General features: G+C 44.6%; 3 protein-coding genes across 4 annotated transcripts; 1 reads left to right on the top strand and 2 right to left on the bottom strand.

The window, feature by feature from the left end:
• Positions 1 to 28,960: 28,960 nt before the first annotated feature.
• On the bottom strand, positions 28,961 to 102,741 carry LOC311148250 (microtubule cross-linking factor 2-like; the record flags this gene model as incomplete). Its single annotated transcript, XM_084185153.1, has 14 exons — positions 28,961 to 29,113; positions 29,323 to 30,886; positions 30,995 to 31,068; positions 32,731 to 32,985; positions 39,986 to 40,153; positions 40,357 to 40,506; positions 40,700 to 40,930; positions 41,861 to 41,995; positions 46,745 to 46,858; positions 49,391 to 50,734; positions 52,666 to 52,728; positions 89,527 to 89,685; positions 99,578 to 99,802; positions 101,830 to 102,741. The coding sequence occupies 14 exons, from the start codon at positions 102,739 to 102,741 to the stop codon at positions 28,961 to 28,963; spliced, it is 5,547 nt and encodes a 1,848-aa protein (XP_084041279.1).
• A 15,179-nt stretch (positions 102,742 to 117,920) lies between these two features.
• Positions 117,921 to 148,152, top strand: LOC311147272 (oxysterol-binding protein-related protein 2-like). 2 transcript variants are annotated; one of them, XM_084183948.1, is made up of 14 exons: positions 117,921 to 118,002; positions 132,731 to 132,916; positions 134,017 to 134,140; positions 134,513 to 134,588; positions 134,766 to 134,900; positions 135,052 to 135,149; positions 135,408 to 135,590; positions 135,793 to 135,900; positions 136,411 to 136,500; positions 136,897 to 137,020; positions 143,958 to 144,083; positions 144,638 to 144,761; positions 145,054 to 145,144; positions 145,290 to 148,152. In XM_084183948.1, exons 2-14 carry the CDS (start codon positions 132,880 to 132,882, stop codon positions 145,390 to 145,392), a joined length of 1,419 nt encoding a protein of 472 aa, XP_084040074.1. In that variant the 5' UTR covers positions 117,921 to 118,002; positions 132,731 to 132,879; the 3' UTR covers positions 145,393 to 148,152. The 2 variants fall into 2 exon arrangements, with proteins under 2 accessions (XP_084040074.1, XP_084040075.1); XM_084183949.1 differs by lacking the exon at positions 117,921 to 118,002 and adding an exon at positions 122,816 to 122,988 and having other exon boundaries at positions 132,728 to 132,916.
• Positions 148,153 to 169,386: 21,234 nt separating this feature from the next.
• LOC311148221 (protein bassoon-like) lies at positions 169,387 to 189,249 on the bottom strand (the record flags this gene model as incomplete). The annotated part of the gene is made up of 7 exons (XM_084185108.1): positions 169,387 to 169,427; positions 169,596 to 169,727; positions 173,603 to 173,711; positions 174,976 to 175,829; positions 177,172 to 178,798; positions 181,586 to 188,218; positions 188,851 to 189,249. The coding sequence occupies 7 exons, from the start codon at positions 189,247 to 189,249 to the stop codon at positions 169,387 to 169,389; spliced, it is 9,795 nt and encodes a 3,264-aa protein (XP_084041234.1).
• Positions 189,250 to 215,000: the final 25,751 nt, after the last annotated feature.

The following is a 215,000-nucleotide window of genomic DNA, read 5'->3' as shown; positions in this document are numbered from 1 at the left end:
CTCTGAATAGAGGGCCCTGTACAACACAGTACATCGAGCCCTGTGCGTCCTCAGTGTGTCTCTGAATAGAGGGCCCTGTCTGTTGTTCTCTGAGCCAGACTGCCTCCTGGGTTGGCCCCTGGCCCCTGGCCCCTGGCCCCTGGCTGGGCTGCTACATGAGGCAGACTCTGGAAGGCCCTCTTGTTGTTCCCTCTCCTATTGATAAAAGAGCATCACTCCTCCAAGCTGTAACTCACACAGAGCCACCCCGGGATGGATGTGGGGAGAAGCCTGGCCATGGGCTGATAAGAAAGCTCGTTACATAGTGTGTGTGTGTGTGTGTGTGTGCGTGCATCATGTGCATTTCAATCTGAGTGTGCATGATTCCCCCCCCCCCCCCCCCCCTTGCATATTCAAGTGCCACAATGAGTGAGTGTGTATATCCAGAAAAAAGTACGCTAGCGAACTAGAGCAGGTGCAAGGTTGAATGTGTTATCAGTGTTTACGCATTGACACACAGTCAGAGTGGAGCAGAGAGGAACAGGGAGACACAGGTGTTGCTTGCCCTCCTCAGGGGAGTGGGAGTTTACCCACTACCGACTCCCCAGAATAATAATATGATAAATCCGATAACACACAATGATATGGAAGGCTTTCATTTCAGCACAGACGTGGCAGGGGTGTTCATCATCCAGATACAGATATGCCTCCTCTCTCTACTCATCCATCTGTGGAGGAGGCTGATGGAGTGATAGTATTGTGTCCCTAATGCCACCCTATTCCCTATATATGGGCCCTGGTCAAACGTAGTGCACTAAGGATGCCATTTGGGACGCACACATAGTCTTTGTGAGGTGTTGTCGTTATACTATAGTGATAAACCTCCAGTCAGATCCAGTTTATAATCCTACTGGTTCGTACACCCCTCCTGCTGACTGCAGCACTCTGCATTCGATAAGCACAGTTCATTCAGTACTTCAGTACTTGTGTGTGTGTGTATGTGTGTGTGTGTAAGTGTGTGTGCGTGTGTAACCTTACCCAACCCATGTTGTGTATGCACATATGCATGTGTTTGTGCTTCTTGTGTTCATATACAGTACCAGTCAAAAGTTTGGACACACCTACTCATTCAAGGGTTGGAACCAAAAATCTCAAATTTGGACTGCAGACAAAGGACACAATTCCACCGGTCTAATGTCCATTGCTCGTGTTTCTTGGCCCAAGCAGGTCTCTTCTTCTTATTGGTGTCCTTTAGTAGTGGTTTCTTTGCAGGAATTGCACCATGAAGGCCTGATTCACACAGTCCCCTCTGAACAGTTGATGTTGAGATGTGTCAGTGACTTGAACTCTTATTTGGGCTGCAATTTCTAAGGCTGGTAACTCTAATGAACTTATCCTCTGCAGTAGAGGTAACTTTGGGTCTCCATTCCTGTGGCGGTCCTCATGAGAGCCAGTTTCATCATAGCACTTGATGGTTTTTGCGACTGCACTTGACGAAAATTTCAAAGTTCTTGACATTTTCAGTATTGACTGACCTTCATGTCTTAAAGTAATGATGGACTGTCATTTCTCTTTGCTTATTTGAGCTGTTCTTGCCATAATATGGACTATCTTCTGTATACCCCCTCTACCTTGTCACAACACAACTGATTGGCTCAAACGCATTAAGAAGGAGATACATTCCACAAAATAACTTTTAACAAGGCACACCTGTTAATTGAAATGCATTTGAAGAATCTCAAATCTCAAATATATTTTGAATTCTTGACATCAAGAAACTAAAAGAGAAAACTGAGCAAGGGAACACAGGGAATTGAGGACATAAATACACAGGTGAACAGATTGACACAGGTGACACCAATAGGATGATGATTAGTCCCGACTGTGAGTGAGGAGGTGCCTAAGGTTGTCGGAGGATGACACCTAGTGGGTCGCTCCGGAACTGCGACCCCCTCCTGTAACAGTGGCCCCAGCCGACGGAATGTTGTTATCAGCCCTGGGTCCAGAATGTCCCTCCTGGGCACCCAGGACCGCTCCTCCGGCCCATAACCCTCCCAGTCCACCAGAAACGCCAGACGCCTGCGGTTCACCAGACGCCTGCGGTTCGCCTGATGTTGAGACCTGACCGAGGCCTGCTTAAGCGCCGCCCGTACCTGCCTCCAGGTGTGGCGACAGCGACTGATGTGGGCCTGGACCAACGGGACCCCCGCCTCCTCCTCTTGCTCTGGGAATAGGGGGGGGGGTTGGTACCCGTATTGGCACTGGAAGGGGGACAGGCCGGTGGATGAGCAGAGAAGGGTGTTGTGGGCGTACTCCACCAACGACCAGTCGCTGACTCCACGTAGCTGGGTTGCTGGAGGCGTAGCACCTCAGCACCCCATCCAGATCCTGGTTGACGTGCTCCGTCTGCACGTTTGGATGGAAGCCAGAAGACAAGCTGACGGAGGCGCCGAGGCAGGTGGCGAACGCCTTCCAGAACCTGGAGGTGAACTGAGGGCCCCGATCCAACACCACATCTTGGGGAAGGCCATGGACCGGGAAAACGTGCTGCACCACCAACTTAGCTGTCTTCTGGGCCGACGGGAGTTTGGGAAGGGGAATGAAGTTGGCAGCCTTCGAGAACCAGTCCACAACAACCAGGATGACTGTGTATCCATCAGAGGGGGGTAGGGCGGAAATGAAATCCAGCGAGATGTGGGACCAGGGGCGCTTGGGGATAGGCAGGGGTCGGAGCAGCCCTGCCGCGGGCTGACGTAAGCTCTTCGTGCCCGTGCACACCTGGCAAGCAGCCATGAAGGCGCGCGTATCCCCCTCAGCAGATGGCCACCAGAACCTCCTATGCAGGAACTCCAATGTCCTGGTGCCCATCGGATGGCTGGTGAGGTCGGACGCGTGCGCCCACTGAAGCAGTCGCGAGCGTGCAGCCTTGGGTATGTACATCCTCCCCGATTGACCTCCCCCCGGATCAGGCTCCCACCGTAGCGCTGCTCTGACCAGCCTATCAATTCCCCATGAAACTGGGGCAGCAATCAGGGTGTTGGGGACAATGGGGTCGTCCCTCTCCACCAGGTCCATGGGGTCGAAGTGCCGGGAGAGCGCGTCAGGCTTGGTGTTCTTCGACCTCGGACGGTATGAGATGGTGAACCGAAACCTGGTGAAGAACAACGCCCACCTGGCCTGGCGCGAGTTGAGCCTCTTGGCCCCCTGAAAGTAGGCTAAGTTCTTATGGTCAGTCCATACTACGAATGGATGGGTGGCCCCCTCTAGCCAATGCCTCCACTCCCCCAGGGTGAGCTTGACCGCTAGCAGCTCACGGTTCCCCACGACGTAATTCCGCTCCGCCGGCTATAGCCGACAGGAGAAAAATGCACAGGGGTGAGTCTTACCGTCTGTGAGGAACCGCTGGGACAGGATTGCTCCCACCGCAACGTCTGAAGCATCCATCTCCACAATGAACGGCAGGGACGGAACAAGATGCCCGAGGACCGGGGCCGATGTAAAGCGCCGCTTAAGCGCATCAAATGCATTCCCCACTTCTGGGTTCCAGGCGAAGGAGCGTACGCTCGTCTGGGTGAGAGCTGTCAGGGGAGCGGCTACGGAGCTAAAATTGCGAATAAATCGCCTATAAAAATTACCAAACCCTAAAAACCGTTGTAGTTGCTTGAGGGATGAGGGCTGGGGCCAATCCAGTACCGTGCTGACCTTGGCTGGGTCCATCCATAGGTCCCCCTGGGTGACGATGAACCCCAGGAAGGAGACTGTCTCTGTGTGGAACACACACAGTTCTCCGCCTTGACGTAGAGCGGGTGACGGAGAAGGCGTTGGAGGACTTGCCGAACGTGCTGCTGGTGTTCACTCATGTCCTTCGAAAATATTAGGACACCAATAGGATACTGATTAGTCCAGACTGTGAGTGAGGAGGTGCCTAAGGTTGTCGGAGGATGACACCTAGTGGGGCGCTCTGGAACTGTGACCCCCTCCTGTAACAGGTCAGCCAATAGTGCTTCAGTTCCCCAGGTGCCGATTACGTGGATGTCAATTAAGGCAGCCCCCCGCACCTCTCCGATTCAGAGGGAAATGCGTAAGACACCTTTCAGTTGAATGCATTCAGTTGTACAACTGACTAGGTATCCCCCTTTCCCTAATGACAAAGAGAAAACAAGTTTTTCAATTTTTGTACAAATAATTTACAAAAGAAACGGAAATATCACATTTACATAAGTATTCAGCCCCTTTTCACAGTACTTTGTTTAAGCCCCTTTGGCAGCGATTACAGCCTCGAGTCTTCTTGGGTATGACGCTACAAGCTTGGCACACTTGTATTTTGGGAGTTTCTCCCATTCTTCTCTGCAGATCCTCTCAAGCTCTGTCAGGTTGGATGGGGAGCGTCGCTGCACAGCTATTTTCAGGATGGCCCAGTGATATACTGGGCCATACGCACTACCCTATGTAGCGCCTTATGGTTGGATGCTTAGCAGTTGCCATACCAGGCGGTGATGCAACCGGTCAGGATGCTCTCAATGGTGCAGCTGTAGAACCTTTTGAGGATCTGGGGACCCATGCCAAATCTTTTCAGTCTCCTGAGGGGAAAAGGTGTTGTGTGCCCTCTTCACGACTGTTTTGGTGTGTTTGGACCTTGATAGTTGTTGGTGATGCGGACTTGAAACTCTCGACCCGCTCCACTACAGCCCCATCGATGCGAATATGTGTGTGTTCGGCCCTCCTTTTCCTGTAGTGCACCATCAGCTCCTTTGTCTTGCTCATGTTGAGGGAGAGGTTGTTGTCCTGGCACCACACTGCCAGGTCGCCGACCTCCTCCCTATAGGCTGTCTCATCGTTGTCGATGATCAGGCCTACCACTGTTGTGTCGTCAGCAAACTTAATGATGGTGTTGGAGTCATGCTTGGCCACACAGTCGTGGGTGAACAGGGAGTACAGGAGGGGACTAAGCATGCACCCCTGAGGGGCCCCCGTGTTGAGGACCAGCATAGCTGATGTGTTGTTGCCTACCCTTACCACCTGCTGGCAGCCCATCAGGAAGTCCAGGATCCAGTTGCAGAGGGAGGTGTTTAGTCCCAGGGTCCTTAGCTTAGTGATGAGCTTTGTGGGCACCATGGTGTTGAACGCTGAGCTGTAGTCAATGAAATGCATTCTCACATAGGTGTTCCTTTTGTCCAGATGGGAAAGGGCAGTGTGGAGTGCGATTGAGATTGCGTCATCTGTGGATCTGTTGGGGCGGTATGCAAATGGTAGTGGGTCTAGGTTTCCGGGATAATGGTGTTGATGTGAGCCATGACCAGCCTTTCAAAGCACTTCATGGCTACCGATGTGAGTGTTATTTGTGAGTGTAGTCATTTTGGCAGGTTACCTTTGCTTTCTTGGGCACATGGACTGTGGTGATCTGCTTGAAACACGTAGGTATTACAGACACGGTCAGGGAGAGGTTGAAAACGTCAGTGAAGACACTTGCCAGTTAACCGCGCATGCTCTGAGTACACGTCCTGGTAATCCGTCTGGCCCCGCAGCCTTGTGAATGTTGACCTGTTTAAAGGTCTTGCTCACATCGGCTACTGAGAGCGTGATCACACAGTCGTCCGGAACAGCTGGTGCTCTCATGCATGCTTCAGTGTTGCTTGCCTCGAAGCAAGCATAAAAGGCATTCAGCTCATCTAGTAGACTCGCGTCACTGGGCAGCTCGCGGCTGGGTTTCCCTTTGTAGTCCGTAATAGTTTGCGAGCCCTGCCAGTGTCAGAGCCAGTGTAGTATGATTCAATCTTAGTCCTGTATACCTCCCGAGTGGCGCAGTGGTCTAAGCTGTGCCACTAGAGTTCCTGGTTCGAATCCAGGCTCTGTTGTAGCCGGCCGCGACCGGGAGACCCATGGGGCGGCGCACAATTGGCCCAGAGTTGTCCAGGGTAGGGGAGGGAATGGCCAGCAGGGATGTAGCTCAGTTGGTAGAGCATGGTGTTTGCAACGCCAGGGTTGTGGGTTCAATTCCCACGGGGGGCCAGTATGAAAAAATTAAAATAAATAATGTATGCACTCACTAACTGTAAGTCGCTCTGGATAAGAGCGTCTGCTAAAATGTAAGTGTCCAGATTATTGTCCCGCTCCTTGAAAGCGGATGTTGCCTGTACATTGGTTGGGGTATGTACGTACAGTCACTGTGGGAACGACGTCGTCGATGCACTTATTGATGAAGCCGGTGACTGAGGTGGTTTTCTCCTTAATGCCATTGGATGAATCCTGGAACATATTCCAGTCTGTGCTAGCAAAACAGTCCTGTAGCGTAGCATCCGCGTCATCTTCCGTACTGAGTGAGTCACTGGTACTTCCTGCTTTAGTTTTTGCTTGTAAGCAGGAATCAGGAGGATAGAATTATGGACAGATTTGCCAAATGGAGGGCGAAGGAGAGCTTTGTATGCGTCTCTGTGTGTGGAGTAAAGGTGGTCTAGAATTTTTTTCCCTCTCATTGCACATGTGGCATGCTGGTAGCAATTAGCTCAAATGGATTCAGACCAGATAATCTTGTTTCTCATGGTCTGAGAGTCCTTTAGGTGCCTTTTGGCAAATTCCAAGCGGGCTTCCGTCTGGCCACTCTACCATAAAGGCCTGATTGGTGGAGTGCTGCAGATATGGCCAAGGCCCTTCTCCCCCGATTGCTCAGTTTGGCCGGGCAGCCAGCTCTAGGAAGAGTCTTGGTAGTTCCAAACTTCTTCCATTTAAGAATGGAGGCCACTGGGTTCTTGGGGACCTTCAATGCTGCAGACATTTTTTGGTACCTTTCCCCAGATCTGTGACTCGACACAATCCTGTATCGGAGCTCTACGGACAACTCCTTCCACCTCATGGCTTGGTTTTTGCTCTGACATGCACTGTCAACTGTGGGACCTTATATAGACAGGTGTGTGCCTTTCCAAATCATGTCCAATCAATTGAATTTACACAGGTTGACTCCAATCAAGTTGTAGAAACATATCAAGGATGATCAATGGAAACAGGATGCACCTGATCTCAATTTCGAGTCTCATAGCAAAGGGTCTGAATACTTATGTAAATAAGGTATTTCTAAAAACATGTTTTCCATTGTCATTATAGGGGTATTGTGTGTAGATTGATGAGGAAAAAACATAATTTAATCAATTTTACAATAAGGCTGTAACTTAACAGAATGTGGAAAAAGTGAAGGGGTCTGAATACTTTCCGAATAAACTTTATTTGTGTGTCTGTGTGTGTCTGTGTGTCTGTGTGGCTACATGGTGGTGTGTGTGGAATGCTGAAGCCGGGAGCATTGTTTATGTTCCTGGAAGATGAATCCTGACAATCCCTCCTCCCGCCTCCCTCCCGGTCCCCACCGGCCCCTCTCTCTCCCCCTCAGCCGGGGCCTCTGTTTAGCTTTTCTCCCGCACTGTTTACTCTAAAGGGGCACCATTGATTTACATCCACTGTGCACAGAGCTGAGAACTCTGCCACCCTACCATACTTTATATAAGAATGAGGACCTAGGCTGCATGGGGACATTGCCCATCCCAGGGTTTGTGATGATGTTCATAAAATCTTGATCACCCTCACCTTTGAAAGTGTTTTCTTCTTTCGTTCTGTTTGAATCTACAGATGTAGGATCTTAATTTGAACACCCTGTTGCAGGAGAACTTTCCTGCAATGTAGGTTTGAGGTTTGAAAGGGCTTCTTAAGTTTGTAATTTCCACTTTGAAATTTCAGACTTGATATTCCCTTACAAAGAATGTATCAACCCTTACAAAAATGTCCATTAATTATAACCCACATAATAATTCACATTTCCTGTTGCTGCAAGATTATTGTCCTGCTGTAGCAAACTGGCTCAAATTAAGATCCTACCTCTGTAAATGTGTCCGGATTGAGCCTGACATTAATAAAATATTGGACCACCTGGCAGACCTTTTAGCATATACTGTTCCTCACTCACAGACTCAGCTATACTTTCTTTATAAATACCTCTTTATAAATAGACGATTGAGATTCTACATTGAGCTTAAACATGGTGGTGATGTGAAACATTTAGCAGACAGTGAGCTCTGCTATGTACAGAGAGACGTGTTTGTGGGCATTTTTGGGCTGTGTGTATGTGTGTATATGTGTGTGTATGTGTATGTATATGTGTGTATGTGTGTGTGTGTGTGTTCGTGAGTGGCTCACGCAGAGCTGCTCAATATGTGGAAGACGGAAAGAGAGAAAGCTAATCTTTCTGTAATTATGGCTGTGGGTGGAGGTTTAAGTGTGCATAGTGGATTTCTACTACTGCATCTCTGAGGGGGACTGAGGGTTAATGAGCACAGAGAGATACTGAACAGGCTCTGCTGAAGGCAAGGCATGCAGCACAAAGATAGCTTCATAGGTCCCCTTATACACACACACACACACACACACACAACCGCAATATTGGTATGATTACTTATAAAGCTGAGCAAATGTATTCTCATATGAAAACGTCTGTGTCAGGTTGTCAGCATAGCTGTTCATTATTCAAGTAGAACATTCACTAAGGTCTAATAACGTACAAACATGGCCTGGCACACCCAACCGTACTGGGTTATATGAGGGAGGTGGCGTGAGCCTGCCTGCCTGGGGGTGGTTACTAATAGTACTAAATGGATTATTCAAACAGAGTTTCTATCGGGTGTCCATGAGGCATTTTGTCAGGTCAGTACATACGTTACATGGTATACCTCCCAGTACCACAGTATAGGCATTCTCTGACCGACCTCCCCAGCTATAGGGAGGAGATGCATCCACATTAGATGCAATCTGTGGAATCAAGTAAAGGTCTTATGTAGGTAATCATAGTATTAAAATAATATCCAAATAAAGGACATGTAGACTGTTGCATAAGTATTTAGATTGTTGCAGAAAGTATACATTATTTTGGCTGTTACTGAGGAAATGTCAAGGTTATTGTTGTCGCAGTACATGTCTGTGAGGATATCCATAGTGACGCTTGTGTGATATTACTCTGTTATTTGCACTCCTCTTGCGTACACTAGGCTGGCCAGGAAGAAAGAGAGAGGGAGAGAGAGACAGAGAGAGACAGAGAGAGAAAGAGAGAGCGAGAGAGAGTGGGCTGCAGTGCTTTGACAGCTTTACTGACCACATTGAATGTGAGGAGCCAGGCAGAGACAGAAAAGAGCAAGAGGAATGAGCAGGGTGTCAGTCCTCATGACAAATCACTCAGTCCCCAATGGTCTCCTCTGGGAGACACAACACTCCCATTGGACCACACAAATAGAAAAAAGTCCCTCTCTCTCTCTCTCTCTCTCTCTCTCTCTCTCTCTCTCTCTCTCTCTCTCTCTCTCTCTCTCTCTCTCTCTCTCTCTCTCTCTCGCTCGCTCGCTCGCTCTCTCTCTCGCTCGCTCGCTCTCTCTCTCGCTCGCTCGCTCTCTCTCTCTCTCTCTCTCTCTCTCTCTCTCTCTCTCTCTCTCTCTCTCTCTCTCTCTCTCTCTCTCTCTCTCTCTCTCTCTCTCTCTCTCTCTCTCTCTCTCTCTCGCACGCTCGCACGCTCTCTCAAGATCATCCAAAAAATCTCCTTCCTCCTTCTTGCCAGGAGAATTAGGTCAGTGACAGAAGTGGCACAGTGAAGGAGAACAAGGAATCTGGCTCTAGGTGGTGTTTAAAAAAGCTGAAATGTAAATACAGAGTCCCTGGTCTGGTTAATCACTTGAAAGTATCTCACTAATGTGTCCTGGCCTGCATCATCGGCTCATCTGCTGTCCCTTAGACCTGCAGACATACCTCACCGTAGACCAAGCATAGTATGGTGCCATGATTAGGCTCCTGTCCTGAAGCATCCAAACAATTAAGCAATAAGGCCTGAGGTGGTGTGGTATATGACCAATATACCACGGCTAAGGGCTGTTCTTAACCACGACGCAACGCGGAGTGCCTGGATACAGCGCTTAGCCATGGTATATTGGCCATATATCACAAACCCCCGAGGTGCCTTATTGCTATTATAAACAGGTTACCAACGTAATTAGGGCAGTAAAAATAAATGTTTTGTCATACCAGTGGTATACGTTCTGATATCCCACGGCTTTCAGCCAATCAGCATTCAGGGCTCGAACCACCTAGTTTATAATATACAATATAGCACAGGTTTCATGTAAAAATGCAAGACATTTTTATTCTCAGTGGCTCTTGTTGTTTTTTGTGTATACTGTTGTCTGTATGGTTATCTGATTAGGCTCTAGGCTACTGCACACCAGTGAGTGCACATCAGCCCTGTTCACATTGACTCTGTCTCTGTCTCTGTCTCGCTCTGTCTCTCTGTCTCTCTCTTGACTCCCACTGGTCTCTTTCTCAATTATTGTGGTTGTGATTTGGAGTTGCCACGGTTCCCTGAGTCTGTTTTCATCTGCGTTATCAGTGGAGGGAAACACACACCCTTCCTCAGTTTAGATGGCCACAGCCTGAAACCAGCCAACAAACACCTCTGTTTTTCAGTTTGTTTTTCTTCAGTATGTGAGGGCAAGCCTGAGAGAAAGGAGTTTAATTTCCTGGCATTGCGTTCAATTTCACTTTTAATTGAAGGAGGCCCATTGCCTGCATCCTGCTTTTGTGTGGGATCCGGTCCAGGCCCTTCTCATGTCCGTATACGATCCAATCTGGAACAGTCATCACAGTGGCCTGTCTGACCCAGGGCCAGACACAAACAGTAGAAGTGCTGATCTAGGATCAGTTTGAACTTTTAGGTTATAATGAATACGATTACATGGATGGGGGGGGGGGGGGGGGGGGGGGACCTGATCCTAGATCAGCACTCCTACTCTGAGATGCTTCATGAATACAGGCTCTGAAGAGGGAGAGTGGGCAGACTGGACATGGAGCTCCACACTCTATGGATGGGAGAGTTTACCCCAGACATCAATACACATTATAAGTAGAATATACAGTAGACACTTATCACCTTAGTATGACATGGAAGAAAACCATTGAAGAAGTATTGCTCAGATCAGCTGTTCCATTGGTTGCACATATTGATTGATATGTGATTGTTACAAGTTCTGCAGGGGAAGTTTATTAATGCAATCTTGATGGTCACATGCCTATTTCCAAATCACTGCATTTCTGCTTTATCACATCCAATCAGACCATTAGAGTTCATGCATAGTATAGTGTGCATGAATATGCATTGGAAATAGAGAGGAGGAGGTAGTTAAAAAGTGAACCCTTGTCCAGTAGTCACTCACCCCACTGATTGGTGTGAGGGGGATTTGGGCCTTGGATCCCCAGTTTATGTTTGTAGTGTGTAGTGTGCATTCCCTGTCCGAGCTTTGATTAGGCAGACGTTTTTCTCGGAGCAAGCCCTTTCCTGCAGTCAAATGACCTAATGGTCTCATGGGTGGAATGTTAGGAATATTTTTCATAATTTCGTAATTGTAAAAAATTATTTGAAATACCCAGCCGAAAGTCCTGTGTGTCTATGTCAAACGGTTTTGTTATATTTCAGTCTTCTTTAATGTATATAAAGTGTAATATTGGGATCCAAACTCAAAATTCAATACATTTCAAGTCTATATCTGACATGGTACAGGTGTCTTTCTTTCTTTCTTTCTTTCTTTCTTTCTTCTTTCTTTCTTTCTTTCTTTCTTTCTTTCTTTCTTTCTTTCTTTCTTTCTTTCTTTCTTTCTTTCTTTCTTTCTTTCTTTCTTTCTTTCTTTCTTTCTTTCTCTCTGTCTCCCTCTCTCTTTTTCTTTCTTTCTTTCTTTCTTTCTTTCTTTCTTTCTTTCTTTCTTTCTTTCTTTCTTTCTTTCTTTCTTTCTCTCTGTCTCCCTCTCTCTTTTTCTTTCTTTCTTTCTTTCTTTCTTTCTTTCTTTCTTTCTTTCTTTCTTTCTTTCTTTCTTTCTTTCTTTCTTTCTTTCTTTCTTTCTTTCTTTCTTTCTTTCTCTCTGTCTCCCTCTCTCTTTTTCTTTCCCTTTTGCATGCACACACAGCTGTCAAAACATATACTGCATAAAGTCAGTCTCTGTGTGTATATATGTGTGTATGTGTGTATATGTGTGTGTGCCTTTCCTATTCCCTATTGGTAGGATCTGTGTCTTCCCTACTGTGTCTTCCCTTCTTTCTTTCTCTCCCTCTTTTTTTGTCTTTCTTTTTTTCTTTCTTTCTTTCTTTCTTTCTTTCTTTCTTTCTTTCTTTCTTTCTTTCTTTCTTTCTTTCTTTCTTTCTTTCTTTCTTTCTTCTTTCTTTCTTTCTCGCTCTCTTTGTCTTCACTCCCTCTCTCTATCGCTCTTTCCCTTCCTCTACAGATGTTGAAAAAAGGAGCTCATTGTGACACAGCTACCACTTTTAAGATCACCCCTCCTTTGGGTTGAGAAATCATTAATATTTTCCATATTTCCATACAGGAATTCCTCAATAAATGGGTGGAAATCCAACCTAAAGATGGTAGGATCTGTGTCTTCCCTATTGAGAAGGAGAAGGAGAGGGCGGAGGAAGAGGAGGAGTACACTCTTAGAAAAAAAAGGTGCTATCTAAAACCAAAAAGGGTTCTGCGGCTGTCCCCATAGGAGAACCCTTTGAAGAAACCTTTTTGGTTTCAGGTACAACTCTTTTGGCTTCCATGTAGAGCCCTTTCCACTGAGGGTTCTACATGGAACCCAAAATAGTTCTACCTGGAAGCAAAAAGGGTTCTACCTGGAAGCAAAAAGGGTACTACCTGGAAGCAAAAAGGGTTCTACCTGGATGCAAAAAGGGTTCTACCTTGAACCAAAAAGGGTTCTCTTATGGGGACAGCCAAATAACCCTTTTGGAACCCTTTTTTCTAAGAGTGTAGTGAGATCAGGAGTCTATCCATACTTGTTTGTCTCCCCTCATCTTCCATGACATGGGAGAGAATACCAATGGTACAACACTGAGAGATAGGTTGAGATAAGCTCTCTCCCTCCCTCTCCACATTTACCTATTTTAACACATATTGAGGTTTCGAGCGGACACTCTCAGGCCTCAAATCTGTATGTCAGCCCAGAGTGCCTGACCCAACAGATCCCCTGACACAGCAGTAGCAACAGCAGCAGGCATAACATAACATTGGTACTTCCAGACATCTGTAAATCTATGCATGTATCCATGTAAAGTCCCTGGGCTAAATTGTCCTTTTCATTTAAGTCCACCTTTTTCACAACCTGCCATAATAATCTCCCTCGTTTCTCAACATCGACCTCCTGACACAGCCACTTTATTTAGTTATTTGTTCTACAATGTTCTCTACTGTACAGTATACAGTGAGGGAAAAAAGTATTTGATCCCCTGCTGATTTTGTACGTTTGTCCACTGACAAAGAAATGATCAGTCTATAATTTTAATGGTAGGTTTATTTGAACAGTGAGAGACAGAATAACAACAACAAAAATCCAGAAGAACGCATGTCAAAAATGTTATAAATTGATTTGCATTTTAATGAGGGAAATAAGTATTTGACCCCTCTGCAAAACATGACTTAGTACTTGGTGGCAAAACCCTTGTTGGCAATCACAGAGGTCAGACGTTTCTTGTAGTTGGCCACCAAGTTTGCACACATCTCAGGAGGGATTTTGTCCCACTCCTCTTTGCAGATCTCCTCCAAGTCATTAAGGTTTTGAGCCTGACGTTTGGCAACTCGATCCTTCAGCTCCCTCCACAGATTTTCTATGGGATTAAGGTCTGGAGACTGGCTAGGCCACTCCAGGACCTTAATGTGCTTCTTCTTGAGCCACTCCTTTGTTGCCTTGTCCATGTGTTTTGGGTCATTGTCATGCTGGAATACCCATCCACGACCCATTTTCAATGCCCTGGCTGAGGGAAGGAGGTTCTCACCCAAGATTTGACAGAACATGGCCCCGTCCATCGTCCCTTTGATGCGGTGAAGTTGTCCTGTCCCCTTAGCAGAAAAACACCCCCAAAGCATAATGTTTCCACCTCCATGTTTGACGGTGGGGATGGTTAGGCGATAAGATTTAGTTATCCTCTCCCCCTCATTCCTTCAGTGATCGAGTCAATGCATGGGGCGCGCTTCTTCACCAAATTAGATCTCAGGAGTGCGTACAACCTGGTGCGTGTCCGAGAGGGGGATGAGTGGAAGGCAGCATTCAGCACAGCCACGGGGCATTATGAATACCTAGTGATGCCCTACGGTTTGATGAATGCTCCATCCGTCTTCCAGTCCTTTGCGAACGAGGTGTTTCGGGACATGCTTGGTCGCGGTGTAGTGGTCTACATCGATGACATTCTGGTGTATTCCACTATGCGCGCCGAGCATGTGTCCCTGGTTCGCAAAGTGCTGGCCCAACTGTTGGAGAATGACCTTTATGCCAAGGCAGAGAAGTGTATGTTTTTCCAGCAGTCCGTCTCCTTCCTCGGATACCGCATTACCACCTCAGGTGTGGAGATCGCATTTCAGCTGTGCGTAATTGGCCGACTCCCACCACGGTTAACGAGATGCAGCGCTTTCTTGGCTTCATCAACTACTATCGGAGGTTTATCCGGGGCTTTGGCAAGGTCGCAGCTCCCATTACATCTCTGTTGAAGGGTGGGCCATCCCGGCTCCGCTGGTCTGCTGAGGCTGACAGGGCCTTCAGTAACCTGAGGGGTCTGTTCACCTCAGCCCCGGTACTAGCCCACCCCGATCCATCACTACCGTTCGTAGTGGAGGTGGATGTGTCCGAGGTAGGGATAGGCGCTGTCCTATCTCAACGCTTGGGCACGCCACCCAAACTCCGCCTCTGTGCCTGCTTCTCTAAGAAGCTCAGCCCGGCGGAGCAGAACTACGACGTTGGTGATCGGGAGCTGTTGGCTGTTGTCCGAGCCCTGACTGTGTGGAGGCATTGGCTCGAAGGGGCGAAGCACCCTTTCCTCATCTGGACGGACCACCGTAACCTGGAGTACATCCGGGCAGCGAGGAAGCTGAATCCTTGCCAGGCCAGGTGGGCCCTATTCTTCACCCGGTTTGATTTCACACTATCATACATCCCGGGGACGAAGAACGTGAAGGCAGACGCATTGTCATGGCTGTATGACACAGAGGAGAGGCCCAGAGACATCACCGCCATACTCCCGGCCTACTGCATTGTGGCGCCGGTAGTATGGGCGATGGACGCGGATATAGAGCAGACGTTACGCACAGAGCCATCTCCACCTCAGTGTCCAGCTGGGTTGCAGTACGTGCCTGCTCTTATCCGTAATCACCTGATCTACTGGGCACACACGTCACCCTCCTCTGGTCACCCAGGTATCAGTCGTACAGTGCGCTGCCTGACCGGAAAGTACTGGTGGCCTACCTTGGCTAAGGAGGGTGAGGGTGTACGTCTCCTTCGTCCCAAATCACACTCTCACAACTATGGAAGCCCATCCCCACCACCTATTTATTTTAAATGTAGATCATGCAAATAGCATATGTTTTTCACTTGTAACATTGTGTGTTGATTTCAGAGGTGGCACTACAGGTCCCAGAGTGGTGGAGGGAAATAGGTTTCCTGGGTCCCATATTTTTTCCTGATCTGGTAGTAGCCTAGGTTAACCTAACCAACTCCAGACCCTAGTTGTAGGTCTTAGGTTCTGACAAACAGAGTGAAAAACTAACGGACAACTAGTCAAAGCTCAAACCAAGTTTATTTACTCACTGGGTCAAACAGCTGAAAAGACAAAAACATGTTTCCACCAGCACAAGTATTTATACCATCCTATTAGTCTCCTCCTTGCACATCTAGACAGCAAATACATCTCTGTTTACATACACTTAGGTTGGAGTCATTAAACTCGTTTTTCAACCACTACACACATTTCTTGTTAACAAACTATAGTTTTGGCAAGTCGGTAGGACATCTACTTTGTGCATGACACAAGTCAATTGTTTACAGACAGATTATTTCACTTATAATTCACTGTATCACAATTCCAGTGGGTCAAAAGTTTACATACACTAAGTTGACTGTGCCTTTAAACAGCTTGGAAAATTCCAGAAAATTATGTCATGGCTTTAGAAGCTTCTGATAGGCTAATTGACATCATTTGAGTCAATTGGAGGTGTACCTGTGGATGAATTTCAAGGCCTACCTTCAATTTCCAAACGCCTGAAGGTACCACGTTCATCTGTACAAACAATAGTACGCAAGTATAAACACCATGGGACCACGCAGCCGTAATACTGCTCAGGAAGGAGACTTCGCTCTGTCTCCTAGAGGTGAACGTACTTTGGTGCGAATCGTGCAAATCAATCCCAGAACAACAGCAAAGGACCTTGTGAAGATGCTGGAGGAAACAGGTACAAAAGTGTCTATATCCACAGTTAAACGAGTCCTATATCGACATAACCTGAAATGCCACTCAGCAAGGAAGAAGCCACTGCTCCAAAACCGCCATAAAAAAGCCAGACTACGGTTTGCAACTGCACATGGGGACAAAGATCGTACTTTTTGGAGAAATGTCCTCTGGTCTGATGAAACAAAAATATATATAAGCCATAATGACCATCGTTATGTTTGGAGGAAAAAGGGGGTTGCTTACAAGCCGAAGAGCACCATCCCAACCGTGAAGAATGGGGGTGGCAGCATCATGATGTGGGGGTGCTTTGTTGCAGGAGGGACTGGTGCACTTCACAAAATAGATGGCATTATGAGGAAGGAAAATGATGTGGATATATTGAAGCAACATCTCAAGACCAGTCAGGAAGTTAAAGCTTGGTCGCAAATGGGTCTTCCAAATGGACAATGACTCCAAGCATACTTCCAAAGTTGTGGCAAAATGACTTAAGGACAACAAAGTCAAGGTATTGGAGTGGCCTTCACAAAGCCCTGACCTCAATCCTATAGAAAATGTGTGAAAAAACATGTGCGAGCAAGGAGGCCTACAAACCTGACTCAGTTACACCAGCTTTGTCAGGAGGAATGGGCCAAAATTCACCCAACTTATTGTGGGAAGCTTGTGGAAGGCTGCCCGAAACGTTTGACCCAAGTTAAACAATTTAAAGGCAATGCAACCAAATACTAATTGAGTGTATGTAAACTTCTGACCCACTGCGAATGTGATGAAAGAAATAAAAGCTGAAATAAATCATTCTCTCTACTATTATTCGGACATTTCACATTCTTAAAATAAAGTGGTGATCCTAACTGACCTAAGCCAGTGAATTTTTACTAGGATTAAATGTCAGGAATTGTGAAAAACATTTTGGCTAAGGTGTATGTAAACTTCCGACTTCAACTGTAGGTGGTGTGTGTGTAATAGAACTGTTCCTTGTCACTTCATTTGACCTGACCTCGGCCCACATTTCTCACTCCTCCCTAATCCACGGCTATCCAACTTTATCAGTGACCGCAACCAAGTGATTGCCTTTTTCTTCACTAAGTAACTTCCATACCCTAGTTTTTATCCACACTCCATTGACTCCACCATATACATTCCTAATCATTAACTTTTAGTATTGCAAGTATTTCATAGTTATAAATCAGCTGTAAAACATGGTTTTATCTGGGCTATGATCTCCTGGCACTAGGGAGGATGAAAACATGAAAACCTTTTACACAGACAAGGACAACTGCGATTGGACAATAAAACTGACAGGACTAAGCTCGCTGTATGCAGGGTTGCATTGTGTAGGCCAGGGGTGTCAAACTCATTCCATGGAGGGCCTAGTGTCTGCAGGTTTTAGTTTTTTCTTTTCAATTAAGACCTAGACAACCAGGTGTGGGGATTTCCTTACAGAGGTGGAAAAAGTACCCAATAGTAATACTTGAGTAAAAGTAAAGATACCTTAATAGAAAATGACTCAAGTAAAAGTGAAAGTCACCCAGTAAAATACTACTTGAGTAAACGTCTAAAAGTATTTGGTTTTAATTATACTTAAGTATCAAAAGTAAATGTAATTGCTAAAATATACTTAAGTATCAAAAGTAAAAGTAAAAGTATAAATAATTTCAAATTCCTTATATTAAGCAAATCAGACGGCACCATTTTCTTGTTTTTTAAATGCATGGATAGACAGGGGCACACTCCAACACTCAGACATAATTTATAAACAAAACATGCTTGTTTATTGAGTCCACCAGATCAGAGGCAGTCAGGATGACCAGGGATGTTCTGTTGATAAGTGCGTGAATTGGACCATTTCCTGTCCTGCTAAGAATTTCTTGCTCTGTGCGCAGGTGGAGCAGGAAGAGACGTAAACCCAAGGTGGGCCACCAGTACTTAGTGGAGAGACAGTCGATAGTACGTGCTATACCCGGGTGCCCCGACACAGGTGCTGTGTGTGCCCAGGCGAGGAGACGGTCCCGTACATCAGAGGGCACGTAGATACGCCCCTTGGGACAGTGGGCAGGTGAGGGCTCCTGTCGCAGGGCTCGACGGATGTCCTCGTCCACGTTCCACACGACAGGAGCCACAGTGGTGGACAGGGGAATAATGGGTGTCACTTCCTCCCTCCGATCCTCTGTGTCATGCACCCAGGACAATCCTGGCGCAGTGGTCTAAGGCACTGCATCGCAGTGCTAGCTGTGCCACTAGAGATCCTGGTTCGAATCCAGGCTCTGTCGTAGCCGGCTGCGACCGGGAGACCCATGGGGCGACGCACAATTGGCCCAGCGTCGTCCAGGGTAGGGGAGGGAATGGCCGGCAGGGGATGTAGCTCAGTTGGTAGAGCATGGCGTTTGCAACGCCAGGGTTGTGGGTTCGATAAAATAATGTATGTGCTAACTGTAAGTCGCTCTGGATAAGAGCGTCTGCTAAATGACTAAAATGTAAATGTAAATGTAATTTGAATTGTAACGAGTTCTTTTGGGTGTCAGGGAAATGTATGGAGTAAAAAGTACATTATTTTCTTTAGGAATGTAATGAAGTAAAAGTAAAAGTAACAAAAAATATAAATAGCAAAGTAAAGTACAGATACCCAAAAAAACTACTTAAGTAGTACTTTAAAATATTTCTACTTAAGTACTTTACACCACTGCTAATTAGTGACCTTAATTCATCAATCAAGCACAAGGAAGGAGTGAAAACCCGCAGCCACTCAGCTCTCCGTGGAATGAGTTTGACACCTGTGGCGTAGGCCTTTGCATCTGTAATAAAAAATATACTCATAAAGTATGTCATCACTATTGTGTTGATTGATTAATTCCAGTCAATCATTTTGGATTAAAAATGCCTAGGTAGCCTAGCCACCCGAAGTTGGAATATAAACCAAATTTGATCACATTCACATTTTCCCAGAACACAAATAAATGGCCCTAATTTAGGCTATAAATACATAGTTTAGGCTATAAAAACACGCATAGGCTTCTCTAGGTTACCTGCAGCCGTGGTTGTTATCAGTAGGCGACAGTTGAACAGACTGAAGTGCAGACTTTTTGTGATTTTTGCAAATCATGAGGCATTTTTTTAAAGGGGTGCCATATTTTCCAACTATTTCAGGCGCTTCATTACGGGTTACGGCACAGTGGTGGCCCCTCTCACCTCCCTCCTGAAGGGAGGTCCTTGACAGCTGCGCTGGACTGGGGAGGCCAACAAAGCCTTTCGTGCGCTCAAGGAACGGTTTAGGAACGCACCGGTTCTGGCTCACCCTGACCCGTCTCTGCCCTTCATCATGGAGGTGGATGCCTCCGAGGTTGGAGTAGGGGCTGTTCTCTCCCAAAGTACTGGATCGCCGCCTAAACTCCATCCATGTGCCTTCTACTCACGGAAGCTGTCTTCCGCAGAGCGGAATTACGACGTGGGGGATCGTGAGATGTTGGCCGTCAAGAAGGCACTGAAGGCATGGTGGCACTCGCTGGAGGGTGCTCAACACCTATTCCTTATCTGGACGGACCACCGGAACCTAGAGTACATTCGAGCAGCGAAGAGGCTGAACCAGCGTCAGGCCAGGTGGGCCCTATTCTTCACCAGGTTTGACTTTACTATCTCCTACCGGCCGGGATCTAAGAACGTTAAGGCCGATGGATTGTCCTGGGTGCATGACACAGAGGATCGGAGGGAGGAAGTGACACCCATTATTCCCCTGTCCACCACTGTGGCTCCTGTCGTGTGGAACGTGGACGAGGACATCCGTCGAGCCCTGCGACAGGAGCCCTCACCTGCCCACTGTCCCAAGGGGCGTATCTACGTGCCCTCTGATGTACGGGACCGTCTCCTCGCCTGGGCACACACAGCACCTGTGTCGGGGCACCCGGGTATAGCACGTACTATCGACTGTCTCTCCACTAAGTACTGGTGGCCCACCTTGGGTTTACGTCTCTTCCTGCTCCACCTGCGCACAGAGCAAGACACCGAGACACCTCCCCTATGGCAAACTCCACCCACTGCCGGTTCCACAACGACCCTGGTCATAGACCTTCCCCCCTCGGAGGGGCACACCACCATCCTGGTCATTGTGGACCGGTTTTCTAAAGCCTGTCGTTTGATTCCTCTGCCTGGTCTCCCTACGGCCATGCAGACCGCGGAGGCTCTCTTCTCTCACGTCTTCCGGCACTACGGGATCCCGGAGGACATCGTGTCTGACCGTGGTCCTCAGTTCACCTCCTGTGTCTGGAAGGCCTTCATGGAACGACTGGGGGTCACGGTTAGCCTCCCCTCCGGGTACCGTCCCCAATAAAATGGGCAGGTGGAAAGGGTAAATCAGGAGCTGGGTAGGTACCATCGTAGTTACTGTCAGGACTGGCCGGGAGAGTGGGCTGCGTTTCTGCCTTGGGCAGAATACGCACAAAACTCCCTCCGTCACTCCACTAACCTCACACCATTTCAGTGTGTTCTAGGCTATCAGCCGACCCTGGCACCCTGGCACCAGAGTCAGATCGAGGCTCCTGCAGTGGACGATTGGTTCCGGCGCGCCGAGGATGTATGGAACACAGCGCATTTCCGTCTCCAGCGCGTCGACCTCCGGCAGAAGGAGCAGGCCGATCATCACCGCAGTGTGGCCCCGGTCTTTCAACCCGGTGACAGGGTTATACGAAGGACCTGCCCCTCCGCCTGCCCTGCTGGAAGCTGAGCCCGCAGTTTGTTGGGCCGTTCAAAGTCCTGAGGAGAATCAATGAGGTGACGCACAGATTACAGCTCCCCGTCAATTACCGTATCTCACCCTCATTTCATGTATCTCTCCTCAGGCCGGTGGCAGCTGGTCGTTTGGCTAGTGCTGGACCCCACGACGCACCTCCCCCTCCCTTGGACGTCAAGGGTGCCCTGGCATACTCCGTCCGCAGCCTGTTGGATTCAAGGCGTCGTGGGGGGTCTCTCCAGTACCTGGTCGACTGGGAGGGTCTCTCATTCGGGATTTCCACAGGCATCGTCCTGACCGACCCGCGCCGCGTCTCCGGGGTCGTCCCCAAGGTCGGTGGCGCCCCGAAGGGGGGAACTGTCACACCAGCCTTCACTTTGGCTCCCCCTCCTGTCCAGCTCAGGCTTTCGGCATCGCCGGCCTTCTAGCTGCTGCCGAACCTGCTGCTGGCAAACGCCCTTCACTCATCAACCCCGGACTTGTCTCGTCATCATTACACACACCTGGTTCCAATCCCCACTCTATCACTGTATACAGTGGGGGGAAAAAGTATTTAGTCAGCCATCAATTGTGCAAGTTCTCCCACTTAAAAAGATGAGAGAGGCCTGTAATTTTCATCATAAGTACACGTCAACTATGACAGACAAATTGAGAATTTTTTTCTCCACAAAATGACATTGTAGGATTTTTAATGAATTTTTTTGCAAATTATGGTGGAAAATAATTATTTGGTCACCTACAAACAAGCAAGATTTCTGGCTCTCACAGACCTGTAACTTCTTCTTTAAGAGGCTCCTCTGTCCTCCACTCGCTACCTGTATTAATGGCACCTGTTTGAACTTGTTATCAGTATAAAAGACACCTGTCCACAACCTCAAACAGTCACACTCCAAACTCCACTATGGCCAAGACCAAAGAGCTGTCAAAGGACACCAGAAACAAAATTGTAGACCTGCACAAGGCTGGGAAGATTGAATCTGCAATAGGTAAGCAGCTTGGTTTGAAAAAATCAACTGTGGGAGCAATTCTTAGGAAATGGAAGACATACAAGACCACTGATAATCTCCCTCGATCTGGGGCTCCACGCAAGATCTCACCCCGTGGGGTCAAAATGATCACAAGAACGGTGAGCAAAAATCCCAGAACCACACGGGGGGACCTAGTGAATGACCTGCAGAGAGCTGGGACCAAAGTAACAAAGCCTACCATCAGTAACACACTACGCCGCCAGGGACTCAAATCCTGCAGTGCGAGACGTGTCCCCCTGCTTAAGCCAGTACATGTCCAGGCCCGTCTGAAGTTTGCTAGAGTGCATTTGGATGATCCAGAAGAGGATTCGGAGAATGTCATATGGTCAGATGAAACCAAAATATAACTTTTTGGTAAAAACTCAACTCGTCGTGTTTGGAGGACAAAGAATGCTGAGTTGCATCCAAAGAACATCATACCTACTGTGAAGCATGGGGGTGGAAACATCATGCTTTGGGGCTGTTTTTCTGCAAAGGGACCAGGACGACTGATCCGTGTAAAGGAAAGAATGAATGGGGCCATGTATCGTGAGATTTTGAGTGAAAACCTCCTTCCATCAGCAAGGGCATTGAAGATGAAACGTGGCTGGGTCTTTCAGCATGACAATGATCCCAAACACACCGCCCGGGCAACGAAGGAGTGGCTTCGTAAGAAGCATTTCAAGGTCCTGGAGTGGCCTAGCCAGTCTCCAGATCTCAACCCCATAGAAAATATTTGGAGGGAGTTGAAAGTCTGTGTTGCCCAGCGACAGCCCCAAAACATCACTGCTCTAGAGGAGATCTGCGTGGAGGAATGGGCCAAAAATACCAGCAACAGTATGTGAAAACCTTGTGAAGACTTACAGAAAACGTTTGACCTGTGTCATTGCCAACAAAGGGTATATAACAAAGTATTGAGAAACTTTTGTTATTGACCAAATACTTATTTTCCACCATAGTTTGCAAATAAATTCATTAAAAATCCTACAATGTGATTTTCTGGAGAAAAAAATTCTCATTTTGTCTGTCATAGTTGACGTGTACCTATGATTAAAATTACAGGCCTCTCTCATCTTTTTAAGTGGGAGAACTTGCACAATTGGTGGCTGACTAAATACTTTTTTCCCCCACTGTATATACTCCCTCTGTCATTTGTCTTTGTCGGTCATTGTATATGTTGCTTGTTTTCCTGAGTACTTTATATTTTGCACTGTGGGTTTCATCCCACTTTAAGCTATGGTGCTTTAATAAATTCAGTAGTTCTAAACCTGTGACTGCCACCTGCCTACTCCTCTCTACACTTGTGACACTTTTGCCACTGCGCTATTCAGACTCTCCTTCATATCTCGTAGTGGGAATAGGGTCCTAGCTGTTATTGGCAGAGAGGTTTGGAACTTTCTTTCTTATTCATCTATTAACCATTTTACCTCCTGGTGATGTCACCCGGAAGGCCAAAACTTCATCTCATCAAAACAGGCTGAAATGTCAAATTTTTGAATGCACTGAGCCTTTAACTTCTGTAAAGTGGTTGACACAGGCTGTGTATGTCCTGGACTGGTGAGGCGTGTGTGTGTGTGTAAGTGCGCTCGTGCATGCTCCCATGTGTGCGTGTGTGTGTTTGTTTGCGAGCACGCATGTGTCTGCATGTGCATGGTGAGGGCGGCGCCAGGTCGGTTGGAATGCACCCAACTGTGAAATGAAATGCATTATGGGCCTGCACTGCTGCCAGGCAGCTTGGTGCTGTGGGAGGAGTCTGTCTGGCAACACTCTGGGCAGACTTCCCTCTTTTCTTCACTCCCTCTCTTTATATATATTTTATTATATAGTTATATAGTACTTTTTCTTCTCTCCGATCCAATCTCTCTCTGCTCTCTCTCTCTGACTGTATCTCGCTTCACTTTGGTGAATTTTAAGAGAATTTGAAAGGTGACAGTCTCTCCATGACTGACCATTTTAAGTTTGTTGTACACATGTCAGATCAAAATTAAAGTCTAAAGTTAAACAGTAGATGATAATGGACTCATCTATTTTTGTGAGTGATTAATCTCATAGGGTATATTTGTGTTACTTTTTTTAACACCCTTGACAAGTTCTAAATATAAAGATGTATAAACATCTAACTTGTATTATGTAAGATGTGAACCCAGTCCCCTAGGACACCTAATGGTCAGGGACTGTATAGCCATTTTAAATTAGCTGCTCCAGTACATACTGGCACTGTGGTTTATTTAGCCCTCTGATGATAGTGTCACCTCTATCCAAACAGGAAGTTTTTCTTTGTTTTTAAACGTCGCTGTGGTGAGGTCATTTCCTGTCTGTCCACCAGCCAGTCGGCCGGCCGGCGACATTCAAACCCACACTTGTTTTGTTTTAAAAGGAAGACAAGCGGAGAGAAAGAGAAAAAAAGATTCAACTCAACTCAAATCCCAGATGTTTCCAAGAACGTGTAGCCAACAGGATCATGCGCCGCCCCTCTAACCACTCCCACTCCCACTCCCCCTTCCCCAAAACCCCCTAATGTCAGTTCCCCTCTGATGACATCACAGTCAAGTGTAACTAATCAGAGGACAGAGAACAGCCTGTGTGAGACAGACATAGTGGTGGCCACAGGCGGACTCTCATGCCTATGTTAGAACATTAGAACGCTAGAGGACACAAACAACAAGATGCTACTGTATGTGATGGACACACAGCCGAGAACTATGTTGCATATTCACTGCGGAAAACCTCCTCTATCGCTTTCTCTCTTTCTCCCTCAGCAATTTCTCGCTCCTCTGTCACTCCTCACTGTGTTCCCCCCTCTACCTTCTCCTACTCTGGCTTCTCTCCCTCCCCTCTTCTCTCTCCTGCCTCTCTCTCTCTGCCTTCCCAGTGTTTTATCATTTCTCTCTGCAGCTGTCCAGTCAGCTCAGAGAGTGCATACAGGGACAGCTGGGCTGCAGAGAAAGACAGAGTGAAAGAAAGTAAGAAAGGGAGCGAGAGGAAGAGAGAAAGGACACAGAGAGAGAGAGACCGCGATTTCTCTCTCTCACAAATACCAAACCCACAACCAATATATTGTAGTGTTATTTCAATAATAAAATAATAAAATATTAATATTGATTTATTTCAAACAAACATTTATTTGTGAACTATATGACAAACAGGAGGCAATGAGATCTCAGCTGAACAGGCTACATAGTTGGAAACCCCCCAACCCCAAACCCACCTAAAAATCCACTCAAAATCACTTTTCATTTATTTTTCTCTTCCTTTCATTTCCTTTTTCAAAATGAGTATGTACAAATAAATGTTCAAGTGTCTCTAGAAAGGGAGAGAGCTACATACTTCAACAGTCAGCTCAGAGCTACTGTAGACATTCAGCTTTATTCTCTACGCAAGGATAGAAAGAGTACAAATAATACCGTAATGTATTATTTTCAAGTTACAATACATGTGATGATTTTTTTTGTTTCGTTTTCAGTCATTGCATTCTTCTTTTAGCAAGAGTCAATGTATTAAAAAGAAAGGAAATATATAAAGCGAATATACAGGCAATCTTTCAGTAATAATTTAGCTAATATTATTAACAGCATAAGCTAAGAATTCATGTACATATTGCTAGGCATTGTGACGTGACAGTGGACAGTGTGGATGGGGAGGTGACATAATACAGTTTGCTTTAGGACAGATGAACAATGACAAAGGTATGGTACAGTGGCATTGCCCTCTCATGCCTAGCAGTACCTCTCTCTGAATGGACTGTTGCTTTAGAATGTACCAAGGCTCTCTCCTATCATTGGCTACCTGCCGTGTGACCAGCTGCTGTTACCTGAGGGGGAGGAGCCTGACATATGAACCTGCCAGAAAGCTAAATTAGACCGAAACAACTTCAAAAACACAAGAGGAAAGACCTTTACTGTAAACATAAAAACCTGAAGTGTATTAAGAAGAAGCATATCATCATATTTTCAGTTCCCTTTAAATCTACATAATTCAGGACTTCGTGTGCTCAGTTAATTGTTTTGGGAAAGTAGAAGAGCATAGTGGTCTTTGATACTGTATAACACTTTATGTTTTGATGACAATGAGATGGCAGAGCCTTGAAGAGTAAGCCTATAACACTGATCCTAACTTGACTGTACACAGTCTGTATCTATCTGGACCACGGGACCGTAGCTAACTGGGAAAGGCAGTTGTCAAAAGAGCTGCAGCTCACCAAGACAACGTTATTTTAGAAAGGCACTCTAGTGACCTTATTAATGACAACACAACAAACATGGTGGGCCTCGGGCAGGTAGGTATTGCATTTAGTTCTTCCAGGTCAAAGGGCCTCCTGTTTGTGAGGAGGGCAGGGAGGTAGCAGAGGATGGGTTTGGCAGCAGCTTCTATCAAAGGCAGGAGGAACCAGACCAGTTAGTCTATCTGTGTGGACTGGAATCATGCTCGTCATTGGTTGGATGGCTGGGCCTGGGAGAGACTGTGGGTCTGAACCACAAGGTAATTTAAAGCCTACTACTATAATGCCCTGTTCTTACAACAAGAAGCGCAACACACAAAAGAGCCTGCTGACTGCCCATGTTAACTCAGCTTCTGGAGAGAGAGAGAGAGCGAGAGAGAGTGAAAGAGAGAGAGGGGGGGAGAGAGAGAGGGGGGGAGTGAGAGAGTGAAAGAGAGGAGGGGGGAGAGAGAGAGGGGGAAGAGAGAGAGCAAGAGAGATGGGGAAGAGAGAGAGCAAGAGAGAGCAAGAAAGAGTTAGAGAGAAAGAAAGAAGGGGGGGAAGAGATAAGAGAGAGAGAAGGGGTGAAGAGAGAGAGCAAGAGAGGGGGAGAGAGACAGGAGGAAAGACAGAGAGAACAAGAGAGAGTGAGAAGGGGGAGAAAGAGAGCGAGGGGGGGGGGAGAGATGCGGTGTGTGTATGTTCGTGTTACACATTCATTGAGGCTCTCATGGGTAATGGCCAAATCAGTGTTTTTACGACAGTGACATGCTCATCATTAACGCTCCTGCCAGGGACTGACTCCTAACCAACATCCATTTATATAGAATACTGTGTGCCACTGCCAATATAGGAAAAACGGAGCCTTTTCTCTTACCTAAAAGCCTTGTAAAAAGCACTTTTTAAAATGAGGGAAGAATCTGCACTATTAGTTCAGCACCATTGCAAACCGAGAGAAAAACAAAACAGATATAAACATTTATATATATATATATAAAAAAAATACAAATAATTTACTTCTCTGAAAAAAGTTCCTTGGTATCAAAAGAACGTAAACCTTTCGCTCTCTCTCCGTGCTTTTAAGAGTTGGTGATGACTTGTTACTTCTGAATGACGTACATAAGAGTACAGTATACTGTATATCCCCCTTGTGTCTAAAATCATTATATGAACAACAATCTGGGGTTCTAGTTGTGACGTGCAGTTTGGTGCGAGCTGACCTTGTCTATCAGGCACTTCAAAGTCAACACTACAACAGTCACCATAGTAACAGACTGATTGACAGCTATCAGACCTTAGAGAGACACTCCAAAATGGAAGGAATCAATCAAATCTAACTAGACAATTTCTCAGTCTCTCTCGTCTCGGATTTCATTTCAAGGTACAAATAACCCTCTTCACAACAGGGGCTTTTGTTCGCCCCCCATTTTCAAGATAATACAGTTTTTCATTAAACATATTACACAAAGTATCTCAAGAATTGAGTGATGACGTGAGAAAGTAATGAGCTAACCTTCTGTAGAGGACGTTGTTACACAAAGCAGGAGAAAAGAGGTCAGGAACACACTGACAGTCGATGAAGGAGAAACACACGCACAAGTTAACAGATTACCCAGAGTGTCATTGGAATTGTAACTTAACAAAGGAATGCATTTTGTCTCAAAATGAGACAAGGAGTTTGTGTTTTTTCCTGGCAGGGAGTTATCTTTACAGCTGGGTTTAGACTGAGTATAGATCATCCTATACACATACAGCCTACAGTACACACAGAAGACACCACTCATAGTCTTAACCACCATACTATCAATGTGTGGCAGCCAGATGACAAACCTTCAAACAACCTTTAGAAAACATAGGATCATATCATACGTGGTACATCATAACAACGTCAATGTCCTATCCCTACATCGGATTCAAGTCTTTTGGAAAAACGACAGGCATAACATCAGGCAGTTGACATAAAGAAATGATGAAACGTTGAACGGACGTTTTTTGATGGTTGGTGGTTGACAATGGCAAGAGGTGGTCCACACCAGTAGAATCCTCTGCTTGGTGTTGGGGAGAATGTTTGGACAGTGGTCTCCAGATGTCGGGTTGGGAAGGGACTGGTGTTGGGTAGGGATTGGGATTGGGAGCATTCCCAAGTGGTCCCTCTCCAGGCAGCTAACCAACCGCCTCATATCCCTGTCGGTTGGAAAGAGGAAAGAGGTTCTTCTCCCAGACCACTTTCTAGTAGTCCATTATTCAATAGTCCAGTATGTTTTCCCCTGTGCAATTCCAGGTAAAGTAGAGTGTTGTGGGTTCTGACATTATATAATTCCACACACTGTCTGCATCCAAAATGGCACCCTATTCCCTAAATACTGCACTATATAGGGAGTAGTGTGTGAAGTGGGGTTGTCCTGCTGGTAGTTGATAGTGGTTATGGTGGTCAAAGAGGAATCCTAGGAGATTGTGGTCTTCCTTTGTCCTTGGCAATAGAATGTGCTGCTTGGGTTGAGTTCCAATGTAGACATCTGTGTATGTGCGTGTGCGCGTGCATGTGACAGTGATTCTGTGTGGCAGTTTGTGGAGGATTGTGTGTATGTACATTATGCATGTGGCAGTGTGTTTGTGTGGCGGTTTGCAGGTGTATATATATATATATGTGTGTGTGTAGCCAAGATGTTTGCGTGTGTAAGTTTTGTGACAGTACTGTACTGTAGTATGTGGCAGTCTGTTGGCGAGGCAGCATGTATGTACATGTGTGTGTGTGGCAGTGTGAGCTTCCGTGCTCTCTCTGATCCATCACTCATTGTTTGGATCCAATCGCTCCTCTGTTGCCGTTGGAGACTCCTGGGAGAGGTGCATGCAGTGGCCCAGTGAATGGCGTGTGGCCGAGCGGGAGGGCCGGACGAAGCAGGAAGTCAGAGCCTGGGAGGTGCAATCACACACTGCATCCTGGGACAGGTAGGAGACAGTACATAGTTATGTTATAATCCAATCCAATGAAAGACAAAGCTGTTTAAATAATATGCTTGGATATGATGTCCTGTGTGTGTGGGTGTGTGTGTGTGGCGCGCGTTCATGTGTATACCCCTGTCTCTGTGTGAGTGTATGTGTGCCCCTGTCTCTCTGTGTGTGAGTGTGTCTGTGTGTGTGGGACCTACCTCCATGCTGGAGCTCATGGTCAGGTCCCTGGCAGTGGGATCCCTGGTGGTGGGGTCCCTGGCGGTGGGGTCCCTGGCGGTGGGGTCCCTGGCGGTGGCCCCAAGCTCCTCCCTGGGCATCTGTCTCATGAACCTCTTGTTGACGATCTTGGTGACACTGTCGTTCCCCACCAGCGAGGCCCCGGAGAGGCACTCTGGCTTTGGCTCATCCATGGCCCCCACCTCCCTCTGCCCTCTCTCCCCTCCCCCGGGCATGGGCGTCCCGGTCCGGCCGCACACGTTCCTGAAGAATTCCTGGAAGGGGCCATATTTCTGGGCTCCGGTGTCTGGGCCAGGGCCAGGGCCAGAGGGCTTCCCTGCTGCCTGGCGGGCTGGGCTGGCCCCCGGCTCACTCTTCCATAGGGACTCCACGCTGCCTGAGTGCTCCACCACGCTGAACAGGCTGGACAGGCCGTCATTGAGGCCACTGAGCACAGGGCTGTCTCTGGTGGTGGTGGAGCGGGCCCAGGCCGAGCCACTGGAGGTCGAGGAGCGCTGGTGCAGGTTCCACAGGCTGCGATCACGGGAGGATGCCGAGGACGACCCTCCTCCGTCCAGCTTGGAGGAGGAGGCGGAGATGCGGCGCTGAAGCTTGGGGGAGCCGTACTTGGGTGAGCAGCAGGGCCTGTCGATGCGGCTGTGCACCTTATCCAGGGACGAGGAGATGTGGCGTGAGCGGGCCGAGGCCAGTGAGGACGAAGGCCGGGGGGACCAGGAGGACTTAGTGTGGAGGCTCCCTACCCCCCGAGACCCGAGCCCGTCTGTCTGCAGTCCCACAGTCACAAACTGGGCCGTCTGGGTGGAGCGGCTAGACACCAACACCGTCTGGCTGCCTGCGTCCTTGCTGCACTTCCTCTCCAGAGAGCTGGAGCGGATGGCCTGGCGCACGCAGTTGGTCATCTCCTTCATGTCGTCTGAGAGGTTGGCAGAGATCTCCAGGCCGTGGAAGGGCGCCACCCCCGCACCCACACTGCTGTTCTCCAGAAGGTCCCTGTGCTGGTTGGACAGAGAGCTCAGCCACTGGTCGTAGGACGAAGAGGAGGAGGAGGCAGAGGAGGAAGAAGAAGGCTGGCCCTCCAGGGCCCCAGCGTCTGACGGAGTTGAAGCCCGGGACAGGTGGCCTTGCTGGGCTTGAGGTTTGTCCTGCTTCTCCTTGGCCAGCATCCTCTCCATACGGCGCATGGTGGGGGGGCTGTAGTAGATACGGATGCCGGTCTTGTCGGGGGCCGTGTAGCTCCTCTGGATGCTCCCCAGGCCCAGGAAACTACTGGGGGAGCTGGGGCAGTCCCATGTCTTGAAGGGGGTATCACCCTGCTCCATCATAGCCACCTCATTGGTCAGGTACTTCCAGTTCCTCCTGGTTAGGTCACCCAGGTCTGTGTGGGCTGGAAGGGGAGGGGCCTGGGTGTTGGGCTGGTCCTTCTCTCCCTTCTCATTGGCTGTCCCGTTGACATCCTGACCCGGAAGGAAAGGACAGGCCTCCAGCAGACCCTCCAACTCTGGCATGGACGGGATGGATTTGGTCCTGGGAGAAGAAAAATGATATCATTAAACATTATTTTTCAGCTACTACTATTTATTTTTCATGATAACTGAAATGTAGAGTTTTGTATACATTCAAAGCCAATGTTACCTTAGTAAATTGCTTCCATTTGTAACAGCATCTGTTGCAGTTTCCCTTTCGGAGGTAGTTTTGTCGTGCATAGACTGTAAGGGAGAGAAACAAGGAGAGGTTTTAAGTTGCCTGCCCAGCCAGGCCGTTAGGTTTTATAGGTAGTGTTTAATGGAGGACATGAGGAGGATGTGGCCATCATGAAGGACATACAGTATCTCTCCCTGACAGAGGGCTCGCTGTCCATGTAGTGACACTGACTCAGGACCTTTCAGCTCGCAGGGAGATGAGCTCACACACACACACACACACACACACACACACACACACACACACACACACACACACACACACACACACACACATTCACACAACCTAAACCATTTCCTTTCAGAGGGGGAGGGAGGAAAGAGGAGAGGGGAGGGAGAGGGGGAAGGAGAGAGGAGGAAGGGGGAGAGAGGAGGAAGGGGGAGAGAGGAGGGGAGGGAAGGGAGGAAGGAAGAAGAGGAAGGATGGGGGAGGTTCAATGGAATCCTACAGTACATGACTGCTGTCTACATCATGAAGGAAAAGAAACAACTTGTTTGTTTTGTTAAACAGATTTTGTTTTCAGGGTATGTTGAAGCACAACGAACAGAACCAACAGTAGGGCTACGACAGATTGGAGAAAATAGTTGAGAGCGAAAGAGACGTCTGTCTGAAATAATGACATGTCCTCTTGTGTGCTTGGCCTCAGTGCTATGCTTCCTGTGCGGTTTTCTGCCACAATGAGTATTGGAGCGAGAGAGAGACAGTCCTATTTTCCAAGACCAGCCAGTCAGCTTGGGATAGACTGGATGACAGCCAGACAGACACAGGTAATGAGGCTGGGCTGGTAGTAGAGCTAGTCAGACTATACCAAGCACACACACACACACACACACACACACACACACACACACACACACACAAGCCTCCAGTGTGGTTAGACCACGCAGCAGACACACTCATGTTCAGCAGCATGCAGTCTCTCCTTGCATTCCTCTACTGGCCAGTCATCCGCCCCACAGTGAAAGCTCTATGGAAAACACTCAACCACATAGAGTACCGTAATGCATACAAGCCCACAATGTCCTACCAGTGACAACCTCCCATTCCACCCCATCAAAATACCACCTTGAGGAAGGAAAAAGAGGATAGTCATTAGATGTCACAAGGATAGTCAGTGTCACTCTCAATACTTATGTAGGCTGTGTGTAGCGGTTATGATCTGGTTTGGCTTCAAAAGTTACATACATCTGATGTGTTGAGTCCAAAAACGAAGAGAAAAGATGAAAGGAGGAGAGCGCATAGATGTGAGAAGGAATACAACGTGGCTGCTATTAAAGTGAACTGTGTTTACACGTGATCAGGGGTGTATTCATTCTGCTGATTCTGTTGAAAAACGTTTCTTAAACGGAAGCAAGTGGAACGAGCGGGGTTAAACATACCTTAATTTGTCCAATAGAAACTCTTGTTTTTATTTCAGGCCCTGTGTAGCTCAGTTGGTAGAGCATGGCGTTTGCAATGCCAGGGTTGTGGGTTCGATTCCCACAGGGGGCCAGTATGAAAAATGTATGCACTCACTACCTGTAAGTCGCTCTGGATAAGAGCGTCTGCTAAATGACTAAAATGTAAAATGTTATGGCTAAGTGTCACTCTCAATATACATGGTTATGCCAGACTACTAGACTATGCTAGCAGAGTAGAAGCTCTGAGGTGCAATGAAATCATGTTACCATCTTGTTCTGTAGCCTCTGCTCCCACTGGCCTCTCTCCTGACTGAAGTGCTCTAGAAGCTCCAGCTTCTCACGGCTCCAGTTCCTCTCTCCCATCTGCAGCTGCTTGGTCAGGTCCATGACGGCGGCATACGAGTCGGCCAGGAGGTGCTGGTACTCCTCACGATCCCTCTTCAGGGCCATCTTCAGGTCGGGAGGTCCTTGGAGGTCCTTCTCCTCCCCGGCCAGCGCAGCTTGGCCCAACTTGCTCTCCAGCTGGAAGGGGGTGACAGAGGGGGTGAGGTTGATGAACATGATGAATTATGGGGGATGTAGTGCGGTTGGCGCACAAGTTCTTGTTCCATGCATTTCTGAACAGCTAAATTAGATGTAGGCCTACAGGTGATGAAATACCCAATTGCAGAAAAACAGACACTTCCTGAATTCCACTCTCTCTCACTGATTTACACTCTAGATACTTTTCTATCTCTTTCTTTCTCACTTTCTTTCTTTCTTTCTTTCTTTCTTTCTTTCTTTCTTTCTTTCTTTCTTTCTTTCTTTCTTTCTCTGAGAACAACTGTTAGTGTTTATCTGAATTAGTGGTGCGTGGGTTGACTCATAACCCGCAGTCGCTGTGGTTATATCTGCGGGGCGGGCGGGTTTAGGGTCATGAAATATTATGTGGATGAAGGGCGGTGGGTTGCGGGCGGGTTGAATAAAGAGAAAACAATGCATAAAAAAATGTATGTATAATTCTTGTGCAATTCATATCTATAGGCTACATTGATGATTTTTCTTTCATAATTTTTTATTTGGCATTGGTGCGTAAGCCTAAGCTTTAGGTCCTAATTTTACCCGCACTGACTGAAACCTGGCACAGTGGACGCTATTCTGTTTCTCAACAGTGCTGCAAAAGAAAGACAAAGTAAGCAATTATAACTTCATAACTGGACAGTGGGTACTTAGATTTTCTCAACTTTATGTTACGTTATATCCTATTTATTTTCTATGCCTATTCATTTTTTTATTCATTTTTTTTTTTACATTCATATGCCGGTATAGGCTATTAGCCCATTTCACATTTTGTTTCGTTTCAGCAAAACGATAGGCTACCGTCCAATAAGCCTTTTCCAATGAATAGGGCTAAATGCTCAAGAAAAACATAATTGTTCACTTAATTGTTCAAGGGAAAAGTATCCCAATTGTACAGTGTATTTTCACAAAAGCATGACCAATATCTGATTTATTGTTTGACTATTTTTTCACAAAAGCATGTGCAAGGTGTCAATTTAGGCTATTGTTTGACATTTGTTGTTTCAGCAACACATTAAGCTACTGTTCAATAGGCATAAATATTAATTAAATAAATTAGTAAATGTTGAAGGAAAACGTCATTGTTCAATAATTTTTTAAGAGAGAAAAAAGGAACTGTACAGCACATTTTCTATATTTGTGAGTTAGGATCAGATTTTCACTTTATCACATATAGTGGGGTGATTGCGGATGGGTAATTAGCAATTGCGGGTGGGTGTGTGTGAACAAACATCTGACCCGTGCATCACGAATGTGAATATCTAAACAGACTTTATTTGCTCTTTAGTATTCCTCCCTCTATAAAACCAGATATGGAGCGAAGCAATGAGAAAGCCCTATAAATAAAGAACAACAGTAGATGCTGACAATTTGAATAAGTCATCCCTTGTTTTTGAGGCGGAAGAGAAAACGGAGAGAAAACCTGGAAACTATCAGTCACATTAAAGAGACAACAGCTGAAGAAGCCCGCTACGTTTCTCCCTTCATTCTCCTCCTCTTTCCCTCCTCTCTCCACCTCTACCTCCTCTTTCCCTCCTCTCTCCACCTCTACCTCCTCTTTCCCTCCTTTCTCCACCTCGCCCTCCTCTTTCCCTCCTCTCTCCACCTCGCACTCCTCTTTCCCTCCTCTCTCCACCACTCCCTCCTCTTTCCCTCTTCTCTCCACCTCTCCCTCCTCTTTCCCTCTTCTCTCCACCACTCCCTTCTTTGTCCCTCCTCTCTCCACCTCTACCTCCTCTTTCCCTCCTCTCTCCACATCTCCCTCCTCTTTCCCTCCTCTCTCCACCTCTACCTCCTCTTTCCCTCCTCTCTCCACATCTCCCTCCTCTTTCCCTCGTCTCTCCACCTCTACCTCCTCTTTCCCTCCTCTCTCCAACTCTACCTCCTCTTTCCCTCCTCTCTCCACCTTGCCCTCCTCTTTCCCTCCTCTCTCCACCTCGCCCTCCTCTTTCCCTCCTCTCTCCACCTCTACCTCCTCTTTCCCTCCTCTCCCAACCTTGCCCTCCTCTTTCCCTCCTCTCTCCACCTTGCCCTCCTCTTTCCCTCCTCTCTCCACCTCGCCCTCCGCTTTCCCTCCTCTCTCCACCTCTACCTCCTCTTTCCCTCCTCTCCCAACCTTGCCCTCCTCTTTCCCTCCTCTCTCCACCTCTCCCTCCTCTTTCCCTCCTCTCTCCACCTCGCCCTCCTCTTTCCCCCCTTTCTCCACCTCGTCCTCCTCTTTCACTCCTCTCTCCCTCCTCTTTCCCTCCTCTCTCCACCTCTCCCTCCTCTTTCCCTCCGCTCTCCACCTCCTCTTTCCCTTGTCTCTCCACCTTGCTCTATTCTTTCCCTCCTCTCTCCACCTCTACCTCCTCTTTCCCTCCTTTCTCCACCTCGCCCTCCTCTCTCCACCTCGCCCTCCTCTTTCCCTCCTCTCTCCACCACTCCCTCCTCTTTCCCTCTTCTCTCCACCTCTCCCTCCTCTTTCCCTCCTTTCTCCACCTCACCCTCCTCTCTCCACCTCGCCCTCCTCTTTCCCTCCTCTCTCCACCACCACCTCCTCTTTCACTCTTCTCTCCACCTCTCCCTCCTCTTTCCCTCCTCTCTTCAACACTCCCTCCTCTGTCCCTCCTCTCTCCACCTCTCCCTCCTCTTTCCCTCCTCTCTCCACATATCCCTCCTCTTTCCCTCCTCTCTCCACCTCTACCTCCTCTTTCCCTCCTCTCTCCACCTCTACCTCCTCTTTCACTCCTCTCTCCACCTTGCCGTCCTATTTCCCTCCTCTCCCAACCTTGCCCTCCTCTTTCCCTCCTCTCTCCACCTCTTCCTCCTCTTTCCCTCCTCTTTCCCCCCTTTCTCCACCTCGTCCTCCTCTCTCCCTCCTCTTTCCCTCCTTTGTCCACCTCGCCCTCCTCTTTCCCTCCTCTCTCCACCTCGCCCTCCTCTTTCCCTCCTCTCTCCACCTCTCCCTCCTCTTTCCCTCCGCTCTCCCCCTCTACCTCCTCTTTCCCTTGTCTCTCCACCTTGCCCTACTCTTTCCCTCCTCTCTCCATCTCTACCTCCCCTTTCCCTCCTCTCTCCACCTCTACCTCCTCTTTCCCTCCTCTCTCCACCTCGCCCTCCTCTTTCCCTCCTCTCTCCACCTTGCCCTCCTCTTTCCCTCCTCTCTCCACCACTCCCTCCTCTTTCCCTCTTCTCTCCACCTCTCCCTCCTCTTTCCCTCCTCTCTCCACCTCTCCCTGCTCTTTCCCTCCTCTCTCCACATCTCCCCCCTCTTTCCCTCCATTCTCCACCTCTACCTCCTCTTTCCCTCCTCTCTCCACCTTGCCCTCCTCTCTCCACCTCACCCTCCTCTTTCCCTCCTCTCTCCACCTTGCCCTCCTCTCTCCACCTCACCCTCCTCTTTCCCTCCTCTCTCCACCTCTCCCTCCTCTTTCCCTCCTCTCCCAACCTTGCGCTCCTCTTTCCCTCCTCTCTCCACCTCTCCCTCCTCTTTCCCTCCTCTCTCCACCTCACCCTCCTCTTTCCCCCCTTTCTCCACCTCGTCCTCCTTTCCCTCCTCTCTCCCTCCTCTTTCCCTCCTCTCTCCACCTCGCCCTCCTCTTTCCCTCCTCTCTCCACCTTGCCCTCCTCTTTCCCTCCTCTCTCCACCTCTCCCTCCTCTTTCCCTCCTCTCTCCACCTCGCCCTCCTCTTTCCCTCTCTCCACCTCGCCCTCCTCTTTCCCTCCTTTCTCCACCTCGCCCTAGTCTTATCCTCCTCTCTCCACCCTTTCTCCACCTCTCCTTCCTCTTTCACTCCTCTCTCCCCCTGCCCTCCTCTTTCCCTCCTTTCTCCACCTCTCCCTCCTCTTTCCCTCCTCTCTCCACCTCGTCCTCCTCTTTCCCTCCTTTCTCCACCTCGCCCTCTTCTTTCCCTCCTCTCTCCACCTCGTCCTCCTCTTTCCCTCCTTTCTCCACCTCTCCCTCCTCTTTCCACCTCTCCCTCCTCTTTCCCTTCTCTCTCCACCTCTCCCTCCTCTTTCCCTCCTTTCTCCACCTCTCCCTCCTCTTTCCACCTCGCCCTCCTCTTTCCCTCCTTTCTCCACCTCTCCCTCCTCTTTCCCTCCTTTCTCCACCTCTCCTCCTCTTTCCCCTCTTTCTCCACCGCTCCCTTCTCTCCAATCCCCCCATTTGAATGAATCAAGCAGCGCTTCAAGGAGGTGATTACTCTTTATATTTTTTACAAGTCTGTCTCGTTTTTTTTCTCATATTAGAACTCACAGCTTTCAGTGGAGGGAGCCCCATCAATCGCTATGGTGGGGACGACTGCAGGTTCCTGCCTTATATGGTGCTAATGGAGGAGTCTGGGCGGCCTATTGGACGACTACGCCATTCGTCTCCGACGGCGACGGAGCGTTGATCTCATCTGATGATGAATATCCCTAATGAGTTTTATTGGTGAGGCGTTGCGGGGCTGTGACTTAATAGTTGTCTGGAGGTTTATTGCACAGAGAAAGACTTTTGCTTTGAACGCTCCCAATTCACCCCAGTTTCCACCCAAAACAACTTTAGACAGACTTCCTAAAAGGGTTTTCTGTAGGCATCTGTAGGCATTAGGCCCTAAGCCTGGTTCCACAGTGCAACAGCTGCTGGTGCCATGCCACGTTGCCAGGATGCCATCCTACTGATGTGGTTGGCAGAGCAGATCAGGGAGAGATTGGCCCCAGCTGTGCCATCCAGATCTTGGGCACCAGACCAGTAGGTCTACACAAGACAAGGGCACAGTAACAGCATAGTTTATAGAGTGAAGGGGGCATTGTAGAATTGTGTGTGTGTGTGTGTGTGTGTGTGTGTGTGTGTGTGTGTGTGTGTGTGTGTGTGTGTGTGTGTGTGTGTGTGTGTGTGTGTGTGTGTGTGTGTGTGTGTGTGTGTGTGTGTGTGTGTGTGTGCGTGCGTGCATGACTCTCAGGGTGGGGCAGCAGATGATGAATGACTTTCTCAAAAAATAAGAAATACTAAATGAATCATGCTCTAATTATGCCATAAAGGTTAGTCAGTAAATCTGATCTAATAAAATCACCGCACTGCATTTGGGGAAAGTCACCTGTCAGCACTTTCAGATGACAAATGATCCCAGACTGGGAAAAGAGAGCCAACGCTTTGATTATGGCCATGATTCACACAGGTGACGCCATTTTAAAGTGTTCCAACTGAATTACTACATTGGCATCTGGGTCTTCTTGTGAGACACAAACAAAACACAAATCAGGACTTTAATTAACCCAAGGCAAAATGTAGGCTTCACCCAAGGCTACAGCCTGGGCCATGCTCCTACAGTCCATGTTGGGCCTTATTTCATCAGGAAATATCAATTAAAAAGAAGTTAGTTGTATCAAGTTTCATAAGATCTAGAACTATAGCGCAAGAAGCCCCTTTTCCTCTCTCCCTATCCATTTTTCCCCCCTCTCTCTCCCTCTCTCCCTCTCTCTCTCTCTCCCTCTCTCCCTCTCTCCCGGACACACAACACATTACTACTGCCATGGAAGAGAGAGACAAAACTCCTCCATGGTTGTAAATTGTGTAAATTGTGACGCCCCCCCTCCCTTCCTCTGTTTATTTCTCCCCCATTTTCTTTCGCTCTCTCTCTCTCTCTCTCGTTATTACTCTTCATCTCTCCTCCTCTTGATTCCTTTTCTATTTTTCTCCTTCTGTTTCCCCCCTGGTATGTAATGCAGTGGCCTGTCTTAAAGCATGTTCATTTAAGTCATTGTGGAGGCTGCTGTTATGAGAACGTCTCAGGCTGGCAGTCGTCTGGATATTAAACTCATCTCTCACTGCCAGATACCCTCTCTCACACACATGCACGCACGCACGCACGCACGCGAGCACGCACACACACACACACACACACACACACACACACACACACACACACACACACACACACACACACACACACACACACACACACACACACACACACACACACACACACACACACACAGTGAACGGAGGTCTGAGGGAAAAACAGACGGCCAGACGGAACACCAGACAAATAGATTGGTACAAATCCACCACCTAAGGATATCAGCAGTTTCAAGCCATTTGTCACTATGAGTATTGGTGATGAAATGAATACCCAGTGACTGATTCATACTGAACTGTAACATAATCCTTTTTTCAGTGAGTAGATTGTAACAAATGGAAGGTCATGTCATCCTTTATGAATGGGTAACTTGATCTGTGTTCAGCTTCATGGTGTGCTCTCCTGCATGCTGAATGGATAGCTATAGTTCCACTACAAAACGTCACTTAATGGCCGTACAATCAATGACTTTGCCCCAGACATCCAGGTAGCCAAAAGGAGAAACAATTGGGGCCCAGTAGGTATAGAATATCTGACTGATCAGGCATGAATCTACACTAAAGTAATGACTCTACCTCCAAACAGGGAGAGATCGTAACCCTGGTGGCTAGGGTCCTATTATCTGTCCTCTCTCTCCAGTAGTCTGTGTGGTACCAGGGTGCTAAAAGGTGTGATGAATTACTGCCCTCCCAGGGCGGCTTTATGCTAAGCCTAGATAATGGTCTGTAAGCTACATAATAACCTGGCCTCTAAACTAGCCAAATAACACCTGATGGTTGAGGGTTTTTTGTTGGTTTTAGGTCAACTAGCTATACACTCTTCGGATAACCCTTTTTGGTTCCCCATAGGAGAACCCTTTTTGGTTCCAGGTAGAACCCATTGTGTTCCATTTATAACCCTCTGTAGAAAGGGTTCTAACGGCAACCAAAAAGCGTTCTTTAAACGGTTCTGCTATGGGGACAGCCGAAGAACCCTTTCAAGTTCTAGATAGCACCTTTTTTTCTAAGAGTGTAGGTTTAAAACTATGCAACAGAGCTTTCTATAGACTAGCTAGCACAATACCATGTCAGCCACATTGAGTGTCAGCTCGCTCACATCATTATAATGCCAGTTGCTTTCAGTAGGTGTTCTGGTCTTACCTGGGTGATGAGGCTCAAGAGCTCTGTCCTCTCCACCTCCCAGGAGGCCTTGGCACGGGCAAACTGCTGGGTGAGTTCCTGGGAGCCCTGACGCTCCTCTCGCAGCACTCCGCTCAGATCCTGGAGCGCTCCCTTGAGGTCTGCCAGAGTGCTGCTCACGCCGCTCGTCTAGGGCACGGACAAGATAGAGAATCAGTGAATGACCTCGTCATAGAGATGAATATAATATTTACATTTAACATTATTACTATCTGAATAATACCTCTATATTATCTCTAACTATCTATCTCTCGAGGATCTCTATGCCACATTTAGTCTCAAATATTGCATTAATACTGTATTTTCCAGTGTTAACCCTGTGTGTCCTGTACCTGTTTGTAGCTCTTCTCCAGCATACAGAGCTCCTTGGAGATGCTGGGGCTGAGGGACTGCTCCTCTGCGGCGGCCATCTTGTTGTCTCCCTGGTGGGCGGCCAGACTCTCCTCCTCCAGCAGCAGGTACAGGTCCTTCAGACTATTCACCTGTAGGGAAACACACAGCACATTATCTGTCAGTCAGTCAGCCACTCAGTCAAACAGTTAATCAGTCAGCCAGCCAGTCAGCCAGCCAGCCAGCCAATCAGCCAGCAAGCCAACCAATCAACCAACCAACCAAACTATTCTGCCACAGCTAAGTGGTTGATTCAAAAGGAGAAGGTGTCCACCAGTCCTGTACCTCCAGGACATCCTTGGCCTCCGTGTCCAGCTTGCGTCCCAGACGCCACTGTTTGAGGAAGCAGCGCAGCTTGAGGCTGAGCAGCAGCAAGGTCTGCTTGAGCTGCTGGGACTCCTGCACCATCAGGTTCCTCTCCTGGCTCCAGAACTTCTGTTGCAGCCGTGTCTGCAGACTCAGACTCTGCAGCTGGAAGTCCCTCCGCGTCAGGGCCTTCTGGTGCTCCTCCTGCAGCTGGGGACACAGGGAGACACAAACACATACACACACATACACACACATACACACACGCACAGGACACAGGCCAGTTAGTGAGGGCTACAGTGACAGTGTTGTTATTATAAGGGATGCGCTTCATAGCACTTGTTTATGAAGTGGGTGCATGTATGTGGGTGCAAGTGGGTGCATGTATGTAATAAACAGTTGTTAAACATATAGTAGCGATACCATACTGTTCTGCACTGGGCGCATATTCTGTATTAGCATTGACAAGACGTTACAGTAACAATGCTCTGCGTAATATAATAATACTTTGAGCAAAAATGTTTATTTTTAATTCACAATCTGTAGAAACAATGAGAATAGAAATGTTCCGAACTTTTGTAAAACATCACAGTACAGTTGAAATATATATGGCAAATAGAAATCCTATATGGATGGTGTTAAGAGATAGATGGGAGGTGTTGAATGGAGTTGAAGGATGGGACTAATAACAAATAACAACAAATAATAACAAGATAACTAATAATGTAAGCATACTGTGTCCATAATAAGTATATAGGTTGTATGTTGGGAGCTTTTGGGAAAGAGCACAGTTAGAAAGATATGGCATATAGAAGCAAACCGGATGGACATCATGAAAATGATCGGAGAGGTTGAGAGTAGAAGAAGTTCAGGAGCAAAAACAAATAAAATAGAATTGTTGTAAAATTGACTGTGTCCATAAAATGTAGATAGTAAGTATAAGCTGGAAGTAGAGGCCTAAGCATTGTTGTTCACTAATTTACCCCAAGTAGGTAAAGGATGGCGGGTTGAAAAGTAATAAAGGGGAGTATATATATAAAAAAACAAAAAAAATAATGCTCTGCGTGGTTTAGCAGGGTTTGTCTTTAGTCAGTGTTGTGTACATAGACATAGAACAGTTGTATTTCTATGGGTGTGTACCTGTGTGAGTGTCTGAGAACTGCTGTGGGTGTGGTCTGTCTGTGTGGGGGCCTGTCTCTCCAGAGTCAGTTCCTCCTGCGTCCCGTGAGCCGTCTCCCTCGCATCCAACAGAAGGGCCTGCAGCTCACTGATCTGCTGAGGGAGGGAGGGAGCGAAGGAGGGAGAGAGAGAAGTACTCCATTATAGCTAGAGTAAAATACACCACACCACCTCCCAACTAAAAAATATCCTTCTTTAGATTGTATAACACAACAAACATCAACAAACATATTGATCATAACTCTACTCCAAACAGGGAACAACAATCCCCGCTACACAGTTAAATAATACATTACACTTACACCCACAGTCGGCCCTGTGGTAGAACGAACATGCCTCATCTTAAATATCATCACATACTTCATTTGGCTGTGGAGTGAGACGCATCGACCGTTCCCCTTAATGTTCTTCTTCTTCACCCTCCGCTAACTCGTGGTGGGGGCCACCCCGACCCAGCCCACCATCACCGTTAACCCACTAACTGCTAACTCAAATGGCCTCCTTTATAACGATAGGCTCAAGACCAGCCGCTCGATCTCTTCATTATCACTCAGCGGCAAAAAATCATTCTCGCCAATTAGATGAAGCGTGTAAAATGTGATAGGGCTGGGATGTTCTGTGGAAGACGGAAATACCCTGAGGGAATTGTATTACTCTAAAGGCTTGAGAGGTTTGAAAATGAAAATGCAATTATTTAATATCCACTGTGTGTATAATGTGCCATGGATATCTGTGTTTAAATGGCGTTAGGCTACTAGTTGCTGCTGTGTTTTGAAGTATAAAGACGGCGACCATTATGCTTTGTCTTGCGATTCTCTGAGGGATTTGCCAGATAAGTGAAAATACTATGTCATTTATTTTCATATGTAAGCTTGATAGGCGTTGCTGGAATCATTTTTGGTTGTTGTTGTACAATTTCACCCACCATTCGTCTACCCTTATTGTGTTTTCTGAGTGAGTAAACTTTCCTGTCAGTGTAGGTCCCCATTGCGCTATGACACTAGCTCACTATTGCTCAGCGAGTAACATAATCGATTTACAGCTGATTTTGTATATCAGTTACACCATAACCAGCTTTTGTATATCGCTCCCTCCTTCACCTCTGCAGCCTCTATAAGTGACTTCTGACACCCTCAATTTCTCACCAAAGGGATTGAGGAGCGAGGGGAGCTCAATTTCAGCTGCTAGACCTTTCAAGTTCGTCAAATTTCAATGCATATTTGCCTCGTAGAACATAAAAAGGGTGTAAAGGGCTTACATTTCCCAGCCAAGCCTCAGACGCAGCCTCCATGTACATAAATTGATAACCTGCTGTCAGTTTCTGATGCCCTTCACAGCTTTATGTCAGTCACACCACTGCCCTGCAGAAGAATCTCCCATTTAAAGGTAGACTCAGCGATATAACGTAAATGCAGAAAGTAAAAAAGCATAATGGGTCAATTTCTGCAACAAATAAGAGAGTTAAAGCGCGAGGCTGTTTGACTGTGTGAGAGCGAAGTGTTACATCTCGCTAATCTCAATATCTCCAGTGCTGCTCGTGGCAACATCATTTCGCTGAGTCTACCTTTAAGTAGCTTTCTGAGCAGGATATAGTACCCTATTTCTAACATTCTGGCTAAGAAATGGAATAACAGATTATCATACAATACATTACTGAGCTACTCTGAAAGGGTTGGGTGGAAGGAATGGACACGAGAGGCACCACTCAGTGGGGAGAGACCAGGGCCGTCTTCATTAGGGACCAAACAGAAGAAAACTGACTGAAATGTGGAGGGACTACCTGAACTTGTCCAATAAGAAACGCTCCTTTTCATTTTCCGTTGCACAACGTTTTGAAACCATGTGAATAGAACAGTTACCCTGATGGACCCCAGGTTCCCACCAACACTCCCACATCCATGTCCATACATCAGCCCTGTCACGCTTCTATCGACGACCCTGTCCTTCTCTCCCTGGACCTGGTCCTGGACTTCCCTGTCCCTGTCCTGGCAGCCTAATCACTGATCACTGAGAGGGAAGAGAGGAGCAGGGTGGATGAATGACGTGTAGAAGCCAACAGTAGTCTTTGATGCAGTGATTACTGAGATAAATGAATAGGCCTAAAGATCTCAAACACGTGGCCCACAAGCCAATTTAATGTGGCGTGCAATCTTGTCATAGTTCATAGTTGTCATCGCCTACTATGATTATATCATTTTTAATTTCGAATGTGTTTTAATTTTGCAGATACAGAGAAATTAACTGAGTTATTGCACCTTTAATACCTATCCTACTGACAGCAACCATGAGGTTCTCTCAGTATATAAAGTGTGTGGTGTGTTCAGATTACTAACTGATTATGTGCTACAATACAGTCCAGAGAGAAACCTTTCATTTCACGACTCTCACATAATAAAACCAACATTGCAATATCCTGTAACAGGAGAGCGGGATGTGGCGATTGTGTTTCTCTCTGCTCTATTCATCGCTTCTGCTGATTCCCTCTCACAGCCCAGGTTTCCAAGGAGGCCTGCTATGGAAAGACCAAACCAACACTGAGCAGCAGACATGTCCTCTTCTCACTTCAAGAGTTGATGTCATTGTGTTTACAGCAGCAGCGTGATTCCAGCCTGATTAACCCACATGAAAGAACAAGGGAAGCAAGCCTAAAGACAGCATAAACCACATGCTTGGGCCATCAAGGAGTGCACAGTGTGTATGTTTTGGGGGGGGGGACTAAGGTCACAGGAGTAAGGTAGAATCTTACTAAGCCGGCTCTGATGCTAGATGGATGTAGCAGGGCTTGCAAACTATCACGGACTACAAAGGGAAACCCAGCCGTGAGCTGCCCAGCTACGCAAGCCTACCAGAGAAGCTTAATGCCTTCTATGCTCGCTTCGAGGTAAGCAACACTGAACCATGCATGAGAGCACCAGTTGTTCCAGACGACTATGTGATCTCGTGCTCCATAGCCGATGCGAGTGAGACCTTTAAACAGGTTAACATTCGCAAGGCCGGGGCGCCAGACGGAAAATACCAGGACGCGTACTCAGAGCATGTGCTGACCAGCTGGCATGTGTCTTCACTGACATTTCATCCCTGACTCGGTCTGTAATACCAACTTGTTTCAAGCAGACCACGATAGTCCCTGTGCCCAAAGATACCAAGGTAACCTGCCTAAATGACTATAGACATGAAAGGCTTTGAAAGGCTGGTCATGGCTCACATCAACACCATCATCCCAAACACCATGGGCCTACTCCAATTCGCATACCTCCCCAACAGATCCACAGATGACACAATCTCTATTGCACTCCACAATGCCCTCACCCACCTGGACAAAAGTAATACCTATGTAAGAATGCTGTTCATTGACTACAGCTCAGCATTCAACACCATAGTCCCCTCCAAGCTCATCCCCAAGCTTTGGACCCTGGGACTGAACACCTCCGTCTGCAACTGGATCCTAGACTTCCTGATGGGCTGCCCCCAGGTGGTGAGGGCAGGCAACAACACATCCGGCACGCTGACCATCAACACGGAGGCCCCTCAGGGGTGCGTGCTTAGTTTCCTCCTGTACTCCCTATTCACCTACAACTGTGTGGCTGCGAAAGATTCCAACACCATCATTAAGTTTGCTGACGACACAACGGTGGTAGGACTTACCACAGACGACGATGGGGCTGCCTATAGGGAGGAGGTCAGAGACCTGGCAGTGAGTGCAAGGACAACAACCTCTCCCTCAACGTCAGCAAGACAAAGGATCTTATCGTGGACTACAGGAAAAGGAGAGATGAGCACGCCCCCATACACATCGATGGGGCTGTAGTGGAGCGGGTCGAGAGCTTCAAGTTCCTTGGTGTCCACACACACACACACACACACACACACACAGTTGTGAAAAGGGCATGACAGTGCCTCTTCCCCCTCCGGAGGCTGAAAAGACATGACATGGACCCTCAAATTCTCAAGTTCTACAGCTGCACCATTGAGAGCATCTTGACTGGCTACATCACCGCTTGGTATGGCAACTGCAAGGCACTTGACCACAAGGCGCTACAGAGGGTGGTGAGTACGGTCCAGTACATCACTGGGGCTGAGCTTCCTGCCATCTAGGACCTCTATACCAGGCAGTGTCAGAGGAAGGGCCAAATAAGTGTCAAAGACTCCAGCCACCCAAGCCATAGACTCTTCTCTCTGCTACTGCACGGCAAGCGGTACCAGTGCACCAAGTTTGGAACCAACAGGACCCTGAACAGCTTCTACCCCCAAGCCATAAGACTGCTAAAGAAGACTGCTAAATAGCCAATCAAATGGCTACCCGGACTACCTACAATGACCCTTTTTTACACTAACTCTCTTGCACTGGTTCTATGCACACACACTGGGCTCTACCCACACACTCACACATACACCCCAACACACTACATTTACCCACACACACATAACACGCTCACGCGTGCATGCTCACACATACACTCACACACACACACACACACTCTTTTACACTCACCACATACGCTGCTGCTACTGTCTATTATCTATCCTGTTGCTTAGTCACTTTACCCCTACTATATGTACATAGCTACCTCAATTACCTCGTACCCCTGCATGTTCTCCCTGTATATAGCCATGTTATTTTTACTAGTTATTTTTATTAGTTATTCACTGGGTATTTATTCCTTGTGTCACTATTTCAATTTTTTTATATCTTGATCTTTAACTCTGCATTGTTGGAAAAGCACCCGTAAGTAAGCATTTAACTGTTAGTCTACACCTGTTGTTTACGAAACATGTGACAAATACAATTTCATTTGGATAGATTATGTGGGTGTGTATTTTGACTGTACTGTAGCAGCGACCTACCAGAGCTGTGTCCGTCTCCTGTGTTTCCTGGTTCTGGTTGCTGTCAGTGCGGCTGTCACCCTCCTCCTTCTGACCTTTCACATCGCGCTCTGATTGGTCCCTAAAGTTGGGCTGCTGCATGCAATGGCAAGTTAATGAAAAAAATAAAACAAAATAATAAAAAGAGGGGAAGAGGAACAGAGGAGGAAGGGAAGGAAGAGGATGAGGGAAGCCAGTGGGGGAAGAGGTAGGGAGGGAGGTAGTGAATTGAAAACAAAACAAGACCAAATAAAAAAAGAGATAAAAACAATAGAACCAAAATGGACGATCCATAAGACACGGTCCAAATAAAAAATGAACCTCACAGGACAAAGAAAAGTATGTAAAGGAAAAACAGCTTTTTCAGAGTGGCGTAGGACAGAGTGGAGAACAGAACCAAAACAATGATGAGAAGTGCGAGCGACGGCTGGAGGGTTGGGGGAGGAGGGTTGGGGGAGGCGGGTTGGAGGAGGAGGGTTGGGGGAGGAGGGTTGGGGGAGGAGGGTTGGGGGAGGAGGGTTGGGGGAGTGAAGGAGAGGGGATTATAATAATCAAAAGAGAGAGGAGAGAGGAAGAAGAGGAAAGGGAAACAAGTGCAGAAAGCGGCAGTCATGGTGCCCATGCAGTGAGAGGGGGAGGTGGGAGGGGGGAGAGAGGGAGGGACGGGGGAGAGATGGAGGGACGGGGGGAGAGACGGAGGGATGGGGGAGAGATGGAGGGACGGGGGAGAGATGGAGGGATGGGGAGAGATGGAGGGACGGGGGGAGAGACGGAGGGACGGGGGGAGAGACGGAGGGACGGGGGGAGATGGAGGGATGGGGGAGAGATGGAGGGACGGGGGGAGAGACGGAGGGATGGGGAAGAGATGGAGGGACGGGGGAGAGATGGAGGGACGGGGGGAGAGACGGAGGGATGGGGGAGAGATGGAGGGACGGGGGGAGAGACGGAGGGATGGGGGAGAGATGGAGGGACGGGGGAGAGATGGAGGGACGGGGGGAGAGACGGAGGGATGGGGGAGAGATGGAGGGACGGGGGAGAGATGGAGGGATGGGGGAGATGGAGGGACGGGGGGAGAGACGGAGGGACGGGGGAGAGATGGAGGGATGGGGGAGATAGAGGGACGGGGGAGAGATAGAGGGACGGGGGAGAGATGGAGGGACGGGGGAGAGATGGAGGGACAGGGGGAGAGACGGAGGGATGGGGGAGAGATGGAGGGACGGGGGAGAGATGGAGGGATGGGGAAGAGATGGAGGGACGGGGGAGAGATGGAGGGACGGGGGGAGAGACGGAGGGATGGGGGAGAGATGGAGGGACGGGGGGAGAGACGGAGGGATGGGGGAGAGATGGAGGGACGGGGGAGAGATGGAGGGACAGGGGGAGAGACGGAGGGATGGGGGAGAGATGGAGGGACGGGGGAGAGATGGAGGGATGGGGGAGATGGAGGGACGGGGGGAGAGACGGAGGGACGGGGGAGAGATGGAGGGATGGGGGAGATAGAGGGACGGGGGAGAGATAGAGGGACGGGGGAGAGATGGAGGGACGGGGGAGAGATGGAGGGATGGGGGAGAGACGGAGGGATGGGGGAGAGATGGAGGGACGGGGGAGAGATGGAGGGACGGGGGGAGAGACGGAGGGATGGGGGAGAGATGGAGGGACGGGGGAGAGATGGAGGGATGGGGGAGATGGAGGGACGGGGGGAGAGACGGAGGGACGGGGGAGAGATGGAGGGATGGGGGAGATAGAGGGACGGGGGAGAGATAGAGGGACGGGGGAGAGATGGAGGGACGGGGGAGAGATGGAGGGATGGGGGAGAGACGGAGGGATGGGGGAGAGATGGAGGGACGGGGGAGAGATGGAGGGACGGGGGAGAGAGCGGACGGGGTTGGCACTCAGTAGGCCTCTAATGTAGCTTAACTATAAGCATAGAACCAACTTTACTAGACTGACTTAAGAGTTCAATCCTAAACATTAGGCCTAGGTCATACTATAACTATATGACGCCACTTGGAGTGCTAAGCTATATATAGTAAGTAATACAGTCCAACTACTCAAAGAGCAAACCAACCGCTGTTGATACACTGTTTTGTTTGCTTCTGTCTTCATTATCGATTCTCCTCCATTCTGAACCACACAGCCACGTCCTTGGCCTTTACCACATTCATTATTAGAATAACAGGGTACTCAAGAAGTCTAATTCAATACGCTATTTTATTACACCTTAATAGCCCTACTTGCGCATATACAGTACATTTACATGGATATGAGAATTGCCTTTTGATGTGTGTAAATAAATGGTAGTCTATGATTTCTTTATCGCCCTAGTTGTCATGCAGCACAGCGGTGGCTCCATTTGAGGCCTGAGCTCTATGTAGCATCTATAACAGGCTTAAGGCATCAAAGCAGCATGCGTGTCATGTTATGTGTGCTGGCAGCATTCTGTGCCAGGGAGAAACCATAGTGTGAGCTGGGATGGTGGAGGAGTATTAGTAAGCCATAACGTGGTTCAAAGAGCAAACAGAACAGACATAATAGACTTGCTACAAAAAAGGAGGCTATAAAAAAATGAAAGAAACACGATCAATCATAAAGGAGGGGTGGGGAGAGGAGGAGTAGGGTGTTTGTTCTTACCTTCTGCTCAGCCGTGATCTCACCCGCCTGGTCGTCTGGAGGGCAGGGGTGAGAGGCAAAGGGTGCACCCACCACAGAGTCCCCAGCCTCAGACAGTAGAGGCAGGGGGGATGCCCCCTGCACCTGTGCCCTCCCTGGGGGGGTGGTGCCTAGGCTCTCCACCTGCTCCACAAAGGCCTGGAGCTGGGTGTGCAGCGCTCGCAGCCTGCCCGTCAGAGCCTCCACCAGGGGCAGGTCCTGGAGCTCTGAGGGCTGGGCCTGCTGGCTCTTCTCTGGGACACATGGCTCTGCAGCCTCCCCGGAGGAGGAGGAGATCTTGCGGTAGAGGGAGATGGAGGGGCAGTTGAAGTCTGAGGCGGTCAGCAGCTGGATGGCTTTAGAGATGAGGCGTGCCTGGTCCCTCATGGCTAGCAGGGCTTCGTGGTCCTTCAGCCCCAGGGGCACATCACCGTCCAGGGGGACAGGAACCCCAGTGGACGTCTTCTTCTCCCTCTCCTCCAGGGGCTCGTTCTCCCCTCCGATGGGGCCCTCGCGGTGTGCCTTGCTGGGGAGGCACTCGGCTGAGTCCCCTGCCTCTGCGTCGGTCTCCAGGGCGGGCCTGGAGGAGCTGTGGTAGGAGGCCAGGTCGCAGCGCTGCAGGTTGGACAGCAACACACGGTTCTCATACTGGAGCTTCTTCACCTTGCCGCTCAGATCCCCAATCTGGAGCCTGGCGGCCTGAAGCAGCTCCTCCTGGGGGGCCTCTGTGCTGATCAGAGCCCCACCACCATGACCGTCCTCCAGGAGAGAGATGGACGAGGAGTCGTCCTGGTCTGGGTCCGACACCAGCGGCAGCTCTGACTTGTAGCGGTTGATCTCGTTCATCAGCAGCTTGTTCTGCTCCTCCATTTCCAACAGTGAGCGCCGCAGCAGCTCCGCCTCCTCCTCCACAAACTGCAGGTGCCTCTGGAGCTCCATCACGTTCTCCAGACCTCCTCCTCCAGGCCCTCCCATGCCTCCGACCCCCAGGCCTGGTGGCAGCTCCTGGCCCTTCATGTCGTCCATCTCGGCCCGCAGGCCACGGTTCTCCACCTCCAATTCCACGATGCGCCGGCTCAGCAGGTTGGCCTCCTCCTCCACCAGCTTCAGGTGAACTCTGACCTCGGCCTCGCGGGTGTGGGGAGAGTCGTTGACCTCCTCCACGGTGAGAGAGGCATCCACGTCGCCGTACATCGAGCGGTACTTGGCCAGCTCCTCCCGCATTGCCTCGCTGTCTTTGGCCATCTTGGTCAGCTTCTTGCACATGAGCGCTGACTCCTCCTTGGCAAAGTGGAGCTGGCACTTGAGGTCAGAGCTGTCCTCCTGCTGGCCACAGAGAGGCACAGAGACAGGTTGTTAGGAACACTGACAACATACTGACTCACTCACACACACAATGACAAGATATCGCCAGCCTACATATCACAGAGAGAGACAGAGAGAGAAAGATTACGAAGACAAAACAACAAATTAAAAAAGTGAATTGTTTCTTTCTATTAACATAATAGCTTGAACTCATCTGACATCCTCATGGTAACCCCAGCAAATAGTTAGACCAATGCAAAGTTATGGATTTTTTGGGGCAAAGTGGGATAGGTGGATGCAACACTGGGAAGTCACGCACCCTGTATTAAAGTGATATGAAATGTGTGGTAGCTGTGGGCACTTAGGAACATTGGTGTATTTATAACAGACAGAAGCCATTTTGAATATTAAACTCACATTTATTTTGCAGAGGGTATTCAGATTCCCTTCCCATTATTATTTAACCAAGCGACCCAAAATGATCCAGGCCCATTAAATAATACTTTGTGTTATGTAGTTGATTGGTTATAGACTATTTCCCAGAACATTAAACACAGTATGGAGAGGGTTTAAACTATTTACAGTATGTGGCACTCCAATAATAGAATAGTAAGCATTAACCTTATCCCCACAGGAAAGAAAGAGGAGAGAGAGAGACTATTGACCTTTTGTCTTACTTTAATAAGACATCCTCATTATACTAAAAACGCCACATTACTCCCCCCCCCCACACACACACACACTGTGTACCACCAGAACCTCAACGAGAGAGAGAGAGAGAGAGACACACACAAACACAAACACAAACAGACCCTACAGAGCCACAGGACAACAACAACAACACAATTAGACCCAACCAAATCATGAGAAAATAAAAAGAGAATTACTTGACACATAGGAAAGAATTAACAAAAAAACAGACCAAACTAGAATGCTATTTGGCCCTAAACAGAGAGTACACAGTGGCAGAATACCTGGCCACTGTGACTGACCCAAACTTAAGAAAAACTTTGACTATGTACAGACTCAGTGAGCATAGCCTTGCTATTGAGAAAGGCTGCTGTAGGCAGACCTGGCTCTCAAGAGAAGACAGGCTATGTGCACACTGCCCACAAAATGAGGTGGAAACTGAGCTGCACTTCCTAACCTCCTGCCAAATGTATGACCATATTAGAGACACATATTTCCCTCAGATTACACAGATCCACAAAGAATTTGAAAACAAACCCAATTTTGATAAACTCCCTTATCTACTGGGTGAAAAACCACAGTGTGCCATCACAGCAGCAATATTTGTGACCGTTGCCACAAGAAAAGGGCAACCAGTGAAGAAAAAACACCATTGTAAATACAACCCATATTTATGTTTATTTATTTTCCCATTTGTACTTTAACTATTTGCACATTGTTACAACACTGTATATAGACATAATATGACATTTGAAATGTCTTTATTCTTTTGGAACTTCTGAGTGTAATGTTTACTGTTAATATTTATTGTTTATTTCACTTTTGTTTACTATCTACTTCACTTGCTTTGGCAATGTTAACATACGTTTCCCATGCCAATAAAGCCCTTAAATTGAATTGAATTGAATTGAGAGCGAGCGAGCGAGCGAGAGAGAGAGAGAGAGAGAGAGAGAGAGAGAGAGAGAGAGAGAGAGAGAGAGAGAGAGAGAGAGATGAATGTGCACAAAGCTTGATCTGCTATTGTCAACCTAGTAAAATGTTGTGCTATCTTGGAAGTCGCGAAAGTGAGAAAAATCAGTTTAACTGTAATACTTTAGCATTGACTTTGGGTTCAATAGCTGAGGTAAGGTGAGAATCTTGAGACAAAATGCTGCAGCTGCAGATAATTATTTTGGTTGATTCATTGGGAAGTCTCTAGGAGATTGTCCTTCTTGCGGTTCAATGTAGGAAAAAAATCTAAGGTCTCTGTAAGTCTGGGTTACCTGGGGAGACGGCTTCTTCTCTGGCTTGTTGTTTGGCCGAGCGCCTCTCTTCTTCAGAGAGTTCTGAAAATAGAAGGAAACACATATAGTGACAATAATTAGTGTCAATCAATCAAAAAATCGAATTAACATATAACTTTAATAAAAACCTTTGTCACAAAGTGCTTTTACAGTAACCCGGCCTAGGCCCTAGACCCCCAAAGAGCAAGCAGCAGCGTATTGGCCAAGGTGTTATACAACCTAATAATAATACCACCATGAGTCTCCAACCCTTCTTCTTTCTCCCCCAGTTTATCATCACCATGGAGATGTTTATCCCCACAGTGACACTGATAGGGGTGTGGAGCTACAGTTGACCGCATTTATACTTTGTAAACGGAGAGGAAGGGGTGGAGAGGGAGAAAGAAGAACAAACAACATTGTAAATACAACTCATATGTATTTATTTTCCCCCTTTGTACTTTATTTGCACATAATATGACATTTGAAATGTCTTTATTCTTTTGGAACTTTTGTGAGTGTAATTACTGTTTTTAATTTTTTTATTGTTTATTTCACTTTTGTTTATTATCTATTTCACTTGCTTTGGCAATGTAAACATATGTTTCCCATGCCAATAAAGCCCTTAAATTGAGATTGAATTGAAAGAAAGAGAAAGCCGAAGAAAGGAAGATAGTAAATAAAGAGACAACAAGAGCAGCGTTGCTAATGATAGCCAGCCCCTCCCCTTGGTCACCTGGGCTTCAGTACACTGAGTTAAATCCTAATAAATCCTAATTCCTACCAGAGTCCAGAGAGACACAAACACACGCACGCACACACACACACACACACACACACACACACACAGACAGACGCACTGCAGTACAAGCTTATCTCGCCAAGGTGTTTCCATGGAAACTGGCTACTTTCTCCGCACTGAGCTGGCTGGTGAAAAAAGCAGGGATATCCACAGTCCACTCTGCTGTGTTTTACTAAATCAAGCTAAAAACAAACAAGACCCTGCTACCACAGGACAGTATAGATCCTTTAACACTGTGGACACAGGACTTTACACACACACAACATCCAGAACCAATTCCCCCAGTGGAAAAAGCCAGCTGCAGAGCAGAGTAACTAGATTGGATTTAAAGCGGTGCCAGTTCAGCATGAAGAGCGCCATTCAATCCAATCCTCAGCCCCCATTTTGTGTTTGCTGACAATGTCATGCAGTTTAGCTGGTGGCTGAGAACCTTTTAATGGTGCTAAACTTCACGGTAGAATCAATGGAGAGATAATGGAACTATTGATCCCTGCCACGTATTGACCAACTTTGGGACACTTTTTCGTTTTGTTTCAACCATTGGTTTCGACAGGCCAGCTGTAACAGTGTTGTCACTGTGACAGGGCAGGCTAACACCATTCTAACACAGAGCTAAACCCCAATCCACACTCATTTACATTTTTTTTACATTTTAGTCATTTAGCAGACGCTCTTATCCAGAGCGACTTACAGGAGCAATTAGGGTTAAGTGCCTTGCTCAAGGGCACATCGACAGATTTTTCACCTAGTCGGCTCGGGGATTAGAACCAGCGACCTTTCGGTTACTGGCACAACGCTCTTAACCACTAAGCTACCTGCCGCCCCACACTCATCATCTATAAAACCCCTTTATGACACAAACATCTCACAACAACACTTTTTTCTGTCCCCTAAACCTATTTTGTTATCTCTAGGGCTGTGGCGGTCATGACATTTTGTCAGCCGGTTATTATCATGCAAAAGTCCGCCGGTAATTGAACGTTAAATAACATAAACACGTTTAGCATCTCTAGGCCTCCAGGCCGCCATCTACATTTTAAAAAGTATAATAAATCAATTTAATATACACCATCACAAAAAAAAGAAGCAATTATTTATTTTAGTCAGGTCTTAAGAAACATTATGATATGAAGAAAATGTATTTCAGAAGAACAGAATATGAGTTGGCCTACTGTATGTTATCTGGCTATGCTCCATGCCATAGGCTGTAGGCTTGTTCATTTAGCTGACAAGATATGCTTATATATGCTTAATAAAGTCCTGTGACATATTATTTTATTTTATATGATTTTATAGTAAGAAGAATATAATTGAACTTAGCTGAATAAAATAGAAAGGATATTTTTCCCATTCCGGAGCGAGTGCGCATAGTGGCTATGTTGAGGGTAAAAGTGAACATTTGAAACAGGAGTTATTTGGCAACTTTAGTTGTGAATGATACAAACCTTACAATTTTCCACCCAAACTCTGTATGCCATGGGCTCCCCAACCATGTACCTGCAGCTACAAAAGTGCTTAATTTGGGAAACCAAGTAAAATCTGTTCGGCAACATCGATAGTAACATGTTTTCGCAAAAACTAATCATATTTCACTAAACTGTTGACAGCCCGTCTGCGCACTCGAGAAAGGAATAAAGGAGAGAGAGGAGGAGATGGAAACGCATGGTGGTGGATATTCTGTATAGCTAAAGGTAATGTGTCACCCAATTAATTATGAAAATATTTAAATTCCCTATTACTAGGCTATTCAAAATCAAATACAAATTCACTAATTGTAGGCTAACTGTAAGCCGCCCTGCACAATCAATGAAACAACAGCATTGCCTAGCTAGGCTATACATTCTCTCCCAGACTCATGGATAGACATTTTGGAGCGTAGCATAAGGTAACCAGTCCATCCAGTATGCATAATAATGCAGTCTACACTCAAAGGCAATTACTTGAATTTGTTTAATTTTGGAGTATAGACTAGACCAATTATGTACCAAAGACATCTTAAATCAGGTTTGTTTTATGTTTTTCTGCCATGCATAATATGCAGTAGGCTATGTATTGTATAATGGAACAATCATCATTTTAATTCCGTTAATTTTTTTCTGGGATTGGGCTCATAAGCCTATGTATATGGAAGTATGGAGGTTTTTAATGAATCATCACGCCGTCCATTTCGTTGTGTTAGGCTTTGAAACAACATCCGCAACAACCATGTTTTACACTGCTGTTGAACTTCTTTCTTCAAATTGATCATCACAGCAAGGTGATTTAAACGTTTTAAAAGTACGATAGCCATACTGTTTTGATGATAAGAGTTTGACGTGATTTTCGATCGCATTTGCATTGATGTCAGAGTGGTTAGAGGGACAATAGAGCTCTGAGTACCAGACCATTAGGACCTGATGGTAGTTAGCGAGTTGGGTACTACCAAAACATGTCCAGAGTCAATAAAAGGAGATTACCGCGACTCAACGGTAAATTTTACTGCCGTCATGACTCATGACTGCCGGTGTGGCGATAATACGGTCACCCCAATAGCCCTATCTGTATCAAATATCAATCATTTTTACACTCCCCCTCCTCCTTCCCTTCTCCCATCCCACAGTAAAGCTTTCTGGATGCCTCCCAAATGGCACTTAATTCCATATGTAGTGCGCTATGGGCCCTGGTCAAAAGTAGTGATATCGAGGGCACACTCTCAGAAAAAAAGGTGCTATCTAGAACCTAAAAGTGTCCCCATAGGGGAACCCTTTGAAGAACGCTTTTGGTTCCAGGTATAACCATTTTGGGTTCCATGTACAACCCTTTCCACAGAGGGTTCTACATGGAACTCAAAAGGGTTCTACCTGGAACCAAAAAGGGTTATCCTATTGGGACAGTCGAAGAACCCTTTTGGAACCCTTTTTTCTAAGAGTGTAGGGTGCCATTTGGGATGCAGGCTCCCTGCTCTGCAATCTCATGACCCCAAACAAAACCAGACAAAATTCCACCCGCTCTGCCAAGTTGATGTAATCGTCCGGCCCTCTCGGTGCAACAGCTACGTATCATTCAGAACACAAGGCCACTCACACAAACAATGCAGCGCTGACTCAACCTCAGCAAAACCCTGAGGCAATACTGGGACAACGTTAGGGGGATGAGGCTTGAAATTAGGTTTCTGTACACTTTAAAGGGGTTACCGTGAATTTGACATTTCATATTATAGTACACTTACTGTAATATAAGTACGGTATCAAAGAAAATACTGTGTAATGACACACAGTACAATACAGTATACTGTAAAAAAGTAAATGCTACCGTAATCGGAATGAATTCATGAATTCATGGATTAATGAAATTCATTGAGGGGAGGGCTTTGTATTTCACAGTATTTTACTATAATTACAAGGGATTGGTCCAAGCAGGTTTGCTTTTACACTCTAAGAATTAGGGGTTCAACAAGGGTTCTTCTAAGATCCTCAAAGTTCTTTGAAGAACCTTATGGTTCTTGGCACTGAAAATTAAATGGATATCAATCAACAAAGAGGTAAGAATATGTACTGTATGCTATAAGAATATGTTGAAGGCTAGCTGTATTGGGTGCAGATGATAATAATAGGGGAGGGGGGTAGTTAAAAAATTACCCCAAAATGTTCTTCAAAAGGTTATTTGAGGATCCATTAAAAGGGGTTCTTTAAAGAACCATTTTAAAGGGTTCTTCAAAGAACTTATAGTGGTTCCCTCACGGTTTCAATTTGAAGAACCCCTAAAGGATCCTCCAGGAACCTTTTATTTTTTAGCGTGTAGTTAGTGTTTACACATTACAGCATATTAATGAATATTTGTTGTTTTACATCACTTAACAAAGGCTTCAAGACAGGCAGCGACTACAGGGAAAAACAGACCAAAAAGACATGGCAAAATGCTAAACCATTTAAGGTTTAAGACTTCCTGCCACTCCAATCTATCCCCTATACAGTTTAAATTAATGGGTCTCTATAACCACATAGAAGTTAAATTGGTACATAATTCTCAGTATTATCCTCTTACAAGGCATGCCTCAAAATATAATAATAAGCCAGCAACAACAATACCATCCACCCACTAGTGGTCAAAAGGTTTTTAGCGCTCTAAAGATACGGTACGGTACTGTATTCGGTGGAGTGGAATGACAGAGCCATTCAAAATACAGCAATTTTCCCACAATGCACCATCATTTACAATATGCAGTAAAAAGTTTCAGAGTTTTTTTACTGTTGATAATACCTAAAATTACAGTTTTCCGTTACAGTGTATGTAAAATGGTGCCACTCCAGGTCTGCCTGTCTCATGCCTAAACACACCTGCTCAATGCACAGTTAAAGACACACACGCACGTGCACACACACACATACAGAGGTACGTACGCACACACACCCTATCCCCAGCAAAAGAACCAGAGCATTCAAAGGCATGTGTCTGTGCTATCTGATAGCATGGTTCTGTGGCTGTATGTCAACAGGCTGTAACTCTAGTTGTGTGGGCTGGGTAACCTGAAGCCTGGAGGGGGTAAATAGGTAGGATGATCCCTGGCTGGATGTCTCTCTCCTGGGAGAGGGAGGTAGAGACGTGTAAGTCCCCTTAGACATGTGAAATCGCATTTTCACTAGTAAAATAGCTTTTTTCACATGTTGATCTTAAAATTCACACGCAAAACCATATTTTCACATGTATTACATTTAGAGTTCACATGTTAACACCACCTTTTCACATTTTATTTTATTTATTTTATTTCACCTTTATTTAACCAGGTAAGCCAGTTGAGAACAAGTTCTCATTTACAACTGCGACCTGGCCAAGATAAAGCAAAGCAGTGCGATTAAAAACAACAACACAGAGTTACATATGGGGTAAAACAAAACATAAAGTCAAAAAATACAACAGAAAATATATATACAGTGTGTGCAAATGTAGCAAGTTACGGAGGTAAGGCAATAAATAGGCTATAGTGCAAAATAATTACAATAGTATTAACACTGGAATGCTAGATGTGCAAGAGATTATGTGCAAATAGAGATACTGGGGTGCAAAAGAGCAAAATAAATAACAATATAGGGATGAGGTAGTTGGGTGGGCTAATTTCAGATGGGCTGTGTACAGGTGCAGTGATCGGTAAGGTGCTCTGACAACTGATGCTTAAAGTTAGAATAACATGTTTTCACCTCACATGTGAACTGCAGTTTCACATGTGACATTTTCGGTTTCACATGTTAAAAACTTTCATGTGAAAATCGGATATGTAGTTTCACATGTGATTGAATTTCACATGAGCTTGCAATTCCACATGTGAAAGTGAGATTTTCACATGTGGAATTGCAAGCTCATGTGAAATTCAATCACATGTGAAAATCTAATTCGCAGATTAACATAAGAACATTCCACATACGAAAATGTCACTTTCATATTTTCACATGATTGTTTTAGACATGTGAACTTGCAATTCCACATGTGAAAGTGAAAATCTAATTTTCAGTTTCACGTTTAAAAAAATCTCACTTTCACATGTGGAATTGCAAGTTCACATGTGGGGTTTAAAATAATGTTATGGTGTGAAAAGATGGTGTAAACATGTTGCATTAGCAATGTTTCCAACGGTAGAATTAGTGTGACCACATCTAAAAAGCCCAAGACAGGGGAATGATTTTGTGAAAAGTTTGGACACACCTACTCATTCATCAAAACTATGAAATAACACATATGGAATCATGTAGTAACCAAAAAAGTGTTAAACCATTCTAAATATATTTTAGATGTTAGATTATGTGGGAACTCCTTCAAGACTGTTGAGAGAATGCCAAGAGTGTGCAAAGCTGTCATCAAGGCAAAGAGTGGCTACTTTGAAGAATCTCAAATATAAAAAATATTTTGATTTGTTTAGCACTTTTTTGGTTACTACATGATTCCATATGTGTTATTTCATAGTTTTGATGTCTTTACTATTATTCTACAATGTAGAAAATTGTAAAAATAAAGAAAAACCCTGGAATGAGTAGGTGTGTCCAAACTTTTGACTGGTACTGTATATATATTTGTTTTACAAATCGATACTTGGGGTCACAGTATCGATATAATATCTTCAAAAATAATGTTGCGATATGTATAGATTTCACCCGTCACTAGTTATTATATGGTGCAATCCTCTAGTGAGTGAGTTACTTCTATGCCATTAATATTAAGCAAAACCTCTGAAGTCGATAACACAATTCTTAGTATTCCAAACAAAAATATTGATATTGAAAGCAAAACATAAACCCAAAAGTATTGATGGCAAAACAAAATATTGCAAGAAAATAATTCCAAAATGCAAGAACAAATGAATGTAAATGGATAAAAAAGTATAGTTTTCAGTGAAAGAAATGTGTGATAACGGGATTAAATAGAAACACCTCCCTCTTTCCTGCAATTTTCCCTATCTTTGGTTATTACCGTGGCCTTTGCTTTTGCTGCCTTTTTTTCCAGTAGGAAGTTTTCGCACATTCATTCCAGCAATATAGCACCCTGCATCCCACTGTTGGTTTGCCTCTGAAGCTAAGCAGGGTAAGCCCTGGTTGGTCCCTGCATGGGAGACCAGATGTAGCAGAAAGTGGTGAAAAATGCACATGTGGGGAAAAAGATAATTCATATGTGATTTGTTTACAAGAGTGTGTTGAAAAACCATGTGTTTCTTTTGTAAGGGTCTGGCCATCATGCCTGCACACTTAAGCCCAGTACAGCTATGCCTGGCTTGGCCCAATAGTGTAAATCAGGCAACAGTCAGCCTGCCTGGGCCTGACTGGACTTAGGAAATAATGCCTGGTGCAAAGAAAAGAACAGAGACGTTACACAACCTCACGGTCCAGGGCTTGGAAAGATTAACTTGTGTAATGGGCTCAACAATGAATGTTAGGATAGGAACAGACATCATCACAACACTAATGTGGGTTTACTGGATTTTATGGACATCTGATGGCTTTGTTATGTGTGTGTGTGTGTGTGTGTGTGTGTGTGTGTGTGTGTGTGTGTGTGTGTGTGTGTGTGAGGGTGGGGGGGCAGGAGTTTGATCCACACACACATACAGATGTAGGATCCTAATTTCAGCCAGTTTGGTACAGCAAGAAAATAATCCTGCAGCAACAGGAAATGTGAATTAATATGTGGATTATAATAAATATTTAAAAAAAATTAAGAATATACAACTTTTTAGTAAGGGAGAATCAAGTCTGACATTTCAAAGTAGAAATTACAAACTTCAGAAGCCCTTTTAAACCTCAAATACACTACACATTTTACATTTCCTGCAACAGTGTGTGCGCACATGTAAGCACGCACACAAACACAAGTCTGTGGAGGCGAGGGGCCCTTAGCATCAAAGAGGATGCTCTAGTGAGCACGCTCAGTCCCTCCCATCACCATGGCTTTAGTGGCACTTCGGTAACAAAGACAAACATCCCAACTATTGCATAACCAGGGTGTGTGTGTATGTGTGAGGGGAGATAGATAATTGCCCATAGTGGACCAAGTATCTCTCTCACAGTGTGACTGTGGCTCTGTTCTGCTCTACTCCACTATAGTGCCTGACAGCACAGTGACTTTAACATCAACTCAGCTAATTGACTAGACTCAACAGCACAGCATTCCAATTTTCTTTCTCTCTCTCTCTCTTTCTGCCCTTCCTTTGTTCCTTTGTGTGCCATATCTAAATCATTGCAGGGTTTGAGACAGGGGAGTGAGAAAGGAGTGAGAAAAACAGAGGAAGAGAGAGGAGTGGAGGTGTGGGAGACAGGTAAGGAAGGAGGAGTGGGAGAGAGTAAGAGAGAGAGGGTGAGAGTGTGGGCTAGCGATATGCTGACTAGTTTATAATGGAGAGTAATAGTGTACAACAGTGGAGGCTGCTGAGGGGAGGACGGCTCATAATAATGTCTGGAACGGAGTCAATGGAATGGCCATCACACAATATGGCTTTATCATATTACTACACCATTCAATACAGCGGAAGCATGAAACAAAGAGAGTAATAAAAGTGTAATAAAATTTGAAATATGAATATCCAATCAGTAGGATTATTAAAAACCAATCGATGCTATTCTAGTCGTAACATCAAATGGTGTTATTGCAGTAGCAGAGGAGGCGCTTTCTAAATTCAATTAGATCTGTTTCTATCTGCACTCCAAAGTGGGAAGTGAAGTAGAATAGTATATTTGCATGACTGCTGTAGCAGAGCTGCAGGTAATGTGAGTGGAGATGACAACAACACCAGACAATACACTCCCCACTTTGCTTTTGCTCTAATCCACAGAACAATCAATGGTGTTCAGATCAACCCAAGTTTGAGATCCAGTGGGGGGAGATATGTCTCTTTGTTACCAAACTCACTGCTGCTCACTTTTAGACATTGTAGGAAGGCTGTGGGAAAGAAGGCTGTGGTTGATTGGTTGGTCCGACCCTGTGTATGCACTGGTTAAAATGTTTCTGAAAGCTTGTTATTAATATGATTCGTCAACTTCAAGCAGAGCAAACATAGAGTCATGTGTGAAATATGTGTGTGTGTTTCTGTCTGTTGGTGTGTCAATCTGTGTGTAGTATTAGAGTTTAGGGAATGGGAGGCATGGAGTCTGTGCAACAATGAGTTGAGGAGAGACAGAGGGGGGTGGGAGGGAGGGAGGAGGGGTCTGTAGACGTCCTCTAAAGCCTGTCAGCATAGCACAATCCAGGGGGACAGACAGCCTAAACACCAGCCACCAGCCACCTCTCTGTCTCAATCCCTCCTCTCCTCTCCTCTCCTCTCCTCTCCTCTCCTCTCCTCTCCTCTCCTCTCCTCTCCTCTCCTCTCCTCTCCTCTCCTCTCCTCTCCTCTCCTCTCCTCTCCTCTCCTCTCCTCTCCTCAGGCTCCTATTGTCCCTTTACGGCACTCACAATGGACCAGCACCAAAACCCCAAAGCCCAAATCTCCAGAATCCAGAATCCAGAGTCCAGAATATAAATATACTGTATATACATATAATGGTGTGTATAGACAGTACGGACAGTATAGGAATAGAAATTGTGTGTACAGCAGTATGGGATGAGCCATGACTAGAATACAGTATATACATATAAAGTGGGTAAAACAGTATGTAAACATTATTAAAGTGACCAGTGTTCAATGACTCTATGTACATAGGGCAGCAGTCTCTAACGTGCAGGGTAAAGAATTGGTGGTAGCCGGCTAGTAACAGTGACTAAGGTTTAGGGCAGGGTACTGGGCGTGGTGACTGTTTAACAGTCTGATGGCCTGGAGATAGCCGTGGCTGGCTGAGGTCCTTGATGATCTTCTTGGCCTTCCTGTGACACCGGGTGCTGTAGATGTCCTGGAGGGCAGGCAGTGTGCCTCCGGTGATGCGTTGGGCTGACTGCACCACCCTCTGGGGAGCCCTGCGGTTGCGGACAGTGCAAAAGCTTTTGACCCTCTCCACTGCGGTCCCCCGTCAATGTGGATGGGGGTGTGCTCTCATTGCTGTCTCCTGTAGTCCACTATCAGCTCCTTCGTTTTGTTGACGTTGAGGGAGAGGTTATTTTCCTGGCACCACTCTGCCAGGGCACTCACCTCCTCCCTGTAGGCTGTCTCGTCTATGTTGGTGATCAGGTCTTGCACTGTTGTGTCATCAGCAAACTTGATGATTGAGTTGGAGACGTGCATGGCCACGCAGTCATGGGTGAACAGGGAGTAGAAGAGGGGGCTGAGCGCGCACCCCTGTGGGACGCCCTTGTTGAGGTTCAGCGTGGCGGAGGATGTTGTTGTCTATCTTCACCACTTGGGGTCGGCCCGTCAGGAAGTCCAGGACCCAATTGCACAGGCAGGGGTTCAGACCCAGGGCCCTGAGCTTAGTGATGAGTTTGGAGGGCACTATGGTGTTGAAGGCTGAGCTGTAGTCGATGAAGAGCATTCTTACATAGGTATTTATCTTGTCCAGCTGGGATAGGGAAGTGTGTAGTGCAATGGCGATTGCGTCGTCCGTGGATCTGTTGGGGCAATATGCGAATTGTAGTAGGGTCTAGGGCAGGGGTATTCAACTATTACCCTACGAGGTCCAAAGCCTGCTGGTTTTCTGTTCTACCTGATAATTAATTGCACACACCTGGTGTCCCAGGTCTAAATCAGTCCCTGATTAGAGGGAAACAATAAAAAAATGGAACTGGTCAAATATTTGAGTTGGAGGGGTCTAGGGTGTCAGGTAAGGTGGAGATGATATGGTCCTTTACTTGCCTCTCAAAACACTTAATGATGACAGACGTGAGTACTACAGGGCAATAGTCATTAAGTCACAAGACCCTATTCCCACTACTAGAGATTAAGGAGAGTCTGAGAAGTGGAGTGGCGAAAGACATTCCTACATTTCAATTCACAACGCAACATTCTTAGTTCGCAGCTCAAATGAAAGTGAATATCACAGTAGCCACTAGCCAAACTATTTAACAATCCGAGCAACTTTTCTTCTAAAACATATTACAATATTTAATAATGCAACCAAACCATATTACACTCCTGAACAATGCAACAATCCACAAGCATGTGCAGACAATTAAAGGCTTTATTTTCTTGTCCATACACAATATATTAGCAGAACGCACACAGCTAACTCCTGCTAGCTATATATTATAATATAGGCTACACAGCTAGATAACATTAGCTAGCTACACAAAATGTGACCCGTTTCAGAAAGCTGGGCAAGATTCATTGGATTTACTCATATTTTCATGATGGACAACATGCAAAGTGTAGCTACAGTTTTTAATAACAGTGTTGTCCTGAATACAGCTGCTGGTATCGACACAGCTCTGTCTTCTTTCGAAAAAGCAGTCTGGACTGGTTGAAGCCGAGTGGGAAGGATTATTTTAAGTGTTTCAGTCTGCCGTGGATCATCATAATCCATACACAGGTAAGAGTCTACAGTTAAAATGCCAAGATAGCTACATGTACTGTACATACATTATTGTCTCAACTGTCTCAAAAAGTTGTTTTCATTGCTAGCTATTGTTAGCTATATAGCTAACTAGCTATACAGTTGCATACAAGTAACGTTATAGCCAGCTAGCTAGCAGAGCTGGCCAGTTGCATTCTGCAGTTAATGTTGATTGCTGATGTACTAAGCCATGGATGACGATAATCTTTTTCCATGTTCGTCAGTTTGTCATGTTTAACTAGCTAGCTACCAAAAATAGCCACTATGGTGCGAATGCTAATTGATTAGCAAGCTAATCAAACCCCATGTTAAGTGATAGGGACACATGTTAAATTGGCAAGCTAGCTAGCCACAATGAAATGATAGCTAAATAGTTAGCTATTGGATTATAGGTTTTGTGGTCGTTTTTTTGCATTTTCAACTAGCTGGCTAACTAGATGAATACCATTTACATCTAGCCAGTTGGTAATTATAAAGCTAAATCTAGCTAGTTATCTTGAAGTGTCTGCATTGCCATTGCTGGAAGCAGGTTGAGTGTATACAGGGCATTTAAGTACAGCTGTAGCAGTCAACCAGCAATAGCATGCTAAGGGAGATTAATTAATTCATGTTTTAACCTATTTTACTGGAATTTGTCTTTCAGCATAAACCTGCTCTCCGCCACCAGTTAAAGGAGATGATCAAGGTTAGCAGTGTAAAATCAAATTTTAAGAACATACATTTTAGAAATGGGCGGGATTTATGACAGTGGCTGTGGTAACTAGTGACGACCCTGGACCTCGGTGGCGGCTCAGTGCAGTCAAGCAAAAATAAAAATACACCATTGAGATTTAATGTAATGGTGACAATTTCAGAATGTAACAGGCTGCTACTACAATTTCAGGTAAAAACTCAATAAAACAAGTCTAAAAAATAAGGAAAATGTCTGTACATTTCAGCTGTTTCAAAAACATTGCTATGCTATTACAATTTTTACTGTAAAGAGTGTTGGCTCAACGAGACAATTCTGTTTACACTGCCTTGCTTAGAGGTGGGCAATTGTCGGGCGTGTGTCGTGCGGTCAAGTAGTGACAAGTTTGCAAGTTTACATTGCAGTATATGTGTAGGCAAGGGTATTTTTGCGTAAAGTCTAGTAAGTGTGAAGAACCTCTAAGAAAGGAGCTCTGCAGGTGTAGAGAGAGAGATCTAGCAAAGGCACAGGGATATATGCAGGGTGACAAATGAGAGAGGGAGAAGTGGGGGAGATAAAAGCCAATCTGCATAGGAAAAGAGAGTAAGAGCGAGAGAGAGTGAGAGAGAGGGAAGGGGGAAGGAAGAGAGAAATAGAGGAGGGAGATGTATAAGAATGAGTATGTAATTTCCCACACTACAGCGAACGTTCGATTCAGAGATTGGGGGGATGAATGTGTCGTCCATTATCCCATCACCTCCACCGCAGACCTTAATGGGTTCCCATGACAACCGCTTATGCACTTCCTCGTTCAGTTTCTGACAGTGGAAGCCAACAAAACAAATTGGTGAAAGTGGAGGATAGGAGGGAAAAAACATGGAGGACAGGAAATGCAGACCCTTGAAATCCCTATTGACATGAGATAGCGCCACTCTTCAAAAACCAACGGAAATAATGATAAACGCAAGAACACCCCCTCCTGCCCTCTCTTTTACGCCCTGATGCATCTATACATCGAACTGGAAATTAGAGGATGGCATTAGAAATGATTTTACTATTAAAATAATATCATTAAAAAAATGGATATCCGGATAGTTGAAATTCAAAAAAAGAACAAATGTGCTCTTGAGTCTCTCGACCATACAATGACCCAAATGCACATGGCAGGGGTTTCTCAGGTAGTTTGGCTAACAGCAACAGCGAAAGAGAAGTCTGATTTTCACCATGATAGAACTGATTCTGTTACAAAAAGGTTTTCTGGTAGTATTTTGCTGGAGTATTTTGCATTGATCTGTGTCAGGTCTTGTGGGAACTCCGCTAGGTGAGCACCTGTAATTGCTATTTGAAGTGGGGATAATAACAAACCGATGTCAGGCCAGCCTGTAGGGCTCGATGCGCAGCAGACGCTCAATGCACTGTTATAAAAACTACATTCAAATGTTTGTTTTATTACATTAAATTTCAAATGTCATGGTATATCCTTGTCATGGTATAAAAATGTATGTTAATTTAGACAAAGCTTTTTCATTGTATGTTTTTTTTTTTCTAAACACACTCAAGTAACAGAATACTAACGTCCTTTCGGATATCTGGATATTTGATTAACCGTGCCAATCCCTACTGGAAATGTGATTATTTGCATATGGATTACTCAGAGGGGTTTACATGCACATACGTTATTGCACAAACTATATTTTCCAATGTTGTATTTACCAGTACACTATACACATAGGCCTGACAGATATACAAATACGCATATTGAAAGTCTGTTCTGTATATCCAGACAATATAAAATCATTGAGGCAGGACCTGGACAGTCGTTCACCTGTCCTTCACTTCATCTCTCCATCCACCCATCCCTCACCCCATTCTATTCAGCATATCTTGGCTTTACTGTACATGCAGGGCCGGCCTTGTGCATAAGCGACATAGGCATTTTTTGGGGGGGGACTCAGTCGGGGTCTCAACTGTTGAGCGTTAGAATAGTAGAATACAAAAAGGCGTAATTTCTAAATTTGGTTGTGCATCAGCAGTTTTCCACTTGTTATGCCAGTCAATGCCAGTCACTCAATTAGCCCATGTCAGCAAAAATAATGTAGATGAGTCTATCTAAACTTTTTGTAATCATGGCCGAATTCCCGACCGGGCACGAAGAGCACGTGCCCAGGGGGCCCCCATTGTTAGTCACTCTCACAGTACCATATTAACATGACATACAGTACCAGTCAAACGTTTGGACACACCTACTCATTCAAGGGTTTTCCTTTATTTATTACTATTTTCTACATTGTAGAATAATAGTGAAGACATCAAAACTATGAAATAACACATATGGAATCAGGTAGTAACCAAAAAAGTGTTAAACAAATCAAGATATATTTTATATTTGAGATTTTTCAAAGTAGCCACCCTTTGCCTTGATGACAGCTTTGCACACTCTTGGCATTCTCTCTACCAGCTTCATGAGGTAGTTACCTGGAATGCATTTCAATTAACAGGTGTGCCTTGTTAAAAGTTAATTTGTGGAATTTCTTTCCTTCTTAATGCGTTTCAGCCAATCAGTTGTGTTGTGACAAGGTAGGGGTGGTATACAGAAGATAGCCCTATTTGGTAAAATACCAAGTCCATATTATGGCAAGAACAGCTCAAATAAGCAAAGAGAAACAACAGTCCATCATTACTTTAAGACATGAAGGTCAGTCAATCCTGAACATTTTCTTCAAGTGCAGTCGCAAAGATCATCAAGCGCTATGATGAAATTGTCTCTCATGAGGACCGCCACAGGACAGGAAGACCCAGAGTTACCTCTGCTGCAGAGGAAAAGTTCATTAGAGTTACCAGCCTCAGAAATTGCAGCCCAAATAAATGCTTCACAGAGTTCAAGTAACAGACACATCTCAACATCAACTGTTCAGAGGAGATTGCGTGAATCAGGCCTTCATATCGAATTGCTGCAAAGAAACCACTACTAAAGGACACCAATAAGAAGAAGAGACTTGCTTGGGCCAAGAAACACGAGCATTGGACATTAGACCGGTGGAAATGTGTCCTTTGGTCTGATGACCGCCGTGTCTTTGTGAGACTCAGAGTAGGTGAACGGATGATCTGGTTCCCACTGTGGAGGAGGAGGTGTGATGGTGTGGGGGTGCTTTGCTGGTGACACTGTCTGTGATTTATTTAGAATTCAAGGCACACTTAACCAGCATAGCTACCACAGCATTCTGCAGATATATGCCATCCCATCTGGTTTGCGCTTAGTGGGACTATCATTTACATTTTACATTTTAGTAATTTAGCAGACGCTCTTATCCAGAGCGACTTACAGTTAGTGAGTGCATTCATTTTTCATACTGGCCCCCCGTGGGAATCGAACCCACAACCCTGGCGTTGCAAGCGCCATGCTCTACCAACTGAGCTACAGGAGGCCCATCATTTGTTATTCAACAGGACAATGACCCAACACACCTCCAGGCTCTGTAAGGGCTATTTAACCAAGAAGGAGAGTGATGGAGTGCTGCATCAGATGACCTGGCCTCCACAATCCCCCGACCTCAACCCAATTGAGATAGTTTGGGATGAGTTGGGCCGCAGAGTGAAGGAAAAGCAGCCAACAAGAGCTCAGCATATGTTGGAACTCCTTCAAGACTGTTGGAAAAGCATTCCAGGTGAAGCTGGTTGAGAGAATGCCAAGCGTGTGCAAAGCTGTCATCAAGGCAAAGGGTGGCTACTTTGAAGAATCTCAAATCTAAAATATATTTTGATTTGTTTAACACTTTTTTGTTTACTACATGATTCCATATGTGTTATTTCATACTTTTGATGTCATCACTATTATTCTACAATGTAGAAAATAGTACAAATAAAGAAAAACCCTTGAATGAGTAGGTGTGTCCAAACTTTTGACTGGTACTGTAAGTCATGGCAAAATGTGTAGAATTTCAGGAAATTAGCTTTAAAACGTGAAACAAATTCTCTCCGCCCCATGGCAAAATGAATAAAATTGCATGAAATTAGCTATAAAATTGCAAAAATGTATGTCCGCCCCATGGCAAAACGTGTAAAATGTCATTAAACGTGCTTTAAAACTGCAACATTTTCTCTACGCCCCATGGAAAATGTGTAGAATTGCAGGAAAGGAACTTTAAAACTTTAAATGTTTCTCTCCGCCGTCCAGAGGGGGGCCACTAAAATGTTTTGCCTAGGGCCCCCAAAAGGCTAGGGGCGGCCCTGTGTACATGTCCATTGTCTTCACAAGGAGTGAGCAGAATGGCCAGCTCCTGAATGCCTGATCCCTGCTGCAGGCAACTCTCCCGCCTCCTCCTTCTCTTTCCCTCTCCTCCCCCTCTCTTGCTCTCTCACTCTTACCACGGAATCACAGCACACACACACACGCACACACACCATCCCAAACAAACACAGACCCTGTTACAACCCTAAAAATAGTCCCCCATCTTTGACAACAGAGCCCCCTCGCCCCTCTGTAGCCGTCTCCCACACCACCCACGTAGAGCAGCAGTGACACCTTCCATCATATGTCTCTGTGACTAGGAGAGAGAGGAGCAGTGTTTATGACAAGGTGATTGGACTTCTTGTAATTAGCGCTGTGAAACACTGTTATAATGGTGCTTTGGGGCATATCGGGATTGGGTGGCCAGATGGGGGGAGTTCTTTCTGAGCCTGAGGGGACACAGCATGTTGACTGGCTATATCAGTTTAGATAAAGAGTCGACTCCAGAGTGCAGAGGAGAGGAGGTCATTTCTAGGTCGTGATACAAGGACGTTGAACGGTGGACGTTGTGTCTTTGGTTGTCTCACATTGACCAAGTCACGGTCACAATAACACTTTGCAAATTGGCCCATTAGAATCCATGCACCGTTATCCCTCCATCCGACCACCCTTTAGATGAGTGTCACAAACAGCCACACAAAGACTAGGATCCAACCCAGCTGAGCTCTCGACGTCCACCCTTTCATCTCTACCTTTAATGTGCTGAAGCCAACGTCACTTCTAGGTGAGGTCCCAAATGGCACCCTATTCTCTATGGGCCCTGGTCTAAAATAGTGCCCTATATAGGGATTAGGGTGCCATTTGGGACCAACCCCTAGGATTGACTTGTCCTGCCCTGACTGCCATTTAACTACCAGTAACGCCCCAAATGTAAGGGATTTGACTGTTTGTCTACTGAAATTAAACATCACACGAATCTCTCTGAAATCTCTTTTCATCAAACACTTTCCTGGAGACATGACTTGTGTAATCGAGTCAATCTCCCCTTTCTGACAGGACATCAACATTGAAATGGGAAATTGATTAAACATAACCTTAATGCAATTGTGTCTCTCATGGCACATTTCTGTTATGACCTTGTGTAATTGCTCTACGCTCGCCTCTAACGCAGGTGAGGCTTACACTGTACACTCCCACACAGAGAGGGTGAAGAGAGAGAGACATAGACAGAGACAAAGAGAGACACACACAGGGAGAAAGAGAGAGAGAAAGAGACAGAGAAAGTGAGAGAGAGAGATGGAATGATTGAAATGACAAATCATAAATAAGTAACAAAAGAAAACAAAGCCATCTGCATGTGCTCCTCCAAAGACACACCGGGCCCACCTGCAGTAAAAACATGGTTAATTACACACAGGTGTGGGCCAATTATATTTACCCACCAAAACATGTTTCTCATTATTCTAACCAAAATGGCCGCCACCGAGACAATACAGACTGTAGCTGTGTTCGAATACCCATACTAACATACTGTATACTACATACTTAATGAGTATATACTTCATACTATATACTATTAGTATACTGTAAACGAACGGTATCCTTTCAGTTGAGCATACTAGCGCTACGCCTGTCTACCGGAAGTTGACGCTGTTACTATGCAACCTCTTGCTAGCTTGTTAGCAAAACAAATGACTAGCTAGACATTTTACGACTTTGGGTGTGTTCGTAAATTCAATCTGGAGTGCAAGAGTGCGCTCTGGGCATTCGTAAATTCAGAGTGTTGGCAGATTGTCCGTTTGTATATTCACAGTGTTTCCCTCTCTGAGTGTTCAGAGTGTATACTGGACGCTCTGAGGAGTAGGGGTTGATCCGAGAGTTCTGACCATCACAACCACAGTCAAGCACACAAGCTAACTGGCTAGCTACTTCCAGACACAAATGAGAGAACACCTCATTCTGACCATTTTACTCGCCCTAGCAGAGCTGGTTAGGCTGTTTTCATGTTATCCAGAGGGTTGGTAACTGTAACTGTGCTGCTGGCAACAATTTAATTACGCTTTTTTGTGTTGAGTTATCAGTTATTCTGCGCTCTCTGGCACACTCAGACGAGAGTGCTCTGAAATCGGAGTAGATAGCCAGCGCGAATGTATGTCCATTGAGAACGCACAACGACTATTCCACTTAGCTAAGCATGACGTGAATAATCAAGTCAATAAACGTTGGGTAGTTAGTTAGATAGCATTTAGTTAATATACTGGCAAGTTCAATGTATTAGTTGCTAACTAACTTTAGGTAGCTAACTAACATACCGGTACCTACTGCTGTAATGATATGCTATGCGGTTCGTAAGGATAGTGTAGCCAACAAATTGTCGGCCAACATAACGTGTAGCGTAACTTATTTGAAAAGTCATTCCTTTATTACATTCCTCAACATTTTCTTAACATTTGTCATAATTAGTTAAACCAATGAATTTGTATCCGCTGTCGTCAGACTTCGGCTGCATATTTTCCGCCATTTTCTTCAAATCTGAAAACGTTGTGAAGCCAAGCACATTTTCGGAAGAATTGCATTATGGGCCCTAAAAGCACGGAAATAGTGTCCACTGCTTGTATACTTCGTATTTTGGCGAATGTAGTACGATATCCAGGAACTTTTGGAATACTAACACTATCCATACTATGACCAATAAGCATACTACATACTCAATTTCCGTCACAAATATTATGGTTAGTGCTGTTAGTATGAGTATTAGAACACAGCTTGTGTCCCCCTGCTGTAAGGATGGGCAACACCAGTTCTCAGGGGCCTGATTGGTGTCACACTTTTGCCCCAGCCCCAGCTATCACACCTGACTCCAATAATCAACTAATCATCCTCTTCAGTTTAGAACGCAATTAGTTGAATTAGCTGTGTTTGCTAGGGATGTGAAAAAAGTGTGCCACCACTCCGGCCCCCGAGGACTTGAGTTGCCCATCCCTGCTCTGATTGAACTACAGGGAAACATACATCTGATACCATTGTTATGATGGGGAGTGAGAAAACAAAAAATATGTCAGGCCTGACATTACACATTTATGACACATAAACACAGGCAGTGTAAGGGCTATTTGACCAAGGAGAGTGATGGAGTGCTGCATCAGATGACCTGGCCTCCACAATCCCCCGACCTCAACCCAACTGAGATGGTTTGGGATGAGTTGGACCGCAGAGTGAAGATAAAGCAGCCAACAAGTGCTCAGCATATGTGGGAACTCCTTCAAGACTGTTGGAAAAGCATTCCTCATGAAGCTGGTTGAGAGAATGCCAAGAGTGTGCAAAGCTGTCATCAAGGCAAAGGGTGGCTACTTTGAAGAATCTCAAATATAAAATATATTTTCATTTTTTTTGGGTTACTACATGATTCCATGTAGAAAATAGTAAAAATAAAGAAAAACCCTGGAATGAGTAGGTGTGTCCAAACTTTTGACTGGTACTGTATATGTTTAAGAGTTTCTCCTACTGGCCCTCCAACACCACTTCCAGCAGCAGCTGGTCTCCCATCCAGGGACCAACCATGACCAACCCTGCTTAGCTTCAGAGGCAAGCCAGCAGTGGAATGCTGGCATTACTAGGCCACTCAGCTCAGAGCAGAATGTAGGCAATTAGATATTTCATTTCAGAGTGGCGGGCACTGGGTAGTGTGGAGAGGTTCTCTCTCTCAATCTGTTTCTCTCTCTCTCTATCGCCCCATCTCTCTTGACTGGGATGAGAGATAGTAAAATAAGTCAAATCAGGCTTCAAAGTCAAATCAGAACTGGGAGGCCAGTTTGACCCAGTTAACAGCCCTCCTCCCTCCCTGTCTCCCTCCCCCACCTGGCACCTCGCCTGCTTTGTGATGTGTGTTTAACAGAGCTATCCATCGAATGCCTGTCTGCCTTTACTGTCTATTAAGAGTTACTGAGGACGAAAGGCAGAAGGAGACTAATACAGTATATATCCCAATATCTTCTCTTCTCTTCTCTCCTCTTCTCTCCTCTGCTCCATTCTCTTCCATTCTCCACTCCTTTCAACTGAATTCAATTAAGGAGCATGTGCCTCTTTCTCCCCTGCTCTCGCTCGTTAAGAGAATCTGGAGCACCTGACGCACATTAAGCCGTCAGTTAGCTGGTCGCTAACGGAGACAGACGCTCAGCTGAAGGAGAAGGGGCGCGACAGTCCCCTGCATTCCTCTCATAGCTCACCTCATTTCTTCATTAAGCCTTCTACACAACAACAATAACAACAGTGGCAACATGGCCTTCTCCCAGTTCTATCCAGACTGAAGAAAGATGCATGAGGCAAATGGAATGGATTCAGTTTCAATCTATAAGAGATGTCTGATTGTATCTTGGGGCATGCTGTTCAAGAGGGAAAGCTTTTTGTTAGGCTTTTTTTTTGTCAAGTTGGCAGGTGCACACTTAACACATAAAGACACACAGACACACACAAACTCATGCACGCACGCACACGCACATGCAAACACATGCACACATACACACAGAGACCCCCCTACCCACACACACCCACACAGACACACACATACACTCTCCCACACAAACTCACACCAATCATCCTCTTTTGACTAAACCCCTCACACCCTCAGTACAGAGGGGCTGCCAGCCAATTTCTTTTCCTTTCTGCCACAAAATGAGTTTGGAGAGCTCTCCATCCCCCAGAGAGCCCTGAGAGAGATGAGCACTGAAAACTACGCTGCCCTGATAAAATCACTGGGAGGAGAAGTATATACATTTATATAATCCACGTCCTGTGTGACAGCTAGACAACTATCTACGTGCTCTCATAACCAAGCAGGACCAAACAGGAGCACTGAGGCTGAAACTGGCCATCAGCCCATCCAGAGCTGTAGTGGTGGTGGTTATATAGAGGTATAGAAGGAGGAGGACGGGATTTGGGCCTTTCAATGGTGAAATAAAGAGAGAGATGAATACCCAGCTGGTATGGACTAAATATAACCAACAGTCATCACACTTCAGAAGACAGATTCACTCCTATGTTGTGATGCTTTGTCCAGTCAGTCCGATCTATATAGCACTACTGATCATCTCACGAGCCATGTACATGAATGTCATGAATGTCAAGAGAGACTACATTACCACTTTGTGTGTTTAATTGCAGTCTTACAAGCATTTCACTACACCCGCAATAACATCCGCTAAATATGTGTATGTGACCAATAAAATGTGATTTGATTTGACTATGCTGATGTTGGCAGTGGCAGAAATAGTAATCAATCTATAGGTGATAATTGATGAGTGCTTCATTTCACAGTGTGCATCCAGCCTTCTCTCTACGGTCTGCGGCTGCCTGGGAGTTAACGGATAATTATCAGAGGAGAGAGATGAGAGAAAAGCGTGTCACAGCACAGGGTAGTGCTCGGCTCTAGGAGAGACAATGCAGGGGTGGGTGTGTACAGTATATCATGCCACTGCAGCATGCTACTGCTGCACACACACACACACACACACACACACACAATCACACACCCATACTAATGCATGCAGGCAGGCAGACACATGCACACACACACACTCAGAGAAGCCTGCCCAGTCAAGCCCCTGTGTACTCTAAGGAGAGAGAAGATGATAATAACCCAGGAAATGTACTTAGTTGGCCAAACCCAGCTCAGAACACGTTGTAATTGTTTATTGGTCTACACACTGTGGTTTTGATGATCTCACCATGTCCTCTAAAACCACATCAAATTCTGGAGGAGATACAGTTCACTCATTTTTTATGCCTGGGGGCTCATTTTGTATCTAGAAGCCTACCCTCGGCCTCCCGAGTGGCGCAGTGTTCTAAGGCTCTGCATCGCAGTGTTGTGGCGTAACTACAGCCTGGGGTATGATCCCAGGCTGTGTCACAACCGGCCGTGACCGGGAGTCCCATAGGGCGGTGCACAATTGGCCCAGCGTTGTCCGAGTTAGGGGAGGGTTTGGCCGGGGGGCCTTTACTTGGCTCATCGCGCTCTAGCGACTCCTTGTGGCGGACTGGGCGCCTGCAGGCTGACTTCGTCGTCAGTTGAACGGTGTTTCCTCGGACACATTGGTGCGGCTGGCTTCCAGGTTAAGCGAGCGGGTGTTAAGAAGCGCGGCTTGGCGGGTCATGTTTCGGAGGACGCATGGCTCGACCTTTGCCTCTCCCGAGCCCATTGGGGAGTTGCAGAGATGAGACAAGATCGTAATAACAAAAAAGGGGGTAAAAATAAAAAATTCAAAAAAATAGAAGTCTACCCTCCCATGGTTCTCTTCTCGTCATTCTTTTCATCTCTCTCTCTCTCTCTCTCCCCCCTCTCTCTCTTTCTCTCTCTCTCTCTCTACCTCCCGCCATCTCTCAGGCTCTGACAGGTTAGTGTACGGAGCACTAGTAATGGAATCTCTCCACAGAGAGACCAATGAAGATGCAATTTTCCTCATCCAATTGAGCAATCAATCTCACTTCTCATTTGCTCCACTCAGCCCCATCACCCAGCTTAGTAGCCCAGCAGTCTGGAGGAGTGTGACTGGCCTCGAGGACCCATCCCTGGGTAGAGGAGAGCAGGGAGGCAGGGGGGCTGGAAGACTGATCATACTGGACATGGAACAATGCTATGTCAGCTCAGCACACAGCTAGGGTTTATGTAACGATGGTTACGTAAGGAGAGGTGATCCCACCATCTCCGAGTCTGCTGGATAGGACACTCACTAATGGTTCATGACAACGAGACCTAGAAACAAACACACACTCCAAGCAATCACTCACAGTCACCACCAGCAATCACACACAAAGGAATACCAATTCAAATCCTATTTAATTAATTGATCTCTTTTCATAATGAAATTCAATTCAGTTCTATGTCCTTGGTTCAACTTAGGAGTCAAACTCCAATTCTTCAACAGTCAAACTCAAGGATTTGGGACCCTCCGATTCATTATCAATGTCTCGTTCCCTGCCAATTTAATCAGTAATGATCAAAATCCTGCTTTGCTGGTTTAAAATGACCTCATCTGCAAGGCTCTTTGCTGTCCTACTGTCTTAACTGTCTCAACAACACTCAGACCGACAGACAGACAGACAGACACAGAGAGATAGAGAGAGAGAGAAAAACAGAAGCGAGAGAGAAATAGAGAGAGATAGAATGAACTAGAAATAGAGACAGACAGACAGAGATCAAGTTCAAGTGGAGCTCAGCTCCTTCTCAGCCTCCTGATGCAGGCAGACATGTCTGTCTCTTACATAACAGGGTGTTTTTAATACACACATACACACACACACGCACCCACACACACAAGTGGAGCGGGAGACTCCGGAAGAGTCAAGATCTACTGATTTTCTGTCAGAGAGAGAGACCGGAATGTTCTGACAGGACCTAACGAGGAGAACAGGGAAGACAGAGAACACTTAGAACTAGGTGCTGTAACGGTACACGTATTCGTACCGAACCGTTCGGTACGGGGACCTCGGTTCAGTCCGCACTGTGAACACAAATGAATACATAAACAAAAAAAACGACAACAAAAAACAAACACTAGGCCTATAGGCTATGCCTAAACTGCGTTGTATGCCATTGCCTCGTGAGTAAATCTGAGCTGAAAAAACATTGTTCTGTTAAAACAACTGTAATCAAAATTCTAATCTTAACTGGCGGATTTCAAACTATCCTTTTGTGAGGCGCAGCCGGGAACTGTAGATGGCGAGTGGTGGGGCATGTGGTGGGATCGATAAACCAGAATTGGAGGATCCTCCATCATCTTTTAAATCTCAAGTTTGGGAACAGTTTGGCTTCACAGTCGATTACAACGGGGATGGACAGAGAGTTGTGGATAAAAAGTTAATAGTATGTTCTCCACTACTCGACGAGAATATCACAAGTCGGCCAATCACAAGTCACCAAAGAGCCACTACAGTCATAGAGCCTCAGTGTGAGGCAAAGCAAGTTAGGACATTATCTAATCAAATGAAGATGGAATTAAAATGATGGAATTAAAAGTTTAATGAGAAGTATATGTTAAAACGAACAAGAGCCAACAGGTTGGCTGCTATTTAATAGTCTGCATGGAGGTGTTGTTATTTGTAACTGTAGGACAGGAAGAAAGATAGCTGGCTAGCTATTTTAGCCAACTAGCTTCTCTCGGTTTGATGCAGTCAAGACAGGAACTGCGTAATCATATTGGATGATAAATAACCTAGCTATGACAAGCTAGAAGTTAGTCTACTAGCGCAAGTCGGCTCGATTGGTTGCTTCCTTCCTCTCCTTCCCTCCTCCTTGCTCCCGTTTCACTCGCTCACAGTACAAACACACCAAGGCCCCTCCTCCGCCTGCTCTCCCTTGCGCTGTATCAGGTCTGGTTAATAAAGTAGCTTACAAATGGACTTTTCTGCTGCTTCCCTTATCGGATCCGACCACGTCTATATGGAACTGGTCGTCCTCGGGTCCGTTCGTAACGGGTCTCGATATTGAAAAATGTATTTATGGATATTTGTGACACGTTTTAGGAAACTAGGCGTATGTCACGCGTCACTACTCCACAGGAGCGCTATTTGAACGTAAACTTTATTTTATTTGATCAAAATGCGTTTTTTGGCAGAAATGCCTTCTGGAACATGTAAACTTGAATGTGCCTTAATAACAAACTTGTATGCCATCTGTAAATACGAATACAATTGTTAAATTACGAGCCTAGTTGGTTTAGCCACGGAAAAATACAGCAACATGATTGGCTGAGATAATGAGTGGGCTGGACATGCCGAGAGATGAGTTCGGATTGGTCTGCCGTGTAACAAGCTTCTGTCTATAATATGAGCTGGTCAGTATGTGTAGGTAATCCTTTCTGACACTGCTTTTTTGAAAGATATCACGTAGTAGAACTGCATAAGTGTTGCTCTACACTTTCTGGAGGTTCGAGTTTTGAAATACGTGGAATTAGAGTATGATAGCTAAGGAGATGGAGAAAATTCTGGCGTTTGATTGCAAATATGCAGACAGAGTCGAAAAGAGAACACACAGAAGGCTGTTGTATAAAACACCTGTCTCCGGATTACATCTTCAAACTAAGGGCAACCATGGCATCCGAGACAGAGAGGAAGAATCCTCCATCCATATATACGGGTAAGAGAGTCTAGCTAGCTACATTTTCAGATATTACACGTTTCTAATATTGTCAGAAAGTCGTTTTCATTTCAAGTTAAAGTGTACTGTTAGCTAGCTAGCTAACGTTAGCTGGCTGGCTAGCTAGCTAACGTTACGTATATGATCTGTGTAAAAAAACGTAATTAAATTGTTGCCAGCAGCCCAGTTGCAGTCACTACCGCTCTGGATAACATAAAAACAACCTAACCCGCTCTGCATGGCAAGTAAAATGGTCAGAGTGAGCTGTTCTCTAATTTGTGTCTGGAAGTAGCTAGCAAGCTAGCCAACATCAGCCAATTAGCTTGGGTGCTTGACTGCTGTTGTTAGGTCAGAACGCTCGGATCAACCCTACTCCTCGGCCAGAGCGTCCAGTGTGCGCTCTGAACGCTCCGAGAGCGAAACGCTCGGAATTTACAAACGGACAATCTGACAACGCTCTGAGTTTACGAACGCCCAGAGCACACTCTGGCACTCCAGATTAAATTTACGAACACACCCATAGTATAAGCCAGCCTTTAGTCTTGAAATCTTTGGTTGTTTAGTACATAGCCTCACATGTGGTCCTCTGTAGCTCAACATTAACTGCAGAATGCAACTGGCCAGCTCTGCTAGCTAGCTGGCTATAACGTTACTTGTATGCAACTGTATAGCTAGTTAGCTATATAGCTAACAATAGCTAGCAATGAAAACAACTTTTTGAGACAGTTGAGACAATAATGTATGTACAGTACATGTAGCTATCTTGGCATTTTAACTGTAGACTCTTACCTGTGTATGGATTATGATGATCCACGGCAGACTGAAACACTTAAAATAATCCTTCCCACTCGGCTTCAACCAGTCCAGACTGCTTTTTCGAAAGAAGACAGAGCTGTGTCGATACCAGCAGCTGTATTCAGGACAACACTGTTATTAAGGTCCTCTGTAGCTCAGCTGGTAGAGCACGGCGCTTGGAACGCCAAGGTAGTGGGTTCAATCCCCGGGACCACCCATACACAAAAATGTATGCACGCATGACTGTAAGTCGCTTTGGATAAAAGCGTCTGCTAAATGGCATATTATTATTTTTATTATATGTGAATCGTTAAAGAGATGGGTGGGGCTAAAGCTTAAAAGGGTGTGAACGATGCTGAATGGGTGTAGACAAAGAAGAGCTCTCTGGTAGGTACCAAAACATTCAAGGGCCATTTTCTCGAAAGTGAGGTTACAAGTTTATCCACTTTCAAAGCAGAATTACTTTCCCATTGTTCATCAAGTGTAGTGTATGATACACCATTTTCTAGCTCTGAGTCTCTACTTTTATCCAATGTAAAAAAAAAACATTTAAAATGTTTGTACATAAGACCGAATCGAGCCGGTCGGTCACATTTGTCTGGGTGGGAAAGCCCCAGGTACATTTCAGAACGGGTCCAAATTTTTTGACCTCTACTTGAGGCCCAACATAACAATCCCTGTCACAACAGACAATGCCAGGAACATTGTGAATGATGTCACAGAAACTGGATTTGGGCCACAAATAGGGGGCTTTTAAATTTTTCGTATTTTGCCAAAAAACAACAGTTAACTAGAGTAACTGTTGGAATTTCATTTTTATGCTGTACCGAAACCGAACCGTGACCCCAAAACCGCAGTACATACCGAACCCCGTTACACCCCTACTTAGAACCCTGGAGAACAACTGTGGTTCAAAGTTCCTGATGTGGAACCAGACAGACATACAGTACATGCCGTGATGGAAACCATTGGTGGTGACATTCTGTAGTCACACAACTGCCATTCGTTCAATATACCCATTCTATATGGCAGGCCACATTTTCGGGATAATAAAACGTCCCCGCTGTCCTATTATACCATGTTGCTAATATGTCTCTGTTGTTTTCTCTGTTAGGGATCTGTCATAAGCTTATTATAGTCTTTACCATAAGCCTCACTATAAAACCTATTCCCAATTGAAGTGACTGAGAGGCTAATATGTCTAGCCAAACAGGTGTCTGAGTTTAGGTAGCCATGGCAACCAAGGTCCAAAGCGACAGCATAGCCAGCATAACATGTCATTGGCCTATTCCCATTACCTTGTTGAATATCACAGTAAACACAGGCGCAACTGGCAGCATGTTGATGATGTCACTGCCTTGGTCTGGTAGGAGGATGGGGATTGTGGAGTCGGGGGCCTTATCTGAGCCAGAGCTCTGAATAGACATCTGGTAAAACTATTATTAGTCTTGGGCCAAGGCAGTCGGTTCAGACAGGGTGTGTGGCGGTGGGGGACTTTACAAATGACCTGCCAGGACAGGAGGCCTATCACCCAGTCCAACCTAATCACCGCTCGGTCTGATAGGCTCCGGCCTCCTGGAGAATCCGTATAAATGTGCCAATCATCATAAATCACAGACACATCCCTGCATCTGGGTTTCTTCCCCTGTCAAAATGGCCGAAAGGGTCACTTCGGGTCCTCCGATAAGGAAATATGAAAAGGAGCTGCACGTGAGAACGCTCAATGACGATTCCCTTCGGTCGTTTGTTTAGCTGGAAGTAGTATGTTGAGTGAAGTGGCACCTTGCAGCACATATGAAACCCGGGCAACTTATGCCACAGTCTAGTGCGCAGATTATTCTGACATACAGTACCAGTCAAAAGTTTGGACACACCTACTCATTCAAGGGTTTTTCTTTATTTTTACTATTTTCTACATTGTAGAATAATAGTGAAGGCATCAAAGATGAAATAACACATATGGAATCATGTAGTAACCAAAAAAGTGTTAAACAAATCAAAATATATTTTATATTTGAGATTCTTCAAAGTAGCAACCCTTTGCCTTGATGACAGCATTGCACTCTCTTGGCATTCTCTCAACCAGCTTCACCTGGAATGCTTTTCCAACAGTCTTGAAGGAATGCCCACATTTGCTGAGCACTTGTTGGCTGCTTTTCCTTCACTCTGCGGTCCAACTCATCCCAAACCATCTCAATTGGGTTGAGGTTGGGTGATTGTGGAGGCCAGGTCCTCTGATGCAGCACTCCATCACTCTCCTTCTTGGTCAAATAGCACTTACACAGCCTGGAGGTGTGTTTTGGGTCATTGTCCTGTTGAAAAACAAATGATAGTCCCACTAAGCGCAAACCAGATGGGATGGCGTATCGCTGCAGAATGCTGTGGTAGCCATGCTGGTTAAGTGTGCCTTGAATTCTAAATAAATCACAGACAGTGGCACCAGCAAAGCACCCCCACACCATCACACCTCCTCCTTATTATTGGTGTCCTTTAGTAGTGGTTTCTTTGCAGCTATTTGACCATGAAGGCCTGATTCACGCAGTCTCCTCTGAACAGTTGATGTTGAGATGTGTCTGTTACTTGAACTCTGTGAAGCATTTATTTGGGCTGCAATTTCTGAGGCTGGTAACTCTAATGAACTTTTCCTCTGCAGCAGAGGTAACTCTGGATCTTCCTTTCCTGTGGCGGTCCTCATGACAGCCAGTTTCATCATAGCGCTTGATGGTCTTTGCGACTGCTCTTGAAGGAATGTTTTACGTTTTTGAAATGTTCCGGATTGACTGACCTTCATGTCTTAAAGTAATGATGGACTGTTGTTTCTCTTTGCTTATTTGAGCTGTTCTTGCCATAATGTGGACTTGGTCTTTTACCAAATTGGGATATCTTCTGTATACCAACCCTACCTTCTCACAACACAACTGATTGGCTCAAACACATTAAGAAGGAAATAAATTCCACGAATTAACTTTTAACAAGGCACACCTGTTAATTGAAATGCATTCCAGGTGACTACCTCATGAAGCTGGTTGAGAGAATGCCAATGAGTGAGTGTGCAAAGAGAATGAGTGTGCAAAGCTGTCATCAAGGCAAAGGGTGGCTACTTTGAAGAATCTCAAATATAACATATATTTTGATTTGTTTAACACTTTTTTGGTTACTACATGATTCCATATGTGTTATTTCATAGTTTTGATGTGTTCACTATTATTCTACAATGTAGAAAATAGTAAAAATAAAGAAAAACCCTTGAATGAGTAGGTGTGTCCAAACTTTTGACTGGTTCTGTAAGTATGTACAATTCATGTGTAATTCTCCGACCAGGAGCCGTTAAGCAGAACAGATGTACTCTGGAGAGCAATTACTCTTCCCCACTAAGCTTTGGTGAGGAAAGGTAAGGCTATCAATAAAACCGTCTACTGCCTACACCCCCCTTCACACATTTAACATCAACCCCACCTCCCCCTGGCTGTAACATGTTGTTTTCCAGACTACAATGGCTCCCTGAAGACTGCATAGTCCAAATTGAACCTTGTAGTAGACCTCTCCTCCCCACACCTAACGGGTCCCACTGCGTGAGATAATGTGACACTTTAAAAACCTTTTAATGTCTATAAAACAGGAGGAGAGAGAGGGGGGAGAGAGGGGGAGAAAGAGAGCTGTAAAAACAACAACCAACAGATGTTGAGTAGACGTCTGGCTCAGGGGGGTGATGAACAGAGCAGTGGTTTTAGATGTGTCAGTTCTCTCTCTCTCTCTCTCTCTCTCTCTCTCTCTCTCTCTCTCTCTCTCTCTCCTCCCTGCAGACTGGCTCAGGTGTGGATATACTGGCTGGGGATGGAGAGACTAGCAGGGGATGGATATAAAATGCCTTTCATCTAACCTGTCAGGGCTCCAGCGCTCTGCATACACTTTGTCTGCTGCATGTGTTTCTATGTCCACAGTGCTTTCACTCTGTAATGAGGAGGAGAATGCAGGCTATACAGCTTCAGGTCACTGTCTGAGGATCTATCCTTTCCACAGTTGACCTGACTCTTCTCAATTTTCATGTGTATTTTTATTGGAGCATTAAATTACCTTGCAATTCCTCAGGGGGGAAAATATGCATGTGTTTGAAAAATTCAACACAGTTTGCTTGGCTGTGCCTGACTCATACATGAGGAAATGGCCCATGCTGCTCCAAGATTTTACATGGATTTTGTGATGAGTGCATAGTATATGCGTTTAATTTTTAGTGAGATATGTGTGTGTTTTTCTTCAGGTATTTTATGTTTCTCCATGGGGAGCTCTGGTCCTCCAGCAGCTCCTCACACACCTCTGAATGTCTGTTTGTCCCACAGGGTTCATTGTGTGAAGCTTCTTTCTATCGACCCAGAAATGCTACTGGGAACATTCCTTTGTCTTCACTGGCCTTCTCTCCCCACCTCTCTTTTTTCTTACTCTCCTGCTTTCTCCTCTCTCTCTATTTTAGTCATTAGGCTAATAAAGGCCTTGGTGTCCTATATTTACATCCTATATAGTACTGCAAGACAGTGATAACATTTGAGTAGTTGCTCTTATCCAGAGCAACTTATAGTAGTGAGTGCATACATTTCTCGTACTGGTCCCCCGTGGGAATCAAACCCACAACCCTGTTGTTGCGAGCGCCATGCTCTACCAACTGAGCCACACAGGTGATGTCCTGGTCAATCACAATGACCCAGAAAAACTGCATTCTATCCAGTGCCTCCATAACCCATCTGCTTTGATGCCATGATGGCCCATAATAGGTTTGTTTGTCCTTGGCATAGTCCTGGAACACACCCAGCGCAGGGCGGTCCTCATCAGAGACAGACAGCTGGCCAGCTAAATCCTTATTAGGGTGGGAGAGGTTTTGACCAGGGGTAAGCAGCTCTGTTTTTAGAAGGGACAGTTTGAGGGGAGCGGGAAAGAGACAGTCATTATCAGAGAAGGCTCCGTTACAAGCTGGAGGTCTGCAGGTCTGGAGATCTGGAGGTCTGCAGCACGGTGGGACTCAGTTCAGCCCAAACCAATGTGGTTGCAAGCAGCATGGTGAGGAGTTCTAATCAGAGCACACACACACACACAGCGACAGCAGCCCGTTTGGGACAAGTGATCGCCCACAGCGACCTGATTGGTTGCAGGGGCTGAGCGGAGAATCCCAGATTAAACCTGTCAGCTTGGCCCACGGAGGAGAAGCACTCAGGACCCACCTAATGCAGCGGAATAGGTGTGTGTGTTTACTATTGTATGTGTATGTGTGCCCATGGTGAAATACCTGACCCATTTCACTGTAACCTAACTGAATAACACCACCATTGTGTGAGAACTAAAGCGTACCACAGTGGCAAAGTGCCAGAAGATGGAACATTGTCCAAGGTACCAAAGAAAACAATGTTGTCCACTACCCACATAAACAATATATTACAGTTTACTATAGAATACTACAGTAATTACTATAGAATTATATAGCAAACTGTAGTATACTGTAGAATACTATTCTACACACGGTAGTATCCCTCGATCATGTGTAGTACTTGTTGTTGTATACTGTAAAATACTATAGTAAATACTACAATATTATCCAGAGAAGAAAATAAACACTGTAGGAAATACTACAGTAATGTACGCAAAAACACTACAGTCCGCAAAACACTACACTATAGTAAATATTAATGTATTTAATTTGCATATACCCTGCCCATTCCCCTCCCCCATAACGCAATTTATGCCACCCATAACTGAGAAACCTACATGCCAAGTATAGACCATATATTGCAGAAGCTCTGAACTATCTATTCAGAACCCAGTTCTACCTAGCTCGACATCCATCCATGTCTGAGGATTTTGGGAGATAACGTGGAAACCAGCCACTAGGGGCAAAAGTGAGCGCTATTACCTTCAAGTAGTTTTCAGTTTTACTAGGGTGTTGGGAATGGCGAATGGGCGTAAGCGTCTGCCACTGACTCCAAAGGTTGCAAGTTCAAATCTAGCAGTTGAAAGTTGTTTTTGATTTTTTTGTTTTAAGCCTATCCCAAACCTTAACCCTTACCTTAACCATTCAGAGTTAATGCCAAACCTTAAAAATTCGGAGTTAATGCCTAAACTTAACCTTAAACACTTTGAAATTTGACATTAGGAACAACTTTGACGTTTGAGAAACATGGATGAACTTTTAATTCTGACATGAGACTTTGAGAGCTAGTAGGTCCTACCTACTTACAGGTTATGGAGCATTTGCTCTTTTAGTATTTCTCCAGTAGGTTTCCTGAAGGAGAAAGTCTCCACTTCTATGTCAAAGTTAATGAAACAAAACACTATAGTAAATACTACAGTAATGTCTGTAAAAACACTACAGTAAATACTACAGTATACTAAAGTCCGCAAAAACACAACAGTAAATACTGCAGTATACTACAATCCACAAAAACACTACATTAATTACTATAGTATTTACTACAGTTGTCAGTTACTACAGTATTTATTATATAGTTAACTGTAAATACTACAGTATTATACAGTACACTACAGTAAATACTATAGTAAATACTACAGCATTCACTGTAGTGTTTTTGCTGACTTTAATTCGCAAATACTACAGTAAAGTCAGCAAAAACACTACAGTGAATACTATAGTATTTATACCATAGTATACAATAGTATTTTATTATGTGGGTATTCATCACATGAATACACCCCTAAGCTCTTCTGCATGTTGTAAAGCACTGAATTATCAATGGCTCAAGCCCAGAGCATAATCATTCATTCATTGGGACAGACAACCATGTGACTGATAAGGAAGTAGCTCACGGTCACATGTCCTCCAGGACAAAGGCACTCCCTGAAAGTCATAAATAAAATGGGGGCAAGATCGGTGTAGTATTTCCTTGATAAGTAATGGCAAAATGAGTGGCAGATGCAATACTAAAGGAGTGCATTAGGCCTTGGGATTGACTGCTACAGAGTTCTGTGTCCCCAAGCAGTCCCCACTGCGATCCCACTAAATCACTGGGGTAATGAAAGCCCACAAATACACACACCAGTAAACATAAAACACTGCCCAGTCTGCCCATGACCTCCGAGAGAGAGAGAAAAGGTATTATAAAGAGAGAGTGAGAGAGAGAGAGATACAGAGAAAGAGAGAGAGAGAGAGAGAGAGAGAGAGAGAGAGAGAGAGAGAGAGAGAGAGAGAGAGAGAGAGAGAGAGAGAGAGAGAGAGAGAGAGCGAGAGAGAGAGAGAGAGAAAAGAGAAGAGAACATGTGAGGGAGCGCCTGGGAATGAAAGTGGGAAGGGGTGGCGAGAAAGAGAAAAATAAAGATAGAGGGAGAACAAGCTTAAGAGAGCGAGAAAGAGGGAGGGAGATAAGTCCTGCTATATTTTTCTTTGCCCTCTCGTCATTGAGGTTTCCACTTAAGGGCGTTATCTTTCCTGACTGCCAGCCCCCTTCGCCATGACCCCACATACTATAGCCCACCTCTGTCTCCATTCATCTCAGCTGAAGCTGCTACAGGACCCAACCACCCAACCCCCTCCCCTCCCTACCTCAACCCAACCCCCCTCCATCCCTCCCTCCAATCCAGCCTCATCACCTTCAGAGGGTCAAAACAGCGGCAATGGGAATCGATGCACTTGAAATTAGAGGAGGACTGGACAGGGAGAGGTGAGGAATGGAGAGGATAAAGAAATGTCTTAATCAGCAGTGTTCTGTCTGTGTTGGAAAGGGGAAGTGTTGCAAGCATTCCCCTTTGTCCATTTGTGTGGAATCACTTATGAAAATACAATACGCTAGACACAGGCAGCCAAAACCACTCAAATGTATCTAATCTCAGAGAGCTGTCCTTATTTAGCCTCACTGGTGACACTACTTCTAATCCCAACATTTTCCATTGGTTTAGAGGGGTGAATGGCGGATCTATCACAATGCATTTACGTGATGAAACGCTGAGAGCCTACGATGGGTTTTAAACAGATTGTCTTTGGAAGACATATCAGAAATAGTCAGCAGCCAATCTGGATTTAACCTAGGCCTAATGGTTAATGCATCCTAAATATGGACTCGAATGTTACTGCAGCAGCCAATCTGGATTTAACCTAGGCCTAATGGTTAATGCATCCTAAATATGGACTCGAATGTTACTGCAGCAGCCAATCTGGATTTAACCTAGGCCTAATGGTCAATGCATCCTAAATATGGACTCAAATGTTGCTGACCACATCTTTCAACACAACTGAGGTTATTAACATTGTAATGTTTGGGGGAAAGGTCTGATGTTATAGAGTTGGCAGCACAGTATGTCACAGCTTGCCACAAGCTTAGGGAGGAAACATAAAATGTACTATTTTCTCCATGTATTATAAGTAATAGACAATACAAGTACCACCAGTCATTTTTTAAATTTTGTTTGCTGAATTAGATTCTGAAATGATTGTTATTCAATTATTAAAACTGACCATTATTACATTTCTGTATTGAAACAGAAGATTTTCAGAAAACATGGCAAATACTGCATATTTTCTTTCTGTTTTTTCCTTCCTTCTCACTCTCTCCTCCCTCTACCTGGCCAGCATCATCAGCCCCTCCACTATCCCAGGAGACTGATCATCTAGCAGCACAACCCACTGGTCTAGCCAGGCCCAGCAGCTACCTCAATACTGCAGCAGCAGCATCACTTCCACTCCCAAGACAGGAGCCACAGAATACCAATTCATTATTTACAGACCACCTTTTATTCACCTTTATACACAAATCCGTGATTCTCTCTCTCTCTCTCTCTCTCTCTCTCTCTATCTGTCTCTCTCTCTCTCTCTCTCTCTCTCTCTCTCTCTCTCTCTCTCTCTCTCTCTCTGTCTCTCTCTCTCTCTCTCTCTCTCTGTCTCTCTCTCTCTCTCTCTCTCTCTCTCTCTCTCTCTCGCTCTCTCTCTCTCTCTCTCTCTCTCTCTCTCTCTCTGTCTCTCTCTCTCTCTCGCTCTCTCTCTCTCTCTCTCTCTCTCTCTCTGTCTCTCTCTCTCTCTCTCTCTCTCTCTCTCTCTCTCTCTCTCTCTCTCTCTCTCTCTCTCTCTCTCTCTCTCTCTCTCTTTCTATTTTCCTCCTATCTTCCTGTCTCTACCTCAACTATCTTCACTTGTGTGTTGCTTGGCTGTTTGTAATACTGTTCTTAACTTATCCTTTTAATCAAAGGAAAAGAACAGTGACGGAGACATTCCTAACTGACTGAGAACAGAGACAGAGTGGGTAGTGAAACAGTGAAGCCAGGGATCGGCAGGCACACATAATAGTTCTGGATCAGAAGGGTGTCAGCTATGCAAAGAATTCTCCCTCTCCATGGGGCAAGCACAACACAGCAGCAGTACCCCACTTAGCATAGCCCGCCAACCACACAGCTAGCCAACCAACCAACCAGCCAGCCTGGCAGTGACGGAGTGAGTTAGCATTGCAGCCAACCAGACACCCAGCTACCCAACCAGCTACCAACCAAGCCAGCCAGCCAGCCAGCCCTGCCCCCATTCTGAGAGCTGGGCCAAGACTATGGTCAGTCATCAGTCCCTGCTCTCCTCTCCTCCATAAAGGGACAGCAGGAGAGAAAGGGGCCTCCTTTTGTCCACTCCAGATTAGTCAACACAGAGGGAGGGCCGAGACTGAGAGAAGAGGACATTTGATTTCTCCTGAGAGCATAACTGAGCATAACGCAATATCTGTAGAGAGCAAATAGTGTTTTTAGCAGGAGCATTTATCAGGATAAAAAGACTTGCACAAAGCAACTTCCTCCCACGGTTTTCTATTTAACTCTGTCCAGTAAACATACGGCGAGGCCAAATGAAGAAAGGCCAAATATCACATTTGGCTTAAAGGTTAGCAGTCCCTATTTGGGTCCAAACAAAAACACAACCCTCTATCATAAATCTCAAACCGCCCACTTATTTTTTCTAATATAACATATAGGACAATAAAGAATTGATGTACAGTATGAGGTCCCAAACTTTCCATTTACTGAAAATGTACAAGGTTTTATTCCAAGCCTGGTGAATTTACATGGAACCTTGAAGAAAGCCAAAAAAACAGATCAGCACAGCTAAACCCAGCCTACTTAACCCAGCCTATTCAACACAAGAGTAACCTATAGCCAAACCCAGCTAAACCCAGTCCAGCTCAGCCCAGATAGACACAGCCAGGATCAACCCAACCAAGCCCAGCCCAGCTAAACCACACCATGTCTTACTTCTCTGGGCTTATCAACACGGCCCAAACATGGTAATCCCAGCTCAGCCCAATCCCACCCCACCCAGCCGTGTACTACATAATGTCTTACCTCTCGTTGCTTCTCCATCTCAGCCTGCAGGACCTGCTTGGCCACCTCAAGGTCCTGGAGCCTGACCCTCAGCTCCTCATTCTCCTGCTCCAGACGGCCCCTCTTCTTCTCCACGGAGTCCAACTCGTTGTGCAGCCGGATGGACACGTCTTTAGCCACCTGACATCCAAAGGAGGAGAGAGAAGACATGAGGGAGGGTGGTCAACATCAGAGGTTCATTGAGAAGCATGATCCACAATTCCATGGTCCAGAGTCATACTAAATGACTTTATGAATGCCCTAAGCCTTTATAAGTTGTATTTTGTTTCCAGTATGAACATATATGCACTGAGTGTACAAAACATTAGGAACACCTTCCTAATATTGAGTTGCACCCCCTTTTGCCCTCAGAACAACCTCAATTCGTCGGGGCATAGACTCTACAAGGTGTTGAATGCGTTCCACAGGGATGCTGGCTCATGTTGACTCCAAAGCTTCCCACAGTTGTGTCAAGTTGGCTGGATGGACCATTCTTGATACACACGGGAAACTGTTGAGCGTGAAAAACCCAGCAGCGTTGCAGTTCTTGACATACTCAAACCGCTGCGCCTGGCACCTACTACCATACCCCGTTCAAAGGCACTTCAATATTTTGTCTCACCCATTCACCCTCTGAATGGCACACATACACAATCCATGTCTCAAGGTTTAAATATCCTTCGTTACCCTGTCTCCTCCCCTTCATCTACACTGATGGAAGTGCATTTAACAGGTGGCATCAATAAAGGATCATAGCTTTCACCTGGTCAATCTATATCATGGAAAGATCTGGCGTTCTCAATGTTTTGTACATTCAGTGTATTTGCGTAAGTAATATATGGCTCTCTGCTGATGGTGTATTCAAAGCACAGTAATAAATGCACCATACTGTAGCTTATCATTAATGTGTTCCAGTATTATTACAAATGTGTCCAGTATTATCATAATGTGTTCCAGTATTATTACTAATTTGTTCCAGTATTATCACTAATGTGTTCCAGTATTATTACTAATGAGTTCCAGCATTATCACTAATGTGTTCCAGTATTATCACTAATGTGTTCCAGTATTTTTGCTAATGTGTTCCAGTATTATCACTAAGGTGTTCCAGTATTATCGCTAATGTGTTCCAGTATTATCATGAATGTGTTCCAGTATTATCACTAATGTGTTCCAGTATTATCATTAATGTGTGCCAGTATTATCATTAATGTGTTCCAGTATTATCGCTAATGTGTTCCAGTATTATCACTAATTTGTTCCAGTATTATCACTAATATGTTCCAGTATTTTTGCTAATGTGTTCCAGTATTATCGCTAATGTGTTCCAGTATTATCACAAATGTGTTCCAGTGATATTATCACTAATGTGTTCCAGTATTATCACTAATGTGTTCCAGTATTATCGCTAATGTGTTCCAGTATTAGCATGAATGTGTTCCAGTATTATCACTAATGTGTTCCAGTATTATCATTAATGTGTGCCGGTATTATCATTAATGTGTTCCAGTATTATCGCTAATGTGTTCCAGTATTATCATTAATTTGTTCCAGTATTATCGCTAATGTGTTCTAGTATTATCATTAATGTGTTCCAGTATTATCACGCATGTGTTCCAGTATTATCATTAATGTGTTCCAGTATTATCATTAATATGTTCCAGTATTATCATTAATATGTTCCAGTATTATCACTAATATGTGTAGGAGTGGAGTAGAGCAGAGACCAGCTCTTACATCATCATGAGTTGACATGTTGCTACAGAACAAGACTGTTATCAAGGCTGATCTTCTTACAGTTAGATATACAGTACCAGTCAAAAGTTTGGACACACCTACTCATTCAAGGGTTTTTCTTAATTTGTATGTAGAATAATAGTGAAGACATCAAAACTATGAAATAACACATATGGAATCATGTAGTAACCAAAAAAGTATTAAACAAATCAAGATATATTTTATATTTGAGATTCTTCAAAGTAGCCACCCTTTGCCTTGATGACAGCTTTGCACACTTATTCTCTTTGCACACTCACTCATTGGCATTCTCTCAACCAGCTTCATGAGGTAGTCACCTGGAATGCATTTCAATTAACAGGTGTGCCTTGTTAAAAGTTAATTTGTGGAATTTATTTCCTTCTTACTGCGTTTGAGCCAATCAGTTGTGTTGTGACAAGGTAGGGGTGGTATACAGAAGATAGCCCTATTTGGTAAAAGACCAAGTCCATATTATGGCAAGAACAGCTCAAATAAGCAAAGAGAAACAACAGTCCATCATTACTTTAAGAACTTTGAAAGTTTCTTCAAGTGCAGTCGCAAAGATCATCAAGCGCTATGATGAAACTGGCTCTCATGAGGACCTCCACAGGACAGGACGACCCAGAGTTACCTCTGCTGCAGAGGATAAGTTCATTAGAGTTATCAGCCTCAGAAATTGCAGCCCAAATAAATGCTTCACAGAGTTCAAGTAACAGACACATCTCAACATCAACTGTTCAGAGGAGACTGCGTGAATCAGGCCTTCATGGTTGAATTGCGGCAAAGAAACCACTACTAAAGGACACCAATAAGAAGAAGAGACTTGCTTCGGCCAAGAAACACGAGCAATGGACATTAGACCGGTGGAAATCTGTCCTTTGAGATTTTTGGTTCCAACCACCCACATTTGTGAGACGCAGAGTAGGTGAACGGATGATCTCTGCATGTGTGGTTCCCACCGTGAAGCATGGAGGAGGAGGTATGATGGTGCTTTGCTGGTGACACTGTCTGTGATTTATTTAGAATTCAAGGCACACTTAACCAGCATGGCTACCACAGCATTCTGCAGCGATACGCCATCCCATCTGTTTTTTATTTTTTTATTGTACCTTTATTTAACTAGGCAAGTCAGTTAAGAACAAATTCTTATTTACAATGACGGCCTACACCAGCCAAACCCGGACGACGCTGGGCCAATTGTGCGCAGCCCTATGGGATTCCCAATCACGGTCGGTTGTGATACAGCCTGGAATCGAACCAGGGGGTCTGTAGTGACGCCTCAAGCACTGAGATGCAGTGCCTTAGACCGCTGCGCCACTCGGGAGCAGTGGCACTTAGTGGGACTATCATTTGTTTTTCAACAGGACAATAACCCAACACACCTCCAGGCTGTGTAAGGGCTTTTGACCAAGAAGGAGAGTGCTGCATCAGAAGACCTCCACAATCACCCGACCTCAACCCAATTGAGATGGTTTGGGATGAGTTGGACCGCAGAGTGACAGGCAAAACGTCAATATCGAGACAAAGTGGAGTCGCAATTCAATGGCTCAGACACGAGACCTATGGTGTGTTACGAACATATTCAATCCCTCCCTATCCCAGTCTGCTGTCCCCACATGCTGCAAGATGGCCACCATTGTTCCTGTACCCAAGAATGCAAAGGTAACTGAACTAAATGACTATTGCCCCGTAGCACTCACTTCTGTCATCATGAAGTGCTTTGAGAGACTAGTCAAGGATCATATCACCTCCACCTTACCTGTCACCCTAGACCCACTTCAATTTGCTTACCGCCCCAATAGGTCCACAGACGATGCAATCGCCATCACACTGCAGTGGTCCTCTGTAGCTCAGCTGGTAGAGCACGGCGCTTGTAACGCCAAGGTAGTGGGTTCGATCCCCGGGACCACCCATACACAAAAATAAAAAAATTATGCACGCATGACTGTAAGTCGCTTTGGATAAAAGCGTCTGCTAAATGGCATATTATTACTGCACACTGCCCTATCCCATCTGGAAAAGAGGAATACCTATGTAAGAATGCTGTTCATTGACTATAGCTCAGCATTCAACACCATAGTACCCTCCAAGCACATCATTAAGCTTGAGGCCCTGGGATTCAACCCCGCCCTGTGCAATTGGGTCCTGGATATCCTGACAGGCTGCCCCCAGGTGGTGAAGGTAGGAAACAACATCTCCACTTCACTGATCCTCAACACTGGGGCCCCACAAGGGTGTGTGCTCAGCACCCTCCTGTACTCCCTGTTCACCCATGACTGCGTAGCCATGCACGCCTCCAACTCAATCATCAAGTTTGCAGATGACACAACAGTAGTAGGCTTGATTACCAACAATGACGAGACAGCCTACAGGGAGGAGGTGCGGGCTCTGGGAGTGTGGTGCCAGGAAAATAACCTCTCACTCAACGTCAACAAAACAAAGGAGATGATCGTGGACTTCAGGAAACAGCAGAGGGAATACCCCCCTATCCACATCGACGGGACAGCAGTGGAGAAGGTGGAAGGTTTTAAGTTCCTCTGTGTACATATCACTGACAAACTGAAATGGTCCACCCACACAGACAGTGTGGTGAAGAAGGCGCAACAGCGTCTCTTCAACCTCAGGAGGCTGAAGAAATTTGGCCTGTCACCTAAAACCCTCACAAACTTTTACAGAAGCACAATTGAGAGCATCCTGTTGGGCTGTATCACTGCCTGGTACGGCAACTGCACTGCCCACAACCGCAGGGCTCTCCAGAGGGTGGTGCAGTCTGCACAACGCATCAACGGGGGCAAACTACCTGCCCTCCAGGACACCTACAGCACCCAATGTCACAGGAAGGTCAAAAAGATAATCAAGGACAACTACCACCCGAGCCACTGCCTGTTCACCCCGCTATCATCCAGAAGGCGAGGTCAGTACAGGTGCATCAAAGCTGGGACCGAGAGACTGAAAAACAGCTTCTATCTCAAGGCCATCAGACTGTTAAATAGCAATCACTAGCACAGAGGCGCTGCTGCCTACATACAGACTTGAAAATCACTGGTCACTATAATAAATGGAACACTAGTCACTTTAATAATGCCACTTTAATAATGTTTACATACCTTGCATTACCCATCTCATATGTATATACTGTATTCTATTATATCTATTGCATCTTAGCCTATGCCGCTCTGACAATGACATTGCTCATCCATATATTTATATATTCTTATTCCATTCCTTTACTTAGATTTGTGTGTATTAGATATTTGTTGTGGAACTGTTAGATATTACTTGCTAGATATTACTGCACTGTCGGAACTAGAAGCACAAGCATTTCGCTACACTCGCAATAACATCTGCTAACCATGTGTATGTGACCAATAAATTTGATTTGATTTCATTTTGATTTGAAGGAAAAGCAGCCAACAGGTGCTCAGCATATGTGGGAACTCCTTCAAGACTGTTGGAAAAGCATGGTTGAGAGAATGCCAAGAGTGTGAAAAGCTGTCATCCAGGCAAAGGGTGGCTACTTTGAAGAATCTTAAATATAAAATATATTTTGATTTGTTTAACACTTTTTTGGTTACTACATGATTCCATATGTGTTATTTCATAGTTTTGATGTCTTCACTATTATTCTACAATGTAGAACATTTTTAAAATAAAGAAAAACCCTTGAATGAGTAGGTGTGTCCAAACTTTTAACTGGTACTGTATGTTCCCCTGAGGGGTTGGAAGAGCATTAAACGCAGTTGGGGATCAACACAGACACTATCCAGATGAGTGTATGATGTTCTGTTGGACCAACAACAACGTGTGTGTGTGTTTGTGTTGGTGACTGTATATCACCAGGGCACTGACAGGTTGTTCAATCCAAATGCAAACCCAGCTGCCTGGTTATAATTGTTTATAATGAAAGGAGGTGTCAAGGGTGCTCTATTCATACGATAGATAGGAAATACATCCAAAACATCTGAGTGGATTGTCATCTTTATGTCAATTGTGCTGAAAGCATTGTATCATTCAAAATGTTAATATAACATAATGATATCTAAGGCACAATATTACTATTATTATTATTTAATGTTCTCTCTCTCTATTTTTCTACCTCTGCAACATCATAGCATGGGATGGGAGTCTTTTGGTGCAGTGTGGAGTGGGGTACAGTGCTGATCTCATTAAAGGAGGAAGGGGGTCAGAGCAAACAAGGCTTCTGTGTGTGTGTGTGTATGAGTGTGTTTGAATATGTGTGTGCGTGCGTGCGTGCGTCTGTGTGTTTGTTTGTGTGTGCGAGTGAGTGTGTGCATGTGTGTCAGAATTGGGGGATTCTCTCTGGCCCTTAACCAGAGCCAATGTGCAGCTGGGAACCACAATGCCCCTCTGTGCTGCCCACTCTGAGAGTGGACCAACCGCCCAGTTCCCCATCACAATCAAATTCATCTCTCTCTCTCTCTCTCTCTCTCTCTCTCTCTCTCTCTCTCTCTCTCTCTCTCTCTCTCTCACACACACACACACACACACACAATCTCTTTCTATCTCTTCTTGCACTATTTTTTCTGTCTTCCCCTCCTTCTCTCATTCTGTCCCTTTCTCTTCTCCATACTTTAGAAGGGAGAAAAAGACAGGCAGATCAAATCAATGCTCTCCTTCATTATCGTTCTGGGAGGTTTCCAGGTTATGTTTTTAGACTGGTGCTATATGGTGATCGGCCCCTTTACAGTATACAACAGTCTTTATTAACAGCCTGTTAACTTACCACATTTACTAGATTCCCCCCTTCCTCTTGCTGTTCAGCCTCTTTCCATACACTGCTTTGTCTGCCTTTGCCTTCCAATAAAAGATCATGCTTTGATATGTAAAGGTGAAACACATGGATTTTAGCACTCCGTGGTTGAAGTTTCCCCTAGATACAGATCTAGGATCGCCTTCCCATCCCCAACCCCTAACCTTAACCATTATTGGGAAAATAAAAAACTGAACCAAGATCAGTGTCTAGGGTCACCGTACTAGCAGTTTTAGCATTGGTGAGCGAGGCCCCAGCTGGAGAGCTAGAGGATGTGAATGGCATACAGAAGGTCTTGCATGACTGGTACATTATAGTCAAGTCCCAGCCTTCAAACTACTAACGTCTATCAGCCTCCCTCCTACCCACACCCTGCACTTGAGATACCCTCTATTCTCTGTGGCCCATTGTACACACATACCAAATTAAAAAGAGACATTCACCCATCAAAAGGGTCTCTTTCCCTACTTTCATGTTTTTGTGGGTGAGTGTGTGTGTGATAGAGAATATTTTGTATGTCTGAGGGTGGGTTAGTTGGTGTGTGTTTGTGTGTGTGTACGCGCATATGTGTGTGTCTGCATGGGTGCATATGTGTGTTAGCTGAAGCAGCACCCTGTTCCCCCTCTGATCCTGCCTGTCAACACTATCACAGCTGTTCTTCCACCCGCCGTTTAACAATGACTTCCCTGTAGATTTTTTCATCAGCGTTTTGCATGTTGGCAATAAGCACAGGAGGGGGGAGTGTGTAAAGCATCGGCCATGTCTGCGTCTCAAATGGCACCACATTCCCTATGTAGTGCACTACTTTTGACTAGGGCCCATAGCCAAGGCCATCCTGTAAATTACCTTGGAGAGATATTGTATTTTCTACTTTAATCAGCTAAGAAGTGTTTACAAAGGAGAGCATACTCTATGAAAGTATTGAGTACATACCATCTAGCTTAGCCATTTAAATCATGATAGGATCTAGTATTGCAGTATCAGCTAACAGACTCATCCAACTGGTGCACTTTTCTGTAACTATCATCTAGTTGTTATCCTTCCTGTTGCAGCCTCTAGAAACTGAAAATAATAATCTTCTTCCCTTCTGTCTATCTATAAAATGCTCTTTAGCAGTGAAAGAGCAGAACCCTGCATGACAGTTGTTTAGTGGTTACAGTATAATCCACATGGTGGGCATCCACACACGCTCCTGCTAGTGCCATTCTGAGCAGGCACAGGACCAACAACACTTCCTGAAACTCCCTGAGTCAGCCAATCGGCTCTCTGATCCGGGCATGCCTGGCAGACACATGGAGACGGTTTCTATGTGTATCTCCAGGATGCTGCTGTTACTGCTGCCAAGCCATTATCTGCTGCTGAGAGAGGGATGGAGAGAAGGAGATAGAGGAGAGAGAGGGGATCCACCCTCTCTCTCGCTCTGTCTCCATATCTCAACAACCCTTACTTTTCCTCCCTATATGTCACATCACACCATACTGCAACACGGCTGTTGCTATGCAGGAGTGCACAGAAGCTCAGCCCACTCATCCTATATACAGTATGTGAAGCTAAGAGGGGAAGGATATGGTATCTTTCACACCCCACCCCATCACAGATCACAGGCAATGTGGGAGAGACTGTGCCTTTGACTAGAAATGAAATACCTCAGTCAGTTTCCCCAGCAAACAATGACTATACTGTAGCATCATAACATCCAAGCTGGGAGAGATGTTGTTTATGGAATGAATATACATTAGGCTAGCTGCCCTGAAGAAAACCGACGGACCCATACAGTGTAATGAGAGACTAATTCTATATCCTACTGACATCTAGTATATCCCTTAGCACATATCCAGTGACATGGAAGACCTCACTGTTTTCCATTTCCTATGTTTCATAGCTCTGGAATTAGGACAGTGGGTCAGAAAGGACAGGAAGTGACCAGGAGAATCCCACGACCATCTCCAGATATCACACACACACACTTGTATGCGCACGCAAAAATGCATGCAGTGCACACACACGCACCCCTCCCCCTGCGAGCGCTGCAGGGCAGGATGCAACAGGAAGTGGGAACAGCTTACTGTGTATGTCACAAGGGAACAAGGACAAGGAGAGAGAGCAATAATTATGTTAAGCCAATTTAAAGTGTATCCCTACTAGTACAGCCCTATCAGCTTACAGTATGTTATTTTATGTGATCATGTTAGTTGAGTACTGTGTGACTAATAAAGACTGACCATAGCCACAAAGTAGTTATTTTCATCTAAGGAACCTACCCCAATGTGTTGAAACTACCTGTATTTACTGAATGTAACATACATAATACGAACTAACTGTTCAATAACTCATTGCTGAGCCACAAACAGAAAGTAGTGTGTTCTTGCTGACAAGTTAAAGAGGGTATACAATGGCTAGTACAGGACAGATCTCAAATATCACCTGGAATACTGCCCAAATCCTCTCAAACATGTCAAGACACATTTCCTTCCTCCAGTGCTTGGTTTGTGCTTGAATAACCCCTACTTTCTAAGAGCACAGCCAGCCTCACGGAGTCTGGAGTGCATGGGAGTGTTTAAACCCAGTGTGAGGGAACAGGGCTGCGAAATTTGACCTGGTTTAGTTGGTAGCCAGGAGAAACAATCAGGTATGTGTTGAGAGACTGGGCCTAGCTGTTTAAGAATACAGAGAGGGAGACGGAGAGGGGAGGCCGAGGAAGCCGGGCTCACAACCCTGTGGTTTGTTTTTGGTTTCCTGTGTTAATGGCCTTCTTTGACTGGCTTCCCCCGGCCCGTAGACCCTGCGCCCTCCCGCTGCGCCCCGATTGGCTGCTGAGGACTCAACTCGGGAGCGAGACCGAATCCTTATTCCCCTGACTCAGCACAGAGGCACAATCTTAGCTTGCCAGAAAGAAGGGATGATTTTTTTCACCTGTTTCTTTCTTTCTCTTTTTTTAAAGATATACAACTGGACCGTTTTTAGTGAGGGACAGTGGCAACAGGGCCTGCCTTCAGGGGATGACATCATTACCCTCCTCTCTCCCCTCCCCTCTCTTCCCTCCTTCCTGGACTCCTGAGAAAGACCACATTGTGCTTCTGTCACATGGAAATGGATCACAGACGGCTGTGAATTTGGGATGTGTAACCATAGCCTCAGTTCAATAGGAAGACCAACAACCCACACTGTCTCCATTAACAACAAATCCCATCAATGGTGTGTGAACGTATGCATTTAAAGCCAAATGTAACCTTTGTCCTATGACCTGTTATGTCATACCCCCCTTCTTTGAAGTTTCCAAAAGCCTGCAAGGACCTAAATGCTAGCAATTACCCAAAGTTCAGTCTCTCTTCAAGTTTCTGTTTGTGTTGCTGACATATATGATTTATGCATAGCCTTACACACACACACACACACACACACACACACGCACATCCACGCACACACACACACATCATCTTGGCTGCCCATCGAAGTCAATGAAGGCATACACACACACACACACGCTCTCCATTCCAGATTCACCTTGACGTCCTGCTCCAGGGTACGGATGAGCTCCCCGTCCACCTGTCCCGTCTGGGCCACGCGGAGGCTGCGTCTCTCGGCCTTGCGGAGGCGATACTGCAGGATGCGGCAGGTCTTGTTGGCCTGCTCAAACTGCTGCCTCAGCTCCTGCAGCTGGTACACATCCTCCTCCATGTACATGTCCCTCATCTCCAACATCTCCGAGCGCTGCTCCTCCATCTCATCCTGGGGAGAGAGGATGGGGGAAGGGTGGAGGAGAGGAGGGGTGAGAATGGTTGAAAATGGTTGCCTACCATATACGGGGTCTTGATGAGCTAGTGCAATCATTATACTCATTATAATTATTATTATAGAGTATATGTCAGCATCAGATCATCAGAGTCATCATCAACACCCTCTTCATTAGTATGTCCTTAGCAGGATGTATACGCCTAAAATCCAGTGTTTCGGTGTCAAACAGTTTTGTTATATTTCAGTCTACTGTGATGTATATAAAGTGTAATATTGGGATGCAAACTCAAAATTGAATACATTTCAACTCTATATCTGACATGGAACAGGGGTCTTCTTTTTTTAAGCCCATAACCATGTGAATGAGGTGTATACTTTAGTTTTAAAGTAGATAAGACTACCAAGAAACACTGTGTGTGACCCTGATTTTGCCCACTGCAGTAAGAATGTAGCATTAACAACCCCATCGCCTACATTACCAGTTCAGGGGCAAACCAGTGCAGAACACAGATTAATACAGAACTGAACTTTGCCCAGCTGATATAAAGGTGTATAATAACAATGCCAAGGTATGATTTAAATCAAACCCAAAAAGCCTTAGGGGGGTTGCCCTAGCATTCCCTACTACTACTTACATAACAACACGGTTGAAGAGGCATTAACCCAAATCCTACAACCCCCCTGTCAGAGGCATAGTAATAAGGCAGATAAAGTATTTATAAGGGTGGTGGTGGGAGAAGTGTGTAGTAGTAGTAGTAGTAGTAAATAGAAGCCTTTTATCGCATTGCTAATATGCGGAGAGGGCTGCCAGGGGAATGTGGGTCACCCACTGCAGAGCAGCGTCACGTGGTGCGGCCCCGGTATAAACAATAGTGTGTGGATTGAGGACAGTTGGCGCTCTCGACTGTAGCATCTGTACGACGCAGGCTACCCCGAGAAAACAGCTGCACTAGTCAGACAGGCGTGCCGAAGACAGGAGAGAAAGCACGGGATTAATAAATAAAGATGTCGCGCTCTGGTACTACTATGGCTGCACGCATGACCTAATTTCTACGCATAATTAGACTTAAGAAAAATAATGTGACACCCCATTGCTGTTTATGGTAATTAACCAGTAAGATGGATTTGATGATTATGGTCTGAAATTAACCAAAAACCTTACATGATCATTATTGTTGTGGAAATGTGCATTACACATTCATGCACAGTGGACTGTCCTAGTAAACTGCCTTCTTTAGATGGGCCATCTTAGATGACCACCGCATAGCCTAGTAGTCTATAAGGCATATGTACACCATAATAATCGTAATATTGCTTTCCCAGACCAGTTAAATATTAAATCAAATGTGCTAATGGTAACCTAGACGTTGTTTGGATAAACCGTTGTGGTGCGTCTTAGTGCACAGGCCTGTAGGATAATCCAATTAATTATTGAACCTCTCCCACTGAGCCAGTCTCCGTGACGCATGTCAATGATAATATTGGATGACAAAATACAATTAGTTAAGGTGGTCACTGTAATCCTCCAGTGCGTAACGGATTGGCACCCTACAACCACCTGCATGTCCGACCACCTCTGATGTCTTGGGCATTCACCACCTGACCATCTTGAGCAGTGAACACAACAGCTGAGGCAACATTGAGTTTGAATTCAGAAATAACACTGACCACCCCTGAAGTCTCTGTGCCTTCAAATTGTGGTATTTTGTTGTTGTTTTTTGAAAAGAGGGAGGGGGGAGTAATCAATTATGCACTCAAGATGTTGTTGGCTGGCTATGTGGCCAATTTGGGTTTGCATGGATTTCCCTGCTTTTATCCTGAAGTGCAGAACAGTGATTATGCATAAATATATTAGGTTTGTTTCTGATGAACCAATGAAAATAGTAACTCCGGCTTCATCTCTTACAGAACTGTTATTGGAGAGCTTTTAAAAAAAACATTTTTTAAACCTTTTTACTTTCACAAATAAGAGCAAACGGAGGGAGGAATGTCTGTAGCAAATCTGGAAAAAATATGCTTACTTTTAGGTAATCGTTTTCTGATCTCAGTTCCTCGATTTCCCTAACAAATTCTTCATGCATGCCGTCCATGAACTCTTCTGTCAGGTCGGAGAAAGCCAGGGATGTGCTGGTAGGCACCCGGCTGTCGAACGAGGTGAGAGACCGTTCATCCCCCGGAGAAATGCTCCCCTCCCCGGTCTCCACTCCCAGGGAGAGTCGGTCCTTATCTACGGGGGTCTTGGCATGATGGTCACCACGAGTACCCCTATCCGGTGGCCCATCTCCGCAGTCCGTACTCGATTTCTCGCCCTCAGGCCCCCCGCCTCGGCTGCTGGATTCGGTGTCACTACTCAGAGCGTCGGTGGAGACTTTATTCTCCTCCGAGGCGCAATCGGAGATCTCGGAACTGCTATCCGTTGGCGACAGCTTGCCCGCGGCGCAACCAGAGTCTTTGCTCAGGTCGTCCGAGGCGTTTCTTGCATCGGACACCTTCTTCCGACCACCTTTCATCGATTTACTGCCGCCCTTCTGAGCACTGGCAACCGATAGTGTGGATTTCCCCGGCAGTTTTCCTTTCTCTGATTTGGTCTCTTTCCCGCTACCCGGACTACGCCTGGACACCCGGCTGCCTAAATGTATGGATCCTGGTTTAACGCTCAGTGTTGGTGTACCGATGCCTCCCCGGATCTTGGTGAGGGACCATCCAGGCACATCCTTGGGTCTGGCGGGTGACGGAGCCCGGTTGATCTTTTTCTTCTCGTTCACTTGGATGGACTGCACTACGGGCTGTTGCTCGAACTGGTGCTGTTGATGGGGCTGCGCCTGCCCGCTGTCCGCGCTCTCCGTCCCGCTTTCCATTTTGTGCCTGTGTCTCCTTTCCTTGGGCGAGACAAAGTGAGTTGGCGAATTAACATCAGCCTTTGTCTTTGTCATTCATTCCGCTTTGACAACTACAGAAAACAGAAACGAAACCCCTATCAGAAGAGGCAGAAGTTGAATTTTGTCTCACAACTGCAAACAAATACGCTGCAGCAATCCCAAATAAGCCGGATGCAACAGCGCAGAAAGATAGGAACTGCAAGTTGTAACACGTTGTAATGATGTTTTTCCGGTTTTAGGATGACTCTCGTTTAGGTTTTTGCCCCTCTTCTACTTCTCTTGCATTAAGCGACTCTCTCTCGCCGGCGCGGTTTGAAGTGGTAGGAACAGTGGCAGTGTGCTAGCGAGGTTATTTTCTCCGCCCAGCTAGCGGTTCTGTCTGTGACGAATCGCAGTTTCGAAACTCAGCATCACTTGGAGCTCTCTGCTGCCACCCAGACATGTAGATCGTTTGAAGAAGCACAAATGAGACTACAATAAAAATAGGATGCATGTAGGTTTACTACAAACATAGGCTATAGGCTGCCTATTTAATTCAGAATCAAACTCTATTTGGACAGTAAACTATACAGTGTCTGATACGCAGTGCTTAATTTGTAAAATCGGTAAGTGCCGAAACAAAATGTGAGCGCGAGAGGGGGATTGACCTCGAGAGTTCTGAGGTACCGGAACCATGAGAAGAAAGAAAACACCTTGATAATAATGCATTGCATGCATTTCATCGCATTTGAGTAGTGACATAGAGCAGTAGAGTAGAGGCACTTACTTACTTACAGAAGTTGCACACATGGGAAACAATTGGCCTTTTATATACGCATTTCATGCAACTGTATGTCATTTTACATGACTGGAGACTTTGGCAGAATCTTTTCTAATATGCACGAATGATCGAAATGACAGGATACTTTGACACGGACAAACTGAGAATCTGAGATCAATAAAAACGACCTTGTCTTGAATCCATCAATAGCCTAGGCCTAGATGTGTGGAGAGACACATATTGTAGGCTACAATATGAAGAGGAAATTATGTTTTCCAGTTTCACTGACTCACCCAATGATGTGCAGCTCACTCGCTGGTGATAGCAGATGCGCTCTAAAACAATTTTTGGAAGTTGATCAAGTATTTTGGTAGTCTACAGCATACAGATTAGAGTCTTCTCTTTTCAGCAGGAGCCATTTGCTTTCCAACCTGTGTTTTCCCTCAATTGTGTTTTAAATATTGCGAAAGGCCTGTTTTGTCTGCATGTTGTGTGTTCACTGATACATTTGCCACGCGTTCCCCACTGTAGGTTATACCTTGTTATTGGGCTACAATCCACTGTTTGACGATAAAAAATAAATAAGCTATTGATCCTCTGTGGCTAAATTATAAGCCTTCTCCTGCCGACTCACCCCACAGATTGAGAACCACTGCTAGAATCATAGCCAAGCTCAAAGGGTTCTGAAGGAATTGCAGCACCCCATATAAATTGAAATATACATTTACATTTTAGTCATTTAGCAGACGCTCTTATCCAGAGCGACTTACAGTTAGTGAGTGCATACATTATTTATTTTTTATACTGGCTCCCCATGGGAATCGAACTCACAACCCAGGCGTTGCAAACGCCATGCTCTACCAACTGAGCTACATCCCTGCCGGCCATTACCCTCCCCTACCCTGGACGACGCTGGGCCAATTGTGCGCCACCCCATAGGTCTCCCGGTCACCGCCGGCTATGAACCAGGATATCTAGTGGCACAGCTAGCACTGCGATGCAGTGCCTTAGACCACTACGCCACTGGCACTGCGCCACTCGGGAGATATATGTGCCAAAGTTATACAATTACTGTTGTCTGTTCAGAAAGAAATGAAATAATTCAGAATAGCCTTCTACGGTGGTTCCCAAACTTAGGAAGGGGTCGGCAGGAGGGGTGTGTGCCCCCTTCTCACACAGCCACTGCCACGCATTGGTCTCAAACATAGGTTACAATGTTGCGCAAACCATAAGCCCCGGCCGGCCCAACCCGAATCAACGCTTAGAATATTATGATATAGAACATGTTTACTCGTTGCTATGTTATCATCACTATTTATTAACATAGTTTCCTCTCAGTAGACATAATTTGGCTCCATGTGCCTTTCACCCAACCTGCAGGCAAATGACATCAGCATTATTTTCACTGAGAGACACAGTTCTGTGGCCCTTCTCCGGTTTGACAGTGTGACAGTGTGACAGTGTGACAGTTTGACAGTGTGACATTGTGACAGTGTGACAGTTTGACAGTGTGACAGTGTGACAGTGTGACAGTTTGACAGTGTGACAGTGTGACAGTGTAACAGTTTGACAGTGTGACAGTGTGACAGTGGTGTATTCAGTTCACATATCCATCATTGTAAGCACATACAGAGGATTGAGTACACAGGGGCCCCCACAACACGTGCTGCCCTGCTTCCATTTCACTTGAGTACAGTCGTGGTCAAAAGTTTTGAGAATGACACAAATACTAATTTTCACAAAGTCTGCTGCCTCAGTTTTGATGATGTCAATTTGCTTATACTCCAGAATGTCATGAAGAGTGATCAGATGAATTGCAATTAATTGCAAAGTCCCTCTTTGCCATGAAAATGAACTTAATCCCCAAAAAACATTTCCACTGCATTTCAGCCCTGCCACAAAAGGACCATGTCAGTGATTCTCTCATTAACACAGGTGAGAGTGTTGACGAGGACAAGGCTGGAGATCACTCTGTCATGCTGATTGAGTTAGAATAACAGACTGGAAGCTTTAAAAGGTGGGTGGTGCTTGAAATCATTGTTCTTCCTCTGTTAACCATGGTTACCTGCAAGGAAACATGTGCCGCTATCATTGCTTTGCACAAAAAGTGCTTCACAGGCAAGGACATTGCTGCTAGTAAGATTGCACCTAAATCAACCATTTATCGGATCATCAAGAACTTCAAGAAGAGAGGTTCAATCATTGTGAAGAAGGTGTCAGGGCGCCCAGGAAAGTCCAGCAAGTGCCAGGACCGTCTCCTAAAGTTGATTCAGCTGCGGGATCTGGGCACCACCAGTGCAGAGCTTGCTCAGGAATGGCAGCAGGCAGGTGTGAGTGCATCTGCACGCACAGTGAGGCGAAGACTTTTGGAGGATTGCCTGGTGTCAAGAAGGGCAGCAAAGAAGCAACTTCTCTCCATGAAAAACATCAGGGACAGACTGATATTCTGCAAAAGGTACAGGGATTGGACTGCTGAGGACTGGGGTAAAGAACAGTTTGGTGACGAACAATGCCTTTTCCAGCATGATGGAGCACCTTGCCATAAGGCAACAGTGATAACTAAGTACGCTCGGGGAACAAAACATCAACCTTTTGGGTCCATGGCCAGGAAACTCCCCAGACCTTAATCCCATTGAGAACTTGTAGTCGATCCTCAAGAGGCGGGTGGACAAACAAAAACCCACAAATTCTGACAAACTCCAAGCATTGATTATGCAAGAATGGGTTGCCATCAGTCAGGATGTGGCCCAGAAGTTAATTGACAGCATGCCAGGGCGGATTGCAGAGGTCTTGAAAAAGAAGGTTCAACACTGCAAATATTGACTCTTTGCATAAACTTAATGTAATTGTCAATAAAAGCCTTTGACACTTATGGAATGCTTGTGTCACACCCTGGCTAATGGACTCTATTTGTTGAGCCAGAGTGTGTTTGTTCTATGTGGTTATGTCTATGTTGGGGGTTCTAGTTAGTCTGTTTCTATGTTTGACTGAGTGACTCCCAATCAGAGGCAACGAGTGTCAGCTGTGTGCTGGTTGTCTCTGATTGGGAGCCATATTTAACTGTCTGTGTTTCACTTTGTGTTTGTGGGTTTTTGTTCCGTGTTCGGTCAGTGTCACCGTGGACTTCACGAGTCGTGTATTTGTTTTGTTTAGTGTGCTTTTTATCGCTGTCAATAATAAAGATCACCATGTTCGTGCAACACGCTGCGTATTGGTCTACTTCGCTTCAAGACGATCGTGACAGAAAAACCCACCAAAACTGGACCAAGCAGCGTGTCCAGGAGCCATCGCCAGGGGAATCGCTTGCAGATCTCCGTGGCAACCTCGACTGGGTCCAGCCTTGTAAAGAGCAGAGTGGATGGACTTGGGAACAGTGGAGGAAGAGTCTCGACTGGGTCAAGCCTAAGGAGGAGCAGAATGGCTGGAGTTGGAAGCAGGAGAGCGAGAGTTGGGCGAGAAATATAGAGGCCTGGCCCACGGGGAAGAGAGACCCCCAGAAATTTTTTAGGGGGGGGGGCTCACGACGTGGACGACGGGGCAGTAGGAGGCCGCGATGGAGCGGTCCAGCGGGTGTGCAGAGGAGGCCGCCAGGTTAAGTGGGCCACTGGTCACAGAGGAGAGGGAAAGTGTGGAGGCACGGCGAGAGGTACTGGGGTGTGTTACCAGTCCGGTCCGGCCCGGCCCGTTCCTGATCCCTGCGTAGGGCCAGTGGTGTGTGTCCCCAGTACGGTCCGGCCTGTTCCTGTTCCTCGCATCGAGCCTGTGGTGCGTGTCGTCAGCCCGGCCCGGCCTGTTCCTGCTTCCCGCACCGAGCCTATGGTGCGCGTCGCCAGCCCGGCCCGGCCTGTTCCTGCTCCCTGCACCAAACCTACGGGGTGCGTCGCCAGCCCAGCCCGGCCTGTTCCTGCTCCACGCACCAAGCCTACGGTGTGCGTCGCCCGGCCTGTTCCTGCTCCACGCACCAAACCTACGGTGTGCGTCGTCAGCCCGGCCCGGCCTGTTCCTGCCACTCGCACCAAACCTACGGTGTGCGTCGCCAGCCCGGCCTGGCCTGTTCCTGCCACTCGCACCAAACCTACGGTGCGCGTCGCCAGCCCGGCCCGGCCTGTTCCTGCCACTCGCACCAAACAGACGGTGCGCGTCGCCAGCCCGGCCCGACCTGTTCCTGCCACTCGCACCAAGCCAGGGGTGCGAGTCGCCAGCCCGGCCCGGCCTGTTCCTGCCACTCGCACCAAGCCAGGGGTGCGAGTCGTCAGCCTGGTCCAGCCTGTTCCTGCCACTCGCACCAAGCCAGGGGTGCGAGTCGTCAGCCTGGTCCAGAACGTTCCTGCTACTCGCACCAAGCCAGGGGTGCGAGTCGTCAGTCCGGTGAGGCCCGTTCCGGCTCCACGCACAAAGCCAGGGGTGCGAGTCGTCAGCCCGGTCCGGCCCGTGGCTGCTCCACGCACCAGGCCAGGGGTGCGCATCGTCAGCCAGGTCCGGTCCTTTCCTGCCTCGCGCGCCAAGCCAGGGGTGCGCGTCGTCTGTCCGGCACAACCCGTGCCTGGGTCACCGGTGCCTAATCAGGTACCGGTCAACGGCTCCACAACGGAGCTGAAGCTAGCCGCTCCTGCTACGTCCAGGTCAGCTCCAGCCAGCGGGACCAGACCGGACCAGGGGCGCTATGGGGGGTTTATTGGAGGGTGGTGGGCAAGCCCGGAGCCAGAACCGCCGCCGAGGAGGTATGCCCACCCAGCCCTCCCCTGTTTTGCGTTTTTGAGGCGCGGTCGCAGTCCGCGCCTTTAGGGGGGGGTACTGTCACACCCTGGCTAATGGACTCTATTTGTTGAGCCAGAGTGTGTTTGTTCTATGTGGTTATGTCTATGTTGGGGGTTCTAGTTAGTCTGTTTCTATGTTTGATTGAGTGACTCCCAATCAGAGGCAACGAGTGTCAGCTGTGTGCTGGTTGTCTCTGATTGGGAGCCATATTTAACTGTCTGTGTTTCACTTTGTGTTTGTGGGTTTTTGTTCCGTGTTCGGTCAGTGTCACCGTGGACTTCACGAGTCGTGTATTTGTTTTGTTTAGTGTGCTTTTTATCGCTGTCAATAATAAAGATCACCATGTTCGTGCAACACGCTGCGTATTGGTCTACTTCGCTTCAAGACGATCGTGACAGCTTGTAATTATACTTCAGTATACCATAGTAACATCTGACAGAAATATCTCATAACACTGAAGCAGCGAACTTTGTGAAGACCAATACTTGTGTCATTCTCAAAACTTTTGACCACGACTGTACACCTGTGTGTATATTCACCTCCTACGATCTTTCTTTCTTTCTTTCTTTCTTTCTTTCTTTCTTTCTTTCTTTCTTTCTTTCTTTCTTTCTTTCTTTCTTTCTTTCTTTCTTTCTTTCTTTCTTTCTTTCTTTCTTTCTTTCTTTCTTTCACTTATTGTGCATTGGAACAGGCTCTATTGTTCTCTTGCTCTCTCTCTCACACACCCACCCACACGCACGCACACACGCACACACACAGTATAATTTCCTATACTGTAATAATATGTGTAATCTTAGTGTCGAATAGGCAGTTATTATACTACCACATTAAAACCCTAAATTAACACCTTAGAGTATAAGCACAAGTTTCAGTCACAATGCTCTAATATTTATTTAACACTTGTATGTGTTGTCCCGGGATCATATGTTGTTTTGTCTGTCGATTTGTCATGTGCCAGAACGAGAGTCTATCAGACCAACAGTTCAACACAGATCTAAGCCTCAGTGGAAGAATGGTATCTCTGAAAAATGAAGCAGGGATCACACAGGAGCACAAAGCCCATGCTCCCTAATTAACTTACTCTGTAATGACTGCTTAATACTGTGCTGTTCACACACACCAACACGTGCACGCGCACGCGCACGCACACAGACACGCATGCATGCACACACACACGGACATGCACACACTCATGTATGCACACACAGACAGACACACATACAGCGCAAAGCTCCTGGTTAACCACTCACAGGCTTTATTCCAGCCTATCCAGGGGCTGACGTTTGACAACTCGAACCTTCAACTCCCTCCACAGATTTTCTATGGGATTAAGGTCTGGAGACTGGCTAGGCCACTCCAGGACCTTAATGTGCTTCTTCTTGAGCCACTCCTTTCAAATCAAATCAAATCAAATTTTATTGGCCACATGCGCCGAATACAACAGGTGCAGACATTACAGTGAAATGCTTACTTACAGCCCTTAACCAACAGTGCATTTATTTTTAACAAAAAAAGTAAAAATAAAACAACAACAAAAAAAGTGTTGAGAAAAAAAGAGCAGAAGTAAAATAAAATAACAGTAGGGAGGCTATATATACAGGGGGGTACCGGTGCAGAGTCAATGTGCTGGGGCACCGGCTAGTTGAGGTAGTTGAAGTAATATGTACATGTGGGCAGAGTTTGTTGCCTTGGCCGTGTGTTTTGGGTCATTGTCATGCTGGAATACCCATCCACGACCCATTTTCAATGCCCTGGCTAATATGTCCCTTTGATGCGGTGAAGTTGTCCTGTCCCCTTAGCAGAAAAACACCCCCAAAGCATAATGTTTCCACCTCCATGTTTGACGGTGGGGATGGTGTTCTTGGGGTCATAGGCAGCATTCCTCCTCCTCCAAACACGGCGAGTTGAGTTGATGCCAAAGAGCTCGATTTTGGTCTCATCTGACCACAACACTTTCACCCAGTTCTCCTCTGAATCATTCAGATGTTCATAGGCAAACTTCAGACGGGCCTGTATATGTGCTTTCTTGAGCAGGGGGACTTTGCGGGCGCTGCAGGATTTCAGTCCTTCACGGCGTAGTGTGTTACCAATTGTTTTCTTGGTGACTATGGTCCCAGCTGCCTTGAGATCATTGAGAAGATCCTCCCTTGTAGTTCTGGGCTGATTCCTCACCGTTCTCATGATCATTGCAACTCCACGAGGTGAGAACTTGCATGGAGCCCCAGGCTGAAGGAGATTGACAGTCTTTTGTGTTTCTTCCATTTGCAAATAATCGCACCAATTGTTGTCACCTTCTCACCAAGCTGCTTGGCGATGGTCTTGTAGCCCATTCCAGGCTTGTGTAGGTCTACAATCTTGTCCCTGACATCCTTGGAGAGCTCTTTGGTCTTGGCCATGGTGGAGAGTTTGGAATCTGATTGATTGATTGCTTCTGTGGACAGGTGTCTTTTATACAGGTAACAAACTGAGATTAGGAACACTCCCTTTAAGAGTGTGCTCCTAATCTCAGCTCGTTACCTGTATAAAAGACACCTGGGAGCCAGAAATCTTTCTGATTGAGAGGGGGTCAAATACTTATTTCCCTCATTAAAATGCAAATCAATTTATAACATTTTTGACATGCGTTTTTCTGGATTTTTTTGTTGTTATTCTGTCTCTCACTGTTCAAATAAACCTACCATTAAAATTATAGACTGATCATTTCTTTGTCAGTGGGCAAACGTACAAAATCAGCAGGGGATCAAATACTTTTTTCCCTCACTGTACTAGGCCAGAGGCCTAGAAGCCCAGGAAATTAGAAAATATCATACAGCTGTTCTCCAATGGACATGCTACAGGATAATGGAGAGAACAACATTCCATTTATAACCTCTGAAGGTGTAACTTCTTCAAACAAAAACCAACCACCATTGACCAATCAAACGATTCCAAGTTTACAGTAACTCGATCACCCAGGCCCAATCTCCACAAGGTGTCACAGCATCTAAAGGCTTGTGCGTGGGATGAGACCACTGTAAACAGACAATAAAACCCCTTTGAATAGAGTAATTTAGAGTTCACCCTGTACAGATACAAGTTACAACAGAGATCATAGATCCATATAGATGGCATCAGAGTCTTCCTTAGGGGACAAGTTTCAAGATACCAGACATGGATACCATATCATTATTCTGTCACACATTCCAGTAATCAATCCTCCGGATACCGTAGAGAGATACATTTTGGCCCCTTGATGGGGGAAGGGCTGACTGGTCCTTGGGTATTGTCTTGGGCCGTTTGCCCTGCGGCCGGAGGTGACAGAGAGCACATAAATGAGGTCTGAGCCTATAGAATGTCACAAAGTAGGAGTCATGATTAGCTGTGAGCTTCCCCCAGGGATCACGTAACAATGTTAGGCCACATAAAACCTATCAAAGGGGATTTGCAGAGCGAGAGTACATAGAAGGCTGTCAGCGTCTCAGTGGGAAACCGGCTCAGTATTCACTGTCCATTCAATGGTATCTATCTATCTATCTATCTATCTATCTATCTATCTATCTATCTATCTATCTATCTATCTATCTATCTATCTATCTATCTATCTATCTATCTATCTATCTATCTATCTATCTATCTATCTATCTATCTATCTATAGTGAGGGAAAAAAGTATTTGATCCCCTGCTGATTTTGTACGTTTGCCCACTGACAAAGACATGATCAGTCTATAATTTTTTAATGGTAGGTTTATTTGAACAGTGAGAGACAGAATGACAACAAAAAAATCCAGAAAAACGCATGTCAAAAATGTTATAAATTGATTTGCTTTTTAATGAGGGAAATAAGTATTTGACCCCTCTGCAAAACATGACTTAGTACTTGGTGGCAAAACCCTTGTTGGCAATCACAGAGGTCAGACGTTTCTTGTAGTTGGCCACCAGGTTTGCCCACATCTCAGGAGGGATTTTGTCCCACTCCTCTTTGCAGATCAAAGAAGTCATTAAGGTTTCGAGGCTGACGTTTGGCAACTCGAACCTTCAGCTCCCTCCACAGATTTTCTATGGGATTAAGGTCTGGAGACTGGCTAAGCCACTCCAGGACCTTAATGTGCTTCTTCTTGAGCCACTCCTTTGTTGCCTTGGCCATGTGTTTTGGGTCATTGTCATGCTGGAATACCCATCCACGACCCATTTTAAATGCCCTGGCTGAGGGAAGGAAGTTCTCACCCAAGATTTGACGGTACATGGCCCTGTCCATCGTCCCTTTGATGCAGTGAAGTTGTCCTGTCCCCTTAGCAGAAAAACACCTGCTGCCTTGAGATCATTGACAAGATCCTCCCGTGTAGTTCTGGGCTGATTCCTCACCGTTCTCATGATCATTGCAACTCCACGAGGTGAGATCTTGCATGGAGCCCCAGGCCGAGGGAGATTGATAGTTATTTTGTGTTTCTTCCATTTACGAATAGTCACCTTCTCACCAAGCTGCTTGGCGATGGTCTTGTAGCCCATTCCAGCCTTGTGTAGGTCTACAATCTTGTCCCTGACATCCTTGGAGAGCTCTTTGGTCTTGGCCATGGTGGAGAGTTTGGAATCTGATTGATTGATTGCTTCTGTGGACAGGTGTCTTTTATACAGGTAACAAGCTGAGATTAGGAGCACTCCCTTTAAGAGTGTGCTCCTAATCTCAGCTCGTTACCTGTATAAAATACACCTGGGAGCCAGAAATCTTTCTGATTGAGAGGGGGTCAAATACTTATTTCCCTCATTAAAATACAAATCAATTTATAACATTTTTGACATGCGTGTTTCTGGATTTTTGTTGTTGTTTTTCTGTCTCTCTGTCACTGTTCAAATAAACCTACCATTAAAATTATAGACTGATAATTTCTTTGTCAGTGGGCAAACGTACAAAATCAGCAGGGGATCAAATACTTTTTTCCCTCACTGTATATGCCATCTGCTAGGATGGGCATAGTGCCAACAAAGCACTTTGTGGTGCCAGCCAGGGCTGCCAGGTCTCCCTTCTTGCCACAGCCAGGATATGGCGTGGAATCACAGGCGGCATCTGGGCCCAGCGCTTCAACGATCACAGAGCTGGAACAGGGAGGGAGAGACAACCAATGCTCATTAACAGTGGACATAGTCCTTAATTACCTAACACCTCCTTCTTTTCCTTCCAGTTTATTATAGTCAGATTATATGAACTCCATCAGCTCTGGACATAAAGAAGTATAGGCTAATACCCATACAGAAAAACTGCTGTCCAGGCAAGTCTTTACATTACAGTAATTGGAATCCAGTCATCCTCAACATAAGTTTTGAGAACTTGTTATGGCTATTATCTATCAGCAGTGCTATTACTTAAGTATGCCAGCATTCTCAGAGACATATTTAAACCATGATTTAAACAGCCCAACTGCTGGTGGGATATGAAGTAAAAAAAATATATATAGTATGGATAATAAGCTTTTCTCCAGCTTTCATCCCTTATCCCAATGGCCTGCATAACTGTAATAATGATATCAACATTAGGACCCCCTGCTGCTCTGTTGTCCCTCCAGAGGCCTAGATGAACTCTATTTCTGGGTCCCCTGCGCCGGTGTGTTGCCACCAAGTCTCCAGAGTGATGGTTAGGATGCCAACAATGACAATAACTGTGTGCTCATCTTTTATCTGGCCATGTTATTGTGTTCCTCTGCTTGTTGTTTGTTGATGTGTCACATGGGAGGCTCAGGCTCCTTAAATCCTTAGATCCTTGAAATATGGTGGTGAGTGACACAAGTCACAGCAAAGGATATGTGGCCTTTGTATGTAAGGGTAAGCCTACATTCAATTTGAGCTATCTTTTTGATCAAATGGCCAAATAATTATGTTTCTGTTTTATCATTTTATATTCTCACAACATCTGGATTGCCTTCAATTCACTCTCAAAGCAGTTACAGATTTGACTCATTGACAGATTTCATCTAGAGATTGTGAGACAGCATATAATGGAAACTGAATAGATTTCTGTTCAAACTGACCATGGAAGAAGAGCAAGAAAATGCATCACAGTTCTCTACCTCCATCTAGTGGGAATATGAGGAATAGCCTGCAAGGACTCCACAAGGGCAAATCAGGGCATGTCAGCTGAGGGACTGGTAACTGTGAACATTACCCCCTGATATGAATATGACTACTCCTTGAAGTAAACAACATATTCTCAGAGAAAAACAAGTATGTGATATGTAATTTGTGAAAAGCTTATCTGATTATAAAATATATGGCGCTTTAATTTCATACACTCAAAGCCTTCTTGTTCAAGCCATATTCCACAAGAATAAAATAGTTGTTGACCCATAGTTATGATATGCCAAGAGAGAGAGAATGATTTTTTTATCCGAAGCACTGAAACAAAACCAGCCTGTGGCATTCTCTAGCACTGGCTAGCTGTGTAATTACCGTACAAAATGCTGAATGACTTCTCTGAGGCCATCTAAACAACCTCTCTCTCTGGTTGCCATGAACCATTGGAGCGATACCGCTTCAACAATGGCCATAACTATGCACTCTCTCTGTGCAGAGCGATGGATTGCTTGCCTGTGGTTAAACTATTTAAAAAATCCCCCTGGTTTTCAGGAGGGTGTGGCGAGACAAGCAGGTCTATGTTTCGTTGAAGAGCCCAGAACTGGGCAGTGCTTGAATGGATAAAATAACTCCCTCACTCATCAAATCATCAGACTTTAATATGTAACACAACTAGGACAAGAACCTGTCTGATCCACCCAACATCTCATCTGCTCTCAGTGAATGATCAAAGTTAATTGTTATGCTCTCTCTCCCTCCTCTTGTGTCTCTCCGATCTGAAACTCACACACATAGACACACACCATATGTTTTACTATCACTGTGGGGACCCACAATGTATTTACATTCAAAATCATATTTTCCCTAACCCCTAAAACTAAGCCTAACCCTAACCCTATCCCTTATCCTTACCATTACCCTTAACCTTAACCTTAACCTTAACCTTAACCTTAACCCCTAACCCTAACCCTAAACCTAATTCTAACCCTAACCCTAACCCTAACCCTAACCCTAAATCTAACCCCTAAGCTTAAAATAGAACACTAGAATCTGCAGTGAGTGCATATTTGTGACAGGGTCACTGCAGGTCATGACAGAAGCCTGTCGTCATGCTTTATGGCGATCTGAGGACAGGTGGGTGTATCAGTGACTGCTGCCTCCGTTATTGATGAGCAGAATAGTACATGACAGCCTAACATATCCCTCATAAACAATGCACTGCATGCTGATTACTGCGATAGATCTACTCCCATCCCTCCCAGCTCTGTTTTTAGTACAGGACATGCTGGAGGTAGGTAGACTGTTGATGCAAAATACTCTCCCTGTCAGTTGCTGTATGTGATTGCCTGATGTGTCTACAATGTCTGTCAATGTGATATCATTCACTTTTGAACACAGTTTTACATATTTGTACAGGAGGTGTCTCCACTACAGGCCAAGTACTTTCACCCATCATCACCAGCATCATCAGCAAAAGCATTATCAACTTCAATACAACCATCAATTACCATTCTCCAGACAGTTATTGTTAGATGATCCTGAGCCTTCATGCGGACATGGTTGGGCACCTGGCTTTGGCAGTATCCATGAGAGAAGACAGCGAGTGTTGATGGCTGTTGTATAGTAATGCCATGCGATTGAGAGATTTCAGATATTAATAATCGGAATGAAAAACAAACAGTAGGCCTATTTTTCATCATCATTCTTAAAGTCCCCTGTCCTCTGGAAATTGATTGCTGGGTCAGATATCACTTTGATAGTAGTCCCTGTTCACCCTCCTGTACTCCCTGTTTACCCATGACTGCATGACCGCGCACGACAGCAACCTCTCCCTTAACATCAGCAAGACAAAGGAGCTGATCGTGGACTACAGGAAACGTAGGGGCGAGCACGCCCCCGTCCACATTGATGGGGCTGTAGTGGAGCGGGTCGAGAGCTTCAAGTTCCTCTGTGTCCACATCACTAAGGAATTACCATGGTCCACACACACCCACACAGTTGTGAAGAGGGCACGACAGCGCCTCTTCACCCTCAGGAGGCTGAAAAGATTTGGCATAGGCCCTCAGATCCTCAAAAAAGTTATACTGCTGCACCATTGAGAGCATCTTGAATGGCTGTATCACCGCTTGGTACGGCAACTGCAAGGCACCCGACCATAAGGGTCTACAGAGGGTGGTGAGTACGGCTCAGTATATCACTGGGGCCGAGCTCCCTGCCATTCAGGACCTCTATACCAGGCGGTGTCAGAGGAAGGCCCACTTTTTTTTTTAAAGACTCAAGCCACCCTAGCCATAGACTGTCCTCTCTGCTACCACATGGCAAGCAGGGCCGGTGCACCAAGTCTGAAACCAACAGGACCCTGAACAGCTTCTACCCCCAAGCCATGAATGCTAAACAAGACTGCTAAATAGCCAATCAAATGGCTACCCGGACTACCTGCATTGACCCTTTTTTTGCACTAACTCTCCTGCACTGACTCTATGCACACATGCTGGACTCTACCCACACACTCACACATACAGTACTTACACTGACACCCCAACACACATATACACAAACATACAGTACAAATGCATACTGACGCCACACACAAACGCACTTTCACACTCACCACATACGCTACTGCTACTGTCTATTATCTATCCTGTTGCCTAGTCATTTTACCCCTACTATATGTACATAGCTACCTCAATTACCTCGTACCTCTGCAAATCGACTCGGTACTGGTACTCCCTGTATATAGCCATGTTATTTTTTACTTGTTATGGTTATTCGTTATTCACTGTGTATTTATTCCTTGTGTCACTATTTCTATATATTTTTAAAAATATATATCTTTAACTCTGCATTGTTGGAAAAGGACCCGTAAGTAAGCATTTCACTGTTAGTACACCTGTTGTTTATGAAGCATGTGACAAATACATTTTGATTTGATTTAGTAATTAGATACATTTTTGGCATTCATCTTCTTGTCCCTAATGTGGTTAAAAAATGATTTTTGTATCCTAAAAAAAATGAATAGTGTGTAATGTTATTTAGTCCACCCACCAGCCAGCCTGTACAATACATTAAGAACACCTGCTTTTTCCATGACATAGACTGACCAGGTGAATCCAGGTGAAAGCTATGATCCCTTATTGATGTCACTTGTTAAATCCACTTCAATCAGTGTAGATTAAGGGGAGGAGACCGTTTAAAGAAGGATTTTTAAGCCTTAAAACAATTGAGACATGGATTGTGTATGTGTGCCATTCAGAGGCTGAATGGGCAAGACAAAATATTTAAGTGCCTTTGAACGGGGTATGGTAGTAGGTGCCAGGCGCACCGGTTTTAGTGTGTCAAGCACTGCAAAGCTGCTGGGTTTTTCACGCTCAACCGTTTCCCGTGTGTATGAAGAATTGTCCACCACCCAAAGGACATCCAGCCAAATTGACAACTGTGGGAGTCAACATGGCCAGCATCTCTGTGGAACGCTTTCGACACCTTGTAGATTCCATGCTCTGACGAATTTAGGCTGTTCTGAGGGCAAAAATAAGGAAGGGGTGCAACTCAATATTACGACGATGTTGTTCATGGTTTGTACGTTCAGTGTATGTGGATCAGGCGGTCCATTCACCGATACCCGATTGACCGGTTGTCAATAAGACCGCCCCTGTGGTCACCTACTTCCGCTTGTGTGTCAATTCACACCGTTTTGTGGTCCTCCTGTCCTTTCAAATTAAGTCAAACGTTACCTGGTGTCCCAACGCTTCAGGTACAGTAATTATAACAATATATGTGACAGTTCTGTGAGTTTTGTGTATGGACTGTAATGTAACTAAACGCAAACTTTTGCATTGTCTTTGTTTTTTATGCTAGCTTGCTAGCTTGATTCGACGAGTTCTCGGGACTAGCTTTCCAGCTATCGTTAGTTGGATATGACAAAGCAAGACAGCACGTCAATAATTTGTTTGATTGTGTAGTTGATATTAATCTAGGAAGTACATAGTGTTATAAAGGTTAATGTCGCATTGATCTAGCTAGCTCCCTAGCCAGTGACTCGATTTAATACGTGCTAGTTAGCATGCAACATAGCTAACTAGCCTCTCCCTCCTACGTTGCGTTAGCTAGGTTTCCTAAAGTATGCCTTGCTAGCTAGCTAATCACGAAAGTAAACTGGCTTGTATAAGATACATTTACTTTCACTGCCATCCCTGGCTACAACCGACATCACATGGACTTGTTGTTTAGTGAATGCAAAACAGGCGAATTCAAGGTGGAGCATGGCAGGCTACTCCCTCCAGTTCATGTCTGTGTCTATGCTGCATCTCTGTCAACAAGATGCTGAATCCAATCAGCTAGAAGATAACACAATATGGGATTGTTATTCTGACCCCTGTTGTTAAACTGTCTGTGTCTTTGATGCTGGAGATGGGCCACTGTGACACTTGCAGACCTGTGTTCAAATACATGTGTATTTGTTATTTAAATTCTTATATTTTGTAATTTGAGTATTTTCAAATAATGTGGCTTGCATCAACTAATTCCATTGACTTATTTGAAAATATTTTCAAATAATTTCCTATAAATGGCCTACTATTTGAGAGTATTTTCCAATACTATTTCAAATTCTATATTCAAATACCTGGGTTAAATGCATGGGGGTGGATTTGTGGATTTAGTACATGTCAATAATTTCCAAGTGTATTTCCAAATACATATCTATATTCAACTACTTGTCTTTTCAAACAAAACATCTCTGAATACTTACTTTGAAATCTATGTCAAAGTAATTGAGATATTTGAAATAGTTTTTTAAACCCAGGTTTGGACCCTAGGCTGCTTCATGTTATTTAAAGTACCAGCATTTTGGTGGAAATCAAGCAATGAACGGGGTCATACAGATGTTGAAGAGTCCCCCTTCCATTTGTGATGCACAGTTAGAGGATAACCTTGTTGACAAATAATTCCCCATGGGGATAGCCTGCTGTGACTTTCTCCTAACAACCCACAGTCAGGACAGTAATTGCCCGCACCAGTCAATTAGCATCTATTTCAACCCAAGCATCTCCCAAAACATAGTGACTTATTTACACAACCCTCAGAGGCCCTGTGTGTCAGCATGATCAATAAGGTTAATTCCATTACCATTTGAGGAGTATGTATGGAAAAGGCTTGCACATGGTTGGTGCTTCAGATCTAGTTTGGACTAGAACACGTCTCTTGTTTGAGTTCAAGGGAGGGTGATGGTCCTCCCAGGTTTCAGGTGACACTGCATTGTGCTGACTCAATCTAACTAGAGCTCACTCAATGGCGGTGTGTATCTGTAGCCAACAGCAGCAGTGTCCTGCCCTGCCTTGGGTTCCCTCGTCATTGTTATCAGAGATTACATTCCTCAAGGCTTTCCTGAGGGGCACCAGGGCAGTATATAGTAACTCCTCAATGTTTGAGTATGTCTTTCATAGTTTGCCAATGTTGACACAGGCATGACGGGTGTTGGTGGTGCCTTTGTCAGTTAGTTTGAATCACGGAGTACCAGATAAAGCCCCACATTTCCTAGAACCGGAAAAATTTAAACCCATGGCCCTGTGCCCCACTATTAGTACCTACCTTTTAACCCACTGTTTTCTCTCCTGTCTCACTGTGATTTATTCTTTAGCCATGCTGTATGTCCTTTTCCAAGGTTGACTCACCGCTTACGCTATAAATCTCTCCCATTCTCTATAATTTCCATGTAGACTGGCTGTTGTAGACACTCAGTCTGACCTTTCTCCTCTACAGCTGTCAATGGTATGTATTCAGAGAGTAGTGAAGGCCTGGCTTTCTCATCAAATCAAGCTTTATTTATACAGCACATTTCACACATGGAATGCAACACTGCTTTACAGGAAAAAACAATGAAATAAAAATGTATATTTACTACAAACGAGGATTAAAAAAGACAAAAAAGCACCCTACGGAAAAGCAAAGCTAAAAAGGTATGTTTTTTAAAAAGCTCTTTTAAATATGTCCACAGTGTCGGCCCCACTCAAGTTCTCTGGCAGGCTATTCCAGAGGCATGGTAACTAAAGGCTGCCTCCATGTCTTTTGGTCCAAGGCTTTGGGATGGTTAAAAGGCCAGTGCCAGTGGACCTGAGGGACCTACTGGGTACATAACTTCAAAGCATGTCTGACATGTATTGGGGTGCACAATCGTGGATTGATTTAAAAACCAATAGAATCCTAATTCTAAAACTCACAGGCAGCCAGTGCAGAGACCTTAACCGGTGTAATGTGTGCTCCCCGTCTGGTCTTCGCCAGTATCCGTGCTGCAGTATTCTGTATATTTTACAATTGACCAATGACTTTCTTGGGTAGACCAGACAGGAGAGCAGTACAGTAGTCAAGCCTGCTTGAAAAAAAAGCATGACCAAGGCCCTCCTCCCCCGATTGCTCAGTTTGGCCGGGCGGCCAACTCTAGGAAGAGTCTTGGTGGTTCCAAACATCTTCCATTTTTTTACATTTTAGTCATTTAGCAGACACTCTTATCCAGAGCGACGTACAGTTAGTGAGTGCATACATAAAAAAATAAAATAATAATCATTGTAGCTCAGCTGGTAGAGCACGGCGCTTGTAACGCCAAGGTAGTGGGTTCGATCCCCGGGACCACCCATACACAAAAAATAATGTATGCACGCATGACTGTAAGTCGCTTTGGATAAAAGCGTCTGCTAAATGGCATATTATTTATTTATTATACTGGCCCCCCGTGGGAATCGAATCCACAACCCTGGCGTTGCAAGCTCCATGCTCTACCAACTGAGCTACACAGGGCCCATTTAAGAATGATGGAGGCCACTGTGTTCTTGGGGACCTTCAATGCTGCAGAAATGTTTTGGTACCCTTCCCCAGATCTGTGCCTCGACACAATCCTGTCTCGGAGCTCTACAGACAATTCCTTCGACCTCATGGCTTGGTTTTTGCTCTGACATGCACTGTCAACTGTGGGACCTTTATATAGACAGGTGTGTGCCTTTCCAAATCACGTCCAATCAATTGAATTTACCACAGGTGGACTCCAATCAAGTTGTAGAAACATCTCAAGTATGATCAATTGAAACAGGATGTACCTGAGCTAAAAATAAAGGTGTTAGAAATAGGCCTACATCAAAACACCACAATTAAAGTAAAGGACCTCTGCCAACTAATATCAATATTTATGTTTAGTTTTCCAGAAATGATTTGCCTTGTGTAAGTTTAAGAAATATTGCCTAGTGTCTTGTCATGCTGTTACCAAAAACCCACATTTTAAGATTTTCTGATTTCTCTCCCTCATCAGGAGAGGGGTTAATGAAAGGTCACATCAAGGTTATTATAGTAAAATGAAACAAAAAAAAAAACGTATAATGAAAACAAATGTATTAAACTGAAATAAAATAATTAAGAAACCCATTTGAAAAAACTAATCTTTGACTCCAAAACAAACAAAAAATAAAAAAATGTATCTTTCTCTTCTACACTTTGGGCAAAACTGTAATGGGGTTTTAAAGTTTTTTTTCTTCTAATTGGGTTTTCATGCTTCTGAATCTGGCATGTAAATGCTGCCAAGAGATGGCGAGATGCTCAGTAGTGGTGGGAAGTTCAGCTCTTTTTACTGACTCCGATCTTTTCAACTTGTTCAGTCAAAAGAACAAATCTTTTGACATTTAATTCAGTAATGCCAGGACCCCCTACTGGCAAACGAACTAAACTTCAAATAATCATTATTCTACAAGCGTTTACCATAGGGGGCTTATTGTAGCTGTCATTTGTGACTGAGACTTATAAAAGTGTGCTTCAAACAATGTACAGTTTGATTGCTAGGCATACAAATAAGATTATTTATTGATAGCGTGGAAACGAAGTGAACGACCTTGGCGGAATGCTCTCGGTTTGACTGCCGCAAGGAAGATAATCACAATATTGTTTGCGAACTGCAGCAGCCTCCCCAAACGATTTGTTTGAGTGTTGAACAGAGGCATGTTTGTTTTTGGTTCTACAAAGCTGTGTCTATTGATAATTCAAAAATCAATTAATTGCATTCATTCTTGTACCATGCGGTCAATTATCAGTTCTAAATATGTATTTTTCTTGGTCGACATGTTCGAACTATTGCATTCCATGCCTCAGTAGGCTCAAACATAAGCACGACACAAACAGGCACTCAAGCGATTTCATGTTCTTAGCTGCTGAGTTACATGCAGCTATATAGGCAAGCATTTCAAACACAAGCAAGACAGACAGGCAGTCAAAATAGCGATTTAACTAAAACCACGGCAAAGGTTCAGGCTTTACTTTCGAATCGCAAAGTAAAAAATATAATTGTTTTGTCCATATGTGGACTACCCAATAGTGTGTACACACACATCGAAACTAGCCTATCATGTGAAAACATGTTCAAGTGAGCTTTGCACGCATCCTCTCCGGGCTTGGCGTTATCTCTTAATGGGGCTCCTGGGTGTGTTGGTCCTCTCCCCTTTGTCATTTTGCTCTCAGCTCACCCCTAAGAGGCCGCTCGGCTTGCCAAATGGGATTCTATTCAAATGAGCTAGATCGTTGCTGTAGCTACTGTTCGTCACAGTCCTCACATACACACAGAGCTGTGTGTCTCTCGCGTGGTAACGTCTCTCCCAGGCTTGAATTCTCTCTTCCTTTCCAGTCATCTCAGACTCTGGCTTTGTATGTTTACCAACCACACATGACCATATGAGGAGCAGCATAGAGAATTTGAATGGAACAACAGGTTGGTAACTGGTGTCTCAATTATTACTGTCTACAGCTGTAGCCTGTCAGTCTGTTGGGTTGCTAGTCTATCATTAGCCTGTCAAGTAGAGATCTTCTCGGGCTCCGAAATTGAGATCGGAACCGAATTGGATCCGTGAAATTTCCACGTTATCCAGCCTGCATAGCAACCATTTCGTTTAGAACGGAAACCCAGTCCTTTTGCATAGCAACTATGCAAGAAGAATTAACGACTGGGTCGCGTCTGTAGCAACATTACCAAAATAACTAACCAGATTTTTGTCCGGACTACATCTTCTGGTGGAATAATTAAATTGTATGAATTGACTTATCAAAAATAACGTCTTAATGAAAATATGTAAAATTGTTATTTTAAAATGTTGGCAACCGTTGTAATAAAAGGCACGCGAGGCAGTGCTATCGCGTCGGGCCGAACAACACAATTTACCTGTGCCTATTCATAATACAGCACTGCCTCGTGCCTTATTGCTTAATTACAGGCTAGAACATGCAAGAAGATACCGGTAGCTTCCAGCTTTGTAGGCTAGCTTTCCTTGCTAGCTTACAGCTGAAGCTATCAATTCACTACACTGGTACTTTGTTTGTGATAATATGCTGACTTCAAAGCTGATTGTCACCAAAAACCACAGTCATTGCCAAAAACGTTATGCATTCACTTCGTCTCCCTCGGACCAGTCACATCGCTCCTGTCTCTCACTGACTGTGTAAATGACGTCATTAGGTCCTAAAGAGAGACACTTTTATAAAAGAAGAGATTGCTTATTCTATGCAAATGTTGTTAATCAGTACAATAAAATAAGTCCCAAATGGAAAGAGAACTGATTGTTTTTCATCTGAATGCCCATGAAATCAGCCAAAACAAACTAACTCAATGCATGCACACACTCCTATTGAATATGCATTCACCTGTATTGTGAATAGACCTAGGCTACATCTTGATTTACCCAGTTTATCAATAAAGATTTACCATTTCAAATAAATTATTACCGTTATGTAGTTAGGTTGGTAAAAAAAAAAAAGTCTGATTAATTAATAAACCCGGGCGCCGATTACATCGATTAAGGCAGCCCCCCGCAACCCTCTCATTCTGAGGGATCGGGTTAAATGCGGAAGACACATTTCGGTTGAATGCATTCAGTTGTGCAGCTGACTAGGTATCCCTTTTCCCTTTACATGGATGTCTGAAATATTGACTAAACATTTCAAATGTAATGCTATTGAACTCAAAAGATCTGTCTGGATCAAGTGCCATTCGGTGATTTTGACGTGTTATTTTTTTACTGTGGTTTTGGTATTGAGTATCGTGATGGTATAGAGTATCATGATACTAAACCTGGTATCTGTATCGAAGTCAATTCTGGTATCGTGACCACTAGTTGGCATATTTATGACATTTTGATTTACCCAAATCGGCAAGCCTTTTAACATTAGACTACAATATTTTTTGTAGAATAGGAATCAGTCTACCACACACACGAGAAGATTAACTTGGTCAAACATTTTCGTTCAGAAATAATGTGTCTGAAACTCTGCATTATAGCTTTATGCTGACAAATAGGCTAGGCACTTGAGTCATTCAACATTAGTTAAACTTTTATTTTAAAATAAATAGCCCAAACGAATTGAAACAAATTAATTAAATAGCTCAGGTCTTGAAAGAGTAGCGCCTCTCCCACAACAAGTAGCCTTTTTTACCCCGTATCATGTGCAGTTCGCAATGGCTTGTTTTCAGAAAGCAAATATGCCGGTTTGTCATAAAATTATATTTTGACACATTTGGTTTGATGAATGGGGACCCCCTGACAATCCATTTAAGAGAATAAAATGTAATTATCTGACATTTGCATTCATTGTTTAGGAACAAAACTCTTAAAATATAACGGTTCCGGTCGGTATTTCACATTTTCACATAGACCCGAGGTTGGTGTCCACCAAGCGGGAACCAACCCAGGATCCGAGGGTCAACTACAGAATTTCGGACCCAACTTCCAATGGTCAAGGATGGGTTTAGCAGTGGGAGATCAGTTACTCCTCAGGCATTTTACCCAATCATTGGTCAATGTCTGCTGTCTTGAGCCCCTCACCCCTTAGTTCTTAGTTCTAGCATAGATGAGCAAAACCATAACCATAAATTAATTTGACACATGATTGTCATAAGTTGCCTAAACACTTTCTTGTCTGAGGTGACTGCAACACTTTTTTAGTACTTAAAGCAAACATGCTGCCTATCCTGTTACAGCACAAAGCCCTAAAGCTGTAAGCCATGCAAACCATCTGAGATAAAAGTATTCTCCAAGCTCAAGTCCTCGGGCCCTTTGTCCTGTAGGAGCAGACAGTTGGTGCTCCCAGAGCATTCCACAGGTCACAAGGAGACTAGATTGCATACTGTAGCATTCATGCAAAGAAAAATGTTGTTGATAATAGTTTGGGCGGTATACCGGGATATTTGTACGTTTTATGCAATTCACTACTAAATGTTTGCCATCAGATATCTTAAGGCTTTCTGTATATATTAGTCCTCCCGAGTGGCGCAGTGGTCTAAGTGCCACTAGAGATCCTGGTTCGAATCCAGGCTCTGTCGCAGCCGGCCGTGACCGGGAGACCCATGGGGCGGCGCACAATTGGCCCAGCGTCTTCCAGGGTAAGGGAGGGAATGGCCGGCAGGGATGTAGCTCAGTTGGTAGAGCATGGCGTTTGCAACGCCAGGGTTGTGGGTTCGATTCCAGTATACAAAAAATAAATAATAATAATGTATGCACTCACTTAACTGTAAGTCGCTCTGGATAAGAGCGTCTGCTAAATGACTAAAATGTAAATGTATGTATGTATGTGTATATATATGTATGTATATATATATATATATATATGTATATATATATATATATATATATATATATATATATATATATATATATATATATATATATATATATTGCTCAAAAAAATAAAGGGAACACTTAAACAACACAATGTAACTCCAAGTCAATCACACTTCTGTGAAATCAAACTGTCCACTTAGGAAGCAACACTGATTGACAATAAATTCACATGCTGTTGTGCAAATGGAATAGACAACATGTGGAAATTATAGGCAATTAGCAAGACACCCCCAATAAAGAAGTGGTTCTGCAGGTGGTGACCACAGACCACTTCTCAGTTCCTATGCTTCCTGGCTGATGTTTTGGTCACTTTTGAATGCTGGCGGTGCTTTCACTCTAGTGGTAGCATGAGACGGAGTCTACAACCCACACAAGTGGCTCAGGTAGTGCAGCTCATCCAGGATGGCCCATCAATGCGAGCTGTGGCAAGAAGGTCTGTCAGCGTAGTGTCCAGAGCATGTAGGCGCTACCAGGAGACAGGCCAGTACATCAGGAGACGTGGAGGAGGCCAACAACCCAGCAGCAGGACCGCTACCTCCGCCTTTGTGCAAGGAGGAGCAGGAGGAGCACTGCCAGAGCCCTGCAAAATGACCTCCAGCAGGCCGCATGTCTGCTCAAACGGTCAGAAACAGATTCCGTGAGGGTGGTATGAGGGCCCGACGTCCACAGGTGGGGGGTTGTGCTTACAGCCCAACACCGTGCAGGACGTTTGGCATTTGCCAGAGAACACCAAGATTGGCAAATTCGCCACTGGCGCCCTGTGCTCTTCACATATGAAAGCAGGTTCACACTGAGCACATGTGACAGACGTGACAGAGTCTGGAGACGCCGTGGAGAACGTTCTGCTGCCTGCAACATCCTCCAGCATGACCGGTTTGGCAGTGGGTCAGTCATGGTGTGGGGTGGCATTTCTTTGGGGGGCCTAGAGGTAGGCATTGATGCTATGGACTGGCCCGCCCGTTCCCCAGACCAGATTTTGTTGTCAGCACATTCAACTATGTAAAGAAAAAAGTATTTAATAAGATTATTTCATTCATTCAGATCTAGGATGTGTTGTTTAAGTGTTCCCTTTATTTTTTTGAGCAGTGTATATATACAGTGGGGAGAACAAGTATTTGATACAGGTTTGCAGGTTTTCCTACTTACAAAGCATGTAGAGGTCTGTAATTTTTATCATAGGTATACTTCAACTGTGAGAGACGGAATCTAAAACAAAAATCCAGAAAATCACATTGTATGATTTTTAAGTAATTAATTTGCATTTTATTGCATGACATAAGTATTTGATCACCTACCAACCAGTAAGAATTCCGGCTCTCACAGACCTGTTAGTTTTTCTTTAAGAAGCCCTCCTGTTCTCCACTCATTACCTGTATTAACTGCACCTGTTTGAACTCGTTACCTGTATAAAAGACACCTGTCCACACACTCAATCAAACAGACTCCAACCTCTCCACAATGGCCAAGACCAGAGAGCTGTGTAAGGACATCAGAATTGTAGACCTGCACAAGGCTGGGATGGGCTACAGGACAATAGGCAAGCAGCTTGGTGAGAAGGCAACAACTGATGGCGCAATTATTAGAAAATGGAAGAAGTTCAAGATGACGGTCAATCACCCTCGGTCTGGGGCTCCATGCAAGATCTCACCTCGTGGGGCATCAATGATCATGAGGAAGGTGAGGGATCAGCCCAGAACTACACAGCAGGACCTGGTCAATGACCTGAAGAGAGCTGGGACCACAGTCTCAAAGAAAACCATTAGTAACACACTACGCCGTCATGGATTAAAATCCTGCAGCGCACGCAAGGTCCCCCTGCTCAAGCCAGCGCATGTCCAGGCCCGTCTGAAGTTTGCCAATGACCATCTGGATGATCCAGAGGAGGAATGGGAGAAGGTCATGTGGTCTGATGAGACAAAAATAGAGCTTTTTGGTCTAAACTCCACTTGCCGTGTTTGGAGGAAGAAGAAGGATGAGTACAACCCCAAGAACACCATCCCAACCGTGAAGCATGGAGGTGGAAACATCATTCTTTGGGGATGCTTTTCTGCAAAGGGGACAGGACGACTGCACCGTATTGAGGGGAGGATGGATGGGGCCATGTATCGCGAGATCTTGGCCAACAACCTCCTTCCCTCAGTAAGAGCATTGAAGATGGGTCGTGGCTGGGTCTTCCAGCATGACAACGACCCCAAACACACAGCCAGGGCAACTAAGGAGTGGCTCCGTAAGAAGCATCTCAAGGTCCTGGAGTAGCCTAGCCAGTCTCCAGACCTGAACCCAATAGAAAATCTTTGGAGGGAGCTGAAAGTCTGTATTGCCCAGCGACAGCCCCGAAACCTGAAGGATCTGGAGAATGTCTGTATGGAGGAGTGGGCCAAAATCTATGCTGCAGTGTGTGCAAACCTGGTCAAGACCTACAGGAAACGTATGATCTCTGTAATTGCAAACACAGGTTTCTGTACCAAATATTAAGTTCTGCTTTCTGATGTATCAAATACTTATGTCATGCAATAAAATGCAAATTAATTACTTAAAAATCATACAATGTGATTGTCTGGATTTTTGTTTGAGATTCCGTCTCTCACAGTTGAAGTGTACCTATGATAAAAATTACAGACCTCTACATGCTTTGTAAGTAGGAAAACCTGCAAAATCAGCAGTGTATCAAATACTTGTTCTCCCCACTGTGTATGTATGTATGTATATATATATATATATATATATATATATATATATATATATATATATATATATATATATATATATATATATATATATTCCTTCTCACAACTATTTACGCGCTCTCCTCCTCTCACCTTTTCCCTTCGCTTGTGGACTTCAGTGCACAACACATCAGCTGTCTGTGACCAGGCGAAAAAAAACTTTCCAAGCCAAACGTTTTATATCATGACTGCTAACCGCTACACACAGTCTACTTCGTTGTCACCTCATAGTCAACAGAGCTACTAGAACTAACACGTTAGTAAACCCGCTACAATCATGCAGTACAGTCAGAAAGCAGTTACACTGGCGGGCCCCGGGGCAATAAATGAATAAAACCAAAAGCTTACCTTGACTTGGAAGAGTTCCGGTGTTGGATAGCCATAGCCAGCAAGCTAACATAGCATCCCTCTCAGTTTGAGCCGGGTGTTTGAGTAGGATGCATTCCCTAGCTAAGTGAAAGTTTTAAAAAAATACAGTCAAATGTAGCTCTCGCTCTCTTCTCAATTTTGGAAGAAATTAATTTGTTCAAAACTGTTCAACTATTGTCTTGCTCTCTCTGAGTCAACTACTCACTACATTTTATGCGCTGCAGTGCTAGCTGTAGCTTATGCTTTCAGTACTAGATTCATTCTCGGATCCTTTGATTGGGTTGACAACATGTCAGTTCATGCTGCAAGAGCTCTGATATTTATATTGAAGTCAATGTACCCAGAGGAGGACAGAAGCTAGCTGTCCTCCGGCTACACCATGGGGCTACCCTACAGAGTGCTGCTGAGGCTACTGTAGACCTTAATTCCAAAACAGTGTGTTTTAATACATTATTTGGTGACGTGAATATATTTAGTATAATTTTATCTAAAAAGGTTCACTTTTTAAATGTTTCACTATGAGTATTTTTATGAAATTCACTGAGGATGGTCTGGCAGGAGGTTACCGTGGTAACGTGACTCGAGTCATGTTTGTGCCTGTGAGATTGTCTGACTAGTAGAAGCGTTGTCTTCTCTTCCCTAGCAGTTGAAACTCTAACATAGAAAAACAACCTAGCTTGTGAACAAAACAATATGGAATAGCCAAGAAACGCAAGGACAAAGTTTCACTTCAGTAGCCTTTCATTTCAAGTAAATTAGACCAACTTTTACAGTGGGGGAAAAAAAGTATTTAGTCAGCCACCAATTGTGCAAGTTCTCTCACTTAAAAAGATGAGAGAGGCCTGTAATTTTCATCATAGGTACACGTCAACTATGACAGAAAATCACATTGTAGGATTTTTTATGAATTTATTTGCAAATTATGGTGGAAAATAAGTATTTGGTCACCTACAAACAAGCAAGATTTCTGGCTCTCACAGACCTGTAACTTCTTCTTTAAGAGGCTCCTCTGTCCGCCACTCGTTACCTGAATTAATGGCACCTGTTTGAACTTGTTATCAGTATAAAAGACACCTGTCCACAACCTCAAACAGTCACACTCCAAACTCCACTATGGCCAAGACCAAAGAGCTGTCAAAGGACACCAGAAACAAAATTGTAGACCTGCACCAGGCTGGGAAGACTGAATCTGCAATAGCTAAGCAGCTTGGTTTGAAGAAATCAACTGTGGGAGCAATTATTAGGAAATGGAAGACATACAAGACCACTGATAATCTCCCTCGATCTGGGGCTCCACGCAAGATCTCACCCGTGGGGTCAAAATGATCATAAGAACGGTGAGCAAAAATCCCAGAACCACACGGGGGGACCTAGTGAATGACCTGCAGAGAGCTGGGACCAAAGTAACAAAGCCTACCATCAGTAACACACTACGCCACCAGGGACTCAAATCCTGCAGTGCCAGACGTGTCCCCCTGCTTAAGCCAGTACATGTCCAGGCCCGTCTGAAGTTTGCTAGAGTGCATTTGGATGATCCAGAAGAGGATTGGGAGAATGTCATATGGTCAGATGAAACCAAAATAGAACTTTTTGGTAAAAACTCAACTCGTCGTGTTTGGAGGACAAAGAATGCTGAGTTGCATCCAAAGAACACCATACCTACTGTGAAGCATGGGGGTGGAAACATCATGCTTTGGGGCTGTTTTTCTGCAAAGGGACCAGGACGACTGATCCGTGTAAAGGAAAGAATGAATGGGGCCATGTATCGTGAGATTTTGAGTGAAAACCTCCTTCCATCAGCAAGGGCATTGAAGATGAAACGTGGCTGGGTCTTTCAGCATGACAATGATCCCAAACACACCGCCCGGGCAACGAAGGAGTGGCTTCGTAAGAAGCATTTCAAGGTCCTGGAGTGGCCTAGCCAGTCTCCAGATCTCAACCCCATATAAAATCTTTGGAGGGAGTTGAAAGTCCGTGTTGCCCAGCGACAGCCCCAAAACATCACTGCTCTAGAGGAGATCTGCATGGAGGAATGGGCCAAAATACCAGCAACAGTGTGTGAAAACCTTGTGAAGACTTACAGAAAACGTTTGACCTGTGTCATTGCCAACAAAGGGTATATAACAAAGTATTGAGAAACTTTTGTTATTGACCAAATACTTATTTTCCACCCATAATTTTTTCTCATTTTGTCTGTCATAGTTGACGTGTACCTAATGATGAAAATTACAGGCCTCTCTCATCTTTTTAAGTGGGAGAACTTGCACAATTGGTGGCTGACTAAATACTTTTTTCCCCCACTGTATGCCTGTGCGCAGCACTTCTAAAAATTAATCTGTCACTCAGCTCTTCACGTGTGCACAGCCCCAACCAGGCAGTGTTGCAGCGCGAGGTGGAATAGGCTACAGTATGTAGGATTCGTAGTTCTTTTGACTGTGCGATTTTAATTTACCAGCTATGAAACAAAATTGCAGAAGTACTTCAACAGCTACTTCAGCATTTATTTTGCTGTAAATGTGAACATACTTGACAATTTTTATTCACAAATGCGAGTGAAATGCGAGCACTATGGCGCCCTGACCACCCGCCAACGTGGCTGCCAATGCCAATATCTACCCGCATTTGGCAGGTGGGGGGTGTTAATTGTAGGCCCTGGTCTCTTGCTGGTGTGCACTTGCATTAAAGGGTAAATCAAAATGTATTCTATTTTTCCCAGACCTCAAAAGTGGTCTCATGATGTGGTTTAAGCATTATTGTGGATTTAGAACATCCAATTTAGTTGTTATTCTATTAAAGTGTGATTTAGAGAGTGAAAAACGGAAAAAAACTGTGAAAAACGGAAACCTGGAAAAACTAAATGGAATTTGGCACAAAAAAGGAACCTGGCAAAAAATTATATTGGCATCAGCCGTCCTAGGATCATGTACTTCTCATAAGACATATTTAGAACTTGTATTATTCAGAAACATATAAAAAAAAAGAACACTGTCAAATACCGCCATACATACTTTCATATGGGGCAGAGATGTGACCCATCCTTTGGGCGGAACTGAGCACAGGGCCTACACACCAACACAGATCCTCCTCGCTTATAGATCATGGTACAGTCAAGTTCAACAGTGATTGTGTGTTTTTGAGGCGTTCCCTGAGAACAGTCAGTCACCCACCCTAGTCCTCCTGCACTCAGATCACCACCCAGAAAAACCTCCCAGACCAGAGGCTAGGAGTCAGACAGCAGAACAGCAGGTAAGGCTAACCCAGAGAGAGAGGGTGAGAGAGAGTTCAGGATCAGGCTAACACCAGATAGACGGAGACCAATAAAGAGCCACAGCAAACGGCAGCCATTTTGCTCCTGTGTTTGTTTATGTAATAGGAGCACTGTTTATTTGGGCTCATTGGTCCATGCAGGCAACCTCTCACTGGATCCACTTCTAACCAGAAACCACAACTGCTAGACTAGAGGGACAGCAAGGAGAATACTTAATATACTGGTAGAGTGAATGAGTGTGTTGATATGAAATTAATGGGAGTTTGATGAACAGATTGCCTAGTTGTATTACTATTGTTGATGTGCGGACGTTAGTGGTGGCCTGTCATGGTCTGGGTCACATCCATTAGGCACTAAACAGAAGAAAACGACTAAAACGAGGGACTACCAGAACTTGTTTTGTCTTCCGTTGCAAACCATTTTGCTACGGTGTGCACTAATGAATACAATCCTGAAGTGTTTATAGTATGTGTCCAGCAGGTGTGCTGTGTGAGCTGCTGCCTGTCCTGACGTGGTGGTGGAGGAGGAAGTTGTCGTGCCAGTGACCAGTGAGGCCCACTAGAGGGACCATGTTTTAGAGGCTCCTCCCTCTCCACTAGCACCTGGAGGTCCGGCTTTGACCCTGTACAATGAACAACGATGATGAATTTTACGACGCCGTAACAGGTAAGTGGCCCTGTCCGCGCAGGGGGGGCTTAGATAATAGAATGACTTACAAGACCTTCAGATGTAACCACAAACCGGTAGGAGAATGGAACACACACACAAATCAAATGTTATTGGTCACATACACGTGTTTAGCAGATGTTATTGCGGGTGTAGCGAAATGCTTGTGCTTCTAGCTCCGACAGTGCAGTAATATCTAACAAGTAATATCTAACAATTTCACAACATATACCCAATACACACAAATCTAGTAACACTTTCTGAGCTAATAATGTAAAAAAGAATACATAAAAAAACAAAATGCAAAGTTTCCTAAGAGTTAGTCGCGAGGCCGCCATCTTCGTCGGCGCCAGGATAACAAACACACACACACACAGAGACATAACAGTGACCGAGACTCATTTTTTGTCTCTTGGCGTTTTGGAATGTTGCTCTGACACTGTCATGGTCAGGAGTTAGAGGTGTGTCTTTGTACTGTACCTCACACTGTGGCCCAGTGCCACACAATATGCTGTAACCTTAGCAGCTTAACTGATAGCATCAATAATGCAGTGGTCTATTCACCGTCCATGATGGGCTTTGCCATAAACAGCAGCGGAGATGTGTGTGCGGTTGGTCATGTGTGCCTGCGAGGGGATGAAAGGATGTAGAAAGAGAGAGTGCGCTGAATGTGGGGTGACCTGCTGAGCACAGTGTGTCTTCACAATATTGTTCCTGTCTATCTGATCCTCTAATGAAGCCCAGATCACATGGCTAGAGGTGTTCCGGTTGACTGAGGCCAAGCAAATTATTAGTGACATCATTTATTTACAATTTTAACAGGGCACCACACCTTTCTCTTTTCAACAATATCAATGCTTGGTTCAGAGTCAGACAGTGGATGTTATGTCACAATGTGTATCACGTCATATTTCGATCAGTTCTGCGGCTCCCTCATGTAGTCATTGCTTTGACCCGTAGCCTAATTGTCAGACTGTTTTACTTAATTTTTATATGAGTATATCATATCATTCTATATTAGGTAACCTTGTCAGGCAAGGTGAGTTATGTACTGTATAGCCGTTCCCTAATTTGTGGCCAACCCTTAATGTGTGTGTTAGGCTTGGACTCTGATGAGTCGTATGAAGGCACGTCGGAGGCCAGTTTTAAAGATGCTGTGGTGTATGACGGCACCCAGAGGAACAATGGCTCCATGTCACAGGAGAACGGAATCAGCAAGCGCAGGTACGCTCAGATTCCTGCTGTGTCCTCTCCTCCGGGTCTTCTGTCTGTTTCTTTCACTCTTTTGCTTTCTGTCACTTTCGCACTCTCTTCCTCTATCTTAATCTTTCTCTCACTCACACCCCCTCCCTTCCACATTCTTAATAGCTTTAACCCTGGTAGAAGACTAGCCAGTTCTCATGCTCCTGTTATCTCTAACCCAGTCAGGCAGTCAGTATGATGGCACCCAACAGATCAGCCTCTACCATCACATACTGTGTTACTGATAGTCATCATAGTGATACTCCCCTTCACTCTGATTCTCTACTAGACACTAATATGTTGTCTCTCTGTGTGTGTGTTTTTGTCTGTCTGTCTTATCTTAACATCTTTCAGGTCAACGCTACCTGCCCCAATGTTCTCCAGAAACAACTTTAGTGTGTGGGGCATTCTGAAGAAATGCATTGGACTGGTAAGGGCTATGGACCATATCTAAAGAATCACTTCATGATCACACATTTGTTTTTAGACCATGACATTCTCTGGGTCTCTACTACGCTAGTGAGTTTGAATTCATCCCACTTGTGTGAAAGTATTTTTGCGTTCTAATCTAGCTTTTCTCTGTGTGTGTGCGCGCGCACGTGTGTAGGAGCTGTCCAAGATCACCATGCCCATCGTATTCAACGAGCCTCTGAGCTTCCTCCAGCGGATCACCGAGTACATGGAGCACACATACCTAATCAACAAAGCCTGCTCGCTGTCCGACTCCATAGAGCGCATGCAGGTCAGAGAGAGACTGAACACATACACGCACACTGTATCACCAAATTAAGCTTCTGATAACCCAGTTGATACATATGTAGCTGGATCACAACTGGACTGTGTGTGTGAGCCAGTGAATCCTGTCGCTGACTCCTCCCCGCCGGTCTTCCCAGGCGGTAGCTGCTTTTGCCGTATCGGCCGTGGCGTCGCAGTGGGACAGGACTGGAAAGCCCTTCAACCCTCTGCTAGGAGAGACCTATGAACTAACGCGGTGAGGGGACAGGACTGCAACACTCCCATACAAAGTGGCATAGAGAGGCATTGTAAAAAGCTGTGTAGCTCTGGACAGTTACTCCCAGCTTTACCTGCCTTCACCCATGAATTTAACAACAACACTTGTTTTCCTCCTCTGACCTTATTTTCAATATGCTATGATAACAATCTTTGTCTCCTTCTCTCCTGCCTGCTCTCGCTCTCTTTCTCATCATCCATCCCTCCCTTCTTCCCCCTCGCTCTCTCTCCCCCCCAGAGAGGACCAGGGCTACAGGCTGATCTCAGAGCAGGTAAGCCACCACCCGCCCGTCAGTGCCTTCCACGCTGAGAGCCTGGTCGGGGACTTTGTCTTCCACGGCTCCATCTACCCCAAACTCAAGTTCTGGGGCAAGAGTGTGGAGGCCGAGCCCAAGGGAACCATCACACTAGAACTCCTCAAGTGAGTCAAACGTGGGTGGGTGGGTTTTTTGTCCTATAGCTTGTCATGGGGTTTTGTTTGGTTGTTTTCTCTGCTTTGTCAAAGTCAGTACCTCTTCAGCTTCTATAATCCTATTTTCCTTTGCAAAGTCTCTGTTTGTTGTGTGTGAGTCCATTGTACTGAGACTGTGTTTGTTGCCCTTCTCCTCCCCTCCTCTCCCCAGGCACGGCGAGGTCTATACGTGGACCAACCCTTTCTGCTGTGTACACAATGTCATCCTGGGCAAACTGTGGATCGAGCAGTACGGCACTGTGGAGATCCTCAACCACAGGTGAATAAACGACTGGCTATTATAGTTTGTCTTAATTTACCTTCAATTTCTGGTTTGGAAGCATACAGATGTATATATCCACCACTTTCAGCATAACAGACTGAGTGATCAATCTTAAATTCCAATTAAGTCAAATTTCCACTTAATTATGCATTGACGTCAATGGGAAACCAAGTGGGAGTTAGGATTCGCCCCTTAATTTGTATTTGTAACGACATAATGGTATGGAGTGAAGACAGTAGTTGAGCCATAATGGTATGGAGTGAAGACAGTAGTTGAGCCATAATGGTATGGAGTGAAGACAGTAGTTGAGCCATAATGGTATGGAGTGAAGACAGTAGTTGAGCCATAATGGTATGGAGTGAAGACAGTAGTTGAGCCATAATGGTATGGAGTGAAGACAGTAGTTGAGCCATAATGGTATGGAGTGAAGACAGTAGTTGAGCCATAATGGTATGGAGTGGTTTGTCTATTCTCCTCATTGTTCTTGTCCCTGTCTGTTCTGAGCAGTACTGGAGATAAGTGTGTGCTGAACTTCAAGCCGTGTGGCATGTTTTGGAAGGAGCTGCACAGAGTGGAGGGCTACATTCAGGATAAGAGGTATGTGGAGGTATTGGCATCACCGAGACACAGACTATGGCTTACTTCTCTGGTCCTGAATTCACTGGTCCAGTTTCAAGTGTTTTTGGTGACACTTTTGCCTGGGTTGTGTTCAGTAAGGTTTCTAAACGTTTTCTCCCTACTAAATACGGTCCTGGTGGGTATAATAAATCATATCCACCATTTAGGAGACTCTTTTATCCAAAGCGACTTAGTCATGCGTGCATACATTTTACGTATGAGTGGCCCTGGGAATCAACCCACATTCCTGGGGTTGAAAGTGCCATGCTCTACCAACTGAGCCATACAGAACACACAATGATAGCACAGTGTCATTCTCTGTCAGTACAGCAGTATTTGGTTGCTGATGTGTCCTCCCCTCTCTGTCCCTGGCAGTAAAAATAAGCTTTGTGTGATCTATGGGAAGTGGACCGAGTGCATGTGGAGCGTGGACCCCCAGACGTACGAGTCCAACAAGAAGGCTGAGAAGAAGGGAGACTCTAAGAAACCGAAGAGTCCGGTGAGTGGGCATCTCACAACATGGAGGTATTTTCGTAAAAGTAAATTATATATATATATTTTTTTACATTATTTTAGCAGGAAAGATATTACAAGTCATACATATCTCAGTCAACATTTAAAAAAAAATCCCAAGGGAAAGGTTTGGAAACCAGTGGAAAAAAACACACCTACACCTACACATATACAGTGGGGAAAAAAAGTATTTAGTCAGCTTCCAATTGTGCATGTTCTCCCACTTAAAAAGATGTGAGAGGCCTGTAATTTTCATCATAGGTACACGTCAACTATGACAGATAAAATGAGGAAAGAAAATCCAGAAAATCACATTGTAGGATTTTAAATTTTTATTTATTTCACCTTTATTTAACCAGGTAAACCAGTTGAGAACAAGTTCTCATTTACAACTGCGACCTGGCCAAGATAAAGCAAAGCAGTGCGATAAAAACAACAACACAGAGTTACATATGGGGTAAAACAAAACAAAGTCAAAAATACAACAGAAATACATATATATACAGTGTGTGCAAATGTAGCAAGTTATGGAGGTAAGGCAATAAATAGGCTATAGTGCAAAATAATTACAATTAGTATTAACACTGGAATGATAGATGTGCAAGAGATGATGTGCAAATAGAGATACTGGGGTACAAATGAGCAAAATAAATAACAATATAGGGATGAGGTAGTTGGGCGGGCTAATTTCAGATTGGCTGTGTACAGGTGCAGTGATCGGTAAGGTGCTCTGACAACTGATGCTTAAAGTTAGTGAGGGAGATAAGTGTCTCCAGCTTCAGAGATTTTTGCAATTTGTTCCAGTCATTGGCAGCAGAGAACTGGAAGGAATGGCGGCCAAAGGAGGTGTTGGCTTTGGGGATGACCAGTGAGATATACCTGCTGGAGCGCAGACTACGGGTGGGTGTTGCTATGGTGACCAATGAGCTAAGATAAGGCGGGGATTTGCCTAGCAGTGATTTATAGATGGCCTGGAGCCAGTGGGTTTGGCGACGAATATGTAGTGAGGACCAGCCAACAAGAGCGTACAGGTCACAGTGGTGGGTAGTATATGGGGCTTTGGAGACAAAACGAATGGCACTGTGATAGACTACATCCAATTTGCTGAGTAGAGTGTTGGAGGCTATTTTGTAAATGACATCGCCGAAGTCAAGGATCGGTAGGATAGTCAGTTTTACGAGGGCATGTTTGGCAGCATGAGTGAAGGAGGCTTTGTTGCGAAATAGGAACCCGATACTAGATTTAACTTTGGATTGGAGATTCTTAATGTGAGTCTGGAAGGAGAGTTTACAGTCTAACCAGACACCTAGATATTTGTAGTTGTCCACATACTCTAGGTCAGACCCGTCGAGAGTAGTGATTCTAGTCGGGTGGGCGGGTGCAAGCAGCGTTCGGTTGAAGAGCATGCATTTAGTTTTACTAGTGTTTAAGAGCAGTTGGAGGCTACTGAAGGAGTGTTGTATGGCATTGAAGCTCGTTTTGAGGTTTGTTAACACAGTGTTTTTTAGGTTTGTTAACACACACAATTTATTTGCAAATTATGGTGGAAAATAAGTATTTGGTCAATAACAAAAGTTTCTCAATACTTTGTTATATACCCTTTGTTGGCAATGACACAGGTCAAACGTTTTCTGTAAGTCTTCACAAGGTTTTCACACACTGTTGTTGGTATTTTGGCCCATTCCTCCATGCAGATCTCCTCTAGAGCAGTGATGTTTTGGGGCTGTCACTGGGCAACACGGACTTTCAACTCCCTCCAAAGATTGTCTATGGGGTTGAGATCTGGAGACTGGCTAGGCCACTCCAGGACCTTGAAATGCTTCTTACGAAGCCACTCCTTCGTTGCCCGGGCGGTGTGTTTGGGATCATTGTCATGCTGAAAGACCCAGCCACGTTTCATCTTCAATGCCCTTGCTGATGGAAGGAGGTTTTCACTCAAAATCTCACGATACATGGCCCCATTCATTCTTTCCTTTACACGGATCAGTCGTCCTGGTCCCTTTGCAGAAAAACAGCCCCAAAGCATGATGTTTCCACCACCATGCTTCACAGTAGGTATGGTGTTCTTTGGATGCAACTCAGCATTCTTTGTCCTCCAAACACGACGAGTTGAGTTTTTACCAAAAAGTTCTATTTTGGTTTCATCTGACCATATGACATTCTCCCAATCCTCTTCTGGATCATCCAAATGCACTCTAGCAAACTTCAGACGGGCCAGGACATGTACTGGCTTAAGCAGGGGGACACGTCTGGCACTACAGGATTTGAGTCCCTGGCGGCGTAGTGTGTTACTGATGGTAGGCTTTGTTACTTTGGTCCCAGCTCTCTGCAGGTCATTCACTAGGTCCCCCCGTGTGGTTCTGGGATTTTTGCTCACCATTCTTGTGATCATTTTGACCCCACGGGGTGAGATCTTGCGTGGAGCCCCAGATCGAGGGAGATTATCAGTGGTCTTGTATGTCTTCCATTTCCTAATAATTGCTCCCACAGTTGATTTCTTCAAACCAAGCTGCTTACCTATTGCAGATTCAGTCTTCCCAGCCTGGTGCAGGTCTACAATTTTGTTTCTGGTGTCCTTTGACAGCTCTTTGGTCTTGGCCATAGTGGAGTTTGGAGTGTGACTGTTTGAGGTTGTGGACAGGTGTCTTTTATACTGATAACAAGTTCAAACAGGTGCCATTAATACAGGTAACGAGTGGAGGACAGAGGAGCCTCTTAAAGAAGAAGTTACAGGTCTGTGAGAGCCAGAAATCTTGCTTGTTTGTAGGTGACCAAATACTTGTTTTCCACCATAATTTGCAAATAAATTGATAAAAAATCCTACAATGTGATTTTCTGGAAAAAAAATTCTCAATTTGTCTGTCATAGTTGACGTGTACCTATGATGAAAATTACAGGCCTCTCTCATCTTTTTTAAGTGGGAGAACTTGCACAATTGGTGGCTGACTAAATACTTTTTCCCCCCACTGTACATACATGTACACACAGCAACACCTCAGCCTCCATATCATTAATTTCATAATACTAATGTAGAGCTTGCTTTACTTGCACACAATAGCTTGGTCGCCCCGCCCCAAGTTATTTTCAAAGCAGATTGAGCCTAATAGTGTATGCGTGTGTTTTATTGTTTGACACATTGTAATAGGCCTATACAACATTTACTTCTCTTGATAACTGTCCTCTGATTTTGATTTCCTGATGATTCTGGCAGCATGTCATGACATTATGTCAAGGTAAAAAACAGTAGTCTAGGTCACTGTTGGTAGTCTTTAGCCCCTATGTATGTTCTATATATGCGTCTTTCTATAAATTAAGGGGCCAATGTGTGACATTGGATCAACATTTCAAAGTTCCTCGTGTATTTAGAGAAATAAAAGTGTATATATGCCAAATTAGCCCACAACTCCACCTAACACCAACAACATAGACCTAGGACTATATATCCTTTAAAATTGCAGGTGTAACATGGACACCAAAATGTATTTGTAATTTCATAACCTGATCACCAGATTATATTGTGAATAGGGCTGGGTGACATATCGAGTTAATTTGAATGTATTTTGTAGCGCGGATTTCCAAATGCCTGTATTGCAATTATCAAGTTTTTTATGAGCGTTTATGTCCGCTTGTTCTCATGTCTTTTTGGTCTCGTCTCCCTCGCTCTTTCTGTGCTTTGCAGTGTGCACGTTCCAGGACACAACGTTCCAGGACACGTTGAGACACGTTGAGACATTATTTTACTGTAACAGAGGAGAACTTAACCTTTCTAACGCCCTCTTTGTCTTGACTCCCAAAATTACACACAGAGCAGACACTACTAAACTGGAGTATTAATGAACATTTATTCTGGAACAACGTTCAGTTTCTGTTGGCACAACATTACGGTACCAAGTAGCCTAAGGCTTGCAGCATTTTAGCCACAGAGTGTTATGTGCTAGCTGTTTAGTCTGTTTTATAAATGTATAATGAGCTTAAAAAGCATTTATATAAGGAATTGACAACTCGTTCTCATTCTGAGAAATAAGCATCTTCTTATCCAGGTAGGACCTAGGTCATTCAGTGATTTTTAAAAGACTAATGCGAGTAGCCTACTACTGAAATAGATAAATGGGGCTGTCAATTGAGCCAGAAATCCACATAAAAAAAAAAAAGCCTCTAAAAAAAAAGCCAACATTATAATAATCCTATTTATATCCATTTTGCATAAATGTACATAAATAATTAGCCTACATGTAAAAGTCTAGCCTAGGTTATATGTGTATTGGCTACAGCCTCATGTCCACATCGATGCTGACATGAGAGGCGCCAGAATATGTAGCTAAACTTTAATGAAAAGTTTAATTACATAAATTTAGGCTAAACGCCAGTCATGTTTGACAATTCTAATGTAGGATAATTAACATTAACGTCTTGATTCTGTTGACACATTTGAGGCACAGTTCATTCAGATGAAATGGTCACGAGCGGAGAGAAAGGCCAATGCCTGTTGCGTACCAGCCACCTTGCAATCTGAGTGAAGGCAGTCGGCATTCACAATCTTAGTCATATTAACAACCCATGTTGCTTGTTGCATCTGTAGATCTCCCCTCTTTCTACATTTCTAATGGATATTTTCACGTCACATGAAAATACTCGCATATGCATTATTTTTTTTGTGTTCCCGCTAATTGCATTTTGGAACATTTGCGCATAGGCTACTGGTGTGCGTCTTGCTGCACTAATAATTTGAAGAAATAATAGTTTAAGCTAAACGTTCTGATCTGTTGCATCAGCCTCATTTGCTTTTGAATGTGTTTTGATGTACAGTAGGCCTAGTTGTATGAATTGTGGATCTATCATCCTAGAACTGTCCCAAAGTCTGTTTGAACCGTCCCAGACATATATATATTTGTTATCATCCACCGGGACAACGGGGCGCCCTGCCTATATAGCCTACCCAGAGAGAAAGCACATAGTTCTCTCTCTGAAACTGTTGGATTATTATTTCTCAGTTTCTCTCCCTTGCTGTGTTGGCTCTAGTAATGATTGGTAGGACTGGGTGCTGTCAGGATGCAGCTCGTGCTGCTCTCTCACTCATTTGACTCAGCTGCCTGCTGCAGCAATCTCTCAACACCAATGACTGTGTTCAACACACACGCACACCCCTCCGGCCCTCCCGTTCCTCCCCAACACTCACACACTCACTCAGCAGCAGCCTGCCTCACTGCCTGATAGCCAGCAGAAGCAGGTCACAGTGAAATTAATAGATATAAAAAAAAATACAAGAGAAATGCCATGGTGGCCACGGTTTAATTTAGAAGTATGCAAACAAAACGCAACCCGCGACCAATACCCGCGACATTGTTTTCAAAGTAGACCAATTTGGCAGGAAAACCGCAGACATGGCAACCCTGGCTAGTCTTGAAGTGTAAAGATTAAGCTGGCCACTCCTTAGCAAGTTGGCTTGTGCTTGAGAGACCTGTGTTTATTTTCTATAATGCGTTCACCTGCTACAAGAGCTTGGTCATTATATGTGGATGGTTCTGGTTAAATTTGTAACAAAAAGGGCATTTTCATAAAAAGCCAGATCAATGATTACTGCAAAAAGGCAGGTTAAACTATTTTAATAAAATGATGTAATTATTAGTGGGTCTTATGGTTGTGGAAGGCTTATATTTAGCCTAGATATAATTTTACAAGCCCTGAATTGATTATATTGCTGTTGACTGTTTTAAATGCTGTATATTGACCTTAAGCCCACTTGGCTACTATGTAATGTGTTGTCATTCTAATATCCAGAATAATGGAAAGGAATATGGTGTTGTGCAATAGTCTATCCAACACAATTGCGCACAGTAGACTGTGTTAAATCTGAGGCACAGAAACGCATGAAAACATTCACTCATTACCTTGATGCTTTCTCTGTTAAATCTAACGAGATCCTGCTGTAAATCAAGCAGACAACACATAATCAACATCAATTTACTAGGGATATTAGATCCAACGTGGATCACGGCACAACTGTCTTCACCGATGTAATGAATGTGACACCAAAATATTCTGGACATTTTTTGCAATCACGTTTTCCCTGCACTTTAGCTGTTAGGTCGCACGCTGTATCATAACAGCTGTTTGTCACCTGACAAGTATTCTGCATAATTATTGAAGAACCACGTTAATGACCATATTGATATTGGTTTTAAGTATCAAGTTAAGGTGACTTTCGGTTAGAAGCATTTGATTTTACTAACGCAGACATTATTTTGGATTTGTGTGCCCATGAAAACTGATTTCACGCTGTAACATAAGGACACACTAAATATTACGTAGTCACAGTGCATTTCCGAGATCTCGATGCCCAAAAACAGACAATCTTCTTAACACCCGCTCGCTTAACCCGGAAGCCAGCCGCACCAATGTGTCGGAGGAAACACAGTTCAACTGACGACCGAAGTCAGCTTGAAGGCGCCCGGCCCGCCACAAGGAGTCGCTAAAGCGCGATGAGTCAAGTAAAGCCCCCCCGGCCAAACCCTCCCCTAACCCGGACAACGCTGGGCCAATTGTGCGCCACCCTATGGGACTCCCGGATCGAACCCCAGGCTGTAGTGACGCAACTCCCCCCTTATATCTTAATGTAATGACATGAACAAAATTGGCAGATTATTATCAATGACTTATCAACAGCGGAAACAAGTTGTCCACTGCAGAAAATCCTCACTGGTACCCTAGTTTATAGAAAGACCCATATAGTAAACCATTGAGAACAGTATGGTGTATGTTCATTTCAGTATTCTGTTTGTAGTAGACATAGTATACTCATGGAACATATCCCTTGCTTAAGTCATTTCTGATGTTTTTGCTTTATTCAGAAGGGAAATACACATTTTCATTTGATTTTGTAAAAAGTGCTATTTATATCTAGACGTGTGTCTACGTGTACACAGGAGGAGCCTGAGGGGGCAGACAACGATGTTGCAGACAACATGCCTGAGGTCCAGGAGACAGTAGCTGTGATCCCTGGCAGTACCCTGCTGTGGAGAATATCATCACGACCCCAACACTCTGCTAAGGTAACACACCGACGTGTAAACAAACACATGCTCATACACACACACGCAGCGCTTAGCGTATACCCAACAGCTTACACACTATTTTTCTACCATTTACCTACAGTAAAATGGGTTTTTCCCTGAATGCATTGAATATTACATTTTTTGCAATTTTTTTTGCTTATGACAGTGTTTGATGTGCTGTTATTATGCTGGTCCCTATTGGCCAATAGATGAATTACCTGTGATCACCTAGGCACAGGTGTGTCAAGGATATTTAATTGCTTCTCCTCCACACACTGATGAAGGCCTAAGCCGATACCCGTTGGTGTATTTTAATAATGACTTGGCTCACAAAGGCTTTTTAACTTTCAAACCCACACGAGTGCCTGGACTCATACTTAGTACCCATTTGTGGTTATAATTTTGCCTTTCAATTACTATTCCCCTCCAAGAGCACCTGTGGTTGTTTTGGAATACCTGAAGTGCTCCTACTTATTTTTCTTCAAGTTTACACACACACACACACTCATCGATTTTGATGGTGTTAATTCTGTATGATCTTGTTTTTCCAGATGTATAACTTCACTAACTTTGCCATGTCGCTGAATGAGCTGGAGCCTGGCATGCAGGCCACCCTGGCCTCCACAGACTGCCGCCTGCGGCCCGACATTAGAGCCATGGAGAACGGAGACATAGGTAATGAAGTCTTTCTGCTACATCCCCACACTTGCTAGATGATGCTGCCCTCTAACGTTCCCTTTGGGTGGTGCATTCACATTTCCTATTTGTGTTCAGATTTCTTTCTTTTTTTGGTGGAGGGGTTGTTAAGTATGTCATTGAACAGTAAAATATCCACATACCCAAAGTATTAGAGGCTGGTTTATTGAAGTTAGGGTTGTGTATCGGCTTTTAATTACAGAAGAATACAGTGGTCAGAATGGTCATGTACCAATAGGTAATGGAAGATCCTATGTTCTTGTTTGTGCAGATGAAGCCAGTCGAGAGAAGGAGAGGCTGGAGGAGAAACAGAGGTTGGCGCGGAAAGACCGTTCCAAGGACGAGGAGGAATGGTCCACTAGGTGACAACTGGGCGTCCTCGCATTTCAAGATAACCATTTTTTATTTTTTTTATAAAATACTTGAATAACAAAAAGGTAAACGGTGGTATATATATTTTTAAAGTAAACCATAATAACCATAATTGTGTTTTATCGTGTCTTCCAGATGGTTCCAGTCAGGCACAAACCCCTATACGTCATCCCAGGACTGGCTCTACACAGGGGGCTACTTTGATAGGAATTACTCTGACCTTCCTGATATCTACTGATCCAGGGGGGTTCCATGAACACCCCCACCTCCCTAACACCACCCCAATCCCTTCAGCCTCCCTTCCCCCCCCCTGCCAGTCCCCTGGCACCCCTGTTCTAAGCACTACACTGTCTCCCATTGGAACTCTGAAGCGGCGTTAGCCTCTCCTTGGGTAACACATGCGTCTGTGTGAGCACAATCCTCCCCTCCACAGGCTCCTAACAGTGATGGAAGGGAACAGTCAACAGTGAAATCAGGGATGTGAATGCTCCTTTGACTGATCATTGGTTTGAAGATTCTTTGGGACATGTTTGTGGCAGCACAGGTGGAAGCAGACATGAACAGAGACTGTGAGTCTGGAGGAGACTGTTTTGTGATTGAACAGGAGTGCATTGTGGGTACCCCTCCCTCCTCCCTATTAGACCTGGGTTGAATACCTATTTCAAATATTCAAAATACTTGAGCTTGATTTAACTTGTTTGGCATGTGGAGTTTGCACTTTTGGAATTATTCCATTGGTTCCATTGCGCCTGACAAGCTAAACACAGCACACCTGGAGTATTCCACCCAGGTCTGGCTGTCCCCTATATACGTCCAGAGGGCGAGCTTCTCATCACTGTACCTGTCATGTAATGTAACCTGTATGTATAGATAAGAATAATAATCATTTGACCATATAGGCCAATCACATACATCGATCCACATTGGCCACTGCTCAGTCTTTGAATACAGCCCCTCAGTCAGGCAGTCAGCTAGTAATTCCCCCAGCATAAATTATTCCTTTGTTACTCTGCTGCATGGCTATTGGCTGGCTAGCTAACAGCGTTAGCGACCCCTAGCTCTGTGGCGGTGGCCTACCGTACGTTCAGCTGTTGTTGTTTACCTAGTCAGTCAATTTAGAGTGTTCAAGTAATCATTAGTAAGAAAATAACAATGAGGGTTAATAAGATTATAAGAAGAGTATAATGTGTACCAGAGGAGGCTGGTGGGAGGAGCTATAGGAGGAAGAGCTCATTGTAATGGCTGGAATGGAATTAATGGAACGGTATCAAACACATCGAACATATGGAAATAACATATTGGATTGATTCCATTCCAGACATTACAATGAGCCCGTCCTCCTATAGCTCCTCCCACTAGCCTCCACTAATGTGTGTGTGTGGCTCTGCGAGTGTGTATGAATGACTGTAGTGATTTGTACAGAATCTTAAGCCATATGGTTCCTTTTAACTACAGGTATGGCTGGCAAGGGTGGTTTGCTGTGCAGTCATTGGCTATGAATTGATAATTGTTACCTCAAGAACTAAATAATAGTTATCACTAGAGCATGATAAAGCATGTTTCATGTAAGACATACATGTATGTAAATACCTACTTTTATAAATATAGCTAGCTAATCATCATAACTGTCCAACCAGCTCAAAGTGAATTTGGAATTGATGGAATAATAGCCGATATAGAGTAGAAGTGATTGTATAATATTACCAGCTTCCCTTGTAAGCATATTGTTACCTTCCTCATGTTAGGAACTCTGTGTAGCTTTAAACCACACACTCTTACATCACCAATCTCTTTCACAATGATGAGCCATTAGGTGTAAGTTCTTATTTATAAGAGACTGTGGCATTGAATCATTTTTATACCGAAATAGTCGCACTCATACAATATACGGTAGGGGTATATATTTATTAATGTTCAGTTAATTGTACTGCGGTAAATATTACATTGAAGCCTTGTAGATTAGATCTGCATGCATGAATCAAAGTGTAAACCGATGTGCTTCTGCTTTGCAGGTCTTTCAAAGCAGCAAACGACTCTAGTATCTGGCTAGTAAAACATCATGTCATGTTGACCATTGGGAATACTCTTCATGTGAGTCCAAACTGAATCTTTTGACGTGATACAATATTGAAATGTAGGGGGATTCAGTTTGGATTCCCATGTTACACTGTGCTTTTGAAACGACAGCCAAAATCTATGCAACCAACCAATAGCTCTTAGTGTCTCTCTACCTTTACATGTATAATAATACACATAAATACTTTAGTTTTGTCATTGGCAGGCAAACCAACATTTAGATTACTGTATTGGTACCTTATTTGACTGTAGATGAGCCCATCTCATAAGTGATTGTGTCCATTTGGTCTGTGGATCACCATGGTAGTCTCTAAGTAAAGATGAATTTACAGTTTAGAGCAATTTGATCTTGACTGAATATTTGTGCCCCTCTCGCCCCAGTTTGCTACTTATTTTGTTATTTTTCATTTAGCCTGACACGTCACAAAATTACGTCTATTGCTTTAACAAATGTCTTAGTTTTTGTGGAATTGCTGGTGGTTTGAGAAATGGGCAACAGAATGTGGCAAAAAGATATGGCGAACCAAGAAGCCTTGCATTATGTCTTAGCGTTGATACTTTTTTTCCCCCATGGTTATACTTAGTGCCTACATTTAAGTAAGCCGATTTTCCAAAACCTTTTTTTTTTACCTGCATTTCATTTAATATTTAAGGTGTTTTTACATTTATCAGATCAGAGTTTGACACATTTGTTTTTCTAACCCATCTCTCTATACAGTACTTTATTATTGTCAATAACACTTTGAAATGTTTAGGTCAGAAGAAGTGTCCGTTTTCACCGTATGTACAGGAAATGTATGTGAAACTGATCGCTACTTCTGGTTGTATCCACACACTTCATCACTGTTTCATCAAATGCTAATTTGTTGACTAGCAACTTAAGACTAATGTACCAACATTAAAAAAAGTAGATTTTATCTTACTTTGTGTGGTGTTTATTTGTATAAGAATAGCTTATACACTGAGTGCTCTTTCCATGACAGACTGACCAGGAAAATCCAGGTGAAAGCTATTATCCCTTATTGATGTCACTTGTTAAATCCACTTCAATCACTGTAGATGAAGGGGAGGAGACCGGTTAAAGAAGGATTTTTAAGCCTTGAGACAATTGAGACATGGATTGTGTATGTGGGCATGACTGATTTAAGTGCCCTTTGAACAGGGTATGGTAGTAGCTGCCAGGCGCACACTTTCTTTCACACTCAACAGTTTCCTATGTCTATCAAGAATGGTCCACCACCCTGTGGAATGCTTTCGACACCTTGTAGAGTCCATGCCCTGATGAATTGAGGTTGTTCTGAGGGCAAAAGGGGGTGCAACTCAATATTAGGAAGATGTTCCTAATGTTTTGTACACTGTAAATTGCGTTTTACCCTTTTTGAAAATCCTTAACTGTTTCATATCTTCTCCTCTATGTCTGAGGTGTTTAGTACAGTGGAATCACAAGCAAATAGCATATTTTGTGCAATTTATTTATTTTTTATATTATTTAAACAAACCTTTGGTGAGAACATTCTTTTGAGATGGGAATTTTTATGTGTAATTTCTGTACTTTGGACAGCTTGCTAGTTTATGGGAAACATCTAATGAAATCCTAATTATAGTTTAACTACATGTTTTTTTTTTATTTTACATTAAAATTGGTGAACATTAAGTGAACTTCTGATAAGAAACTCAAAAGGAAAGATTCACCCATTTTGAATGTTATATCGTATTTGTGCATCTCTGAGCGATGTTCTATTGATTCCCAGGGTCATTTCATGTTTTTGACCCCGGGAATCGCTAGAACATCGCTCAGAGATGCACAAATACGATAATTCAAAATGGGTGAATCTTTCCTTGAATCTAATTTGAACTGAAAAAATAATTAATCTATGCCTCTGCCATTTAAACATGATCATTCTGGTATACCGGTAGTATGGAGGAAGTGAAAGGTTGTCAAAGGAATGGCCAGCATGATTTTTATGGACTCTAAATGCAACGATTGTACAAAATGTTGTCAAAAAATATTCCCCACTCACTCCATACAGTAGCATTTATACTGTATCCCACCACCTTAGTCTGACTGTGTGCATTTGACCAAGGTTATTAAAGTAAACAAAGGTTTTTGAGTTTATGAATCTCGCGGGTAAATGCTGCCAGTAGATAGCAATGTTTCAAATAGGCGTGGCTTCTGCATCACTATCAGTAGCTAACAGGGAAGAAATACGAGGGAGAGCGCGGAGCATGGGTGTGAACAATGGCAGCAGCAAACCCAACACCAGCAGTGGTCGGTCGCAAAAGGCTCAGTCTCGCATGGGATTATTTTGAGTGCATAGCTCCAAATCAAATCTTACTGGTTGCATACACATACAGTGCATTCGGAAAGTATTCAGACCCCTTCACTTTTTCCAAATGTTGTTACGTTACAGCCTTATTCTAAAATTGATTAAATATTTATCAATCTACACACAATACCCCATAATGACAAAGCAAATCATATTTACATAAGTATTCAGACCCTTTACTCAGTACTTTGTTGAAGCACCTTTGGCCTCGAGTCTTCTTGGGTATGACCTTACAAGCTTTGCACACCTGTATTTGGGAGTTTCTCCCATTCTTCTCTGCAGATCCTCTCAAGCTCTGTCAGGTTGGATGGGGAGCGTTGCTGCACAGCTATTTTCAGGTCTCTCCAGAGATGTTAGATCGAGTTCAAGTCCGGGCTCTGGCTGGGCCACTCAAGGACATTCAGAGACTTGTCCCGAAGCCACTCCTGCGTTGTCTTGGCTGTGTGCTTAGGGTCGTTGTCCTGTTGGAAGGTGAACCTTCGCCCCAGTCTGAGGTCCTGAGCAGGTTTTCATCAAGGATCTCTCTGTACTTTGCTCCGTTCATCTTTCCCTCGATCCTGACTAGTGTCCCTGCCGCTGAAAAACATCCCCACAGCATGATGCTGCCACCACCATGCTTCACCGTAGGGATAGTATTGGCCAGGTGATGAGCGGTGCCTGGTTTCCTCCAGACGTGACGCTTGGCATTCAGTCCAAAGAGTTCAATCTTGGTTTCATCAGACCAGAGAATCTTGTTTGTCATGGTCTGAGAGTCCTTTAGGTGCCTTTTGGCAAACTCCAAGCGGACTGTCATGTGCCTTTTACTGAGGAGTGGCTTCCGTCTGGCCACTCTACCATAAAGGCCTGATTGGTGGAGTGCTGCAGAGATGGTTGTCCTTCTGGAAGGTTCTCCCATCTCCACAGAGGAACTCTGGAGCTCTGTCAGAGTGACCATCGGGTTCTTGGTCACCTCCCTGACCAAGGCCCTTCTCCCCCGATTGCTCAGTTTGGCTGGGCGGCCAGCTCTAGGAAGAGTCTTGGTAGTTCCAAACTTCTTCCATTTAAGAATGATGGAGGCTACTGTGTTCTTGGGGACCTTCAATGCTGCATAAATGTTTTGGTACTCTTCCCCAGATCTGCGCATTGACACAATCCTGTCTCGGAGCTCTATGGACAATTCCTTCGACCTCATGGATTGGTTTTTGCTCTGACATGTACTGTCAACTGTTGGACCTTATATAGACAGGTGCGTGCCTTTCCAAATCATGTCCAATCAATTGAATTTATCATAGGTGGAATCCAATGAAGTTGTAGAAACATCTCAAGGATGAACAATGGAAACAGGATGTACCTGAGCTCAATTTCGAGTCTCATAGCAATGGTCTGAATACTTTGCAAACATTTCTAAAAACCTGTTTTCGCTTTGTCATTATGGGGTATTGTGTGTCGATTGATGAGGATTATTATTTATTTAATCAATTTTAGAATAAGGCTGTAACTTAACAAAATGTGGAAAAAGTCAAGGGGTCTGAATACTTTCCAAATGTACATATGAAGTGGTTAAATCTGTATGTAAACATTTATTAAAGTGACCAGTGTTCCATGACTATGTACACAGTGGTAGCTGGATAGTGACTAAAGTTCAGGGCAGGGTACTAGGCCCCTGAACAACGATATCATCGAGGTTGATGGCCACCCCCTGGGATCCCGCGAAGGCAGACGTCATGATCTTTTGGAAGCAGCTGGGGGCAGAGCTTAATCCAAATGCCATGCGCTTGTAGCGGAAGACCCCTAAGTGGGTCAGCTGGAATGTGGCTGGTCCAATCTGCTGTCTGACCTGAACAGGGTTTGACCAGAAGGACTGGAGCTTGTTGTCACGGTTGGGCCGTCTGATCCTGACCCAGTCGGAGGCGGCTATGACAGGTGGCCTAACCCGCCGTAACTTGTCAAAGCGGTCTTTCATCCGCTGCTGGTTGGCTGTGACTGTGGCCCGAGCATTGTGAGCGGGTGTTTGAACCGGATGAGGGCTCACGTCCCAGCATGAGGGACACTGTGGAGGGGTGGAGAAGAAACACTTTTCTCCATTGAGAGTGAGGTGTTTTTTTGCCAGTGCAGAGAACACACTGTGGAGGCACTCATCATGTACCTTTGTGGTGGGCCGTGAACAACGATGTCATCGAGGTAGATGGCCACCCCTGGGACCCCGCGAAGGCAGACATCATGATCTTTTGGAAGCAGCTGGGGACAGAGCTTAATCCAAACGCTATGTGCTTGTAGCGGAAGACCCCTAAGTGGGTGATGAACGCTGTAAGGTTGCAGCTTCTGGGGTGTAGTGGCACCTGTAGGTATCCCTGACGGAGGTCCAGCTTGGTGAACACAGTGGAGCCGTAGAACAGGGTAGTGAGCTCTTCCACAGTGGGCAGGGGGTATTTGTCTGGGATGATGGCCTTGTTTGCTGCTCTAAGGTCCACACAGGTACGCAGTCCCCCTGATTTCTTTTTTACCACCACCAGGTTTGAGATCCAGGGGGATGCATTGATAGGCTCGATGATGTCTTCCTCTAGCTGGCGCCGGAGCTCGGCATCAACGTCTGTGCGCATGGCCAGTGGGACGCGCTGTGGACGTTGTATGATGGAGGTCACGGTGGGATCAATCGGGCTGGTGTGCGAAGGAGGTGAGGCAGCCCAAGCCGTCGAACAGTGCAGGGTGCTATTGCTGCCACGGAGTGGCGACGGTGAGGATGTCTGAACCACTGGTGTCCAAGAGAGCGAAGGCTACTGAACAGGTCGAGGCCCAGGTTGGTACCATGGCGAGACACGTGTAACTAAACAGCTGGCAGAACTTTATTCCCGTATTTAACAGGCAGCTGGAGGGACCCCATGTCACGAGAATTTTCTCGATGTTTCAAACTGAACTCTTATATTACTCAATCTGTATCCCAGAGGTTGTAAATCTCTAATAAACAGACAGTCTCCCAGCTTACAATTATCAGATCTTTATTCAGAGAGCGCTCTGCTCTAAAATGGGTGCACAGTCTTTTTATACTCACACACACATACACACACACACACACACACAAGTTCTTATCATAGCCTACTCCTTGCTCAGGCAGGCTGAATTTTTTCACTATTCCCATACATAGTTATCGCGTTCTCACAATATTCTGCAAGCCTCTCACTCCCCCTCCCTGTGTGGGGACATCTGTTTTTGAAACCGGTCTCCTGTTATTGGTTTCAACGTTTGCACTTCTGCTTGCCTAACTACAAGACACAAATACTCTGTTGCTGGGCAAATATGCATCTTATATAAGCACATATGATTAACTCTCTAAGCTCTAGTCTTCTAATAGTCATACATTATTAGTTTAACTGAGGGTGTGACATTTTAGTCATATCTTACTCACACATGTCAATTTTAGTGTTGCCATAACCACATAGGGCGGTTGAGGGGGTGCCCAGTGGCTGGTGGGAGAAAAACTGTATACAGTTGAAGTCGGAAGTTTACATACACCTTAGCCAAATACATTTAAACTCAGTTTTTCACAATTCCTGACATTTAATCATAGTAAAAATTCCCTGTCTTAGGTCAGTTAGGATCACCACTTTATTTTAAGAATGTGAAATGTCCGAATAATAGTAGAGAGAATGATTTATTTCAGGTTTTATTTATTTCATCACATTCCCAGTGGGTCAGAAGTTTACATACACTCAATTAGTATTTTGTAGCATTGCCTTTAAATTGTTTAACTTGGGTCAAACGTTTCGGGTAGCCTTCCACAAGCTTCCCACAATAAGTTGGGTTATTTTGGCCCATTCCTCCTGACAGAGCTGGTGTAACTGAGTCAGGTTTGTAGGCCTCCTTGCTCGCACACGCCTTTTCAGTTCTACCCACAAATGTTCTATAGGATTGAGGTCAGGACTTGGTGATGGCCACGCCAATACTTTGACTTTGTTGTCCTTAAGCCATTTTGCCACAACTTTGGAAGTATGCTTGGGGTCATTGTCCATTTGGAAGACCCATTTGCGACCAAGCTTTAACTTCCTGACTGATATCTTGAGATGTTGCTTAAATATAACCACATAATTTTCCTACCTCATGATGCCATCTATTTTGTGAAGTGCACCAGTCCCTCCTGCAGCAAAGCACCCCCACAGCATGATGCTGCCACCCCCGTGCTTCACGGTTGGGATGGTGTACTTCGGCTTGCAAGCAGCCCCCTTTTTCCTCCAAACATAACGATGGTAATTATGGCCAAACAGTTCTATTTTTGTTTGATCAGACCAGAGTACATTTCTCCAAAAAGTACGATCTTTGTCCCCATGTGGAGTTGCAAACCGTAGTCTGGCTTTTTTATGGCGGTTTTGGAGCAGTGGCTTCTTCCTTGCTGAGCGGCCTTTCAGGTTATGTCGATATAGGACTCATGTTCTCTCTGAGAACCTGAGCCCTAGGACCATACATCAGGACTACCGGGCATGATGACACCTTGCTGTCCCCAGTCCGCCTGGCCTTGCTGCTATTCCAGTTTCAACTGTTCTGCCTGCGGTTACGAAACCCCTACCTGTCCCAGACCTGCTGTTTTCAACTCTTAATGATCGGCTATGAAAAGCCAACTGAGAGACCTGAGCCCTAGGACCATACGTCGGGACTACCGGCCGTGGTGACTCCTTGCTGTCCCCAGTCCGCCTGGCCTTGCTGCTATTCCAGTTTCAACTGTTCTGCCTGCGGTTATGGAACCCCTACCTGTCCCAGACCTGCTGTTTTCAACTCTTAATGATCGGCTATGAAAAGCCAACTGAGATTTATTCCTGATTATTATTTGACCATGCTTGTCACTTATGAACATTTTTGAACATCTTGGCATGGTTCTGTTATAATCTTCACCCGGCACAGCCAGAAGAGGACTGGCCACCCCTCATAGCCTGGTTCCTCTCTAGGTTTCTTCCTAGGTTTTCGCCTTTCTAGGGAGTTTTTCCTAGCCACCGTGCTTCTACACCTGCATTACTAGCTGTTTGGGGTTTTAGGCTGGGTTTCTGTACAGCACTTCGAGATATTAGCTGATGTAAGAAGGGCTATATAAAATAAAATTGATTGATTGATTGATGTTACTGTGGATATAGATACTTTTGTACCTGTTTCCTCCAGCATCTTCACTAGGACCTTTGCTGTTGTTCTGGGATTGATTCGCACTTTTCACACCAAAGTACGTTCATCTCTAGGAGACAGAACGCGTCCCCTTCCTGAGCGGTATGATGATTGTGTGGTCCCATGGTGTTTATAGTTGCGTACTATTGTTTGTACAGATGAACATGGTACCTTCAGGCGTTTGGAAATTGCTCCCAAGGATGAACCAGATTTGTGGAGGTCTACAATTTTTTTCTGAGGTTTTGGCTGATTTCTTTTGATTTTTCCATGATGTCAAGCAAAGAGGCACTGAGTTTGAAGGTAGGCCTTGAAATACATCCACAGGTACACCTCCAATTGACTCAAATGACGTCAATTAGCCTATCAGAAGCTTCTAAAGCCATGACATCATTTTCTGGAATTTTCCAAGCTGTTTAAAGGCACAGTGAACTTAGTGTATGTAAACTTCTGACCCACTGGAATTGTGATACAGTGAATTATAAGTGAAATAATCTGTCTGTAAACAATTTTTTGAAAAATTACGTGTCATGCACAAAGTAGATGTCCTAACCGACTTGCCAAAACTATAGTTTGTTAACTAAAAATGCGTGGAGTAAACTTCCGACTTCAACTGTATGTCTTTAAGTTCAGCAGGGACACTAGCTGCTGTGTCGAGGAGGAGGGGCAGGCAGATCTCATCAATCATCTGTGTGTTTTAAATCCTACATGATGATGTTACCGGTGTTTACTTTGTGTTTTTTTCTCTTATTTCTTCTTTCATCACACTTTTCACCTGTGTATTACATTGAACTATTTTCCTAAATAAATATCTAAAAGGTCTGCAAATTTATTTGTTTGGTTATTTATACATAAAATATTACTGTTCTGAATCAGTCACTCAGTAAACGTATACTGCTTTGTACGAGCTATGTAAATGAGGTTAATGTCTTGGGAATCTGTCCTTATTGTCTACAGCTGGACACTCACTCTCACCCATGTACCCAAGTAGGAAAGTACTCACTGAAAGGCCACTACACAACACAAGGTTAGGTAAATGTCTTGAGGGTCTAGCCTCCAAAGAATATGACAAACTAAAACAACAAGGATGAAGTGATTTGTAAAGTGTGATTTAAAAAAAACAACAACAGCCAAGTGTGTAGCTCACAACATTATATAAAGTATAAACACTCGTCAACCAGAGGCAGGAACATACAGTATGTGTGCACATGTTTTCCAAACCACATTCCAACATTTACTGTAGGGTGCCACGCATGATAGCAGCATCCTGGAAAGACACTTGACCAGCTGGTGTGAGGAAGTAGTCCTTGAGGTTGTTGCGCACATCTATAGCAACTCTGGTTGCCCTGTATGCTGACATGTTTCTTGGGTCCAGGAAGCTGGTGTCCCCTTGTACCAGCTGTCTCCACTCTCCTGGATGCAGGTCCCCAGTGGGTGTGGAGTGGTCTACAAACATGGGGTGGATGTACTTTGTTGATAATGACTGTGTTGTCAGTGTCTGTAGTGCAAAGGTAATTGTGGAGGGCCATGCAGGCCTTCACTATGGTCTACGCTTTCTCTGAGTCAACCTCAAGGGCTCGTCCCAGGATCCTCCATCTTGCAGCAAGGATCCCAAAGCAGTTCTCTGTAATTCTTCTGGCTCTTGAGTGGTGGTAGTTGTAGATCTTCTTGGCGTCATCAAGGCCAGAATAAACTTTCAATAAATAAGCGTTTCCATTAGTATTGAACAGGAAGGCTATCAAATGTTCACTGTAGTGTTTCCCAAACTCAGTCCCGGGGACCCCAACGGGTGCACGTTTTGGTTTTTGCCCTAGCACTACACAGCTGATTCAAATTATCAACGAATCATCAAGCTTTGATCATTTAAATCAAAAAGCAACAAAATCATCCTTCAGGACATGCCAGATAGCGTGGCACTTCCTTGACGATGGCACAAACTGTCGAGATTCCTAGCTTATAACTTGCAGTGATACTTTGCTGTGTGCTACCACTCGTCAAAAACAGACTGTCACAGACAGCCTTCCTGCAGCAATTTCTTTTCCTTCTCCTCCTGAGTGGTAAGAGCAGTTCAAGCTCTTGCTGTTCTGCTTCTGTGGCAAAAAAGTTGCGTCGTAAAGAATAGAAAACCAGACTAGCCTGACATGTATTTGCAGATAGTATTTGTAAACAGGCATATACAGTGAGGGAAAAAAGTATTTGATCCCCTGCTGATTTTGTATGTTTGCCCACTGACAAAGAAATGATCAGTCTATCATTTTAATGGTAGGTTTATTTGAACAGTGAGAGACAGAATAACAACAAAAAAATCCAGAGAAACGCATGTCAAAAATGTTATAAATTGATTTGCATTTTAATGAGGGAAATAAGTATTTGACCCCCTCTCAATCAGAAAGATTTCTGGCTCCCAGGTGTCTTTTATACAGGTAACGAGCTGATATTAGGAGCACACTCAGTTTGTTACCTGTATAAAAGACACCTGTCCACAAAAGCAATCAATCAATCAGATTCCAAACTCTCCACCATGGCCAAGACCAAAGAGCTCTCCAAGGATGTCAGGGACAAGATTGTAGACCTACACAAGGCTGGAATGGGCTACAAGACCATCGCCAAGCAGCTTGGTGAGAAGGTGACAACAGTTGGTGCGATTATTCGCAAATGGAAGAAACCCAAAATAACTGTCAATCTCCCTCGGCCTGGGGCTCCATGCAAGATCTCACCTCATGGAGTTGCAATGATCATGAGAACGGTGAGGAATCAGCCCAGAACTACACGGGAGGATCTTGAGCAATCATCTCAAGGCAGCTGGGACATTAGTCACCAAGAAAACAATTGGTAACACACTACGCCGTGAAGGACTGAAATCGTGCAGCGCCCGCAAGGTCCCCCTGCTCAAGAAAGCACATATACAGGGCCGTCTGAAGTTTGCCAATGAACATCTGAATGATTCAGAGGAGAACTGGGTGAAAGTGTTGTGGTCAGATGAGACCAAAATCGAGCTCTTTGGCATCAACTCAACTCGCCGTGTTTGGAGGAGGAGGAGGAATGCTGCCTATGACCCCAAGAACACCATCCCCACCGTCAAACATGGAGGTGGAAACATTATGCTTTGGGGGTGTTTTTCTGCTAATGGGACAGGACAACTTCACCGCATCAAAGGGACGATGGACAGGGCCATGTACCGTCAAATCTTGGGTGATAACCTCCTTCCCTCAGCCAGGGCATTGAAAATGGGTCGTGGATGGGTATTCCAGCATGACAATGATCCAAAACACACGGCCAAGGCAACTAAGGAGTGGCTCAAGAAGAAGCACATTAAGGTCCTGGAGTGGCCTAGCCAGTCTCCAGACCTTAATCCCATAGAAAATCTGTGGAGGGAGCTGAAGGTTCGAGTTGCCAAACGTCAGCCTCGAAACCTTAATGACTTGGAGAAGATCTGCAAAGACATTTATAGCATTGGAGATTATCTAAATTAGGGACCATCTCTGATAGCTATAGGACTACAGAGACTGTCACAAATTGTAGCTTTTAATGACCTAGCAAATTCCATGATTTGGGGGTGAAATATACTACCGGTCAAAGGTTTTAGAACACCTACTGCAAAAATCTCTGAAGCTGGAGACTCTTATCTCCCTCACTAACTTTAAGCGTCAGTTGTCAGAGCAGCTTACCGATCACTGCACCTGTACACAGCCCATCTGAAATTAGCCCACCCAACTACTACATCCCCTTATTGTTATTTCTTTTTCTAATTTGCACCCCAGTATCTCTATTTGCACATCTATCATTCCAGTGTTAATATGAAATTGAAACTATTTTGCACTATGGCCTATTTATTGCCTTACCTCAATAACTTACTACATTCGCACACACTGTATATATATGTTCTGTTTGTATTTTTGACTTTATGTTTTGTTTACCCCATATTTAACTCTGTGGTGTTGTTTTTTTATCGCACTGCTTTGCTTTATCTTGGCCAGGTCGCAGTTGTAAATGAGAACTTGTTCTCAACTGGCTTACCTGGTTAAATAAAGGTGAAATTAAAAAATTAAAAAATTAAAAAAATACTCATTCAAGGGTTTTTCTTTATTTGTACTATTTTCTACATTGTAGAATAATAGTGAAGACATCAAAACTATGAAATAGCACATATGGAATCATGTAGTAACCAAAAAAGTGTTAAACAAATCAAAATATATTTTATATTTGAGATTCTTCAAATAGCCACCATTTGCCTTGATGACAGCTTTGCACACTCTTGGCATGGTAGTGTACATCACATTTCGTAATTTTTTTAAAATAGGTATTTCAACAATTGCCAAATAAAAACCCTGGGCTGGATAAGCTGAAGTGGACTTGGCCCGGGTACCATTAGCCGGAGCCCAGAGTAATATGATTCTGCCGGACATGGGAAGGCCTTGGCCTGCATGAAGTCCTCAGAGTCCATGCAGAGTCCCCCGAGTCTCAGAATAGGCCTGGGCCCAGCGTGTTTTTCTGGGTAAAGTATGCCTCAAGACCCAAAGCTGATAAATGACAATATCCATCCAGACATTTGCCACCTAGGAAATGTGTGTGACCGGACCATCTCAAATAGTACTTGAGTACCCTTGCAATACGCCTACAACACATAAATGTGTTGACCCTAACCCGCTTTGGTGCGCGCTGCCAGCTGTTGTTTGCCAAGTGCGCTAAGATGAATCATGCAAACCTTGCTGACAAAGAACATTACTCACGTTTTTATAATTGTAATGCTCTAGTGTCTTATATGCAATCGGTACCTGGCCCACAAACACTATGCACATGTATAAACATAGATTGATGTCTATTAATTGAGTAGCATTTCGATAACTGGTCGGTAGTTCAATCCGATTTCAACCAAAAACCAGATATCAACCAAAATGACTTCAAAAAGACGTAATGAAAAATATGTCTTAATCTGGTTGTGATCTAGTTATAAGACGTCCCGACCAGATTTTAACCAGTAAAATACGTCTTTATCATGTAGTATGCCCACTGGGCAGGTTTGTTACAAAGCTGATAAATGACAATATCCATCCAGACATTTGCCACCTAGGAAATGTGTGTGACCGGACCATCTCAAATAGTACTTGAGTACCCTTGCAATACGCCTACAACACATAAATGTCTTCTCGCCTCCCATCATTAAGGCTACTTTCTGTCCCTAACACTAAAACTGAAACTAAATAATATAAAAATGAAATATAAATGTTTTTATCAAATCAAGTCTGACAAACTGAAACTAAACTGAATTTCAAATATAATCTAAAAACGGATAGAAATAAAAACAAATAGAAAACCACAAAATTATAATAACCTTGAATTTGAATATGGAGAAGCAGCAGAGTCAAGTGACCATGATACGAGTTATGTCTCTCACTCATAGAAAGCTCTCTATGATGACCTGACTGTTTTCTACTGATGTTAGACAGATTACTATAGACACAACAGTCATTTTTTTTGTTCTCTTTATTCTTTTCCTGATTGAAATGTATTGTAAGGTCATTATTTCATTCATCACATTACATGACATGATGCACCAAGTCTAATACAACTGTTTACAGGAACACACTGAAACATACACAATGTTTTACATGAAGTATAGCTCATTGCACTTACAACAGTGAATGTAACATCTTATTCATTTAGGGACTCTGCCTTTATTTTCTGTTGCTTTTTTTAATTAGATTAGATTTTTTTTACACCCCCCCCCCCCTCCACAAAAAAAAATTGTATATGGAAGCCAGGATATCCCTTTTGTGGACGTTTTTTTTTCCTTCTCATTTTACAAACACAACATGTATAGCAACTCTACACAGACCAATATGTTTCTGAATAGAACTTTTAGTTTTTAAACAGTCTGCACGAGCCAGCCACATACACAATGCTTTAAAAAAACAATAACTGCTCTTTTTTGTATTTTTTTTTTACACAAAAGCACAAGTTTGGCGAAGTCGGTCTGTGAGGCTTTCACTGCACACTTCGGCGTCCCATGCCTGTGATGGTGTTCAGTATGACATTTACATGTTGTACAGAGTGGTCTATGGTCCTGACTGGTATTTACAGAGAATATGGCTGCCAGGTGAAAGGAGAGGGCTGAGGCTGGGGAGTTGGGCGTTAGGTTGCATTAGCTCATGCACTTGTTGCTTTTCACTACAGTAAAAGATGACTGCTCCCTGATGGTTGTGAAATATTTTTGTTTCAGCATTCCCTTTCTAAACCTGTCTGTCACCCTTTTCTCTTCATCCATAGTAATAAATACTTGTGTTGTTCACTGTGCATAGCCATCCACAACCACCCACAGTAAGGGCATGGTCACAGTTGCTATGCTACTTTAAAAGCACAATTGTTGGTTGACATAAAAAAAGACATGAGTGTTTTATTTGTCCCTGGCAAAATGTTGTGGTCCAAAGTCCATGCATTCCAGAGTAGACGTAGGACTGGATGGGACAGTAACAAGATGGCTTTCTTGATTGATCAGCATTGTAATAATAAGCCCTTACTGCTATGCATATTAACGTCCCCTTTCGTTTCGCCACGGTGCATTTTGTGTGTGCTTTCCTGAGGCAAAGTGATTGAACACAGTTACAAACTCCTTCAAACATAAACATAAACAAGTCATAATTGGATTTTGATAAATATCATTTCCCTTATTTTATTTTTTTACAGCTTTATTATTATGATCTCTATTATATCTATATCTAATTTACACATATCTGATATTTCAGTCAGTGGACAGTGACTTCATCAGTCACTAGTCTGTTCTAATGGAAGTGAGCCTGTGAGGTGCTTTCCATGCCAGTGTCTATTTGCTGTAAGCAGGCCTTTGCACCAGCTCCATTAGGACAATATTGAAATGATCATCATTCTATTCCATAGACTTCATAGGGATATGGACAGTGTACTAATGACTCTATTCATCTGTATGATCAAATAATATTTCTGTATAGATATTCCATAAATGTAAGTCATAAAAATATCCCCACTTTTTTACATTGAACTAATTCGCCCATACTTGAAATAGCAGTTAGTGTACAGAGTGAGTTGTGGGTTAAGGGATGTTCACACTATAGCCTCCTTCAAGCCAGATGAATGGTGAGTGGATATAGCCTACAATGGTTTTCTGTGGGTCACACTAAAAGGAAACAAGCTTTGTAGTGCCAGCAGACTCCCATCAACGTTCAAACTACTTGAGCATCATATTATATTAATAGGTAGTGGCAGTGTACACACACACAAGGTCAACCCCTTTGATCATGAAAAGTGCCTGTCATTACAGAAATATTTGTGATATATGTTATCATATATATTTATCATTTAGTATTTGTTTTACATATACTGTATATTTATTTATATATATATATATATATATATATATAATTTATATATTTAATCTCTTCATAGAATTGGCTTAATTCTTCAGCAGCTTTATTCTCTTCTATGAAATAACAAATGCACAAACTGGGTCCCAATTTTCAGTGAGGGGACTCAAACATGCAAAAAATAAAAACATTTAATCAATTTCCTGACGTAAAAGTATTGTAGCTATATACAAACCAGCCAATTAGTTTTTCTAGCAGGAATGCTACAATAAAGGAGTATTTTTCTCAGGCATGACAACAATAGTGGTATTCAGTTGTGTTTCTTTCTTCCTTAGTATTTTCCCTAAATATGATTCATTGCATAGAACGTTTGGAATTGAAAAATTGCTATCGACCACACACTTGGGTTTTATTTGTCAAATATTGTTTTGTTTTGTAGTTTTGTAATATGATGATGAGAAACATACACATACATACAGACATCAGGAACGTAACGATACAGAAGTGACTGTTACTGAGGTTTTGCCAGAGCATGCTTGATCCCAGCGTCCACAGAGAGAGAGAGACAATATACATCAGGTTTAGGGTTCCCATTAGTAGGCCTCTGCCTGACCAGTCCCACCTGACCAGTCCAACTACTATCCACGCTGCACTGCAAAGAACAGCAGGAAGAACACTGACCTGAGAGGTTTCTGTGACAACTGTCAACATCTTGGGGTTTGCAGTTTGGTCGCAAAAACAAAGGCAAATAACTGTCTGTGACTGAACCAAGTGCTGTATCTTTGACCCTTCAGCGTCTAATGCTCCAAACACCTTTAACTTGCACAGAACTCATACAGCCACATGTGAGTGTGTGCAGACTAGGTGTCTCCAGTGTGTCATCCTCAGTCTATTTGAAACACAGCCTATATGTACTACTTGTCAGTAAGGATTATCTCTTTTCCCGTTTGTGTTCTTTTGGATGTAAAACATTTGAAGTAAGCCAAAAAACATGAAAACCCATTGATGATGATGACCGTCAACAAAAGAATGCTAAAGTATTCAAGTCAGATTCAATGGTGATTTGCACTGGTTTGTATTCAGTGCCTCTCTGCTGTCTTGCAGTGCTCACATATCAAAATGGGCAGATATTATGTGCCTTGTCTGGGCAGTACCAAACTACAAGAATGGATTTCCAGGGTCGTATTCATTAGAGCACACCGTAGCAAAACGTTTTACGACAGAAAATGAAAATGAGGGTTTCTTATTGGACAATTTCAGGTAGTCCCTCCCTGTTTCAGTCCGTTGTTTCTTCGGTTTGGTACCTAGTGAATCTGACCCAGGTGTGGCCCTGTTAAGATGTGATAGCAGAAAATTGCACAACTCAGATATACAGACAGAGGCACACATTCCTGACCACTGATTTTTTTAAATGACACAAGACTGTGCTCTTTACTGACTTCCTTCCACATACTATTGCGTTTTCACTATTATTAATAATAAATGAATAAATAAATAACGTAATAAATTATTATGGCAACCATAAACATGTATGAAAAAATAAATAATATAAATCATTTCAAACCTAAAAGTGAAACAAAATCCAAAAATATAAATTAATCTCATAGCCAGTGTTCCAGCTGACATCATTATTACATAAAAAACGTTTGCAATGAAAATAAGCTTTATGGACAGAACATGGAGTAAAAAAAATAAGATATGTCACTTTACTCTAAATAAAAAATAATGGAATGATTAAGGCGAATCCGCTATCATATAACAGAAAATCTGGCAAATACATAGCGAGAACAAAATCCAATGGAAACGTTGTGGGAAGGTTCAGAAACACTTTGAACCCAAACGTTCTGGGATGTTTTTGTTCTTATTAATGGCTTTGCAATGGCCAAAAAACTAACCTGGCCACATTTGGCTCTCATGGTGCAACCAAAACCTCCCAAATGATGAGTCTCCCATTCTATGGCCAGATTCAGTGTTGTGTCCACCTTGTCGTCTTTTGGAGAAATCTTACTGAGCTTTTTTTATTATTATTATTATTATTAACCAGTGTCTTATGGCCTCTGTGATTGAAATGGTGAACAGTGTAAGGTCTTGGATATAAAGTTCCATGCATTCAAAATCCTAAATCCACTATACACTTCTTAGACACATAAAAAAAAAAAAAAAGAATGAGTCAGCATAAAAAACAGAGCCTTTTTCCATTCTGGAATGTAGAGATAAGAACAGAACAGACTGTGAAGTTGTCATGCTAGCTTCTGTCATCCTAGTCATCCATATTATGTATTTTTTTCTTTCTTCTTCTTCTTCTTCTTCTTCTTTTTTTCATTTTTTCTTCTTCTTCTTTCTTATTCTTCTTCTTCTTCTTTTTTTTTCATCTTCTTCTTTCATCTTCTTCTTCTTTTTCTTTTTCTTCTTCTTCCCTAAATTGTTATCAGCATCCAAATGAAACAGCAAGTCTTTAGTACCAGAAAAACCTACGAAGCGCTTCAGTGTTCTTTTCTTTTTCGGAGATGAAAGGAGAGTGTCTGAGCACAGGCTTATGGAATCAAGGATCCTACCATGCCACTATGGCCACGCCCCCTGGGATGTGTTACGCCCCCCAGCAGACAACAGCACAACAGCCCACATACTAGAGCAGTGGTTCCCAACCAGGTGTACTAGGACCCCTGGGGGTATTTGGCTTTATCAATACTTGAGAAGACTCATGAGATAATAGGACTACTGGTAAAATACACACGAGGGAGTACTTCAAGGGTGTTCCGGGCAGATCTAAACTCAGTTACCAAAAAAGGTTGGGAACCACTGGACTAGAGGATAGCATCATCAGTGTGTTGGGGTGTCACAATATTGTGGCTCCCTCCCATCCTCCTACAGAGCAGCTGGATGGAGTATTCCTTAGTATAGAGCCCATTCCCCAAAGGATAATGGCTGATTGAAAGGTGGTGCTGAAAACCCAGACAGTGGCAGAGACCCGGGGGACGAGGCACTCTATCCAGCTAGCCTCTCTCTGGAAGGGTCCTCAGGGCTTGTGACCTCAGTGCAGACTGCAGCCCTAGGGTGTTCTGGGGGTCCCGGGGTGTCAGGGGCCTGGTTCTTTGGCTGTGGGCATTGCAGCCAGGTGGCCTCAAAACGATCTAGAGAATGTAAACACAAAGTCAGGTGACTGGTATCCTATGAGTATCTTACTATAGCCTAAATGAAACAGTAAATACATGTAATGGATCCCCAATGAATGACAGAGGAATGCACCACTTAATTCAATCATTCTGTGGAAATAAGCTTTCTAAATTAACGCTTTCATTATATGCAGAGTTGAGTGTAAGATTAGAACAGAGTGAAATCCTATGATTCAACACTAGATGGCAGAAGAGCATAAGAAAAGCAGGACTGAACTGTACAGAGTACTGAGGTCTGTGCAGGTTATGTAATTATACTACCTCTCTATTACATTACACTCAGTTTATCCTCAGTAAAACACATTTAACAAAATATTAACAGTAATAATCTGAATTGAATTGAATTGAATATTATGATTAAGGGCATGGCAGCCTACATGTAGCCTCTCTCTCACTGAATTGGACATAAACACAGCAGAACAGTCCATTTCACAGATAGCTTGAAACACAAGATGGTTTACTGTTCATGAGGCTCTATTCATTCCTTTAGCAGCACCAATATCTGTATATGAGAATGCTATACTGCGAGAGACAGACAGACTGGGGCTGTGGTCACATGAGGTGGTTATTCATCTTGGCATGGTTGGCTGCACCACCTTGCACTACAGATGCAGCATGGGTCTCTGTCTCAGGCAGCACACTGCCATTGCTGACAACTGAACCTGACAGATATACTGTATGTTGTCGATGGATAATGGATCAGTCACACACTGGTTTCAAATTCATCTTCTCCAGAAGGAAATAAACCTTGCTTAAATATATTATTAAGGAGACATTGTGTTAGCTTCAGGAACGTCTTTACTGAGATAACAACCGTATATGATTACAGAGCATTATGGGTACTGTAGATGTACATCATGCTACATTAAACACATCATAATCCAGTGGGAGTATGTGTTCAAGGAGATGTGACTGTATGTTGTGCTAATGAAGGCTTGTTAATCAGATATACTAGGGGAAGTTACGATAAAGCCTGTTCAGGTGTTCTCCTTGAGCTTGTCTAATAGGACCCTATGGGACAGCCATTCAAAACCAAAGTTCCAGTTCTCAACACTAGGGGTTTTATTTTGGGTTCATTGGGTTGCTATGATGTAATGTACTGTAACATACATGCTCTCTCTCTCTCTCTCTCTCTCTCTCTCTCTCTCTCTCTCTCTCTCTCTCTCTCTCTCTCTCTCTCTCTCTCTCTCTCTCTCTCTCTCTCTCTCTCTCTCTCTCTCTCTCTCTCTCTCTCTCTCTCTCTCTCTCTCTCTCTCTCTCTCTCTCTCTCTCTCTCTCTCTCTCTCTCTCTCTCTCTCTCTCTCTCTCTCTCTCTCTCTCTCTCTCTCTCTCTCTCTCTCTCTCTCTCAGTAGATGTCAGGTAATCCACACAGTCCAATAACAGTAATGCTATGTTAAGCATTAGAGGTCTGTTCAGGTGTCACATTACAGGAAATTTAGATATCACATAGAAACGTCTTGTGTGGAACAGACATCATTATCTGACAGGTAGAACAGGGAATTATATTAGCTGTATTCATTACATTTCTATCCCAGGGAATACAACCAAGTCTCCCTGTGACCCTAAAAGACTGTGACCTCAATGGGCACCATGGGAGAGCAGGGCTCCGATGTCACAACTTTACAACACAATTAAAAACCAATCAGGAATGCTCTCTTGTGTCACAAAGGCAATGATGCTATAATATAAACAAACGTTGTTGTTGTTCTGTATGCTCCTCCAACGCTGCTTGCCTTGGTTTCACAGCTTTATCCTTGGGCCTAGTTAATTACTCTGGAGAGGTTATATAACAATGCTGGTTTGCCATTTTCTATGTAGCAAAGCAATCATACATTACTACTGCGTGATATAAAGTCTATTATGCACCATGGAGGAAGGAGGTAAAGAGACGAGGAGGAGGTAGAGAGAAGAGTTGGTAGAGAGAGGAGGAGGTAGAGGAAGAGGAGGTAGAGAGAGGAGGAAGAGAAGGAGGATTAGAGACAAGTGGTAGAGAAAGGAAGAGGAGTTAGAGAGAGGACGGAAGGTAAAGAATGGTTACTTTAGCAAACAACGGTAAACTAGAGCCATCTGTACTTGTAGCGGATGAACAGTGAGGAGTTGAGAAGTATACAGTGTATGTTGTCGGGTGGGGAATGGAGAAGAAGGGGTCCCGGGGGAGGTGGATGGATACACAATCTTCTGGCACACATTACCACGTCACTCAATCTCATATCCATCCACGGATACTGTTACCGCCCAAATAGCCTTTCCGTAATTAGAGAGCGTGCTCTGTTCTCTGTGAATATGATGAGTCCAGTTCATAACCGGACAACCCCCTTCATCTATCTCACTGATGCATTATTAAAAACAGGGGGCTAGCCAGAAGGTAACAATACCCTAACTATACATGTTTGAGGGTAGAGTGTTTTGTTTAAAGGAAAAATCCACTAAAAAAACAATATTTTGATATTTTCTTTATTAGTCCACTGATGAAAAATGCATCATCATGATGATGTGGCAAGTGACACTTTGCTTCTTGAAAGTCCAATAGCTTGTACTGCACTTGACTGCTGACATGCAAAACATTTTGGGACTGTATCAACAGTGGACTAATGAAAAAAATACCAAAATATATAGTTTTTGATTGGAGTTTTTCTTTATGTGATATAAAGGGACTGCAGTTGAACCACAAGATAAGTCTGCTGTTCAGTTACAAACTACTATGATCAAATATGTTGTTTTCTCTCTATAAACTGGTAGGAGAGGTAGAAGATAACACTGCCAAAATGAATGATACAATGTCATAGACAAGTGTAGGTAGAATTTGCCCTAGATTACGTGCTATCTCATTGAGTCTTTCAATGCGCCTTATATTAACCCTCTGAGGTAAGATCAACACTCTTATGTCACGTACATTGGACGTTGAAGGCCTTTCTGAGACTCTTCTATAGCCCTGGTTGCCCATAGAAATGTGACCTGGGGCTGGCCCTTGAGAATCGCAGTGTCAATGCCAGTGTATGGACGTCACAGTAATATGGCTGTTACGGTACACTCATGCATAGGCTGACAAAGAGCCCATGTGTCAAGGGTCAGGGTTCATGAAAGGGTTAGCATAAGGTGCAGTACTGTTTTGCAGTAAACAGGATAGGCCTACTATATGTATAGCAGGAGTGACTTGACTGTAACATATTAAGAGATGAAGAATCTAGAATCTACCTTTGCTGTGAACTAAATATTTCCCACACCATCACTACATAATCAACTATATTAGTAAATAATGATTCTTGTTTTGTTATAATTATTGTGTCATTAGTGTTACTAAGAGGTATCCACCATCCTACCTTTTCTAATCTTAGCTGTGTTCGATGAGTCTGTGTGCACTACTTACTGTCTGGCCTGCCAGAGAAAGCAGCATTGTTTCTCTGCCTTCGTGTGCTCAGGCCTGGGACATGCAGCATCCATTTATTCCTGTCCTCATTGGCTGAATGAGGGGGGGAAAAAACACAATCAATCTTGAGCTGATGGATCATGATCATGTCAGGTTTGCTAATCTTTTCCAATTATATTTTTAAATGCTGCAACTTGAAATATACACAATACTGTATGTACTACTTACAAGTTCAATGTCATTTATGTTTTTCCGTATTACACTACAATAAAGCCATGGGGTGTCTTTTGAAAATAAATAGTTTACAAAGTAGTGTTTGATGTAATTTTCTGAAAATGAGGGAGCTTTAGGCAGGGAATAGAGATGTTGGACTCACCAGTGCGCTCAGATTTCCTCTATCGGTGGCTGTATCTTTCCCTCCCTCCCTCTCCCTCTCTCTCTCTCTCTCTCTCTCTCTCTCTCATAGTAAAACAAAGCAGGGGTCTTCCTAGGTTTTTCTGGTACGAAGCCTCACGACGTCCTCCATAACATTTACAGACACCTGAAATGATACGACCGTGAGACTCCCACTTGTCACTTACTGAGGTGAGCTGTCATACTGTTCTAAAATCCTAGTTCAGGACTCAGGAGAGACACTCAAACCTACACACAGTGCACTTCAGACCTCCAGAAATTGCAGAAAGTGGAAAACGGAACCACCCCACACACAGTTAGAAGGAATAGTATCAGGTAAAGTTATTCTGTCTATAGCCGAGCACACTGTTACCTCACTGACTGTGTTAAGGATTTTTACTTGGTAGTGCCAGGTGAACGCTTACCTTCATCTCAACACCTCACCACAACGAGGTGAACTTCTTGCCGAAACCGGAGATCGCTGTTGGAGGGGGGAGGGAGCGAGGGAGGGAGGGAGGGAGGGAGAGAGAGAGAGAGAGAGAGAGCGATTAGGCATATTGTAGCAAGTAGAATAAAGGTTATGTTGATGGAATAATATTAAGTTCCACACAGAGAGTAAAAACATGGAGTCTGAGATCCAGCATGGCACCTTCTCCTAGTTTTCCTGCCGCCTCTGCAGGGTTTGCTGGCAGGACTTTAGAGAGGAGACTATCCCCCTCCATCCCCGGTTGACCCGCTGCTGCGCTCCCGATGCCACCGGGTCTAGGGCTGGCCTTGGAGCCTGCAGGGAGAAGGGAGAGGGGAGGAAGATGGATGATGATTAGAAACTCATTTTCAGAAAATGTACCTACAGTATGAGAAAGAATCTTAAAATATAATTAGTTGAATCCTGATAAGTGGACTTCTGATAAGTGCAAACTCTGTTTAGGTGTAGTTTTCAAATTGCAATTCAAAGACTTTCTTTTTAATCCAGGTGATGCCATACTCAAGTTTAGTGCACACTATCACAACAGTCTGAAGCCATTGCATTTATCTGGAGATGACTGCACCAGCTTTCCACATAAATCTGATACCCATTGCGCTTTACAGACTGTTTCTGACCCTGGTATCTATTTCCACAAAACAACTGTCTATGCAACTGTCAGTGAGGTGATGGGACTGCATAGACTAGAGCATGTCAACACAGACACAATTGAACCGTGACACGAAAATGTCTGAAACGATTTAGCATAGCCCCTAAGATCCTTACCAACTTTTACAGCTGCACCAACAAGAGCATGCTGACTGGTTGTATCACGGTATGGTATGGCAACTGCACCACCCTCGACCTGAAGGCCCTACAGTGGGTGGTGGGGCGGCCCAGTGAGCTCCCAACCATCCAGGACGTACATGCCAGTATATCTGAAAAAGGCCCAAACAATTGCCAAAGACTCCAGCCACCCGAGACATGGACTGTTCTCCATGCTCCCGTCCAGCAGGCGGTGCCGGTGCATCAAGGCTCAGATCTACAGACTCCTTAACAGTTTCTATCCCCTGGCCATACAACTACTTCTCCTCCTCACACCTAAGCTGCTGCTAAAATGATTATTGATTTGATTTATTACTACCACTACTCTGCTGTTCATTGATGATTGATTTCCATTACCATTAGTATCAATGTATCCTACTACTGGTCACTATTACTCCTGTTTACATGTATACATTACCATTAGTATATTACCACAAGTATTTATATATTCCTGCTACCAGTCACTTTTCAGCCCTGTTTACATGTATATCCGCGTATAACGCCTACACTGACACTCTTGCACACACACACTCACACTAACACACACACACACACACACACACACACACACACACACACACACACACACACACACACACACACACACACACACACACACACACTTACACATACAGTGCCTTCAGAAAGTATTCACATCCCTTGACTTTATCCACATTTTGTTGTGTTACAGCCTGAATTTCAAATGGATTACATTTAGATTTTGTGTCACTGGCCTACACACAATACCTCATAATGTCAAAGTGGAATTATGTTTTTACACATTTTTACAAATTACACTGAACAAAAATATAAATGCAACATATTTCATGAGCTGGAATAAAAGATCCCAGAAATGTTCCATACGCACAGAAAGCTTATTTCTCTCAAATGTTGTGCAAAAATATGATTACATCCCTGTTAGTGACCATTTATCCTTCGCCAAAGATAATCCATCCACCTGACAGGTGTGGCATATCAAGAAGCTGATTAAACAGCATGATCATTACACAGGTTCACCTTGTGCTGCGGACAATAAAAGGCCACTCTAAAATGTACAGTTTTGTCACACAGCACAATGCCACAGATGTCTCAAGTTTTGAGGGAGCATACAATTGGCATGCTGACTGCAGGAATGTCCACCAAAGCTGTTGCCAGAGAATGTAATGTTAACTTCTCTCCAACGTCATTTTAGAGAATTTGGCAGTACGTCCAACCGGCCTCACAACTGCAGACCACGTGTAACCATGCCAGCCCAGGACCTCCACATCCGGCTTCTTCACCTGCGGGATCTTCTGAGACCAGCCACCCGGACAGCTGATGAAACTGTGGGTTTGCACAACCAAAGAATTTCTGCACAAACTGTCAGAAACCATCTCAGGGAAGCTCATCTGCGTCCTTGTCGTCCTCACCAGGGTCTTGACCAGACTGCAGTTTGGCGTCGTAACCGACTACAGTGGGCAAATGCTCACCTTCGATGGCCACTGGCATGCTGGAGAAGTGTGCTCTTCCCGGATGAATCCCGGTTTCAACTGTACCGGGCAGATGCTGATGTCAACGTTGTGAACAGAGTGCCCCATGGTGACAGTGGGGTTATGGTGTGGGCAGGCATAAGCTACGGACAACGAACACAATTGCATTTTATCGATGACAATTTGAATGCACAGAGATACCGTGACGAGATCATGAGGCCCATTGTCGTGCCATTCATCCGCCGCCATCACCTCATGTTTCAGCGTGATAATGCATGGCCCCATGTTGCAAGGATCTGTACACAATTCCTCAAAACAGATGCATATCTTTATTCCCAGTCATGTGAAGTCCTTATATGAACTGTAACTCAGTAAAATCTTTTAAATTGTTGCATGTTGTGTTTATATTTTGTTCAAAATTAAAAGCTGAAATGTCTTGAGTCAATAAGTATTCAACCCCTTTGTTATGGCAAGCCTAAATAAGTTCAGGAGTAAACATTTGCTTAACAAGTCACATAATAAGTTGCATGGACTCACTCTGTGTGCAATAATAGTGTTCAACATGATATTTGAATGACTACCTCAGTACCTCATCTCTGTTGCCCACACATACAATTATCTGTAAGTCAACCACAAAGACCAGAGAGGTTTTCCAATGCCTCGCAAAGAAGGGCACCTATTGGTAGATGACAAAAAAAATAAAAAATAAATAGACATTGAATATCCCTTTGAGCATGGTGAATTTCTTAATTACACTTTGGATGGTATATCAATACACCCAGTCACTACAAGGATACAGCTGTCCTTTCTAACTCAGTTGCCGGAGAGGAAGGAAACCACTCAGGTGAGCATTTGCCCACTGAAGTCGGTTTACGACGCCGAACTGCAGTCAGGTCAAGACCCTGTTGAGCATGAGGCCAATGGTAACTTTAAAACAGTAACAGAGTTTATTGGCTAACCTAAATGACAGAGTGAAAAGAAGGAAGCCTGTACATAATACAAATATTCCAAAAGATGCCTCCTGTTTGCAATAAAGCACTAAAGTAAAACTGCAAAAAATGTGGCAAAGAAATTAACTTTATATCCTGAATACAAAGTGTTATGTTTGGGGTTATTTTCAAGCATGGTGGTGGCTGCATCATGTTATGGGTATGCTTGTTATCGGCAAGGTCTAGGGAGTTGTTTGTTGTTGATAAAAATAAATAGAAAAGAGCTAAGCACAGCAAAAATCCTAGAGGAAAACCTGGTTCAGTCTGCTTTCCAACAGACACTGGGAGACAAATTCATCTTTCAGCAGGATAATAACCTAAAACACAAGACAAAATATACACTGGAGTTGCTTACCAAGACAACATTGAATGCTTCTGAGTGGCCTAGTTACAGTTTTGACTTAAATCGGCTTGACAATCTATGGCAAGACTTGAAACTGGGGCCTCCCGAGTGGCGCAGTGGTCTAAGGCACTGCATCGCAGTGCTAGAGGCATCACTACAGACCCGGGTTTGATCCCGGGCTGTATCACAACTGGCCGTGATCGGGAGTCCCATAGGGCGGCGCACAATTGGCCCAGGTGTACAAAGTTCTTAGAGCAGGGATCATCAACTAGATTCAGCCGCGGGCCGATTTCTTCTTGAGCGGATGGTTGGGGGGCCGGAACATAATTACAAATAATTTGTAGGCTGCAAATTAACCGCAATAAGCCTGAATAGATACAATGTTTGACTTAAAGATAATAATTTCAAACCTTGCTTTCCAACTAAGTGACCCAATGCCTTCAACCCAGCAGTTGGGTCATCCAAACAACCCAGAATGTTTTAGAGTGTACAAGTGTACTAATCACTCTCAGTGAAATGTTCAGTGGGTGGAGCAGCAGCAGTTTGGGTGCAGACAGGGATGTTTACCTATTCCTGTGAGTGGGGGTTGAGGTGTTTTTGCAGGTTGGGCTGCTCCTCCTATGACAGCTTTGGCCCCTATGGCAGTCACAGGGGGTGTGTTTGCGACAGGTGCCTGCTGGAAGAGCGAGAAAGAGACAAAGAGATGAGGAACTCAGTTTAAGGTGGCAAACTGACTGTACATCAATAATTTTGTTCTGATGCACTGAAAGATGAGCCTCTTATCATGTTGACCCCTACTGTAAAATACCATGCCAAAACTTGATGCAGAATGATGAGCATTAGCAATGCCAGAGATCATTGAGCTGAAACCAGTTTCACGCTTCCTCCCTGCAAACCAACTAGCCGTGCATCTAAGCATGCATCTAGATTTATTGGAACAGATATAACATCATTCGCTTAGCAATGTGGACGTTTGCCAAATAATCACACATTATTTGTTTTGCATTCACTTTACCCAGCGAACGGATGCAATGCATTCCATTAATTTCAATTTTCAATTAGCCTTTTTTATAAATTAATTTTAATCACTCATTGGGCCTTTCAGAGAGAACAGGCGCCATTACAGTTCAAATTAATGTGGCACAGGATGAATGTGATTGGATTTGTATGATTGCCTAACAACTGCATTTCCATTTGGAGCTTAGAACAATCTTTCAGAACCATATCTCAGTCTGCACATAATAATGAGGATCATACATAATACGGAATATTTCATTTTACGTCATCAGTATAGGCTATAGCATAGAGGTCCTATAATTCCTATAATATAGGCTTTCTATGGCCTAGAGTACAGGATTATATGGAAAACATAACAAATAGCTGAAAAACTTTAGCATGCTGTATAGTTCTGTATATTATAACCATGGTGACATATTCAGAGACATAACAAAACAAACAGGAATGGGAGGATTGGGAATGATTTACAGTGGAAGACATTTTTGGGGTTGAATCTCTCTCCTCCATCTGAGTGGAATAGACAGAGGCTGTTACACTGCCACTATCTACAGCCACAGTGCTAATCACAAGACCAGATAAGGTCTGCCAACAGGGTTTCACACACATTTAAATAAAACCTCTTCTCAGAATGATGTGCTAGGCTTTATCAGAGAGACAGAGAGAGAGAGGAGGTGGAGGGGGAGATGGAGAGAGAGTATGAGAGAGAGAGGGAGACAGATGAAAAAGAGGCAAGAAAGAGATGAGAGGGAGAGATGCCACCAAAGACCTCTAAAGCTGTCTTAACATGTGAAATAATAATCTACATACATTTACAGTGATTCTCATTATAATTCATAAACTGGATGGTAGATTTGAATAATCATGACACTTTCAATCCAGTGTCACCACACTTGTACTGTACTATGTCATAATCCTGTACCCACCGCAGTTGGTGGCAGTTGCCCCAATGGGCCTCCTGCCTGTGGCTGGCGACCGGGCTGACCAGGACCAAGCTGACCAGGCTTGGCCTGTAGACCCTGTTGGGCTTGGGCCAGGCCCAGAGGCTGCTGGCCCCCAGGGGTGGTGCCACCAGGGGTGGTGCCCCCAGGGGTGGTGCCTGTCTGTCGTGCCGCCAAGGTCTGGGGCTGCTGCTGCAGCTGGGTGCGCTGGCCTTGATGCAGCCCATCCTGCTGGGAGGTATGACCCTGTCCCCTGGAGCCTGGGGGCCCACCGGCGGATCCCTGCCCACGGCCAGAGCTGCCCTGGCCCCTGGAGGAGGAGGGAGGGTGACCCTGGAGGTCTTGCTGCTTCCTGGAGGAAGTCCGCCCATCATGGGAGGATGAGGACTTGGAGGAGCGGCCCTGGCTGTGGTGGTGGCCCGACGGGTCCCTGGAGTAGTCCGATGAGTGATACCCCCCCTGGGAGCGGGAGTCACCCCTCTTTCCTGACGAGGACATCTGGCGGGAGTCATGGCGCATGGACGGATCTTTGGGGTGGCCCTTGGAGGAGCGCGAGGAGCGCGGTTCGTCCGAATGGCGGGACGAGGCGGAGTGTCTCCCGGAGCTGCTGCTGCCGTGGTGGCGATGGTCCCGCGAAGAGGAAGATTGGCGGGTGTGGCCGTACTCGTCCTGGGGCCACAGGTCCTCCTCTGGGGGCTCGTCATAGTCCTGGTAGGTGTGCTTGACGTGGCGGCTACGGCCGGACGAGGAGTGGCCACCACTGCCATAGTGGCGGGAGCTAGAGCGCAGGTCCCTGGGCTTCTCAAACCAGTCCGTCTCCTCCTGGCCAAGATGGTAGGCTTTGGAAACCAAGAGTAGATCACAGTCAATCTCCAAGTCTGACGGCGACAGAGGCATGCAGACTGAGGCCATGCAAAAGAAGAACGGGAAGGAGAGAAAAGAAAAAGAAAGGGAAAAAACAAAACAAAAAAAACTGAAGTCGAGATTTACGCCCATGCATAATACGAAAACAAGACACACATAAAAAAAAGAAAACAAATGTAAAAATCAGAAAATAAGTTAATCACAACAAGAAAACAAAACAACTTTCACAAGACAACGGTATTGTGTGAAAAATAGTTATGCACCTCAGAATAACATGCAAGTGAAAAGAAAGAGACGAACAAAGTGAAGAAACTGGACATGGCTGCTCATGCAGACAGCACAGACAGCAGTCAGTCAGTCGGGACGAGAGCAGCCAGTATAGGCCTCGAGACACAACACCAGCACAGCATGCAACAACTCTCTCTCTCTCTTTCTCTTATCTAGCCTTATCTCTGGGTGGGTGGGGGATGTTTATTCGTGGGCAGAGACTGGCATTCAGCACCCATTTACCTTCGCTGTCCGAAACAGCGCAATGCATATCGTCTATAATGTAAAAATCATCTGGTTTGTAGACGTGTGTCCGGGGCAAGTCTCTCATGTGGTTCTGCACGTCAGGCATGGAGTGGCTGGAGCCGTGCTTGCCATAATACTGACTACTACGGCTGTCGTACAGCTCTGGGCCCAGGGAGGAGGCCCTCACATGAACACCCATGGGGCTGAGAGGGCTCTCCTCAGACGAATACTGAGAGCGCATGGGGGGTCTGCCCCGGCTATAGCTCGCCCTGTATGACGATCGCTCCCTGTCCCCATCTCTCTCGTAGGAGCGGCTGCGGTAGCCGGCATAGTCCCGGGATGAGATCTTGTCCATGCCGTAGCCCGTTGAGCGCGAACGGCCCGAGGTGTAGTACATGCGCTCCTCGGGATAGGAGTATCTCTTCTGCTCGTAGGCGCTCTTCCTCAGGCCATAGGCCATGTCGTCCTGCAGCTTCCTGGCCCGCGACACCACGGTGAAGTTGCCACCGCCCGACGTGCTCATGGTGTAGGAGGCCAGATCAGCCTCCATGTCGCGTGCTTCCTCAATGGGGGAGAACTTGGAGATCTTCTGCTCCACGCCTTGCTTGTGGTGCTTACTGCGCTTGGAGGACATGACGGCCGGAGACAGGCTCTTGGAGGCGTGCTTCTGGACCCCGGTGCGCTGTGTGCCGTGTTTGGTGTAGTCATCATAGTAATAGGAGGATCCCCCACCCATGCTAGTGCTGCTGCTGCCCACTACTCGGCCATATGTGTCTGACACTCGCGGGTGGTAACTGCTCTTACCCCTGCCATGGTGGTCGTACAGGTCTTCTTCCCTGGTCAGCTCATCCTCCGGCCTGCCGTAGGAGCTCCCTCCTCTCGCCGGACCGCTCTCCACTGCGTAGCGTCCACCTTGGCCGTCGCTCCGGTGCATGTCTGCTGTGCCTCCCAGGCCCTCCTTGGTCAGCTCGCTGATGTCATCACACATGACGTAGTTCCTTGGGACATTCTGCTCCAGGCTTGCGGGGCCGTAGAGACCGTCCTGTGCGTAGGTAGAGGGGCTGTCAACCGAGTGCAGACGGTCAGATGGAGTGATGTGGCCGTAGCTGTTGGCCACTGTTGCAGTATACTGGCCGTAGGAGCTGGCTGTAGTGGTGGTATAGCCATAGGTGTTAGCTGTGGTGGTGGTATACTGGCCGTATGTACTGGCCGGGGTGGAAGTGTACTGCTGCCCGTATGTGTTGGATACTGTTGTGGTGTACTGGCCATATGTACTGGAGACTGCCGTAGAGTACGGCCCATAATTGTTGACCATGGTGGTACCACCAGTATACTGTCCGTATGGGGGTGCCCCACTGGAGGAGGAGTAAATGGTGTCTTGGGCCGTGGTGGTCACCCCTACAGTGGGGTTGCTTATGACCTCATAATTAGCGGGCATCTTGTGCTCCAGGTCAGCCAGCGATGTCTGTCTCGGTCTCTGGTGGACAGTGAGGATGTCTGCCTGGGGCTGGTAGGGAGTGATCTGCCCAGGGCCAGCTGGGTAGGACACCTGGCTGGGGTATGGAGAGGTGTGGGTGGGGTACGGAGGTTGGCCAGGCTGGGCATGCTGGAATCCCTGGTGGCTAGGCTGTTGCTGTTGCTGAGGCAGTGGGTGCACACCCTGCTCTGTCGGGTAGGGGGGATGGCTCTGGGGGAATGTGTGGGAGGAGAAGGACTGGATCTGGTAGGATGGGGGAGGATGTTGGGTCTGCAGGGGGGTGGGCTGGGGGAGAGCTGCTGCCTGGGACACTGAAGGGTAGGGGGGCTGGTTGAAGGCTGCAGTCTGGTAAGGGGTGCCGGGCTGGGGAGCTGGAGCTGGCTGGCTCTGGGTGTGATAGGACTGATAGGAGACGAAGGAGGAGGTGGGAGGAAACTGGGCGGCTGTGTTGAAGTCGCTGGTGAACTGGCTCAGTGGTGCTGTGCTGGGTCTGGTCAGCACCCCGTTGCTCTCGTAGGAAGCTACAGCGGCCGCCAGCCGCAGGTTATTCAGCTCGCTGTCTGACATGTAGTCTCGTGGGTCGCCCATGCAGCGCAGATAGGCCATATCCCTCCTCTCCCTCTCCTTCACCAGGGTCTCCTTGCGCTGATGGATGCCCAGCTCCAGGTAGCGCAGCTTGGCATCAATCTCCTTCTCCTCCTCCTCCAGCTCCTGCTGCTGCTTGCGGAGCTTGGTGGACTCCTGCTCCACGGCCTTCAGCTCGTGGGTGAGGTCCTTCAGCAGGCTGGCTTTGGCTGCCAGACCTGGCCTGGTCCCGGCCCTCAGGGAGGGCATGGAGGGCATGTACATCTGAGGGAGGGCCGGGGTGACGATAGGGAGGTGGCTTTCCTCTGGAGGGGGGCTGGGCAGGGTCCTCTTCACCTTCCTCAGGGCGCTCTGCTGCAGGGCGGCCAGCTGCAGGGAGACAGGGGACAGGGCCATGAGAGCAAGGGTTAGGGAAAGAGCTTGCACAACAGAGCACTGCACATGTGACGTAAATATGTATTGTTCCTCAAGGACGATACAAAATAAAAGGTACATTCTTAAGGTGTGATTATACATTACTCAATGTGCCTGTGCAAAAGACAAAAGCAATAAACAAATTGCTGTAAACTGAAACTTGATAAATACTGTATCAATATTTTTGCTACCTTAAATGGTATTGCTACAGTTACATAGCAGTGCAAAGCAATACAAATGTCTATAATTTAACATTTCCACTAACATTTCTCTATTGTGTTACATCCTCAGTCATGCCACAACTGTGCATGCAGCATTAAGTGATTGTGTAAAAATTAATTCATTGTTTCATTGTGGTAATTAAACTTGGATTTCTATTGAGAGTCAAATTAATCACAGCCACAGTCTCAAGAAATGTTGGGGAAGATAGCCCCAGTATCTGTCTGCAACATGACTGTTTAATTAACTATGACCATCTCATAAAGATGATCCCACAATAGCAATTCTACAATAACTCAGTAAATGTTTTACAACCATGCACCTCTCATCAGCAATTCTAGCATAATCCATGAATAAGGTATAAAATAAATTCCTCTCCACTCTTAAATCGCCTTCAAATCCTCAGTATTTATGAAATCAACCAACTTCAAGTCTGTCTGTTTATCTTCCAATTCAAAATGAATCTACTCCCTGTTTATTTTCAAATGCTATTCAAATTCAATACTCAGGTTTATCATTACTCTACAAGAACTGCCACAGATCTCCACCCCCCTTTTTCCCTGTAGAAGATTAGGTCAATTCTCCATCACCTACAGAGGTCTGTTTTATTTTAACAACTCCTTGACCACCTCAAAGACTGCATCAACTCCTTCAACAACTCCTTCAAATACAAAATATAAAGATATCTACTGGACATTCCAGCTCAACGACTCACCCAATCATTTCCTGCCTATCAGTCACTTATTTTGATTATGCATTTTACTTGAATGTATTTTTTCTCTCTCCCCACCCCAAATCATGAAGTTTTCCTTTTTCTTTGTGTAAATTTTGTTTGTTTTTGTTTTATAAATATTTGAAAGAGGGAGGTACCTCTCCTGCACATGCTCTTTCCAGTTGCCTTTTAAACTCTTATCATGTTGTTTCGTATTTTCTTGTGTGCAAATAAATAAATAACATATTTTTTAAATCACAAAGAAAGCGTTATTCACAAATACGACGGATGGTCACTTAAATTTCTGAATAGTTTCAGCATTTTCTTCCCTTCATAGAAATCTGTATATAGGGGGGACAAACGTCAATCTGAAATGTGCCACTTAAGCAAAAGTAACAAACAGCTGTAGTTAGTATTAGATGAATGGATATATTGTTGTCAGCATTTGCCTATGATGATGTTCAAAATTGCTTGCCAAAAACATAAATAACTTCAGTGTAGAGATAATTTGACAATGTTCACTTAAGCTGTGCATTAGTAATATGTTGGAGGACATATGTCTATGGTGCTTTTTGAAACTAGAGATCTATCACAGTGTCAATGTGTGTACATTGTGTTGTGTGTTTTATGTAGAGTATACACTCTTAAAAGTAAAGGAGCCAGGAAGAACCTTTTGGGGTTCTAAAAACTGCCATACGGGGAACTTTTCCAGTTGAAAAAGGTTCCTTGAGGAACCCCTATGAAAAGGGTATTCGAGGAACCCCTGTCTAAAGGATCAAACCGGAACCTTTTTGTGGTGAGAGGGGTTCAATTTTGAGCATTTTTAACAATATATTGTAGAGGTGGCAGACCATCAGATGATTGGAGGCGTGGCTTTCACATAGTTATTTTGGGTCACCCGTTAGAGTAAATGTAATTCCTGTTCATCATGTTAAGTTTGTACACTGCAAATTAAAATGTTTCTTGAATATTTCTGCATATTACATATTCTAATATAATATTAACATGATTAAATATAGTAATAAAGTGGTAACTATTCCAACTTTGGGATTTGCATAGGCTCTGGAGGAACTCATAAACCTCTGTAAGCCTCATTGAAGCTACAAAACTGTTAGTGTTCAACCTTAACATGTGATGACAATACAACAGAACAGATTAACTGGAATTACATTTACTTCCACGGGTGGCCTAAAAAGATCTATCTGAAAGCCACGCCCTTACTAAGCCACTCCTCCAGTCCAGGGTTCTTCCAGGAACATTACATTGAAACATTAAAGCAGGGGTGTCAAACTCATTCCATGGAGGACCTAGTGTAGGCTGGTTTTTTGGTTTTTCCTTTCAATTAAGACAACCAGGTGAGGGGAGTTCCTTACTAATAAGTGACCTTAATTAATCAATCCTGTACAAGAGAGGAGTGAAAACCTGCAGACACTTGGCACTCCGTGGAATGAGTTTGACACATGTGCATTAAATGTTCCTCCAAGAGCCCCTCAACTAACCAAGGGTGCTAATATGAACCATTGACTGGCAATGGTTCCTTGAAGAACTCCAGGGATTCCTTGAGGATCTCCAGGGTTCCTCGAGTCACCACTAATTGTAAGAGTGTAGCATTGTATGGTAATGCACTGTATGTTTATGGGGCCATATTTTAATATTACGCTGCCAATTTGATACATACTACAGTAGAATGCATACAGTACTTAACAGTAAAAAAAACAACTGTCCATGTGATTTTGCGGTTTGACTCTTTTGGTCTCTGCATGTGTACAGAAATAGCTGTTGAGGATCAAAGGATTGACCTTATGACCTACCTGGCTCTGAAGAGCTTGCTGCTGGTACAGGTTTAGCCTGGCCTTGGTGTGCTCATCTGTAGTGGGGCTTAGGGGCTTGGGGTCCGACATGGACCTCTGTGTGTTCTTAATGGGCCGGGGCATGCTGGGGTGGCGTTGGGGCGACTCGACCGTGTATGCCTTCTGCTGGGGGGTGACGTGGGCCTTGTTCAGCCCGCCGCTGGAGAGGGAGGTCTCCAGCAGGTGGTGGGGGGAGACTGGGGAAACAGGGGAGTAGAGCACCTGGGGGGACTTGGGGGGCTGACGGATCAGGCTGGAGAGGGACTCATTATGGAGGTGGTTCATGGGCTGGGTCTGGTAGCTGATCTCCAGGGGGTCCGGCCTCCTCCTGTTCTGCTGCTGGCGCGGGTCGGCAGACCCCACCAGCTGGATGCTCGTGGAGTAGGGGCTGATGGTGGTGGGCACGCTGAGTTGCGGCACCACCACGCCCTGAGACTGGGCCTCAACGTCTGTTTGGCAGGCTAGGCTTTGGCCCTTCTGGGTCCTCTCAGGGCCTGAGATGTAGTGGACGATCTCGACTTTGTTCGGGTCTGGCACGGTGACGTGGATGGCCGGGGACACCTTCCACAGCTGGTCTGTTTCAGTCTGGCAGGAGCCTTCTCGGATGGTCTGGATGGCAATGCTGGATGAGGCAGCTGTCTTGGAGGCTGTGTCTGTCTTGTTTTCGGCCCCGGGATCCGAGTGCTTAGAGAAGCGAGAGCGCCTGCGCCTCACGGGCTGCTCCCACTCCACTTTCTCCTCATCATCGTCGGTTTGAACGCTGCAGTCTACACTGCGCCTGTTGCGTCTGCGCCGGGACATGATGTACCTCTCCTCGCCATCCTCTTCGTCTGTCTGGACGCAGCTGTCCACGATCCTCCGCGCTCCATAGAACTGGACGCTCTCGCCCTCCATTCCATCCCTCAGCCGGGGCATGGAGGTGGAGTTCTGCCTCCTCATGTTGGTTCTGGTCTCTATATGCTCCTCGTTGTTCCTTAGACACATGTCCGAGGAGGAGTTGGGCAGGGAAATGAAGCCCACTTGGTTTCCATTGGGCAGCAGGGTCTGGCCGTTCTGGTCCACCTGAGCGGCTGCGGCGGCTGCAGCAGCAGCAGCTGCAGCAGTCTTCTGCCTCTTCTGCTCCTCGAGCTGCTGCTGAAGCTGCTGCTGCAGCGACTGTATCTGGTCGAGCTGGGCTTTCTGCTGGGCCAACTGCTCCTTCTGCATCACCAGCTGGTTCTCCCTCTCAACCTGCTGCTGCTGCAGGACCTGCTCCTTGATTGTCTGCAGCTCCTGGATCTCCCTGTGCACCAGCATCTGCTCCTTCTCGCGGTGCCGCTGCAGCTCCATGCGCTCCCTCTCCAGCTCCTCCTGCAGACGTAGCTGACGCAGCTTCTCCAGCTCCACACGCTCCCGCTCCATTTGCAGCAGCTGCTCATGCTGGCGGTGCATCCTCTCCTCCGTCTCCGTCGCAGGGTTGACGGGGCCGCTGGAGGGTGGGCCAGGCGGAGGGGGCTGGGTGTTGCTCTGGGGCCCAGTGTAGCTTTGTGTTGGAGGGTAAGTGTGGGCTGGAGGGGGCTGGCTCTGGGGTGGGAGCTGGCCCTGAGGATGGGATTGAGGTTGCATGTGCTGGGGCTGGGCTGGGGGTTGGTTCTGAGGCTGGACCTGGGGCTGCCCTAGGGCCTGAGTGTGGAGGTGAGCCTGGGTCAGGTTCATGGGTTGCTGCTGGGGCGCCATTGACAAGCTGACCGGGGCTGATGTATGGGCAAAGAGAGGTTGAGACGATGGATCAGATGCACCTGATTTCACAGAGGGCTTCCCTAGGTAGAGTGGGGCATCCTGGGTGGTGTTGATAGCGGCAGGCATTCTCACAGAGGCCGAAGTGGTGAATGGGAAGATGTTGGGAGCCGGATGACGGTATGGAGCCTGCCCAGATATAGGCATCCTTGGGTTCACAGGCATCCTGGTGAGGCTGGCCAGAGGCACGGGTGTCATGTTGGCTGTGGGTAAAGGTCTGTACACTCCCCTCAGTAGCGGGCGCAGCACTGAGGCAGGCTGGGAAGTGATTGGCAAGGTGGATGCGATGGGCGTGTTGACGGTGGAGTAGGTCATTCCATCAGCAGACCTCATGGCAGACGGGTACATGGCTCGGAGGCTGGCTTGCCTGGCATTGATCATGTTGGTGAGCGCTTGGGTTTGAGAGATTGGCTTCCCGTCAGGTCCGTAGAGCATATTTTGTCTCATAGAGTTAAGCCTGCCACCTGGACCAGTTCCTCTTCCTACGCCGTACTGCACAAGCTCCGGGTTGCTCCCATAACGGTCCATTAAGTTGAGGGCAGCGCACATTCGGCTGATCTCTCTGGCGGTGGTGGCACTGTACTGGGCCAGGTTGGACTCCTGGAAGTTAGCGAGGTCTCGGGGCGAGTAGCCGTAGTCTGAGCTGATGTTTGACAGGGAGTTGAATCTGCGTATGGGCTGGGAAGTAGCTGTGAGGTCACCCCCATGGCGAAGGTCAGTGTAGGAGCCGTACTGCATGCCCAGTCCCAGGAAGCCTCCCTCATAGCCATGTTTCATGGTGCTGAGGTCCACGGCCAGCTCTTTAGAGACCTGGATGTGTGGGTCCATCTTGAAGTGGTAGGACTGGAGTCCGGCCTCTGCTAGGTTGGTGTCAGACATCGAGGGCGGTAGCCGCCCAGGGAACGGTAGTGTGTAGGCTTTACGCCCGTCCACAGAAAACTCCTGATACTGGCCCTCCTGGTCTGACTCGTAGGAGAGTGGTGGTGCAGAGGGTGGACTTGGCTCTTGAGTGGCCACTTTCTCATCAACATTTTGCTTCTGGGAGAACGGACCGCCAACACAGCTACCTCCGAATGGGAGGCGGTACACTACGTCACAGCAGGCCGGTTGGTTCTCAGCTTTGATCTGCCCCCCTGTCAGGTCCACGGCATCCTGGCCCTCTTCTGTCTTCACCAGCTGGGTCACTGGTCCTCCCTGTGGGGCTCCATCCATCTGGACCATCATGCCATGTCCACCGCCTGCCAGGTTCATCACACCTGCTGGGGTTGGTTTGCTCTTCAGCTCCAGGGGACCTCCAGTGCTGTAGATGTCAGGGGCGATGGTGGAGGATATAGCGCTGACCACAGCTGGGGAGTTGCTGGTTTGGCTGACCAGAAGGTCCTTCTTGAGCAGAGTCATCTGGCCTGGTAGGTTGTACCGAGCTAAGGAGGACTGCTGCTGCATCTGATGGTGTTGCTGGAGCTGCTGCTCCAAGAGCTGCTGCTGCTGTTGAAGCTTCTGCTGCTGCTCCATCAGCTGCTGCTGCTGGATGCTCAGGTCCTCCAACTTGGCGTCAATCTTGGGGATGGACGGGTCAGTGGGTGGTGGTTTGTTCTGTGACAGGCACATGGCTGAGCCCAGACCCTGACCCAGGTCCACTCTGTTTTGTAAAGGGTCCCCGTAGACCATGGGCTGTTGGGGCTGTGATATGAACATGGAGCCGGCCACTGTGACGCTCACAGTGGTTACGGTTGATACCATCACTTGGGGGTGCTGCTGGGTGTTCAGGTTCATGATGAGAGGCTGGATGATGGTAGAGGGGTGGCTCCCCTCGTGCCCACTGGTGTATTTGCGTGTTTCTGTGGCCAGGGAGGTAAGATCCATGCCGTGGTCAGTCATGATGATGGGAGCTGGTATAGTGGCTGTTCTCAGATCCACTGTTCTCAGATCCACCACGCTCCCACCATGGATCATCTTGCCTTGCTCCACTCTCGAGGTCCCTGGGACGGTGGAGATTCTGCAGAGCGAGATGCTGTCCATAGATATCGAACCACGGCTGTAGGTGCTAGCTGTGGTGACCATGCTGGTGCCAACATTGACCTTCTCCAACTTCTGCGTCCAATAGAAGCTGCGGTGAGGAGACTGGTGGTATGGAGGGGTGTCTGGCGGACTGGCTTGTGGAGAGTAGCCGTCAAATGTCAACTGTCGGCTGAATCTGGTGGGCGAGGATAAAGGTGAGGTGGCCGTGTTGACCGTCATTGGTTTGGCAGGGCTTGTGTGCTCGGCGTCCATGTAGGGGGCGTCCTGGGAGGATTGCTGTCTGAAAAGACGTGGGGATATGACTCTGTGAGTTGTCTGGGTACCCTGGACCATCACTGGGGAGGTGGGCCCTGAGCCAGCCGACGGAGCCCCTATGCCTGGGCTGAACGTCTGGGTGGAGATCTCGACCCTCCTGGAGGGGGATTTACTTAGGCTTTCAGTGGGCGAGGTGGAGGGGGACAGAGGGGGGCTGGAGCTCTTGTAGTACGAGTATATCTTTGGCGAGTGGGGCTCAATGACGTGCTCTGAAGATGTTGCACTGTCTCTGACTTGGACCCCTCGGTTCTCCCCCACGCTCCGCGCAACCACCTGTCTCTGGCTGTATGCCTGTGTTATCTCTGCTATCTTGCTGCACACATTTGAGATGGTTGTGGTTGAAGTGGTGGGACCTCCAGTTTGCCGACCATACATGGTGGATTGGATGGTCGTCATCGTTTGACTAACGCTGGTCTGGGAGATGGTCACTGCATCCCGGGAATAAACCCCGTAGGCGGCTAATGTGGTGGCGGCCGCCACTGGAGTGATGCCATTTTTACCCATCTGGCTCTTCATCCCTTTTGAGTAGTGTTGTGTCACCCGTACATCAGGGATCCTTCCTCCGGTCTCAGAGAAGGACACAGGTGCAGAGAGCTGAGTGGGGCTGGTACCAGGAGTCAATAGGTCATTGGTCTGCTCAAGCAGCTTAGCGAATGCTGACCCAGTATCTAAAAGCTGCTTATCTGGATAGGTACTGTTGTCTATTTCCACCTGCTGCTGTAACTCCAGGGTGGAGGACTGGTGCATCTTAGTGATGTTCTGGGAGGTCTGGCAGATCTCTTCGTAGATGTCTCCCGTCTCTGCTGCCTCTTTTTCATAACCAGTCTCTGCCTGCTTGTACGCGTACTCATCTTCATACTGTTGGCCATTTGTGTCATCCTCATATGCACTGTTGTGTCTCCCTTGTTGCTGCTGCTGTTTCTGTTGTTTATGTTGCTGCTGCGGTTTCTGTTGTTTCTGCAGCAACTCAGCTTTCCTCATCATTTCCTCGTACACCTCCTCAGCACTCTTCAGGGGCTTGCTGCTGGAGGGAGCAGTGGTCGTCATGGTTGTCGATGATTTCTCGGTGGGAGAATACAGAGACATGAATGTAGGTAGGTTATATTCGCTGCCAGACTTGTAGAGTTTAGACTCATATCCCTCAACCTCTGAGTCAAGGCTCTGGGGGGAGTATTCCGAGGCAGAGGATCGGTGGAGCTCCTCCATCTCTGCAGCCTGTCGCAGCTCCTCAGTAGGGGAGGCATCCTCGATGGGGGAGAGGTTGCTGGGGGGCGTCTTGGACCTCTCCCTGCGTCTCTGGGCCCTCAGCTCCTCTTTGTCTCTTTTGGTCTTCCTGGCCGTGCTGCGGATCCTCTGTTGCTCCAGGTCCCTCATCTTCTCCTGCTCCCGCAGCAGCTCCTCCTCCTCCCTCAGCTCATCCTCCTCAGAGGAGTCCTCGATGGTGGGCAGCAGGGGGCCATGGGAGCGGTGCCGGGCCTTCCTCTGCTGCTTGGCATCCTCCAGTCTCTGTCTGCGGCTGGGGCTGCTGTCGCTGTCGTCCTCCATGGAGGAGATGGAGGTGGGTGAGGTGCCAGAGGTATAGCTGGAGGTGGTGGGTGGCAGGGTGGAGGAGTACTCTCCCCTGGAGCGCTCCTCTGGAGATCCCGTCAGGCTCTCCATCTCCAGCTCGGGCTCCCGGTCCAAGCTGAGGTCATTTTCGTTGTTGAGCTCCATGTCATGGCTGTAGCTGTTGGTGTTGTTGAGCTCAATGGTCTTGAAGCGGCGCAGGCCCCCCAGGCCCCCCTCCTCTCCTTCCTCCGCAGAACCTTTGTAGATGTTGCTGGAGCTTTTGGTCTCCTCCTCGAAGCTGCTAGACTGGTGAGATAGGCGGCGTTTCTCTTTCATTGACTCCGAAATGTGCTTGTGTGTCTTTTTCGGTTTTTGGTAGCCGTAGCCTTCGTCCTCCTCGTCCTCCTCCTCCATGTCCTCCTCTTCTTCGTTGTCCTCGTCTGCGCTCATCTCCATGATCTGCCTCCTCATGAACTCCTCATCTGTCATTGGCTCCGGCTCAGCCACTTTCTTCTCGTCCTTGGGAGCGGCACTGCTCTTGTGCTCCCGTTTGGACTCCCTCTCCCCTCCGTCCTCTTCCTCCTCCACGATGTCCTCCAGCTCCTCATCAGAGTCATAGGCCTCGGGGGTGATGGACAGCGACCGGGGCCTCTGCTCTCCGTGGTGCCTGCCCCGGCCCCGTTCGCGCTCCCTCTCCTCGGCCGGCAGGGTCTTGGACTCCAGCAGGGGCCTCATGGAGCTCTCCAGCTTGGTGATCTCGGAAGGGCTGGGGGGGCTGCCACGTCCGCTGATGCCCCTCTCGCTCAGCTTCATCTCCTCCTCCTGGATGAGGCCGGTGATCTCACTGTGGGAGCTGGAGATGCCGTCTGAGGAGTAGCCCGTGTCGCTCAGGCTCTGGGGGCTCCGTGACAGGTCTTGAGTGCTGTTCTTGGTCTCCTAAGGAGGGACATAAGAAATCAGCCAAAAACAAAACAGCAGACTGGGAAAAATACCTGAAAAAAAGACCTGAAAAACCCTGAAATGATCTTATGCAATGACTGTTCTAAAACACTTATTTGTAATGTTCTGCTCCTCATATTATTCCACCCATACTCACAGTGAACATTGGAGAACAGTGGGCATTAGAGTGGATCACTTTCATTTTGTATTCACATCAGCACTAATTCAGTACCACTAAGACCTTGATGGCTTTGCATATTCATGGTTGTACCAATCGTAGCGCATTATGTTTCAAGAGGGGCGACGGCTAAAATGGAGTGAGAGAAAAAACACATTCATTTTCTCTGTGTGCAGTAAATCCATCAGTGCTGTGGCTGGCGCCTGCTTCATCAGCACAATTTTTTTTCTAGACGTCAATAACAAGGTGCAGAAGAAGAGGGAAGGCTGAGAAAAGATTGGATGCCATTTTCAAATAATTTGCTATACTGTGGCTATAAACTATCAATACATTATTCCATTTCAACTCCACTAAATGTCCCTCAATAAACATCTTGCTTTACTATATAACAACTAAGATTTATCAGCTGTATATCAAAATGAATTTCTAGGAGACCTAAAAGGTGACTTACGTCATAATGTCTTGACTTCTTTAGGTCTTTTAGGATTGGCTCTCCCTTCTTCTGAGTTAATTTGGTGTCTATGACGGGTTCCACCACCTCCTCTGACTTTGGCATAGTCTCTTCCGTGGCCTTCGGTTGTTTTGGGGGCTCGTTGGCAGGTGTGGGCTGGACAGGTGCCTTTGTGTCCCCAGGTTGCTTCACTGCGAAAGGTCCGCTCCCCAGGCCTGTCTGTGGCTTCTGCTGCTGCATCGGTCTCGGCCCTTGCTGCTGCTGATTGGTTGATTTCTGGAAGGGCGGCTTCTGAGCTGGCTGCTGACTGGCTGGTGCCTGGTGGCGTGGAGATCCCATTGGTTGGTGCTTTGGAGACAGATGAGGAACAGGAGAAGGGTCTCCGAGTCCACCGGACATCAGCCGCTGGGTCTGACAGTTCAGACAGAGCCACTCCTTCTTCTGAAAAACAAAACAGAAAAACAAAACTATTATATTAACCTTTTGATAAAAAAATGTAAAGAGAAAGAAAAAAGAGAGAAAGTTAGGAAGTGAAGGGTGAACATTTGTTCAAAGGGGGGTACAAAGCGGGCATGGAAGAATCTGACAAGAGTAGAACATCCCTCCCATATTCCATGTACATCTTCACTGTGATTCTGTGGATAAAGAAAAGAGTATGGCCTCCCTGGGATTAAGTCTGTGGGTCTCAGAGGAGAAAGTAGTACTGTCTATTGGCAGGCTGCCACCAGATTGAGAGACATCGCCCTTCTACGACACATTTTGGGGAGCCGGCATACATAGACCACAACAATGGGACTGAGTGGAGGCCCAGTCCCACACCTACAGTAGCACTACTCTGAGAAGTAAGCCTCTTAAAACTGTGGGATATGATTCCATCTATCTTTACTGGTGTTGTGCTTGATCCTCGATTCAATGGTTTCTTATTGCTCGCGTAGGCCCTATTTTTTATAGGCCGGGGCTACAATACAGAGTTTTTACCCCTGTCCAGCCTGTCTGGAAACGTCTTTGTCAAATCTGAAGATCCGAATCACGTTCTGCACGTGTTATTTTACACACACATTCACGTTTCTCTCTTTACTCACCCTCTTCTGAAAGCTCAACCAATTTGATCGATATCATGATGTGGCCTATCTCGCTGCCTAATATTTCTGAACAGCTGCAATTTGAACAAATGTTCAAAAAATATGTGTGAAGGCTACAACCTTCTCTGTCTGTTGTAACGGATATTGCCGTTGGACAAGCAAGACGCAGTCTACACATTGCATTGGGGCAAAACAATTAGTGTTTTGATGATGTAATCTTTATAGTTATGCTGCAATATATCGCCAGGAGTCTGCCTCCTCTTAAGCCAATGTTTGCAATGATGATGAAAAAGAACATTAAATCGCTATTGACTGCCTGTTTGTGTCTTGCTTGTTTGATATGCTGTGTAACATATAACTTGCAATGGCATGTAACTCCCCTCCTTAAAAAATAACATGAAATTGCTAGACAACCTGTTTGTGTCATGCTCATGTTTGCAATAGCCAACATTTACAACAGACAAAGAACTAAGTTGTAAAACTAACTGTTTTGTGTAAAAGAATGACTGAGCACTGAACAGCAGCTGAAAGTAGGTAGGCTAGTGTATCCCGCATGCGCAGATATCTCAAAACCCAGCTAGTTGAGTTCCAGAAATTCCAGAACCACAGACACTGTTTTTAAAAAATCAGGAAGCTATTAGCATTGTTCAAATAATTTCTATTGAATTTCGAGTGGGGTTGAGGCAACAGCAAGTCAGCATCTAAAACCAGCATGTCAACAATAAACCATGTGGGTGTTGTTCTGTGAAACACATTGATTCATTTCTCACTGAAGGGCAGATATATGCTGTACAGAGCAGTGGTGGAAAAAGTACCCAATTGTCACACTTGAGTAAAAGTAAAGATATCTGATTAGAAAATTACTCAAGTAAAAGTGAGTCACACAGTAAAATACTACTTGACTAAAAGTCTAAAAGTATTTGGTTTTAAATATACTTAAGCAAAAAAAAAAAAAAAAAAAAAAAGTAAATGTAATTGTTAAAATATTCTTAAGTATCAAATGTAAAAGTATAAATCATTGCAAATTCCTTATATTAAGCAAACCAAACGGCACCATTTTATTTTCTTGTTTTTTTTTACAGATAGCCAGGGGCACACTCCAACACTCAGATATAACTTACAAACAAAGCATGTGTGTTTAGTCAGTCCGCCAGATCAGAGGCAGTAGGGATAACCAGGAATGTTCTCTTGATAAGTGCGTGAATTGGACCATTTTCCTGTCTTGCTAAGCATTCAAAATGTAACAAGTACTTTTGGGTGTCAGGGAAAAATGCATGTAGTAAAACGTTTATTATTTTCTTTAGGAATGTAGTGAAGTAAAAGTTGTCAAAAATATAAATAGTAAAGTGTCACACCCTGATCTGTTTCACCTGTCTTTGTGATTGTCTCCACCATCCTCCAGGTGTCACCCATCTTACCCATTATCCCCAGTGTATTTATACCTGTGTTCTCTGTTCGTCTGTTGCCAGTTCATTTTGTTTCGTCAAGCCTAGCAGCGGTTTTCCCCTTGCTCCTGTCTTTCTCAAGTTCCTGTTTTCTAGTTACCTGGTTTTGACCATTCTGCCTGCCCTGACCCTGAGACTGCCTGCCGTTCTGTACCTTTTAGACTCTGATCTGGATTACTGACCTCTGCCTGCCCTTGACCTGTCATTTGCCTGCCCCCTGTTTTTGTAATAAACTTTTGTTACTTCAACACTGTCTGCATCTGGATCTTCTCTTGAAACGTGATCGTAAAGTACAGATACCCAAGTAGTACTTTAAAGTATTTTTGCTTAAATACTTTACACCACTGGTACAGAGACACTGAGAGAGAACAAGGAAGACAGGAGAGAATAAGTCAGAGAGGACTAACTGAATGGAACCGTATTGACCATTAACACCAGGAACAATTTTGAGGCTAATGTTTAATTTTCTCTCTATTCTCTCCCTTCATGCAGGTCTTCAGAAGTCAGGGAATGGTATGAACTGTATGAACCTGTCATAGACACGCAGCCCACAGATACATAAATATTGCATCACTCTCTAAAAAGCAGACCGGAAAAAAAAGGTAAAAGCCCTCACTAATAATACAGCATCTCTTATCATCCATTTCACATCCTAAAGACTAAAATGCACCCAGTCCCAGTCCCCTCGTTTACCAAGCATGACATCACATTGAGGGGAAAAATACAAACCATTTCAGAAAGATTTACAAAAGAAATTGGATTATGGTTTCAATTAATGGAAAACTAAATTCTCCTACCGAGCAGAAGAGTACATCGTGACTAGTGATATGAGAATATAAAAAGGTTTGTATTCAGATAATCATCAATGCTCACACCATCTTGAAATGAGATTTTCAAACGTAACTGTCACAGTCATCGCTGGACTGACAGGAAGTTCCAGACACTTGTACAATCTATGCCAAGGTGCATTGAAGCTGATCTGGCAGCTTGTGGTGGCCCAACATCCTATTAAGAAACTTTATGTTGGTGTTTCCTTTATTTTGGCAGTTACCTGTAGCAGCAGGCTACACAATGAATGGAACAGCTGGATAGGGGAAACGTCTCGAGTCGCACAAAAGGGAATATAATGTTGCAGGTAAAGTTCGGAATGACACAATTTCATGTGTAAAACATCTAAAGACCTGCATCACTATACTGTTAGCTTTGCAGTTTCTAAAAGGACATATTATGTGTATTTTTCTTACTCTTTTTATTAAGGACATATTTGAGTGTTTTTGGAGCCTTTGTTAATGTTTTTTCAGGGTCCTGCTTTCTGCACAATGACGATGAGGAAGTGATTAGCTGTTTTGGGTAAGTTTATCAAAAACAAGTGAAATCACTAAAAAGGTGTCTGGACCCTTCTATAACATTACATTTACATAAAAATAATAGAGATTTGGTTGTAAAAAAGAAAACTTCTCCTTTAATCTGTTCGGTTTGGATTACATTCTTCAATGACACTCCCACACACTATTCTTTATCTGCACTCCAGGCAATAAAACATTATAAAGAAAACTGGTGGATGAGTAGTTGGTACAAAAAACAATGTTACTGAAATGAGTGCAATAAGTTCATTAAGAAGAAATTGCTGGAATTCAAAGTAAGCTTCCAGCCTACTGGTGATGACTGAAGGGAAAAAACTGAATGAAATGAAAAAGCTACTGTCAATACTCCACCATCAATAGTGTGGGGGGATTTTCAACTTTTCTAACCGAGATTGAGTGAGGTATTGACAAAAGCATAAAAGCCTCCCTGCGAGACCTGCCAAGCTGTTAAATAGTTCATTTCAAGCAGTGGGTGTTTTGTTTTTTCTTTCTCTTAAGTGTGATTAGCAAAGCCACAAATTATATCCCTATTTTTCATTTGCTAGTGGACTCATACAGATTGCTCTTAATTCAGAGAGAGAGCAATACTGTGGCCCCACTTTGCTATATTGTTCTGACTAAAGTATAGTGCACTACAGCCCTTCTCATAATTGCCTGGCTACCCAGACTCTTTGCTTCGGGCAAACGCTACGCCACGCACACGGACGTTAGTTTCTTCTCCGCAATGAGTCTGGATCTGAGTACATCCACGACCAAATGGGAGCACATGCGGGGCCGTCTGATGGGTCCAGAAACCGATGGGTTGTCCAGAGCCAGAATACACGTGGGTAAAACGGTGGTTTGAAAATTAGTCATTGACTTTGATACTCTGACTGGTTAGAGACGATCCAAACGCTGATTACTTTGTTTTGCACAACGCCCCTCGTGGCCCTCGTCACAGCAAACGACTTCAATGATGGCAGTCTCAGACTGAAGCAGGTAGTGAACGACAGAGCAGAGGAAGAATTTACTTTGAGTGGTCAGGCTATTCTCATAGTGCACTATTATCCATCCCTTGTAGAGTATTTTGTGCTTTTCCTCACCCTACCTTTTCTTGCATATTATATACCCTGGAGACCCCAAAAAAGATAAAGCAGAATACCACAGAACACATCCACAATTGGATGTACAGCACCAGTCAAAAGTTTGGACACACCTACTCATTACAGGGTTTTTCTTAATGTTTTACTATTTTCTACATTGTAGAATAATAGTGAAGACATCAAAACTATGAAATAACACATATGGAATCATGTAGTAACCAAAAAAAGTGTTAAACAAATCCAAATATATTTTATATTTAAGATTCTTCAAATAGCCACCCTTTGCCTTGATGACAGCTTTGCACACTCTTGCCATTCTCTCAACCAGCTTCATGAGGTAGTCACCTGGAATGCATTTCAATTAACAGGTGTGCCTTCTTAAAAGTTAATTTGTGGAATTTCTTTCCTTCTTAATGCGTTTGAGCCAATCAGTTGTGTTGTGACAAGGTAGAGGGGGTATACAGAAGATAGCCCTATTTGGTAAAAGACCAAGTCCATATTATGGCAAGAACAGCTCAAATAAGCAAAGAGAAACGACAGTCCATCATTACTTTAAGACAAGAAGGTCAGTCAATACGGAACATTTCAAGAACTTTGAACGTTTCTTCAAGTGCAGTCGCAAAAACCATCAAGCACTATGATGAAACTGGCTCTCATGAGGACCGCCACATGAATGGAAGACCCAAAGTTACCTCTGCTGCAGTGGATAAGTTCATTAGTTACCAGCCTCAGAAATTGCAGCCCAAATAAATACTTCACAGAGTTCAAGTAACAGACACCTCTCAACATCAACTGTTCAGAGGAGACTGTGTGAATCAGGACTTCATGGTCGAATTGCTGCAAAGAAACCACTACTAAAGTACACCAATAATAAGAAGAGACTTGTTTGGGCCAAGAAACACAAGCAATAGACATTAGACCAGTGGAAATGTGTACTTTGGTCTGGAGTCCAAATTGGAGATTGTTGGTTCCAACCGCCGTGGCTTTGTGAGACGCGGTGTGGGTGAACAAATGATCTCCGCATGTGTATTTCCCACCGTAAAGCATTGAGGAGGAGGTGTTATGGTGTGGGGGTGCATTGCTGGTGACACTGTCTGTGATTTATTTAGAATTCAAGGCACACTTAACCAGCATGTCTACCACAGCATTCTGCAGTGATACGCCATCCCATCTGGTTTGGGCTTAGTGGGACTATCATTTGTTTTCTAACAGGACAATGACCCAACACACCTCCAGGCTGAGTAAGGGCTATTTGACCAAGAAGGAGAGTGATGGAGTGCTGCATCAGATGACCTGGCCTCAACAATCACCCGACCTCAACCCAATTGAGATGGTTTGGAATGAGTCGGACCACAGAGTGAAGGAAAAGCAGCCAACAAGTGCTCAGCATATGTGGGAACTCCTTCACGACTGTTGGAAAAGCATTCCAGGTGAAGCTGGTTGAGAGAATGCCAAGAATGTGCAAAGCTGTCATCAAGGCAAAGGGTGGCTATTTGAAGAATCTCAAATATAAAATATATTTTGATTTGTTTAACACTTTTTTGGTTACTACATGATTCCATATGTGTTATTTCATAGTTTTGATGTCTTCACTATTATTCTGCAATGTAGAAAAGAGTAAAAATAAAGAACAACCCTTGAATGAGTTGGTGTGTCCAAACTTTTAACTGGTACTGTATATGGTGGTCCTCTCCACCGTCTCTTCACTTGGCCTACATCCCCCCGACACACACAACTCTCCCTTCTCTTCCATATAATTCCCCCAGCTCCCTTCAACGTGTGCATTGGATTCCCTTCCTTTCTTCTGTATGAAGTGCATTGTACATCTGCATATAGACCACTCAATCCCCCCTCTCTTTGTACTGCATATAGTACAGCAGGCAGGGCCCCTCCCCCTGCCAAGCTGGGAGAGCTATTTTTACCCAGGGTACCATTGTTCTGCTCTCGCGCACACTTCCATCCCCTCCACAGTTCTACTGCTGCTGCTTCAGGCAGTGCTACACTACACTACAGCACAATGCCGCAAAATGGAGGACCACTCAGCACAGGGTCGACTAGAGAAGGAAGAGGAGAGCCGGAGGGGCCCACCGGAAACAGAAGACAGAGAAATTAGAAGGAAGAAAAGGGGGAAAGCCCCATAGTGAGTGAGGAGGAAGGGAAGCAAAGAAAGAGAGTGAGGGGGATAGAAGAGTGAAATATGACGAATTAAGACGAGAGGAGGGGAGTGAGCAGATTGGAAAAGAGAGAGGTCACAGAGATGGGGGGTGAACAGGAGAAGGCACTAGAGGTCAGAATAAAAACATAAAGAGATGGAGAGCATGATTAGGAAGAGAGGAGAGAAGATCTGCTGTAGCTGGTCAGATGATAATATACAGTAGAGAAGAGAGAAGATCTGCTGTAGCTGGTCAAATGATAATATACAGTAGAGAGGAGAGAAGATCTGCTGTAGCTGGTCAAATGATAATATACAGTAGAGAGGAGAGAAGATCTGCTGTAGCTGGTTAAATGATAATATACAGTAGAGAGAAGATCTACTGTAGCTGGTCAGATGATAATATACAGTAGAGAAGAGAGAAGATCTACTGTAGCTGGTCAGATGATAATATACAGTAGAGAGGAGAGAATATCTACTGTAGCTGGTTAGATGATCATATACAGTAGAGAGGAGAGAAGATCTGCTGTAGTTGGTCAGATGATAATATACAGTAGAGAGGAGAGAAAATCTGATGTAGCTGATCAGATGATAATATACAGTAGAGAGGAGAGAAAATCTGCTGTAGCTGGTCAGATGATAATATACAGTAGAGAAGAGAGAATATCTACTGTAGCTGGTCAAATGATAATATACAGTAGAGAGGAGAGAAGATCTACTGTAGCTGGTCAAATGATAATATACAGTAGAGAGGAGAGAATATCTACTGTAGCTGGTCAGATGATAATATACAGTAGAGAGGAGAGAAGATCTACTGTAGCTGGTCAAATGATAATATACAGTAGAGAGGAGAGAAAATCTGCTGTAGCTGGTCAAATGATAATATAGAGTAGAGAGGAGAGAAGATCTGCTGTAGCTGGTTAAATGATAATATACAGTAGAGAAGATCTACTGTAGCTGGTCAGATGATAATATACAGTAGAGAGGAGAGAAGATCTGCTGTAGCTGGTCAGATGATAATATACAGTAGAGAGGAGAGAATATCTACTGTAGCTGGTTAGATGATAATATACAGTAGAGAGGAGAGAATATCTGCTGTAGTTGGTCAGATGATAATATACAGTAGAGAGGAGAGAAGATCTACTGTAGCTGGTCAGATGATAATATACAGTAGAGAGGAGAGAAGATCTACTGTAGCTGGTCAGATGATAATATACAGTAGAGAAGAGAGAAGATCTGCTGTAGCTGGTCAGATGATAATATACAGTAGAGAAGAGAGAAGATCTACTGTAGCTGGTCAAATGATAATATACAGTAGAGAGGAGAGAATATCTGCTGTAGCTGGTCAAATGATAATATACAGTAGAGAAGAGAGAAGATCTGCTGTAGCTGGTCAAATGATAATATACAGTAGAGAGGAGAGAAGATCTGCTGTAGCTGGTTAAATGATAATATACAGTAGAGAGAAGATCTACTGTAGCTGGTCAGATGATAATATACAGTAGAGAGGAGAGAAAATCTGCTGTAGCTGGTCAGATGATAATATACAGTAGAGAGGAGAGAAGATCTGCTGTACCTGGTCAGATGATAATATACAGTAGAGAGGAGAGAAGATCTGCTGTAGTTGGTCAGATGATAATATACAGTAGAGAGGAGAGAATATCTGCTGTAGCTGGTCAGATGATAATATACAGTAGAGAGGAGAGAAGATCTGCTGTAGCTGATCAGATGATAATATACATTAGAGAGGAGAGAAAATCTGCTGTAGCTGGTCAGATGATAATATACAGTAGAGAAGATCTACTGTAGCTGGTCAAATGATAATATACAGTAGAGAGGAGAGAAGATCTACTGTAGCTGGTCAGATGATAATATACAGTAGAGAGGAGAGAAAATCTACTGTAGCTGGTCAGATGATAATATACAGTAGAGAAGAGAGAAGATCTACTTAAGCTGGTCAAATGATAATATACAGTAGAGAGGAGAGAATATCTGATGTAGCTGGTCAGATGATAATATACAGTAGAGAAGAGAGAAGATCTGCTGTAGCTGGTCAGATGATAATATACAGTAGAGAGGAGAGAAGATCTGCTGTAGCTGGTCAAATGATAATATACAGTAGAGAGGAGAGAAGATCTGCTGTAGCTGGTTAAATGATAATATACAGTAGAGAGAAGATCTACAGTAGCTGGTCAGATGATAATGTACAGTAGAGAGGAGAGAAGATCTGCTGTAGCTGGTCAAATGATAATATACAGTAGAGAGGAGGGAAATCTGCTGTAGCTGGTCAGATGATAATATACAGTAGAGAGGAGCGAAGATCTGCTGCAGCTGGTTAGATGATAATATACAGTAGAGAAGAGAGAAGATCTACTGTAGCTGGTCAGATGATAATATACAGTAGAGAGGAAAGAAGATCTGCTGTAGCTGGTTAGATGATAATATACAGTAGAGAGGAGAGAAGATCTGCTGTAGCTGGTCAGATGATAATATACAGTAGAGAAGAGAGAATATCTACTGTAGCTGGTCAAATGATAATATACAGTAGAGAGGAGTGAAGATCTACTGTAGCTGGTCAGATGATAATATACAGTAGAGATGAGAGAAGATCTACTGTAGCTGGTCAGATGATAATATACAGTAGAGAGGAGAGAAGATCTGCTGTAGCTGGTCAGATGATAATATACAGTAGAGAGGAGAGAAGATCTACTGTAGCTGGTCAAATGATAATATACAGTAGAGAGGAGAGAATATCTACTGTAGCTGGTCAGATGATAATATACAGTAGAGAGGAAAGAAGATCTACTGTAGCTGGTCAAATGATAATATACAGTAGAGAGGAGAGAAAATCTGCTGTAGCTGGTCAGGTGATAATATACAGTAGAGAGGAGAGAATATCTGCTGTAGCTGGTCAGATGATAATATACATTAGAGAAGAGAGAAGATCTACTGTAGCTGGTGAGATGATAATATACAGTAGAGAGGAGAGAAGATCTGCTGTAGCTGGTCAGATGATAATATACAGTAGAGAGGAGCGAAGATCTGCTGTAGCTATTTAGATGATAATATACAGTAGAGTAGATCTACTGTAGCTGGTCAGATGATAATATACAGTAGAGAGGAGAGAATATCTGCTGTAGCTGGTCAGATGATAATATACAGTAGAGAGGAGAGAATATCTACTGTAGCTGGTTAGATGATAATATACAGTAGGGAGGAGAGAAGATCTGCTGTAGCTGATCAGATGATAATATACAGTAGAGAGGAGAGAAAATCTGCTGTAGCTGGTCAGATGATAATATACAGTAGAGAAGAGAGAAGATCTACTGTAGCTGGTCAAATGATAATATACAGTAGAGAGGAGAGAAGATCTACTGTAGCTGGTCAAATGATAATATACAGTAGAGAGGAGAGAAGATCTACTGTAGCTGGTCAGATGATAATATACAGTAGAGAGGAGAGAAGATCTACTGTAGCTGGTCAGATGATAATATACAGTAGAGAAGAGAGAAGATCTACTGTAGCTGGTCAGATGATAATATACAGTAGAGAGGAGAGAAGATCTGCTGTAGCTGGTCAGATGATAATATACAGTAGAGAGGAGAGAAGATCTACTGTAGCTGGTCAAATGATAATATACAGTAGAGAGGAGAGAATATCTACTGTAGCTGGTCAGATGATAATATACAGTAGAGAGGAAAGAAGATCTACTGTAGCTGGTCAAATGATAATATACAGTAGAGAGGAGAGAAAATCTGCTGTAGCTGGTCAGGTGATAATATACAGTAGAGAGGAGAGAATATCTGCTGTAGCTGGTCAGATGATAATATACAGTAGAGAAGAGAGAAGATCTAATGTAGCTGGTCAAATGATGATATACAGTAGAGAGGAGAGAAGATCTGCTGTAGCTGGTTAAATGATAATATACAGTAGAGAGAATATCTACTGTAGCTGGTCAGATGATAATATACATTAGAGAAGAGAGAAGATCTACTGTAGCTGGTGAGATGATAATATACAGTAGAGAGGAGAGAAGATCTGCTGTAGCTGGTCAGATGATAATATACAGTAGAGAGGAGCGAAGATCTGCTGTAGCTATTTAGATGATAATATACAGTAGAGAAGATCTACTGTAGCTGGTCAGATGATAATATACAGTAGAGAGGAGAGAATATCTGCTGTAGCTGGTCAGATGATAATATACAGTAGAGAGGAGAGAATATCTACTGTAGCTGGTTAGATGATAATATACAGTAGGGAGGAGAGAAGATCTGCTGTAGCTGATCAGATGATAATATACAGTAGAGAGGAGAGAAAATCTGCTGTAGCTGGTCAGATGATAATATACAGTAGAGAAGAGAGAAGATCTACTGTAGCTGGTCAAATGATAATATACAGTAGAGAGGAGAGAAGATCTACTGTAGCTGGTCAAATGATAATATACAGTAGAGAGGAGAGAAGATCTACTGTAGCTGGTCAGATGATAATATACAGTAGAGAGGAGAGAAGATCTACTGTAGCTGGTCAGATGATAATATACAGTAGAGAAGAGAGAAGATCTGCTGTAGCTGGTCAGATGATAATATACAGTAGAGAAGAGAGAAGATCTACTGTAGCTGGTCAAATGATAATATACAGTAGAGAGGAGAGAATATCTGCTGTAGCTGGTCAGATGATAATATACAGTAGAGAAGAGAGAATATCTGCTGTAGCTGGTAAAATGATAATATACAGTAGAGAGGAGAGAAGATCTACTGTAGCTGGTCAGATGATAATATACAGTAGAGAGGAGAGAAAATCTACTGTAGCTGGTCAGATGATAATATACAGTAGAGAAGAGAGAAGATCTACTTAAGCTGGTCAAATGATAATATACAGTAGAGAGGAGAGAATATCTGATGTAGCTGGTCAGATGATAATATACAGTAGAGAAGAGAGAAGATCTGCTGTAGCTGGTCAGATGATAATATACAGTAGAGAGGAGAGAAGATCTGCTGTAGCTGGTCAAATGATAATATACAGTAGAGAGGAGAGAAGATCTGCTGTAGCTGGTTAAATGATAATATACAGTAGAGAGAAGATCTACTGTAGCTGGTCAGATGATAATATACAGTAGAAAAGAGAGAAGATCTACTGTAGCTGGTCAGATGATAATATACAGTAGAGAGGAGAGAAGATCTGCTGTAGCTGGTCAAATGATAATATACAGTAGAGAGGAGGGAAATCTGCTGTAGCTGGTCAGATGATAATATACAGTAGAGAGGAGCGAAGATCTGCTGCAGCTGGTTAGATGATAATATACAGTAGAGAAGAGAGAAGATCTACTGTAGCTGGTCAGATGATAATATACAGTAGAGAGGAAAGAAGATCTGCTGTAGCTGGTTAGATGATAATATACAGTAGAGAGGAGAGAAGATCTGCTGTAGCTGGTCAGATGATAATATACAGTAGAGAAGAGAGAATATCTACTGTAGCTGGTCAAATGATAATATACAGTAGAGAGGAGTGAAGATCTACTGTAGCTGGTCAGATGATAATATACAGTAGAGAGGAGAGAAGATCTACTGTAGCTGGTCAGATGATAATATACAGTAGAGAGGAGAGAAGATCTGCTGTAGCTGGTCAGATGATAATATACAGTAGAGAGGAGAGAAGATCTACTGTAGCTGGTCAAATGATAATATACAGTAGAGAGGAGAGAATATCTACTGTAGCTGGTCAGATGATAATATACAGTAGAGAGGAAAGAAGATCTACTGTAGCTGGTCAAATGATAATATACAGTAGAGAGGAGAGAAAATCTGCTGTAGCTGGTCAGGTGATAATATACAGTAGAGAGGAGAGAATATCTGCTGTAGCTGGTCAGATGATAATATACATTAGAGAAGAGAGAAGATCTACTGTAGCTGGTGAGATGATAATATACAGTAGAGAGGAGAGAAAATCTGCTGTAGCTGGTCAGATGATAATATACAGTAGAGAGGAGCGAAGATCTGCTGTAGCTATTTAGATGATAATATACAGTAGAGAAGATCTACTGTAGCTGGTCAGATGATAATATACAGTAGAGAGGAGAGAATATCTGCTGTAGCTGGTCAGATGATAATATACAGTAGAGAGGAGAGAATATCTACTGTAGCTGGTTAGATGATAATATACAGTAGGGAGGAGAGAAGATCTGCTGTAGCTGATCAGATGATAATATACAGTAGAGAGGAGAGAAAATCTGCTGTAGCTGGTCAGATGATAATATACAGTAGAGAAGAGAGAAGATCTACTGTAGCTGGTCAAATGATAATATACAGTAGAGAGGAGAGAAGATCTACTGTAGCTGGTCAAATGATAATATACAGTAGAGAGGAGAGAAGATCTACTGTAGCTGGTCAGATGATAATATACAGTAGAGAGGAGAGAAGATCTACTGTAGCTGGTCAGATGATAATATACAGTAGAGAAGAGAGAAGATCTACTGTAGCTGGTCAGATGATAATATACAGTAGAGAGGAGAGAAGATCTGCTGTAGCTGGTCAGATGATAATATACAGTAGAGAGGAGAGAAGATCTACTGTAGCTGGTCAAATGATAATATACAGTAGAGAGGAGAGAATATCTACTGTAGCTGGTCAGATGATAATATACAGTAGAGAGGAAAGAAGATCTACTGTAGCTGGTCAAATGATAATATACAGTAGAGAGGAGAGAAAATCTGCTGTAGCTGGTCAGGTGATAATATACAGTAGAGAGGAGAGAATATCTGCTGTAGCTGGTCAGATGATAATATACAGTAGAGAAGAGAGAAGATCTAATGTAGCTGGTCAAATGATGATATACAGTAGAGAGGAGAGAAGATCTGCTGTAGCTGGTTAAATGATAATATACAGTAGAGAGAATATCTACTGTAGCTGGTCAGATGATAATATACATTAGAGAAGAGAGAAGATCTACTGTAGCTGGTGAGATGATAATATACAGTAGAGAGGAGAGAAGATCTGCTGTAGCTGGTCAGATGATAATATACAGTAGAGAGGAGCGAAGATCTGCTGTAGCTATTTAGATGATAATATACAGTAGAGAAGATCTACTGTAGCTGGTCAGATGATAATATACAGTAGAGAGGAGAGAATATCTGCTGTAGCTGGTCAGATGATAATATACAGTAGAGAGGAGAGAATATCTACTGTAGCTGGTTAGATGATAATATACAGTAGGGAGGAGAGAAGATCTGCTGTAGCTGATCAGATGATAATATACAGTAGAGAGGAGAGAAAATCTGCTGTAGCTGGTCAGATGATAATATACAGTAGAGAAGAGAGAAGATCTACTGTAGCTGGTCAAATGATAATATACAGTAGAGAGGAGAGAAGATCTACTGTAGCTGGTCAAATGATAATATACAGTAGAGAGGAGAGAAGATCTACTGTAGCTGGTCAGATGATAATATACAGTAGAGAGGAGAGAAGATCTACTGTAGCTGGTCAGATGATAATATACAGTAGAGAAGAGAGAAGATCTGCTGTAGCTGGTCAGATGATAATATACAGTAGAGAAGAGAGAAGATCTACTGTAGCTGGTCAAATGATAATATACAGTAGAGAGGAGAGAATATCTGCTGTAGCTGGTCAGATGATAATATACAGTAGAGAAGAGAGAATATCTGCTGTAGCTGGTAAAATGATAATATACAGTAGAGAGGAGAGAAGATCTACTGTAGCTGGTCAGATGATAATATACAGTAGAGAGGAGAGAAAATCTACTGTAGCTGGTCAGATGATAATATACAGTAGAGAAGAGAGAAGATCTACTTAAGCTGGTCAAATGATAATATACAGTAGAGAGGAGAGAATATCTGATGTAGCTGGTCAGATGATAATATACAGTAGAGAAGAGAGAAGATCTGCTGTAGCTGGTCAGATGATAATATACAGTAGAGAGGAGAGAAGATCTGCTGTAGCTGGTCAAATGATAATATACAGTAGAGAGGAGAGAAGATCTGCTGTAGCTGGTTAAATGATAATATACAGTAGAGAGAAGATCTACTGTAGCTGGTCAGATGATAATATACAGTAGAAAAGAGAGAAGATCTACTGTAGCTGGTCAGATGATAATATACAGTAGAGAGGAGAGAAGATCTGCTGTAGCTGGTCAAATGATAATATACAGTAGAGAGGAGGGAAATCTGCTGTAGCTGGTCAGATGATAATATACAGTAGAGAGGAGCGAAGATCTGCTGCAGCTGGTTAGATGATAATATACAGTAGAGAAGAGAGAAGATCTACTGTAGCTGGTCAGATGATAATATACAGTAGAGAGGAAAGAAGATCTGCTGTAGCTGGTTAGATGATAATATACAGTAGAGAGGAGAGAAGATCTGCTGTAGCTGGTCAGATGATAATATACAGTAGAGAAGAGAGAATATCTACTGTAGCTGGTCAAATGATAATATACAGTAGAGAGGAGTGAAGATCTACTGTAGCTGGTCAGATGATAATATACAGTAGAGAGGAGAGAAGATCTACTGTAGCTGGTCAGATGATAATATACAGTAGAGAGGAGAGAAGATCTGCTGTAGCTGGTCAGATGATAATATACAGTAGAGAGGAGAGAAGATCTACTGTAGCTGGTCAAATGATAATATACAGTAGAGAGGAGAGAATATCTACTGTAGCTGGTCAGATGATAATATACAGTAGAGAGGAAAGAAGATCTACTGTAGCTGGTCAAATGATAATATACAGTAGAGAGGAGAGAAAATCTGCTGTAGCTGGTCAGGTGATAATATACAGTAGAGAGGAGAGAATATCTGCTGTAGCTGGTCAGATGATAATATACATTAGAGAAGAGAGAAGATCTACTGTAGCTGGTGAGATGATAATATACAGTAGAGAGGAGAGAAAATCTGCTGTAGCTGGTCAGATGATAATATACAGTAGAGAGGAGCGAAGATCTGCTGTAGCTATTTAGATGATAATATACAGTAGAGAAGATCTACTGTAGCTGGTCAGATGATAATATACAGTAGAGAGGAGAGAATATCTGCTGTAGCTGGTCAGATGATAATATACAGTAGAGAGGAGAGAATATCTACTGTAGCTGGTTAGATGATAATATACAGTAGGGAGGAGAGAAGATCTGCTGTAGCTGATCAGATGATAATATACAGTAGAGAGGAGAGAAAATCTGCTGTAGCTGGTCAGATGATAATATACAGTAGAGAAGAGAGAAGATCTACTGTAGCTGGTCAAATGATAATATACAGTAGAGAGGAGAGAAGATCTACTGTAGCTGGTCAAATGATAATATACAGTAGAGAGGAGAGAAGATCTACTGTAGCTGGTCAGATGATAATATACAGTAGAGAGGAGAGAAGATCTACTGTAGCTGGTCAGATGATAATATACAGTAGAGAAGAGAGAAGATCTACTGTAGCTGGTCAGATGATAATATACAGTAGAGAGGAGAGAAGATCTGCTGTAGCTGGTCAGATGATAATATACAGTAGAGAGGAGAGAAGATCTACTGTAGCTGGTCAAATGATAATATACAGTAGAGAGGAGAGAATATCTACTGTAGCTGGTCAGATGATAAAATACAGTAGAGAGGAAAGAAGATCTACTGTAGCTGGTCAAATGATAATATACAGTAGAGAGGAGAGAAAATCTGCTGTAGCTGGTCAGGTGATAATATACAGTAGAGAGGAGAGAATATCTGCTGTAGCTGGTCAGATGATAATATACAGTAGAGAAGAGAGAAGATCTAATGTAGCTGGTCAAATGATGATATACAGTAGAGAGGAGAGAAGATCTGCTGTAGCTGGTTAAATGATAATATACAGTAGAGAGAATATCTACTGTAGCTGGTCAGATGATAATATACATTAGAGAAGAGAGAAGATCTACTGTAGCTGGTGAGATGATAATATACAGTAGAGAGGAGAGAAGATCTGCTGTAGCTGGTCAGATGATAATATACAGTAGAGAGGAGCGAAGATCTGCTGTAGCTATTTAGATGATAATATACAGTAGAGAAGATCTACTGTAGCTGGTCAGATGATAATATACAGTAGAGAGGAGAGAATATCTGCTGTAGCTGGTCAGATGATAATATACAGTAGAGAGGAGAGAATATCTACTGTAGCTGGTTAGATGATAATATACAGTAGGGAGGAGAGAAGATCTGCTGTAGCTGATCAGATGATAATATACAGTAGAGAGGAGAGAAAATCTGCTGTAGCTGGTCAGATGATAATATACAGTAGAGAAGAGAGAAGATCTACTGTAGCTGGTCAAATGATAATATACAGTAGAGAGGAGAGATGATCTACTGTAGCTGGTCAAATGATAATATACAGTAGAGAGGAGAGAAGATCTACTGTAGCTGGTCAGATGATAATATACAGTAGAGAGGAGAGAAGATCTACTGTAGCTGGTCAGATGATAATATATAGTAGGGAAGAGAGAAGATCTGCTGTAGCTGGTCAGATGATAATATACAGTAGAGAAGAGAGAAGATCTACTGTAGCTGGTCAAATGATAATATACAGTAGAGAGGAGAGAATATCTGCTGTAGCTGGTCAGATGATAATATACAGTAGAGAAGAGAGAATATCTGCTGTAGCTGGTCAAATGATAATATACAGTAGAGAGGAGAGAAGATCTGCTGTAGTTGGTCAGATGATAATATACAGTAGAGAGGAGAGAATATCTGCTATAGCTGGTCAGATGATAATATACAGTAGAGAGGAGAGAAGATCTGCTGTAGCTGATCAGATGATAATATACATTAGAGAGGAGAGAAAATCTGCTGTAGCTGGTCAGATGATAATATACAGTAGATAAGATCTACTGTAGCTGGTCAAATGATAATATACAGTAGAGAGGAGAGAAGATCTACTGTAGCTGGTCAGATGATAATATACAGTAGAGAGGAGAGAAAATCTACTGTAGCTGGTCAGATGATAATATACAGTAGAGAAGAGAGAAGATCTACTTAAGCTGGTCAAATGATAATATACAGTAGAGAGGAGAGAATATCTGCTGTAGCTGGTCAGATGATACTATACAGTAGAGAAGAGAGAAGATCTGCTGTAGCTGGTCAGATGATAATATACAGTAGAGAGGAGAGAAGATCTGCTGTAGCTGGTCAAATGATAATATACAGTAGAGAGGAGAGAAGATCTGCTGTAGCTGGTTAAATGATAATATACAGTAGAGAGAAGATCTAATGTAGCTGGTCAGATGATAATATACAGTAGAGAAGAGAGAAGATCAACTGTAGCTGGTCAGATGATAATATACAGTAGAGAGGAGATAAGATCTGCTGTAGCTGGTCAAATGATAATATACATTAGAGAGGAGGGAAATCTGCTGTAGCTGGTCAGATGATAATATACAGTAGAGAGGAGTGAAGATCTGCTGCAGCTGGTTAGATGATAATATACAGTAGAGAAGAGAGAAGATCTACTGTAGCTGGTCAGATGATAATATACAGTAGAGAGGAAAGAAGATCTGCTGTAGCTGGTTAGATGATAATATACAGTAGAGAGGAGAGAAGATCTGCTGTAGCTGGTCAGATGATAATATACAGTAGAGAAGAGAGAATATCTACTGTAGCTGGTCAAATGATAATATACAGTAGAGAGGAGTGAAGATCTACTGTAGCTGGTCAGATGATAATATACAGTAGAGAGGAGAGAAGATCTACTGTAGCTGGTCAGATGATAATATACAGTAGAGAGGAGAGAAGATCTGCTGTAGCTGGTCAGATGATAATATACAGTAGAGAGGAGAGAAGATCTACTGTAGCTGGTCAAATGATAATATACAGTAGAGAGAAGATCTACTGTAGCTGGTCAGATGATAATATACAGTAGAGAGGAGAGAAAATCTGCTGTAGCTGGTCAGATGATAATATACAGTAGAGAGGAGAGAAGATCTACTGTAGCTGGTTAGATGATAATATACAGTAGAGAGGAGAGAAGATCTGCTGTACCTGGTCAGATGATAATATACAGTAGAGAGGAGAGAAGATCTGCTGTAGTTGGTCAGATGATAATATACAGTAGAGAGGAGAGAATATCTGCTGTAGCTGGTCAGATGATAATATACAGTAGAGAGGAGAGAAGATCTGCTGTAGCTGATCAGATGATAATATACATTAGAGAGGAGAGAAAATCTGCTGTAGCTGGTCAGATGATAATATACAGTAGATAAGATCTACTGTAGCTGGTCAAATGATAATATACAGTAGAGAGGAGAGAAAATCTGCTGTAGCTGGTCAGATGATAATATACAGTAGATAAGATCTACTGTAGCTGGTCAAATGATAATATACAGTAGAGAGGAGAGAAGATCTACTGTAGCTGGTCAGATGATAATATACAGTAGAGAGGAGAGAATATCTGCTGTAGCTGGTCAGATGATACTATACAGTAGAGAAGAGAGAAGATCTGCTGTAGCTGGTCAGATGATAATATACAGTAGAGAGGAGAGAAGATCTGCTGTAGCTGGTCAAATGATAATATACAGTAGAGAGGAGAGAAGATCTGCTGTAGCTGGTTAAATGATAATATACAGTAGAGAGAAGATCTACTGTAGCTGGTCAGATGATAATATACAGTAGAGAAGAGAGAAGATCTACTGTAGCTGGTCAGATGATAATATACAGTAGAGAGGAGAGAAGATCTGCTGTAGCTGGTCAAATGATAATATACATTAGAGAGGAGGGAAATCTGCTGTAGCTGGTCAGATGATAATATACAGTAGAGAAGAGAGAATATCTACTGTAGCTGGTCAAATGATAATATACAGTAGAGAGGAGTGAAGATCTACTGTAGCTGGTCAGATGATAATATACAGTAGAGAGGAGAGAAGATCTACTGTAGCTGGTCAGATGATAATATACAGTAGAGAGGAGAGAAGATCTGCTGTAGCTGGTCAGATAATAATAAACAGTAGAGAGGAGAGAAGATCTACTGTAGCTGGTCAAATGATCATATACAGTAGAGAGGAGTGAAGATCTGCTGTAGCTGGTCAGATGATAATATACAGTAGAGAGGAGAGAAGATCTACTGTAGCTGGTCAGATGATAATATACAGTAGAGAGGAGAGAAGATCTGCTGTAGCTGGTCAGATGATAATATACAGTAGAGAGGAGAGGGATATGGGGACATGGCCATCCATATGATGGCCCAGTGATATAGAGACTAGGGCATTATCCCAAATGGCACCCTATTACCTATGGGGGCCTATACAGTCTCCTATGACAGCGGGAGTAAAAGCCCAGTGGGATTGCTTCCTTCCACCCAGCCAACCTCTAGATGAACCTCTCAGAGCCAGAGTGAGTTATTGACTTCCATCCACACTGCATCTCCACTCTTAGGCAGGTAGCCACAGTCCAGTCCCCCATAGCTACTGTACCACCATCAGTCAAACCTCCTCTGCTAGAAGCATGTCCCCCATCCCATTGACACAATTCCTTATCGATCCCCCTGGTGAGCACAAGTTAACCTCTATGGGATCGGTGTCCCATATACGGGATGGTTGAGCTAACGTGCGCTAATGTGATTAGCATGACTGTTGTAAGTAACAGCAAACTTTCCAGGACATAGACATGTCTTATATGGGCAGAAAGCTTAAATTCTTGTTCATCTAACTGCACTGTCCAATTTACAGTAGCTATTACAGTGAAAAAATACAATGCTATTGTTTGAGAACCATAGAGAGGAACAGAGGAACAACCCTATGCTTATTAGATCTAAAAGGTAATTTAGCTGCTCTCTCTCTCTTACCATGCTAGGGATTAAGGCTCACCTCCTTCGACATCGCTCTCTTTTCGCTTTCCCTCAACCCTTTTCTCCTAAATCCCTCATTCCCTTTCGGTGCACTTTATTTCCTGTCTTCCTCGAATTTATTCACCTTCTCTCAATCTCCCTCCTGTTTTTATTATCCAATTTCACTGCCAGACCAATTCAGATTGTTCTTCTTCTGCTTCTCTCTTTTCTTCCATTCCTCTGCTTTCCTCTCTTCAACCATATTAACTTGGCCGTCCACGGTTCAATATCCTTGATGCAACTACAGTTGAATTTCCCCATTTTAACTCCTACCAAAGCCTGATCTTATAAAGATTGCTCTCAGAGAAAGAAGGTGAGAGAGTGTGTGTTTGTAATCACTGGTGGTGGTAACCAAGGTTGAGGGCAATATTTCTGGCCATAGAGAAAAGAGGGCTTTTGTCTGTTCACACAACTGGGAGAGAGATAAGGTAGACCTCCATGAGAGCAAACACCACCTCAGACTCCTCAGCCTATCATTCACACAGGGCCCTATAGAAAAGCAATGCCACACGAACGGAACACACACCCACGCATGCACGCACGCACGCACACACCTCTCCTTTACTCTCAATCTTTTTATTTTGCTCTTACTCTCTCACCCTTTCTCACACCGTCACTTTCTCACACAATCAACAACATCTCCCTCAACGTGATCACGCCCCCATTCTCATCAACGGGGCTGTAGTGGAACAGGTTGAGAGCATCAAGTTCCTTGGTGTCCACATCACCAACGAACTATCATGATCCAAACACACCAAGACAGTCGTGAAGAGGGCATGACAATGCCTATTCCCCGTCAGGAGACTGAAAAGATTTGGCATGGGTCCCCAGATCCTCAAAAAGTTCTACAGCTGCACCATCGAGAGCATCCTGACTGGTTGCGTCACTGCCTGGTATGGCAACTGCTCGGCCTCCAACTGCAAGACGCTACAGAGGGTAGTGCGTACGGCACAGTACATCACAATAAGTATTTGACTCCCCTCTATATCAGAAAGATTTCTGGCTCCCAGGTGTCTTTTATACAGGTAACGAGCTGAGATTAGGAGCACACTCTTAAAGGGAGTGCTCCTAATCACAGCTTGTTACCTGTATAAAGGACACCTGTCCACAGAAGCAATCAATCAATCAGATTCCAAACTCTCCACCATGGCCAAGACCAAAGAGCTCTTCAAGGATGTCAAGGACAAGATTTTAGACCTACACAAGGCTGGAATGGGCTACAAGACCATCGCCAAGCAGCTTGGTGAGAAGGTGACAACAGTTGGTGCGATTATTCACAAATGGAAGAAACACAAAATAACTGTCAATCTCCCTTGGCCTGGGGCTTCATGCAAGATCTCACTTCGTGGAGTTGCAATGATCATGAGAACGGTGAGGAATCAGCCCAGAACTACATGGGATGATCTTGTCAATGACCTCAAGGCAGCTGGGACCATAGTCACCAAGAAAACAATTGGTAACACACTACGCCGCGAAGGACTGAAATCCTGCAGCGCCCGCAAGGTCCCCATGCTCAAGAAAGCACATATACAGGCCCGTCTGAAGTTTGCCAATGAACATCTGAATGATTCAGAGGAGAACTGGGTGAAAATGTTGTGGTCAGATGAGACCAAAATGGATTTCTTTGGCATCAACTCAACTCGCCGTGTTTGGAGGAGGAGGAATGCTGCCTATGACCCCAAGAACACCATCCCCACCGTCAAACATGGAGGTGGAAACATTATGCTTTGGGGGTGTTTTTCTGCTAAGGGGACAGGACAACTTCACCGCATCAAAGGGACGATGGACGGGGCCATGTACTGTCAAATCCTGGGTGAGAACCTCCTTCCCTCTGCCAGGGCATTGAAAATGGGTTGTGGATGGGTATTCCAGCATGACAATGACCCAAAACACACGGCCAAGGCAACAAAGGAGTGACTCAAGAAGAAGCACATTAAAGTCCTGGAGTGGCCTAGCCAGTCTCCAGACCTTAATCCCATAGAAAATCTGTGGAGGGAGCTGAAGGTTCGAGTTGCCAAACGTCAGCCTCGAAACCTTAATGACTTGGAAAAGATATGCAAAGAGGAGTGGAACAAAATCCCTCCTGAGATGTGTGAAAACCTGGTGGCTAACTACAAGAAACGTCTGACCTCTGTGATTGCCAACAAGGGTTTTGCCACCAAGTACTAAGTCATGTTTTGCAGAGGGGTCAAATACTTATTTCCCTCATTAAAATGCAAATCAATTTATAACATTTTTGACATGCGTTTTTCTGGATTTTGTTGTTGTTATTCTGTCTCTCACTGTTCAAATAAACCTACCATTAAAATTATAGACTGTTCATGTCTTTGTCAGTGGGCAAACGTACAAAATCAGCAGGGGATCAAATACTTTTTCCCCTCACTGTATAGTTTTTTGTGTGCTCTAGGGCAACAGTGTATAATTGTGATGGTAGGTTTATTTGAACAGTGAGAGACAGAATAACAACAAAAAAATCCAGAAAAATGCATGTCAAAAATGTTATAAATTGATTTGCATGACTTAGTACTTGGTGGCAAAACCCTTGTTGGAATCAAAGAGGTCAGACGTTTCTTGTAGTTGGCCACCAGGTTTGCACACATCTCAGGAGGGATTTTGTCCCACTCCTCTTTGCAGATCTTCTCCAAGTCATTAAGGTTTCGAGGCTGACGTTTGGCAACTCGAACCTTCAGCTCCCTCCACAGATTTTCTATGGGATTAAGGTCTGGAGACTGGCTCCAGGACTTAAATGTGCTTCTTCTTGAGCCACTCCTTTGTTGCCTTGGCCGTGTGTTTTGGGTCATTGTCATGCTGGAATATCCATCCACGACCCATTTTCAATGCCCTGGCTGAGTAAAGGAGGTTCTCACCCAAGATTTGACGGTACATGGCGCCGTCCATCGTCCCTTTGATGCTGTGAAGTTGTCCTGTCCCCTTAGCAGAAAAACACCCCCAAAGCATAATGTTTCCACCTCTATGTTTGACAGTGGGGATGGTGTTCTTGGGGTCATAGGTAGCATTCCTCCTCCTCCAAACACGGCGAGTTGAGTTGATGCCAAAGAGCTCGATTTTGGTCTCATCTGACCACAACATTTTCACCCAGTTCTCCTCTGAATCATTCAGATGTTCATTGGCAAACTTCAGACGGGCATGTATGTGTGCTTTCTTGAGCAGGGGGACCTTGCGGGCGCTGCAGGATTTCAGTCCTTCATGGCGTACTGTGTTACAAATTGTTTTCTTGGTGACTATGGTCCCAGCTGCACCAACTGTTGTCACCTTCTCACCAAGCTGCTTGCCGATGGTGTTGTAGCCCATTCCAGCCTTGTGTAGGTCTACAATCTTGTCCCTGACATCCTTGGAGAGCTCTTTGGTCTTGGCCATGGTGGAGAGTTGGGAATCTGATTGATTGATTGCTTCTGTGGACAGGTGTCTTTTATACGGGTAACAAGCTGAGATTAGGAGCACTCCCTTTAAGAGTGTGCTCCTAATCTCAGCTCGTTACCTGTATAAAAGACACCTGGGAGCCAGAAATCTTTCTGATTACTTAAATCAAATACTTATTTCCCTCATTAAAATGCAAATCAATTTATAACATTTTTGACATGCGTTTTTCTGGATTTTGTTGTTGTTATTCTGTCTCTCACTGTTCAAATAAACCTACCAGTAAAATGATAGACTGATCATTTCTTTGTCAGTGGGCAAACGTACAAAATCAGCAGGGGATCAAATACTTTTTTCCCTCACTGTACATACCTCAGCCTAAACATCAGCGCCACAGGTAACTTCCACAAAGCTGTGAACGATCTGAGAGGCAAGGCAAGGAGGGCCTTCTATGCCATCAAAAGGAACATAACATTTGACATACGAATTAGGATCTGGCTAAAACTACTTGAATCAGTTATAGAACCCATTGCCCTTTATGGTTGTGAGGTCTGGGGTATGCTCACCAACCAAGAGTGTTGAACCTGGAGAAGAGTCTCCTAAGCCAGCTGGTCCTGGGGCTCTGTTCACAAACATAAACAGACCCCACAGAGCCCCAGGACAGCAACACAATTAGACCCAACCAAATCATGGGAAAACAAAAATATAACTGTGACTGACCCAAACTTAAGGAAAGCTTTGACTATGTACAGACTCAGTGAGCATAGCCTTGCTATTGAGAAAGGCCGCTGTAGGCAGACCTGGCTCTCAAGAGAAGACAGGCTATGTGCACACTGCCCACAAAATGAGGTGGAAACTGAGCTGCACTTCCTAACCTCCTGCCAAATGTATGACCATATTAGAGACACATATTTCCCTCAGATTACACAGACCCACAAAGAATTTGAAAACAAACCCAATTTTGATAAACTCCCATATCTATTGGGTGAAAAACCACAGTGTGCCATCACCGCAGCAAGATTTGTGACCTGTTGCCACAAGAAAAGGGCAACCAGTGAAGAACAAACACCATTGTAAATACAACCCATATTTATGTTTATTTATTTTCCCTTTTGTACTTTAACTATTTGCACATAATATGACATTTGAAATGTCTTTATTATTTTGGAACTTTTGCGAGTGTAATGTTTACAGTTATTTATTTATTTATTGTTTATTTCACTTTTGTTTATTATCTATTTCACTTGGCATTTGGCAAATGTAAACATGTTTCCCATAACAATAAAGCCATTGAATTGAATTGAGAGAGCGAGAGCGAGAGAGGAGCAGAGAGAGAGAGAGAGAGAGAGAGAGCGAGGAGAGAGAGAGAGAGAGAGAGAGAGAGAGAGAGAGAGAGAGAGAGAGAGAGAGAGAGAGAGAGAGAGAGAGAGAGAGAGAGAGAGAGAGAGAGAGAGAGAGAGAGAGCGAGAGAGAGAGAGAGAGAGAGAGAGATTGTGGTGTTTCTGGCAGAGGCTAAGACTGAGCATACTGCACTCCCTCAACTCAACAACACTAAGAAAAACAATTCTGGAGGACAGAGATTAAAGCTATAAAAATATATATTTAAGTTTGTTAAAGATAAGCAAAAAGTAAAGGAAAAGTGAACTCCACGTAAACCATGTGTCCTCAAAGTCCACTTTGTTTGCAGGCAGTGTAGCCTGAACACTTTTCTAAAAAGTGTGAAGTCATGAGCTATGTGGCGCTGAACTCCTCTGTCTTTCTGACAAAGAGTAGAGAAAGTGTTTACCCAACACGGATGTCAGGGTCACCAGGAGAATGT

Source organism: Coregonus lavaretus (genome assembly GCF_964263955.1).
Source record: "Coregonus lavaretus genome assembly, chromosome: 20".
NCBI classification, from domain to species: Eukaryota; Metazoa; Chordata; class Actinopteri; order Salmoniformes; family Salmonidae; genus Coregonus; species Coregonus lavaretus.
Note: the sequence above shows the minus strand (reverse complement) of the source record. Positions and strands in the feature narration are given on the sequence as shown.

Excerpts from the sequence above, each read along its gene's own strand:
- LOC311147272 (XM_084183948.1), top strand. The coding sequence starts at position 132,880 with ATGAACAACGATGATGAATTTTACGACGCCGTAACAG. Across the intron at positions 134,141-134,512 it reads AACGGAATCAGCAAGCGCAG|GTCAACGCTACCTGCCCCAA; the intron begins GTACGCTCAGAT and ends AACATCTTTCAG. Across the intron at positions 135,591-135,792 it reads ATCACACTAGAACTCCTCAA|GCACGGCGAGGTCTATACGT; the intron begins GTGAGTCAAACG and ends TCCTCTCCCCAG.